This window comes from Plectropomus leopardus, chromosome 15, assembly GCF_026936395.1.
Source record: "Plectropomus leopardus strain MGB_pleo_1.0 chromosome 15, ASM2693639v1, whole genome shotgun sequence".
NCBI classification, from domain to species: domain Eukaryota; kingdom Metazoa; phylum Chordata; class Actinopteri; order Perciformes; family Serranidae; genus Plectropomus; species Plectropomus leopardus.
In genome coordinates, this window is record NC_142190.1 from 29,979,466 (window position 1) to 30,267,823 (window position 288,358).

At 38.4% G+C, this 288,358-nt stretch overlaps 6 protein-coding genes and 1 long non-coding RNA gene across 49 annotated transcripts in view; 3 read left to right on the plus strand and 4 right to left on the minus strand.

Moving 5' to 3' along the window:
• Positions 1-1,493: 1,493 nt before the first annotated feature.
• alcama (activated leukocyte cell adhesion molecule a) lies at positions 1,494-113,619 on the minus strand. Of its 3 annotated transcripts, none has more exons than XM_042498804.2 (16): positions 113,328-113,618; positions 42,020-42,126; positions 39,266-39,485; positions 34,473-34,537; positions 26,819-26,906; positions 25,464-25,634; positions 22,696-22,820; positions 21,202-21,334; positions 16,258-16,370; positions 15,008-15,131; positions 14,598-14,719; positions 12,833-12,962; positions 11,169-11,195; positions 8,391-8,505; positions 6,358-6,475; positions 1,494-4,102 (listed from the first exon to the last, which is right to left on the minus strand). In XM_042498804.2, exons 1-15 carry the CDS (start codon positions 113,383-113,385, stop codon positions 6,391-6,393), a joined length of 1,683 nt encoding a protein of 560 aa, XP_042354738.1. In that variant the 5' UTR covers positions 113,386-113,618; the 3' UTR covers positions 1,494-4,102; positions 6,358-6,390. The 3 variants fall into 3 exon arrangements, with proteins under 3 accessions (XP_042354738.1, XP_042354737.1, XP_087944344.1); XM_042498803.2 differs by having other exon boundaries at positions 1,494-4,106; XM_088088218.1 differs by lacking the exon at positions 11,169-11,195 and having other exon boundaries at positions 1,494-4,106; positions 113,328-113,619.
• Positions 113,620-118,379: 4,760 nt separating this feature from the next.
• On the minus strand, positions 118,380-120,462 carry LOC148187349 (uncharacterized). The gene is made up of 3 exons (XR_015779032.1): positions 120,297-120,462; positions 119,344-119,392; positions 118,380-118,580 (listed from the first exon to the last, which is right to left on the minus strand). It is a non-coding gene; the product is annotated as an uncharacterized LOC148187349 (long non-coding RNA).
• A 7,171-nt stretch (positions 120,463-127,633) lies between these two features.
• On the minus strand, positions 127,634-134,200 carry LOC121953090 (zona pellucida-like domain-containing protein 1). Its single transcript, XM_042500033.2, has 10 exons — positions 134,116-134,200; positions 133,144-133,364; positions 132,872-133,056; positions 132,067-132,139; positions 131,476-131,573; positions 131,066-131,146; positions 130,817-130,985; positions 130,624-130,720; positions 129,650-129,673; positions 127,634-128,720 (listed from the first exon to the last, which is right to left on the minus strand). The coding sequence occupies exons 1-10, from the start codon at positions 134,198-134,200 to the stop codon at positions 128,596-128,598; spliced, it is 1,158 nt and encodes a 385-aa protein (XP_042355967.1). The 3' UTR covers positions 127,634-128,595.
• Positions 134,201-139,697: 5,497 nt separating this feature from the next.
• On the minus strand, positions 139,698-159,500 carry zpld1a (zona pellucida-like domain containing 1a). Of its 2 annotated transcripts, XM_088088385.1 has the most exons (12): positions 158,527-159,500; positions 157,090-158,030; positions 156,393-156,506; positions 155,545-155,765; positions 153,357-153,538; positions 151,196-151,268; positions 150,606-150,703; positions 145,690-145,770; positions 145,419-145,590; positions 142,981-143,083; positions 142,528-142,557; positions 139,698-140,517 (listed from the first exon to the last, which is right to left on the minus strand). In XM_088088385.1, the coding sequence occupies exons 3-12, from the start codon at positions 156,496-156,498 to the stop codon at positions 140,342-140,344; spliced, it is 1,242 nt and encodes a 413-aa protein (XP_087944511.1). In that variant the 5' UTR covers positions 156,499-156,506; positions 157,090-158,030; positions 158,527-159,500; the 3' UTR covers positions 139,698-140,341. The 2 variants fall into 2 exon arrangements, with proteins under 2 accessions (XP_087944511.1, XP_042355921.2); XM_042499987.2 differs by lacking the exon at positions 158,527-159,500 and having other exon boundaries at positions 157,090-158,466.
• Positions 159,501-176,671: 17,171 nt separating this feature from the next.
• Positions 176,672-225,478, plus strand: picalma (phosphatidylinositol binding clathrin assembly protein a). Of its 15 annotated transcripts, none has more exons than XM_042499240.2 (24): positions 176,672-176,803; positions 176,997-177,244; positions 196,464-196,606; positions 197,424-197,499; positions 197,599-197,701; positions 198,461-198,554; positions 198,705-198,816; positions 200,187-200,293; positions 200,408-200,449; positions 203,406-203,491; positions 203,814-203,937; positions 205,125-205,258; positions 205,965-206,050; positions 208,964-209,116; positions 210,481-210,564; positions 211,048-211,128; positions 212,734-212,844; positions 214,803-214,931; positions 215,651-215,681; positions 215,766-215,865; positions 219,069-219,128; positions 220,274-220,375; positions 221,567-221,670; positions 224,037-225,478. In XM_042499240.2, the coding sequence occupies exons 2-23, from the start codon at positions 177,115-177,117 to the stop codon at positions 221,657-221,659; spliced, it is 2,181 nt and encodes a 726-aa protein (XP_042355174.1). In that variant the 5' UTR covers positions 176,672-176,803; positions 176,997-177,114; the 3' UTR covers positions 221,660-221,670; positions 224,037-225,478. The 15 variants fall into 15 exon arrangements, with proteins under 15 accessions (XP_042355174.1, XP_042355175.1, XP_042355176.1 ...); XM_042499241.2 differs by having other exon boundaries at positions 214,812-214,931; XM_042499242.2 differs by having other exon boundaries at positions 214,833-214,931.
• Positions 225,479-231,175: 5,697 nt separating this feature from the next.
• Positions 231,176-254,296, plus strand: sytl2a (synaptotagmin-like 2a). Of its 3 annotated transcripts, none has more exons than XM_088088404.1 (19): positions 231,176-231,326; positions 236,150-236,545; positions 238,000-238,154; positions 239,940-240,063; positions 241,806-241,875; positions 241,974-242,043; positions 244,105-244,680; positions 246,135-248,204; positions 249,610-249,711; positions 249,908-249,964; positions 250,091-250,167; positions 250,390-250,494; positions 251,118-251,287; positions 251,467-251,569; positions 251,661-251,822; positions 251,904-252,000; positions 252,314-252,419; positions 252,896-253,101; positions 253,235-254,296. In XM_088088404.1, exons 2-19 carry the CDS (start codon positions 236,445-236,447, stop codon positions 253,381-253,383), a joined length of 4,500 nt encoding a protein of 1,499 aa, XP_087944530.1. In that variant the 5' UTR covers positions 231,176-231,326; positions 236,150-236,444; the 3' UTR covers positions 253,384-254,296. The 3 variants fall into 3 exon arrangements, with proteins under 3 accessions (XP_087944530.1, XP_087944531.1, XP_087944532.1); XM_088088405.1 differs by having other exon boundaries at positions 246,135-248,144; XM_088088406.1 differs by lacking the exon at positions 244,105-244,680.
• A 2,088-nt stretch (positions 254,297-256,384) lies between these two features.
• dlg2 (discs, large homolog 2 (Drosophila)) overlaps positions 256,385-288,358 on the plus strand; it is a 259,394-nt gene continuing 227,420 nt past the window's right edge. For 11 of the 24 annotated variants that reach the window (XM_088088562.1, XM_088088568.1, XM_088088567.1 and 8 more), the window contains exons 1-2: positions 256,385-257,636; positions 259,606-259,737. In XM_088088562.1, coding sequence (XP_087944688.1) covers positions 257,618-257,636; positions 259,606-259,737 — 151 coding nt within the window. In that variant the 5' untranslated portion in view covers positions 256,385-257,617. The remainder of the gene's footprint in view (positions 257,637-259,605; positions 259,738-288,358) is intronic. The other 13 variants (XM_088088565.1, XM_088088570.1, XM_088088577.1 and 10 more) reach the window with 3 other exon arrangements.

A 288,358-nucleotide genomic window follows, 5' to 3' on the forward strand; every position in this document is an offset into this window, starting at 1 on the left:
CAGAGGCCAAAACGGTCTCACTGTGGTGGTTCTGGCTGTGTGTCTACTCTGGCCGGAGAGGACACCAAGTCTGATCTCAGCTCCTTTTGCTGAGTGCTGTGATGAGAATTGAGTTAATTTTTGCACATAAATTTGTGTGCGGCACAGTATGCAGAAATAACTTTGCTGCAGGGAGCATCAGCATGTCCTGTTGTGTATCACCCAGCGGTGTGGCTCTGATTTGGTTTCATTATTTAGATGATCTCTAAATTCCCAAAGATGAAAGAAATGGTAGCCTACTATTACAAATGCATTTATTCAAAAACACAATTTCCCATAACCCTTTGAAACCTGGAGCGACATCAGCTTTCTTATGCCGCTCCCGGATGCCTGACAAATATTTAACCCTTTGAACTCTGAGAAAACTGGTCTGATGTGTTTCAAAAACATTGAGCGAAAAAGGCAATGAGCAACAGTACCCCCCCCCCCCCCAAACCTCTTGACCTACACAACAAGTGCATCTAGATTATGTGAGCAAAGGCATCCAGTGGTTTGGACTGGACCCTTATGTATGTTTATACCCCCCTGCGGTTTAAATTATGCATGAATCTGCGTGCCCTGTGACCAACATTACATGTCAGTAAAACAGGTCTTCATTATGTTGCATTTATGGCATGGTTGTCATGGCAGTTAAGTGGTTGAGACTGCTCCTTGATGTTAGCGGGGTAGTACAGTAATTGCCATAATGATCTTAAGCATTAAAATAGTTTTTTCTCAGCATGATTGAAGCAGGAATGACGCAATAATGTAAAGTGCTTGGTATTTGGACTCCTCCTGTCAGCATGTCCGAGGGCTTCTTTAAGAATGCTTCATAAAAATGCTTTATTGCAGTAAATTACCCATTACAGCAATTTCAATCTGACTCACTGGCTTCATGCACACCAGTGTTCCCCTATTATAACGTGACAATATTCTGAATTCAATTTGAGTCACATAAAGAGCATGTTCCGTTTAATTATTCCAAAATAGGCCATTATCTGAATTTAGCATTTTTGGATCAATTCTTGTGGGATATACTAGTGTTATTGAGGTTTTAGGAGCATTATTTGTATACAGCAAATTCGGAATATGCACCTCAATTGGGATTTTTGGTGCAGTTTTCGACACATGGGCTCTCGTCTGTTTACAGTCGGCTCTGTGCGTTGTCATGGATACACTGTACACAAACCAACTGGCAAACAGTTTGAAAGGCTCTGGAGTAGAGATGCATGCAGAAAAGCCCTCATTTCTGGTCAGAAAAAAACTATTTTTAAACATTATGGCAGACTTGGATATCAACAGGTTTTTAGATGAGCACAAATATCACAACACTGACTTTTCAAGAAGGTACACAAACCTGCTTAAACACAATTACAGATAGGAACACTCAAACCTGCACACTAAGATGTGTCTGTGCATGTAAATATGCGTTTATATCTTGTGAATATTTATTGCAAAAAACCCACAAACATCACTTTTTTTTTTCAAAATGTACACTTTATTGTCAACAACAGTACAAAAACAAAAGTCTGTATTTACAACACTACTATGGCCTTCTCATCTCACCATCTTTGGTTTCACTGCTGACCTGATTATTTGAAAAAGGAACAAAAGGCATGAGGAAACAATGGACCGGAGCCGGTGCTTCAAATGTTCACCTAACTTTAATGTCATGCAGTTTCACAACCATCCCACATTTTAAATAACCGTTGTTTTGAAGATGCTGGGAGGGGAAGTGCGCTGCATTGGTAACTTCTACGCACTTAAAAAAGTGATGTCAGCCCCTATCTTCAGTTTGAGAAAATTGGCATCCAAGTGACAATCACAAGATGAACTGCTGCATGTTTCCTTCAAGGTAACGTCAAGTATTTTATGACCAACCAACACTTTCTGCATCTGAAGCTCTAAACAACTTAAAATTCTGGAATTTCTATTTTGCTGCCAGGTGGTGAAAATAATTGGAGTCTGCAAAACCAGTTCCAAATGTCCAGCCTTTAATTACCACAAGTGTTGTGCCAGGTGACGACTCAGACTTATTATAAAGCTTCGCAATAGTCATAATGCACTCAGAAAAATGAAAACATGGTTGAGGTGAGCGGTTGATGCTTCTTTTGTCATGTTATTTATCAGAACGCCATAAATATGTAATTCAGTAAATTAACATGGGTTGATCTGAACAACCAAGTTAAACCATTGAAACCTGCATTCTTTTGCTGCGTTCAGATGCCTTTCGCACGCATATAAAACCTGAGCAAATTGTTTTGACTTCTTTTCAAAAGGCAATGAGCGACTTGGCAAGACAAGAGATGTCCCACAAATTTCATTAGATTAGGAAAAGGTGACAAGAAAATGACCTGAAAATTAGTTTTGAAAAACAAACACAAAAAACCAAAAGGGTGGATTAGGGGATTATTAGAAGTTAATCATCATAATGTCCAGAATATCTGTTTATTTATTTATTCATTTATTTATTCATTTATCTATTTTTTAAATTCTTATTTTTAGTTATTTTATCTATTTATTTCTTTTAATTTATTTCTGCTAAATTTCAGGGAATTTGCTTGTAACTCATAACTTGTTTTTGAAAGAAATCCAGCCACTTTGCTCAGGTTTTAAAGGGTTTACTAAGAACGGAACTATAAGCAAGGTTCATGATTCCTCCTAAAACTGTCTTATCAACCTTTTCTCTTTGGGGTGTTGCATTGTTGGATGTACCAGAGCAAAAATAATTAAAAAAAAACCCAGAGAACCACCATCTTTATGACCTAATCTAATTTGCCAGTCTCCACCACTGACTTCAGTATTGGTTATCCTTCAAACCACTGAGCTAAAAATAACATCATAATAATACAGCAGAGAATGAGCACAGACACTGTATAGCCTTCTTCACTCTCATGTAACTCTTCTGGCACACAGTACATTCTCAACACATGATGATGCCTTCCACGCGGGCTTAGAAACAGAAATACTGTGCATGCTGCAGCATCGCCATCTAAGGAGGTTGCACACAGAATATAAATACATCAAAAACACAAAAAAAGGATCTGCAGCGCAGACAGGTGAAGACATGAAGACAACAATGTAGTGTGTTAAACTGTATCACAGGTGAACAAACTCAGCAAAAAAGTTATGGCAGAACATACTTTTGCATTTCTTACAAGTTGTTGCACTTTTCCGAGGATTGCTTTCCTTTTCTTATTTTTCCTCTTTTTTTTTTTTTTTTTTGCCTTTTCATTTAAAATTATTACCAACATAAAGAAAATCTTTCTTAAGCGTAACAAAAAGCGTGAGGAATTACTGTAATTTACAAAAAAAAATATTAGTGGTTGAATGTGTGTGTCCAATTTACATCCACACAAATGGAATTAGTGTAGATGTAAATTAAATAGGATTTTTTGGGGGACACATGTATAGAAACCATTCATTGTACATCCAGTTCCTTTTAGTCATGGGTTTCAATGAACTAGATTTTCAGATTTGCCAGTGTTTGAAAACCACAGAACACGAGTCAGCAGGTTAAGAGATGTTGAGGTTATCTTTCAGTAGGGTTGTTTAGCAGTGAAGTGTCTTTTTTTCCTCTGAGCACAGCCAAACAAAGGCTTTCCACACAGCACACAAAAAAGTAAAACAAAAACAAAAACAAAAAAAACAAAACAAACAAACAGTTAAAAGAAACATTGGCATGCTCAGCCAGGGCACACGCATAATTGTAATTATACAGGCCTTAAAAAGTGTACATGGGATTTACATTCTTTGAAGAGATTCAAGAACAAACAATTATTTTAAAAAAATCCTAAAAGAAGAAAGAACGGGGCAAAAGAGCCCACCACACAGCCGGAGCAGAATTGCTCAAACAAAACAGAACGGGAAGCATTCACCAGGAACACAAAAACACAAAAAGAAACAGTAACACGAGGCGGCCTCAGTGCAGACTTCAAACAGTGAGGTGGGACAGCAGGCTGTGGGCAGGACTTGGCGGAAAATGTCTCTGATTGTTGCTGCTTATGTGGAGCCTGATGGAGTGTGTCAGCAGCCAACTGGGAGTCTGCGGGTTTTTTTTTTGTTGCAAGGCTGCTTTCAACCGCTTCCTCCACAAAGAGACCATAGAGACAACACAGTCATTATTATTTTATTTGCGTAAGAGGTGTATATATAACAACCACAAAAACAGCTTGCACACATTCACGTTCATTTCAAAGGATAGTTCCAGTTTATTACAACAGTTTTGCCCATCAGTCCTCTTAAATATGAAAAGCTTGATCTTTTCGGAGGATATTGGGCTCCAGGACCTTATTGTTTTTCCAATTTGTGGATATTTACCACCGCTTAATTTTCCTCAAAATTAGCTGCGAACTGCTGGTGCTAGCTACTTTTAAATCTCCCACGATTGGTCGCACACATAAAATACTGTCAAAATGCAACATCCCATAATTGCATCAGATGGACCTCGATTAAGTGCTGTTACTAACTTCCTTGCCACCTCAAAGGTGTCAAAGGAGAGTGATCAGTGCGCCATTTCGTGCTGCATTTCAGTTGGTTGGTTAGTAGACGAAGGACGTAACAGAAGTCACACAGTGAGATGGTCATCCCAAATTTCTGTCACTGATAGATTTTATCCAAGGTTGTCTTTGATCGCACAACCATGACAACAGCCATCCTTGAAGCTCTCTCTCTGTGCGACATAGGATCATCATTTAGAGCCATGACCCATGATTTAGAACCACAGATGTCGCCACGTTGCCTTCACAGTGATCATGTTTTGTCTGGAACAGTCATTAATTGCACTGTGTATTTTGGGCTTACGACAGACTTAATGAATTTTGTGTGCTGATGATGTTTTCCAGGTGCATGTTTAAAGGTTTTGCTATGCAAAGTTAACATCTAATTCCATCTATAAAAACAACTGAGATTTATAAATACAGAACCAGCCTATGCAGGGCTTCACAAATCTATCTATCTATCTATCTATCTATCTTTCACAAATCTAATATCTACTCTAAAAATTTAAATGAACATTGTCGTCTGTGTGTTCACAGAGTTTCCGTGAATGAATCAGAGTTCTATGCGTCTTGGCCCCCGGGCTAAGATCAGTCAGGTTTAAATAAACTAACAGTTTAATCAGTCACAGCCTCTTTTGTGGCAGTTTTTCTGTTTCTGACACAGAAGATGATGTATCCGCTGTAATTTTACCAACAGAGCTCGTATTGGCTGCAGCTGTTGTATAGCAACCACAGACACCGCCGAGCACAACATCAGAGTGATCTGAATCACTGAACACCCTGGTGATGTGGAACCAGGCTACACTTTATCCAGGTTATCTAAACCTGTGAGAAATCTGAAGGGCCTGAAAGATGATAAATAGGATAAGAAAGAAAGAAAGAAAGAAGGAAAGGGCCTATATCTGCAACACAAAATTGTGTGTAATTGGTTGAATTGGTCCCAATATATATTAACAAATGATGTGAAGATGGTTCCAAAACAAAAACATTTTTGTGTCAAGGGTGAAAAACCTTAAAGTGTGAACAACACTAAATAGCACTTAAATTGGAGGTAAAGGTGAAAGTGAGTGACCCGAAATGTCAACAACAGCTCCTCCTCACACTGGAAAGTCTGATATTAAGGCTAAAGCAGGGAGTAAGTCCCTTGGGTAATTATTTTATCATTTTTTATTATTTATTCATTTTCTTTGTTTTCTACCCCCCAAAACTGTGGACTAACCTGTTTAATCTAAAAGCTTAAAACTCTTAAAAAAAAATAAATTAAAAAAAACGCACCAAAATGAAATTTTTTGCTAATCACTGACATATCCCAGAGTCTGATAACCCGACCAACCAAAAATCAAATAAGCATTTAGTATTTGGAAAATTATTCATTTTCTGTGTTTTTGGAATTTGTTAAAAACAAAACAGTTGCTTTTTTCTAAGAAATTGGCATTTAAAGAGTTTAAAATTCGAAAAATGAATGGATATTTTGTATGTCTGATTAGGACGGAAGTTGGTTAACTAATAAAAAAATAAAGATAGTATTTCTATATAACATTTTCAAGGCAGTTTTGGGAAGGGGTCATTTTTGTATAGGAGGCAATGATATATATTGCCTCCTATACAGGGGTACCAGAGGGTTACTTAGTCTGACCATCTATCACATTGTATGTTGTATCACATGTCGAGATCTCAGCAGTTCATTTGTTGTAATAAACTGGAATTATACTTGATAATGTGCACGTACACTCACATGTTCATTGACTTTTTAAATTAAACTTGAACTGATATGTGATTTCAGCTCACTCTGCCTGTCTGTGGATATGATGCATGCATATTTAGAGGTGACAGCTCTTACCTCTTTGATCCCACGTAGTATAGCCTGAGTGCCTTAAACAGTGTGATTGTTTTCCTCTAGTTTCTTGCTCTCCTCAGATGTTCCCACCTCCTTCTCTCCAGTTTTCCAACTTCCCTGCCTGTGTTGAAGACAGAATCATAAAGCATAAGGCACCACACTGCACCACAGAGTGACCTTGTCAACCTGCTCCAGACGTCACTCCACAGCAGGCTGCAAACTCATCTCTTCAACAGTCACACATCACTGCCGCCTATCTGGAGCTCTTCCTATTTATATGATGGCATGAACGTAGGCTATACATTTTCAGCTGTCTTTTTTTTGTATCTCGCACTGGTACATGCTCTGAAAACCTCTCACCTGATTGTGCATCCTAAGCTGCATATCTACGAAAGCCAACAACAGACACGCTATAGCTTTTTAATGCCATGTCTCAAAATCATGAATTAAAGAGGCATTTTATTGAAATAAAGAGGGTCCTCACAAAAAACTATATAAAATGACGGGAATACTTTTAAAATTGGTGCAACATGACCCCAGAAAACATGAAAAAGGACTATGGTGTTCACTTTTGCAAAAAAACTACAACTACCAGAATGCACCACACAGCAACCGACCACTCAACGCTCCCATTGGTGAGTGACACAAACTGGTCCATATAAAACAATGGAGGCTGTCGGGTACACAAACCATCTCACATTACAGTCAAACAAAAAGCTAAAATATGTTTCTGAAAACATTTGAGGCAGAAAATATTAGTCAGTAACAGATTCTTGGTTTATATTTGATCTGCGCTACTTAGTTTACAGTTTGATTGTTTTTTCAGTCTCCATTTTCACTGTGCAGGAAGTCGTATGCTGTCCACTTCCTGTTCACAAAATCTCGCTATTACAGCTGAACAGGCACTAAAATGTGTTTGTAAGAACATTTTAGGCAAGATATAAGCAGAGAAGTGACATAATATTGATTTATATTTGATCAGATCAGCCTAGTTTTACTGCTTAAGTGGATTTTGGTCTGAGTTTAAGAGTGAGAGAGAGAGGGGTCTGTTATGCTAGTTCTACTAGCTCTACCACGGTAGTGGCATGGGTGGTGGGCAATCCAAAAATGCAGAAGTACAGCCTGTTGTTCAGGCAACAGCCTTCCTTTCTACCAGAGTTTCATGGGGAGCAAACACATAAAACGATACACCATTAAAAACACAATATACAAGATAAAACTATGCAAACTGGCAGGTAGGAGCAATAAATTATATAAATAGTAAGAGAGCACATCTTACACAATAGTAGTTTTCCCTAATACAGTTATTCTTTGTTCACTGCCTGAATGGCAAAGGGAATAAAGGACTTCCTATAAATGTTATGACTGGTTTTTGGGACTCAAAATCGACGACCAGTCAGGATCAGCCTACTCTGCACTTCTAGTTCGCACCAGAGGCTCCGTGCATACAAAAAAACAGTATTACCACTTTATTACCATTACCATCTGATGCGATCAATAACATCAATAAAGGTAGTCCTTGATCTAACATTTTCAGCTTAAATCTGTTGTCAAGACATCATCTATGTATGCTGGCATGGCACTCCAGATCTTTAATAAACATTTTAAGAAGCCTAATAGTAGGAAAAATCTTTTTGTAATTATCTCAGTATATTAAGATCACAAAATTAAACACATTTTTGTTTTCTTGTGATAAGGTATTTATTGTGTCTTTATCACAAGATAATGACGCCCGTTTTTTTTCCAGATAACATAATAATGTAGTTATTATTTTGAGATACAAAGCTTGTTTTCTCCAGGTGACAAAATAATAAACTTGTCATCTTGAGATAAAAGCATCTCAAAAATATTTGCAAGCACAGCCGTTCTTGGCTTCCGTGTGTATCATTTCAGGGCATTGCAGGAATGTGTGTTTAATTTATTGGAAGAGACTGTGATTGTAACCCTTGCCTCCCTTCCTTCTACCTTCTAAATTCACCCTCCAGTAGACATTTGAGTTTGCACATGAGTGTGTGCTCAAGTGTGTGTTTCTTTACCTTGAGTTCTTCATGTAGAGCCAGTAGATGAGTCCCACCACGGCAGCAGCTATGAGGAGCCCTACCACCACTCCCACTATGAGCTTCGACTGGTCCTCTGATTCTTCCTGAGAGCCTGACAACAGACAGCAGCGCTCAGCATCAGCTGTACCACTAACACACACACACACACACACACACACACTCACACACACACTCACACACACACACACACACACACACACACACACACACACACACACACACACACACACTCACACACACACACACACACACACACACACACACACACGAACGCACACTCACAGAGGAGCTTTACAACTGAGCACCTAAAGGAAATTCATTCAAAGAGTGTTTCAACTTGGCTGTGATGAGAACGCAGGCACCAAAATCATGACATGTCCTAGGGAGATCATTCACTGTGATGCTCCACACCAACATTTTAACAGAACTGAAATCCCACCACTTTTTTTAAACTCGTCTCTTATGCACTGGTTTATACTGATGCAATAAAAAAAAGACACTGCATCAATGTGTAATTGCTTCGTCTGACGTTTATGGTCTTGTTTTCGTTGTTACTGTAGCTACATGACATACCACACAGAGTTTTGTTTATATTCCGGGAAACATCAGCAGCACATGATGGAATGTTGGATATTTTGGAGATGGTGGATGTTGGGTTTCTCTAATAAAACAGACATTATCAGTGTGTCAGGAAGACCACAGAATGCATACATGTCAGGAAACTGCTGACTGTTCTTTAACTGACATTCACGTCTATTCATTCAGCAAATACTCAAACCCGAAACATTCTCACTCCAAATTTGTCAAATACTGCTGCTTTGTCAGTGATGTTGGCCTCGGGCATTGGTGCAAAGAGGCATCTGTTGCAGCTGTATGATATGCACCGAGCAGTAGCAGTTTCTAATGCCGTCAGCAGCTACCGTAATATAAAGAGGTGAAGAGTCCCTATAGGGTGGATGGGTCCAATAAACCCCAGACTTCTCACACCATATGAATGCTGAGCCAAATGAAGGTGTTTATTTCTTAATCTAACCATGTGCTTTTGTCTCCTAAACCTAACAACGTGTTTTTATTCCATAAACCTAACCATGTACTTCTGTTCCCTACACATTCTTTTGTTCCCTAAACCTAACCACATGCTTTTGTTGCCTAAACCAAACAATGTACTTTTGTTTCCTAAAGCTAACAATGTGGTTTTAGTCCATAAACCTAACCATGTAATTTTGTTCCCTACACATACTTTTGTTCCCTAAAACTAACCATGTGCTTTTGTTGCCGCGACCTAACAACATGCTTTTGTCTGTTAAATCTAAAATGTACTTTTGTTCCCTACACATGCTTTTGTTTCATTACACCTAAACATGCACATTTGTTTCCTAAGCCTCACAACATAGTTTTATTCCGTAAATGTAACCATGTACTTTTGTTCCCTACCCATACTTTTGTTCCCTAAACCTAACCATGTGCTTTTGTTGCCACAACCTAACCATGTGCTTTTGTTCCCTACACCTAACAATGTTTTGTTCCCTAAACCTACCTATGTCCTTTTGTTCTCTACACATGCTTTTATTTTCTTAAATCTACGCAAGTGCTTTTGTTCCTTTAACATAACAACATGGTTTTGCTCCTCAAAACATAATCACGGTCTTTTGTTGCCTAAACCAAACCAGTTGCTTCTGTTGCACAAAGAAATAGTGTGTTTTACCTATGTTGTAAGTGTATTTAAAAATACTTCATGAATGTACTGAGCAGAAACATTTCCTATGAAAATGGAAATGTATTTTCAAAAGACACAATGCATATAAGAAGTGTAAAATCACACAGTGTCCTGGAGTGTCCACAATAGATGCAGGAGGATACCTAACGCATCATAATTAAATATGAAAGTTCACCCATAAAGCAGCAGTATTTCACAAGTTGGGATAAGATGTTGTTGACACTTCAGTGCACTAAATGTTTCAGCCTAACTCATCACTCTGACCAGGTTAAAGGAGGCGGTGCTACAGAGGCTGACAGACACTGCTTGCAGATAGCAAGTGTGTGAAACCATTAATGTCATGCATAATTTGTAGGCGGACACTTTGTAACTAAAGTATAACTCAAGGTTACAACGAGTTTGCTTTGTTTACAGGAATTAAAAATAGCAGGCGACGGGAGGTGATGTGTGCAGCTACAAATCAATATTCAATGGACAGAAACATAATAACTCATCTTACACAGTTTTAAAATTAACTGTATGAATGTATATCAGCTATATTGAGTCACTGAAGTGACATCTTTTTAATACACTATGTAAATCTAAAGATGTTTTATTACAAGACCACATATTTTACTTTAAATACAAAGCACTTTGAATGAATAATAGCACTCTGCGTAGATGAAATTACTTTGTGCATGAGTATGTCCTTTAAGAATCATTAAGCACTCTTCATAATCCTCTGCAGAAGCTACGTAGTTCAAAAAAATAATGAGGATGGAAAAGCTGAGAGGGTGCATGTTCAGACACAGAGTCATCTGCAGGTAAGATGGACTGATGATGAATGTGGAGTCAGTTTATACACAAAGATAGAGTGGTGCATTGGGTGCATAATCAAAATCCACTAGGTTAAAAGTTTAATTAGATTTGCCACAATAATAAGTTTTTGCTTTTAAGAATAGCTTAGCATTTTTCAAAATAAATAAATCTTCAACAAAACTTCCGAAAGCAAAAGTCTAGAAAGTAAACAATAAGGTCAAAGGAAAACAAAATCTTACCTTTTTCCTGTTTATCCTCCTTAAAAACTGAAATCAAACATAAATAAATTAGAAATCATAAAAAAAAACAGAAAAAGCAAACAAAACATATATATGCTGTTCTGTACTGATAAAAATGTGAGAGAGGCCTGGCCAGGTGCAACCTCACAAAAAACAAAGTGTACCTTGGGAAGAAGAAAGCAACAATACATCCTAAAAGCAACAATTTACCATGCTTTCAGAGCGCATGCCAGGCAGCGACTCTTAGACTGCAGGGAAAATAGGCGAGTAAGGTTCAGCACCCCAACAAATAAGAAATGCAGCCAGACCCAGGAGATAGTGGAGAGACAAAGGGAGGATGATTATCACAGACAGGATGATGAGAATGAGGAGGAATGGCGATAGCACAGAATGAATGCATAAAATTATACCGCTGTAGCGTTAAGCCTTTGACAACCTTTTCCTTAAATAATCCCTTTTTTGTTTTGTTTCATTCCAGTATCCGTGGAGGGCACAGTGTAAGGAAGACGCAAGTAATTAGCGAAAGTAATTGGTGCATTGCTCGCAGTTAAATGTTCCATTTAAGCACATTCTGTGACACTTATATTCAGCCAATCACTGCTGTTGACAAAAAGGTTTATGTGAATTGAAGAAAATGGGGGAAATGACAATTATACAGTCTTGTCAAAGAAAGTACAGTTTATCCCAAAATTAGAAAAAAAAATTCCTTGTACTTTTAAGGCTGTTTATTAAACCAAATTGTGTTGGTGTGAGTTGTTGAGTGTTGGATATATCAGCCCTAGAGATGTCTGCCTTTTCTCCAATATAATGGAACTAGATGGCACTCAGGTTGTGATGCTCACAGCACCACAAGCTGAGTGCCAGTTGAGTGCCATCTAGTTCCATCCCAACTTGTTTTTCGGGTGCAGCCCAAAAAAGTATGTTTAGATTTCTGATCTGATCCATGTATTTCTCATCTGCACATCTATGAACCCCCACATTAGCTTATTCCTTAATGATCTAACTGCACTGTGACAATAGTTGAATTTTTATCTCATCTTCTGCGTTGACCGTAAAAGATAAGCTAGCTCGCACCCAGGAAACTTTGATCGCCCTCAAACTGCTGAGAGGTTTTGAGCTGTTTCGCTCCTGTCTCACATAATGTCTTTTGTTGCCGAACAAGAACTGTGGTGCTATAATGAGCAGTCATTAATAAAATGAGGCTCCGGCAATCAATCTGCAGTCGAAAGCTGCTGGCGAGATTCCCTCTGACTGTGAAGCCACACTGGCAGTAACTCAAACATCAAGTCACCAGCAGCCTGTTTGTTTCCTGCAGAGCTGAGCTGCAGAAGAGCTCATGTGGAGATGGTCAACAAGGTTATTGGCTGAGAGGAGCTGTCACCAATCAGCAAACTTCTGTGATTCCACACTTTAAGGAGCAATGCACAGAGAGTTAAGCTCAAATTTAATTTGACTAATTTGTCTCAGTTTTCATCTAATACTGTCAAATTAGCCAAACACATTGACTCAAAACGGCAAAACGCAAAGAGAGTGGAATACATGATTTATCTCTTCAAAGATGTATAACTTTAGTTCTCTGCTAGAAGCATTATTGCACCTCTTTAATTTTCGACAACTGGGGAAAAAATGCCTACCAACCAAGCTGTTAACAGGCATTAACTTACCAGAGGCAACACTGATAGTGTTGGTATCTTCTCCCAGCTTGTTGATGACGCTGCAGGTGACAGTCAGATTCACCCTGGGCACCACAGTGATTTTGTGGATAGCCTTGCCGTTGGTGTACGAACTCTCCTCCTGGACAAAGCACAAGAACACTCATAGGATTAAGAAGCGTCTAACATATTTTTTGGGAAAGAATGGCACGCACACCTGCTTCCTTTTCACACTCCAAAAGAAAAGTTGATTTTACTTAACAAAAATCTTGGACACAGATTGCCTTGAAAAAATTAAGTAAATGCACCTATTAATCTTAATTTCTGTAAACTTTATATCAAATTGTCAATTTTACATAAAATTTTGTTATGTATACTTAATTTTGTGAAACTGTTGCAACTTAAAATGACAAGTTAAGCCAGACTAACATGATTTACTGATGTTGCTAACATTTGGAAAGAATGAGGTCATGTCACTTGTTACCTTTAAGTTGCAACAAGGTCACATAATTAAGTATGTACAGCTAAATAAACTGTTAGATATAAAGTAAACATACATTAAGATTTATAGTTATACTTACTTTCCTTTTTCAAGGAAAAACGACTTTCCAAGATTATTGTAAGTAAGCTCAACTTGTCAGATTTTACAGTGTAGTTTCACATGATCCAAGTTTCATTTCCACAGGATATCAAGTGTATTGCTTGACAGACAGGTGGGAAACTGTGGGATGGTGGGAAGTCAGAATAGGAAAGAAAACACTGCAAATGTCGACATCAGGAGAGCTGAACTCTGCCAACTCAGGGGACACAGTCAGCGCCAAACAGCAAACTCATTCTGAATGCAGAGGTAAACACAAAACATCCTGTTCCTCACTACCAAACCAATCCAACAGAGACATATTGCTTCGTTGTTAGAGCATTACCTGCTCGTGATGAGGCCTGCAGCACTCCATCACACAACATCTTGATAAGTGCATTATTTATTAGAATGAATCACTTTCTGCACTGAGGCTGAACCTCACCAACACGGTATGGAGAGCTTGTCTTGCAGATTTGTTTGGCTAATTAAAAAGAAAACGATTCTTTCTTAAATCTCCCTCAGTGTAACATAATGTGCATCTTGTTTGCATTTTCATTGATCTGTAAAAATCAGGACCAGGGCCTCTTTGAAACATTCATGACACTGCAGTATTACAAATCTAGTTATTGTGCACTGTCACTGCCTACTGCAAATCATGTCAGGTTTACACTCAAGCATTAAGTGGGCTTTTAAGAGTTGAGGAAATTATCATCTTATTTCTTGTGATAACACAGCTGAAAACTCTGACTATTTAGAGATACATGATTGTCACAGGACAGCAGCTGTGTGCAATTACTTTTGGTTTGTTTAATGCAAACTTTTATTTCTGTCATTTATTGTGAGGCTATTTGTGTGGGAGTTGCCATATTTTTTTTAAATGTTTGCCCCAAAGCTACAGTTAGTAACTTAATTAGTTAGTAACTAAAATAACCTAATATTTGCTGAAATTGTCACTATATTCACATAGAAGTATATGAGAACACCCCTGATTCTAGTTGTCCATCCATCCATTTTCTACCGCTTATCTGGGGTCGGGTCGCGGGGGCAGCAGGGGGCATGCATATATATATATATATATATATATATGCATGCTGTTTTTTTAACTGAAAAAGTAGTTTGAGGGTTTAGTTACTCGTTAATACTTATACTCGTGTTAGCAGTTTAACCAGTTGCACAATAAAATACACACACACTTACGTCTGTGCCATTGACGCTCCATTGGAAGCTGGGCTCTGGCACTCCCTCCGCCTCGCAGGTCAGAACTTTGTAGCTGGCATCAGCAGCACGCTGTTTGCTTAGTCTGGTGATCACAGGCTTTCCTGATGCACACATGATGAACACATCATAGTTTAGTTCAGAATAATTTTATCACATACACATACACACACACACACACGTTATGTTATGTGCACATTTAAGCTGTTTTTTAATATGTTATCTTTTCAAGTTTTGAGATTTGAAATCTTTTATGTGAAAATACCTGCACTTCAGCCCTGACTGGTTTACAAAAAAAGACATTATGAAAAGAAGTCTGTACGACACGTGTAGTGTTCCACTCATAACAGAGAGCCGAGGAGTTACTATGATACACACACACATTTACTCACCCTCTACGACCAGTTCAAAGCTCTGACGTCTCACGAGGCCAGGCAAAGTAACCTCTAACACATAGACTCCTGCATCAGCATAGGTCAAGTTGTCAAACTTCGGCTCCTTCACTGCAATTCCATTCTGGAAACCAGAGTCACGCTGTCAGCATGTGTGTTCTACAGCAAAGTTCAGCTGTTACTCTCATTTCATAATATAACACTTTTCATTTACAGCAAGTTTACATTTAGTCCCCAGATCCACTTTGTTTGACCCAATCTGACAGTATGCAATCAATATTCAGCTACAAAACATAAATATCTTATGTTAAATAAATATTCAGTAACAATCCATAACAAAATCAATGTATACGTTTATTCTACATAAACTAAAAAATACTATTAATAAACTATTAAAAAACTACAAACTATTCAATATAATGAATAATTTCTTATGTTTGGTTCTAAAAAAGTTATGGGATTAGCACAACGCAACCAATGCAGTAACATTTTCAGCGTCAAATTTTCGTTTGGTTTCCAGAATGTTCTTCTAAAATGTTAGGGCAACATTTTCTATAAGAATCAAAAAATGTTTAAAATGGTTTTTTTAATCAAAAACATGCTCTGAATGTTGCTTTAAAATGTTCTTCCTTTGTTCTCTTGTAACATTGTTGGAACATTTTATAAAAGAACATTCTATGCTCACAAAACATCAACAAAACATCCTTTGAATGTTGCAGTTGTAACATTATGTCTTAGTCAGCAACCTTAACCTTTAACCTCATAGGGACATTATTTGAAATGACAGACAACTTTTAAACATTCTTTAAACATTAGATTAAAATGCTTTCTTTCAAACAATATTGCAACTTGTAGGTAACATTAGCCAATGCTGTGGGAACATTCCCTGCTAGCTGAGACTACTTTAAGCCCTTTTACTACTGTACTTTTTGTTGTGCAAATGCATTTGAATGATAGTTTCCCTTTATGAAGACTTCTAAATCGACTATCCCTTCTTTTAAATGCAGCACTTTTTTTCTTCATGAATTTTGCCATTTAAGCTGAGCTCTCTGTCAGGTACCATGTAAAATAAACGCTTTGACATGACCGCCCAGCTCCTGATGTGCTGAAGGAAAAGAAATCATCAGCATCCAGCTACTGTTCACACTGTATAACAGCTCAGAGTGACATTCTGCAGTCAGCTTTGGCCTTCTTTTTCTTCTATATTTTGATGCCACTTATAACCGATCGACTAACCCCAGCACCATTACCTTTGTCCATGACTCTTTAGCTTCATCCGAGGGGCTCCTCTCCACACTCACAGGCAAGGCTTGCCCGACCCTCTTCACAACCTTCCCCGTGGGAGTCAGGCTCAGGTCCATGTCTGAGAAAACAAGACAGAAAAAAGGATGTTGAGTGATATTGGATGGCTGCTTCTTATCGCAGGCAGCAAAGCTCTTATGATGTGGGACCTTGAAGGTTTTCTTTTCCTCTTTTTTTTTAATGTGTTCAATACATCTGCCAAAGCATCACATTGATTTAAAAAAATCAAAAAGATGAGACATCATCTCTGTATTTGCTTACAGAATATAGGTCTGTTGAAAATGTATCCATTTAACCAGAGTAAAAGACAAGACTTCACTTCAAGGTGACACCTCCTACATCAATCTGAGACTGAAAGCTTCTGAGAGGACAAGCAAATTCCAACAATTACAACCAACAGTAATCTCTCTATTCACAAGTATTGTGTGTATATCTAAAGTCTTATGTCTTCTTCCTCTGTGCCTAAGAGCTCCATAAAGTCCAACAACCACTTTGAAACCTGGAGCAACATCACTTTTCTTTTGCTGCATTCAGATGCCTTTAACAATTATTTCAACCTTTGAAATCTGAGAAAATTGATATTGCTTTCTTTTGAAAACATAAGAAAAAAGCAATGAGCAACTTGGCAGTAAGTGTTTCACAGAATGAAAGAAACTAATAATTTGGGGATTTTCCTTTTTTTAAAAGCTGGGGAAAAAATCTATAATGATGAATTTCTATAATGATCATAATTATTTATTTTAAAATTATTTTACAGAATTATTATTTTTTGAGTGTTTTTTCTGGTCAATTTGTTCTCTTTTTTTTTTTTACCTTTCTTTTCTTTTATTTCCTGTGTTCTAGATATTTTTCTTTTACTTTTTTTTTTTTTGCTTAATTCTGGTTAATTTCGTCTGATGTTGCTCTTTGCATTTTTCCCATGTTTTTGAAATAAATCAAGCAAATTAGCTCAGCTTTCAAAGGGTTACCAAAACATCAACGAGCCACACTATTGTAAAAGGTGACATATTCCTTCATTGCCATGAATGTGCACACTCTCGTTTATTTGACTCAAACCCACATACACCATCCTGCTGCCATAAATACTCACTAGAGCACCAAATGTGGATTAATGTGAATGTGGATTAAGTGCCACAGAAAATAGTCCAAGAAAAAGTGAGTGTGAGTAATTTATACTTAAAATTACAGTCACCCGCCTCTAAAAATGTCTCAAATAAGGGTGCTATTTCTAAACTTTACATAAGCCTTACGATAATAAATCCCCATTCTACAGAATACATTTAAGAAAAATGGGAAAGAGAAGGAAATTCTTAATATCAAATGAGGACTGGCTGAATGTGTGTAAATTCCAATGGAAATGCAGCAACTCACACGGCAGGAGGCACATTTTAATGGAGGGGAAGACAAATGTTGGAGACAATGTGGGATTCAGGAAGCCAACCATTGGCATGTAATCTTGGAGAGTGCAGTGATTAGGTATTTTCGAGCAGAATTTCACAAGGCATTAACAAGAATACCAAATATTGATCTGCCCTTGCAATTTACCACACTTTTCTTAGGACATGTTGATTTTCGGGCAAAGCGCTCTGATAAATATATGTTTGGTATTTTGATTTCTGCTTGCAAAAAAGCTCTCAGAAGGTGCTGGTTGCTTCCTAAAACCCCCAACAATATAGGAGTGGATACATAAAGTAAATGATATTTATTTTATGGAAAAGATTACTTTCTGTCTTCGCCTTGAGAGGAGTGTATTCATTGGGCTCTAGACCAATTGGGTGGAATATGTAAGAATTTTACAGCCAGATTTTGTAGAAGTACTGGATAGATGACCTTATTCTATTCTGACCTTTTTTCAAAACCTCCTGAAATATATAACAGGACTTTTACATGCACACCTTGTATCTCCCAGATTGTACAAAGTTCTTAAATTCGGAAATTTAAACTTTCAAAAAAATCAGATATTCAGCTATGGACAAACACACTAGTTAACAAAATTTAAAAAATAAAATAAAGCCAGCATTACTGGTGAATCTTCTGCTATATTTTGAGTTGATGTTGACATAATTCTGCAGTGATATTGGGCTAAAATGTCACAGTCTCATGTAACATATTGGTCATTATTACCATGAGGAGGCTGACATGTTTTCAGCAAAACATCTTTACAGGAGATATAACATGAACACGTCATTATGATGCTTCCAGGTAATGGTAGCAGATATGAGCTCCCCAGTGAAAGATATTATTTGTAACTTTTTTTTTAGAAAGTCTTCAAACAACTAGACCATTGTTACACATTTTGTTGAGTTGTGTTCTTACACTATCCAAAATGTTTCTACTAATGTTCAGTCCCAGAGATATTTATCATTTTAATCAAGGACACTGTCAGTGTCGGTCATTGGATATCCCGTTAATCCTCCTGAATCTGCACGAATCATGGTTGTGGTTGTCTGCAAGACGCTAAAGGATTTTATGTCATCCCATGCCAGGTTATCAGCCATGCCGAACAGCATTGGAAAAACACAGATTTTTAACATGACTTTTCTTTGGACTTTGTTTTCACTGCTTAAATCACATGGTCCATTTGTTTTCAAGAGGAGGAGACCTCTGCAGATAATTTGCCTTAACTATGAATACTAAAAGAATCCTAACCCGAAGACACTAAGTCCTGTTACACTGCCTGTTCAAACCGTCACAATGCCTCACTGTTCAGTCTAACAGGTGTGACAGAAGAATCGAGGGACAGAGTTTTCTCGCCTTTGAGCCTGCAGGTAGTAACAGCACTGAACTGCGGTTTGTATAAAAGGGACAGCCAGAAGGATGGGACCATGGGAGGGATGGGAGTGTATAAAGACAAATTCCTATCACTAATATTGAGCAGAATATCTCTGCTCGCGTACGCACAAATAAAATTGGAGAGCACAGAACCATATTTGCGCGCAGAATATCTCTGATTGCAAGAACATATTAAAGCCCTAGTGGAGAAAATCATATTTTGAGCGCACAGAATCTGAACAACTACTGTAAGTGCTCTCCTGCTCTTGAGTTTCACCTGCTCGCTCACTAGTGGTGTTTCTTTTTTGACAGTAAGAGGGTGAACCCAGTTGCCGTAGTATCCCTTAATAACTGGTTACCTTACCATCTTTTTTGATTGGCTGTTGTCTCTGTAAGGACGGACGGAACTGCCTGATAGCATATAGCAATAGCATCTGCCATCTACAGCAACAAGACATGGACAAACTACATATAGTAATACAGTAAAAAAAAAAAAAATCAAGTTAACTTTTGCAATATTTCTATAACAGCAAAGAGGAAATATTTTAACACCTCTAACATAAGAGGATAAATTATCTCCAGTAAGAATAAATCAGACATTTCTTATATTAAGCGTTATTTTCTTTTTTTATTCCTGTCTGGCTCTTTTCTACAGAGACTGGGTCCACCCACTTACTGTCAAAAAGAATACAATTCTCTAGGAAGCAAGCAGGTGAAAGTCGAGAGCAGGACAGCACCGACAGTAGTTCAGATTCAAAACATATTTTTTTCCTCTCAGGCTATTGCGAGCAGCGTTATTCTGCGCGTAAGTATGGTTCTGTCCACTCAGATCTCATATGCGCACACCAGCAGAGATATTCTGTTTTGACAAGGTGTTTTGTGTGCAACCCACTGTGGAAGATTTAAAAAACAACTAAAAACAGTTATTGGCTAACTTAAAGAAGAAACACAGAGGCGGTAAACATCCTCAAATTGAAGAAAAAATGAAATTCGGGAGCTCCTTAACCTTCGAGCAAAGTCAATCGGCATATAACAGGGATTGTTAAAGATTGTTATTGCCATGTTATGCCACAGTTGGCAAATCTTATGTTGTTGAATATTGTGTTAAACGTCATGCCACGTTTGCTTTCATGATGCCGGCATGCTGTCTAAAAATTATACATTAGAGTGGCATGATGCTGTTTGAAATAAAACATAATGCATCACAATAATATCTTGCTCATCCAGTGCGCTATTGAAACTTACTTTTCTTCTTCCTGTGAAAGTAGATAAAAAATATGTGATTGAGTGCAGGAGCTGCTGTTTTGGGGGTGCAGTTTATCTTGTAAAAGGGAGAAAAATCACATCATACAAAGAGATGGTAAATGTTTAGGTACTCGCTGTCGGAGGACATTTATGTTTCTGTGGGCCAGCTCGCCGGAGCAACAGCAACTTTTCTTTTCTACAAGAGCATGAGACACTCACAAACACAAAAATATCTCAAACAATTTCCAATTTAGAGAGCTATTGTTTTCTTCCCTCAGCCACAAACTCAATTTAAAAGTTGGGAGCTGAAGAAACACTTCTTTGTTTAAGATGTGTGAACTGCGCTGAAGCTGCGGTACAGGACAGAGAGGAGGGGAGATGTGTCAGACGCATTTTTTTGTAACAATGATAGGAGCCATTTGAACTGAAGGCTCGGAAACATACACCTGGGAAGAAGGGAGTAATTACTTGAGGGAGTGCTGCTGGATGGTAGGAGGGAAAAACAGCTTATCAGTTGCCTGAGCTCCTCGCTCTCCCAAACACTTTTGCTCACTCTGTGTCAGAAATTTCTAATTAGTTCTCCTCCTTCTCCTCCTTCCAGCCTGGCACTCCACAATGTGCCTCCCTGCCAGGGCTGGGCTCTCAAAGTTAAAATTTGATTACCATTAGTCTGCTCCCATGACTTTATTTACAGTGTATAAATGTGCCTTGCTATATATAGGAAATGGAGGAAATTTCAATCAAGGCTCAGAGAGCGTGGAGGAGTTTTGGGAGAGCAGCCGTGGCTCGAGGCAAATGCAAAGCGGGAGGTTTGTGTCTTTGTGACCTTGTTGTGGTACAGTATGTAAGGCTCTGCATGTGTCACCAGCACTCACAGCTAACAACGATGTTTTGGGAATCCTCCATTTTCTCGTTGTCAGACAGGGAGCATTTGTATTCACCCCTGGCGTCTCTGCTGATGGCAGTCAAAGTGTAGGTGTCCGAATTTTCCACCAGCAATTTCCGACCCTGGTGGAGACAGAGGAGCATGGGGAGGGAGAAGGAGGAGAGGGGTACTATTAGCTTCTGTCATTCTAAACGCATTACAGCAAAAGAGAATGACATCAAGACAGAAGACAGGACAAAGACATGAGTAATTTCTTACGAGTCATTGACATTGAGACATGCAATTAAATTCTTTTACCTGAAGTGACACTGATGAGACAAACAGGGGTTTAAAACATACAGCAATAACCTGAGGAGGGACCAAGTCATTGTTTTAAAGGTCACAAGTCAGTCTCAAGTCCCATGTCGAGTCCCAAGGCAAAGATTGACAAGTTCCAAACCAAGTCCCAAGTCAAGTCTCAAGTCCTAAACTTTGAGTTGTGAGTCCTAAACAATGTCCCAAGTCAAGACAGGAAAGTCCTGAATCAAGTCCCCAGTCAAAACAGGGAGGTCCTTAGTCAAGTCCCGAGTCAAGAAAGGCAAGTGCCAAGTTAAGCTCCAAGTCCTACACTTTGAGTTTCGAGTCCTAAACAAGTCATACTGGCTCTTCACCAAATGTTATGACAGTTTAACACTTTGAAAGAAATCAAACCAATGTGCCCAGATTTCAAACACATGGGGAAAGGGCAATAAGCAACTTCACAAGATATGGTCAAAAATTAGCAATAAAATAATAAAACAGGTTTCAAGGGATTTTGTATGTGAATGAAATAATTTTTGCTATCTTTTATTCTAACTTTCACACAGTAAAGTTAGTTTTTCGTGGTTGTCTCGTGCAACTTGATTAGATGCTGTCAGATTGGTTCAAACAAAGTAAATCTGGGAAACTGTCAACTTACTGAGAAAGAATGCAGTTAATGAAAGGTGATTCAGGAAATGACAGGAAATAAAGTGATATGTGGCACACTTTTTAAACAACAGACTTTATAATATTTGGCCTTTTGGAGAAGCTATCAAGTATTTTTGATTCAAAAGGCTCCAATTCAAGTGAAGTATCAAGTCACTGGTGTTGAAGTCTAAGTTGAATTGCAAGGTTTTCTTTGCATTTTTTTTTTTTTTGTCTAGTCGAGTCTAAAGTCATTAAATTTATAACTCATTTGACTCGAGTCCAAGTTATTTGACTTGTGTCTGCACCTCTGGCAGTAACTCCAAAGCAGGCAAGTACTACACTTGAAACTGAACTATCACCATATTCTATTATGTACAATATCTTCTTCATATTTGAGACTATTTCAGGAGAGAAAATTGAAGCCTGTGGTAAGTGGTAAAAAAATGGTGGCCACAATCTGGATGGTAAAGCAATGGCGTAATTCTCCATGACTGACTGTTATTACAGAGCAGACGACAGAACACTGTTTGAGGTTGAATTTTGGGTTTTGACTGACCTTGATGTGGAAGTAGAAGGAGCTGGGTGGAGGATTTCCATCAGCATGACACTTCAATGTCACATTATCTCCTTCAATGATGGGTCCTTTGGACATAATCTGGAGGCTCACCTTCTCCGATGGATCTGAGAGGTTCAGAAGAGAAGAAAATAGAGAAGGCATGAGCATCTAAGCTTCATAGTTACATTCTACTGATCCAAATAATACAATACTCTAAATAAATCACCACAGATACATGCTGCTATCAAACAATCTTCCATTACATTCTGAAAGGTGACCCAATCTGTCATCTGATCAGCCATGCGTGTAGACCACCCGGCTTATCCAGGAATAAACTTGCCAAAAAAAAAAAAAAAAAAAAGTGGCCTCAGTAGCTCACAGATTGGAAATTCCCTCATGAACCTGCCACTGCTGAGGCTTTCCAAGATCCCAGCTTTCATTTATTGATCCGAGCCTCCCACTCCATCTGCTCGTCAAAGTTCACGGATGTGATCAGGAACATAATGACTGCACTGCCATTAATTTCGCCAAAACTCTCAAATCCTGAAAAATCCTTGCTCACTGCGTCACCATTGTGCGAAGTTTCCAGAGATTTCTAATAAACCTCCTCCCTCGACAAGCTGTTCAACCCGACACACCTCCATCTTCTCAATCAACAAACATCTCAAGCCAGCAATACACCAGACACAGGTTTTATATGTAATAATGCAAAAGGCAAACTCTTTCACTGCTTATGGGTAGTCATGACTTGACATGGCTCGCCAAAAATCCCTTGTTGGCCAAATTTGTTTATCTTGGGTATTTATCCAGGTAATTTTATTACCAAGAAGAGTGATCGTGCACTACAAGCTAAGAAAGCAACAGCTATAGGATGGAAAAAGGTGAACAAACCAAGTATGAAGCATTCATTAAGCATTTATCAGAATGTGTTGCTTTGGAAAAACTAGCATATATCACAAAAGGAAAGCTGGCAGTTTTTGAAAATATATCAAGGAGCTTCATGGACTTTCTGAAACAAAATGTTGATAAAGACCAATAAAACAAAAGATGGGAGTGAGGTTGGGCTAATCACAAATAAGAATATAAAGTGTTGTGGCCCATGTAGTTTTAAGGTGACAAAAATTGCAGTTCCTCGAATGGCCACTTGAGGCTGGCTCCTAAACAGTTAAACCTCGTGCTGCCCATGTTAAAAACCCAACTTTACAGCAGAAATAAACATGTTTATAGTTAAGTACAAAAAATGTTTTTGGTCTCTGTAGCTATTGTTAACATTCATGACAACTGTACGGGGGGTGAATTTTTACATAACTCAAACTGTTTTTATTTTATCAAGGCTTAAAGTTCTGCATATTTTAGTGCCGGCCCCCCGACAGGTGTTGTTACATTGTGATCCATCCCTCTGTCCTACACAGCTCCACACTCCCGCTCAAATATGGTCACTTCTGGCTCCAAAAAGAACAAGATATGATGGGTGAAATGCTGAGCTTGAGTCCACAAACCAATGAGTGATGTCACGGTAGCTACATCCATTATTTATACAGTCTATGGCCAGAAACTGTCACAACAAAGACAGAAAAGCCAATTTGTGGGAGCAGATTGACCCGCAGACACTGGATCTTGCTGGTGAGTGATGTGCTTTATCACCATTCCATAATGGTAATTTTATCACCAGAGTGTCAAGATATTATTGTCATGAAAAACAAAAAGCACATGCAGTATATCTTAAAAAAAGAAGAAGCTGGGAGCGCTTCTTTTTTTAAGAAAATGAAGCACTGGAATTCAGCACTCCACAGAGCCCTGCCACCGCTTTCCTGTTAAAGAAAAATGCTCTGTGGATGATGTACACCTGAAGACTCTGGGGTGACACTGAAGGTGCCTAGGACTAATCCCCTATTTCAGAGCTTATAAGTTGCTCAATAGGTCCTTCTGTTCTGAGGCAATTTCATACTGTAGCTGTATTAAAACCTCACTGATGGAATTGTTCCTGATTTGCTTCCCTCTCTATGAAATTACTACTAGAGTTGGCTAATCAGAGCAGTTTGCAGGGTTTAAATAGGAAATTCACAACTCACAGTAATTCCCACATGTGAATTAGGGAGGCTGCTATTGTCATCCAATCAGTCCAGTATTGAGAGGAATTTAATTAGGCGGCTGTGGCTCAGGAAGTAGAGCGGGTCCTCCTTAAATCACAAGGTTTGTGGTTTGATCCCTGTGCTTTGTCCAGTAAGGCTGAAAGGCGCTGCATACAGTCAATTTACCATTTAACTAAACTAATTAAACTTATCCTTTAAATACATTAATCAGAAAGAAGCCTGAGGAGCATTATTCTTATCTTGATGGTGTATTTGGAGTGTGAATAATTTATGGGCATGTCTGATGCATTTTACACTTGCATTTTAGACATTCTGCTGCTGTAATTGAGAGCTGACAGAGAGTGAGTATGCATCTTCACTGTCTTTTCAAAGGCATGTGAATATTCATGGACACAACTTGATAGACTGAAAATATGGAAATTTTCATTTTTTATGTATGTCTATGTCTTAATAGGATGGTTTACATCTCTGCAGCCACTCTATAGTTTAAACAACTAGTATATATTAAAAAATGAAGTGTTCCCTGCTGCTGAATATGGAATATGGACTGGAGAAACAGTCTGAATCTGTTAGCGGGCCCCGCTCAGTCCTCCTGACAACACTGTCTGAGGTCAAGAACAAACAGAAGGTGCAATACAGTTATGGATCCTGATGGCGGCGCTGTGTTCCACTTACAGTGAACAGGAAAGGGCTCCAGGTTAGCCTCCTCAGTGGCCAGCTCATGTGTGGACATGCAGGCAAAGACTGCGGTGGCGTCCTCTTTGGAAGCTGCGTACTGGAGGGTGGAGGTGGTGGTGGATAGGCCTGTGGCTGGATCCAACTTCAAGCTGGGAGTGATTATGACGGCTGCAGAGAAAGGGATGCACAGGCAGATGACACACACACACACACACACACACACACACACACACACACACACACACACACACACACACACACACACACACACACACACACACACACAGACAACAAAAACATCAACTCTTCTGGCCCGAGACGAGCAGGGTGCCTTCGAATAAAAGCGGTGGTTCCACTTTGATTATTTCATTATAACAATAGTTCACTGAATCTTATTATGAATACTTTAATTACTTTATTATAAGTTACTAGTACTTAATTTAACTTAATTGTAACATAACTTTATTGATCTTTTATAGTACTTAATTTAACTTTATTATAACAGTAAATTATTCAACTATATTATAACAGTACTTTATTTTATTTTATTGTAACAGTAAATGATCTAACTTCATTATAACAGTATTTTATTTAACTTTACTGTAACAGTACTTTATTTAACATTATTATAACAACAGTAAATTATTTAACAGTATTATTATGGCACTTTATCTAACTTTATTATAACAGTAAATTATTTAACGTCATTACAACAGTACTTTATTTTAACTTCATTGTAACTGTACCTAATTTGACTTTATTGCAATTGTATTTTATGTAGTAGTTTTGTATTTTATTACTCTATAATAGTTCAGATTGAGATATAATATATCGTGTCTTGGGATAGAGCCAAAAAATATTGTAATATTTAATGTAGACCATATTGCCCCGCCGTATGCTGGGTTAATTGTATCAGACCATTCATTTAGTAATCACAGAAAAGTATTTAAGTCTAAGTTACCTATTAGGAACAGTTATATGATTGTCTTTACTATCAGGTACTCCCTGGTTGCTCCTGGAGGATAATACTAAACTTTTACATAATGTTAACTCCAGCTGTTACCGTCTCAACCAAGAGTTCTTCTATTCAAATGAAAAAAGTCAAAATGCAGTATCCTATTACTGCATCATTTGGTGACAAGGAAACAACAGTGAATGTCATATTTCTTCTGTCTATTGTTTAAACTCTTGTCTTAGTTAAATACGGTACGCTATGATTTCATTTTCGCTCTCCTGTCACTTTATAAGAACACTTGCTGGCCCCCAAGGGGATCTCCGTGTGACAGCATTTTGTGTGTTGTCACTGTTTGACATTTTCTGGATTTGTCAGCAAACAGCATGTGATGTGTCACCTTTCCCATCAGCTACCAGGGGCTTTCCATTCTTCTTCCATGTGATCGTAGCTGCGGGGTTTGCATTTGCCGCAAAACATGTTCCCACCTGAAAAAAACAGAGCAGGGAACAAAACAATGAAATATAAAACAATGAAATATTCACACTCATATTCATGAGACTAATTGAAAATGCTAAGAAGCAGGTGCAGGAGAACTTGACGGATACATTTATTTTATTCAGTCTAGTTCCATCAGTATTCACTGTCAGTGTGGAGCTATCACAGTTTGAGCTTTATTAATTGAATATGAAACTTTTAATTAATTCTAATTGCAACAATTTTCACACAAAAATACGTCATTTAACATCATCTTGTGTTTTTAATGTGGATAGTAGTATAAACATGACTTCAGAGGCCGTTTCACCAAAAGAAGAAAAACAAATAAGGAAACACTGCAAAGGGAAAAAGAAAAAAATATTTGCTTTTAGCAGCCTCGCTCTAAAACCCCTGTCAGCGAAGCCCTAATTCCTCTGTCCTAGAGTTGTATAATTTAATGTCTGCCTCCAACATTATCAGGAGAATGTTGGATGTCGGCCAGAAAAGACAAACAACTTACTCATTTAGGATGAATTAGTTTTTGTGTACAGAAGCACGCAGTCCCGTTGCTACATCCTCAGGATTGAAGGTCAGAAACGGTAGCAAAGATACACTGTGTGAACCCAACAATGAGTGAGTCATAAGAACATTCCTTTTCCCAAACCGCCTGTGCTGCTTGATATCCAGCAATACAACCTGTACCTCTGAATAACGGCAGCTCGCCACAAACATGTCTGAGGCTTCTGTTAAGCGAACAGCAGTAGAAGCACTAACCTCTTTTGGTTGTTCCATAAAAAGTCTAATTGCTTTGTTTCTTAAAAATACACCGATTCCTTCTCCCTCATTGAAAAATCAAGAATATGTTAAAGTTCTTAACGCAAGATATTTCAGACTTCAGTCTTTTAAATGTATTTTCTAAGTGTTCTTGTGTATGAAAGGCAATAATCCCTCGTATAAATGCGTGGAAATGCCTTACACTTAACACCAACAATGAAACATTATGGAGCCTGCATTATTTTAGATGCATCAATATGTATCACACTTTACTTAACAAATACGATTATAACTTAAGATACAGCATGGACTGTTTTAGCAAAATATGAGTCCTTACTACAGTTGATTGCTGATGTGTGTATAAGTGGAGTATAGGTTCTTATAATGCATTATAAGCCCCATTAGTCTGACATAAATCTGAGTCGAGTGCAGCCCTAAAAAGTACACAGTAAAATCTGACTAGTTGATTTTACTTTAAACCGACTGCCTTGAAAAACAGTTTTACAGTGTAATAAAGCTTTACTGCATTCATCTCAACTACAGATAAACATGCTGACTTGCAGTGTTAATAGCCTGACAGTCAACGCATTTCAGGTCGATCTTCGATTCAGGAATACAAATTAATTGAACTGCTTTGTAAAGAGATGATATATCACTGTTTGAAATATCATAATCATAATTTTGCTCTGGCTTTAGCTTTTTTTTCAGCTTGAGGCTTTTTAGCTTCGTAGCAGATTTGTTATTTATTTTTGCTGGTCTCTCTCTAATAACAGCGTCATCAATCACTGAGCGGTTGAAAATGCCAGTAGGTGGAGAGCAAGTCTTGAGATGCAGTGCACAGCTGAGCAGGAAGGGATCGAGATCACTGTTGAGTTGTCGGCATTGATCAACAACTCTTTGAATCCCCTGCAGGTATATTATGCTCATTAGGTATGTGAAGCAGGGAAAATCAGGAGCTTATTGCATTTTTTTCGGAGAGACGTGTGTGTGAATTCATGTGCAGGCTTTCGTTGTCATCCAGAGAAGTGCAGAAGAGCTTCTTTAGCTTCCCTACATTGACAAATTCCACAGACTCAGTTGTGCTTTATCCTTTATTTCAACCAAAAACGCCCAATTCATCTAACGGACAAGGCTGAGAAATGTAACGACATCTAACTTGACCACAGGAGGAGAGAGGACGCCAGAATGTGCTGCCTGAGTCAGCTAATCAAAAATCCCCCGGCAACCATCCATCGTCTGACAGTCTACAGCAATACAAAGAGCTTCTAATATACTGTAAGTCCAGGAGCAGAGCTCTGTATAAATGACTTATCAAGCAAGCACAGTACAATGTGACGCTCTTCTCTCTCTCTCACACCAGACTGACTTTTTTCCCAAATGCATTATACACAATCACATTTAAGGGAAAAAGAAGACCTCAATCTACACTATCTCCAGTGCTTCCTCTATAACTGTGGCAGGCTGTCAGGCCTAAAAAACACTTTTGAAACCTAAGCATATTTGATTTATTTCTTTCAAAGACATGGGAAGAAGGCAATGAGCAACACAAGACAAAATGACCAAAATATAACAAATACTAGAAAACACCTGATTTTTTTGTTAAAAAAATAAGTAAAATAAGTGAATGAACAAATAAGGTTTAAGAACTTGTGAAAGGCATCACAAAGCAGCAGAAAGACAGTGATGTCGCTCCAGGTTTCAAAGGGGTGATGCCAAAAATATTGCCAAATACTCTTTCACTCCAAAATCAATGTATTACATTTGCAGCTGCCTCTCTGCAGTGCTGTTCAGAAATGTTCCTTCACTTATCCACATACAAGGTAAAATGTGATCCTACCATGCTTTTTATCTTTTGCACTTTAATTTGGTCCCAACTTTTTCATGTTTTTTCATTGTTGGCTGCTGCTTTATAATTCCATTTTTCCAGAAGGTTCTGGTAATCCATGGTTTCTGGTTGTGAAATGATTAACCCTTTAACACCTGAGTCGACATCAGTTTTCTTGTGCTGCATTCAGACGCCTTCGAACTAGCATTTAAACCTGTCAAACCTGAGAAAATTGGTTTCTTTCAATAACATGAAAAAAACATAATGAGAAACTTGTGGAACATTTCTTGTCCCACAAACTGCAATATATATATATATATATATATATATATATATATATATATATATATATATATATATATATATATATATATATATATATACATACATACATATAAAAGGTGAAAAAGAAATGACCTGAAAATTAGCTGTTGTGGATTATAAAGATATATAAGATAGACAAATAATGGGAAAAATGTCCAGAAAACAATATGAAACTTTGAATTAATGATTTTATGATTTTATGATGATATGAATTAATGATATATTTAACATAATGTTACAAGATTACATTATGTTTCTTTCATTTTTTTTTTTTGCTGCCTGTCACCCTCTTCTTAATTTTTTGGAGAAAAAAAGAGAAGAAAAATAATAAAGAATATAAAAAAAAATAAGCCCTTTTGCTCAGGTTTCAAGGGGGTAACCGTCCACATACCAGTACCTATTCACTATAAAACACACACCTTCTCTCTGCTTTGTTTCAGTGAATCAAAGCCAAACACAGGAGGAGAGAGGAGAGACTGGTGAAGTGAACATTACTTAAGCTGATGACAAATTGTTATGTTTCATGTAACAAAAGCAATTTCCCCTCAAAAAACAAAACAAAAGTCATAGACAGACACTGCAAACGTCTGAGCATCAAGCTGAAATACTGGCATTTTATTTTTAAATGTACTGCTCAACCTGAATCTGGGGATAGTGTCCAGGATGCTGGCAGCTGTGATGCTGATGGAAGTGAAGCTGGTCAGGCCAGATCAGCTCTGCTGCTGATACAGCTGCAGCCTCTGACAGCCACAGAAAGACACGCTTTGATCCATCCGGGCTGTCAGAGAGGAAATGCTTCTCCTGGATCTATATTGGTAATATCTGAACGTATTTGTTGTTAAGCCGTGTTTCATGTGAGTTAGTGAAGTTGATTTAATCAATGATAATACTGCGATGAAACTTGTGATTACACCCCTTGTAATTAATTGGGTTACATACCCGACGGCTCATCCACCACCCCAAAGCAGTCAACCCAGGGGAGACACTGATCCTCTTCCCCTCTAATTAAACTTCTGAACTGTTCCAAAAAAATCTGGCTGTGTGTAGCGAATTTGGTGGAAGAATTCACCCTGGGGGAGCGCAGTAGCTCACTCGGTAAAGCTGGCGCCCCATGTACAGAGGCTAAGTCCTCGCCACAGCGGCTGCAAGTTCGATTCCAGCCTTGGCTCTTTGCTGCTTGACATCCCCTCTCTCTCCCCCTTTCTTGCTTGTACTGTCCTATCACAATAAAGGTAAAAGCCTAAAAAAAATTCTAAAAAGAAAAAAGAATGCACTCTATCAAAGTCAAGGCTGTGCCTGGGTGTTCTTTTTTCCTTTTATTTTGGAACATATTTTCTTAGCATTAAGAGACGCTACAAATTCTCCCAAAAATGAACTCGCACCAGCCCACCAAAAGCCCTTCTTATCTGAGGTTGAGAAATAAATACAAATATGAAAACCACGAATCAGTTAATAATAATGACTGACGTAAGTTAGAGTAAAATAAAGAGAAAAGAAAATAAAAAAAGGGAGGATAAACACATTTGAAATAAAATAAGTAATAATCAATAAATCAAGATTAAATAAAATAAAAGTAAGAGGGTGGAAAGTCTTTTTGTTTGGGTCGCTGCAGTGTATAGTAAGCTACATTTTCAAAGTTCTGTGCCTCGGTGTTCTCGAGTTCCTTCTCTTCCTGTGCTTCGCTGTCTGTGTTCTCTCTCGCTCTCTCTCTGCACTTTCCTGCCTGTCTCCTGGATCAACATATCTGACAGCACTCAGCTCATCATTCCTCCAGTACATGAACCCTCTTCTCTCACTCTTTGCCAGATTGTTGTCTCAGCTACAGTGGATGTGCCTGCGGTCCTGCAAGCTCTAGTGCCTGCAAACACCACTCGCCTTCGTCTACCTGTCCTGTGGAGCCTGCCATCCACCATCACCTCTCTGCACTCTGCCTCAGCAAGCTGCTATCTTCAACCCACTCCACCTCCATCCCATTCTGATCCTAAAACACACCTTATCTTCATATACCTCGTCATTTGGATCAACTTCACTGCATTATATACTCATTTGACTATCCCACACAGGTTCATAACATCTGCTACATTTAACTGTTGTTCCTTTGCAATTGTCACACTGTGAGTCTGTGAAAATGAAAGTGTAAAAACAGCATTATTCACAACGTATGCTCAGAGTTGCTCTGTCACCTTCAGTCAATTAGTTATGTGAGAGCAATACTGAGTGTAATGTGTCTGGTGCCTGATGGAGGCAAACTAGAGAAAGCAGAAAGCCACCATGAAATCACACACACAAACACAAACTAAAGGGGGTGGAAAGGGTGATGGAGGATGAGACGCACATATAATTATGTAATTAATATGTATGTACATGTGGATCTTTATATGCATACGTGTAAGTAGACAGGTTTCCATTACAGCTTTGTGCAAAACTCAAGTGACATTTTTGAAATGTCGATAAAACACAGTTGTGAGGTAACTGCGTATCCACTGAGTGATGTTATGTGATTTTAAAACATTAGGAGGTGTATTTCTATTGCAGCAACCGTACTAGCTGTCATTCATACAACCATATTATTTCCCTTATACGTGGGAGCGGCCACGTATGAGGAATTTCTGGGAGTTGATAGTCCACGATTTCACTGTGGATTCAAAAATTCAAGATGATCTGTTCAACTTTTCAAGAGTTATGAAATGCAATGACACCTATAGCCTACATGACCTATAAAAGCGAAAAAAAATCCATTTTGCAGTTTTGCAAAATATGTTTATTTCGAATCACCTGAAAAACCACCTCACGCAAACGTAAAACTTTTTTGCGATAAATGGGAGTATTTTTGAAATTGACATGTTTTCAGTAAGTATAATTAATATTAACTTTATTAACATATGTACTTAATGTTCAAAAACTTTTGTTACAATTTGGCATTTCATTCACAGGACAACAATATTTTGGCAGCCTGAAAATGAAAAATTATTATATCAGGTTTCAGAGTGTAATCTTTTGATGTGTAAACTAGCAATGTGCCGATCCTGTGAGAATAGTGACTTCACAGTCAAGCTTTGCATGGGCATGGTGTCCTTTTTCTGTGCGTTATTACAAAGTTACAGCGCCATCTAATGGCCTGGCATGCATAATACAGCGTTTCAGGTTGTTTTTGCGGATCAGCTTACACAAGGCCCATTCTCAAAATGTTATCAAATGAATGCAGATTTTTTTTTTTTAAAAAACACAAAGGAAAGACTTTTCCAGTTTTAGTGGCGCCATTCTCGTCTAAACATGGCCTAATTAACTGTCTAAACACTCCAGCTGAAGGGAAAACCTTCTCCTGCACATAAAAAGGAAAGCTGAATGAAGCTGGAGTTTCTGATGTCATCCCTTAACTGGTTTCATATTTAACTTTAAACTTTCCTTTCAAAATCACTCTGTTCTTGAGAAACTACAGGTATAACCCGCTTGATACTGGTTTTAAAAAAACAAATAGTGCTACAGTACCTGCTGTGAATCATCTGGCATTAACTCTTGAACTCAGCAGCATGACTCACTTCATTTCTTTATGGAGAAATACACACGGGCCGACTTCTTCTCGAGCAAATGGAAAAGCAGCCTCTGCCGCGCCACAGCTAAGACAGTTCAGGTTTGCTGCGTTCTCTACCGCTGACACTTTCCTCTCATTTGGAATTCCACTTGAGTAAGAAGCAAGTGTGCCCTCCATCATCCCTCCTGCAAGTTATCAAAACTGAAATCCCACGCTTCCACTCGCACTTCTTTTTTTCTTATCAACTCAAATTCCCTCCATCTCTCCCTGTCTCTCTGCCTTCACCACAAAGTGCTCAAAGCTGGTCAATACAAGCTGAATTTTTAGGTGGGAATACCAATAGAGGCAGCACTTGATCCATAATAAATGTGTATATGCTGCTGCATGTGGTGGAATAAATGTGCATTGCTTGCTAGAGAGAGGAGGCACTGAGAATTCGCTGCCCAAAGCTTTTCAAAAGTTTTTCTCCGACTGATACTTAGACTACAGTCAATGTGTGTGTGTTTGGGGAAAATAAACAGCAAAATAAGGAGAGAAATTCTTGCAGGAGTCGGTGTTTAACTATGAATGAAAGTCGAGATTTGAACCATATGCGCCGTCCGTAAAGCCCAGAGACACACTGGCACATATGCTGTCACATTCTGACGTCGGCTGTGGTTTTGGACGTCAGTGTCAGAGACATTTTTGATATTGAGTTCAGTCATTTTTCACCACTGCAGCTGAGTCACAAATCTCATATCAACTGCTCTTCTTGACTTCCTTGAACGCCTCGGGCTGTGTGGACTCACTGTTTAAATTATCCAACATGTCAGCTTCCTGTGTGCCGCCGCCAGGGACGACGATGGCAACTCATGCAGTACTCTCAACTGGTTTGCTGTCACATTCTGAGCGCTAGTCACCATGTATCAACAATGTGATACACAAGCTCAGTCAAATAGAAAAACAGCAAGTTTCCAGGGTGGGTTAATATTTACATTCAGTCTGTATCACTGCAGACACCACGGTTCATGAAAATATACCTCAGCCCACACACGCGTTTACGTGTGCAGAATTCATGTGGCGTGATGGGACAGCTTCATACTGAGCAGGACACTAAAATGTAAAAGCTGCAGTGAACCTTACCGTTGTGAGTTTGTCCTTCTGCAGGGCTGCAGACTTGTCCATGATTTCAACTGAAGATGGTTTCTCTGCAAACACAAAAGCAGACAATCAGGTTTTGGAGTCATAAAAAAAAGTGACTCGGAGACAATTTACACAGAGTTGTTGATTCATGGTTCATACACATTTTTTACCAATCATTTTTTCATGACTTTGAGGCAAATGTTCACAACCATACATTCTCTGACACAACCATCGATACTCCTCATCAGTTCTTTTTCAGTACTATATAATAGCATTTTTAAATATATGTTATTTAAAAAAAAAAAAGAATTCAAAACAGGATTAGAGCTGAATATTTAAATATAACTAAGGGACAGTTTGTTATTTCGGAGAAGGGAAGTGGTGGTGCAAAACAGGGGGAGGCATGTCAAATAATTTCTTAAGCACTGGAGAGGGATTGCGTTTGTTTTTTTTTTTTTTTGGTTTAAGGGAGGGGGCATACAGCTATAAATGGCTGTATTTTGTATTTATTATACTGTCGATTTAAAAAAAAAAAAAGCCTTCCAAACCATTGGGAGGCATACTTTCTTTAAAACCTTGGGACATTTTTTCTTTTTTTTTTTGAACATTTTGACAATTTTTAAAGAAAAGAAATTGAAGCTTTTTAAAACTTTTAACTTAATTTTTTTTGGCATTATTTTTTTTCCCATTAAAACTTATTGGCAATATTTTGTTTTTCTTAAAGCATTTTTGTCTTCTTTTTTTTTTTTCTTTTAAAAAATGATGGGTTTGGATTTGAAAGGCATGTTTTCTTTAAAAATCACCTAAAATGATTCCCTTTATCACAGTCAGAAACAGTAAAAAGGGAAATTATCATTGGATTTTCAAATTTTCAATGGTCCTTGATCACATCATGTGTTATTATACAGGTTTTTGAAACACAAGTCCAGAACTTTTCCAAATTGTTCAGGTTTTATTTCATTTTCCAAAACTTTTCAAGGCCTAGAAATAGCTATCTGCAAATTCCATGCATTTTCCAAGTTTTTCATGGCCCTATGAACCCTGTAAATGCCCTTTTTTTCTTAATACTGTTAATTATGTGAAAGAGGAGAACTGAGGGGCACAGTGAGTGCAAACAAGAATATTTTACTGGCAACATCCAGAAACTGACAAGTAGACAGCCGGTTCATCTAAATGCTTGGCTACAAACTTATTGCCTTGTTAATATTCAAGCTGTGGGACATAATTTAATCTTGACTCTGTTAACTATAACCTAATACTCTCGAAGGCCCATTGAGCTCGTCTCTTCATGTCCTATTTCATGCTTGGTTAGCAAAGTCCATTAGCAGGTGATACATGGGCAGTCTTAGGTGGTGAAATGAAAAAAAAGAGCATTTCCTGAAGCACAGAGGAAAACAAAAGGGACAAATCCAAAGTCAGTTTTAATGCAATTAAAACTGATCTGTTTGCGAGAAAAACGACCTCCAAATGTCACAAACGTATCTTTGAACAAGCTTTACAGATGTGATTGTTTTTGTTTAAGCAATAACAATTTTCTGTTTGCATCAGTGACTGGAAATGACACAGAAACAGCTTGTAACATGACAATATTCACAGTGTAAAGACAGATCAAACTGCATGAATTTATGTTTTTGATGGGGACTAAATGTGCCCACCATTACGTTGCAGAATGCATTAAATAAGTAGTATTTCAGGCCTGGTATCTCAATTTTAGTATTCAAAAGAGAGCTGCAAATGCATTTCTGCAGAATAATGCCTCACAACATCATCTATCATTCAGGTGCAGCTGTGAGAGATGCTACTGTTATTTAAAAAATGTCACTTCCTGGCCTTTTCTATCTGTTTATATAATGGCTTTTGGATTATTACAGGTGTCTTCTATTTCTTTTATGCAGACATGACAGGTCTGTTATGGAAATATGCAATAAACCACAATATTCAACGCTTCATGCGAGACAGGGAGCAGTGTTAGTATGAGACCAGCAGGTGTGAGGCCCCCGCCAGAGATTACTTTATCGCCAGGTTAACCCTACCAACTCTCTCCCCGACTTCACATGGACTTTTGGGCAATCGTAACAAGGCCCAGATTCACTCTTTTTCACCAGAAGATGTCTGCACCTTCATCACAGTGGTAATATATTAAAAAAATTAGGGCTGTACAATATGAGAAAATACAAGTTGCTGGAAGAAAGAAAGTAACATCTGCACACTTAGTCCATGCCAAACAAATTTATTCAAGACATTGTTTTGATCCCACTTGGATCTTTGTGGGATTGAAATGTTATCTTGAATAAATTTGTTTGGCAAGGAGTAAGTGTGCACGTTACCTTCTTTCTCCATTCAAGCTTTCCAAAAGCCTTGCACTATGCAATGTGCGTATAACCACTCTTTTTCAAAATAGTTGCTCCCTACAAGTTGAGGTTTTGAATAGGTTTGGGTGGTATCACAGTATTACGCTATATAAGGGCATTTAGACATCCTGAATGTAAGATATTTTAGTTCAGTCTCTGGTCTCTACTCGTGGAACAGGCAGCTGAGCTGAAAGAAACAGCAACTCCTAGTGGTGGAGGCAGAAGTTACAGGATTGTAAACAGCAGGTGGCCAGCAGGCAGTGGGGAATAACCTTATTTTTTACATCTAACTTGATGAATTAAGGGTTTATTACAACCAAACCAGAGCTGGTAATTGTTGGACAGTGAACTTGATAAAGATCATTAGCAAGATTTTTGGTGAGTTTTATTTTGTTTCTGTCGAGTTTGAATGAAGTGTATAAGTTAACGAGACAACTAACCCTCAGTCTTCCGTGACCTAGAGGAAGTTGAATTTAAAAGGTGTACAGTTGTATTTATCTCTTTAATAAGGAAAATATGTGTAAGAGCATTACTTTTCTTACCATATTATGGGTCTCTGTTGCATATTTATTAGTCTGAAAAGCTAAAAGTGAGTGGTGTACTTGACGTCGGGGGTTGGGGGGGTTGTTGAGTGCTGCTGTCATATACGGTGTACTCTGGTAAAATTTCAGTAAGGTATGAAGGTAAGAAAAATTACATACAGCCCAAGCCTAGTTTTGAATTAAGTAAGACAGAAGCTTCCTCCAGCTTTGAAGTGGTGAATTTACAGCTCACAGCAACTTAATAGGCTACAAACTCTAGCTTTAGTTTGATATCTAGTGTTGGAAAAAAATTTTGCTGCACATTTCTGATCCACTGTAAGCAGCTGATGTCCACTTGTTTGTCATATGATTTACGTGGCTCTTCTTTTCGTTTTCTTTTTTTAATCTACAATGAAGGTCATCACTTAAAGCATATGGTGTTCCATGAACCACTGAAAACACATCACCTGCATTTTATTTGGTCTACACAAGGTTAAACACTGGGATTAATCTCAAAATTGTATTTATTATTTTCTGTATCTTCCTATAGACCTCTATATATTGAACGGATTTGGTCCAAGGACCTTGAACACCTGACCGGGGATAAACCCCTGGACTTGGCCAGACAGGATCTGGAAATGTATTCCTGATACTTCCAAAAAAATCCCAATCACTTTAAAATCTTACATTAAACCTATCTCACTCCTAAGATACTTTTCTTGATAAAGCTTAATTTATCACCAATATGCTCCCTATGAACGGATGGTCTTGTTTTGTCTTTTCTGCATGTTTTGGTCTTGTATAAAGCCTTAATATAATCTAATTGTGATTCTTTTTAGACCAAAGTTTGTTTTCAATTTTAACTTCTGTATTATTCACTATACACAAGCAATTAATCATTTTATGGTATAACAAGTACCACTGCGTCAGATTGTATTACAATAAAAACAACACCTTCATTTTTTAATTTTTCCTTAATTAATTTAATTTTTTAAATAAATCTTTTCTTTTTGCTTTTCTTATTATAATTATTATTATCTTATATTGTGATGTCTTTTATATTTGATTTATCTTTGAGCACAATTAGAAAATAAAATAAATACAATAAAAAATAAATTAAAAAATTTATTTTTGATCTCAAAACATATTTTGCAGTTGAAAGCCTAAATTAATGACTAATGTGAGGGTGAGGGACGGCCACCCTTTTTTCTTTTTTCATTAGTTTTATCACTGATAAAGGATTTTACTGCCTATTCTAATTACGCTGGACACAGTAAATGACAGGACATTAAGCTTAACTTAATTCTGTTTAAGGGTTTCGTGGGCTAAAACTCAAAATTTCATATCTGCTGCTGCAATCAGTCAAGTTAAAAAAAAAAAAAAGGCAGGGGGTGTTGCTGTGTTGATAAGTGTGACTGTTCAAACGCTTCTTTTTTTTCAGCTTCTTTTGGGGACGTTTTTAAACTGAGGCAATTGTCCTTAACAATGTAAAATTATTTGCAGTGTTTGACTTTCCTAAACTGATTTAATTTTCTCTGAGATCAGGACATGATCATTATTCCTGCTGCAGTCTTTACATTTATCTGCCAGCATTCAATTCAGATTTGCGCAGTGTTGAAGTATAACACAAGTGTAACAGGTTTGACCTCATCAGGTTGCCATCGTTCCTTTTATGTAAAAGGTCGCTGATGCCGATACCTTCAAGTGAAAGAGATGAGACCAACACTGACCACTGAAAAACTTTTATGTCACAAGGGACTCCTGCTTTTCGATGGATTTGGAGAAAAATGAGAATAAGAAGTTCCATACACTATTACAGATGTTTTTACCCTGTAACAAAGAGAGTGAGAAGTTGATTTAAACAATTTGAACAATGCAGTTATGAGGACGTTTTAGCGTTTTGGGTAGATATTGAGCTTACTGTGAACGAGGACGGAGACGGGGTACTCCATGAGGTTGGCGCCTGACACCACCATGCAGGTGAAGGTCTTCTGGTCTTTGAGCGAGCCCTGGGTGATGAGCAGGCTCAGCTTGTCATTGATGCTGACCCGCTGGGCGTAATCGTCTGTGGCCTGAACGGTCACCTCATCGCTGCGGGCCTGTTTGATCAGCAGATCGCCGGGAGTGCCATCATCTTTTTCCTGGAGAGACAGAGAGGACAGAAAGGTTTGGTGGTTTTGTAAATCGTAAAGCACAGGTCCTCATTCATCAATAGCAGTTTACTTAACCCTTTGAAACCTGGATCATCATCAGTTTTCTTATGTTCAGATGCCTTTCATTTAAACCCTAAAAACACCTGAGCAAATTTATTTAATTTCTTTTCAAAATATGCAGAGGCATTGACCAACTTGGCAAGAGATACCCACAAACTGCAAAAAATAATTCAGTCAACAAGTCAACAAACTTATTTAAAAATTAGTTTTAAAAAAAGGGAGGATAATTAGAAAAATATCCCAAAATTGAGAAAATGTCCCCAAAACTATATTTATAATTACTGTAATTTTATATCTAAAATTATGTCACAGAAAAAAACATTTTAAAATTTAAAAAAAAAAAATTCAAGCTATAAATTTATTTTATATTATGTCTTGTTTAGTTGTGTGTTGCCTTCTCCCTGTCTTTTTGAAAGAAATGAATCTAGATTTCTCAGGTTTTTAAGGGTTAAACAGTCATGAACAAAATTGGAACAGTCCAGGAGCAAACTTTTGACAGGTGAGAACAGACAAGACAGGATGGGGCTTAATACATCGGGTGACATGACAGGTTTGTAAACAGACAAATAGACAAACAAACAAGTGCAACATAGAAGAGGGGAGGAAAAAAATAAATAAAACAACCTGAAAATAATAAAAAAAAATATCAAAAACTTGTGGTACGAGGCACATGTAATACTAAGGTCAGTCAGTTGCGTAAGGTTGTTACTCTTTAACAAAGAGGTCTCTCTCTGTAGGGATCCTTTCCATAGTGTTGTTGTTCACTGATAATAACAATTGGAGCCTGTCAGTGGCAAAAAACAAGCCCTGTGAACACACATGGCAGCCTGGCTGGAGCACTCACGCTCAATATTGGACCAATTTCAGAAAATATAGTTTCCATTAGTCATTTAGAGCAGGGTACAGGTTGATAAAAACACCCACGCAGCAACACAGCAGCAGCTCTTCAGCATGGCACTGAATGCTTTGTCTTCTCCCTCTGCATAAAAGGATGTGACATTTAGTGGGCCTTTCCCATAAATATCAACAGTATCTATACTGGAAGGTCATGTTTACACAGTCAGCTGCTTATTGTAGCATTACTGTAGGTGTAGGAGCACAGTGACATACATTTTGCTTGGTCTACATAACTCCTGCACACTACAAGCAATCTTAAGAAAGTGATGGGGGAAATTCGACTCCACTGCAGATTCTGCACCTAATCTCCACATTGTTTTTTTAAAAAGAGTATTCAAATGTCCAAAGAACTGATTTTAGATGACACCACAACTGGCACACACCTGTGGGGCCTTTAACAGCACCATAAAGTATACTGATATAACCACAGCAACAACAAAACAATCTATTTCAGATTTACTACTTATTTTTCAGGGATTTTGTGCAAGGATTTTTTTAAAGGCTGATGACATCATCATACATGATGACAAACACTCAAAACTCATCTTAAAAACCTCAGAAGAGGCTTCAAATGTTTATAAAACAACAATATTCGGTGCAGCCTTGGTTTCAATTAGACAAGCAAATCAGTTTCTGTCAGAGCAGCTACAAATGTGCTTCACTAAAGGCCATGAGCTGCATCTCAAAGTCTATTTATTTACCTCAACAGAGCATCAGCATGCAGTGATAACAACAATGAAAAGAAATAAAGAATTACACTTCAAAAATGTGCTTTTGCCTTCCTTTCTATCCATCTATCCATCCATCTATCCAAAAAACCTTTTTATATATGTCATATTTTAATGATTCAGACTAAAACTATAATCATGACAGTTGTATTAAGCTTACATATATGGGTCTTCCCATTCCATTTGGTGGTTATATTTTTGTGGATTTCAGTATTTCTCAGATAATGAAAAAAATAGAAAAATGCAACACCTGTAATTTGAAAAAGTGCAGATAAGTCTTGAGTCCTCCTAACTCCTGTAGTGTGTAAAAACTGATGTGACATTGTGTGATAATGCAGATGTATGATAATATCTGCACGTCATCATTATCGGCAGATATTGGCTTTAATATGAAATATCGGAATCAGCCCACATGCTGATTTTTGCTGATATCACAAACTTTTTTATTTATTGACAAAGTGAATGTGTACAAAACATCAACCCCAAGTTGAAGATTTTTTTTCTTATTTTGCACAATGAAGCACAGCATTCTATGTCTCCATCTGCTGGTGAGCCATTATGATAGGAGTATGCGTAATATGATTTTAAATTCCGCTACAAAAGAAACTTGATTATCACTAAAATATGCTGGCAGAAAAAAATGAATATATCGGTATCATTTATTGGCCAAATGAGTGATTTTTACACTGGCATATCACATATCGGCAAAAAATCCAATCTCATGAATCCCTATCTTTTAACATCCACCAAAACTAAGCCACATTTCTTATTGTCTTGGCAAAGTGCTTTTAGTAACATCAGATCGTTCACAGGCAGTATTGCTTGAACAGTACTTACGTATTTCCACTTGACGAACATCAGATCTGCTGGTGCCGGAGCTCCATCGTTGCATGGTATGACAATGGTCTCTCCATACAAGGCAGTCACACTCTCTGCACCCCGCACTGCAACACCAAGAACACACTGTTACTATGATAAGAAATATACCATAACATCACCAGAACCACTGTGTGGTAAATGGACATTTGAATAACGCCTGTCTTGTCCTCCAACCACTCAAAGCACTTGTACTCATCCCAACATCACCTACTCACACACATATTCACAGAGAAGAAGAATGCAATGAGCGAATAGAGAAGAAATTACCGTCTCTTTCCTTTGTATCATTTTGTCCAATACTACTTTAAATTAATTGCTCTTTACAATATTTAAAGCATGTCTGTCTGTCCTGGAAGAGGGATCCCTTCTCAGTTGCTCTTTTTGAGTTTGTTTGTTTGTTTGTTTGTTTTCCCTGTTAAAGGTGTTTTTAGGGAGTTTTTCCTAAGTAGCTGTGAGAGTCCAAGGACAGAGAGACATCGTATACTGTAAAGCCGTCTGAGGCAAATTGTGATCTGTGACACTGGGCTTTATGAATAATATTGACTTCAGCAAGAAATTTCTGGGGAAAAAAAATAAAGAAAATTAAGTGAAAGATAGCAAACAAAACAGGAAAGTAATAACATAAAATAAACAAGAAATAAGAAGAAATAAGAAATAACCTGAAAGAAAAAAATGCTTAATGCAAATTTTTGGGTCATTTCTTGCCAAGATGCACATTGTCTTTGTTTTCATGTTTTCAAACCAATCTGCTCAAGTTTCAAAGGTTTAAATGCCCGAGAAAGGCGCCTGAATGCTGCACCAGAAAACTGATGTCAATCCAGGTTTCAAAGGGTTAAGATTCAGTATCCTGGCCAAGGATACTTCTACATGGAGACTGAAGGAACCATTAATCTTCCAACTAGTGGACGACCCGCTCTGCTTCCTGAGCCACAGGTGTGTGTGTGTGTGTGATTGACTCACTGGGTGTGCAACAACACTGGGAGCCTTTGTCCTGACCCCTGCCTGTCAGGAGCCTGATCAGCCAAGTCTAGGCATATGAAGTGAGAAATACATTTTCTCCCCTAGCTCAAATTGAGTCACAGTGTGTTTGTGCGCACCAAACCCCGAACGCTGGAACAGAGCTTACAGTCACAGGGTGAGAGAATTGTCTGAGATCACAGGAAACCCAGCAACAACAAAAAGTATTGAAGTGCTTGAGGGATTTCACACTTTTATCTGATGAGGAGAAACCTGATGTCTCAGATCACTTGATCTGGAGGCTTTGATCAGTGCGAGGGTAGGAAGAACAGAGGGGGAAAATATATGGCTCACATCACTCAGATCCAAGCGTCTTCAGGCACCCTTGGAGAGACTGTGGCGAGACTGGGCAGCTCCTCCCAAGTATAAACGTCTAGAAATGGATGGGTGTGAATAAAGCCGCGCCACAATATGTTGTCACTCCAAATGTCACGACACCGCATTTTAAACATGCCTCCCATTAAGTCGTCTGAGGTCGGGCGTAGCGGGTCAAGCTCGCTGCTCTGTGTGCAACCCGAGGAAGTGGTTTTCTCTGACCACAGACTCAGGGAGCTGGAGTGGTTGCTATGGTGGCACTGCCCAATCATGTGCAACGTGGGAGGAGGGTGAAAAGGGGGTGGAGAGAAGATGGATGGACAGAGGTCAGAGCAGAGCTGAGTGACACTAAGGTCTCCACGCTCCGACTGTTTCTCTTTGAGCCTTTAGCTAAACAGGCAGAACGAGAAGAGGTTCGGATTCTGCTCATTCCAGAGTGATGAGGACAGAAAATACACAAGTGCAGCTGCTGAGTGAGGTGGCTGCTTCTCCTGGAGCCATGCCTCCTGCTCATCCTTTCATGCTTCCTCTGCTCTGAGGTGACTTTTACTGATATCAGAGCTTTTACCACAGTTGGACATTAAACATTACAAAACACAGTGGTTCAATTAAAAAACGTAGAGAAGTGCTTTTTCTCAATCAAAATCAAGTCTTTGAAACCTGGGCAAACTGTCTTTATTTGTTTCAAAAACATAGCAAGAAGGCAATATGCAGAAATAAAAAACAACACCCCAAAGGAGAAAACACACACACACACACACACACACACACACACACACACACACACACACACACGCGCATACAAAGAACAAGGAAACCACCTGAAAAATAAATAAATACAGTTTCAAATAATTCTGTAAAATAATTTGAAATCTATTATTCTGGTAATTATAAACATAGTTATTTGTACATAGTGTAGTTCTTTACTTTTCTAAAAACAACTTTCTAAATCCTCTAATATCCCTAATTTTCTTAACACGTTGCTAATTGCCTTTTGCCATGTTTTTAAAAGAAAATCAAACCAATTTGTCAAGGTCCAAAGGTTCAAATGCTTTAAAGAGGGGTCTGAATGCCGCACAAAAAGAAGAGATGTCCATCCAGGTTTCAGAGGTTTAACTAAGATTTTTTATTTCTTTCTTTATTTATTTTAAAGGCCCACTTTCACTAGAAACAATGTAATTATTGAATGTTGTATTGAAGTTGTAACACTCCAGACTAAAATTTCAGACCACTGTTGATTTTATTTTTAAAATGGGTTTGACACCTAAAACGAAGTAAGGCAATGAGAATGATAAACCAAACCAATTGTTAAAAAAAAATCTTGCCATTGTACGTTCCTCCTTTAAAGCATGGATATTTTATATTGGCATGTTATTACTAAGCAGATATGGTGAAACTTCAGCAACGCTGTGGTGAGCCTGTGCTAGATTTAGGCACAATAAACACTTGGTTATGGTGAGGAAAAGATCCTGGTGGGAAAAATGTGTCTGTGTTTTTCGTGCCACTATCCCTGCTGGAAGGATAGCTAAAGAATACCCCATTTAGAGGCTAAAACTTGCAGGAAATGCAGCAAAGAGTCACTAAAAACAACAACAACAACAACAAGAACAACAAAAACACTTTTGTTGTCTGTTGGTCTTGTCTGCAGTGGTCTTCAGCTTGACACATCTTCCACCTCCAGATGTCCTCATATACTACATCACTGTAGAGACATTGATATGATACGTGCAAATGTAATGCATGTAATTTGCAGAAACTTATAATACCAACATTTTCCTCTGGAGACTAGGCAGCTAAACAGCATCTGTGCATGTATATCCTCTAAAAATACAACTTGTAACCAGGTGTTTGTCCTCCTCAGCTGTGAAGAAATGCGCATCTAACCACCAACTCCAGTAATCAGTGATTATATCAAACATTCACCAATTCCGCTATTTGAAATCTGTCAGCCTTTGTGTGGAAGCAAGCGTATGGCCTTCCTTATTCTGCAAGATGCTGTCAAACTCTTCTATAGGATAGAATAAATAATGTCAGTTTTGACATATGGTTCTGTTTATTTACAGGCAGGGAACATCAGCTGTGCAAATTTCCAATAACACAAAGATTCTTTATTTTTTCTTCAAAGACATCATGCACAAAGCTGCTTTCAGATTAAAACAAGCTCATACACAATGTGCAACACTAGTTTTGGTTTAATGAATGAGACTGCTGGGTGGGTGGGGTGGGGGGGGGGGGCTGCATGTTTTCTCTGGTAATGCAAGACACGAGTCACATGGGGATCCAGCTCAAAGAGTCCGCTAAATTTATCATCTTTGAACACATAACGACTGCTATGGAGGAGTAAACAAACTGTCTCAGTGAATTCAAGCTGGATGGCCAATTATGAGAATCTGTGTTCCTGAGAACTTCCAAAGAACTGCCGAGGTACCCAAAAAACAAAAAAAAAAAAACCATCTCTAATTTTAGGAGATATGAGACAATGTTGTATGTTTCCCTGCCGGGTTTCTCATTGCTGGATTTTGAATGTATACAGAAAAAAAATTGTCCAAAACTTAATGGCTACAAAGCATGACTCCTTTTTTTTCATTTATTTATTTCTTTAATCACCAAGAAGGCTATGACTAGTAAATATTGCATTAACCAGAAAGACTGAAAATATTAACTTGCAGCACCTCTACAGCAAGATAAAGATGAGCGTCTGAACCTGCCAGTAGTCTGCAGGAGAACAGGGACAAACTGGACAGAAATTTCATTTTCAAAAGCTTAAGACTTTAAGGTGTAATATAAAAAATAACATGAAATCTAGTTGGTCAGAGAAAGTAAATTAAAAAAAACCCAAACCTTTTTTCTTAAAATAATAGTAGGAAACCACTTACTCTGAAAAATGTAAGTAAATCTAACTATTAGACTTAATTCATATTTACTTTATATCTAGTTGTTTAGTTCACTCAAAATTAAGTTATATTAAATTACTTTTGTGAAATATTTGCAATTTAAAAACGACACGTTCAATCAAAAACCAAGTTTTAGCAACTTCAGTAAACCAAATTTACGGAGGCAGGCAGAGTATCAACCCCTGTGAGATGCGTTTCTGTTTCTGTATCTCATACAGCCCTGCTTCAAAAATTCCAAACTATCTCTTTAAGAGCTGAAAAAAGGAGAAAGGGAAAGCAGTGAAGAATTTTGTGGTCCACTGGTCTTCACCTACTGGTATGGCAACCTGAGTGAGACAAAATGGTACATAAGCATCTCTCTCCAAGTGAAATACACCCTGCAATTTGATCTAATAACTGAGGTGATGTTTTTTTCACTTCAGAAATCTCCATGAAAAAGTTTTGCTGTCAAACTGCTCACATGATAGTTTAATTAGATTTCAGCAACTAATTATGCATGAGTGGTGAACACAGACCACAACAGCAGATCTACTGTCAGTCTCTCCACCGCTGATTAATGATTCTGCAGGAATCATTTGGGAGATCTCCCTGTTGCTGCAGACAGTGGGAGTGTGGTTATACACAGCAGGGTGTCTTTGGTTTACTGCAAAACACTTACCCACTTAATTTCTCATTCTTAACTCTTGTCCTCAACTCTGCTTTCCTAAAAATCATTAGGGCATAAGTGCATCAGAGTGGCTGAACTCTCGCTGTGCAGACATTTTAATGTGTGAGCTATCTTCTGGTTTAATGTGAACATTTTGACAGAGTTTCCTCTCTGGCTGCAAAGCTTCTTAGGATTTTTAACATTTCTCCCTCTTATTCCCGCCGCGTTTGGCAACTGCCTTTAACAAACAAAAAAAAAAACCTGCAACTCTCTCTGTCCTGAAGGCATGGTTTTGTTTGCTCCGGCAGCTCTAGCACAATAGCTCTTATCTCACGATTATCCACCAGCGGAACAATGTGTTCCAGAGGAGGTGAATAAAAGCCTTTCTGGGGTCTCCCCATCCAGCCTTCATCACCATAAAAGCACCTAAACTGACACTGCAAAGTTGGTGCTTTTGATGTTTTTATGAACTTTTTGCACTTTTCAATTATTTAAAATGTATCCATCTGGGAATTTCCTTACTCTCACATCTCTTCTGAGAACTTATCAAACTGTAGAGGAGATGGAGATAAGCAAAGGAGCTGTGGATTTAAAGTGGCTGTAACATAACAGTCAATCTATTTCATTCCACCATGAAACCATCATGAAAGGCAAATATGTTTTTGCACTCCAGTATTTTGATTGATTTCATGTTTTTGAGCTAATATTCATGTTTATGCAGATGTATTCTGTTCATAATAAAATAAAATGACTACGCTTCGTTGTGTTTTTGGGGTTTTTTTTTTCAGTTTGTTTGGGTCCAACCATGGTGAGCAAAACACTAATCAAAAGGCAAAAAATTGCTCACACACTGCAGGGCTCCAGTTATCTCTCATTTAATGCCCCAAAGTGACATTTGGAGCCACACAGCTCTTTGTCAGAACGGACTGACTGCGGGACACCATCTTAAATACGTAAACAGTCATTTGACCAGTCACTTGAACAATATGTTACAAAATACATACCAATAAATAAATACATAATCACACACAAAATACATGTGTAAATATATGTATAAATGATCATATTGTACCTGGTCCCATGTTCAGTCAGTGACAAGTGAATATTCAATAAAACCTGCAAACCCCATAGTGTCCGAAAAAAAAACGATGTGCATGCATACTTTTTTTCTTAAGAAAAAACTAACCACTCACTTCAGCTAGTCATATCATAAATGTGATACATAATGTTCATATGAACTAAACCTCCAGCCAGCAGTGGCATCATTTGGTATTAATATTACTCAAAAAATAAAGACTCTTACTTTTGTTTGGATTTTATTTTCATGTCTTAGTTCTGCTTCTGTCTGCCTATGGGCAAAAACTCAAGCGTGACTGACGCAGACCACTCAGCACCAGTCCGATCATTTAGAATCAGCTCTACATCAGAACAGCTGTGTTCAGAACAACAACATTAACCAATATGGGAAAGCGGTCACTGGCTACATCAGCGAATGCATCAATGATGTTGTACCAAGTATTACTGTACGGACATTCAGAACCCCGGTTATAAGTCCTAAACCCAGAAATCAGTCACCATTTCAGCACCGCTGGCTCCCTTCTTTCATAGTGAATGGGTTTTGTTTAGAAGCCTTAAATAATGTCTAATGATTTTCATGTTTTGTTCTACAACATAAAAAACACCAGTAAATACTGAACTGTGAAGCTTTTAACACGTTGCTAAATGAGACTACAGAACGTAATCAAGCCGAACCGTGCTAAACACGCCTTTACAGCCTCATAGAGGTGGTGACGTGATGGTAGTAGGGCAGTGCATCATCACTGGTCTCACGATTTGATTACGACTATTATATCGACGATTCGATTCCACAACGCTCTATATCCTCAGTTTTCTATGTTAATGCACAAGGCTACTTTTTCATCAATAAATACAAGCAGTCAGCAAGCGCCGTTCTCCCACAATTCAATGCAACATTGCTACCATACGTCGCCGGTTGTTACCAGGAATTTCTCGTCAACTGTAGAACTGTATTGTGCAGCTGCGGATGGAAAAAATCAACTAGCAGTGTTACAGTGTTATAATTAATTGTGTGCTATCGTTGCATTGATGCAGAATCGTCCACGTCTGTATGGTGATGCATCTTAGAAAAGATTAATTTCAATCTTAGTCTGTTTATCGCCTAGCATCAGCTTTTTACTTCTGGTGATTACATTTGGGCTTCAAAATCCTGAAAGTGCTGTTTATTTGTGAAGATTATCTTGCTGAACAAAACATGTATCATAACCTTTGTTTACCACAGAGCCTTTTTTTCTGCAATAATCCAAAATCCAATGGAAAAATCCCAAAAGCTTTTGGACAAGGGAACCAGGACAACGTTAGCTTTTGGGTTGGCCTACAGAAAAACATCATCCCTGTGTCTATTTATGAGGTCCACGCTACACAATTACAGATGCTTGCAACTCAGGTGATTTGGTTGAGTAAAGGAAATGCAAGCTCCAGAGAGCTATTTGCAGAGACAATACGTGGACAAAAAGGAGTCAGATTACCAAAGCTCCAACAGCAGAGACATGTTGTCTGGACTAAGAACAAAAACTCCACCCCATACTCTCAACAGCAGAGCACTTCAGGGCTGCATGCTCAGCTCTCCTCTGAATCCCCACTTCACTTACGAGTGAGTGGCCACCCACAGCTCCAAAACCATAATTACATTTGCCGAAGACTCCACCATCATCTGCCTGATCTCTGACTGCGATGAGACGGCCCACAGGGAGGAGGTTTAGAGCGCTGACATCATGGTTCCAAGACTACAATGTTTGTCTCAACATCAGCAAAACCAAAGAGCTGATAGTGGACTACATGAAGGAGGACATGCCCACATCTCCATCGATAGGACTACAGTGGAGAGTCAGCAGCTTCTGGTTCCTGAGGGTTTAAGGACCTGATTAAGACTGTAAGACTTCTTCCTCTCTGACGAGGCTCACCGGGGACTGCAGAAACTGCAAATTCTCCTGGCGCACCATTGCGAGTATCCTGACCAGCTGCATCACCATCTGGTGTGGTGTTTGCACTGCCCTCATAGGCGCCACAGAAAGTGGTGAAAACTGCTCAGCATCACCAGGATGGAGCTGCCATCCATGGAAAACCTCTACGCCCAGCGGTTTAGGAAGGAGGCCAATAGGATTATCAGAAACCCCAATTACCCCAGCCACAAACTGCTCTGCCTGCTGCCAGGTGTCAGACGGTCCCACAACATCTGGTCCCAAAGCACCAGGCTCAGGGACAGCTTCATCCAACAGGCCATAAGACTGCTGAACCCTTGAGCCTGCAAGCTCACCACTGTGTCACCACAATGCACACTGTACACTTTATACAAGAAAATAGTAAGTAACAGGTGACCAGAAAATTGACAAAAAAAAGTTGTTTTAATAAAAAGTAGAGGAATATTAGAAAATTATCAAAATAATGTCCAGAAAACTATATTTAGAATTATAATAATTTTATATTTAAATTTGAGTTACAGAAAAAAATAAAAAATGTTTTTTTCCCCTTTTATTTTGCTTATTTTTAGGTAATTTTCTTGTCATGTTTTTACTATTTTTCTCCTTATTTTTAAACCATGTCTTGTTAATTTGCGGGTTGTCTTCTTCCCATGGTTTTGGCAAAGATATATAACCAGTTTACTCGGATTTCAATGGTTAACTTCTGCACTATTTTGTGTTTTATGTCCATGTGTTGGACTATCATTTTCCTTTTTTCTCCTTAACCCCTTTGTAGTATCATTGTTAGAGGGAGCCTCAGCAGAAGAATATCATGGCTAATGACTGCTGCTGTAACTGTTGTGCACATGACAAATTAAGACCTGAATCCAGTAATTAACAGTTCCCAATGCCTGTAGTACAATAACATCACAAGTGATGCCTTTTCATGTCACCGAGTGTAGACATGAACCATGACATGAAAAGCATCCACTCAACAAGGCATACAGGGCAAGGAAATATCTGGATTCTATGGAGAGCATAAAGACTTCCTCATGCAATAACTCACCCAGTCAGCCCTGTCTGGCAAGTCAAAGTATTATCCAGAGGGTGGGTGTGCGTGAACCGGCATAGAGCCCCAAACCATGCCAGCTTGCAGCTGTCACAGTGAAATGGGATTTCTCATGTCAAGCACAGCCTCCAAATCAAACTGGAAAAGCGATTGCACCCCCCTGCCCCCCCACCCCAAAACCTCCCTCCCAAAAAAACAAAACAGAAAGAAAAACAATGAGGCCCGGGGAGTGCGGTGGATTTAACGCTGAGTGACAATCCCAAGCAACAATAAACTGCCAGGTACATCCCTCGTCACCTTCGACGCCGCGAGCAAACAACAAGAGTCAGCTTCTTTCTTTGCAGAGCAGGTGCGAAACGCAGCTTTGGGACAAACTTGCTTGGTCCTTTGTCAAGTGTGTGTGTGTGTGTGTGTGTGTGTGTGTGTGTGTGTGTGTGTGTGTGTGTGTGTGTGTGTGACTCACTCAACAACCAGACCTGCAAACTCCAGAGTGGTGAAAAGGTATTAAATAAAAAATCAGGTGGAGAGGTCCGGAGGCATTGTTCCTCTGAAGAAAATTGTAGTGATTTAAATATATAATGAGGCCTACTGGAGCATTTTAAGACCAAAGCACAACAAGCAAACATCATTTTGTTTTGATATACAAATAAGTGCAACTGCATTTAAATTCTTTTAATTTCAATGTGTAACAACAGGCAAGATGGCCATGGGATAAAGCTGGTGGACAAACGCACACACACACACGGACAGAGATGAGGGCACAGAGGCCCAGAAGCAGACGTTGATGAGATTGAGCAGGGGTGAGAGAGAAATGTAAAAAGTCCATCTCAAGGCCTGTGCACACCAAGTTCACATTTTTGTGTGCATTTTTAAATCCCGCTGTTAAAACTTGTTACACACAGAAAACCTTGTACATTGAGTCCAATGTGTTTTGTTAGTTAGATCCTTATTTTTAAAATGCCAAATAGTGCAGTAGGGTTCCTACAGCTTAAGGCAGGTTAGATTTAAGCCTTTTAAAGACTTTTTTAATGCCACTCAAAGTAAACTTTAAGACCAATTTTATGATTACCAGAATAAAAAATTTAAAAAAAGGCATGAACTGACATCAATTACTATCATAATTACTATTATGGAACATTTTGTCAAAATATTTACTTCAAGATAAAAATCATATTTTTGATCAAGTTAAAAAGTTAGCATGCAGAAAAAAATTTAACTCTGTAGTGTGGAAAACAATGAAGATATGATATTATTTATTTATCTATTTGGTTTGCCTTGGATGCAGTGAATATATATATATATATATATATATAAAAGGCCTATTACCAATCATTTTGAGATTTTACTACCCAATGTCCCAAAGCATTTTAAGCCTTTTGAAAGACTGCTTTAAGACATTTTCATACCAATTATTTTCAGATGAATGAATTTAATGCCTTTTAAGACTTTTTAAAGATCCACGGGAACCCTGTGTGGGACAACAAAATAAAATATAAGCAAGGAAAACACCACCAGAATGCCCCACAGACATATATTTAGTAATGCAGAAAAAGTACTTAAAGTCCAAAAAGTAGGAGGGAGTGAATACTGTCAAGCCTACCCCATTTTTTTTTCAATTTTATGAAAAAAAAAAACCAAATTAAACATGAATATTCCCAGTTTCCCAATATTCACCAAACACACCATGATCTTTTGTTTTTTTATTAGCTGTGAAAGTTTGCAATACGAAACAAAATGGAAAGACACGGGTGCTCACTTTCTGCTCACGTCTTGCGTTTGGCATCGCTGCCACATAAAGAGGCTGAGCTGTCCTCCCTCTCTGTCTTCACCGTCGCTCTCTTTCTCTCCGTCAGCCTGTATGCGGTGCTCACCCTCTATTTCACCTTCCCCTCCGCGTGATAATCCCCCTGAATATTAATATATGACCTGTTGAAAGTAAGCTATCTACATTTTAAAACAACACTACTGTTCCTTGAAATCTGAGCAAACTGACTTGACTTCTCTCAAGAACACGGGAAAAAAGCAATGAGCAATGACAGACGAAATGACCCGCAAATTAGCAAGAAATTAGTAAAAAGTACACGAAATTTCCTAAAAAATTGGTGAATAAATCGTCTGGAAAAAGCACTTAAAATTTTACAATAATTCTGCAGCATAATTTTAAATATCTAATTATGATCATTATAAACATGTTTTTCCCCCGAGCCTTTTTCTTTTATCCCCAGACATTTTTCCCTATCGTCTTTAAAAATCACTTTCTAAATCTACTTTCTTTTCTTCCAATTCAGGAAACATTTCTTACCAAGATGCTCATTGTCTTTTCTGCATGTTTTTGATAGAAATTCCTCAAATTTGCTAATGGTTTAAAGGTTTAAATACGTGAAAGGCATCTGAGAGCAGCACATGAAAAGTTTTGTCTCTCCATGTTTTAAAGTGTTAAGTAGCCTACGTGAGTAAATGTGCTTTTCATCACTGGTAACTGAGTTGAGAAACAACAAAGTTAGTTAGTTTTACTAACATTACATACCAGGAAGTTGGCTTTAAAAGATTCTTCAGTGTTATCTCGCCATGCTGTGTTGTTTCTACAGCTTACAGAAAGTTGAATTGAAGACTTTTTAGGACTTTTTTAATGCCAGTCAGAAGGAAATTTAACACTGTTTTCACTGTGACCAAAATGGAATGGAAAAAAAAGACCTAAAATCAAATACTTAGGGTCAGGGATAATTTTTGCCCAAATAATTACAGTGATGTAAAACACGACTTTGAATTAAAATCAATGCAAGTGGTATTCTGTGAATTATTTTTTTTGGTTAAGTTACCTATTATTTTGAGATTTATCATATCATAAAAATAAAAAAAATCCATAAAATCGTACCGTTTAGGTCTTAGCATTTTTAAGACAAATTAAAACATTTTTGAGACAAATTAAGGCCTTATTTTTGGCCTGATTAATGCAATGCCTTTTAAGATTTCTTTTAAGGATCCGCGGGGACATTGTGTTCTGTGAGGCGCCAGCTACTGAGCTGTTACAAGTGGCGGCGCTTCATTTGCTCAGGCTGCAGGTAATCCAACTGCACTCTCAACAAACTTCCACAGGACATGGACAACCACTGTAGTGTAATTTACTTTAGGCTGAGCAAATACAGTGCTGCACTGTAGCCTCCAAACATGACAAGTCCAAACATGACAGTAGCGACAATGTGATAATAGAAGCTTACCTCAAGTTCTGATGGACACTTTCCGTCCCTCTCATTATTAAAAAAAAAAAAAAAAAAAAAAAATTTACTTAGATTGAAATCCTCTTATAGGATGCATCAGTTGTGTGCCAAAGACAACAGCAGCGCTGCAGCATGTGTGTGCATGAACATGTATGTGTGTTTAAGCATGTATCGGCACCCACGTGCCTCCACATGCCCTTTTCAGGTAGAAGAACAAAGATGTCAGCACATTAGGTGGACATAGTCAGCCTCATTTATCAACCCGTCCCAGGGCTGCGTCTGAGCATTCAGGTATAAAATGCCACCATTATCATCTCTCTCTGCTTCTATCAGGCTCCCGGACAGCAGAGAAAACATTTGCATGTCTGCTTCGGCGTCGATATGTGAAATGTTAGAGGGTAAGCGCTCGTTCAGGCGAGGAGTTGATTAACATGCATTAGCATAACAGCATGTCCACTTGTCTCCGCTCTGGAGCACCATGTGAAAAGCTTGACAAGGCTGTGATGAGTGGACAGTTCCCTCTTTAAAAGGGAAGAGCAATTTATGTGAATGCAGCGTTTTGTGCCGCATGCTGTAAAAATGGTCCTTACCCTATATGTCTAAGGGAAAAGAATGTGAGAAATGTTAAGTTATTATAGAAGTGCCACAGTGCAAAATGTTGCATTTTCTCTGCCAGAGCAGCACGTCACAAACATAATGAGAGATGATGGAAACCATCGTCTTCACGCAGAGAGAGCACATGCTTTTGGTTTTTGCAGATGAGCAATCAGGTTAGACTCCTGTTAAACAGTTTCCAAAGAGAATGTGAATGTTTGTGTCTGTATAATATGAAATATCTGAATAATAAATGAACGGCAATGACCAAAAGCTTTACATGGTCGAAAACATGTTGCTATAAGCAAGACACAAATGTTAAAGTTATGACCTGTTTATATAAAACATTAAAGTATATTTAGTTCATTAATGGTTTTCCAACTGGAAGTGGCCATAATCAATACAAAAACATAAAAAAGTTATCAACTATTACATATATCATCAACTAATTTGATAATCAATTAATCAGTCTGAGTGATTTTTATTGAAAAAGTCAAAATTCTCTGATTTGAGCTTCTTAAATGTGAATATTTCTTTGTTTCTTTGCTCCTCTGTGACAGTAAAGTGAATATCTTTGGGTTGTGGACAAACTAACACATCTGACGACATCATCTTGGGATTTGGGAAACACAGATTAACATTTTTGACCATTTTCTTATATTCTATAGACCAAGCAACTCCTTACATCAAGTGGACACAAACTCAAATTGAATTGTCATGTTGCTCAGTAATAGCTGGATGTTTAATGAGTCATGACTTTTGGCTTTCAAGTTATACTCACAAGGTATGTCAATGGTTTGTTCACATTTTGTTTCCACTGCCCCAAACTGGCCCAAAAAAATCTTTTATGGCAAGATTTACAGCTGCTGATATTTTTCTGGGAAATATCCCCCAACAGCAAGAAACTTATGGTTAATGCAGAGGTTCTTGAATTTAAAAAAAAAAAAAAAAAGTAAAATTTGAAATATTTTATTAGCTAAAGAACCTATGACCAGTGCAAAATATTTCTGGAAGAAATAAAGCTCATATAAAAAGTACAATATAGCACTGCACCATCAGTGTCTGATTTCCTAAACAATAACCTTGAAACTTAATGATATTTGTCATTATGCAATGACACTAAGAGGACTTTAAAGTCGCATTGTACCGATTTTTTTAAACCCTTTAAAACCTAAATTGACGGTTTACTTGTGCAGCATTCGGACGCATTTCAAAAGCATTTAAACTTCTGAAATGTGAGCAAATCAAATTGGTTTAATTTCTTTCAAAAACATGGAAGGGGAAGGTAATCAGCAATTTAACTAGAAATGTTAGGCAAAATGCAAGAAATTTGGAGAAGGAGAAAAAAAGAGAGGGAGAGAAAATAATTAGAAAATTATCAAAGAATTACTGGAAAATGTCCATAAAACTACAGATCTAATTACTATAATTATACATTTAAACTTAAAGAAAGGATATATATTGTAATTTAATTTTTACTTTATTTTTTAATTTTCCTGGATTATTTATTTTTAACTTTGTACTAATTTCTTGCTCCTTTTTGAGTAGTTTCTTGTGAGGTTGCTTATTGCCTTTTTATGTTTTTCATGTTTTCATGCTAATTTGCTCAGGTTTTAAAGCGTTAATAAGTTGCACCTACAATTTAGTAACATCATTATTTTATGAAATAGTCACAACAGATATTTTTTTAAACTAACATTTAAAAATTCTTACATCACCCTTGCAGTACTCCAAAGTACCCCTTACGCTTCACACACACCGATTTAAGAGACCCTGATTAAACGTATGGAATCAATAACTGGAAGATTTGTTTTAGCATGAGCATTTATGGCTTTGCAGACACAGACCTGCACTTTTACAGGCTCAAACTTAATCATTAGAGAGTCTAAGGAACCCAACACATGTCTCAGTAGATGACAAACACATTAAATATAACCAATTACTGATCACATATCATCCAACCCCATGATGACCCACTAAACAATACGAGAGTGTGAGTGAAGCCAGAGAGAGATTGTTTTTGCCTCTGTATGGATGCCTATCTGCATGAGTCATCAAAAGGGTTTCTGCCATGGCAGTGATCAAAGGCAGACAGAAAGTCAGACTGTAGGCTGGCTAAAAATGGAAGCTCGGTTGAGGGGAAAGCAGCGATCCTGCTGTCTGTTGACTCTGTGTGTCGTCTGTGCACGCAGGTAGGAGGAGATGTTTACTTCACCCACACAATGTGTCGCCAGATATGTACCACAGGCTTCCCCTAGACAGACCTCAGACCTCCTCCTCACCTCGTGTTAACATGGGTCCTGAGTAATGGCACCGCTGTCCTATAGTAAAGCAACATACTGTATAGAGTACAAAACTACCTGGCTGCATAAAGCATCCTTTAAGGGTGATTTAACATGGCCCCTCAATATAGCTGGGGGTGAGACAGATTTTTTTATTCCAGTGGTCAAAAGCCATGACATCTCTGCAGCAAAGGCAGAGATGTCATGGCTTGTAGTTCCTGGTATGAGCCATGTTTTACAAAACACAGGATCATAGAAAGCCATTTTTTGTTACACCCTCCTCGCTGGAAAATGGTGTAGTGTCTCTTAAATAAAAAAATGTCCTAACAAATACTGCTACACAAATGCACCCTGTTTGTACAGTGAAGGGGTCGACAGATTAGCCGCCTGGCTGATTATCAGGGCCGATATCTGGCATTTTGACGATTATCTGTAACAGTGATTTATTTTAATGGTCGCCAATAAATTAAATTAATAAAAAAGGTGTGCGTAATACACCCGACCAACACCATGGAAGGCAGTCTGCAATATATGCAAAATTGTGACAGCATGGCAGGAACTTTTACTTTGTAAAACCTCACAGAGCTTTTTTTTTCATTCATTTTTTTAAAAAATTCACTGAACTTTGTCAAAAAAGTTGCAGGGAACTTGGTGTATTTGATGTTGAAAGTTTTAGTTTTGATCAAACTTTTGCAAAGCCTAAATAAAGCCTTGTTTTGCACTTTGGTGTTATTCCAAATTCTTCATTTGAACAGAAATATCTTTAATGTAAATGCATTTCAGTTCCAAATATCTGTTATCTGTCTCATTAGGTACTAATAATCAGTATAGGGATCGGCCCTGAAAAAAAATATTGATCAACCCCTAGTAAAGTACTTTCATTTTCAAATGAAATCCTATTTTTTCAGTCAGTTTCTCACTGCAGTTTGAGCAATGGGAGATTTGTGCTTTTGTCCTTCCCACATTTGAAAAAGTGATGTTAGGTATTTCCCTGCACCAGTCAATGTTTGGCAACATTTGATTTGAAATGTGATGACAGTTGTAGGGTTTGCTTATGTTGTAGAAGCAGAGAGAGGGTTTCTGGCACAAATTCTCATGCTACCAAGGTGCAAAGAGAAGGGAAATAAATCAAAAGAATGTGAAACTCAAGCAACACTTGTAATATGTGAAACAACTTTAGAGTCCTGGACTCTAAGACGCACTAACCCTGGAGAAACAACACCATACCAGGTCTTGCAGTAAAGTTGTTTTAAATACTACAAGTGTTGCTTGAGTTTCAACCTTTTTTGATTTATTTCCCTTGTCCATGCACCTTGCTAGTAGGTAAAACTGTGCAAGAAACCCTTACTGTGCTTCTATAGTATTCTCTGACTATGAGATGCACTCGCCACGGAATATATTGGTGAAGATTCTCAGTCATCTAGGTCATGGTAATTCTACATGACCCTTACAGAGTCAAGGTACACACACACACACACTCACACTCACACTCACACACACACACACACACACACACACACACACACACACACACACACACACACACACACACACACTCACACTCACAGGGATTAAAGTCTGCAAGTCCCATCTAGTCTGTTAGAACTGAAGACACCCCCTGGATGAGATGAGTTCAGTTGTCTAACACCCAGAACCACCAAGGAAGAGCAACACATCCCAAGCTCTTGCAATAAAGTTGTACTAAGTACTACACAAGTTCAATGTATTTTTCTCAGTGCGCCTTGGTAGTAGTTGAAGTTATGCAAGAAATCCTCAACCTCCTTCTACAGTATTCTTTGACTTTTAGATGCACTCACAATGGAAGAACAACGTCATATCAAAGTCTTGCAACTGAGTTGCTCTAAATACTACAATGGCTTGCTGTTGTTGCCAGCAGTCAAATCTGATCAAACCACCCCCACATGATGAAGCAGATTAATCATTTTTTTCACTCTACATGAATAAAATCTCAGAATGTTTTTGGTCAAACCTAAAGTTTGATTGTTGCTTAAGATTTGAAACAGGAAAGTGAAAATTGTGAAAGCAAAACTGAAAGTCAGCACACTCTTAGACTACGAACAAGCAGGCTCACATGTTTACTCCTGGTTTGAAACATTTAAAATCGAAGCTACATATTTATTAGGGTTACATGTTTTCTTGTGTATTATATGCATGGCAAAGAGACAGAGACATCTCAGAATGCTTTATCAGATAACCTGTTCACCACTATGTGAAACTGTGTCCAGGTAAATCCATCTACATTTACATCTGGTCACACTGATAATAATCTGCTGCTATCTCCAAAACCCTGAAGGGCGTTAAAATTAAAGTCCTGCGAGTGTATGTGACCTGGGTCACCTGTCCTGTATTACAGGACTTTCATGTATGACATTAAAAATCAGTTTTCATGACACAAGTGGGACTCTCACATGGGCTCCATAACAAGTAAAAGTTCAGCTATCCATAATACCTACAAAAATGTACTGAACACCCAGTCACAGATACAGTATGACTTGCTTCTCCAAAGGTCAAACCAATCCCTATGACAATACTGATTATACAGTCATACACTTTTAATGTCAAGCTGCACATTTCCAACAGCCAAGCTCTCTATGTTGCTCATCTTCATTGCGTCTGTAGCTGACAGCATCAATGTGTTTCCAATAGGTGAGCATGTCAGCAGGGAGACTGATTGCCTTAAATTGCTATCTGAGCCATACCCAGTCTCAGTGTTTTATGCTTTAAATCCATAAAGTCTAATTAGACATAGCCCAAAGAGAGGTTTCTTATAAAACTAATGAAATCCTCAGTCAACCCAGGCAGAATCATTAGCACTAGTGAGAAACAGCTCTGAGGGACTCTCTTCAGAAAGTGTAGTGTAACGTAGGTTTGGACTGTTTGTTAGGATGTGGACACATGTATGGCACAGCCTGACAGTACAGCACAGCAAGCAAAAGGAGTTTAATTGCCACCAGGTTCTTGCTGATATATTATAGAACAGGGCTGGGTATCCAAGGTATTGACTGAAATTACCCAGTGGTATTAAAACTTCTCCAGACAAATGATTCCTGCTTTCAATCCTTTTGCCCTGATCCCGAAACCACTCCCAACTCACTGCCTGATCAGCAAACTCTCTGTTGCTGCCTTTTCCAGAGCCATGCTCTTTTGGCAATGATCAGCTCAATGTCTGCTCGGTTTGCAGAAGCTAACAGAGCAGCAGTGGCTAATATCCAACTCTGAACCATTAAATGGTCCCAAACAAACTCACAGTGACACCAAAATGCTAAACAATGTAATTTTTCAAAACAGTTTTAGGTAACATTAGCCTTGTGATGCTGGTAGTTAGCCTTGTCGCCAACTGCCCCAGCATGGAGCTCACACTCCTGCGGCAGTGGTAACAACCCATACAGTCCATGGTGTGGTGAAGTCAAGCATTCAGTGTAGCAAGATGCCTGCAAAACATTCAATCGTACGGCTTTACGACATGCACCTCCATCAGATTATAGGTATCGAATAGAGTACTCTATATCTATATACTGCATTTGTATAACAAGTATACTGGTAGTGGATCTGGTATTGTATTTGTTTTAAATGATACCCAGCCCTAGAGCCTTATCAGAAATATTGATGGAGTCTTTTTTGTTATGAAGGAGAGCAAAAGAGAAAATGGATAAAAGAAACTTCACAGGATATCCAAAAAAGTCAAAGCTGTTAGAGCTTCAAAGAAGAAGGCAAAGGATCTGAGTTGAATCCGGGATGTTCGAGCTGCAGTGTTCTGCACAGCAGAGGAAAATGCCTAAATGACTCTGTAGCTGAACAATCCAACATCACTGCTCTGAGCCCTCAACCCCCCCATCAACACAGTGAGGAAAATAAGCGGCTAGCACTTCCTGCAGTTCCACATAATGGTCCTCACCTAGTGAAGATGCAGCCGTACAGCCCTATTTGCCAAAAAAAAAAAAAAAGAAAGAAAGCTGTAATCTTCTTTCGGGAGCCATAATTGAAAACAAGCCAGTGTTCTAGGGCCAGGAAGTGTAAGTGAACAGATGGTAATTAGCTCCAGAATGATCCATGGATGAGATTAAGGGCAGTCACCAGCACATTAGCACTGTGTCAGCCAAGGGAGATGTTTGATCCTGTGGTTTACATTTCAATTCAAGCTTTTCTGGCAAATGTAAGGCTAACTCTGACACCGTCTTCCCCTCCTTCACCAAAAAAATAAAATTTATCATCCTTTCAACATTCAACTTCCAGCTACTTTTAATAATTCAAATGCATCGCCACGCCTGGAAGACACAGTGTGGCATCATGATAAGATCTGCAAAAGAGGCTGAAATGACTGATTCTTAGCAAGGTCAAATGGCCAGCAAAGGGAATGAACAACTTCACATCTTCAACATCTTCAACATCTTCAATCCTAACTTAAATCAGTAGTATTAACTTAGTGAATGTCAATTAGTCTCTAAAAGTCAATGAAAGGCTTGTTGTTCTTGGCCACATAATGTGCTGCCCTGAATACTTTGGCAGCAAATTCAAATGTAGACTCCTGACTGCTGGTGTTTCTATTCATAAGTATATATTTCTTTGCTGTCTGAAGAATTCTGACTGCTTTATTATGTGCTGAGTTTCTGCACTCATGGATTTCTTTGCGCAGTGATAAAAACCGGACACCCCTCAAGTTACCAAATGGTGTTATCTGTCCCTCAGCCCACTGAACAGCAGTATTGACACCACCAAACGCCATGAGACACGGATCCTTCATGTCATGATACATGGAGCCTTGCTTTTCAATGTGAGCATACAGCCATTCATATTTTCACCTGAATTTTTCATACTGTTCCTCTTTTCACATACAAGGGTAAGAAGTCAGCAAAGAATCATCATCTGTGCTTGTCTCTGAGGGTCCTGCAGCTGCCACTTGGTCTTGCCTCCTCTATGCCTCCTCCCTCCAGACCTCAAGGCTCTGAATCATCATCCCTGGGAGTCGTTCTTCTAACTTTAATCACCACATTCTCGGTTTCTCTCTTTTCACATTTGAGCAATTGTTCTTTTCATTTTGCTTCAAGTGTGTTTTTGGCATGTTACTGTTGGCCATCTGCTGCACTTCAGTGACATCATCAAACAACATCTACCTACGGGCGTTGCAAACAGAGTTGTTTCAGGAAAGTTTGGTTCTCCAAATAACCTGCATATTGAAGTACATATGTAAAGTGAGTCAAGTTAGTTAAACCACTGGTTCCATTTAGCGCAACACCACAACAGATGCCTAAGAAACTATGCCATGATGATTGTGAAATAAATCTTAATTTACCAGCTATAGAGACCAACATCTCTCTGCACAAAACTGTAATCCAATTTTTCATTGCAGATAGCCTTTCTTTCCCCTTCGGGATGCTTCCAGGCTTCTTTCTGAGAGATGCTGGGTTACATCTTGAGGGATAACTCTCAGAGGTTAGTGATGGATACAGTGTCAGCACTTAAAGAGGACAGTCCTGCACCATCTGCAGGGTTCCTCACTTCAGTGTAAAACTACACCTCGGGTGAACTGCAGTCAATCTGTTAGGGTCAATGTCAGGAATAGATTGGGTTGCTGGCACTTAACAGATAATTTGTCACCGGCATAAACGGCAATCAAGAGGCCATATGTACATCAATGCATATGTCAATATCTGCCACTAGGACCATCTGTATCAGGCCAACGTAAAGCTATAGGGAGTTGGTAGTCTGGAAATAATTGTCAATGTATACCTCCTACAGAGTCTCACATTACCGGCATTTGTTCTAACACCTTCTATGATTTACTGAAAGGTCAATTTTGATCGACTGGCAGACAGATATTGTTTTCTCTTAAGGCCGGTTTGTCTCACAGCAACAAATTCAAAGTTTATTGAAATGTATTACTTTTAACTGCAATTTAGCACATTACCATGATAGTTCAAGTTTTGTGTGAAATTAGCATGCATGACCTCAGAGAGTAATTACAGTCATGGCAAATTCTCCATATCTTCGCCATTGTATTGTTGATCAAACCAGCTTGGCACAAATACGCATTCATCATTTGCTGTAGCAGCAACATGGAGCCTTTCAAACGGGCACAATGAAGTGCCTCTTGGTTTGTTCAGCATTTTAGCAGACTACACCCACAACATTTGACATTTTCTGCAATGCCATTTTGCTCAACTAAGTTTTAAAAACATGGACATGTTTTTTTCAATCAATAATTTGCCTGCAGACACAGGCGCTGCCCACAAGGATTTTCTAGGTAGATGTTTTATGCTTCATAATTGTGCTCATTCTGGTTCTCTCAATATACTCAGCTCATAGTCGAGGGAACATGACAGATCTCACCCTTTGCATTTCGAGCTCTACTTTCAGGACATGCTGTCACATATTTGTGGCTTGTAGTGTTTATGGAAATGACAGAGGAATAACTTTTTGGGTGGACTTTTCCTTTGAGCTGCTTCTGAGTGGGAGCTATAAAACCACGCTCCTGAAACGTGTCCCAGTAACCACACACCGAGCTAATCACAGCTTTTGTTACGCTACAAAAATGCGTGCAAGAAGACAAATGAGGGAGCCTCAGATGTTTCTGAATGCTGTAACAACCATTATATCTTCTGCAGCTGAAGATATTTTTCTCAGATGTGGAGAATCACAAGTCCTTTGTTCTATTTTGACTCATTTTGCAAGAGTCAATTCTGCGTGAAAACAAGGTCCCACTTAGTTTTAACCACTTCTCTGTTTCGCTGGCCGTGAAACAACAAATGCATTACACAGTAGGTGAGGGTGCGACCTTTGCTCTGACACTTCCAATAAAATCATGTCTTAAAACTAGCAGGGTGTGGCAGATGCTGATTCTAGTGGCTGCCTTCAGGCTAAGACCACTCACTGAGGTTCGTTCCGAAGCCAAACAAACATCCCCATACTCTTCCGTCTCCTCTGTGCCCTTACTTGTCACACACCTTTTTTCTATTTTTCACACACACTGAGTTTGCTGCATTCCAGCACAGGCTTTAAACATGAAAACTGCTGGTTTAAACATGTCACACATGTAAACACTGACAGCTGAAGCTTTTACACACAATCAATACACACCCAGACGAGGAGTCGACTCGGATCAGGGCTGATTTTTGGCATTTTGCTGAGTGTCTGTATCCGCGTCTTATTTTAATGATCACAGATAAAATGAATTAATACAAAAGGGTACATGTTACACTCAACAAAACCAGCAAAGGCAGTTTGCAATACATGCGAAAAAAGTATCAGCATGGCAGGAACTTTTACTTTGTAAAACCTCAGGGGGCTATTTTCAGGGGGCTATTCATTCATTTTTTATCTACATTTTTACTGAACTTAATAAAATAAAGAAAATTTGCAGGCCCTTATTGTATATGATGTTGAAAGTTGTAAATCTTGACAGAAATATTTTCATTTTTATTGTAAATGTATCAGTTCCCCAAAACCCCAATATCGGTCGACTACAACTTTTTTTGTTGCAAAGTCACACCCATAAAATATTATAAGACACTTACAGTTTTGCTTAGTGTTAGCTTTTAAATTTTTGTTTTTAAGTAAAATGGCTCTTTATTGATTTTTGTCGATAATTTTCCATTATTTGGCTCAAAGGCATGTAAACAAAGTTTTGTGTTGGAGTTTGTTATATTCAAAATTCTTAATACTGACAGAAAGATTTTCATTTTTATTGTAAATGCATATCGGTTCCAAATATCGCCCATCTGTCTCATTATCTACTAATAATCTGTATAGGCCCTGAAAAAAACAATATCAGTCAACCCCCAACCGAGACATGCTAAATAAAAAAAATGAGACAAACAGATCCTTTTTGATGCAGTGTTGACAGGGGAATATTATTATAATAAAGGCTGAGCACACTCCACAGCTGAGCAAAAGGAAGCACGGAGTCTTAAAATGCACTTTGTTTGCCTCTGCATTATTCTAATCTGCCCTTGCGATACCACTACAGAGAACCCCAGAGGGTTCCTTTTGGCAAGACAGCTCAGGTTTTATGACATGCAAGAAAGAAAAAAAAAGTCTACTAGCAGTCAGCACGGCTTCTCATTTCCAGCTGGAGGGAGGAGGACAAGGCCAGTGACTTGTGGTGTGGAGGTCAAAGCAGGCCTGGTGAGTCCCAGCGGATTCCTCAGGCTCTGACGGGGTTTAAATTACTACCTATAACCACCAACATGCCTTGAAACAGAGGGCAGACGTTTAGTGCATTCCCGCTCGCTCTGTCTTTCTCACGCACACATGCATACAAAGTTTTGAAAACAATGCCATGTACCTCCTTAAAATGCCGTCATGGATTTACATGAGCAGTTTATATTGCACAGTCCTCCTCTAGCCTCATGCTAACTCCCTAAATGCACTCTCCAGTGCTTCCTCACAACGCTGCTGGTATTATTAAGATGTTTAAACAACCTGTGCATGGACTAACTCATGTTCTTAGAATAAAAGCTCTCATGCTCTTCGAGACTGAAAAGAAATGCTGAAAGTTGAATGGTGCACATGTACTGCATTTTACGCAGAAAATATGATTTTATGGCCGTTCATAGATGTGTATTTGTACTTGTGAGTGTGTAACCATGCACATGCACCTTGAAATACCGGTCATTAAAGGGAAACTTTGGTATTTTCCAACCTAGACCCCATTTCCCCATGTTTTAGTGTTAAAGTGACAAATGGAGACAGCTATTTTTGAAATTGGTGCAATATGAAGAGAGAGTGTTTCAGCCACAGCAGATAAACAGGTTGCAGTGTATGTGTTTGTTGGTTTGTTTTATTTTTACTCTCTGTCTCTAATTTTCTTAACATGGAAACCTAAATGTTTCTCAATAACAATCCTCTTTCCTTTGAATAAAAAACTTAAAATATACCTCCACATATTTATTTCATTACTCTACATTAACCTAAGTTTGAAAAATATAAATGTAAATTAATTAATAATATTTTTTAAAAAAAGGAAAAAAACCAGAAATGATCCCAAAGAGACATAAAATGTTTTTCTGAACTGTTTGCTGGTCTGTCAAAGTTTCACTATGGGAGAAATCTCGTTCTGAAATCTTGCAAAAGAAAAACGTGACATGCTGCAGAAAAAACAACGGTGGAAATGTGAGTGATGCCAGGAAGATTGTGTTGGTTTGGAGTACAGACAGCAAAGCATATAATCAGAATCAATGTGTGGCAGTAGCTGATGACGAAGGTGGGGTGGGTGGGTATATTATCTTGTATTTTTTCTTGTGTGTATCTCCACGCTGAATTCTTCCATTTTTTTCTGCGGGTCCATGAACTCAGCGTAGGCAGAACTCCTCATGAGTTGTTTTTTCCCTCAGCAGACTTTGAGCTGCAGGGTGGATAATTGATCTGTTGATCTGGTCAGAGCTGATCATATCAATGGATGAAAAAAAAAGCAAACTTAAAGAAGCACTTTCGCTTTAGCGCCCCCAATAAACGTTCCATCTCCAAAACTGTAAAATCAATACATGGCAGCAGATGTTTTAATCACAGCAGGTCAGCACAAATAAATGAATGCATGGGAAATCCTGTTATCTAAAAGATTTTCAATGTCACAGATGAATATTTAATGGATTTCCACAATTTAGAAAATGGCAAAAAGCTCTGCAATTCTATAGTGCTTTTCTAGTCTTCTGACCACTCAAAGAGCTATGACATATTCACCCATTCACAGGAAACATTTACAAACTGGTGGCCGAGGCTACGTTGCAATGTGCCACTTGATACTCAATAACCAATCACACGCACTTAAAGTGTGGATGAGTGAAAGGTAAAAAATGATGCTTAATTTCTGTGTAGGGTCTTTTCCTTAAAATCGTTGGGCACTTCCATTAACAATCTGAGCCTGTCGAAGGCGAAAACAAGCACTTTTAAGCTGTTGGCTGCAGCATTTTCTTTCAATACTGGCCAAATTTAAAAGATTGTTGCCTCCATTAGTCCCTTAGACACAAAACAACACTGGATAATAGGGTCCTGGTTCAAATAAGCTCCCTTTTAATTCCTGGAACAAGACCAGTTGCAGTGGTAGTAGTGCAAATCTAACAGATGAGTAATCATAGAATAGATATGAAACTAAATGATGTGTTTGTGTGTGTACTGATGCTTTATATAAACCATATAAGTCATAAAACATTACAGATGTGATTTATAATTAGTCAAGTCTTATGGATGCTCTTGACTTGATGAGTAAACTAGATGTTGACTGATGGGGCCTATAATGCATTACAAATACCTAAACTCACCTATACATACATCAACAATCAGCTGTAGTAAGAACTCATAGTATGCTATAAGAGCCTGTGCAGTATTATAAGTAATCATTGTATGTGTTAAGTAAAACGAGGCACATTTATAATAGGCCCAATGCATGCTTCATTTTTCATTGTTGGTTTTAGTGAAATGTAGCACATTTTCATGTATTTATAATAAGTTATTACACATGAGGGTGTCTGACTTTAGTCTTTTAAATGTATTTTCAATGAGTCAGAGTTTTTAGTCACAGAATCAGAATTTGCAGAGACTGGGAATCTTGCAGAGTCACTATTTCCAATCTGTTAGCTTCAAAAAGAAAAGTGAAGTGCACAGACACGGTTTCAGCTTTTGAAATCCCCAGTAAGTACGCTAGATGCTAGAGCTAACTAGCTAGCTAACCACTGACCCCATCTCAAACAGGCTATTTGCAAGCCATGTTAACCATTGGAATGTTTAATGTTAATTATGAGTCACATCTATCATGTTTTATGACTGTTGATAAAGAGCACCAGTAAGCATTATATGTGAGTGTAGTCATAAAGCATTATGAATGTATTATAATTCACTATGAACGCCCTTATAATGCATGATAGATGGGGTCTTGATAGAAAGTGCTATTTTCAGTGTGGATGAATGTGAGTGCAGATAAAACACATACACATCTCCCACTTGATCTGTTTGTGTTTGACTCGAGGTTTGTGTTTCACTAATAAAGCACTTATGCAAGATGCATTAATGCTTATATGTGACTCAGAGCACTTTTTTTATTGTCTGACACTTTTACAACTGCATAATGCAAAATCACCCTCCTGAACCCTTTATTTATACTGCCACCAAGAGAGGGTTTTTATGGAGAAAAAAACTGCATGAATACTTGTGACAACAACAGGAAAATGATTAGTTCATGGTGGAAAGTGGGTGTAGTGGGAGTGTCCCCTATGGCTCACACCATGAAGTAACAAAAGCAAAGCAATTAATTATAAGTATTTAATTGTGAACGAAACAAAGGAGTACCGGAAATATCAGAAATGTTCCAACAAAAAAAAGGCTGACATTCTAGCATCATAGTTTCATTTTGGCACTGGAAATAGCCACCTTCTCATTATTCCCCCTCACAGGACAATTCAAATCTGTGGAAGATTTTGAGTCAGTAAAAAGGCAGTCACGCCTCTTAATGAGTGGAACGGAGGCCATGTGGGCAGAACACAGCGTGCTCAAACTATTCCATTATTCCATTATATACATCCCATCAAGAACTCCCTCAGTTCTTGATGGTATGCTTCTGTTTGGTTGGAATGAAAACATGCAGTAACACGACCCTATGCCGGAAAGTTTGGACATGCCTGAGCGAAGCCCTATAGGCATCCTATAGGTGAGCGCACTCTGCTATCAGGCTGAAGTGTGATGCGTTACAAAAAGAGCTACGCACAACAGGGCATCAGGGGGTTGGCGGTGGGAGGACAGCGTCCTGGAGGGTGCTGTAATGGCAATTCTCTGGGGAGGGAAAGATCACTGGCTTTCACCTGTCATGAACGGCTTCCTCCCTTTCTCCCATTCCATCCATCCATCCCTCTTAAAGCTAAATGATAGACCATCAGTGGCACATCAGAGTGGAGCAGCTCTCTCCGTCTGACTATTACAGATCATTATGGATCCCGTTAATTAGTAGTTGTTATACAGCTAAGTGCAGCAGCCCCCGCCTCCAACATACACACACAAACATGTGCACAAGCTCCATTTGACACGCTAAGATAATGGTAGATGCTTTAGAGAAGAGGAGATAAAGGCAGGTTTCTCAAAACCCACTCACGAGCACCGTGCACAGCCTGGAGGCTCTGCACTTTTGGCCTTTTGGTCATATAGTACTCCCAAATATGAGACAAGAGGTCCTGGCATGAGGGATCGTGCTGTGCTTGAGCATTTTGGTATGCAGTATGTTATCTGTGCTCATGTTATTCACTGCACCTACTGCCAGAATGATACGTCTTGACCTCCATTAAGGGAAAAATTGCTCTCAGCAGTCTAATTAAACTATGCAGACAAACCTGTTTTTGCAATCTGACAAAGACCTGTCTGGGCTGAATCATCAGTCATTTTCTATCAGTTAAATGGATATATTTTGAGCATGCATGGCACAACTTGACGGGACCCATTTCATTTTGTTTCTGGCTACACTTTTAATCACACTGGAGTGAGGCCAGCTGTCAGCGGCAGAATCATCAGTTTCTGATAGACAGCTCTGCATGAGCAATGTAAGCCGGCTGTTGGCACTCTACCTTTATGTAAACTACTGCTGTGTTACATCTGTACATTACTATGTAGCAGATGTGTTGAAACTTTAGATTTCAACAATGCTATAGTTAACCTGTGGTTAGGTTTTAGCACAAAAATGCACTCAGTTAAGGTAGGAAAAGATCTTTTTTGGCTTGAAGGTCTTGCATTTGGTGTCATAATTCCAGTTGGAAATGCAGCGATGCAGCGATGTCTCAGTAAAGCTCAACCGCTTTTCACGGCACTATCTCTGGTGGAAAGAAAACATCGAGTCACTGAAAAAACACCCACGTTTGGTAGCTATAATGCTGCTAAAAATGCAACAATGACTCCCTAAAAACCAAGCAGTTTGCTGTTTCTTGGTCTTAAACACTGGTCTGCAGTTTGGCTGACGTCTAGGTGACACGTCATCTACCACCCCCTCCACCTCCAAATGACACTTAGGAAACACTAGTGTAATACATACAAAACATCAAATTTAACGCAGCAGTGGAATGTGCAGTGCCAACATTTTCTTCTGGCAGCTGGGCTGTAGCCAAATACAGAGAAAATGCAGGTCTAAAGCTTGATGGTTTGATCTTTTAAAAGACATGGGACAAATTTTTGATACCTGCCTCCTCCATCACTAAAGAAACCAGTGCCCACAAATGTACTTTTTTAACTACTTGTGACAGAAAACACTGTCTTTCTTTGGATTTTCCAAAGAAAGTATTTGCAGATATCAGCTGCAAGGGACGGCAAACCAAAATTTGCATATTAATATATTTATTACATATCTGCAGCGCGAGACAAGCACTGCAAGTCAGAATCAGCCGTACAGATTTGTGGAAAAATGCTGCAGAATCAACACATATCCATTGTTCCCTGTTATTGGAAAAATCCTCTGTTCTTTTTGTTTGTTGTTGTTTTTTTTTACTAAAGATGATTTACGGTCAATTTTCATGCTTTACTGACAATGAGTAAGTGATATGTGCAGCAAAGGGCCCTGGGCCAAATCCAAATTATTCGATTTCTTATTCTTCACTTTAAAATTCTGAGCTGTTGATTCATTATTGACTTCACTAATGATGAATAATGAGAGACTTACTTAGAAGTCTTCAAACCACAGTCAAATCAGTACCAAGCAATGATACTTAACCATGAGTCATGGCACTGAATTAGGCTTGGGAGGTATCACTGTATTACAAAACAATTACTTTAGTGAAATTTCAGGAAGGTATGAAGGTATCAAATATATTACATACTATTATATACTAAATGATACTTTCATAAGACACAGACCTGTGTACAAGCTCACACACAGTTCAACCCTTCCAGACAGCCCATGAGTTCAGGAGTTACTTAGTTCTGCCATACAAAGTACATGCTAAACATACAACTTGAACAACTTCAGGAGTGAACAGTGATCGATTACGGAAACATGATCATCAATGCATTCCTTCAGAGTGTTCCAAAATCAGACACACCAGAAAACATCAGATAACACTAATCACTGATTTGAAGCGCACTGTGGTGTACTACATGTCGATTATGAGCCTATTAGAAGCAAAGATGTCTCTTTGTTTCAGTCCACTAATGAGGAAAACATCAGATAGTTGCATTTGCCTCGCTGCAATGTCATTGATTTTACAACTGTACCATGAAGTAACCTTACTTACTCACAACCCTTCCTTTTTCCTTGCTGTTACATGAGGCTACGATAATGATCATGACCCCCAGTGTGTTCAGAGTGTGGTAATGATGTGCTATAATGCTCCATAAGTACTACATCTAACCATCACTAGTACAACCCTGCAAGACAATGCAAAATGAACTGAGGTTGACAATGGAGCAGAATCCACTTTGTTATGCCCACTGGATCGTTTCCTCTTTTTTCCACCCACACCAGCAGTGGAAAAATACACCACTTTTTGAGATAAAGCGAACGGCAGAGAAAGAGAGAGGGTGAACGAGTGTACAATTATAGTGCCACACGTTGTATGGGTACACTGCCAGATGGCACACCTATCAAATGGCCCAGAGAATCCAACACAAAGCATGTGTTGCTGCAGTTAATGCCCTGAAAAAGGCAAGCGCACTTATATAAACCATAGCTTCACATGCATGGAAAATAATCAGAATTTGGTAAAGACAGACTAATGTGGGTTAATCTTTTTAAATTTTTAACAAGCAACAATAGTAATATTTCTCCAGAGGGCCCTGCTCTATCATCCATTCACACACAGACAGTTTCTTCTGCAGATTCATGCACTTCATGTGGCCTCTGACTGTTTCAGAACAGCACAGTGCCTGCAGCTACTGTGAACTTCCATCACTGCAGGTGTTACAGCACAGCCCTATCATTAACTGGTTGCCTTCTTGGGCTTCATTCACACCAGACCAGGCGTTGTGGCGATTAGCCACAGGGATGTGCAGCAGTGTAGGAGTATCACTTAAATGGCTCATTTGTGGGGGAGTGGAGGCTGGAGACCAACTACAGAAAGCTTATCTCCCCATCTCAGTGACTATTTGTCTTCGATACCTTTGTTTATGTTGACTTCAAAGATTGGGAGGATTCCTTTGATTATCATTACTGAAGCATCTTCATTGCCTCGTCTTTCTAGGTGCTATACCTGGACTCGCTTGAGCTTGTTGAAGAGGTTACACCTCTGATCTTGGCAGCTTCTTCAGTTCAGAACTGAAGTTCAGAAGTTCAGAACTGAAGAAGCTGCTATATGTAGGCAGCTGGTGCTATATCAAAGGCAACTGGACTAGCTTGAGCTTCTTGAAGAGGTGTCAACTCTTATTTTCAGTTCAGAACTGAAGAAGCCAATATACGTAGGCAGCTGGTGCTATGTCGTAGGCAACCAGATTTGCTTAAGTTTCTTGAAGAGGTTTTGACTCTCATTTGGGCAGCTTCTTCAGTTCTGAACTAATAAAGCCGCTATATGTAGGCAACTGGTCCTATATCGTAGGCAGGCGGACTAACTTGAGTTTCATGAAGAAGTTTTACTCTCACTCAAGTGGCTTCAGTTCAGAACTGAAAAAGCCGCTCGGATGAGAGGCTAAACCTCAAGAAACTCAAACATGTCCAGCTCCCTATGATATAGCACCTAGAATGAACCATGACCTGGATGACTGAGAATATTTAACAATTTACTGCAAATAAACAAAGACACATGCAAATAAACAAAGCAAGTGCTCTCCTTTGTAGGATGGTAGATCAGGGTATCCTCATACAATGGTTCATATGACAAAGAAAAAAAATTAGCACCCCACAAATATCAGTATGTACTGTACTAACGTAAAGTTACGCAGTTATGGTAGACTTAAAAAGGATTGGGCAATTAAAAATGACTATGGTTAGGTTTAGGTAAGAAAAAGAAGGTCTCCTGGTAAAAATCCTTTGTTTTGTGATCCATCAGCACATTGGTCACATATACACAACCTTTCAAAATACAAGGGTCATGAACAAGTTACTGGCTTATAAACATGAGAAAAGCTAGAGTATACCCAAGCTGTTAATCCATATTTTGTGATTTCTTTTACTCACTACAATACTCACTAATAAAAGAGAAACTGTATCGCTTTTTTTCTTAAAAGTTGATTCTGTTTCACCTTTTTTGCTGCAGGTGGCTGTTTTTTTCGCACTCTGTGCATCTCCCAACACCACAGCATAGATTCACTCACTACCCACATTTTGGCCGCACCCCACCCCCCAACCTAGCTTCAGTCCACCCTCCTCTTTCGTCTCTCCTGTCTGTTTCAAACAAACTTTTAGAGCCCGAATAAGCGCTTTGATCCTGCCCTAATCCCTAGCCTTGCAGCTTGAGAACTTTACAGTTGGGAGCGAATTGATTGACAGTTCATAATCCCCTTCTTCTGCATGCACTAACACACTCACACACACACGAGCACTTCAGTACCTGCCTTGTCTTCACCCCCTATTAATCAAAATCAAAAGTCCTCCATGAAACAATATGGCTTTTCTTTGGAGGGAGGTTTAGAGGCAGCTGGACAGCCAGACAAGGTGGGGCGAAGGGAGCGATAAGACGGCTATCTTCGTGTTTGCTTTGCCTTCGGTACTGAGGAGACTGACTAACTGCATGGACACACACCTTGCTGAGTTAGCATTCCCCTGTGCCTTCCAAGATAACAGTATTTTGACTCATATCAAGGCACCTTTGAGTATTTCTTCTGTTTGGAGGTGTGTGGAAGGGGATGTCGAAGGTCAACTTATCTAAATGTACCAGGTAGATTAGTATTGTTCCAATCCTTTTAATGAGGTCGTTAGTTTGGGTTACGCTCTGCCTCAGTGCATAACCAGTGAGTGGCAATCTACATTTTGTTACATGATCTTTGTATACTACACAATCTTTTTACTGTGGTTCATTCCTCAGGAGTTGTGGAGTTAAAACAAGGTTAGAGCTTGATAACTGAGTTTGTGAGTCGAAGTTTAAAACTGAGCAACAACAAGTGTTGAGGAGCTGCATATTTGCCAAGAGATGATTGGAAAAGCAAACTTTTAATACCCTGACTGGTTTTGTAGAGGTAATTGTTTGTCTTTGTTCTGTTTGGTGGTACACCAATTACCTGTTGGGCAGTTTTGGGACAGGACATTACAAGAGCCAATTCTTCTATATTAAGTTAATGCCAGAGTTCTTAAAACCGGATAATGCATGTTTTTCCCAGTGAAAGGACACAATTCTTTCAGACCTGACGGGGCCATTTGCAGCCTACGAGTATTCTAGTCTGCCGTTCAATGCCAAATACAGAAAAAGACTCATACTGCAGAACAACAACAACAACAAATAGAAGAAGGCAACAAGTGCAGCTGCAACAACAACACTGGCTTTTCTCAAAAAGATGAGTGTTTTTTCTCTCTTTTTTTCTCATGAACCCACATAGACTGGTACTTTGCATTCAAGGCAGATCATAAAGGGATTAATAACAAATTTTTTTTTTTTAAATTTTGAATCTGTTTTGCAAAAGAGTTTATGTATATGGGATTTATTGCTTCTTTTTTTGTTTTTGTTTTTGTTTTTGTTTTTTTTACAAAGGTGTCAAATTCCACAATTGACAATCTTGGAATTTCACTGTTATTGGTATCGACTGAAATTCAGGTTTCATTACATGCCTATTTGAGGTGTAATTGTCATGTAATCAAGACTATCATTGGACATGCCAATGTCACTGATTACTTACTGGACTCGTTGACAGGTAGTCTAGTTACTTGTAATACATTGCATGCTTTTTACTGACTCCAAAATACTTACAGACTTTGCATTATTAGATAAAATCATTGGTTGCACTAAACTTCTGTTAGACATGGTCAGTTTGCTGTAGTTTGAGTCATTTTAGGTGGATGATTCATGCTGACTTTAGCAGTCAGACACTAAATCACAATCTACTCATTCAATCTTGATAAGAGATCAAACCCCAGTTTCTTCCTTAGATCCTCTGCTCTATCTTTAGAGTGACAGGTGAAGGGGGTTACGTAAACAAAGTCCTTGAATTTTCAAATGTACCTCTTGTCCACAAGTTTCACAGTTATGTAGTTTTAGACAGGAAGACCAGGCACTGTTAAACAATGCTGCTGTCAATATGTCAGAACTATTATTCTTAAGCCCTAACTCTAATACAGCTGAAAAACAGTGAGCCATCAGTACCTGGGCTTCAGCAATAAAGGACTCACACATAAAGCTCTTTTGTGTCTCACATGAGTGCATGGACATGAGGAGGAATGCCAGGGAGGACGCGGCCTTGACTGGATGCTACATTCATGCAGAGCAAGGGACCAAAAAAAACAGCACTCCTCTGCTACAAATCATCATGGCCCAGCATACCAGCACTTTAAGCAACGGCACAACAACAGGACTGGAGGCCACAAATGTTTCAAGTGTTTTTATTCCTCCATCGGCTACTATTGTTTGGCATCGGATTCCCTTCATTCCTACAAACACCTGCCACTGCCAAAAAAACTCCTGACATACCCAAAGGAAGACACTGGTTACCTTAGTCATGAAGAAAAGGTTTAAAACTATATTTTGAAATCTCGAGCCGTCTTCCTATTTGAATGAAGTGATACACAACTGTCTGGGGAATTGGTGATTGAAGCCACCTAAAGTTTCATGAGTTTGGTAAATGTGTTCTGAAAAGAAGCTTGCTTTTGTCATTACACACTTGCATGGTCTTATTTTCTCCATATTTAATGTTTTTGGCCTCCTCGCCTTTTAATCACTATTTTGTGAGTGTGGTAATCTGCTCAAAAACATATATCAGAAACTTTCTCAAGTAGAAAACTATTCTTGAGATGCAAGTTGCAGAATCTGGATCTATTTAGGATAGACTGCTGTATCATGCAATAAAAAGTTTTGTCATCTGCTTGTTTTTCATTTTCACCTGACAAATTGTATATAAAAATGCTCAGATTTTCCATTATACTTTCTGCTCTGCACATTAAGTACTTTTTCATTCCTCCATCAGCTACTATTGTTTGGCATCGGATTCCCTTCATTCCTACAAACACCTGCCACTGCCAAAAAACTACTGACATACCCAAAGCTAGACACAGGTTACCTCGGTCAGTGAGAGAAAACTAAATTAAAACTTTATTTTGAAATCTTAAAGCGTCTTTGTTTTTTAATCTAACTGAAGATTTTGCCATGATTTTTAATAGTCTGCAGGCTTCGTGATTTGAATTGATTTTTTTTATTCTACCTTAAGTTTCATGAATTGGATGTGGAAAATGTGTTCTGAAAAAATCATAGAAAAGCTTGCTTTTGTCATTACATATTTGCATGGTCTTATTTTCTCCATATTTTTATGTTTTTGGCCCTCTCGCCCTTTATTCACTTTCTTGTGAGTGTGTAATCTGCTCAAAAATATATCAGAAACTTTCTCAAATACATAACTATTTATGAAATGCAATCTGGATCTATCCAAGATAGACTGCTGTCTCACGCAATAACAGGCTTCGTCGTCCGCTTGTTTTTCATTTTCATCTGAAAAATTGCATATAAAAATGGTCTGATTTTCCATTATACTTTCTGCCCGGCACACTAGGTACTTTTTACGTTCACTTGAGTAAATATTTACACCAGTAATTCGATTTGGACTTTAGGAGGGAAAACATTTTCTTGAACAGGAAATTGTTCCACTATTTTCTCGCCCGCTGTTCCCAAGCTCGTAGCCCGAGGAAAGAAACAGTGTAAAAGTCAGGAAAAACAGCCCTTCATCATTCTGCCTGAGCTGCAAAAGTGTTGTGTAGTTTGCTGGTAAAGGCAGAACATTGGCTATGCAAACATAGACTGTGTACACACACACACACACACACTCTGCTGGAAGATAAAATGTTGAACAGGTGGCTGGAAGCTCTCCGTCTCTCTCCCTCCAGCCATGAGTCCAAATGAATGGAATAAGTCATGGGGTCAAACAAACTCTTCCCACTGCCTCTGAAGTGTCTCAGTGGGGGGTGGGTAAGGGGGGGCTCAGAGAGCACTCTGAGGTCTGGGGGGGTCGGCTATTTTTAATTCAACCATGACGGACCGAAAGAGAGAGATTGATTAAGCGACGGCCGTGGGCTTCAGTAAAGCCAGATCAAAAAGGCAAATGTGATTAAAAACAACTATTGACCCAAACGCAAAGTGGTCGGATGAAGACAATAAGACTCCTTCAGAGGAGTGGAAGACATTTAGAAAATAGCACAGGGTCAAACAGAAAGCTTCAAAGCTTCATTGGGGCTAAAACTAAAACCTTCTGCACATACAACTAATATAAACCCTGCTTTAGTGCACAAGTCTGACAGTTTCTTTAGGGCAAAAAGGAGGCCAACAGAGGAGGTTACAGACAAAGGAGCTCTGAGTAGCAAAGAGGACCTACTTCGAAAAGCTGAAAAACAGGTTCTGAGCCAGCGACCCTGTCTCAGTATGGAGAGGCAGAATGTCACTAAACACAAAAGATCATCCGCTCACGCTGCAGCAACTCATCGACTGGCGGAAGACCAGAATGTGTTTTAGGTTTGACAAGCTCACCTTCACACCCCTCACCCACTATGACTCACACAACCACCCACAACCCCTGCAGCCAACCACTCAGCCCTCCCCACTGACCCCTCACCTGCACTCAGGATCTGTGAAAAGGATGTGTGTCAGTTCTCTAATAGGCCTATAACGTTTGCTTATTTCAGCATAGCTAAAACCACCAAAACCACCGTGTACAGATAAGTATGCTTTTCTGTGTGCTTCTTTTTTTTCTTTTTTTTTTGGGGGGGGGGTCGGAGGGGGTCACATTTACTATCATGAACAGGTGGGAGAACAGGTAAACACCAAAAAACAGCATGGATGGAGGCTTGTGAAAACTTTACATTGGTTACTTTTCTTTGTTTATTTCTAACTAAATAAAAGTTTCTTTATCAAAATTGGTGCAGGCTAATTTGGAGCGATGTTTGAGCTCTTCTTGGGCAGAGACAGATGGTATTTTGTAGTGGCACATCACTGCATCTCACCAGTAAAGAGGTAAAAAATGGCGCATTCACCAAGTGTTGTGTTTCCACCACTGGACACTGGGGCCAATATTGTGACGACTGCAGACTCAGTTGACCCGGATGTACACTTTCCCATTGCATGAGAATGCCATGTTTGTGAGTATTAGCAGTTTTTTTGTGCAGTAGCAAAGACGGTTTATATACATCTTCTAAAATTAGAACATGCACACAGACACAGGTAAAGTAAAAATAGCTAAAATAGATGATAGTCTCCTTTCCCAATGCCACTAGCGCAAAGCTACGCAGAGAATATGCCTTTCTTTGTGGGTGCCTTTTTCTTTCTGATGTGTCACATTTGACATCACGAATGGGCTGGGTTAGTGAACAGTAGAGAGCAGTGAAAGCGAAAATGTTACAGTCATTACTTCTTTGTTAAATCTCTCTTACTTATTCAGTGTCTTTCAAACTTTTTACAACTACATCGAAATAATGTTCGAATGCTGCTTAGACGGAGACAGATATTATTTTCTGGCAACCCAAGATTGCAACAAGCCAGCACGGGGATAAAATTAGTGTGTTCACCCGCGTGTTGTATTTCCATCACTGCCAATAGAAGCCAATTGGAGCCAGAGCCTATAAATACCCATTAATACTGCAGGGTCATTTGACCTGGGAGTGAATGTTGATCGTAATCTTTCCCATTACAAACAAAAGACAGATGTTAGCCAAAACAGTGCATCTCCCTCCTACCTGAAACTCCATCTGTGTTGATGGTGTTTGTTGTCCTTGTTTTTAGCTGTGTATCTATGTTTATGTACAAAATTTCTTGTATGTGCACACATACTTGGCCACTAAAGGGAATTCTGTTTCTCCAAAAGCAATTGCAAAAAAAAAAAAAAAAAAAAAAAAAGGATTTTAGCATCTGAGCATTAGAAGCTTCAAAAAATATTTTGGGTGAAATCTGAACAGTCAAGCTGCTTGATTTTCAGACTTTTAACTGCACTCAAAAGATAACTTTACAACTACAACCTCGGGGAAAAAAAGACACTAAATGGTAAATTATTATTTTTTGTGCATGTTAGGCAAACACATTGTGTTATATTAAATAGATAATAATTTAATCTGATTTGAATTACTCTAATTAGTAGTATTTTCATATTTAAACTGTAATTTCTGCACCAGCTATCTTTTCATCATTTTTCATCATCTATTTTTTATTCCGTTACACAAGAAAAAAACTCTTCTTTTTGTGTGGATTGACAAACCAAACCCGTCCTGGGAAAAAAAAATCCTTTTTAAGGCCTATCAGCTGCTTATCCAGTCACTGTTGAACACTGATGACTTCTTTTCTGACACAAACTGAATGTGGAAGTGATTCTTTCGGTGCTGATGTTGCTGTGGTTTATGATTCTCACAGAGTCCACTGTTCTTAAATCACATGAAATGTACAAGTCAGTGGCCACAGTTTTTGCATTTCGGAACAGACTCAGATCAGATAACTTTGGGAAAAATGACGCACCATTCGTCTGAAAGAACAAAGAACTGCATCTCATTTTGATGCTGTGTTGAGAACCTCAGCTGCTACTTCCCCCTCTGCCTCTCTCAGGGGACCATGTGTTAATGCTGGTCTCCTCCTAAAGTGAAATACACACTTCATATAGACTTCCTGATTGCATCTTGGCCTCTGTGTGCCCCTGTATGGGGTGCCCTACAGTGGGAGATGGAGATAGAAAGTAAAGTACTCCTGAGAATTGAGGCTAATTCATTCTCTATGGAAAAAAAGGCCCTGTGCTGCTTCAGCAGGCTGCAGAGGCACCAGCATGTCTGGAAAGCAACATAATGCTCATCAGCGGGGTTGGACGCAAACATAAGAACATCTCTTGTTAAAAAATTAAACCTTAGTGTCCGTCATTACTTACTAACCACCACTAACCATCTAATTTGCCCCAAAACAATGGGCTCTGCCAGCATTTGTTTCCCAAGCTCAGGAGACAGTCTGAGAGTATGGCAATTAGGAGCCACACAGAAATGTTGACCTTCAGCAGATGCCCCGCCATTACGCCAGTTAGTGTGCACGCATTTAAGTGTGCAGTAGATGAAGAAAGTGAATTACTCAATTGCCTACTCAGCGGAGGTCCATTACCAGCAACACAGAGAGAGTCAACTCATGGCAGCTCTCCATGTTTATCAGAGTGGATATTAATGGACACGGCCCGTCAAGTGATGCTCTCCAGCATATGGCTAGAAACCGTCCATCGGCAGCTAAATGCTCAGGCGCTCCGAGCTTTGCTGATATGGAGGAAAGAGACACTAAACAGAGCTGAGAATGGGAACTTTATCATGACGAGGTCTGTGGATGGTTATCTGGAGGAGACAAATCCACCCTAGAAATCCCATCAACCCATGGAAACTTTTGCCTTATCTGGGAACTATGTAGATATGTTAAGGATTAGCATATTATCTATCAAATACCACGGAAAACATTTTCTAAAAGGAGTCAAATGTGTATAAATGCTGTTTGTAGAATGTTGACATTTAAGAAGAAAACCAGAAATCGCTAAAGTAACTCTGGGTTTGATTAAACTTTAGCTTCACCTTTAATGCACTGAAAAGCGAAAAAAAACATGACCCTGTGTGTTTTTCTCTTTATGGAGACATATATCACCTTGGTTGTTTTCATTACTGTACCACTTACATGGGTTTATATCACAACTACTGACATTTAGAGAAGATGGTGTATGGAGTCAGATCAGTCCAACATAAATGAACACACACATAAGGATTCAGCAATGCATTTCTGAGTCTATATATAAATGACCAGGGTTTCAGCACATTCTTTTTTTTTGTGGTGGCCCACCACAAAATAGTTATCATTGTATATAAATATAAAAAAGATTGTTCATAAATTTATTTCCAATGCACATACAATATTTTTTGCTTTAAACAAATTGAGTAAAAATCCAAAAACAGTAAAAAATGGAAAAAACTTCACCCAAGATTTCTATACTTTTCTATACTCACTGACCTTGAACACTGGATTTTCTAACTTGTTTCTAACTTGAAAAACATTTACTTGTAGTTTTACTTTGTGTGCGATGTCCTTTTTGGTGTAGTTTTATGTTGCATTGTCTGTCTCGTGCCTTCTTCTTTGTATCACTTATCATGTGCTTTTGAGTGTATTGTGTGCCTTGTGTTTTTTTGTTCTTGTTTGTTTGTTTATTATGCTATGTCCTTGTTCTGACCTGAAGATGCAAACTTAAGCTATAATCTTGTACAGTGCATCAAATTGTAACATTTATGTTTTAAACTATACACGGCCCCTTTAAATAAATAAATAAAATAAGTATGCATCTGTTAAACCTGCATTTACAAACTGCTTGTCATGTGTGAACCTCAAAAAATCACAACTTCTTTTTTTTTCAACAGTAAGTTATCTGCAACCAATGAGATGGGTTCTTCCCTTTCATCCGCTCTTGCAATTGTAGATAACAGGGTGTCATTAAATGCCATCATGTTCTGTTAAATCTATGAATAAATACACTGTATAGGGTATATATTGTTTTGTATATTGTCAACTGTGTAATATCTACATCAGCCTCAACATGGAGTATGCTAAGCTGACTGCTCACATAAATGATAACTCTCATCTCATCAGAAACCGAACTCCTGCTGAGGCGAGTTCTTCTCCATTTCAGAGTCCTGCATCTCCGACCACATGGGAGTAACGTGAAGTTTTGGTTGAGGGGGTGATCGGTGTCATTTGATACTGTGAGTGCTGGGCATGTGACGGCTCTGAGGTTCATGGCAGATGATTTTGAAGGCGGTGCATGTGATGCTGGTGAGTTTGTTTTTGTTAGAGATTAGTGACATAGTGAGGAAGTACACCATACAGCAGGATGGAATGAATCATGCTTTTGTAAAAGCAATAAAGGGACAACTATTTTTGTGTGCATTGAAAGATAATTATGTGGAAAGAGTAATTTACATAAAACATTTGTGAATCCTTCTGTGTGCATTCATTAACACATTGAAACCTGAATAAATTGGCTTGGTTTCAATTTTTTTTAAATGGGAGGAAAGCAATGAGAAACTTAAGAGGTCATAACCCAAAATTAACACAATATTAGTAAAATAAAAAAAGTAAAATGTTTTTAAAAAATTAAAATAAAAAGAGTTTAAAAAAAAGACAAAATAGTGCAAGATTTGAGAAAGTGCTTAAATAACAATTCTGTAACATAACTTTAAATATGTAACTATGATCATTATTGATATAGTTTTTCCCTAGCTTTTTTTTGTCCCCTTGATAGCTTTTTAAAAATTTACTTAATCGCACCAATTTGCTCGAGGTTTGATGGTTAAAATAGAGGAATCTGAAAGCAGAACCAGAAAAGAGATGCCACTACAGGTTTCAAAGGGTTAATATTGACATTGATCTCAGTCCACAGAATGTGGGATTGTTTGAGTTTTTCAGCTGTTAAACAGGTCAGTCTGCATGGGGCCCAACTCAAACTTCCTCCTCTTTGCATCAGCCACTCCCGTTGCCTCGCTCTTCCTGCTCTTCCTCCAAAAATGATAACAAAGCAGCCTTATCTCCAGGCTTCAAAATGACAAGCCAGAGACAATGCTCGACATCACGCTCACTCTACACACCATTACTTACAACTGGCGTTTCAACTAAGAAAGTATTTGCCTTTGTGCCCCCTTTTTAAATAGGTACTATTGGCCCTATATGACAGTGCTTTCCTAACTTGAAACAATAACATTTCAATTTGTCACTTTAAAAAAAAAATCCAATTATTTTGGCGGCAGATATATTTTATCTTCTGTTAAGAGCAACGCATTTGGGTGCAAAAGTTTCAAGAGGCAGAGAAAAAAGCTGGGTATTTTTTTCTCTTTTTTTCATTTTCACGGTATTGAAGGGGTCTTCACTGAGTTAAGATGGCCAAACTGAATTCTCAAGTTAAGTGGCAATGTGCAGCTTATTATAGATAAAAATATGACTTGAATTTAAAACAGCGCATAGGGGATCACACAAATGTCAGGAATGAAAGGTTTAAGATTACGCATCACAATGTGAATGCCCTAAACACAAACTATGTAAAAGCATAGTCACAGTTTAATGTTAGCCGGATGTAGTTTTTGATTGTTAAACTTTAAAAATATTTATTTCTTCAGTTTTTGTCCACTTTAACTTAATTATACAGACATATAAGCATGTGTGTTTAACAGTCCCGGCTCTGAAATGGGACATACAATGGGGCTTTTGGCTGCATAGGGGGAAAAATGTTTTAGTCACATGACATGTAAGATGTGACACAGTAGTGACTAGAATTACAGTGTTTGGAATGAAGTGGCCTGAGTTTTTCAGGTTCGTCAGTGTGTGAGGTAAGGATAAAACAATGACAGGAAATCAGCGTCTGTGCTGACAGCTATCTGCTCTGCTGCAAAAGATGTATCCTCAAGGTGATGGCACCAATTTATACAATGCCAACAGCAAATTAAGGAAAAATTAATAATTTCCTGTGGAGCGATTTGACAGGCAGAGGGTGATTTAAGGACTCTCGGTGTCGACTGCTGATGGCAGTTTGTTTCAGGCTAATGAGAATTCCTGATGATGATTTATTGGTTTTTACAGGGAACAATTTAGTGCAAATGAGACGACTTACAGACTGCAGTCTGCACATCCCTATAGAGCTCTATAATGCTTTATTAAAAGCAAAACATCACAATTTCACATGTTCTGCATAAAACTGCTGTGCATAATCATTTCAGTCCAAGCATTAAATCATAATTACACCTTTTATCAGTAATCGTCTGCTCTTTTTTCCCCCTCTCTCTCCTCTCCTTCCATTCCATCTTCCTCTTTTTATGTCTCTCAGCCTGTGTTACGCTTATTTCATTGCGATCTTCCAATCAGTTTAATTCTACTCCTCCTTCAAGGGGAAAAAAATCAAATTCATTCCCGAAAAAAAGTCATAGAAAATATTGGTTCACCTTTTCAAACCTAGATCAACATAAGTCTTAATGTGCTGCATTCAGATGACCTTTCTTAAACATTCAAACTTCAATGAGCAACAAAAAATGCCACTCAAACTGCTAAAAAAAATTGTAATTGCAATAAATAATAAAAATAACAAAAGGTGACAGTATAATTATCTGAAAAATGATTAGTATTATTAAATGAAGAGAAAAATGTCCAGAAACTATATTTATTATACTTGAGAAAAGTTTTTTAAAAATTATATAAATATAATATTATTTTATTTTATCTTAAGCCCTTACTCTGTTTTCAGTTAATTTTCTTTTTACTTTTTTCTGTTTTTTTGGACTAGTTTTGTTAAGTTGCCTCCTTCTCATGTTTTTGAAAGAAATCAAGCAAATATGTTTTAATGGGTTTTAATCGGTTTTGCTTAAAAGGTTTAAATAGACATTAACTATTTGATTTAGCACGTTTCTTGTGTAAAATATTTATGGGACTCTATCCATATTGTACCCTACATATATTATGAGGTGAAAATCTCTTTGGAGAACTTTTAGCTTATATAACTGTTCCTTTTCAGCTCTGATCTTTAAACATGCAACACCCTGAATGCAACAGACTGTGAAAATAAAGACATTCACATACAGGTCTTCCTGTACAGAAGGCATGTGTGTCAAGCATGAAGGTCATCTCTTTTTCAGCTGTGTTATCTACATCACCTGACCAGGTGAAGATAAGACATGCTCGGTACATGTGGTGAGATAGTACCAGCATGAGACTAGTCTGGAAAATTCATTTATTTCTGCAACAGACATCAAAAAGGCATTTGCAGTTGGTAGGTGTAACTACTGTACATCACTACACACTGTCAAAACTTAAAAATCACATAACCGAATGTACACTGCACAAAAATGCTGGCTCTATTTGTGGAGGAAAAGATGCAGTTCACTATGTGCTGGACAGTTCTGTTGTCCCTGTACCTTGTGTACCTATAATGTTTGCAGTGGCTCTAACACACACACATCAGCTATGCATATGCAAATAAAGGCGCATCACATGAAGAAACACGTGAGACACACGTGAGCTGACTCAAAAAGAAGAACTGTAGTTGTAAAAGTCCACAAATAAGGAGAACAGTGAGATTTGGAAGCTCCTTTACCTCCGAGCAGAGGACGAGTTTAGCCGCCATATATCAGAGACAGAGGTCGATCATGTTATGCCACCGTTATTGTTTAGAAAGTGCTGATGATAATTATGTTATATATTACACTAGAGGCTGACGCTGTTGTGTTGTGTGTCACGCCCTTCATAACTGTTTTGTTTCCCTGATGCCAGCATGTTTTCTAAAACTCACACTGACACAGCATAATGCCACAGTTGTATGTAAAACATGCAAAGGCGGTTTAAAAAAGGGACTTTGTAATGGCTCTATAGAGTCGTCTCTGTGTAAAAAGAGCTATTTTTTGGCTTTGATTTAATTGGTTAAAATTTAGTGATCGAGTCTGACTTTAAGAGCATCAACATACCCCACAAACAACCTTCGCTGATTTATAACTCATGGATATCAACAAGATAAACAATGAATACATTTTAAACATTGCCAGTGATTCTGACTTTGCACAATGATGATTCTTTGGCAAATCTTCAATATCATTACATTTCATTATGGCTTCATTATCATTTCAAATCATTTCACGCACAATAATTAAGCATTATTTAATTAAAATGTACCAATGATTTTGGTTTATCTATTGTGCTAAAGAGTAAATAAAAGACACAGGCTCTCGTTCCAGAGGGAGCATTTTAAATGCTCAGCATTGTCTACTGATTCACAGCAAGAAGCAGTTCCCAAGGTTCCACAGTTCAATACCAGGCTGCACATTACACACTCAAATGTTTATGACTGCCACATACATTATCCTATTCTCAACTCAAAGTGCCTATTTGAAACACAATAGCTTCCTTTCATGTACCAACCATCCCTCAAAATTTCACTAAAAACTTTTAATGAATACTGCTGAGGTAAAGTAACATCACATCTATGTGATGAATAGAAAAATATTCCATTTACTGCCATTTGGAGAAAAGCTTTGGCTCTTTGTATTTTATTCAATGCAGTGTTTTTTTTTTTTTTGGTTTTTTTTTTAAAGACAGGATATAATGAAGGTAGCCAGGAGAAACTGTGCTCACAAATCCACATCCCACTCCAGCCCTGGTTCAAAATGTTCAAATGTTTTTACACTCATTCTGATAGTTTAGTGTATGTGGACTGAGAAACTGAAGGTGCGGTCTGTTCCCTATAGAACTGTGTTCAGTCTTCAAAAGACAAGCTGGAATTTTGCCCTCGAGCACCCAAACACAGTTGTCTTTCTATGAGAACTCTGCAAGTTTTAACTTGACCAAAAAAGAAAGAAAAAAAACTATTTGAAACCCCCAGACAGAAAGAACACGCTGTTCTACTTAATATGACCAGCTCATATGCAAACTTACTCATCTTTCACTCAGGTTGCTGTATTTGGTGCAAATATGTATTCAAATGAGAGTGAGATGGATGAGATGGCTTAGCTCCCCGGGCTATCTATTGATTTATTTTGCACATGATTAACTGTATTCAATGAAAGAATTCACTCAAAACAGTCAACAAGCCTATCAGGGCATCATCAGGCTTCTTGACTGCACCAAAGCGTCTCTCTTCAAAGCTGCATGTCACGGCTCAAGCCTCGAGAGTGAACGAGAGGGAGAGAGGGAGAACAAAGCTGAAAAGCCTCAAGTTATCTATCCTGCGTTTTGGGCCCATTTGCATATCACAGTTTTTTCTGCTTCTGTGGATAGAAGCAATCCTTTCTAACTTAAATATTTGAAATGACAGTTCTGTCACCAACCTCCTCATTCGGCATCATCTTCAGAACTTCTGAGGAAGATGCACAAAAGGTAGATAATGTGAAAAGAAACAAACTGGTGGCGGAAAGATGAAAAAAAAGTGAACAACCTATGATCACACCATCTGTGCCACTCATGGGATGGGAAAGTTGACAGGTAAATTGCTCCATATCTAAACAAAACACCCAGAGTTTTCCAAGCATAAATTATTGATGGGTCTAAACAAAATCAACAGTTTTTTTTTTTTCACTCTAGGCTGAAAATTGCTTGAGCAAATCTTTAAATCTTTGTTGGATACAACTTGGGAGTATTAAGTAGCAGTGGTGTACCTCCACCTTCAGACAACCAAAACACTTCATTGTCAAAATCCTCCTTAAAGCCTATTTTCCACTGCACAAAAAAACCCCTGCTAACACCGACTAACATCTGGCTTTTTAATGGAATGGGAGATGTGAGATGTAATAATATGCTGCCACTAATTACGTCCGTCTCCACCTAAGCAGCACTGAAACATCAATCCAAATAAGTATGCACTCAGTTTGAAACAGAGATTAAATAAGTAAGAGATAAAGTTTTCAGAAGCCTCCATGCTGCTTTCTACTGTTTACCGGCCCCTGTGTAACATCGAACATGCAACAGCAAAAAACCAAACACACACAGAGAGGCATAATTGTCTGGCGCAAAGTCATGTACACAGCTCTGCTCTACTGGCAATAAGAAAGGAGTCTATACCCTTTTTTAGCTGGTTAACCAGTGTTTAAATTTTGTCGGAAAAAGGGTATAGGTTAACATCATTGTGTTGAAAACAAGTGTGTATGAATAAGTCACCTCGCACATAACTCAACAGCCTCACTGTGGTGGCGACATTGAAGTCCTGGAACCAAATATAGTTCATTTATAGCATTATAACATTACCTTTTTTCTTCTGGCTTTTGCATTTACTCTATAAAAATCATAAAATTGCTGTTAAAATGGGAAGATTATGTATTGAACAAAATGTGTATAATAAACTATTGTTTACCACAGTGCCTTTTTTCTGAAATAACCCAAAATCCAATGGAAAAATCCCATTTGCTTTTTGACGAGGGAGCTGGGTGGATGTTGACTTCTATGTTGGCCTAGAAATTAATGTCATTGCTACAGCTTTCTATAACAGTATCCTTTAAGTGACACCAATAAAGCACTTACTTGATACACACATTGTGAATGGAGTGGCTTGTAGTATAGCCATACTTTCCGATGGAATCTCGCTTAACCAACTCATTCTCATGCCAACTCTGTCAACACACTGCTCGACTTCACACCACAGACTGTATAGGTTGTGACTGCTGCTGTGTGAGCTCTGCACTAGGGACAGCTGATAAAAGTCAGTAACAGTGCTATCTGTTCACACGGCTAACATTACCTAATGATTACTGGCGGGTTTAGCAACACAGTCAGGCCTTTTCAGTGTTAGTTTGTTGGGACTGTTCAACGGCTCGGAGTTGAATGTTAGCCACTGCTGCTGTGTTAGCTCATGCTTAATGTTGAACTGAGCATTAGGAGAGCAGCTCTGGAGACAGCAGCAACAGAAAGTTTACTGAACCAGCATGGAGTCTGGACGGTCCGGGATCAGACTCCGGGTGCAAAAAGGATTGAATGCTGGTATCGTTTGACTTGGGATATTTTGATACAATACCTTACTGGTATCAAGTACTGATTCCCAGTCCTAGATGTTGCCAAGTCCATGTTTCAGAATCTGTTTTTCCACCTAAGCCGACCGGTGTTATTTTACAGCCAGCTGGAACACACTGGTAAACAGGAGCTGAACTGAATGGCTGCACTTCAATAGATGGGGGAGAGGTACACTGTACTCACACATGGGAATAGACAGAGAGGAGAGAGCTGTAGAAAGGCCAAGTACAAGCCAAAGCAGAGGCAGTGAAGGGAGTCGGGGCTTGAGATGAGCTAATTCCTCAGTGGCCTCAAGATAGCGTTATTCGTCGCTGTATATGTCAGGAAGAGACAGAGGAATGGATGGTATGTGCTGTACCTTGTTGCGAGCAGTGTGGGCTGCCATATAAATGAGGTAATGGGAGCCTTTTCTCTCATAGCCTTATCTTTCACTTGGGTGGCCACAGCAGCATGCAGCAAAACTGTACCATCAGTTTCAGTGTCAGACGACTTTAAGAGTGTGTGCCTTCTCTGTCTCGCTCTGCTAGGTAAAGAAAGATATAGATCCTCCAAAAAAGTATCCCTTGAAAGAGAAATCCCGCCCTGCTTTCTTATCAGTGGTAAACACGCCTGGAAAAAGCGTGTCGCAGCTTTCAGCCGTCGAGTCAAACGATACATGCCGAGAAAAAGAAATGTCAGAGGGACTGACTCACAGGCTGCCGTTGCTTCACACTGCCGTTGAGTGTTGTCTCAAAGAGAGGATGAAATACCTGAGTGCTGAGACTATCCTGAAAGACCGCTTGGTAGTGGTGGGTGTTATCTGTGACTGGTCTACAGGAGATCACCCTGGTATTTCCTCAATAAGGCCAAAGAGGCAGAGCTCACAGTGGTTCTCATCCAGACATGAAGTTAAAATTAGACCTTAATACCCCTGGCCTCAGAGCAGAGAACATCAGGGTACAACAGGTCAAAAACAGATGCAAAGGATTCTGTCGGAGTGTTTTTGAAGGTGGATACTTTTGATTTCCAATACTTGTATATTGTGCCTTGATTTACAGTTTATGAGACCTTGCAGATGGTTAGAACCAAAGGGAGTAATCTAATCTAAGGTGGGCATGATAATTGATACATGGAATGAGAAGAGGAGGGGTAAGGACGGTATGTGTGTATCTGCATGGGGTTCATGAGTCAGAGAGAAAGAAAAAGGGGTGAGGAAAGGTTTTTGCTTCTTCTGGCTGTCTAACTTGTTGTTGAACTAGTTATTTTTGTTTATAGTCCTCAGATTTCATGATAGGCCAAAGTCTGTTGTTGGAGTCCCAGACGTTGTATGTAGAGGAATGCGATGTTGTTGACCATCTCTGTGGGTTGTTTAAGCTCCGTGGTCATGAATTCCTGTATTGATTTTTTTTGAGCCGTCTGGGGTTTTCTTCGAGGAAACTAAATTTAAATTGTCTTGTTTGTCTTGGTTTGTTCAAGAATGCAGATGAGACTAAATTCGCCAGCATTCTTAAATAAACCAAGACAGTTTTGTTTGTCTCTCATGCTGCATGATTATAAGACCAGAGTAGTCTCTTTGTTTCAGGTGGTAACAGAGGTGAACTGGGTGGTAGGAGTGTTAACAGAACGTCGTAGTGATTTGTTTTCCTGAGAGAGTGTCTATTTTGTCCTGACTGAGTTCCAGGCTTTGGCGCAGTGCCTGGAATTCCCTGAGCTGCACTTCAATGAGTGTGATTCTGCCGCCGAGTCAATTAAGTTTGTTTTCTATAAGAGCTAGTTTGTTGCCCACCTCTGTGCAGCAAGGGGACTTTCAGACATGTGGATGGTGTTGTACACGGCTGGAGAATGAATCTGGACAGAGTAGTTTTGGGGTTTGGAGTTGAGTTAGCTTCTTTTCTTTATTCATGACGCAAAACCAGTTGAAGGACTCGTGTGTGTAGGTATATATTGTTCCAAGTGGTCCAGTTTACTTGACTTTATAGTTAGGTTTAGTGGTGCACAGTATATCGATACTAGAAAGGTATTGCAAAATCCTGCTTTTAAAAACAGTAGTACCCCATATTCTTAGTACCTAACTTAAAGAATGAAAGTGATTTAATGAGGGCCGTATTTCCTGAGTTGCATCAAGAGCATAAACTGTATAAATAATGGACGTAGCTACTGTGATGTCACCCACTGGTTTGTGGACTGCCAATTTGAGGCATCGAGGATTGCATTTCAGCCGCGGTTGGGTTTTTTGAAGTCGGAACTGACCTTAGTTGGACTAGTCAATCTGACTCACAAACTGTGGTGACTCCTCAAAGACAGCCTTGGTCCTGCTCTTAAATATGCTTAACTTTGGGCCTAGACAAAAAGTAAATGGTTGAGTTAAAACCTTTTTTTGTACCAGATTGTATATATATATATTTATTTCAGCTGTAAATTTGGGCATTTTTCCATAGAGGTCTATAGTTATTTACTCTGCTGTGGAGCCAGCCTCATATGGCCATTTGATATTGCAATTTTTGGTATTTCTAACTCCATTTTTCAGGATTGATGGCTGCCGCCTGGTCAAAAGACGTGGCTGCAGATACAAGCATTCTTGCCAACAATCCATCTTGTTGTAAAAGCAAATGCACAAAGTAAAATTAGCATTAGCAAAGAGCATTATTTTGGTCACACTGTCAGTGAGGGCAATCCCATGGACACCACAAAGCCAGAAAGGTAACACTTCCAACTTGGAAAAGCATCTTGCCAACAGATATGCCAACCTTTTCGAAAAATATATAGAGCAACAAGGTAGAGTATGTGATAGATAATGTACTTACATCAAACAATATACAAGTGTATTCAATAATACTGAGTGTATTCAATTAAGTGACGAGTAAACTTTTTCAGAGTCTGACGAGGAAATTAAGGAAAATGATAACTATTTAATTTGACTGTATCTTTTTAGCTCACATACCAATGTGGGATTTATCTCTATTTGCAACATTCACACTGATAACATGAACTTAACCATAACTTGCAAGCTGCTAAATTCAGTGTCAGTGGTTTCAGTGGTATCATTTCAGTATTTATAGAGATATTTATCATTTATCATAAAGTCACAATTTTGGTGTTATGACAGCCACTAGTCCAGTTCTGGTTATTGTATCTCCTCAGAGTTGCATTCACAGCAACTGATTCAAATATCATGTACTGTGAGCACACACTGTTTGAAGTTATAGTAAAACAGCACTGAAATAGAAAATCTACAAGCTCTACCCTAAGGCTATTTCTCAGTTGGCTCGCATTACAAAACATGAGCTGATTGTGTATAATGATACCAACATGATGAGTAAGCGGAACTGGGAATAATGTTAGCAGATCTTAGGAGCTATTTTTTTCAGATGTCTGAAATTTCCAGGCTCGCGAAAATTTTTAGTTTAACTTTTAAATAACTCTAAAAGAAAAGCAATCCTGCTGGTGCTATGGTGCCTGAAACATTATCTTATCTGTTCACAGCTAATAATAAAAAAAAATTCTAGTACATACTCTCACGGGCACCATGCTTGTTTTTTAGCACTCAAAATATGCATTCTCAGCCCTGTGTCCATGAGGTGGGTGGATTTTTCAGGCTTTGACAGAAAATGTAGACAATCCCATCAGCAAACTCAGTTGGGCTCAGCTGGAGAACCAACTAACCAAGTCTCTATGTCTGGACTGATATGACAACTTCTGACAATATTACACAGACCTTACGGCTATTGGGTAGATTCTTTTATTTCAGCTCATATTACAACATATTCCTTTCTTTCCAAAGCAAGATGATGACACAGAGGTGCCAATGACAGGTCTTTTTACTCAAAGTGGAGAGTCTTCCCTACTGGTTAAGCAGAGTGTTCCACAGCTCAGGGAAAGTCATTTACAGAAAATCCTTTGCTGCTTCGATTCAGTACGATCATGAAACAATTAAGCATTGTTGTGCAATATAACCGCCACACACAACAAAGAAAAAAATATTCAGTCCATCTTTATTTATTCAATAAACACATTTCCATCCCCTATCTGTCTCATGAATTCTTTATCGGCAAAAGGAAAATAACACCTTAAGTGAACATGGAAATTTTTTTGTGATTTTGGGGAAGTTTTGTCGAATTTTGTTGCTCCCGTCCTGCTGTGCTAATTAGCTCATTTGCATAAAAATGCTTCAAAACATAGCTTTGTGCTTCCCCACAGCATAATCACAAATAAAATCAAGCCCACCTCTAAATTAATGAACTGACTTTAACCACTTACTGTTACATTAAATTGACCTAAACAACAGATTTAGAACAAATCCATGCAAGAGGTGAAACATTGTTTCAGACTGCACATGTACAAACCATTGGAAGATAAAGCGACAGTCCTTTGCCAATAATACATGGTTCTCAAATTAAACAACCTTTATAGCAATAAACTAAAAGACAACTAGACTAGAAGACATCCCAGATGACTTAAATATACAGGTCCCTCTGAAGGAAAAACTTGGCCTGTGTAGCAACACTAATATGAGATCTGTGCAGGACTTCTCTCATCTCATCTTGCAGCAGCTACCTGTACGACTGAAGTCCTAGCCAGAAGAAACACATAAAAATCCACTGAGTTTCTTCAGTGTGAATTACACAGCAGTTTGATGTGTGCACATTAGAGCATTCGAGTTGCGTGCTTTGGAAAGATCAGACAGCAGAAATTAAATCTACTAATAAAAAAAAAAACATAAAATAAAAACATAAAAGTAACAGTTTTGGGCATAATCATCTGCATTCTCAGGTGTTGCAGGATGGTGCGGTTACAGACACACCATCCTTCACCTGGAGGACAGCTCCATGGCAGAAAACATCGACTTCCAGTGTCCAACGGCAAAACACTTAATCAACACCACCTGCAGGGCTGCTATTCTGTAGCTGACCTTAAGACAAACATTCAGGATTTTCTTGCTTAAGTTAATACAGCATTTAATTAATACTATTATCAAGGGAAAGGAGGCAGTGTTTGCAGGGTACTCCTGAGACTGTGGCTGTGATGCAAAAGAGCAAATCTTATTAAAGCAATGAATGGGCTCTTGCACCTGGACTAAATGTAAATTTAATCCGATAAACCCTCTCAGAGGAGATTGAGAAGTTTGCATAAAATTCACGAAAAAAAATCAAAATGTCTGACTTCTGAGTTGGCAGAGAAAATAAAATCCAGTTAAAAAAATGTCTGAAATGATGGGAGCAATGTGTGTCCCAGCTAAAGGCTGGGCTCTCACGTCTTAAGGGGTGCTAATGACCCCACTAAACATGCATAAACACAATCATTGTCTATTTTCACAATGTTAAGCAGCTTTGATGTGAAGTTTGGGGGTTTTGAGTATTTCACAGACATCAAAAATGCATTAAAAGGCAAAAAGTTATTTGGGGGGCGCTATGGAGTCATGTGTCATGCCAAAGCCTAACTGCAACATCATATCGAAATAATTACACGTTTGAACGTGCGGAAAGTTTTATAAGGTTTTTTGAGTCCTCAAAAAAAAATGTATGCACAAAATCTAAAACGGCTGACTTGCTGTCAGGCAAGTAACATTTTCAAATACAAATATTTTCTTAAAGATGAGAGCAATGGTCCAGTCAAAGCTTCTGAACTTTATTCTTTCACTGGAGTGTGTTTGGGGACACTATAGAGCCCACTGACCAAGCCCAACCTCAACACTGCAGTACTTTTTGATTTTTGGAAGTTCTGAAGTGTGCACAATGTTGGGCAGTTTTTGAGCATCCCAAGCAACCTCAAAAAAAAGTAACTGCACAGGAGAAAAGTAATAATAATCTCTACAAAAATACAGGCCTACAGGTCATACATTCATGAAATACCATGCACCAGCCCTTGGCCTTGTGACATGACAGCAGTGGTACACAGCCACTAAGACTGGTTAATAATTGGGTGCATGTAAGAAGAAAGGGAAAGCAGCAAAGGAAAAAAAACACTAAAAGAGATGGTGGAAATGGTGAGATCAGTTTGGTTGTTATAGTTACAAATTCAAAGAGTCAGAGGCAACTTTCTACAAAGTTCTGCAGTTTGAGTTTGTTTAGTTGGGTGACTGCAAAGTTTGAAACTGCATTTGCCCTATCAGAAAAAAACCCGTCTATAAAATGGAACAGTGATGCAGAATAGGCAAGAGAAGCAGGGGCGAGTCGGAGACATGGAAAAGAACAACACCCACGGCTAGCAAAGTAGATTCAGTGAGACAAGCCCATGGCTGCACAACTTTAAGACAAGAATAATGCCAGGGTTTACTGTGGGTCTTAGCACAATTCAAAAGAATAATCTTCCAATTACTGGGTAGACCTTGTAAACAAACCAGCAAAGAGGCGTCTGAACAGAAGGCCAAACTCATTTTTGATGGTGGCGTGTGTAGTGCAACCGTTTCCAATTCCCTCAGCCTTATGTTTTACTAAGCCCAGCAATGAGGTGGGCATACTTTGCTGATTGAAAATCAATTGTATCATGGAACTCTAAGCCTGCTAATGTTGGTGGGTGTGCTCAAGATTAAGACCTTAAGACCTGTAATTTTCTCCTGGTGCTAGGTGTTCCCATCTGAAGAGTTTGTTGGTGCAAGAACGGTTTACTGAAAAGGAAAGCCTCTAAAGTGAGCCTGAGCCCTTCCTTATTTAAGTAGCTCTCAATTCCAGACGCATTACTTCAATATGACGAATGACAGTTAAAACATTAATATTAAAGACATTGAGCCGCAGCTTAAAACATGAAAGCATAAATAACGACAAGGCCAGTGAAAGAGCCCAAACTGCTGTCAACATTTAACACAAACTTCAAAGCTGTAGATTCTGTTTAATATTCGGCCAAAGTTACTCGTCAACAAAATACTACAGTATTTAGCAGCAGCGGGACCAAGTCCATTTTTCGCAAGTCACAAGTGAGTCTCAAGTCTCTGCACTCAAATAAAGTCTCAAGTTAAGACAGGAAACTCCTGAGTCAAGTCCCAAGTCTTACAATTTGAGTTTCGAGTTCTGAACAAGTCATAAAACGCTCTTCACCAAATGTAGCTCCATTTTAACAGCAGAATATTACATTTGGAGAAATCATGTTGCACTTTCATAGAACTCCACAACAACAAAATAGCACAACAAAATAAATTTTGTAGGTTTATGTCCCGTCTGGTTGTATTTAACTTATCTCATATTAGAAGTATGCATGACATTATTTTATTTCATGGATGGGGGCAACCTTCTTTTTTTTTTTTTTTTAAATGTGTGCATCCCTCTGCTTCATTTTGTCCCCTCTCTAAATTTTGAGGTTTTTGGAAGTCCGTAAACGCAGCACAGGTGGAGTTCTTTTTTTCCCCTCAGCAGCAGTTTATGATGAAGTGATCTGTCGATCTGTTCAGAGCTGATCAGATCAGATCGATGAACGAGAGGAGCCGCTTCTGCATGTGAATGCAAACTTTTAGACCCAACAAAATACACAGATAATTTTCACTTTCAGCGGCCTTTAGTTCTGCTGCTCCATCTGTGCCCAGAGTAAGCTCTGCGCTCTGAGAGTGTGGTGAATGAATAATAGAACAGTGTATATATATATCACAGCAGTGCTACTAATGAACAGTATTATGTGTCTTCAAGTCAAAAGACTCAAGTCAAAGTGAATTCAAGAGTCGCATTGATGGTCTTTTTTGATTTCATCAAGTTAAATATAAAGTCAGCAAATTTGTGACTGGAGTCTGACTAGAGTCCACACCTTTGCTGTTCAGCAGCCAACACAAGTGTCCTGAAATTAAGAATTTTCTACTAGCACATAAATGCAATGGAGGAGGAATACATTGTGTCAGATAGCTGAAATCCTAGGTATAGCCTGGACTGTCACTCAAATATAATTAATGGATCCATTTTGAGGCCATGGCCGTTGTTTGTACTGAAAATGCTGCAGCAACAATCTCTGTGACACTGAGAATAATCGTCTCAATTATAACATTCAGGTGGGCCTCATATTCAAATATGAAGCCATTAGCAGCTGTGACAGACCCCTTTTTCATCTTCCCTGTTTTGTTCTCTATGGGGCTCCACATCCATGTGTCATCACAGATCAGAGGGAGGGACAAACTCTTTCTCTTCAAGTCTTTAATGCTCAATAAATGCAGATCTAAATGTTCTACAGAATAGTAATGGCAAACTTCAAAGCTGAAATTCAGTGGTAATCCCCTTAAGATGTATTAGTGCGAATCTCCTGCAGATTGTGAGAACATGGCAGCGGTCCGACTTCACAGGACTGGAACCTGAGAAGCTCGACAGCGCTGGGGATCCACAACTAATGTCATATGCGAAGCGTCATGTTGTACCAGCAACGGCTTCACAAGCACAGAGGTAGCTGTCAGCTTTAAAACCAAAAGCCTGGGCTTCAGGCTGCATACGGTTCAGGATTACCAACAGAAACAGCATGGTGGAGGGATAACAGCAAAATGCACCCACAAGATTCGGAGGGAAAGTACAGAAGGGAATTGTACAAACATTGCAAACCTTGTGCTATAGACTGCAAAATGCCTTGTGAATTCTACTGAATATTTTAATTTTATTTTGTAATGGTGTAATTTTTTGCTTCTGTGTGTCATAATTGTAAGAATTAAATTATCCATTTCTGCCACTTTGTGCTTTGTTTTAAAATCCTTTAAATATTTCAGAAGGTAGAAAGAACAGTATTTGCCTGCTGGGATGACAAATCTTTCATGTCTGATATCTCACAACTGCACTCAGCCCAAATAGGATGTTAGGATGTTAGCAGTTTGTCCATGCTCACGCTAGAGTAAGACAGAAGAAGAAAAACAAACAAATGCCTCCATAGTAATGCATCTTCTTCTCCCTGTAGCCTTTACTGAGCCAGATCCAACCTGTTCTCACACCCAGATCATCAAATACTAAGACTTTGTCTGGAGCCTGGCCGATATACTGCGCAGCTGATCTCATCAGCCGATATTAGCTGATCACATGCATCAGAGATACATCAGTTTCTCCTTATTTACTGTCCGATACTTTCAATATGAAAAGTTTTTTTTTAACATAACACCGAAAAATGATCCTCTCAGTCATTCATAATTATTAAATTCCCTATTAAGTTTACTAATTTAGTGCACTGATGTCAAGTTTTGACAACAAATTTTATTGTTTCATTGTAAAATATCCTATCTCCATTACATAACTTTGTCACAAGTATTAGTAGTATGAGGAATAGGCTGAAATATCAATATCAGATTTTTTTTGCACAACATCAAATCAATCAAATATAGGTTGGGCTCTAGCTTTGTAATGCCTAAGGATGGATATTGTTACAATTTAATGGTACTACTACTTTTACCAATATTGCTTATTGATCCAGCATTTTAACAGTACTCTTATCGATTCATTTTGGGTATTTGTAATGGAAAAAAAAGTTTTTTTTTTTTTTTTTTATAAATTAAGAACATGATTAAAATGGCTTTATTTTCTATGTATATAAGAACAGTATATAAATTAACAGTCTGCAACAGCATTTGGACAAATCACTATGGCATACCTGAGATGGGTGGGGTAACGGGGATGAACTATGATCTAACTGGTCGAAAACTGTGCATTTTTCTGCCGTTTAGTGTGATGCATTTTCGCTAGATGTTTTTAAAGATTGCTCCTGTTTACACCCTTTTGTGCTAAAATGCTGTACTCATGGCAACGAGCAGTGTCAGCACCAGGTCTTGTTAAGTAGCCTATCAGCAGACGGTGGAGCATGTCACTGGGAGCAGGGCCCCTGTGTGTGCACGTATGTTACGGACTGTAATGTTAGCACCATTAACGAATAGTAACTTTTGCTTTCACCCGGGACACGAACTGCAGTCTCCTGGGTGAAAGTCCAGTTTTGTTTGAACCATCCACCTTTCCTCCCTCCCACCCTACATGCACTTCCTCGCTCTGCACACTATGTAGTTGGCCTCAGTGTTAAAATAGCCAGAAATGGGTTTCATTTGAGTTAGCTCAAAACTCTGTGCATCTCATAAAAATGCTAAAGGCTGCCTTTGGCATTGACATTATGCGTAGAAGGGCATGACAGAGCGTCAGTATTCGCCAACCTGGGAATAAGAACGGGCTGGCCAAATCTAAAAACACCCGTGGCTTCTAACAGTGTGCACGGTCAGGTTCCCACGGATGCACTTAATGTCAGGACCACAAGAAACCAGAAACCCAATTAAAGGAAGATAAAACTATGCTTTCCTTCCATTGTAGCCCAAGGTCAGGACTTTCAGTTCCTCCTACTTTCAATTTTCATCTGACTAAAGTCCATAGCACTGCTGCAGGCAAATGTCAGCTTTGTGCATCTAAATGTTTTATTCCCAAGTTGTCCCAGACTGTTGTTTTTACCGAGGTTACAGCCTTTCTATTTGGTTGGAAATGAGGAGACATGATTATGCAGCTGAAGCTCCCTCTCATCCTGATGTTAACTACTGCGTGCATGAAGGTGTGTTTATCATTAGTGCTGAAGGAACTAAGGAATTTCTAAGATACATCTTGTGTTTGCACTCGCACAGAGACCTTATGAAAAAAATAACTTTGGCAACGACACTCTGCTGTGTTAATTAACTAAAGTTTCAAATCCAGAGAGGAGCTGTACCTTTTTTCCCCACAGCATCTCTAAATCGGTACAACCCCAAAAGTAAGACATGAAAATATCTCACAATTAAAGTCAGAAATTATTCATCCTGTTCAGTGGTATGTCCTAATTAAGAAAACACGTGGTTGCATGGTAAGCTATAGTTCAAACCCCAGCGGGCTCATTCAAGTCAGTCTGAGCGCAAAGCATCTTTGAGCCATTGTTTTGACGCTTACAAAGAGCTGAAGTGCTGCAGACTTGGTAGGTGCTGGACACTTTAGCTGGAAGTGGTTTAACACAAACAGGGTGATCTACAACTGTAGTGCTTTCATCAAGCATTAGGCACCTTCAGGGGAAAACACGAGATGAATGCTTGCCTTGTGAAGCCACTGGGACGCCCCAATTAAAAAGCAGCAAACAATGTCAACATGACCCACTTTCTTGTCTCCTCCGCTGCCCATGTTGTCAGAAACCACTCTCTGTCAGCAAAGCAGAAGTTACAACACAGACTCCACATCCCCTTGCCTGTACAATGTAAGTCTAAAACACAGCGCCTGGCCCCGTGCCCCGCAGGCATGTTTGTACCCTACCTACATATACACTGTGTAACACAATCTCTTGGCATGCAGAGAAATGCTTCTCTTGACAAATCCAGCTGTCTTTAAGATGAACCGTCTGCAACCTGACAACCTGCTTGTGCAGGAATGAAATATTGTGAAAAGGCTGGGGGAAGTCGCAGAGCAGACGTCTCGCTGAGAAATCTAATTATCTGGAGAAGAGTGGCTATCCCTGTGTCTCTCTGTAAATGCCACCGCTGTTTTGACCGCCTTCAAAAAACAGATAAGATTCAGGCTGATAAATAATGCACCCTTTGCAGGCAGTTTTCAGTGTGTCAGTGTAAGGTAGACTTGAAGTTTCTAACAGCAAAAATAACTTATCAGCTAATGAGTGAGTTCAGTATTGTATTGTGTAGAGCAGTGGTTCTCAACTGTTTTGTGTCAAAGATCCCTAAATTGATACACATTAGGTCACAGGGCCCCATCTAATAACACCACTTCAGGGTGTAATGTAACTAAGTTCATTTACTCAAATACTGCACTTAAGTACAAATTTAAGGTACTATTACTTCACTCAACTATCTATTTCATTCCAGTTTCTACTTCTACCCCACTACACTTAGAGAATTATTTTATGCATTTTTCAGTCTTCATTTTTTGATAATTCTGGCTGTGTTTATGCATATGGCATACATTTTGTATAGATTGTGTATTTTGTTTAATCTTAGAATCACCAGCTCAGCTCCTACAGTCTAAAATACACTGTGGAAACTAAATTGTTACATTCATACTATGTGTAAAAAGTGTGCCACTAAAACCCATTGAAATTGCAATTTTTATGCCACAGCCATCAAAGCATAAAAACATGCATTGTATTATTGCTTGATGTCATTCTGGGCTTTTACCTTGGAATTTGGAAATTCCACTACTTTCAACCTAATGATGTTTTTCGGGGGGGGGGTTGCTGGTTTTTTTTTCCCCCATATTTGGCAGATGGAGAGAATACATGCTATTTCCACTAAGTGTACTGTAACAATCAATGTTGCTACAAATCGTTCACATATCCCAGGCTGTGATCATCCCCCCCATCATGACAAAAACCTGTCATTTAAGGGATTAAAATTTGGAAAATGAATGAATATTTGATATTTATGATTAGGACTGATTTTGGAAACACAATTAATTTAATGAAAGACGCAAAAACTATTGATGTATAATCTTTTTTAATGCTTGATTTTGAGAAGCACTATTTGAGCGCAGAGCGATACAAGTGTGTAATATTGAGGCGGGCCCTAAGGGTTGGTAACTTTAGTTACTGCAGCTGAAACTTTTAGTCGATTGATTAGAAAATTAAAACATTACATGGTTCTCATGTAAGAGGACTTGCTGCTTTTCCTATTTGAATGATTTAATTTTTTTGATTTATTAAATTGATTAAACATTTTGTGCATTGACTACTTTTACTTTACTTTTTACTTTTACTTTTTAAAATACTTGAATACATTTCCCCTTACATACTTTTACTTAAGTCACAAATTTAATGCAGGACATATATTGGTAATACAGTATTTTTACAGTATGGTACAATAGTTTTACCACAGTAAATGATCTGAATACTTCCCCGACCACTGGATATGATTAAGACTGGAATTCTATACTTGTCACCTACAATTGTGGAGTTTACTGTGGAGGAAGTGAAACCTATGACTTAAATAGCCACTCTTATAACTCTTACACTGAACTATTCCTTCATTTTCTGGGGACCCCCTGGAACTCCCTCAAGGACCCCTGGGGGTCCCCTGACCTCTGGTTGAGAACCTCTGGTTTAAGTATAGTTGTTTGCATAGCTTTACTTTTAGCTCAACAGAACTTAGCTGACCTAAATCTCTCATGACAGCAGGTCAAACAACAGGTCAGAGTGCTCACATCTCAAATATCAGGTGCTCTCACATTCAGAAATATCACAGCTGCAAACTTATCAGGGGTGAAAAAGTAAATGTAACGCAGTACGTTTGCTCAAGCACTGTATTTAAGTACAAATTTGAGGTATTTGAGGTAAATATTGTAATTTTCATTGCACTGTTTCTCTGACAGATTTAGTTAGCTATCTAGTTAAAACCAAATATCTCAAGATGTGTTGATGTTGAATGTTTGTGATAAACTGAAAGATGAAGCTAAATAAACTCTTAGAAAACTTCTGGAAAATGCAGCATCACAATGCTGAACATGGCTGTTTTTCTACCTTTTTAGAGATATGTGGTTCTCACAGGAGAGCCACACTAAAAACATATAATGCTCTTGTAGAATGTGAGGCATTGCATTGGACCAGGTAATAGTATATGAAGTTATTTTATTTTGCCCCATAAATGAATATTACATAACTTTAAAAGCATTGTATTTTATTTCTTCATCTGCCGGTGGGCAATCACAATAAGAGTGTTCACAAGATGATGTTGATTCCACAAGAGAAGAGACTTAATGATCACTAAAACTGGTTGGAAAAGAAGTGGGTATATTGATATCTGTACTGGTTTCCAGCTAGATGAGTTGTTATATTTCGGAAAATCAGTTATCGCTAAAAAAAACAATGCAGATTCCAGCCTTGGCTCTTTGCCGCACGCTGGCCCTCTTTCTCCCCCTTTCACGCTTACTCTGTCCTATCAATTAAAGACATAAAAAGGCCAAGAAAATAATCTTAAAAAAAACAAAATAAAACAATGCTGTGCATCCCTGTTATTCAGTCTAGATTTCATAAGCTGGGCTTCTCTGGCAGTGTTCTTTTCTTGCATGGCTTTTATTAGGCTATCATCCATCTTTCTTATGTTCATTGGATAAATAGCTTGTTAAATGGTCTATGACAGCAGGTCAGGATATTTCCTCCCCATAGATGCATCCAGGGAGCCAATTCAGCAGAGTAATCAGATGCTTTAGGAATCAATGCTAATCCTGAGACCTGCCTTTCTTCATGAACTCATAGATTCGGAGAATGGACACAGTGCCATTCTGTGCAATGCCTCCATTAAGTTTGCAGCCTCCGAGTTAATTTGGCCCGTTATGTGGGGAATACAGGCTCATGAGCCAGCTGTAGTCAAAGACAGATGAAATCTCCAGGGACGGCAACACTGCTCAATGGTTTTTCTCTCTTTCAACTCAGTAGTAATAGAGCTTTTTCTTCCTCTCTAATTTAAGCTAATTTATTGTTTGTTTTGCAAGGATGGCGCACAATTAAAAGTAATTGCAGCAGAGTCAGCTAGCAGCTAATTTGCATTTGCTGTCCCTGGGCAGGTAGACAAAAAAACCCAAAAAGCAGGGAAGCAAATACACATAAAAACAGCACAATCCATAAAAGTCCATCAGTCTCTGACTCGTAAAGGTCCCTGGCTCCTGTTAGGGGCCCCTCTCAGCTGCATCCGGATAATTGACATCTAAGGCTGCAATAATGACCACTGGTTATAGGAGTCCAAGCCCAGTTAAGACATCTTATATGGCTATTGATTTTTTTGTGTGTTTGGAGTGAGTCCTAACAGGATTCCTGGAGGTTTTCCACCATTCACTTCAACAATAGCTGGCTCTCTACAACAAAGTGTGTTGCTGAAATAAAGGAAGATGCTGAGTCTTAGAAATATCTCAGATAAAGGGTGGAGACTCCAATGTCAGCTCATTAACTCACAGTTTGTTTCAGACCTCAGTATCAGAGTTTAAGGTTCAGTTTCAGGACAGAATCGGAGACAAAATTCATCAGATTGATAAGTGTGTCAGATCAGTCTACACATTCTGTTCCACCCATCTCTACTCGCTGGCTAATGAATTCGGCAACTACAAAGTGAGCAGCACATTTCAGATACATTTATTCTATCTTTTATTTAAAGTTTATCTGACAGAGCTCCTCAATGGAGCTCGCTGTGCCGCGTAGCGGGGCCTCCGGGGAAAGGAATATTCTTATATCTACATAAATATGTGTTTCTGCGCACAGCATGCTCAATACAAATGTAAGTCATCCATCAAGGACCACAAAAACACACACAGCATCAGCAACTAAACAAATATGAAAATCTAACACAACACAACACAAGGGTTGTGAATGTCAATGAATTGGTTAGTATGCTACTATTCGACCAAATTCTCATTGGTTGGACAATCGCTGGTGTTACTTAAATAAGGCCGAATGTCCATCAAATGGTTTCTTAGCTTAAAAAAACGACAGCTGCTGTTGTTCAGGAGTTGTCTTTGTCCTTTCTTACAATTGGTCTTGCTGGTAAAATATGAAAGTAGCTGCTAGATTTGCTTCACTCACCAGCCAAAAACAACAATGGTGATCTAGTGACAGTGGCAGGTGGACAAAAATGCTCATTTCTATCCCTTACCAGGTAGAGTGCACTCAGTTTTTTTGCAGATGTTTTCCCCTATTTACTAATCAATTGGATGAAGAGTAGATAAAATTTCAGTTGGCAAACATTTTATTTAGTTGACTACAGCCCTACAAAACATTTTTTTGTCCGCCAATTTTTACATGTATGAGTGTGTTTCCAGGGTAAGTTAAGAAAGTATGTAACTTAGCTAAGGCCCCATCTCTTAGAGCTAAAATGAATCCTTTGGGGTCCAAAAACATTGCAGAATGCTAAAAGGTAACATGTGCTTCTTCACGCTGTCACACTGCTTTAGTGTAAAAGGCTTTCAAGGCTGTGTGCTCCGCTACCAACACCAACTTCCCCTGTCATCACCATCAGCTTGGGACTTACAAGTATTTTCTTTTTTTTTTTTTTTTTTTTACCTGTAAATGGAAACTGAACTGCCTTTGAGTTCAACTGGTTGACACCCCCCACCCCACCCCCGCCACCAAGCTTTCCTGTCACTCTCTATTACCGTCTAATGAAATTCCTTAAGAGATAATCTAATAACTACTCTGTTCCCAATACAGGTCTTTCTGATCATGACAGAGGAAATAAGTCTCATCCTATCCTCAGGCACTGTCCTTTCATCAATGAGCAGAGTGCCAATCTCACAATTTAAAGGGGATAAAAACTGACACACATGAAAAACACTCCCTAGATTGAATGCAGAACACGCTGTTTGACTCCTGTTTAACCTGTCATCAACTGAGTCAAAAAGCAGAAGCACAACAACTCGAGCAACTCAAAAGCCCTTAATTCTCTGCTGCCTCATTTCACGAGCATTTCCTCCACAGACTTTGTTCTTGGCGAGGCGGACTTCAGCAAAATTAATTTTCCTGCACATTTAACAAAGCTGCAGCCCTCCTGCTGAGATTTGGTCAAACAAAGCGTTTCACTTCCTCGTTTTAATGCAACCCAGCTTCCGTGGAGCTGTCAAATGACATCATTACTAAAAACAATCTGACACTAACCACAGGACATGAGTCATACTGCGTCATGTAAGAGGCTGTGTGTATGTGTTTGTTTGTTTGGTTTGGGTTTACCCATGATCTCATTTAGTTTCAGCTACCGCTGCTGTTTCTCCCTTGACATTTCAGTTAATAACGTACTTTTTTTTAATGTTGTTGGGGGAGTTGTTAAAACTACAGAGGAAAGCCCCCTGTACTGCCCGACACAGCAGCTGGAGCCCAGTGTGAGGCCCCAGCATTAGACACACTTCTCACCTTGACAAAAGAGACTTAGACAGCTACTTCCCACTGAGCAAATATATTTTGAAGATGGCCTGATTCTGCTTTTTCTTCTGTCATCAGTTTCTCTCTCCTGAAATTTAACATGTTTTCTCTGTTAAAGGTGCATTTTTACAAAAAAAAAAACATAATCAGGGTTTCCCTCACATTGATTTATTTGTGGTGGCCCACTATGAACAAAGCATCTGTCGCCACAATTAGATTTTTCTATTACTATTAATATTATGATTATTATTATTAATTTCTATTCTATTATCTTCTACTAAAAAATAACTTGTGGAGAGCTCTGCCTGCACTGCATTTATGAACCTGCAAAAACCTTCTCTGTGTCAACAGGGGAAACAGGATACAGAGGGACACACACTCATTAAAAATAAAATAAAAATTGATTTTGCTATCGTTATTGTTTCTTGTGCTCTCCCCTGCTGTCACCTACTGCCACACATACACTCTATTTCTGAGGACAGTGACAACACTACTATGCAGACACATATAGCCCTTCTCCACCAAAATGAATGTGTGCAGTCGGGGCTTTTAAACACATACAGTATAAACCCACTAAAAATAGGCTATAGACTGCTTTCCCATTGCCAGCAGACCAGAGCTGTGTACATAGCTCAACAGCAGATAAGCTTGTGAGTGGGGGTTGTTTCGGTGTGTCCGCTGGACATCAAGGACAGGTCGGAGAACAGGTAAAAGGCAGAAAGCAGCAGGGACAGAGGTTTGTGAAAACTTAATGGTTGTTACCACGTGGTTACCGAGCACAAAATAGCGCGTTCACCTGGGTGTTGTGTTTCCATCAACGCTGATCAGAGTCAGAGGAATCTTTTCACTCAGGTGTGAATGCAGATTTTACACTTTCCCATTGCATAAAAAGCCAGATGTTAACAGGTGTTAGCGGGTTTTTTTGTGCAGTGGAAATGACGCTATAACCTCTGGCCGTTTAAGACAGTATCCTTTTTTTTTTAAATAACTGAACTGCTTTGAAAGGTTGCGTCATGGTCATTAGTCATACGGCATCACAGCCTGGCCAGGCAAACACAATAGCCCTGTGAGTGTTACTGATACCTGATACTCTACTGTGTAAGACACTTATTAGTAGACTCCTCTCATCTAATAGACCTTCTTACGGCTTTCTAAAGTAAAACAAGGAAAGGTAAATAATTTCCAAGAAGTTACAATTTATGAAGTTTAAGTTTGTGATGAGGCTTTGTTCACCGATTTATTTTTCCAGCTGTGAGTTTATTATAGACATCAGCGTTTCAGCCGCTGTGTTTCTTGGAGATCTTCATTTATTTGACAGTATGTTTGCATTTACATGTGAATGAGCAGGAAACAAGTCAATTAAATACAGACACATTTTGCCTGTCGAGGCTGCTGACTTAAAACGGTAATCCAGCTCGACGGAGGAAATCAGGCCCTCTGGGGAGGAAACCGTAGCGCTGAATCACTGATGTATTACTGTAGACTTAAAACCATGACCACAGTCTACCACCACATTTTTTCTAACTGATGATTTTATCATCATGATATTCCCGAGCTGTCTAAGCTTTATAAGATATATCATTGCTGCTGGAGGTGAAAACCCTGTTTCTCCCAAATGTCAGTTTTTCAGAATTTACATAAAGCACCCTTGCATTTTGCTAGATCACTGTGTCATTTCATGACTTTTGAAATGATTTCACCAGCAGATCATGGGAGCTGGAGTTTTCATAACCGACAGAGGAACCTTGTAAACCTTTAACCCCTTTCACATGACAACAGCCAGTCATGGGCTGTTTGTGTGACGTGTCTGAGCAGTGGAAGGGGTTGAATGTAGGCTTTCTGAATAACAGATCAAACTGAAGCCATCTGACAGAAAGATTTAGGTGGGGCTTCAAACACACTGTGACCTTTGGGAAATCTGCTACTGGGATTGTTGGATAAAGGTAGCTGAAAGTAGCTTCCCCCCCCCCCCCCTCTCTCTGCCTTCACATATCCAACCCACACCCCTCCCCTCACCACCCCCGACCCCCACAAAGGTATTTTCCCTCCAGAAAGAGACGAGCCATTTTACATGTCAGGGCAGATGGAGATAGCATTTCCAACTGTCCCGACCCTCAAGCTAAAGTGACTTTAATTGCATACCACACCCATTATCTTGTCTGGCTACCCCCACAATCAAAACTATAACCCCCTTTTTTATTTTCAGATGAGAGGACAGCTCAGTTTAGAGAAGCTTCACCTTTTATCCACAACCTAACACTTTCAGTACTTAGGTTCATTTCAAAGCATTTGGGTAGAATATAATAACAGTGACTGGAATGAATTATAAGCTGTGTTAAAAAAGGATCAAAGATCAAAACCAAAGGAGCAGGTACTGTAATGGGGCTGAGTCCCCAGAGTCCACTTCAGTAAGCGAGGTGGCAGTCTGATGCTTTTGAAGCATCAGAAAGCATTTTGAAGCATTTTGGATACATACAAATACTCTACCATAACCACATGCACTTATTTGAAAAAGCAGCTGTTTCCTTACAACTGAAGTTCACGAGTGATCTGTTTTTGATATAATTTGTTAACTGTTAAAAAAATTCAAACAAGATGCCCCCATAATATGTTAAGCAGGCAGGGCTGAGTACCAAACTCCGTACTTTACCAATTCATGTTAAATCAACCGGTGATGAATGAATGTATCTAAGAGGTACCTGGGTGTGAACGCCAAGCTCAGAAAGAAGGCTGAAAAACTGCAAAGTGCTCCTAAGCCAAGAAACCGCCAGGAGGACACCGTGGCCTGCATCTTGAATTTGGGGCGCTTTGCATCAGAGACAAAGGAGCTGCAGAGAGCCAGCAGGTTTATAAGGGAGACAGAAGCACCCGAAGCTCTCCAGCAATCCTTTTCTATTTTATTTTACAAACTACGACCTCAGCTGTTTGTGATTAAGTTCTTCAATTACGTACTTATACCATATGTTCCAAATATGAATGGTTACTGTCCCTGGGCACAGGTGGCAATGAAGGTGATACAGATAATGACTCGATTACCGTTAATGTGATTAGGATGCAAGTATCATGCTTGGAGATGTATAAAAAGTGGTTTTCAAAAGTAGCATTCTTATTTGGCTCACCCTGAAGGCAAATACAGAAACGTCCCATTCAACACAATGCTGTTGAAATTTAAAAAAAAATAAATAAAAAAGGAGATTGATGAGACAAACAAGCCTGTGTGCTGTCATCAACGCGCTGAGTCCTCTGAGAAAAGTCCTGTGACTGGAATGGAAATTGGGAACTTTAAAAAATGCTGCTGCAGCAAGCATGACAGATCATCATGCCACCGGGAGGATTAATTGTTTATTTGGCAACATACCAATTTGGTCGACTTTTTAAAGTGTGTTAGTAACGTGGTGAATAAATATCTGGCAGGTAGCAGAACTTAAAAATAAGCTTGTTTTTTTCCAACAATGGTCACTTATATTCTCCTTACTACAGTGCATGGATCTAGGCCAACAAAAACATTTAAAGCTTATAAATTATACATTAATTCGATCAATTCAATTGAGTTTTGTCTGTGATACCAACAACACAGGAAAGCGTGGAAACACTTCAACAAAGTTGGCCTTCATCAGGGGCCAAATACCCGCCCCACCTGAGTTTGGGTAACTTTCACTTCTCCATGTGCTTTACTGCTTTCTATCAATGATCTTTCTGGAAAGCAGAAACATGACCATCTTTTGGTTAAACGCTAACTGTACTGACAGTTAAAATCAAAACCTGCACTGTCTGGCTGAGGTTAGTAGAACAAAGATCATCTTATGAAGGGACCAGGACTTCAGGGATGTATTATGAAGAACTTCGGGGGTGTTCAGACTAAAAAAAAAAAGGGAGAAGTGAGACTGCGTTGGTGTTGCTTAAGGTCAAAGGAAATGATTGGGTAACAGATCGATGATTTTATGAGACACAAATCTTAGAGCAGTTGATCACATTACTGTGAGACAGGATTTCACAACTCTAGAGATTAATCACAACGACAATCACTTCTGTTGTAATGAACACAGAGCAGACACACAATGTTAATCCAGCCAGGAATGTGTGCTTGCATGTATGTCTTGCCGATAAGGGCGATGGTGCATTTTTTTGTGACAAAAGTTCCTCTAGGTTCAACTTTTTTTTGTCATCCGGGTGACCCTGCCTGCATGTTTTTTGCCTGAGCCGTCTGCATTGACACCCAACACTGCATCAATGTAGAGGCACTATTCAAGTGAATGAGGGGGTTGCATTCTTCCTCAATGCTGATAACAGTCTTAAAGGAATATTTCTCCCCCCAAACAATCATTTATGTATCAATTTCTCACTGTGTTAAGGTGAATTTGTGAAGAAAAATTGTGTTTTTCTCACATGCCTCCACAGTGAATAAAGAATCCAAAAACAAACTAACTGAACTAAAGTCATCGGGGTCAACATTTAACAACAACACAATTGTATCAAAACATCTGTATACAAACTCTTATAAACCAGGTCAATCATTCATCCGGCTGTATGCTCAGTACTTCCCAACTGAACTGAAAGTGAAACTACTTTTTTCAAAGCCAGACTCCATTGGCAAAAACATTCATTTCACCTCGCTGAACACCGGAGCTGCCGGTCTACCACTGCCTCCATCCTTGTGTTATTATGGGATGTTGGTGTTTTACATCTTTAAAACTTGTGCAAATTCATTTGAATTTTTTGTTGGTATGAAAAAAGCCAATGAGCAAGGAACTGGTAAAATGGGAAAAGCAAACAACTTGAAAATGTGTTTTAAAAGGAATGAGACAGAGGAAAAGATGTTATTATCATATACATTATATATTAAAAATAGGGAAATGTCCAGAAAACTTTTCTGTAAGTTTCTAGGGTTTTTTTGGTGTTTTTTTTTTTTCAGGTAATTTCCTTGTTCATCATTGTTTTTACTTTTTGTGTCTTGCGGATTTATTACAGATTTACTTGTAACCACTTTTCAGGTCATTTTCGATTCATTTCTGTTTTTTTTAGTTTTCTTTTCTTTTCATTTTCACATATTTTTGTTATAACCTTTTACTCTTTTCTTCTGCAGACTTTCAGGTAATCTCTTGTTCAGCTGCTCTTTGCCTTCGCCCCTTGTTTTTGAAAGTCAAGTCAATTAGATCAAGTTTCAAAGGATTAAACAGCGCGTTTGAATTCACTAAATTCAATTTTCTTCATGAACTCAGTTTATTAATATATTTTATATTATATACTTTTCTTTTTAGATTTTTTTTTACATCACAACTCAGCAACTTGTGTATCATCAAAATTTTCCAATTTCTCAATTGAAATTACGACTAAGGTGGGTTCCGTTCATGTGCTCGTAACTCAAAAATATGGTTATTATGATATTTCCGTGGAGCCCGTGAAGGCAGCATTACTGCAGACCTAAAATGCTTGCTCACAAAACAGGGGACCTTTACTGAATTATGTGGAAGCTCGCTCTTATATCACACACCTTATGTGAAAAACCTCTCTCTTGAAATGCAGTTCTCTGTCACTAATTATGACTTTTCCAAACAGTGTTTATCTTTCACCTTTACATTTTTTTTTTCCCAGCAGCCCACACTTTGCTGTATCCCCTCACATCTGTGCTGGCAGCTCACCACTCCAAAGTCACCCTGAAAAGCCTCCCGTGGCTTCAAACTTTTAAGTCTGAAAGTCCCTTTGAAAGCACTCCCTCTTTGAAGTGAGGAATGCTACAGATCAAGCTGGAAACTGACTTGGGCTGCTATCGACTGTGCTGCTTTCTGTCATTATGTGCAGGATAAATATGGATTTCATCAGGGACCAAATGAAATGTGACCAAAAAAGAGCCTCCTGTGGAGTCACTGATCCGGAGACAGGCCAGATAGCATCGAGTGATGGAGATGGTGACCCCGGCTGTGTCGGAGTGTCGAGCTCCAATCGCCCCCCACCCCTCCCATCACACACACCCACTCACCAGTCAGACAGGCTGCACCGCCCTCCAGTCGCTCTGACAAAGAGCAGCTCTGTGAGCGACGAGAGACGGCCAGCGACAGAGACAACTGATAGATAAGGGCTGCGGGGACATTTATTCTGACTTATCCTCTGTAACTGACACAAGACAATGTCAGTGGTGCCAGAGCTGGTGATAGTGTTTGAACTCTTTCCCTGTTTTCTCACAAAATAAAAAAACCATCCACTATCAGCATCAGAGATTACACAAGGGCTAAACCACTCACTCCCAAAATAGGGTTTTGGTAGCCCCAGGGGCCTTTTCAAATTTTCCAGGTTGTACCCTTCAGCATGACGAATATAAATCTATAAATGGACCGCTCTCATTAGATAATACATTTTCCCACACAAGAATGCCAATCCTCTGCACAAATGCGAGCTTTTCGAGAGGGAAAGAATGTCCTCTGACTCGAAAGACAAAAGTAAATGAAATGACATGAAGTGTTATCGTGAGGCGGCCTCCTCTTGACCCACGAAGACGCACACGCAGCCACACGCAACACACACAAACACAGGCTTGGATTACGACCGAATTTTAAACATCCTTAATTACAAACAAATGATCAGATAGCAGCAGCCACATTTTCACCCCCGGGGTTCAAACCCAGCTCCGCGAGACAGCTCCTCAGAGGGGGGGGGGCGGCTGTTTGTTTGGCCAGGGAGGTGGCTTTTATTAAAAGAAACCGGAGGAGGAGGGAAAAGCAGCCACCTGTGTTCAGTTTACCCACCTGTTTATTTACAGGAGCGACCTGACTCCACATTTTAAAGCTGGCAGAGCCCTTAATGATTACATAATCTATAGTTAACCCTCTAAAACCTGGAGCCACATCACCGTCATTGTCCTGCGTTCAGATGCCCTTCACGAGTATTTCAACCTTGGAACCCTGAGAAAATGGTACGATTTCTGTCAAAAACGTGTGTATGTGTGTGTGGGGTGGGGGGGGTGGCAGTGGGGGAGAGTGGAAGGCAGTGAACAACTTGGTGTGAAATTGCAAGAAATTAGTAGGGAAAAAAATGAAGCGAGGGAGAAATGTCGAGGAAAACAAGAAAAATTGAGGGAAAAGCTAAATTAACAATTACATATTTACTACTATGTTACAAAAATAATATTTGGGTTTTTTTCTCTTTTTTTGGAGGGGGGTTGTTTTTTTCTTGTTGTTTGTGGCACACTATGTCTTGCTAATTTTGTGGTCATTTTATCTTTTGTTGCTCATTGTGTTTTCTTAATAAATCAAGCCAATCTGCTTCGCTCTCAAAGGGTTTTGTCATTTTTTTTTTGTTGTTTTTCTTCAACTAAATTTCAGGTAGCCTAATTTTCTTGTAGTATTTTTTTTACAATTTTTTTGCAAATGCATAAAATGAAATGCCAGATTTTTATTTTACTATATTATGATTATATTATTATTATTATTATTATTATTATTATTATTATTAGGTTGTTTTTTGAGAAATATATACTTTTTTTTTTTTTTTACAATTTTCCAGGTCGCCTAATTTTCTTGTTCTCTTTGACTAATTTCTTGCTTATTTTTTGGTAATTTATTCTTCTGCTCATTGCCTCTTTCTTTTTTACGAAATCGAGCCAATATGCTTAGGGTTCAAAGGGTTAATATTCGCCAGCACTTCCCTTTATTTCTTTATTTTAACAGTAAACGGCTTATCTATGAAAGCCCAATAAACCAACGGCGGAATTTCCAAAGTCTCGCGCACAACATATTTCAGCGGGCATAAACACGTGAACCTGGCACAGAGCCGTAACTTCAGGTGGAAGTTGCTTCATCATGCCGGTGAAAGCTAACCGGCAAGTTACTCGTGAACACAAAACACAACCTAGCAGCAGTATATCGCCTATGTATTCTGTGTAAAACCAGCGTTTTCAAACTCTAGTCAAAGCTTTTCCCTCTGACGTTACATTTTTAATGAGGCTTACCTTGGAAAAGAGTCGCAGCGCTCACGAGAGCCAGCAACAGGAAAGCAGCAGAATCCATCCTTTTTACAGAAACTGTCAGGGTTTGTGAACGCGTCCGCGGAGCTTCAAGAAATGAGGAGTTTAAGTCGGTCTGAGCTGTACAAATACGGCCCGCGAGATATGTCACTCGTGTTTGGTAGAGGCGTGGAAAGTCCGAAACATACCAAAGTCCGTGACTAAGTGAGGCAGCGCAGGTGAAACACAGAGCTGAAAGAGAGGAGGATGGGAGGAGGAGAAGGAGGAGGCGGAAGCTGCCCGGGCTCTTCGGGGGTTTTGCTTGTTATGTTGCCTTCAGGTGCTGTCGGAAATATGGGAACTCCTTGGCTAAATGGACGTGAGGGTCAGAAAACAAAGCCCATGGCTATATTTAACGGATTTTTTTCCTCCGAAGTAGACTGATTATTCATTGCGGAGGCCTGGAGTTTTGACATAACAATACGCGGCATTCAAAGTGGACAGAGTAACACTGTCAGTTTCTGTCCAAAACATTAGAGGGCGACAAGCAGCTTATCAAGAAATAACCCGAAAAACAGCAAAAAAAAAAAAAAAAAAGAAAAGAAAAAAAAATAAAAATTTACAAGAGAATTACCAGAAAATAAGCACACAAAAAAAGATTAAATAAAATAAAATAAAATAAAATAAAATAAAATAAAATAAAATAAAATAAAATAACAATCAAAAACAAAACAAGTCAAGAAAATGACCTCAAGATAATGCAAAAAAAAAAAATAAAATAAATAAATAAAAATAAAATAATGTGGGCCCATTTTTTCTGTGACATAATTCTAAATAAAATAGAAACCTAAAATAGGTTATCTAATTTATTTTGTTTAGTTTATTTTCCTTTTAATTTATTTGCTGTTTGTAGTTGCAGTTTGCAATACATTTCTCTCCAAGTTGCTTAATATTTTTTTTCCGTGTTTTTGAAAGAAATCAAACCAAGTTTCTCAGGTTTTACATTCTGGGGAAGAAAACTGATGTAGAATCAGGTGTTTAAAGTGTTTAACAAGCAAAATGTCAGTATCACTGTGGGAACATAGTGGAGTCTTATCTGATGAATGACAAAATATTATTGGTTGAGGCGACAAATTATGCAGGCTATGGGGGTAAGATACTGCGCCTCCAGTTAGTTCTGGATAGATTCCATTTCCCAAACAGACTGTCATCGCTTTCTGTGCCGCAGACTAAAACACTTAGCTAACTGATGTGGGAATACATTATGTATTAAAATATTGATTTCTAAAGCAAAGCCCCACCTGCTGACAGCAGCAAAAGTGTGGTGTTTTTCCTTGTCTTTTCTTTCAGAAATACTTTTAATTGTGGCTTAATGATTGAAACATCCTCAGTTGCTACTTTTATTGATCATGAGGCCAATTTAGTGGCTTGATAGAAACCTTTACAATGGTGTTTTCGGTGTGCTTGGCTCGAGAGACTGCTATCCTGAAAATAACCCCACACTTGTAATGCCTCGAATGTTGGAAAACAACAATATGCATGCCCCAAACCTTGGCATAAAAGGTGTATGGCACAGATTTAATCTGACTGGCTTTTCCCCCAATGTAATATAGTTGGCTAGTTGTCAAGCACTGATCTCAATTGCTGATAGATGGCAGAAGTTAGTATTTATTTTTATAAAGACAACAAATGCACTCACCATGACCAATGTGGATTCTCTTCCACAGTGCACATTTCAAAATCTGACTTTTGAAGAAACACTTTTACATCAAACACTTGCTTTAAACCAAACTGCCTGATAAAATAATTAAATTTAACCCTTAGAATAGAATAGAATAGAATATTCCTTTATTGATCCCCCATTGGGGGAAATTCCAAATGTTACAGCAGCATGAAAAAAGAAAAGTGAAATGTAACAAAGAAAATAACAATAACAAATAACAATAAATAAGTAATAAAATAATAAAATAAGTATGTACATAGAGGAAATAAGGTATGTACACATAATAATAATTAAGTAATAGAATAGTATGTACACAAAAGATGGATTAGAGAATAGTACAAAATTTTGTTGTGCAAATTACTCTGGGATGAATTTTGGATGAAAAGGGATGGTAGGGATGGTTTAGCGCAATTTACACACTTTTCATTCTTAATGTTTTGATCATTTTGGCTGTGTTCATGCATATGGCATCAATTTTGTCAAGATTGTGTATTTTTGTTTAATTGTTCCAACTCAACTCCCACAATATGTCTAAAATACTCTATATAAACAAAATTGTGACATTAATACTGTTATGTGCCAAAAAGAATGCGTCCTAAATGCATCATTTCTGATCCCACTGCCATCAAAGCATAAATACATGCATTGTATTATTTCTGGGCTTTTACCTTGGAATTTGTTATTTTTGCTATTTTCCACCTGATTCTTTTTTATTTTCTTTAACCATATTTGCATAAGGTGAAAATACATGCTATTTTGACTAGATGCACTTTCACAATCAATGCTGCTGCAAATCACTGACATATCCCAGAGTGGAATAATCCAAAAAATAATAATAATCTAATTTGCATGTAGTGTGCTGAAAATAATGTGTTTTTTTGTCCTTTCATTTCATCTTAAAACATAGTGGCATCATGACAAAAACCTGCCATTTCAAGAGTAAAAATTCTGAAAATAAACGAGTATTTGATATTTATGATTACAACTGATTTTGGTTTTAATAAAACGTCAAAGAAAATAGAAAATTAATGTTAATGTTGAATATTTGTGACACAATAACAATACAATATTTTTTGAAAAGCACATTTTGTGCATTTTGTGTGTGTAATATTAAAACATGCCCTAAGGGTTAAATGGATTGCTAGCTCATCAGAGAAGCCACTTTTTCTTTTCTTTTTTTTTTTTTTTAAAGCTTCCTGTGTGTGGTAGTTGGGCAAAAAAAGGCTTTCAGGATTTTAAAGCATCTTTTTGGGAGGATTAGCAAACATGAGAGCAGCAGGAAAATGCAGAAAAAAAAGGCCTTGCAAAGGTAACTATCTAAATTGGCAGCACTTACAAACAAGTAGGCTTTAGTTGAGGAGAATGTGTGTGTGTGTCCTTGTTGGATTATCACCATCTGTATGGAGAATGTCAAACAGTTGCAAAGGATAATAGTAAAATTGTGTAAATATTGTGTAAAACCTGAGCAAAAACCAACCTGTGTGGGTTGTTTTTCTTGTTTATTGAAAAACATTGTGAGAAGGCAATTAATCAAAATTATCCAAAAAATGGTTAACCCCGCCCCCCCACCCCACTCCAAAACCTGAAAATGAACGAAACAAGAACAAAATGACTAGAAAAAAAAGTGCTTATATACAAACACATGTAAGTATTTCCATGATACAATTTCCCCTATTTTCTAATACACTTCTAACTATTTCATCTCTCCAAAAAAAAAAAAAAAAAAAAAAAAAAAGCTTTTCAAGTCATTAGTCATTTGTTTTGCAGTTTGCAGGGCACCTTATGCCAAGATGCCAGATTTCCACTCAGGTTTTTAAACAGACACCAGTATTTTTTTTTCAGGTTTCAGAGGTTTTAATGCTTGTAAAAGGTGTCTGAACGCAGCACGAGACAACTAATGAGGTGTTAAAGGGTTAAAACGCTATCTTGAGTGTATTCTCTTCAATATTGCTCTGTAACTGCAGCCATCCAAGCAGCACATGTATCACATGACGTTTTTTTTATATATATCATTTGAGTACATGTCCTGCACTCAAGGCCTCTGTAAACCCATTGAAAAGTTTACGAGGGGCACCTGAAGGCAGCATTTTTCCGCCTTGCTCGCTCCACCTTCAGGCCCGCGTTTTCAATAAAGCAACAGTTTGCTATTATTAAAAAGAATCCGCGTGTAATTCATTTCCAGAAACTGCGCGGGGACGCTTAGAGGCTCTTCCCTACGCATCCCCCTCCTACAGTACCTGACTACTGAAATACCTTTGTGCTGCTGTGAGAAGGGCCTTACCTGAGGGGACACTTAACCCTTTGGAACCTGAGCAAAAAAACATGGGGAGAAGGCAATGAGTAACTTAACTAGATGTGGCCCAAGAATAAGCAAAGAAAAGAAAAGAAAAGAAAAAAACATAAAGAAAATGAATGACAAATGGAATTAAAAGTGCTGAAAATTAAAGAAAAAATACACTATTTTTGAAAAACATAATTTAGAATTATAACTATAACAATTATAAACATAGTTTTCTGAACACTTTTCCCTATTTTGTTTTTAGATTCCCCAATTTCAAAACTAATTTTCAGGGTATTTTCTTGTCACCTTTTACTAATTTCTTGTGATTTGTTGGACATTTATTTGTAGAGTTGCTCATCGTCTGTGTTTTTATTTTGTTTTGTTTTTTCTTTTAAAAAATCAATATATCGATCCGAGGGATTAAATATCTTGTGAAAGTCATCTGAACAACGCAAGAAAACTGATGTCGATCCAGGTTTCAAGGGGTTAAAGTGTATTCACAGAACTGCCTTTTGTGAGACAAATAAGAGCAGCTGTGATATGGTATAAATGCATCTTAATAAACTTCTCCCTAAATCAAAGCTACATTATCTATATTTCATAGGGGTGAAAACAAACAGAAATTGGGACATAAGTAGTAATATGATGGCAATAATGTTATTTAAAATACATTCAATTAATTAATTAATTAATAATAATAATAAAAAATCTTACAGTGGACTCACCGGAAGAATTAATAAACACTATCACTGTCTTGACTACATAAAAATCTTTATTGATTTAGCAGAGCTGATAAAAGTCCATATTGTGTTTCATACTTTATGTACTATATTTATATTTGATTATGTGGCAAAGCTCACATTCAATAAATGTATTATGAGTGCATTGCAGATTCCAGCAGGTTTTTTCCTCCAGACTCTAGCAGCTGAGGTGTGCTTGAATGAATTCTTAGTGATGTTGAATATATATATATATATATATATATTTTTTTTTTTTTTTACTTGTTTCTGCTTCTCCACAACATGGAAACAATACTTCATTGACTGCTGTATTTTGCACACATAGTTCCATAGAGGCCATGGGTCAGTTTTAAACAGAATTCTTAGATCTGGCATGCATTCATGTCTTGTTCAAGGACGCCTCAGCAGTGCAGGTGAGTGTGTGAACACAGACATTCAATTAAAGAAAGGCCTTCAGAGTGGCGGTTGTGTCACCAAAGTCACTGAGTCACATTGTGTAAACCTGCAAACTCCATCTGTGAAAAGAAAATCAGCAGACTGACAGCAGTAAGTTTGACATTTGGTCGATTGCATTCAGAGTTGTCATGGTGAAGAGTCAGAAAAATGTAACTCATTAAAAAAAATCATAGGCACAAGGCAGCTTTTAGCTGCAAACAAACATTACTGCAGGCTGCTGTCTGTATGGACCAACGCTGAGTTAGAGGCTGTTACTAAAACACAGCTCACACACATCTGTTTTGTGTTCTTTGGCGACACCTGTGGTAATACACAGTTACTGCAGTTTGTTTGTTGGCAGACAGGCTTGAAACCAGTCTGGTGAATTTATTTCTATATTTTCATTTTATGAGCCCTGCAGCTGGTGAGATAAAACTGTTACCACAGTTTTGTGTGTGTGTGTGTGTGTGTGTGTGTGTGTGTTGCTGCAAAACGCCATCACCATTATGTGACCTGATTTGGCAAAAGAGTAACTTAACGGTTATTTCTTTTAGTGAAAATCTTCAACATTATTAATTAACCCTTTGAAACCTGAAGAGACAGCACTTTTCTTGTGCTGCTCTCAGATGCCTTTAGTATTTAAACCTTTAAAACTTGAGCAAATTGGCAAATTGCTAAATTGCTGTGATTTCTTTCAAAAGCATGGGGGGGGGGTACTTAGTACTTTTAAAGCTGTTAAGGGTCACCATTATTAGCAGCCTCTCAGCAACAAAAGCATTGGAAAAACATTTTGGTAAAAAAAAAAAAACAATTAGTAAAAGTGTTTTTAACTGTTTAACTTACCTGGTCCATTTGTTTTAGAGAGAAATTCTTCTGCAGATAATTGTACTCCCTGTGAAAACCCCTTGATTAATGAAAGAGTTCAAATTCACATTTAGCACACGGGAGCAGTTTCAGCTGATTGCAATCTGCATTTCTCACCACTAGATGACACTAAGTTCTGCACACTGTTGTTTTGAGTTTAAAATTTAACCAGCATTTTTGTCAAATTGTTATATGTTGGTCAAATATGTGAAAGTGCAACCAAAACTGGCTGGCTGTAGCCAAGATGAATCAGCCACTGGCACAGATTGCTGAACTTATTTCAAGGACAAGCAGTTGATATTTAATATATTTGTTATTGTCATCAAATCCCATGAAAAGACTTTGCCAGCCTGTCTGTGGCTCTAAGCGTCAAGCCCATTAGTTGCCTACTGAGATTTTTAAAAACTTGAAGAAAAAAAACAAACAGCTGATTTAAGTTGTTTTCTGCCTATTTTACTGAAAAAGTAAGAAGTGCATTTGTCTAGTTTTATACCATTTAGAAGCATATTTGGTGCACAAGTGAGTATTTCTGGTTGCAGGACAATGTGTCATTTGTTGTCAATTTGAAAAATATAGAACATCACCAGACTTATCTTTTAAGCTAATTAATAGGTTGTTACTGTATTTTCAAACATATCTAACAACCACTACATTTGTTAAATTACTACATCATAAATACACCATTGCAATGTGACCATTTATTCTTTTTGTCTAGCCGCTCTCAGTAGCTTTATCAGAGCACATGCACATTTTCAGGTGCTTCCAATCCCAGATTTGAATGTCTAAATAATGACTAACCAACATTTATTTTATATCATACTGTATATTTGCCAATATTTTCATATCTGTTGCAAATGCAAACTCCTAAAGCAGGAAAATCACATAACACAAGTTTGTTCTAATAAATATGGAAATGTTGTGTGACCATTGACCTGTCTGCAGGAAAGCTGATTCACAGAAGCTGGTGGAAGTCTCACTCTCTCAGGTAATCCAAAAACAAACAAACAATAAAAAGGTAACAGAACAGGTGAACAAGCAGCCTGCTCCCACTACACTGTGAAGTGTCTCCTACATGTAGAGGGGAGCGAATGAGCAAGTGTGGAGCAGCTGTGCAGGAGGGCAGCTGGTAAGAGGAGCAATCACCCAGTCAGCACAGGACAGAAACTCTCTGGGGACATCTCGTGGATAGAAGTGGCACGACTGGCTCTGGTCAACCAGAGGACACAGGAGGGCAAATTCATGAAGAATGGATTAGTGTCGTTGATAAAAACATGGATTGTGCATCACTTGCAACTGCTATCTACACCATCTAAAGGTCCAGTTCACAAAAATATAATGATGTTACAGCACAAATGTGGTCAAGATTTACAGCTGAGTGCAATTAGCTTTTTTATTCTATTTTACTTTTTTTTTGTATGCGGTTGCATTTATCCATGTGACAAAATTAAAAAAATATTGCCTCTGTGCTAAGACACAGTAGGCAGAACAAAAAAGGAATCTGAATTTTTAATTTTATCTTATTTATTTATTTACTTATTTATTTTGGACTGTTGGAATGTATATATATTGGGTTAGAAATGACCTTATACTGTTTATATATATATATATTAGTTCTATCATTTTTGTACACACTCTAAAACCAACCAACAAACAAATGAACAAACAAAAAATAACTAAAATGTTAGCTTCAGCACCACCTTGAAATTTTAGGTTGATTAAATATGTGAAGACAAGTTGAGGTCATTTTGTAATGACTTAAAACCAGTAAATCTTTCTCATCAAATAGCCTTAATTCAGTTGTACTTAACCCTTTGAAAGATGGATCTACATCAGTTTTCTTGTGCTATGTTCAGATCCCTTTCAGAAGCTATTTGACTCTTTGAACCCTATCATATTGGTTAGATTGAGCTCAAATATCTGGTGGAATAAAACCAACTTGGCAAGAAATGTCCCATAAATTGCAAGAAATTAGTAGATTTGGAAAATAAAATACAAAATGCTAGTAAAAATGTCTGGAGAGCAATATTTATAATGATCATATTTAAAAATATTTTTTCAAAACTGTTAATATTTTTACATTCTTGTGTTATATTTGTTCCTTTACCTTTCCATTTATTTGTTTATTTATTAATTTATTCAATTTTTTCAGGGAATCTATTTTTCCTTATTACTTATAACTTATTTCTTACTAATTTTTTGGAATACTTATCTCAATTTGGTCGTTGCCGTCTTTCCATGCTTTTAAAAGAAATCAAGTTTCCAAAGGATAGAGTATTTAACTATAGCTGAATTAACATCTAGTTCATTTGACTGGAAAAGTTTTTTTGTTTTAATCTTCACAAACTTGTCTTCTCAAAGTCAGTCAACTTGAATCTTCAAGGCAACCGAGAAACTAACTTCTTTTTTTTTGTTAAAAGAAATATTTAATTACAGTGTAAGTTGTTGAATTGTCATCCAGCTTTTAGGTAGTTAAAAATAATGGGTCTTTTTTTTAGAGTGCTTGCCAGAGTTGAGTTATAAATAACTCTGAAAGGAGAATAAAGTGTCCTCTGTCATAGTCTAGCTTGTTTGATGTGTAGTGCTGTCCATTGTGCTGATGTAACCGTCACAATAGATGTCATCAGACTGGAGGAACTTTTTCTTTTTCAAAAAAACCCTTTTTGTTGCATCTGCCCTGCAAGAACTAGAGACAGTTGTAGTTCTTAGAATGTGGTTTTAAAGGACTTTTATGGATCTTATTTCAGAGTAGGTACCCTTTCAGCACGAGGAAGAGGAACTGTGCATGATGGATGTGTACATTGACTAGTCAAAACACAGCCAGACCTGTTGTCCATGTGAACAACACAGAACACATATACCCGCTCGTAATGAAAAAAAATATGAAAAAAAGCAGAAGAAAACATGGACAAATGGATCGTCAATAAAGTCCAGACTTTACTGAGTATAAATGCTAAAGTGATTTTGACTTGTTATAGTGACGGTGCTGTACCAACTGCCAGGCCTCTTACAATGTGTAACTTCAGCTCCAGTTGGCTGATACTAAGTCATTATTTTGACATACTAATTATATATAAAAATCATAGATTGTATTTAAAGATGGACAACATGACAGCTCTCCCAAGGTGTAGTTTTCAATTTTGATTGCCCCCTGGTGTCTGTCTGCAGTATAGCCCATAAAGCCCGCCCCTCCATGTTGGAGGATGGTTTCTGTCACTGATGGTAGTCCTCATTGCTCTGATGTTCGTTCAACTCAATTTTTATGACAAGTTTGGTTTTAATGAGTTATTCAGTTCTACAAAAAGGGAATTTTCCACCATGATCAATAGCTGTGACAGCCAATCCAGGCTCTCGTGTTCAATCAGGCTGCCCTTGATTGGTCAGACAGGTATTTTGGCAGGAACTCTACGTGGGTATCAATACTGTGCAGACTCTGGCTCTGAATGACATCATCAGGGCAAGATGGCAGCATCCATATCATGGATATTTTAGCCTTACTTACGTGTAGTGGGGGTAAGTGCGGGGTGCATTGTCCACCTTTATATACAGTCTATGATAGATACCAAGTCATTATTTTAAGATACTGAGTCATTATTTTGAGAAAGTTTCTCATTATAATAACTTACAATTTTTTTTTTTTTTTTCTAATCTGGCAGATATAGGCTTCTGTCGCAGAAGTATTGTTCACAACATCAGGCAAGGAACCAAAAGAAACCATACTGAGGATTTATATCTCAGTGTCAGCGTGCTGCTACTGATCATTTCACTGTAACTGGCTTTTAGAGCTGATCTTTGTGAATCGGACTGTTTTTGCATTTGAGCTCATTTGCATCGAAAGGCTCCAATTTTGTGCCAAAGGTATATGCATATTACCTCATTTAAATGTACAGAAGCACTGGGACATTGTTTGCTTGGCAGCACAGTTAGGGGTGCACTTCACCAGGTGCTTTGAGAATTAAATTATGTCTTTTTGTCTAACTTGGGCAGATACAGCTTCTGCAAGAGCTCTACAATCCCTTTGCGAGTTAGCCCCAGAGGGTGCATCTTATTTTTCTTATCTGCATATTTACTTCACTTGTGCCTCCCTCTTACCTCTTGCTTCTGAGGCAGACATTAAGGAAATTGAACTGTCTATTATTGCTGCTGCACAACAGTGAGTCAGGACTGGGCATTTTTAAAAGGAAGAAGGAGAAGGAGGAAGATGAAAAAAAAGAAAGAGGGGGTAAAACAAATGAGAAATTCAGATCCACACAGTACAATGCCTGAGCAGATATAAGCTTGTTTATTCTGCATCACCCAGAGCTCAAACTTAACAACCTCAGACACAATGTGCACGTCATGATCTTGATGAGCTGCCAAGTAAGAAACCACAGATTGGCTTCACACTATGACTCAGCACTCACCACGATTGCATGTAGATTTCAAACTAGTGTCAAAAATCCAGTTAACAAGACAAAAGTCTGAGAATGTTTGCACTTCAACTACAACATAAACAGATGGCTGCAACTGAGTTTAACGATTAATTGCTTCATAAGGGATAAACTGTTGTTTAAAAAAGCTCTTATTTCCATTGATGCAATTCTTGTCTTTAGTATTATTATAGCTGGGATTAGATTTGTCTTAATCATGTTATATTTAAATATATAAATGTTCTCAGTCCCCGAGAAACTTTTCAAGGCCCCTCTGCTACACGTTGTTTACACTTTAAAAGTACAAACGAACGGAGCTGGCGAGCAGTGATATTCATTTTAAATTTATACCCCCGGCAGAGTGCTTTAATTCATGCATTTTAAATTCAACACGCACACAGGGGGTGTTGGGAGTATATAAATAAGTTTAAGTTTAATACACAGCAGGTGAAAGCAAATTATATAAACTGACGAGGCACAAACAAATGAATTAAATGACTCCTACTGGTTTATCAGAGGAAATACTGTGGAAGGAAAACTTGTTGACATGAAACACAAACTACATGCTATAGGTTGTGATCACTACAAATTATAGGGACTAATACAGCCTTGGTATAAAAATCATTTTTGCTTTCCTAATAGATCTCGAGATATGCCTTCTAATATCAGGCATAGCCACTCCATCAAGTTAACAGAAATCCAACAGGCCATTGCCAAAAAATGATTTGCAATGAGATGGAAGTCAAATCTCTTATTGCCTGTTGGACCGTGTCTCTCAGAAGTGAACATCTACATTCCTCTAGAGAAGTTAACTTACTCACTAAGGAATAAGATGCATTTTTTTAACTATAAAATATGACAACATTTTATGAGCTCCATGGAGAATTCCCCATCCCATATGATAAAATGACAGCCTGTATGATCTCCTTATTTTCACCACAGTAGTTTTATAATAGACCATGTTATTATAGTTAAAGCTATTCTGTCTCTCATCATTGTTGCACATAGCTTTATTAGTTACATTTTTATGGGAATCATTATGTGCACATTGATTTTATTGTCTGTTAATTTGTTTTTGAGTTATTCGTAATGTGAATTGATGTTTTGTGCTGTCAGTTTGTGACTGTGTGACTGTACATTTCGAAACAAATAAAAAAACAAAAAAAACAAACATATTTGCTAAAAAAAAAGATGATGCGATCCAAGACGATGTATCGATAACTTTGTTGTTACACAAATTATTTGGCTTAAAAAAACATACTGCAATTGCATCAATAATTTTGAGTTATGACAAGAAAAATTGCATGCAGTGAGAGCGCTACATTGAGTTAGGGGAATAAGCATCTCCCCTACAATCAAAGGCATTTTTAAGCTGTGCTTTCCTAAAAATTGATATCAAAACACAAGTTTTTAAGGAAGAAATGTCCTTTGTGTCATAGTTGTTTGGCCTTAACACATTCTGTAATGTCCGAATTTGTGCAGACATTTTTATCACTAAGGGGAGGAAACTTTAAATCTTGGACTGAAGGTGGAGGAAACTTGGAGCAAATTTTGTTTTTAATCAATTATCAGAGAAATTTGAGTTTAAATTGCACACAGTAGTTGGTTGATGGTAATTATAAACATTATGTTGTAAACACAACTCACCATAATTATGTTTGCAACTTAAAAGCTTTATCTAGATCAATAAAGTAGAATTTTTATCATGCAATCATGCATTTAATTAGGGGTGGTGAATTGCTTTTAGAGTGAGTGCTTTGTCTAGTTGGTGGTGTCATCATTTGTTTAGAACATCAACTGAACAGTTGTGGTCACAAGTTGATGCTTTGAGGCACAATTATGTGATAGTCTAGTCAGTCACGACCGGAAACACAAAGTTCATATTCAGTTCACAGAATTTATCCAAAATCTCACCCCTCCTAAATAATTACAGTTTGAGTGGCAGCTGCCCACAACAATAGATTTAATGTGAGGTAAGTCAACTTGAAGCCATAATACCTCAACTTTATTCCACACAGTATCCTCCAAATGTTCACTGTGTGTGTCAGACAGACAGAGAAAGAGAGTAATCCACTTTGAAGCCTCACCGCTGCCCACCTCTGCTTTCTGGCAGATTCAGTTTCAATGATTCTCATGTCATTCTTTCTTATAACAACCCTGCAACTTCTCTCCCTCTCAGTAACTGAGCATCTTGCTGATAGAGTTTCCCTTTGAATCTGCGGTGCAGTTTTCAGCAGAACTGAAAAGGAAATTCCATCCCATTATTTTCAGGTCAAACAAAGCTTGTCACGTAGATGAAAGTCAACGGCAAACTGTGCAAGCGCAAGGACCCAGTTGGCTAAAAGTTGGCAGTCTAGCTTCAAAACATGGAGGAACAGTCATACTAAGGACTGCTGTATGTTTCAAAGTTTCTATTGGTGCATGTGGGTACAGCGGAACAAGGGAGTAATATCTGGGAGTTTTAGAAGAAAGGAGAAATAAGTAGTTGTATTGTCATCCAAGGATGCAAATCAACCCACTGCAGTAATGTGATGTCTTCTGCTTATATATTAATTACACAGTAAGAATAAGGCAGTGAGCTGGATAGTCACTGTTCTCATATTCTTACCCTTTATTTACGCAGTAAAATAAGGGATGCAGGCTGAATTTTGAAGTTTCCTGTCCTAACTCTGTAATTACATGGTAACAAGCTAAATACTGTACTGACTTTTGTACTATATAATTACACAGAAACAACAAGGCACGCATCCTGGAATATAATATTAAAACATCCCTCCCCATGAGCAGGCAGCGTGAAATAAGCAAGCTTATGTTGCCATTTTTTTTTCACCCTGAACACAAGCTACTGTGAACTGTATAACCAACCTTAACATAAAACAGCCCACTGCTCCTAGACTTTGTAACAGCCGCTCCTAGCCTCCTGCGTCCAAGACTAATGCTACGTTCACATGGAATCCAGCAGATAGTAGACAATCCAGATGTTATTTTAGTTAACCAAGAGGGTAAAATTAGTCGAGGAATACAGGTGTTGTATCAAAGTGTCCCCTCGTCAAATAGTGTTTCCCCCTGATTATGTATAGTTTCCGTCTCAGTGGTTAGGTTTGGGAGGGGCAGAGGTGCACAAGGACTAGGTGAGTTTTCCTTATAAAAACCATATATGTATTTTTATCAAGAAAATAAATAAATAAATAATGTAAACAAAATAAAAAATGAAATTAAAAAAAAAAGTTTTGGCAAACATGCCCAGGAGTGGCAGAGGAAGGATCAGTTATGTAGCTCCTATGGTTTACCATAGTTTGGGTGCATTGATCAAAGTTGTAGTGTTAAAGTGACTGTTTAAATAATATAAAATATAGCTTTTTCTGCTTCCAGCTAATGCTAAAATATCATTACTATAGCATGTTAGTCGCACATTACTGCTCAACACTGGCCCTTGTCCATGTGATACAAGCGATGTGTTCACTAACTCATCAAAACATTTCTCTACAGCACCACTAGTGGTCCAAACCTCCACAGAGTCCCTTTAAAAGTGGACTGCTGTTACACTGCCCTAATTCCATAACGCAGAGGGGAGCTGATATCTTTCCCCGAGGGCTTTCCCACCACCTCCGCTTGACCAGCTGTTTATGACTCCTTGTTTTGACAGTGATATTCAGTTTCAAAAGAAAGAAACCGGTGTTGGAGTTTCTTTATTGTTTTTCATGTTTTTTGTGTGAGTCCTCACAAAGGTCATGTTAAAGAACAGGTTGTATAGAAAGTGACAAAGTCTGGTTTCAGCGACATGTGAACCGCTTTTGTGGTCTGAGGTGAGCCGTTAACTAGATATATCTTCTTTACATGCGTCCCATAAATAGCTGGGATTTAATGGGGTCATGGGCAAACACACAAGAATAAGAAAATAGATATATGTCACTCAGTCATTTTCTAGTTCGCAGCATTATCCATGCAAAAACAAAAAAGCTGAAACATCCAAGATACACTTTTGGAAAGCTTAAGGAGCTGAAGACATCATGAAAAGCTTTTATTCTCCGTTATCTGTACATCAATTTGTTTTATTCCACTTACTTTGTAATTGAATGTAAACAATCATTCTAGAAGAAAATACAAAAATTACCAAACACGATCAAGATCAGCGTGCAATATTGTTTTAAAAAGTCCAGTTATGTAAAGTAATGAATAATGCCAAGGGAGATTGTTTTTATGTGGTATTTAAATGTCAAAAGATAATAAGAGTAATGCAAAAAACCTAAAAAAAAAAACAAAAAACAAAACAATAAAAAAAAATGCATTAAACAATGGGTTAAAACTAAAAACTTTTCACAGTCTTTAATTTCAAACTACTTTGCTTGTAACCAAAAACATTCATTCAGCCTCACTGATTTAGTTTCACTATATGAATCACATGTTTGTTGTATATTTGTACTGATAAAATATGTCAAACTGCCCTAGATCATTTTGTTCCCCTAACTACAAACAAGTTGTTTCCTTTTTATGCTTTTAAACGCCAAAGAGCACTAGTGCACAACACTTAAGCTTTTCATCACGTAATGCAGCATCTCTACCACAACAGGTAAAGCATCTCTTTGTGCAAAGGTTCTTACTCTTCATTTCCCACTCCAAACTAATCTATACAGTACATTTCTAGTCCAACTATAACCATAAGACAACAAAACCATACATGCTACATGAAAAAAATCCCATTAAAAGCGATTTGGGGCTGAGCTTATTTCGACACCACAGGTTTTGTGGGAAGGGTAGCCGCCGCACACGATTCATCCAACAGGTTAGCTTGTCCAGATTGAAGCGTACAGGTTCCTGCTCTCCTTTAAAAGCGTCTGGTTCTTTGGTAAAGGATCGCTGCTCCAGCTCCAATCACAACAACTGCCAGAGTTAGGATGCCCACCGCTATCCCGAGACCCATCCTGGAGTCCGAGTCACTGCTGGACTGAACTGCTCACAACACAACCGGTACAAACATGTTAACCACGCCTCACCACAAAGCATCATCTGTACACAGATAAGGCAACCTAAAAGCCAGAAAAATGTTGGCATTGTAAGTTTCTAAGCTACATTTGTACATTATTACGCAGCACACACGTTGAGCAACAGTTTATTACACAGCGCCCATCTTTGGTGCCTAAAAGGCATATAGGAACACAACAATGACTCACTTAACGATGTATCCTCATACAGCGGCTCATATAATATCAATTATCGCCCCATGAATGACATCATGTCCTAAATATAAATTTACGAAATTATTTGAAAGTGATGGAGATTGGGTTTAGGCAAGTAAAGTTATTCTGATTAGGTTTAGGAAAAGAATCATGGTGAGGGCCAATCTTAAAATGACTCCATGTCAAACACCAGTCTCCTGGGGAAAGTCCTGTGTTTTGTGACCAATCCACCACTCCAACCGATCAAGACCGCTTCCTTCATTACTCCTGTTAACGCATTCATCACGTAGTTGCAGCCTTCCAAAATACACGGGTTATGCACGAATGACTGACTCATCATTAGGAGGGATATGCACAAATTTTGGTGGTCTTGAACACCGGTCTGCAGCATGGCAGATGTCTCGCCTAGGTGACACATCATCCGCCATCTCCTTCGTCTCCCAGTGACAATGTCAGTGCATATACTATGTCACTTTATAAACACTGACATATGTGTAAAACTTGCAAATGTAACATAACTAGAGTTTGCAGGAACGTACAGTGCCAACATTTTCGTCTGGCAGCTGCAATCATTGGGCAACTGATGGTGTTGCTGCTAATTATGAATTAGGAATAAAGAATAAATTTATATTCCTCTTAGAATTTTAATTCTTCATTTTTAGGTGAACTAATAGGAAAGACATTACAGAGGATTAAACATACCTCCTTCTTTAGACTCCGTCAGTGCTGTAAGAGAGAGATGAAAGGAGAAAATCAATTTTAATTGATAATTTCTGAGCTACCACATAAAAACACTCAAAAAGGGGATTCTTGTGCTCTATACATTCAAACTGGACTTAGTTAAAGAGTCTGAGATAAACTTACTACAGTGATACTGTAGTAAGAACTTCTTAACAAAAAGAAGAGGGCTTTTAGGTCTGGAGACAGAGAGGAGCTGAGGAGAGTCCAGCATGACCTCAAGAAGATGCTGAGATACCCCAATTTCTCAGTTTTGAGATCAATAAAGTATATCTATCTATCTATACATTTACAGGTGTTGAGGGGTGGCACATTATGCTGTATTACAGATAAAGCAATATACCATATGAAAGTTGATGATTACCATACAATGTGTATATTTGCTTAATCCCATGAAACCTGGATTGACATAATTTTTTTCTGTGCTGCTTTCAGAGGCCCTTAACAAGTATTAAAACGTTGTTTTTTTTTAAACAAATGGGGAAAAAAAGACAATGAGCTACTTAGCAAGAGAGCCTACTTTTTTTTTTTTTTAATCCAGCAAATTCGATCAGGTTTTAAAGGGTTAACTATAATATTGAAATAATGCAACTGGACAGAGAATCAGAAAATCTCACCCTTATTTTTTATTTTCAAAAGGAGACTCATTACACATACTTCCATTTTTTTCTAAAAAAAAAAAAGGTTTCAAGTTTTAATTATACCAATAAAACAATTGTTCAACCAAAACTAACCCTTGTGTTTTCATGCCTTTAAGGGTAATTTTGATTGGTAATAATAATAATTCTGTAATACTGTGAAGCCACTTTATTTTCTGAGATAGTTATCATACAGTGAAAATCTCATACCATTGTAACCCTACTCTGTACTATCCTTTTCTTTTTCTATTAATTTTAACTCATGATCAGTGTTGAATGTCAAGAAACAGCCATACTTACAGTTCTCATTTTTGGTGACAATGGGAATGGCCGAGGACAGGGTGGTGGCTTCGGAAACACCAGTACGAACATCTCTTTTCCTCCTGTTGTTACATTGCTGCACATAAAGAAAAAATGAATGTAACTAAGACCTGAAGAATTCCCAGCAGAAATGGTCTAAATGTCTTTTTTTCCTTACTGATCCCTCACTGACCTTAAAGTCATTGCAGGTGCTGATCTCACACAGTCTGGTGATGCAGTGCAGATAGTAGGTGGACACCGTCTGATTCTGCTGCTCAACAAACCTGAAGGCCGGGAAAGAGAAGCGGGCGTGGTGACTGTCCCCGTTCTCCTTCATGGTGGTCATCTGATCCCTCGAGCACCTGTTTGATATCAAGAAGAAAACAGTGTTGGCCTGATAAGGGCTTTGACGCTCTCCTCAGAATGAGATTTGAGGACTTACGAGACAAACAGGTTGAAGAAAGTGGAGTTGGTGGGATGAGGAGAGATGGAAGCGTAGCATCGGTCCATGAGGACATTGTACCTGGTGGGGGAAGAAAAAGGGGCTTCAAAGATAGTGTTAAAATACTTAAGACCTGTAATACAATCCACTTACAGTCATCTGTGTTCATTTAGTGTGCCTCTGGAGTGGGAACCTCTGTAGTCTGTCTCAGCAGGTGTAGACTGTGGTTATAAACCTGTCCGGCATTTCTCCCAGAATGATGATGTACACTTACACACCTTTCTCTGTCGCTCTGAAGATTGGTCTGACTACTCCAGACTTGGTCGACTGAGACCCCAGAGCTTTAAGAATGCAGTGAAATGTGTGATGTTTTGTTCTCAACACCAGAGTCAGCAGATGGATGCTCTTACTGATCAGTCAGGTTGGCTGCTTTGACCTGGACATAGACTTTGGTTCGAAGCTCTAAGCCCAGCGATGGTATGATGAGAGGCTTGGTGTAGTTCTTATCCTGTCAACAAAAGTGTAAAGTTGGTTAGCTGTGAAGGCTTGTAATGATCCATATTTTACACCCCTCATTCTGGAAGCTTGTTTGCTGATTGTTTGTCAGTAACAAAACACACTAGATCATGTGGACATACAACAAGAAAAGAAACCTACTAAATGATGATATAACCATTTACACTAATACCCTTTTTCCACTAAAATGACTGCATCTATGCAATTGTTTTTTTGGTTTTTTTTGCAAAGTGGAAACAGGCTTAAAATAGGCAATGGATTGCTTTTCCAGTTCTGCTGGACTAGAGCCCTGTATGCAGCTCTGCAGGTTTCTATGTGTGGGTTTTTTTTTGTTTGTTTGTTTTGTTTTTTACTGGTGAGTCATATTCAAGGTCAAAGATGCACTAGTAAAACAGGTAAGTAAACAAAAGAAAGCAGCATGGAGGCGAATGAACAATTACAGTTATTTGGTATTTATATCTCATACTTATTCAGTCTCAACTTACACTGAAGAGTTCCATGCTTAAAGTGCTGATGAAGCTTCCATTGTTGTCCCTCACTGCAATGGAAGATGCTGACCTAAATAAGACAAGGGGTGGTGTCAGAAACAGGGAGGAGCTGGCTGGAAGAAATATGTCTGCCTGCATCCTATATGTTACTCTACACCAAGAGAGTATTTTCACCAACAGAGGAGAAAAGAGTGTGAGCAGGACAGATGACACATAAGAGGATAGTTTAGTTTTTTTGAAAATTCTGTAACTTAGTCTTCACTCTGTCTAAAGACAAACACATCTGCACAATTTGTCCTGGTAATCTTTTTTACACTAAAGTATTGGTTCAGCAGCTTCTCAGATGTAGAGAATTACATCATGTGCAAAGCTGAGTTTTTATATTCTGTGAATGTTTAATAATTGTGCCCTTTTTTAAAAAATAAATTGTTGAAGAAAAAAGGTATAAATCCTTGAAAAAAGTAACTAATTTTGTTTCATTTGAATTTCTTTTCTTGGTATGGACATAGCTGCATAAATCTGTGGATTGTGTATTACTATTTTTATGTCTTGATTGTATCGACAACCAAGCAAAACTAGCTTAATATCACCATTTAACATTCATAAACTGCACTCAGAGGAGAAAAAGGTATCCATGATTTTGTCTGACTATCGGAAAAATAGTAAAATTCTTCAAATTCCAAATGATCCTTTTATAAAGCACAGCTGCCATAGAATACTTACCATCAGAATGGTAGGACACTGTCAATCTCCCCATGTAAAAACATGTACAGTAAATATATATTGTTTTTAAAAGTCTTACACGTCCACTTGGGTGTTGTTGATGAGATACTCCAGTGGGTATGCACAGGAATAATAATACTTGAGCTCAGCATTATAGGTGACTACCCCCGTGGTTGGATCGTGGGAGCGCACCACACCACTGACATTAACCGTCTGGATGTTTGAGAAGTCAGCAAAGATCCCTGTGCCGGCTGTGCTGGTGGTCTAAAGGTGACACAGTCAAGCACAGACATAAAAAAAGGAGGATGCTTTGAAAAAAACATTTTTACTCCTCCACTGAGCTTTACTGACCATGAATGTGCTGCCGCAAGCGTTGGTCATGTTGAGGGGGAAGGTAAACCTGACAACAGGAGGGGTGACGGATTCATCCAAGGTTCCTTTACACTCCAGCTTGTCAAACATGTGGTTGAGGATGAGCAGAGACTCGTTGTAGCCCGTGTAGACGACAGGGCAGATTTGGATAGCCAGGCCAATCGAAGATGTGCCACATTCAACTGAGATGTCAGTGTGTTCTAGAAGACAGGAAATAGGAAATCAGTAAGTTTTTTTTTTATAACTTCCACTTGGAAATTTTAGTGGTGGGACAAAGTCTTTCCACTCAAGTCCTAAGTCAAATTCCAAGCCTTTGGTTTCAAGTCCTAAACAAGTCATAATGAGCTAATCCCCAAATGCAATGCCATTTAAAGTTTAATATAATACATTAATAAAAATCATGAATCCTTTTTAAAAATTATATTTGTTTGTCATTGCAGTATTTGAGCAGCCTCACTCATTTCATTGCACTATTAACCAGTCCCACAAAAGAATACATTTTTTCTGTCCTGTTTCTTTATGTTTCAGATTTCAAATTGCCTTTGGAGAAGGTATCAAGTATTTTCAAGTCAAAAGGCTGAAGTCCAAGTGAAATCAAGAGCCATTTGTATCTAAGTCCTATTCAAGTTGCAAGTGTTTTTGATTTTGTCAAGTCAAGTTTGAAGTCAAATTTGTGTGTCAAGTGTGACTCGATTCCAAGTCCACACCTCTGAAAGTTTTTTTTAAAGAAAAAAATCATCAAAACCTGGAAGTCAAATCCTAACTTTAAGTGGACTTAGTCATTTTTCTTGCTTTGCTGCTGACGCTTTTGTGACACTCCATAGGGTCCTGTGTGGTCAAAATCAAGTAATAAGCTCGGTATAAACCATAGATGAGAACCTAAATACTTTTCCAGGACCTACATAGAAAGAGCTTAACAAATCAGAAAAGGCTGAAGCTGGCATAGTGTACCTGGACGTCGAAAATCACTTAGACACGTTAACTGACTGCTTCTGGACACCAAGGACGCCAAGACAACAAGGCTCAGAATGATCATCTTTGCCCTCCTTAGTGTGGATATATCTGTGATGACAAAAAATCTGATGATTTTAAAGAATCTGAAGTTCTGTAGATGTTATTGTTGTTACCTTACTTGGCACCCACCTTAACTGTCCCACTGCTGTTATCCTCTTTTCTGCTTGTCTCCTGTTTTGAACAATATGTAGGATTGTTGGGGATTTCTTATATAGCTATGTTACCTTCTCATGATTGGACAGAAACAAGGTCAAGGTAGTTTGGTGTGTCCACCTTGACTTCAGTGTTTGGGAACATGTCTTTTGTACAGGGAGTTCCATGGACCATACCTTAAGGGTGATTAGTGAAACCCTACACAGTGGGTCTTTACAGCAAACCAGAAACAATGGCCTGGCCCCTTTTCTTTAACATATTGATTCCCTTAGAATGTAAACATGAGAGTTGATGAAGTAAGTGTTAAATCCTTGGGGACCATACACAATACTTTGATGCCCTTTTTTAGGTGGGAGTCTATGTATCAATAACAATGGCTATATGCTTTAGCAGAGGCGAAGATGATCCTGTGGGATCGTTCCACGTCCCAGAGGTCGCTGTAGGTACTACACTTGGGTGCTGTGTTTACATTGGTTGAAGGAATTTTTTTTTTTTTTTTTTTTTTGGAGGTCAAGACATTGATTCATCAGTATTTAACACTTTGAAACCTGGACTGACACCACTTTTCATTCAAAGGGTTAAGTGAGAATTACACACAGCAGTATGAACAATGAATTAAAAGTACTTAATACTGGGGTGCCCAGTGGCTCAGTTGGTAGAGCAGACACTCCATGTACAGAGGCAGGTTTGATTCTGGGCTCAGCCCTTTGCTGCATGTCGTCCCCCCTCTCTCTCTCTCCTCCTTTCACACTTAAACTTTCCTAGCAATAAAAGCAAAAAGCCAATAAAAATAATCTTTAAAAAAATAAGTACTTAATACCTAACACAGATTGCAGCAGAAGTGGCATTTAATTGTAATTCATTTTGAGTGTGTTGGAAAAAAAAACAGGTTTTAGTTGGGTTTCTCTAACTATCTTAGGTTTATTAACCTTAACAAAACCTAATGTTGGAATGAGTGTTCCTCAGTGTCATCACTGTAACACAACAGCTATGGACTCACAGCTTTTTGTCTTCTGTCAGCGACAACAGCACAGCTGAGAGGCTATAAAGGCTTTAGCTCTGTTTGTGTTGTCAGGGTAGAAGATGTCCATTACTGTTTGCTTTTCCATCCAGTCATACTATGTAAGGAGGGCCTTCTAACAAAGCGCAGTGTTTGATATGGTGCAGTGCATAGGCCTGAGGAAACTAATGAATTCAGTGTGATTGAAGCTGTTAATTCCTAAATCCTGATATTAAACAGGAGTGTTTTCAAAATGGAAAAATCAGTTTATCCCTCCAGTTATGCCTTCTTAACACGGAAAAGACAATAATCTTTAGCACGGTGGTGCACTGGCTGTCACCTGCATAAAAAAAGCACAGGCTCAGCGACGCAAGAGTGCAAAAAGCCAGAATACCAGGCTTGTCGAGGTGCTTACAGAGCGCACTAATCTGGCACCAGACTCAGTCAGCTGAGCCAGCCAGGAGAGACAAACATGCTGTATTTCTGGATCTTGCATTCAGCTCTGCCTAATCTGTTGCTGGAACATCAAAAATCCTTTTAGAACATATTTCCAAGATCAGATGTGTTTAACAATAAAAGATTTTACTGCAAGCTGCCAACATCTTCAGATAGGCTGCATATTTATGATGTAACACATTGACAATGATTTACTTTATCTTTTGAGCTGCATTAAGACAGCCCAGCAAATGCTTGTTGTAGCCTTTTGGTCTGAGGTGCATAGTTGTGGGAGAATAAATATACGTGAATCAGTGTTCATTTTATTGACAAAGACTGTGATGAAAATTGTTTGTCAACAACCCTTTTTCCCATGACCAAAATATCATTTTGGACCCCCTAAACTTTATTCATTTAAAATGTTATATTATTATAAGTTGTATTAGTAGTAGATGTAGTATTAGCAGTAGTAGCAGCAGTAGTAGTAATTTTATTTATTTTTTTTACTTATTTGCAGCTTGTGGGACATTTCTTTTAAAGAGATCGAAAGCTCTGTTAAAATTGACCAAGATGTGTCAGGATTGGTGAAAGGTGTAGACCCAAATGCAGACACAGAGGCAGGCAATAATCCAAGAGCAAGAAACTAAACTAAGAATCACCCAAAAACAAAGTATAAATCAAAGATAGAAACAAAGATGGAACATGAGGAGCAAAACAGAAAGCAAACACAGGACCGGAGAGCACAACAGACAAACCAACAAAGTGTGGGGAAGACAGGGACTTAAATACAGCAGGTGTGATTAACTGATCGAACACAGGTAAGGAGCAAAAAAGGCTGCAGCCAAAGAGAGGAGGAAGGCACAATGTTGAGGCTAATCAGGTACAGGTGACACTGATCAGGACCATCAAAAGAGGAGGCAAAACACACAATGGGGAGGAAGTGGAAAAGCAAACATGACACATGAGGATTCAAACTACAAAATAAAGCAAGAAATACAACACATAACACCCCAACCATGACAAGAATATATTTGTATTAAATTTATCACATTAGTCGGCTTTCCATTAACCCTCAAATTGCAAAAACTGAAATTGCCTAATGGAAACATGTCAATTTAAAAAAAACCTCCAGAAAAAACTATTTACTTTCGCTTGAGGTGGTATTTCAAGCAATTTGAAAAAGCCATATTACACAAAACTGCAAAGGAAACACTTTATTTGGCTTTTATAGGTCACATAATGCTATGGCTATGTGCTTGTCAGTAGGAACTGGCTCCCTCATGATGCAGCAGGTGCTACAAGAGGTGTTATTGCATCACAAAACTCTTCAAAAGTTGAGCTGAAAGTTTGGAATCCACAATTACTCTGTAAAATCGTGGACTATTACCTCCCAGAAATCCCTCATATGTGGCCGCTCCCATACGTGGCTGCAATAGAAATAAAGCTGTTGATGTGTACATCAATTGGAGGAGGAAAGGAGGAGAGGAGCTGGTTGTGACTGTAACACTGCCTAAAAGTGATGTTTGTGAAAAGGTTTTAAATGTAAGTAAAGAGAACCTTATTCAAATCAGAATTCATTTTTTGAAATCCCTTCAACCCTGGGTATTTTGCTTTGTTTTGGGTTTTTTTTTTTTCCCTTTTTTGCAACTTGATCTGTTTTTAAGGTGTCTCTTTTATATGTGTGAATATGAATATAAAGTATTTTGATACAAAGATAAATTTTGATGTAAAGAATCTTGATACAATGTTTTTTCGATAATAATGAGAGAAGATATGCTGGGTGTTTTGAACTATGGCCTTGACATCACTGTTATTCTTTCCCTATGTATTTTTTCTATGTGATTTATTTATTTATTGATTGCCAATTGTTTTCTGATCCTTAGTGGTTCAGGTGGTTAACTGCACCTGCCACCACAGAGCTCAGCAGCCTATCAGTGCGCATTATATATAAATATAGGTGTGGTTTCATCTTTTCCAATATTGCAAACTGACGAAGATCCAAGTGGGAACGAAATGTTGTCTTAAATAAACTTGTGTGGCATGGAATAATTGTTCAGGTGTTACCTATTTCCTCATGTACGCTGTTTTTTGGTATCCTTGCACATACGTGATGTGTGTACAACTCCCCTCTTTCATCTTATTTTGCTTGTACATAAACACTGATGGGCAGATTTGTTCAATAGTTGAGTGGTATAGTGGTTGTGTTAAAACTTTTACTGTCATTTTGCTCGGTGTGTTGCCAGCATACTCCCCAATAAATGTCAAACACGTGACTGCTTCCATTTGTATAAAGGACAACATGAGAAGGCACACTGAGCGATTTGACCCTCAGTTCCTCCTGCCAAACATAATGGCTGGATGTAGCTCTCTGATTGACAAACTTACATCAGTGACCTTTCCGGTAGATTCACCAAGAGAATACAGTGTTCGGGTCTACTGTTTGTTGTTTAAAATTTAGCTAATGTTTTCCTTATTAAGACAGCCTTTAAATGATATATAATAGAATGTAAAATGACAAAATTTACAACATAAAGGAATAATTATCATAAAGTTGTCTCCTGTGTTTTAAATGTCACATCATCCCCACAATAAAGGCGCAAAGTGAGATACTTTTATCTCTACCTCCTCTGGGTTCCCCAAACAGCTGTTCAGAAAGAGAAGGAAAAAAAGATCTATTTTTAACTGAATTCCGTTCATCATTTTTGAATAATAACATACAAGCAACATTTTTTTCTCTCACTTTTTTGCGAGTTTAAATAAAAGATCTAAGACTTGTTCTATGCACACAAAGGCTAGTTTCTCCCAAATTGTGTGCTCAAATTGGTCAAAATCTGTTGCAACGAGCACTTGCACCTTTGCCAAAACATCCATCCTATTGACAGTTAAGCCATATCAAGATGTTGGTTTAATAGCATAATTTTTTACACAGATGAACATGCACAATAAAAGGCCCTGTCTACATTTATATAGAAATGTACCTCTGCACTTTCACAGGCAAACAGATTTTCAGGTTACTAAAACAGTAATTTTTGGAAACTCTGCCATTCCATGTGGACATGTAAAACACAACGTTTTGGGAACAATGACATCATCTCCATGTCTTTATTGCCCATTCTTGCTTTGTGTAATGTGCGAGCGCCATAAGCATTTCCAGAGCATAAATGAATTGTCAAGCTGCATCCCCTTAAGATAAAATCCACTACAACATAAGATGTAAGAGTCAGGACTTTTTTTTTTTTTACCATGGCAACCGCATCTAGATGTTATGACAAGAAGGGCAACTTCTGGCAATAATGGTTGACAGTGTGTTTTGTGATGTATTTGTCATTTGTGGTCATGTATGTTACTGTTTAGATCTCCAGTGCAAATCTGCAATATGACACACTTCCTCATATTCAAAATGTCATTATGAAATCATGCAAATCTGTTTTTTTTCCTTCCTTTTCCATGTTTTTTGGTCTTTGTGTTTATTTATCTCTTATACATGAATGTTAAATTATTATTTTCTTTAATTACTTGCACCATGGGTTTCCTCACCATGGGTAGAGGAAAGTGGGCGTAATTGCATAATGAACTGTCATCAATCTATTTCTGTAAAATCAAGCAAAACACCCCAAAATTATGTTATTTGCAAAAAATTATGCAAATAGGAAATTTCTTCTTTTTTTCAGTTTTAAGTACCTCTGATGTCAATGTTGTTGCCCTTGTCCCTCAAGTTTATGAGGAAATTCATACTGTATGTTTAGAAATATGACACCGGGCAAGTTTTAATCACAAGTCAAAGTGCAATATTTGCAACATGCACAATAGAATACAATTTGTACATTTCAGGAATAAATCATCAATGGCATTTTAAGAACACAGTTTGGGAAAGGTATACACAATTGCATTTGGTACATGTACAAATGAAACAATTTTTTATTGCTGCCGCATTGTGTAAGCTATTTAAATTAAAGTGAGTCAACTACATATTTAAGTAGAAGAGACCTTTCAATTGATTATTTATAAGGCTATCTCTAGAATATGTAGCAATATTAATAAATTAAAGATTCATTCCAATTGTTATATAAATATGCTTTTAAAAGTTAGATTTTATCAAGAAAACTCAATCAATTAATTACTTAATCAAAGTTTTTAGCTTTTAATTGTGTACAGAAGAGTTCCTGTCTTTCTCGATGAAGTGCTCTTATAATGCGGCTTCTAAGCAGGAAGAGTGAGTTTTACCATCAGATTAAGGACTACTATAACATACTGTAAGCACTGTAATTGATCCTATACCCTGCAATTGAAAGCTGTATAGCTGAGGTATTGAATTAAGTTATGAGTGTCCCCGCTATGTGGGTCAAAGCTGCATGACAGTCACAGTTGAGGCCTACCACACACTTGAAACACAAAGTACAGAACGACGTATAAAAAGTCCTGCTTTACCTCTACACTAAAGCACATTGTACAGACCTGTTAACAGTTTTCTACATCGACAACCTGTTAAATGACTATATGCAAAAACATCGTGTCACTTCACGTTTTTCGCCCCTCGTTTGGCGGTTGTGTCTGCAGTGAGTTGCGTCCGCCCGCTCAGTTGAAGGCTGGGTTTCGGACACCAGACAGTGCGCTGACGGGAGCGCTCTTGCCTTTGAGGAGGGTGAGGGAGAAGATGAAGAAGCAAACACTCATAACGCCCAAGATGATGATGCCGGAGATGAGCGCGCTCGTCACTGTGTTCATCTGAAACACGGGAGCTTTCAGATGGGCTGCAGCAACACAGACACAAAAAACAAATCTGTTTCTGCCAGCTTTTCAATAGTTGCTTTTCGCCGTGAATGCAAAACTCCCCCACACAGGAGGAGCTATAAAGGATGCAAAAACAGATACTGGTTTGTTTATCTTGTCCCTACGAGAAATCCAACAACTTTTAATGCCACGCTGAGATATTTCCAGCTCAGCTACGCTGGTGTTTGATAGCACAAAATTATTCAGGCATCTAAAACACCAGGAATCAAACAACATCGACATTCAATCGGGGGGAAGAAAAATCCATCAGAACGGCAGACATCAATTTCTTCACTGACATTAGAGTCAAATAGAGCAGAACATAACAAAGCAACAAGACAAGCTGCATTTGGAGCCAAGAACAAGTGAAAGTTATGCTTGTTGGTCAGAAAGGGCTCAAGGGGAGGCGATGTAACAATTTGGGGAAGTATTCAGCATATGACTTTCTACAATACACTGAGCTCCTCACTCCTTCTCTCTGTCTCTCTTCATTTTAAAACATTCATGTCCTGTTACTGCACATCACTAATGTTTCTTCTCTGGAGCCTTTGCGCTCCCCTGTCTCACAGTTTTTCTCGGATTGTGGCTGCGCCTGGATCACGGTCATGGTTACACTGAAGCCATGGTCCTGCCTGATACCCACTACTTCTGCTGTTATTATTTTTCATACTCCAATTATTATTATACATATAGTGTACTTATTTTTATATACATATACTATCATATCTTAATTAGTTTAAGCTTAATTAATACATATAACATATGTACTATCATAAACTATTATTATAGATATTTTTTATTATTATTGTTACAGTTGTTATTGTTTTTGAAGGTATTTATTTTATTGATGGGGTTACTGTTTCTTAGTATTCCTAGAAATTGCCTGATTTATTTGCATTAATTAATTTTAAATCTGTGATCAACCTTGTAAAGCACTCCATAACTTTGTTTCAAAAAGCAACTTTATAAAAAAAGTTGCTTTTTAAGTTGTTGCTTATCTGCTGAGGGGGTCCAAGGACATAGGGATGCCGTATGCTGTAGATGTTACCTTTGAGGTAAGTTGTGATTAGTGATACTGGGCTTTATCAATAAAGTTGAACTGAATCAATCTGAAAATTTATGAGAGTTTGTTAAGTTATCTGTTGTTAAACATGAACCCCAATTACTTAAATTAATCAACAATGTGCACCATTTTTTGGATTCTTCGTCTACTGGAAGCATGCCAAGAAAAACAAATTTTTCTTCAGGGATTCAAGGTAACACTGCTTGTATAACTGATACATAAATGGTCATTTTGTGGATCAAGTATTTCTTTAATCCTTTGAAATGTGAGCAAATTAGCTTGATTTCATACAAAAACATGGAAAGAAGGCAATGAGCAACCTAAGAAGAAATGACCAACAATTAACAAGAAATTAGTAAAATGTACAAGAAAATAACCAGAAACAGAAAGAAAGAAAGAAAGAAAGAAAGAAAGAAAGAAAGAAAGAAAGTAAAAAAGAAAGAAAACCTTGAAAATGGGACATATTTTTAAATACGCAATTATGATATTTGCAAATATAGTTTTTCTCTAGCTTGTTTCTTTTTTTTCTCTAGACATTTCCCTTTTTTAGAATAATTCTCTGAATCTACTAATTTCTTGCAGTTTGTGAAACATTTCCTCCTAAGTTGCTCATTGCCTTTTTTTCTGTGTTTTTGAAAAAAAAAATCTCACTAATTTGTTTCAAGTTCAAAGGTTTAAACACTTGTGAAAGGCATCTAAAAGCAGCATAAAAAGTGATGTGGCTCTAGGTTTTAAAAGGTTAATGTAACTCATATCATGCATTGAACATTGCAGGATTATAGGATGCAATAGCGAAGAATAGTATGAGAGGCATTTTCCTTCAATTTGAAGGCTTTTACTATCTTAAAAAGCTGCCTTTCAAATTATAAAAATGCAATAACCCTTTAAAAGTGTCATTCTACACAGAAGACAGAATGTGGAGGCTTACCCAGTTGAGAGTTGTTGGTTGGCGTTTCATCTGTGAAGAAAAAGTAAAGGGCTTTTAAGGTGAACAACATAACATTGGGCAATGTGTGTTGATAATTTCTTATACAGTACATGAGTCAACAAGATGCCTTCAGGCGCTCTTGACCACCTAGGTAACAGTTAAATTCTCACCATCAAACATGCAACTTTTCAAGAGAACCTTTTAATACATCCAATCTGAAAATCATTAACAACTTTTGGAATTGTTAGAAATCACAGCAAAGAGGAAGAAATGCAAACTTTTAAAGAATTAAAAGAGCTTTTGTATGAGGTTTCAAGCAGAAAGAAAAGGCGCCTCAGACAGTAGAAGGGCTGTGTTGATAATGTCAGGAAGATAAGAGCAGCAGGAGGGAAGCAGAAACTGAGGGAAAATGAAGAACAGAGAAAGAGGAGGAGGAATGATATTAAACTGTACCACTCCGAGTGATGATGGGCCCGGCAGTCAGGACGGCATTCCCAGTAGCAGCGTTTGATTCCTTTCCTTCTGAGACATCTCTCTTTTTCCTGCTGCCACAGATCTATGAAACAAAGAGAGACATGGCGAAACCCCTCTGATGTGTCATGACAATCAGGAGATATACATACTGGATGGTTGATATAAGATATTAATGCTGTATTTTTACATTTTATGAGTGGATTTTTGTACTTTTCTGGGTTATATCAACATATAACATATAGAAATGTTTTGATTTTAAAACGGCACTGAATGTGTCTGATGATTTAAATGCATTTTTCCCATTTCTTCTTCCTCATAACATATTCACATGTAGTGATTTATGATATTAATGTAAAAAGGATGAAGAAACAGAACAGTATCCTCTCAGAGAGTGCACTGACTGAAGGTAGGGACTATCTGTAACTGTATAGCATGTAGATTAAAATGATCCCTCTGTTGCTGTCACTGAAGTATTGTTTTGAAATGTAAGCAGTCACTTGAGAGGGAGGAATATGAATTGCCTGCCTCTGTAAAATCTGACAAATACATCTGACATTTTTCTTAATTGGCAGAAAAGATCAAGCATTTTTACTTTGAAGGGAGACTTATTTTTCTTCATAAACTCTGGGAATATTTGCAATGAAATAGATTAAATCTGACTAAAAATTCAGCACGTCAATAAACACCTCAAAATAATATACAGACCCGGACAGTATGAATAATGTAATCAATACTTCCTTATAATAATTTGAAATTCAGATTTTGTTACAACTAGAAACCAATGAGCAGCCTGGCATCCTGACTGAGTAATTGCTTTTGCAAGATTATCAGTGGCGGAATTCAGATTCTTTACTTAAGTGAAAGCACCACAACAACCATGTGAAAAGAAAATTTAAAAAAAACCCAACAAAACAAAACAATCAAACAAACAAAAAAAAAACACTACAAATTCTGCACTCAAGTTCCAAACTAAAGGGGAACTACGCCCATTTTTAAAATTCATAAATGCTATTCCCATAAGTCAACATGAACAACTCTCTTCCAAATCCAGAATCTAAAGTGCTAAAAGTCGAATTTATGGTGTCATCAGGTTTAGTGTGTGGAGCTGCTCCACAGAGAGGTGAAAGATGACACTGGGAGCCGCCAGGGGAATGTTCTGGGTATATGGGAATATTTTCTGTTACAGAACTGAGAACATTACCATAGAAAAAGTTCATTTGGGCATGCATTCATTGTCTATGAAACGGTTCCACTTTAAACTTAAAGCTTAATAGTTTGAGACTTAATGCTCTGGTTTCTGGTTTTGAGAGAGAGTAGCACATATTCAAACATTTGATTGAACTTTTCTAGATCACATTAATAACATACTGAAATTCTTAGTTTAGCTGGTGTTCCCCTTTAAATAAAAGAAAACAAATGCAAAATATGCAACAGTACACAATGTAAAATAGCAAAAGTAAAAGTGTTAATGTAGAATGATCCAGTGTTATATTGGTATACATTATATGATTATTAGTGATGAAAAGTTCTAATCTAAAACTCCACAATTTTACATACTGTTGGGTAGTTTGATTCATTAAACTACATCATATTTAATGAGGTAGTTAGTGGTAAATCTTCCTTTTGTAAACTTAGGCAGCCGCCTAGGACTACCCAGATGGGGGCACAAAAAATAATGTTGTTTCTTTATATTCTAAATGAAATGTACAAAAGGGATATAGTGAAGTGGAGCTTGCAGAACATTAGTGCAAGGGAAAAGGAAAAGACAAAAGCCATCTTTGCCGTAGTACAAAAACATAAGGAAGACAAACCTCACAAATTTGCACATACTGTTTTTTTGTTGTTGGTTATTAGTCATTATTGTCAGTTATGTTGTTGTGTTGATTTCTCATTAGTTCTTGTTCATGTTATTAATAAATGCAATAAATATAACAGACAATAGTAGTAGAGTACTACTACTAATAATAATAATAATCATTATTATTAGTAGTAGTAGTACTAGTAGTAGTATTTCTTGGGAGGGTCCAGGGTGCCAAATGTCCTGGGTCCGGCTCTGGAGATAATATTATGTTTTGTATTTAAAATCTTAATCTGCAACTTAACTGGTAATGCTAATTAGGAAACTACAACACTTATTAGTGAGAATAAAGCAACAAAAAATGGAATACTTAGGTAAAGTACCTCAGAACTGTACTTAGACAGTAGTTGAGAAAATTTAAATGAATAAACTTTTCTCCTCTGATAATTATGTGTATGAGTGAATGTTTGGATGGTGAGTCTCTTGTCACAAGCTTCCATCATAAAACCAAAATGTAAATGTAGATGTAGATTAAGAGCAATAGTAACAAAATATGTGTGTAACATTCTATCCTATAGTTAGTCATGTTAAGTGTGAAAGTGTCCTTTGTTTGACTCACTGGCATGAGCATTGGGCAGTCATCTGCTCGACACAGCTTGGTGACGCAGTGCAGGAAGACGGTGGACATCTTCTGGTTTTTGTGCTTCACAAAGCGAAATACTTCAAAGGCAAAGCGGCCCATTTGGCTCTTTCCGTTTTCAAAGACGGCGGTTTGGGGGTCTTTTTCACAGCTGGCTCAGGGAGGAAATCCACAAAGATTTATTAGAAATGAGCGCAACAGAAATATATAAACTGAAAAAAAAAAAAGATCTGTTTTAAATTTGACTTACCTAAAGAAAAGGTCATAGCGGAGGTCATCGTTAGGGTTCCCAGAGGGCGTGGTGTAACAGTAGTCCATGAGAACATTCCATCTATTCAACATTAATAAAGATTAGTAAATACAGTTCATGAACTTAAATGCAAATGAGATCATGGAGATAGAATTCGTTAATCAGACATTGTGGTGGCACATCGCTCACCTCTCCTGGTAGGTGGAAAGAAGACAGCCAACAAAAATATCTTTCTGTTTTCAATAGATAAAATATTTATGTGCCACCCTATCTCCTAGAACTAACATTTATACTTATTTGTTTACCCAATTATGTTTTGCAATACATTTAGGCAACAAATGTAAGCCATGGAGAAATGTCAAGATGTTTGGTGGTTGTGATGACTATAAAGCCTCTTTTCCACTACACAAAAAAACTGCTTACGCGTGCTTACATCTGGCTTTTTAATGTAATGGGAAAGGTTACAATCGGCATTCACCCCCAAATCCAATGACTATGCAGTAGACACTGATATTTATTGCCAACAGCCCTGATTGGCATTGATAGGAAATTCAACACCCGGGTGGATGCTCTACTTGTAGCCTCTTAACCGTCTGTCAGTCCCTGTCCAGGTAGAGCTCAAATATCAATCCAAATTAGTCTGCACTGAGTTCGAAAGAGCCTGAATAAATAAGAAATACATAAAACGATGTAACTGCCATAAAATTTTCACTGGCCTCCATGCCGCTTTCTACTGTTTATCTGTTGTCCAGCCTGTCTGTGACTTACAGAGAGACACACAAAAACAAAAAAAAAAATCCACACACAGAAAGGCATACTTATCTGCTGCAGAGCCGTGTACATTACTCTGCACTACTGGCAGTGGGAATGGAGTCTATAGCCTTATTTTAGTGGATTTACCTACATGCACTAATTTTGGTGGAAAAGGGGTATCGATACCTGAGACACAGGTTAACATGTTGAGGACCCCTTATAGCACTTTGCTTAGGGATAGGAAAGGTGATGGCTTTGCTAAAATGTTACAGTAAAGTACATAACTTGTTTTCAAGTCAATTTTGCATTTTTCAATAGTTTGAGTACTCAAAAATGTGTTTTGCTCATTGTTCCTTCATTTTGATTTTGACACTAAAAGGCTGTTGTCACACCCATCTGCTGAGGGAGAAAAGGTTCTGTGTGCAGTTTAACACATGGACTTGCCAGAAGGATTTTTGTCATATTTTGAAACCAATTGTGGTCCCATGTGCACTTACAAAAGTGTGATGTGGAAACTTGAAGCCTCAAGAGCACATAGGAGACAGCTTGTGTCCAGCAATTAAACTTTGGAAACAAACAACATTTGCATATTTATAGAATAATAATTAACAGCATTTCTTCATTATGTTAATAGAAAACATAATCCGAGTGGCATACTTTCACGGCAGATTTGCTGTTGCAATTAGTAGTACATTAACATATTTCTAGGCGACAGATTAGACATGTGGCAAAGACTGAGGTAATTTATTCTGGTGATTTAGGAGAGGGTGGTAAGATAAACTACCTGTATCGTCCTCATATTTACACCCTTCCTTCAGGAAAAGTCACTTCCCCACCCACCAACAGCCCTACAGACATGATCAAATGACCAGGGCTGGGCTGGGACAAAAAACAAGAATGAACACTGACTATTTGACCCAGGCTGGCTCATGTCAAAAACATTGACTTATCTTGCTCTCCCTTTTTGTTAACGTTTACTATAGTCATTCTGTGGTTCTCTGCCACTAACCGAAAAAGATGTTTCCCATCATATTAAAGCTGTGTTATATTTATCTTTCAATAACAATGTTAAAAGTTCATTTTAAATGTGTCACCGACCTAAAACATAACATAAGAGAACATATAAAATAGCACCCCCTAACCATTATAAACTCAATCCTTTTTATAGGCTAGATTGTTTGGACCCAAATATTTCAATTATTTGTGTCAATAAAATACCTAATTAACTGGGTGCACAGCAAGAGAAGGATGCGTCTGACTGAGTTTAGTCTGAGCAACCAGCAAGTCGCTAAAAAGGTCTGAATAGTCTGGGTTAAAAGCTTTTTATAGTTCTTTTTATTTATTGCCACAGGCTCTGATTGGCATTGATGGGAAATACAACACCCAGATAGACGCTCTAATTTTATCCACTTAACCGGCGAAACGCAAAATACCATCCATCTCCATTAAAGCAGTGCTCAAACATCGATCCAAATTAGTCTCCACTGAGTCCCAGAGAGACTAAATAAGTAAGAGATATATAAAAAGAAGTAATCAGCATAAAGTTTTCACTGGCCTCCATGCTGCTTTCTAAAAAGAAAGAAAAACCCACACAAAGAAAGGCATACTTGTCTGCTATAGAGACGTGTAAGCAACTCTGCTCCACTGGTGATGCGATCTATAGTCTTATTGTAGCAGGTTTAAAAAAACTAGCTTTTTGTATATTGTTTGGACCCAAATATTTTCATTGCTTGTGTCAAAAAATAACTAACTGGGTGCACAGCAAGAGAAGAGAGCCTCTTACTGAGTTTAATCCAAGCAGCCTGCAATTTGAAGGGTTTGAATATTCTGGGTTAAAGGTTTTTATTTTGTCCACAATTTCTGTGTGCTTCCCTTGCATTTTTTCTTATTCATTTTGACGCTCTCTCTGTTGCAGATGCTGTTCAATGAAGGCACTGAGCTCAATGGGAGAAGGGTTTAAAGATGTGATTTGGCCAGCCCAATGTCAACTAAGAAAAAAGACCTAATGGGCTGATCTACCTGTTTAATGGCTCAGTTGGATAACAACAACCAAAAACGAGTTGTGAGGTTGTGATGGACCCAAAGGCATGTTGTCCTGCTGGGAAAAGTGCCCAATCTGCCAGAAGGCCAGACCACCCTTGTGAAAGACTACATACAAAGGCTAAACATAACCAAATCTGAGTCCTGTTCAAAACCAAAGGGGATAAATGTCTAAGTGGCAGAAGCAAATCCAATTTTGGAAGCAATAACAAAACATGATTGGATGCACTTATCCTTGCTGCCATTAGCCTTTTAAATAGCTCAGTGTTATTTTTAGATTGTAATGCATTTATATTTCATTGTTTGTCTGCTGGTTTCAACTCACTGCACAACAAATTGCCCCTTGGGATAATAAAGATATCCTTGGTCCCTAATTTTTTTTATTTTTTTTTTTGGTCCCTGATTTTTTAATCTAAGTGATTTCCCAGAAATGAGAAAAGAGCTGCTGCTACTGGTCATAAAATCTGTTCATCATAGAATTTAAAGTCAGAGAACTTCAGGGAATTTGATTATTTCTCTGGAGAGGGCAGGCATAAGCCAAAATGTGGAGGAAAGCAGGTCTCTGATATCTGAGAGAGGCTAAGTTCATTAAGCAGTTAGGTCGGGACCGGGACATGTTTAGGTCATGAGCGCTCTCAGACTTAACCATGGGAGGTCATAGAAAGGTTTAGGGTTCTTATTTATTATTTATATATCCCCTGTACTACACAAAAAAAATGTAAGGGCCAGCAGTGTATTGTACATATTGCACAAAAGTGTACCGTATGATTTTCATGCTGTTTCACTGATAGTGAGTATTTATGAAACGTTGCTGGAGTCATAAGATCAGAAAAAAAAGTTTAAGATCAAATACAGGTTAGCCACTGATTAAGTCATGGTCAAGACCAAAATTATAGATGCATCCCAACATTCAGTGTATCAATAGGAGCAGCTCACTGAACAATGAAAGTCCTTCTCAGGTGAACAAGGTGACACAGTTAGCAGCCTAAACCTGCAGTCCCAGGAGTATTTAAAAATCAGGCTGATTTTAAACTTACTTACAAACTGATTTTTTTTCCAAGTCAGGCTGCATTTTGCATTGAGAAGTAATTCATGGAAGTCCTATATCACAAATCAAAACATATTTATTTCATTTTTACTGTGACCTGGCATTACCTTAACCCTTTGAAACCGGCACAGACACCAGTTTTCTTGTGCTGCGTTCAGGCACTTTTCAATAGTATCAAAATATTTTAAACCTGAGGTAGTTCGCTGATTTCTTTCATAGACATGAAAAAGAGGCCTGAGTGACTTGGCAATAAATTTCCCACAAACTGAAGGAAATTAACAAAGCATGACAAAGAAATTACCTGAAAAGTTGCATCATAAAAGAGAGAGACAGAGAATTATTAGAAAAATAAAAAATGTCCAATGAACTCTAATTATAATTATTATGACTTTATATTTAAAATGATGTTATTTTTTTCTCTTTAATTTTAGCATTTTTTTTTCTGTTCATTTCCTCATTCATTTTTCTTTTCTTTATCTTTTCTTATGCTTCAGGTAATTTTCTTGCACAATTTTTGTTCATTTCTTGTAAATTTTTGGGTCATTTCTCATTAAGTTGCTTGTTACCTTTTTCCATGTTTTTGGAAGAATTCAAGCCAATCTGGTCAGGTTTCAAAAGGTTTATGTAAAAGCGGTTGAAACTCAGCGACACCTGTAGTGTGAAGAATAACTGTGTTTCAGTATGCGGCCTTCATCTGGGTCAGTTGTTCTTTATACTACAAGTGCTGCTGGAGTTTGTCAGACATTTTTCCCCGCTCCATGCACCAGATGAAGTCTTGCCAGAAGTTTTTACATCACCGAAAAATAGGTCATAGGTGTTGTTGTTCACGCTGTGCTGCAGCCAAATGTGTCATTTTACAGCCCTGTGCAGCCTATTGTTCTACACGCTCAGTTTGGGTGTGGGTCTCCTACACTGTACTTTTACTAATCACATTATTCCCATTAAAATAATCCAATAACCAGGCAGGGGACAAACTATAACAGACACCAAGTGAGATGGAAGCATTGTCTCCCTCTGATAAAACCTGTAGTTTTGGTGTGAATTCAGGCCTAATGGCTAGATGTTGACTGAATACCTCCTGTCCAGGTTAGAAGCTTTGACAGCTGCAAACACCCGTGTCTTCAGGGTCAGTCCTGCCATCGGGATGGACAGCTGCTGAATGTATGATGAGTCCTGCACAGAAACCACAATAGCATTTCAGCACATTTGTTACATTTCCTGACTCTGTCCCTCCATCTTATTGATACTGATTTATTCAGGTTCACTACACTTCATGAATCCCTGCATATCTATATATCTGGTTTCCACAGAATCCCATTTACTAGTGTGTGGTTCAAACTGACGTGAATTAAGAATAAGGTTTAACATGATCTGAGGGTTTATTGAGTATAATCTTCTGCCATTACAGGATTAAAGGTAATTTGCTGCCTACTTGGGCGGCATAAAAGGGTTTCTGAGCCTTTATCCTCCCCGTCTAATACATGTGTCATGTTACATGTTGCAACTGCAGATGTAAAAAGGTGCAGATTATCTTAACATAGCTGCAGAGCTTTGTGGGCACTTTGATGCATGTTGATTTAATATGACTTTGTCTCCAGTGCAATAGCTCAGGCTCCCCAATGCTGCAAAATAACATAAATTTAGACTTGTCTGATATGAACTTACATTGTAAAGCAGTAGATTCAACGTGCTGATGAAGGTACCATTGCTTTCCTTCACTGAGATTGCCGCTGCTGACCTTCAATGAAGAAAAAGAAAAGATTAGAGATGTCAAAAATCTTTTTTTTTCATCAGCAAATAATTATAAGCATAAGCATAAGCATAGTGTAGATGTGGCTTTACTTGATCATATTCACACTAGTAAAAATAACTTAAACACTTTCAAGCTGACACCAGACGTCAATGTGATGTCACCAAGACATTGGGTGTTAGGATGAAAATTGAGTTAATGATGTCTAACGACATTTCACTTGCAATTTTTGTGGACATTAACATTATAATGTTTTAGATGTTGGGTTTTATTCTCCTTACCTTACCTAAATGTTTTTACTCTTCATCAAGATGAAGTTGGTATAAGACGTTTGTATGTTCGTTTTTGGTGACTTAACACAACTAAAAAAAACAACAAAATATCAGTGACATGGGTTGTCAGTATTTAATGTCAAATTGGCATTAATCAATCAATTTATTTGTCATAAAACCATTAAAATATGATTTCAGTGAAATGAAATTGACGTTAGACGTCTGATGTCACAACCTAAATTCAAACAAATATCAGTTAAAGACGCTGGTGGCCAGCTGGATTGTGAAATATGAAGAAAGAAAGAAAAGAGCTCCAGAATCTTTCTGAAGCTAGGAATATTCATCTTTTGTTGACCCTTGGTCAGATAAAAAAAGTTCTATCAGCGCGCACATCCAAAAGCAGTAAAGACTAGGCTGCTGGATAGAAAACAAATAGATGCAAAATATAAAGTCCATATACTCGATAATGCACCCATGAACATTTATTACCTCCACATATGAGACGTTTCAGGCCCAAGCCCTTCTTCAGACAATATTTAAGGCCATGGAAATAAATGCATTATTGTTAACAAATATTTTTACCATCAACGGGGAGACAAAATAACAGAAATTCAGCATTGTAGTATATTGATTGCATATTGGAGGTGTTTCTTTTATTTTGCTCACAGAGATGGCATTATGATTCAAATTTGACATAATCACAAACTACAACCTCAGAAATGACCACACAGATGAATCAGCACCCCTCTGATACAGAGTCAACAAAAACTGAGCAGCGTTAATTTTTACGAAGACAATGATTTATTTCAGGCCTGATGCAGTGCATTGCAGACTGTCGCTACAGAGATGATGTTTAAAAGCAGTTTAGATCTCTGTTTCTGTTATGTTTGTCAATGTATAGATTGAATTGAAGAAACCGATATCTAGATCTAAATAGTGGTGTTAAGTTGAACAAACTTAAGATGGCACTTTGTGATAATTTGAGTACACTGAACTTAGGTACATGAGTAGATGAGTAGTAATTTTGACAAGCTTAAAATAGCACTTTGATTGTTTTTCAAATGCAACAATGTCAGTACACTTAACTTAGGTACATGAGTAGATGAATAGTAATTTTGACAAACATAGCATAGCATTTTATCTGATGTAATAATTTGAGTACACATAACTGAAGTGCATGAGTAGATTTGAATATTAATATTAATTTTGACAAACTTAAGATAGCACTTTGAGTGTTTTTCAAATGTAATAATTTTAGTACAATTAAGTGCACATGGAGACAGCAGTAAACTCAGAAAGACTTTGCAGCTTCATGCTTTACTTTTTTTGAGTTTTCTCAACTTTTCATTTTTACCTTCTTATCTTTTCACAGTGTAGTTAGTGAATTTTGCAACTTCAGCTACTCCACAACTGTACAATTCCTCCATTGCACCTTTTGTACATACATTTTGTGTTTTTTAAATTCTATTTATCATTTTATATTTTTGTTTTGCTTCTTCATATGTTATATTATGACTTATTCTGTTTAATTTTACAGTTTTTATTCCGCCTTTTTTTTTTTATTATTGTTTTGTACCAAAACACTGAGTCAAATTCCTTGTATATGTAAATGTACTTGGCAATAAAATCCGATTCTGATTCTGATTTTGGTATTTTGTCCGGTCCCTGTATTTCAGCTTTTATAAGAGTTTTAAATCTAATAGCACCAACACTTAGTTCAACTCATTTCATTTTACAGCCAGCTGGGTAAAGCACCCACCTAGATCACTTTTAAACCAGTTTAAGAAATGGAAGCGAGACTTACGAGGCCAGCTGTGTGTTGTTGACCAGGTATTCCAGAGGGTAACTGCAGCTGAACTTATAGAGCAGACCTGGCAGGTAGCTGATAATGGTAGGGGGATCAGGTGTGTCGATATAGCCTGATATGTTTCCAATCTGCACCAGTGACAGGTTCCCATAAGCATTGGGTCCTTGTGCTGTGGAGACCTGCAGCAAACAACATGAGCATGGGTTAACACTACCCCTCCTGGCTCGCTAACTGACCTCCATTATCTTACTGGGCACACCGAACAAGGGTTGATACCATCACTGCATGCTAATGCACCTCACTAATCCCCAAATCAATCCCTCTTTATCTAAGAACGAACCCTGCGGGAAGTGTCTCATTCCATCCAGCTCTACACTTAGCAGAAACATGGGGGAGAGACAGCTCGCTCAGCAGAGATTCACTGTAAACTGTTTTTAAAGTTTTTTACTCATCATTCTGACAGGGCCTCAAAGATCCAGCAGCAGCCCTTGTGCCAAGATAATGAGCCGTTTCCATGCAGGATAAACACAACTTGTCATCATCAGTATGGATACTGTGAATGAGACAGCTGGCTGAGATAAGACGCATCTGATCTTTTTGCTGTTTTTTCAAGTTTTAACTTCAGTTTGTATTTGCTCTGTCTGTATTGATATAATTGTTGAGTCATCTAAGACTGACTCATTTTATGACAGTTTTCAGCAGGCAGTGTCAACTGGGATTTATTTCTGAGTCACCGCACAAACCTTACATTATCCACTTTTTACAGCAAACTAATGTATATTTGTATTGGCTTTATTTCCTCGAGGCTATTGGTATTTAAATCTTTCTGATATGTCTTAATAATCCACCAATGACATAACCATAACAATTAAAGCACCAAATATAATAACTGTCTTCTTACTCTCTGAACTTTTCTTTTACACATCAAAATGGCTGGTAAATAAAATAAAGGAATACACCAGTTTCACCAAAAATTAACATTGTGCATGGGCTTTTTAAACAAGGGTAAACCCTCTAAAAATAGACTATAGACTCCTTCCCATTGTCAGCAGAGCAGAACTATGTACAAGGCTCTGCAGCAGATGAGAACGCTTTTCTGTGTGTGTGGTATGTGGGTGTTTTTTTTTTTTTTGTGACGTGTCCATTCAAAGTCGCGGACAGGCCAGAGAAAAGTAAACCATACAAAGCAGCATGGACGGAGGTCTGTGAAAACTTTACAGTGGTTACTTCTCTTTTTTTTTTACTTACTTTATCAGTCTCTCTTTCTCTCAGTGCAGACTAATTTGGATTGATGTTTTAGTGCTGCTTAGGAAGAGATGGGTGGTAATCAGTGTTGTTGTGTCATTGCATCACGGCAGTTAAGGAGTTAAAATTAACGCGTTCACACAGATGTTGTGTTTCCATTAATCAGAGCCGGAGGTGAAAAATACCTGTGACTACTGCTGAGTCATTTGGCTCAGATGTGAATGCTGAGTGTACTCTTTCCCATTGCATTAAAAAGTCAGATGTTAGCAGGTGTTAGCAGGTTTTTTGTGCAGTGGAAATGAGGCTTACATGACTTTAACTTGCTTGAGGAATGGTAGATGTGGACCAAAATTATTCTGAAAGTCCAAAACATCCAGCTTTAACTTTCTGAATTAAAAAAAACAACAACAACTTCAAGATTCAGTTTGTGTTCATGGTAGAAAAAAATTAAAAAGAATTTCTGTTAAATTCATCCATTATCAGACAAAGGAAATGTAAAATTGAACCAGACTGCAACTTATTTAGTTGGTTATTTTAAATCAAATGATGTACGGCACTTGATGCTGGTTGCTAAAATGGGTTGAAAAATCTTAATAAATACAGGAGAGTCAGGCTCCCCCCAAATTGTTCTAAACTGTAAAAAGAAACAATTTGTTTTAAGTTGAAAAAGTTAGTGTTGGGACTGCCTTACATTTTTAAGTTGACAAAATTTGAGAAGACACGTTGAATCATTCCAAAACACCTCAACTTGTCTTCGAAGATTCAGTCAATTTCAAATTTTAAGGAAGCCTGGACACTAACTTTTTGTTTAAAATTAAAACAAATAGCCTCTTTTTATGGTGTAAGGGTTAAAGCATCAAATCCAGCTGCATCATCATCAGTAATACTGATACTGTAAAATCTGTAGAACAAGCAATTACACTATTCTCGCTTTACTTACCACCAGGGTATTTCCACAGGACTCCAGTGTGGCCAGGCTGATACTGAAAATGACTACAGTGGGAAACGTGTTGTTATTGATGAAACCACGGCAGTGGGCGTCTCCATGGCGACCGTTGAGGGCTAGGTCAGTGTCGGTGTAGCCAGAGAAGAGGACAGGACAGAAGTTGATCTTGAGGGTTATGGTCTGCACCCCACAGTACACACTGATGTCCCTCTCAGCTGCAAGACAGAGAGAGAGAAACAGACAAAAAAAGAAAAGGATCAATATTTGTTATATTGATGAAAGTAATTTTTTAAATTATAGTTTAGGAGAAAGTTCAGTTCTGGGTTTACACTCCAAAACCATCACATTAAATTTTGTTTTATTCACAAACCTGGAACTACGAAGCCCCTAAAGTGACTTTATGGAATGAAAAAATAGATAGAGGGGGAAAAAATAGTCACTATCAAATTGTTACCACTCACCAGCCACCCACCATTACGTTACAGAGGTAATTTATGGTAAGTTATGTGTTAAAGTTAACTAACACAGATCGCAAGTGTCTTGGGAGAATTTTTTTTCACCATGTAATTTTTTTTCACCATCTATTTTTTTCTTTCACCATCTATTTTTTTCTTTCACCATCAATTTCTTTTTATATTCTTTTATCTATTTTTTTCCTCCCACCATCTTTTTCTCTCCACCATGTCCCTTTAGGGGCTCCATTATGAACTGAAATGCGGACAAAACTTCATCATCTCGTCTTTGGAATATGAAGCTTTTTTGAGGAGAATTTTTCTTTAGAGAGACATTCACAAGTAAATTCCGTCCAGTGATTCTGAAAGAAAAAGTGTTGAGTTCCTCACCAGGGAAGCGGCTGTGAAAGTTGGCGTCACAGTTGTATCCATTGAATTGAGCTCCAACTGATAAGGTGTTACTAAACAGTAAAAGAATCAAAAATATATGTTCCATTTCAGCACCTGAAACAGAGCAAGAAGGAGCATGTTATGTAAGGAATCCAGCCTGTAAACTTCATCTGTCACTTCAGAAAATAACAGAAAGTGAAATCTATCATATATTTAATTATTTTTGGAAAAATGAAAAAAAAAGGAAAAAAAACCCAATTCTACTTCAAATGTGTTAATGTCAGAGGGGAAGATTTTCCCACAAGATTTCAGTTATCTCACAGCGGCTTTGACTTCAGAGGAACATCTTTCATACGCTTGCCAACGAGAATCAAAGCGGGAAAATGTCACATGGAATTATCTTTGAACACCTACAGCTTTGGCAGCAAAGTTATAAGAAATGCTGCTGGATAATGTGCTGATAAGTACGCTCATTTCATCAAGTATAATGGCTTATCACTGTGTGCACATCTCATTGTCCGCTGAAAACCTCTTATCGCACAATCGTTGTCAGTCACAGATACAGAGATTCAGTCCTGAGGAAAGAACGAAATTAAAGGAGCAATTGCACCAAGTTTGCAGCTAGCATCAGATGGTGATCCCAGCTGCTCCAGGTAAAAAGGCAGACCGTTGCTCCACAAGAAGCAGAACCACTCACCCTGGTTCCTGGAAGCCAGCAAGTCAGCGGTTCTCCATAAGCTTGGGACAGACGATGGAATGGTCCGCACAGCATCCCTACCCGGCAACTAGAAACAGAACTCGGGACCAGGGGGGGAAAAAGGGATCCTACACATAAGAGATTCATTATTTGAACATGTCAACAAAAAAGGGCTGTCCAGAGCGAACATGGGAAAGTCCATCAAATTTGAATGTGTTATACAAATCCTTTCACGTTCGCAGAAACATGAGCAGGTTTTGAAGTTTCCCACTCATATCCTTTCGGCCCAATCTGGCTGTGTCACTGCTCACAAATGGTTTGACGCCGCATGAGGTCCAGCAGCGGTGGGGGGGAGAATTATCTTTTCATCGCTCCAGTGGCCCTGGCCTGCTGACTGAGCCGTTCCTTTCTCCTCGGGCTGGTTGGGAAGTGCGGAGCCAACCACCCGGGCCCTTGGCCCCACGGAATCCACACTTTTCATGCTTTGTGTGCGGCAGTCCTCAGTCAGCACAGCAGCAGGCAATCTGCTCGGAGGGGCCGCGAGCTGCTGCCGGCCTCCTACCTGATCCCCCAAACTTTGATTCCTGGTCACTCCCACCACATAAAGAGAGCAAAGAGAAAGAAGGCAAAGTTCATGGAGTTTCAGGGGATTAGCCCGTCCTCGCTGTCCCATCTTCCATATGGACAGCAGTATATGTGATGGGCTCACCACAGAGTGGGCCAGACAAGAGGACACACAGGGATCCTGTGAATATGGAATATGAGATGAAAATGACATTGCAGTGGCAATTTCAAGCAAACTTCTCACTTTATAGGTCAAATGGAAGACAAAAGATACTCTTTGAGAATCCACCTACATATATTTTTCTTCTTCACAGAGGTCTGTCATCACCGAGATCATTTCACACCAGCTTCAAAATCAAAGGTTTGCCCACAACGATCTAAGGTGGGCAAGCACAGTGCAATGGCACAAAATATTTCCTTTAGGAGAAACTTATGCAGTAACAGAATCTTCAATTCAAAAACAGATACAAAAATCCAAAACATGTTGCAAATGAAAAAACATGCTGCTGAATGCCAAAAGAAACACATTAACATATAGGTGTAGATTTCACTGGGGACACAGGAATGACATCCCCTTCAATATTTAGAATATGTGCATGAATGAAAACTTTTATTCAGACTTTTATTTTGGCATACATAAATACTTCTTTGACACTAAAATTGGCACAAGGGGTTTTTTTTAAATATAGGTAAATCCACAAAAAAGGCTATAGACTGCTTTCCCATAGCCAGTAGAGCAGAGCTGTGTACACAGCTCTCTCTGTGTGAGCATGGTTTGTTTTGGTGTGTCTGTTCAACGTCACGGACAAGACAGAGAACAGGTACTTTTAAAACTTTACAGTGGTTACTTTTCTTTACATTTCTCTTACTTACTCAGTCTCTCTTTCAGACTCATTTGGATCAATGTTTGAGTGCTGCTTAGGAGGAAACAGAGGGTAATTAATGCCAGGGCGTCACATTGCATGACATTTTGTCATAAAAACAGCTGAGAGTATTTGACATTGGATTTTGTATTTCCCCCCAAATCATCAGAGTACAGTTAAGATTAATCTACCCTTACCTTGTTTGTCCCACCTGATTAAGAGTACCTTTGACCTTCCTTTTTGGTGTTTTCATTAATTCTTTAAAGCTTTAGCATTCAATGTGACTTTAATTTAAATCCATTGTTGAAGGGTGTTCCACCAGGTTTTCCAAGCTGACGCAGCCAATGCACACTGGACAGTAATGACTCTGCAGCTCAAGACATTCAGTCGGTTCCTTCATCGCGCTGATATTCACTTGGAGAGCTGTACAGCAAAGTGAACTGATGCTTGGGGAACGGCAACATCTTATTTCTGAGGTCGTTGCTAATCCAGATAAATTGTAATTACAAGAATCCTGGCCAAAACGTGGAGATAGTACATCACTTCACTGCAGACTGATAGTCATCTAGAGTTCCCCAGCACCTCAATTATCCACAACTCATGTCATCACTCTATATGCCTGATAGCTGGATCCACTTGGCCTTATCAGCTGGAGAGCATCTTAATCCATAGATCATGGAAACTGTGGAGGCTATAGACACTATTTTTGAACTTTTCATCACTTTGCACAAACAGGCAGACTGACATGGTCAAACAACAGCACTCTGGTGCCAGTCGGACAGTGCTCTTTGAAGGGAATGTGAATGCATAGCTTACTATTGGCTGTTAGTTTTGAGCTAATGGCTGGTCATGTTATAGGACATCATATGTATACATGGAAATGATACATTCTCCTGGCAAAAAGCATCAAGAGAATGTATAGAGGTTACTGAGTGATGAGTTAACAGCTGTCATCAGTGTTGAGGTTTTAGTATGAAATCAACTGGCAGCTGTAACAGTTTTACAGCAGCAACAGGAAGTAGAGTAACCTGACATCACAGCATCTTAGGTGGACGTTCTCCTTTGGAGCGTCATTTTCAGTCTGTTTGTGTTCTTTCCTCGAAATTGGTCCATTCTCCAATATTGACAGTTTCATGTTGTTTTTGAAACACAGATATCAAAATCAAAGTTAAAATGAAACTTTGATCTTGTCACAGCACAATTAGGATCTGATAGGACAGATTTGTGGAGTAGTTTGTGACTTTTATCAACAAAGAGCAAGTGCCTTACTAAGATCTTTAGGTTATCATGGTCACTGCTAGAAAGATCTATTAAGAAACAGCCCATTCTGTTTTAGAACTCATAAAATGCAGCCACTTTGACAGTTTTTTTAATGTAAGATTGTGACACCAAAAGAGTCAGGTGAGAACAGGTGAGGTGGCCTTTCAAGCCCTTGCAATAGAATTATGAAGCTATAAAGGCAGTTCACATGCGACTTGACAATAAAAATAAATGAGTAAATATATAATCAGAGGATGGCACAGTGCATAACTATTTGAAATTCAAATGACTTAAGTTTGCTCAGTGTGCTGTCATATACACAATCTAGGTATGCAGTGCACCACTGATGAATATTTTTGAAAGTTATGAATCATGAATTAATGATGTTAATGAACCACTTAGCATATTTTTCTGGATGTGTATATAGTGCACCTTTTTATTGGAAAATTGTCAACAATAATCACAGTTATGTCCTGGTGATTTAAGCCATGTGGGTTATTGCTTATTTGGATATGCATTTCTTGTTACCTTGGCAACAACTGCTCTTCACTTGGTTCATAATAAAATTTACAAAACAGGTATAATGTTACCACTAAACCCAATATAATAAAATGACATCAAGAGAGTCCAATATTCATTATCCATCTAAAACTATATTTATTTATGTATGTGGTTTTTTTTTTTAGAAAACTATTAATGAATCAGGCAGCATGGCAGTGCAGTGGAGGTTGGTCTTCACTTCCCATATGCATGTAGAGCCAAACCATGATGTTTTTTTCTAAAACCTATCCACCTGCTTCTGTTGACATATCCTAACCCAATTACATTCTTATACCAAGTCGTCAGCATTGTCAGTATCCATAACCCCAGTGCTTCTCTCCTGTAGGACAGTAAGTTCAGATAGAGATGATGGGCATAACTTCAGTGAAAAGTCAACTGAAGTTGCAAACTCTAGTTTGGTTTTCTCCATACTCATTTGACTGAATATCCTCTTGAGTGTGGAAGAGAGAAGATAGAGCCTGCAGCAGGGGCCAACTTCTCAAATGGGTTTGGGCAAGTAACATCCCTGCACCTTTTAACCTCATGCCTTTGTGTTTGCTGTTTCTTTCCTCTTAGGCAGGAGGATGTTCCTCCATTGTTAAGTGACTTTGTCAATGGTGGAAGGGCAGTAGCCCAAATGGTAAGCAATTTTGGACATGTTTGCCAGAAAAAGTTGAATTATAGTGTTAGTCCAACGAAAACCAGATTTTTTAAATACATTTAAAAATGTTAGTCAAACTGAAATCGTACTAAGTTGATTTTCTCAAAGTCAGACTAACAAACCTAGATAATGCAGTTGGGGTTTGATTTATCTCGTATCTCGCCTAGTTCATAGAAGGGAGCCAAGAAAAACAAAAGAAGAGGGGAGGAAAACAAAACAAGCGTGCATCTCATTTCTACAAAAAGTAAAATGTAGGATAAGAAATGTACAGTGCCAAAACACTGTTGATGTTTTCAATGTATGACATGCAACCCGTTTGCCGCTTGCAAAATTGTTTGGTATGTGATATAACAGGTCAACCGGAAAAAAGAACAAGAGCAACATGCTGAAGGGGGGCATATCCCCACCTACTGTGGCAGAGTCCTGCATACTTCCATCAATAAAACACTCCCCCAGTGCTGTAACTGTAGCTCGACTTAACTATGCATGTAAACGCACTGGATGTCTCCCCCACATTAATGAGAGACATATGCTGCAATGTGTCCATGTTATAAGGATGTTATCATTGTTGTACCTATATATGCTAAAAGTCATGTCCTTGTATCCCAATCTCATGATAAATCACCACAGCAACAATGGGTTTGTCAACTAAGATAACAGTAAGTCAAATTCATAACTCACAAGCTGTTTTTCTTGCACTGTAGTAATATAAGATCCCTTTCCTGTGCATAACATGGGAGCTCTTGTACAAGGTGAAATATATAGTTCAGAAAGAGTTCAAGTTCTTTCTGTTTGACAAATTAAGTTCCTGTATATAAATGATGTTGTCAGTAGGTCAAATGTATCATTTACCTCAGTTTTGCTGGAATATCACTCAAATAAGGAATAAAAATGAGTGATGTCTTCTTGAACAGTAAAAGGATCTGAGGATCCTTTATCTGGAGTGAAATCAATCTAGACTGGGTGCCGTCACACTAAGCCCTCTTTAGCAGTTTGAGTGGCACACAAATAATTTTGTGTGTTTGACAAAATGAAAGGGCAAGTCTCTTAGCTTTTGTGGGCTAAAATGTCATCACTTGGCACGCATACAGGTAGCTAAGTCTTCATTCAGTCATCATTTGCAGTGTCCCTCAGAGAGTATCGCTGTATAAGCTTGTCCTCCCTGTTGACATAGCCATTATATACATGACAAATACATTCTTCAGAGGAGGATGCATTCTATGCCTCAACAATATAGCTGTTGCAGGAGAGGAGAAAGGAGTTAAGGGTGGAATGTGTAGTACTGGCTACATGTTTCAAACTAATGGGGGGCAGCATTTCACCTCCAAACCAACTACTAACAACATGGCAAGAACACGTAAAAAATTTTACCAAACTTCTAAAACATTTAAAACATTTTTTTTCAATATGGTTTATGTTGTAATAGTTTCACTGTCTGTACATTGTGTGTCTCTCGGCTTTTTAACAATCTTTAGCCAAAAACAACACATTTCACACACACACACACACACACACACACACACACACACACACACACAAACTTTTTATTATTATTTTATTATTTATTTTTCAGGTCATTGTTTCTTTTCCCTTTTTTTGCTCATTTTTTGGTACTTTTCTTAAGTTTTCTTAAGTTAAGTTTTGCTTCCCCTTTTTTTTTTTGCCAATTTTTGGGACAAGTTGCTCACTGCCTTCCTCCCATGTTTTTGAAAGAAATCAAATCTTCTTACTCAGGTTATAATGGGTTAACTAACACACAGTTTAAAAACTGAGTACAAGTTGAGGTTAACTTACCTTCAGCCTCATCAGGTTTATGGTCATCCTGGGAGATGTAGGAAAACAGTAAAACAGACACAGATGCAGTTAGATCAGTTCAACACAGACTGATGATGTGCAACAATGAAAGATTACCCTAATGTGGAAGATGTTAAATATATGAATAACTGTTTGATCACAACAATGAATTTGGTTATAGTGGATCGTAAAACTAAATTAAATGTGTCTTTTAACATCTCTAATGTTGTTTTTAACCGGTTCAGATCCCCCATCCTTTCCAATAATTATAATTTTTCTAGATATCTAGATCCATGATAACGTGGAATCAGCTCCACCCAAATGCACAGACTTATTTGATGGGATGTCTGGCTGCCAGTCACAGTGTTCCATATCATCTAAATTGGACTACAGTAGAGCCACACCCCCAGTTTTACAAGCATTGCTGATCATGAGGAAAGGAGGTTGCGTAAGGCACATATCAGTCTATTATTCATATAGCTAAAAATACATAATTTGTGTTTAAACAGCATTTAGAGTAAACATTAGATGTTTTATTACTTAAACACATAAAAAATCATATAAAGATTTGCAGCTTTTATTCAGGTTTGTTTTTTAAATGTCAGTCGATTGGAATGGACGGTGGATCTAAATGTCACTGGAAAATGAACAGGAGAAATAGGCCTACACTTTATACAGGGAAATACTGTTCAGATTTTAATTGGTGCTGATGCAATATTTTATTGTATCTTATTGATAATTGTCACAGAATTTTCATCTCTGGAGGTTTTCCGCAAATTATCTTCAGAAGATACTTCAGAAATTAATTATATTTTGAGTCACAATAACACATTAATTATTTATGAAAAGCAATGAATGAAATTAATCAGATTCTAATAGTAAAATTCATCATTTCACAGGGTCATTTTTCTTCCATTTTACAGCCACAACCGCAGCAACGGAGTAGGCTATGATGAAGCCCACAACAAAGCACAACTTTCACAACTTTGAAATGAAGTTGGTTGTGGTTCGCTCCCTGAAAGACAGGTGCACAGAGGCCCAGTAAAGAAACAGACTTTTAAAGCACTGATCATGAGTAACACAAATGTATTCCAACAAATCATGGGTTTATTATTTTCACCACCTCTAAAGCACACAGTCAATGCAACCCCACTTATGCATCAATAAGTGATTGGATGGTTCAAATGACTTTTTCCTACTTTTTCATAAATGATAAACACACTTGATACTTAATTTTGTATCCAGATATTTTGCACAAATCGTCTCTGAAAAAAAGGAACATGCCATCATCAGAGAAGCTGTTTTGATCCCTGAATACAGAGCAGTGGGGCACTGTGTTTGTGTAAACCAAATGGAAGCAATAGAAGTAATACTTAAATTAGGTCAAAATAACCCTATGCTTTGGGTATAAGCCAGCAAACAATGGCCCCATGCCCTCGCACATGGGACTGTTTACCCAGGTGGGCCCCTGATAAGATGTCTGGTTCAGGCCCAAACCCACTTGGTACTGAGGAAGCCATAATAACATAACCATTTACACACCCATGTGGACAATTGGCACATGGATAAACAGGCAATCTGCGGGAAACACTGCTCACTGTGTGGCTGGTTTGGCAGAAGAAAAAAACTAAAGGATACTGGAATAACTGGCCTTCGGGCTGAAGTGGCAATGGAGCAAGCCCTGTCCACTCTGGGAGTTTGTTGATTTGAGTTGTAAACTGGACAAGTGCCTGGCCTGAGGGGGCAGGAGACAGCCAAATGGGGAAAAAAAGAAAAAAACAAAACAAGAAAAACTACTAACTACTGAGAGGGACACAGACTGGAAAGCAAGTAAAAGACCATCCTTCTATACTTACAACTAGTCTACACATTGCATATACAGTATATATACTCATGATATATAATCACAGTAAAATACCTGACCCACCCTTCAACATATGAATAGTTTAAGACATTAATATCGTTGGTCAGTACTTGCAGTTGATTATATATACTGTATATAGTTGATGATAGATAGATAGATAGATAGATAGATAGATAGATAGATAGATAGATAGATAGATAGATACTTCATTAATCCCAACAGAGAAATGATTATGTCCAGCAGCTGGAATGGACACAGGAAAAAACAACCTTTATGAGAACATTGAGAACAAAAATCCATCATTAGAATGTTTATTTTGTGTTCCAAATATAATTGGGTCCTGAAAGTGTTAATGTGACTTGAGCAGGTCTCCTCTGTGCATGCAGTGCTATAATTACAAATTTTGACCACTAGATGTCCTCAAAGTTGTACCAAATGTTGTAATGATGGGGCCGGTAGCGCATGTTCAAGTGTTGTCAGAGCATGGAGGAGTCACCACAAACTGGGAAGCTAAATTAGGAAGTTTTCTGTGGTATCTGCATATATACTTTACTAAAGGTGGCTAAATCCTTGTGCATTTTTACCAGGCTCTTTCATTTTTACTTACTTATAAATGCAGTAGAGATCCTGTAAATGTCTCTACATAACCAATGGACTACTGCAAAGTACTCTATTTCAATCTTTGTGATGTTTTTTTAATAACCATGTATATGGTAAATAAATGAACATGTACTCCATATTTTCCATTAGATCCTAAAATAGCAAACCACCACAAAGAGACAAAATCACTTTAAAAGAGACACAAACAACTACAAAGACACCCAAAATTACAAAAAAGATGAAAAAAGACAGAGACACAAAAGATCATAAAAACATGCAAAAGAATGGCAGAAACGCAAAATAACCACAGAAACTGGCAAATCAACCACAAAGAGACAAAAAGTGACGACAGGGACAGACAAAACAACCACAAGGAGACACAAAATTACCAAAAAATACATAGTTACTTCAAACTATCTTGATAAGAGACAAATCACCTCATAAGAGACACAAACAACACAAAATGACTAAAAAAAAAGACAAAAATTACGCCAAAGAGACACAAAACAACAAGGAGACACATGACTGAAAGAGACACAAAGCGATAAAACGGTGTAAAATTAGGCTTTAACAAAGAGATGCAAAACCACGACAAAATCTGCATGTCTTGCTCCTATGAAGCCTAGGAGAAGTGGTGGGGCCCTTTTCATTTCTGTGCGCAGGGCCCATTAAATCATCAAACTTCATTAACAATCAAGTGTCACTAAAGCTAATACCTTGCTCAGGGCACACATAGACCATGTTCGTCATCAATCTAAGCCGGGACAGAGATGAAGTCAGATTAAGCTCAGAAAAGGAGCCTCTCACCTGTATGCACTTAGTACATCATATGCAAACGTCATGAGAGTTTGGAACTGACCAGGAAATGGACCCGCCATTTTCCTTCAAACCCCTCAGTCCATTTAAAGGATGATTTTAAACCGAGCAGGGGGAGGCGCTGTAAAATACTGGACTGAGTTCAGCGTGGGAACCAAAGTAAACCAGAAGGGGAGCTGAATCAAGTTAGACACAGTTAATGGTGACACATCCGGAAGTGATATATTTGGACTCCAAAATAAAGGCTCAAATCTTATTAGCTGTGTCCCCCATGCTGTGTCCCAATTTAGCGTCTGCATCCTTCGGAGCATGGCTGCATTCAAAGGCTGATTACATCACAACGCTGCGTGAAGGTTGTCCCAATTCTACTGAAGGCTCCTTCAAATGCACCCCACAAATGCAGCCTTCTTTTCCCTCTTTTTGGAGGATACATTGCTACTATCCTTCGCAGCCTTCCATTTCCCAAGATTCCTTGTACACCTGCGATCTTAAAAAATAATTATCATCATGGCACAGAGATCAGAGCGTTGATTTCACTTTCAATGTGGGTTTTTACTCATTTGAAAATCAAACGTCAGATATGTTAAACTTAGAGGGACATTAAAACGTCTTCATTTCTTTTATAATACGTGATGTTAGTAATGTTAACATATAGCCACCTAGCATGCTAGCTATGGGAACATAGTGCCAGCTCAGCACTGTAGGTCTGCTGTGCTGCCTGCAGCAGAGGAGTACTTGCACGCTTAGCGAGGCTCTGCTACCCGGAGATAAATCAGCTGCAAACAAATGCAAACAGGCACCATTCCCCCCTCCCCCAGTGAAAGATAAATAAAAAAATAAAAGCAACAGTTCTGGCTCCATCATTTCTTTCTTTTGTTTATTTTAGTAGTCCCTTTTTTTGTTCAGAGGTGCCTCCAAAGGAGTCGCCTCCGTAGACCGCGTAGGCTGTAGACCCTGAATTTGGACCTGCGTAGGCTGTAGACCCTGAATTTGGACCTGCGTAGGCTGTAGACCCTGAATTGAGACACAGCTTCAAGTTGTGTCCCATTTAGGGTCAACATTAGTAAGGGAAGTGATGCCTCTGACAAAAAAAAACATTCTCTATAACTACACTAAGTGTATACATTATTCCGTGAAATAAAGTAGTATATGGAGATTAAAAAAACAACTGAATAAAAGCCAACTGATTGAGTTTAATATTCCATCTGCTACTGCTGGTCATCGAAAACTGGCTCCTGCTGGTTATCAGATGTGACTGTATATTAAATCTCTGTTAATCAAATGATGTTGGTTAAAAGGCATTTGATCAAACTCTTGGCCTTGATTTCAATTATGAAAGACCTCTTTACTATTGTTATCATCAAATGTGACTGAACGCAGTAATCGTTTTGTGGTATGGTTGCTGGATGTAAATGCTTTTCTCTTTGATTATACGACCAGATCTATGGAAGCAGTTAAGATACACAAATATTTAAATTTTAACAGCCACTAAATACTAAATATTTAAATTTTAACAGCCACTAAATACTAAATATTAAAATTTAAACACCACAGAATTTATAGCATTGGAAAATTTTACTTATAAAATGTATCTAATTTTTTGTTCTGACTTTAAATAAATTTCTTGATATGCAATTTCGAAAGCTGAGATTATGTGTATACAAATATAATGTATTTATGATCACAACTTCAGACCCCCCCTCCAAAAAAATCAAAGTACATAACTAAAGTAATACATAAAAAATAAATAATTAGATTTAAACTTTTTTCCTGAAATTTGAATTTTAGATTTAATATGGTAATGTTAAACAATACAAATTAATTGAATGGTTTTTCAAAGAAAAATATCAAAATGCTATGAATTCAGTGGTGTTTTAATTCCAGTGTTAAATAAAGCTCGCACCTCCACGCACGGCGGGGGTAGTGGCTGGACAACAGTTGATGCCATTGTCTTTGTGTGAGTGGAGAACACTGGAGCTGGAAATGTGTCAAATAAGTTTTCATTAGGGTGGGCATAACACCATCATCTGTATCTGTATCTGTATCTGTATCTGTCCAACCAACAGAATGATCTGTGTCCATATCCGTAAGCTTTAGATCAATGTTTTTGATCACAAACATCAACTGACAAGAACAAAGCAAAAAAGCACGAACTAGAACTTTCAACATTTTTTACATGTTTGATGTCTCTAAGCAAAAAAAAATATTGTGTTAATTATTAGGCGTGTGTGGTGTGGTGAGGTGAGGTTTCACTTTATTTATCTTTGTTTCAATTAATAAGATTGAATCAATTTGGAATGGAAACAGTTTATAGTTGATGATGTGAAATGTGAGTATGTATGCAGTATGCAGTATACTGCATTTTTACATTGAAAGGCATTATATTAAGAGTTTATACTTTTTTTTGCATTTATTTAATTTTAATTTTATTTAATTATTTTAATTATCATTAAATTATTATTAAATTATTTAATTATTATTATATAATTTTTTTTTTTCCAATTTTCCAAATATTTGTAGTTTGTGGGAGAAACCTGAGCACCAGGAGAAAACCCACATGGGGAAAAGATGAACTCCACACAGAGAGATCTGGCCTGAACCAGAACCTCGCTGTGAGGCATCAGTGCTCACCACTGATAATGTAATGGATAGGGGAAATAGCAGAATAAGAAGACATTCAAATGAAGGAGGGGATGAAAAGAGGGAAATAGAGGGAATGTAGATGGGGGGATTAGATCAAAAGAGCTGCAGCTTGTTGCGTTCATGGCGCTCTTTTATGGCCATGGTCTCTGCGGTGGAATATCTGGGCAATGGTTCACCCGTGCCCTGATGTAGGTGGTGTTGGGGCCAAGCCAATCCCTGAGGGGGAGAGCGTTGTTCTGCAGGTGCTTCCCTTGTGGAAATGGGGGGAAGGGGGGTCTGCTGCAGATTGGCCTTGCATTTGTCATTGCAAGTTTGCTGCGGCATGCTACGTTTCCCGTACTGTTCACTGTACCTGGTTTCCACAGTGCCGCATCTGGGCAGTGATTTGCCCGTCTCCTTAAAATGGTGTTGGCTCACCTCAACACCCTGAGGGGAAGAGCACCGTCCTGCAACTGCTGCTTTTGTTGCAATGGGGGGAAGGTGGGTCAGCTGTGCCTTGGCCTTACGCTTTTTCTTGCACGCTGGCTGCAGGTTGATGTGTTCCTGGCTCTGTTTGAGGAACTCCCCCATACCCACAGCAGGAGAGTCTCGTCCTGCAGGTGCCTCCTTTGTAGAAATGGGGGGGAGGTGGGTCGGCTGCAGATCTGCCTTAGTCTGGCATACCTGGTTACACTCACTGTACCTGGTATCTGCAGTGGCATATCGGGACAGTGACTTGCCCCCCTTTCTAGAATGGTTTTGGGGCTCCTCCAAACACCTAGAGGAAGAGGGCCGTCCTGCAGGTGCTTCATTTGTAATGATTGGAGGGAAGCGTGTCTGCTGTGGATCGGCCTTTCTCTCCTTCCTGTAGGTTGGCTGCAGCTTGATGTGTTCCTGGCTCTGTTTGATAGACCTGGTTGCTGCAGTGTCATATCTGGGCAGTGACTCACCTGTCGCAAAATAATATTGTGGCTCCCCCATACCCACAGCAGGAGAGTCTCGCCCTGCAGGTGCCTCCTTTGTAGAAATGGGTGGGAGGTGGGTTGGCTGCAGATCTGCCTTAGTCTGGCATACCTGGTTACACTCACTGTACCTGGTATCTGCAGCGGCATATCGGGACAGTGACTTGCCGCCCTTTCTAGAATGGTTTTGGGGCTCCTCCAAACACCTAGAGGAAGAGGGCCGTCCTGCAGGTGCTTCATTTGTAATGATTGGGGGGAAGCGTGTCTGCTGTGGATCGGCCTTTCTCTCCTTCCTGTAGGTTGGCTGCAGCTTGATGTGTTCCTGGCTCTGTTTGATAGACCTGGTTGCTGCAGTGTCATATCTGGGCAGTGACTCACCTGTCGCAAAATAATATTGCGGCTCCCCCATACCCACAGCAGGAGAGTCTCGCCCTGCAGGTGCCTCCTTTGTAGAAATGGGTGGGAGGTGGGTCGGCTGCAGATCTGCCTTAGTCTGGCATACCTGGTTACACTCACTGTACCTGGTATCTGCAGCGGCATATCGGGACAGTGACTTGCCGCCCTTTCTAGAATGGTATTGGGGCTCCTCCAAACACCTAGAGGAAGAGGGCCGTCCTGCAGGTGCTTCATTTGTAATGATTGGGGGGAAGCGTGTCTGCTGTGGATCGGCCTTTCTCTCCTTCCTGTAGGTTGGCTGCAGCTTGATGTGTTCCTGGCTCTGTTTGATAGACCTGGTTGCTGCAGTGTCATATCTGGGCAGTGACTCACCTGTCGCAAAATAATATTGCGGCTCCCCCATACCTACAGCAGGAGAGCCTCGTCCTGCAGGTGCCTCCTTTGTAGAAATGGGGGGGAGGTGGGTCGGCTGCAGATCTGCCTTAGTCTGGCATACCTGGTTACACTCACTGTACCTGGTATCTGCAGCGGCATATCGGGACAGTGACTTGCCGCCCTTTCTAGAATGGTTTTGGGGCTCCTCCAAACACCTAGAGGAAGAGGGCCGTCCTGCAGGTGCTTCATTTGTAATGATTGGGGGGAAGCGTGTCTGCTGTGGATCGGCCTTTCTCTCCTTCCTGTAGGTTGGCTGCAGCTTGATGTGTTCCTGGCTCTGTTTGATAGACCTGGTTGCTGCAGTGTCATATCTGGGCAGTGACTCACCTGTCGCAAAATAATATTGTGGCTCCCCCATACCCACAGCAGGAGAGTCTCGCCCTGCAGGTGCCTCCTTTGTAGAAATGGGTGGGAGGTGGGTCGGCTGCAGATCTGCCTTAGTCTGGCATACCTGGTTACACTCACTGTACCTGGTATCTGCAGCGGCATATCGGGACAGTGACTTACCCCCCTTTCTAGAAAGGTATTGGGGCTCCTCCAAACACCTAGAGGAAGAGGGCCGTCCTGCAGGTGCTTCATTTGTAATGATTGGGGGGAAGCGTGTCTGCTGTGGATCGGCCTTTCTCTCCTTCCTGTAGGTTGGCTGCAGCTTGATGTGTTCCTGGCTCTGTTTGATAGACCTGGTTGCTGCAGTGCCATATCTGGGCAGTGACTCACCTGTCGCAAAATAATATTGCGGCTCCCCCATACCCACAGCAGGAGAGCCTCGCCCTGCAGGTGCCTCCTTTGTAGAAATGGGGGGGAGGTGGGTCGGCTGCAGATCTGCCTTAGTCTGGCATACCTGGTTACACTCACTGTACCTGGTATCTGCAGCGGCATATCGGGACAGAGGTGGAGATTTATGCAGAGACCCAATATTTCTTTCCCCATTACTGCAGTATTTTTCAGGAAGGCCAGTTGTTCTGAGATCCTTCAGCTTTTTCTCTTTGATCCCATCAATCTGGCTTTCCTTATTAGGCAGGTCTGCCTTATTGATGCCACATTTCCTTTCCCTCAAAGCTCTTTTTTCCCTTCCCTCTTTTGTGAAATCTCTCTTCAGCTCTCCTTGTCTCTTCTGGGACTGATTGTTTACCTTGAAGGCTGAGTCCAACTGAGAGGTAGGGGCCTGCATGCAGTAATTGCGGGCATTAGAGCTGCTCTTTGAATTTGTGGAGCTGGATTCTGGTCTCATGGTCTTCTGTTATTAGTGCTAGTCCAATGAAAAAATGAATTTTAGCCGGTGTACAAAATAGTTTGCTAAACAAATGAAACTACTGTATATAAACTGAAACACCGGTTAAATGTGATCCCACTACTTCAACTGAAAGGCTAGAATGTATGTGTGATGATGTGATAAAGGGCAAGTGATGTCACTTAGAATGTAATGATGTCACCAGCTGCTGATGTGATGTCATAAGTGATGTCATAAAGAACAAAGAATGTCTTGATCTGAATCCATTAGGTCTGTAGGTCTGGAGTCCCTATTATCTTGACAGTTTCCATTTCGTTAGCGGGCTTGAGGCGTCAGTAACCACACATTTAGACAGCATTGTCTATCTTAATAGTTTGTTAGCAAACACGACTGTTCAGCTAACTGTTTTAGACATTGTTTTCCGCTGCACGTGAACCTTATAACAGACAACAATGAGAGGGGATTCCATCTCGACAAATACACTACTACTTGGCAATCTTGGGACCCCAAGTAGAGAGGAGGTGGTTGTAATACCACCTGCTGAGTATCAGCGCATTACCGCAGCGTCTAGGGTTCGACCCAAAGAGGAGAGGGCAGTTAGAGCTGTAGCAGAAGTGCAGCATAAAAAACAGTACTGGGACTCCATTGAGCAGCTGAGCCACAAAAAAAGCAAAATTAATTTGAAATCAGCTTATGTCTCAGATATTTACCAAAGAGAAATTTTAAAGCGTACAGAGCAAACATGCCCTCCATCCATTTTTACAAGGAGAGGGCCTGAAGGCCAGTGCGTTCACCTAGATGGGGAGGAGGGGCCCAGTTACCTTGCTAACTATACTATGGACCCATTAGGTAGATATGACACTGCTCAAACCCGGACTATGAAACAGTATTTAGAATGTGACAAGCTGCAGCTAACTTACAAAGATTACAGTAATAGTGATCTGCAGAGGACCCGCTTCCCACCCCTTTCCACAAAGACATCACTTGTAGGAAGATGTTGTGACTTAGATAGGGACGATCAGCCTGAATACCGTGCCTCTTACACAATGGAACCATTGGGCAGGTATGCGACTGCTCAAACCCAGAGAACGAAACAGAACTTAGAATGTGACAAGCTGCAGCTTACTTACAGGGAGTACAAAAAGGGCGATCTGCCGCCGACCCGCCTCCCACCCATTTCATCAAAGGAAGTCGGACAATGTTTTCTCCCTGCTGTGGTGGAGGCGCCCCACCATCGTGTTAATGGTACATGGGAACCATTGCCGACTTACCACAATGCCAAAACGCGGGCAACCAAACAGTTCTTGGAACGGGACAAGCTGCAGCTAACTCACAAGGAGTACAATAAGCAGACATGCCTTCCACCTATTCATTCAAAGGAAGGACCTGCAGTACCACGTCCTCCCCCTGGGCGTCCGGTTCGGCCCCAGTACTGTTTAATAGAGAATGGTGAAAATGTGCCCAGATATGCCACTAGGCAAACAAGGGCCATTAAACGGCGTCAGGAGAACATCAAGCTGCTGCCCAGAAGGCCTTGAGTAGTTAATCTACGAAGGTTCTGCTTCCAGTCCTCACTGCTTTCCATTTCCTTCTATTTTTCCGTCTTTATATCTTTCCCTTCACTTTAATGTCTTATGCTGTGTTCGTACCAAATGCATTGCAAATTTTCACCATGTGTTGCTCGCATGTTTAATACGTTTAGATAACTAACTGTGGGGAGACAGCTAACAGCTAACTTGGTTTGCAGTGAGGCAAAAAGCGATAGCTAGACGTCCTGAGACAGGGTGAACCTAGACTCGAACACTCTTTATTAGTTATCAAACAATCACGGCAGCGCATCACGATTATATTAACATCTTTGCGTTTACTTTGTATGCGATGTCAACACTGCCTTCAATGCTTTCGGTGTGAACACAGCTTTGTTCTGCTATTTTCCTTCTTAAGTACACCATCAGTGGTGAGCACTGATGGCTCACAGTCAGGTTCTGGTTCCGGCCAGACCTTTCTGTGTGGAGTACACTCTCCCCCCTTATATGTGGGTTTTCTCCGGGTGCTCCGGTTCTCCCACAATCTAAAAATATTTAGTTTAATTGGCAAAAATAAAATTTTTTAAAAATTATTAATATTACTGTTATTATTATTTGTCACTGCACAAACAAGGCTGTATCTAACTACACATATTTGCAATGTTTTAATATTGTCAATGCGCCACAATGCCTGTGAGTGGACAGAAATTTGAATGATATTCATATTTAATAAATAAGAAATGTTCAGGTAGCGGCCAGCATGACCACTGCAGTCAAATCACGTTTTGTCATGTAGATTTGGTTGAATTGTAAAGCTAGGCGGTGTATATGGTCATACGTCTTATTAGTTTTCTGCCTTTACAGTTGCAGTATATCATAAAATTTTGCATTAAGGAACTGAGATCTTACACCAAATCATTTTGAGAAACTAAAACAACAAAAAAAACCCACTGATAAAACAATTATCACTGAAAGCTGCAGCTATTTCAGTGTGAAAAGGAGTCCACAGTTCACATCATGAGATTTTAAACAGTTTCAGTTTCACAGTAGCTATGGTTACATAAACACTATTCCCCTTTGATTCCAAATAAGACAGTATTCTGAATTTGATACCAGTCATGTAAACAGGATATTCTGAATTACGGGCAAACAATAGAATTATTTGTGCGTGTTAACATACTGAGTACGTTCACATGCACAAGCAGGCACAAAATGTTTCGATTTTTGCACTTCTTCTGAAAAAGACAATATTCCTGGTAAGCTGTCAACATTTCCAATGATAGTGAATATTTCACAAATATTCCTGTTTACATGCAAACATGTAGGCTTTTCTGCATACATTTCTATACCAGCCTTGCAAACTATTGATGAGTTGGTTTGTGTACAACATATCCATGACAATGCACAGAGCTGACTGTACACAGACAAAAGGCCGTATGTCACAAACTGCAGTTAAAGTCCCAGTTTAGACACATATTCTGACTTGGCTGTAATTATGCTATTAAAACCTCAATGATACAGCCATACCTCGCGAAAATGTTTAATTTGGAAAAAGGCCCGATTTGGACATTTTTAAAGTAATATGCTGTTTACATGACCTGCATCAAATCCCAAATATTGTCATATTTGTAATAATAGCGGCATATTGGTGTGCACGTAACTGTGGCCATTAATTCAATGTTGTAGCCATAGGTGTAATTTATGGTAGGTGGTGTGAGGATATTTCCCTACCATTTTTCTGATTACCTAAAATTGTCCCAACAGCTAATTTGATATTAATTGCATTTGCCTTTTTATCAAATAGCCTAAAATTTCCATTGGATTGACAAAGGACTAACCTTCTCCCTCCCACTGGATGAGTAAAGGTTTCCACTGCTGTCATATTGTTCCCGACTGCTTTACATGCAGTATTATGATTACTGGAGATAAGTTTTGGATGATTTTCATTTTTTGATGAATAAGAAACAGCACTTCGTCAGAGGAGACAGTTTACAGTTCCAGACTACGAGGCAGTCCAGGCTGTTGTTTTGCAGGAGCTTTGGCCTCTGTGGTCACAAGGCGGTAGTCAGCCATTGCAGTCAATAAATTTTACATTGTTTTAAATTTTTGTTGAATCAATAATTACATGGTGTTTCAGAGCTGGATCTGTTTGTCTTTTATTTGCATATTTATACAACATTATGGAAACTGTAAGCCAACAATAGCTGAGTATTAGGAGCCCATAGTTGCCCAGATCTCTGAGTGAAATGAGGGAGGTTATTCAATTAAATGTTTTGCTCGCTGAATCATAAAAACTCTTATGGCTTGCCATGATAGGAATTTTGCTCAATTTACCAGAAGCCTGCAGGCTAACATTTTCAGTGCTCTCTGCTGAAGAAAAAGCTAAAAACCAGCCTAGTCTGGTAGCTGTTTTTAGTGAGCTGGTGGAAGATGGTCTTAGAGGGTCCTGACCCACTTCCTGCTGGTCTTTGATGGTAGACTATACTTACCCCTCATGACACTGTTAATGCCCCATACTCGAAGACATTGATTTGGTTTTAATTTTACAGGAACTTCAATGGATGAACCAGCTAGAGTGACCATCACAAGCTGGTATGATCAGCTAAACCATCAAAAATGATGTGAAAGACATACTTTAAGCAAGTCAGCCATCTTAACCACCTTAACCGCTGGTCAAACTCTTTTATTAGCAGGGCTACCAAGCTATTTCATGTTTTACAGGGATAAAATATCACCATGGTAACTAATGCTGAGCAGCTACCTGCTCCAGAACATGTTAATGTCAGGGATAAAATTAGTTGGCTGCTTAGATCAGACATACTTTGTTTAAACTTTTGTCAATATGGAAACACTACACACCTTGTTATCTTGGATGATTCTCAACAATTAAATTATTCAGTTTACTGACACCATGCAAGCAAAAAAGAAAAAAAGATTTGTAGATAAAGAAGACTTATTTTTTAAAGCAATGGAAAAATGTCCAGTGAATTATATTCTTAATCATATATTTAGCATTGTTTTAGAGAATAACTATACATTTTGAGCATCTTTTTTCCTCAGGTCATTTCTCGTTTTGTACTTTTTTGTTGTTTCTGTTTTTGTTTTGATTGTCAAGTTTTCAAGGTTTTTGGACTTTTCACAGATTTCTTGCTAACTTTACAGTAAAACCAAATTACATAGTTTTTGTTTGTTTTTAATGCAAATTAAGCCTTTGACTATGCCATAGTTTCATTCACAGAGAGACATTATTGGAGACTTAATTTCTTAGCAGCTCCCCAAAATGACAAAGTATGAGTTTGTAAAGATATACACATACAAAGAATACTATTTATCAATAATAATAAGTTTTTATTTTATAACTTTATTCAAGTGAAACTTACATCCACGAATAGTTGTTGTCATGATAGTATTCGGTTGTCTTGCTTCTAAAAATTTTGATTCAATGGGGCTTTTATTGTGGAAAGTTGTTCCGGAAGTATCTCACATCTATTTTTATTCAGTCTATCTACGGTATGTGAGAAAGACTTGTACGGGAAGCGGAGAAGAGACGGTAGACGTGAGGGATCGATTATAAGACTGGGTTGGTATTTTTCAGTCATTGGGAGCTTATGGATGGTTCGTTATTCAGGTTCAGTTAGTGTCTTGAACTAAAGTCGAGTTGGATTTTTATCTACCAATGGTTAGCTAACGTTAGCCGGCTAGCACACAAGCGAAATCTAACGCCTGCCGTCGTCTCATTGTATCGTCTCTGTCTGTCTCTCTCTTGTCTCCAGTGTTGTCAGGTGGCACAGAGCCTTTGAAGATCGACACCGGCCACAAAACCGAGGCTATTCCACTGGATTTGGAAAGAGCGTTTCTGTAACGGTGATCGTTTATTTGATCCGATACAGGATGTCTGGACAGAGCATTACAGACAGGATAACCGCCGCTCAGCACAGTGTCACCGGCTCGGCGATTTCCAAAACTGTGTGCAAGGCGACCACGCATGAAATAATGGGGCCAAAAAAGAAACATTTGGATTGTAAGTATGACATATATTTAATAGTATAGCTGTAACTGTGCTATTTCAAGTTGGCTCGGCTTTTTTAAGTCAACGTAGGGATCCGAGTGCTGTGTTTTGGCTGTGAGGCCTGCACATACATGTAACTTAACTATAACGTTAGCGTTACATTAAATTAACCATTGCGTGGTGGATGGTCTAGTGGTAAAACTAATAAACGCGTTTCTACAGACATTCAATAGATACGAGTCATTCGTTTCAGCGGAAATAGTAACGTTAGCAAGGCTAACCGTCATAGTAGCTGACAAGTAGTTCGCAAATGACAGTGTTAGCAGTGTGGGTCCTTTTTAATGCTAATGTTAATTCGTTGTAACTTTTTTTTTCTTTAAAATTATTAACCACAACTTCTAAACAGTCACATTATTTACTTAGGTAGTATATATACTCAGACAGTTTATTCCGAGTAGGAAGCCTTTTTTGGATAGTTAAATAAGCTCTAGAGAGAGTGACTAATGTCAAAAATGTCACGTTAGCAAGTTAACTTAGCTAATAGAAAAGGCTAATTTGTTTAGCCTATAAAATAATAATGTCAGCCTAAAATGTCATGGCTCAAACTTCAATTTGGTAACAAAGGTCCACCAAAAACTCACCTTTAAGATATATTTCAGCTTTTAAAGTGGCCATTAAGTCCCAACAAAGTAGGTAGCTAGCAGTTTATTCGGAAACTAGGCATTTAATTTGATGTAGTAACTGCATAATGCAACTCCGGCTTAGCCCTTTAAACCCTAAGCAGACTGGCTTTATTTATTTTTCAAATGCTTTGGAAGAAGGCAATGAGCTAAAAATAGAAAGAAATTAATTAAAAAAAGTTAAAAACAAAAACAAACAAGAAGATGACCCTAAGAAGATGCCAATATTTTTTAAAAAGAAAGAGAAACGAACTGGGGGAAAAAGAGAATAATATGTTAATTAATATGTTTTCTGTCTATAACATAACTTTAAACATATAATCATAAGATTTATATTGTAATCCTCCAGCTTATTTTTAGGTTTTCTTATTACCTTTTACCTTTTTATTTATCTTTATTTTTTTGCAGTTTGTGGGACTTGCCAAGTTGATCATTGCGTTTTTCCCATGTATTCAAAAGAAATCAAACCAGTTCTCTTAAGATATCAATGCTTGTGAAAGGTGCTGAACCCAGCACAAGACAGCTGATGTCGATCCAGGCATTGAGCCGACTTCTGTATACTCCCAACTTTATAAAAACACATAGAAGTTAAGTGTTATATGCTTAAAAAAATTGAGAATGACATCCTGAGGCTACCAGTATGTGTGCTGTGTTTGTATTAAGACTTTGCTTTTCCCGAGTGTATGGTGTGATAATTGCGTCGCTTAAAGTTCAATAGAATACTCAAGGCCAGCAATTCTAGTGCCTATTGAGTCTGTACTTATTTCAGGAACTGGCTGTGGGGTTGTGGACTTATATAGCTTTATCACGAGTGCACAAGCAAATACATTTTCAGCAGCATCTGTTGTCACCATCTCTCTGAATAGGGTTATTTTAGTTTAGAGCTGTTATTAATAAATGAATCTATCCAACTGGTTAGACGGTCCGTCTCTTTCAGTGGATCTGGAGAGGTTTGACTGCTGGATGGCTGACACAGCCTTTACACTTTGTGACCTTTTGGTCATGTTTGAGTGTGTGTTTTTTCCCAGACCTCCATGGTGCTGTCAGTGGCTTCCAGGTCAAGCAGATCATATGAATATATTTCACTGTTCCTTTTTTTATTGTGAGTTCACAATCATCAGCATGCTCATGATCATTGAGCTTGAAAGTGTGTCTAGTCTGTGTTGTTAAAATAGTGTGGAAGTAACACATCCATTATATTTTCACATATTGGCATACCGTCATTAGCTGTCAGAATTCGTAGCCTTACAGGTATTTGCTCACTGTGCATTACTCATATTTCATCATCTTTATCCATTCTGTTGTTTTTCTTCAGGGAAAGACTATCTTAGATATTGGCCTACTTCTACCAGCCTTGCTGATAAGGCGCACCAGAACTTGGTAGCACTTTGGTCTACAAGCAGTAAATATGCAGTGCATTTACTGTGCAAACTGGTCATCTCAGTTTTATTTGAATAGCAGCCGTCAGCCAGCCTGTAGGCTACATGATATAAGGTTCTAAATTATATGCCTTGCCTACACAGAGCTATTTATATTTGAGTATTATCATTTGTAGTTTGAATGGTGGCGTACCGAGTAAGGAATTGATGAATATATATAGTGTGTTTCACCACAGTGCTTTTTTTCTGTTAGCAAAAGATTATAAAAAAGCCCAAGAACATTAGTAAAAAAAAAAAAAAACGCTTGTTTTTTAAACATGGGAAGAAGACAATGAGCAACAAAAGAATAAATGACCCAAAAATTAGCACTACATTTTTATAAAGTACAAGAAAATTAGTAAAAACAAACAAACAAACAACTGAATGAATGAATGGATAAATAAACAAGAAGAAAATCAAAAAAGTTAAGTTTAGTTAAGTTTTCCACATTTTTTAAAGTGTCCCCCTTTTTTCTTTAAATCTAATCATTTCTTGAAATTTGTGCAGCATTTCTTACCAAGTGGCTCATTGCCTTTTTTCTCATGTTTTTGAAATTAATCTAACCATTTTTTTTGTTTAAAGGCTTACATACTTGTGAAAGATGTCTGACAGCAGCACAGGAAGAGTAGTGTTGCTGCAAGTTTCAAAGGGTTAAGTGGCTAAACATACAGTGTATTGCATATTGCAGGCAGCCCCTTGGTATGGAATCCACTTCCATTTACTTTGTATTTTTAGCCCTGGCTTGAGCAAGGAGCACAGTGTTTGATGTGTGAATATGTGGTTTTTTGAATAACCACACTGTTGAGCTGATGGGAGTATGCAGTAATGAGGCCATGTCCCAATGACCTCGCTGGTTCCAGACAACCAGGTGATATGTGGCTCCTCTGTGGAGCTGCTGAACGGAAGCTTCCCCCCCTGAGGTAATCTAGAGACCCACTGCCTAGCAGGAATCTCACTTAACTTTGAGGTATTTAAAGAGGTCTGAAGGGTGCACTTGTGTTTGGAGTTTCCTGAACAGCCAGATATAGCCCCAGTTTGTCTAGCTGCTATTCTTCCTCTTGTCTGGGTTGCAGGTGAGATATTGGCCCTTCGCACTGTCTTCGTTGAGTTTGTGCTGGACCGCAGTTCACATTCTTTAACACTGACATGCTAGATAAACTTGGTCACATAACTTAAAAGACACTCTGCAGTTACCAGACGGGGATAAGTGAAGGGTGAACAAATCAACCTCTGCTGCCAGCGTCAGCTTATTTACTTGCGCGTTTCTTTAAAGTAAGTGCGAAATTACTTCTGGGAAAATATACACCATATAGGTTTTATAGCAGTTTAACCCCTAGAAGTGTCTGAAAATACAGATTTTTTTGGACATGTGGTCTTTGTAGCTACATATTTTTGTGATGTATAGTATTTCCTCTGCTGAGGCTTGCTATTGAATAGCAGGCAGCCCAAGTGCATACCAGCAATCTTTTTTTTCTGTCCACGTTTGTAAAGTTTAGTACTCACTGCTGTTAAAGTGCTCAAAGGTCTTTCATGAGGTAATGAATATATGAAGTCAGCAGTGGCTTTTGACCTTTGGTACTGGCATAAAAAAGTCTTGATTCAAGAGGAAATTCCCATAGAGTTGGTTGGTATATGAATGGGCACTATGTCCTGTGGTCCATGGTGCATTATTTAGAAGGTACAGGTACCTTTGTGTTAATTGATATTGGCGTCACATGCTTTCCAATCTGCCGTACATTGGTGCTGGTCAGAGAGGCTGCCTCAAATGCTTTGTTTTTTCGATGGCCAGTCTGCTCTATTCATAGCATTTATCATTTCTTTCCCGCCTGCCGGCCTTCCCAGTTTAGCAGATATTACATTACAGGTAGACATCCAGAATAGTATGCCATTTTTAAGAGTTATTTTGATACTTTTGCAACAGAAAAGTGAGTGAACATGCACTTTAGATCGTGCTGGGGATTTCTTTTTGGCAGATGTGAAATGCAAGTGGAGTAAACCACATCCTTTTGAATATTTTGATTGGTTTGCACAAGCAAATGTTTCTGAGAAACTATAATGTTCTAAAGCTGCTCTTTGCAGTAATGTGACTGTTTTTAACTCAAAAGAAACAGACTTGCAGACTTGCTTAGCACTTGTTTTATACCCTTTTTAGGCTTCATGTGTGAAAGGGCTTGATGATTGGAGGTTTATTACAGGTTACACACCTCTAACATGACATTTGCAATACTTCCTGTTACAGTGTGCAGAGAGGGTTTAGCAAACAATGTGCTCTGCTGATGTGTGTTTGGTTGATGTGTATATTTGGCATGCACATTGTTTGTTTTTATTATTACATCATGAGCAAAATAATGATTGAGACGATAATCAACTATTCAAACCAGAAGGCATCATTTAAAATCTAGGGTGAGCTGTTATTGTACACCCCTCGCTCCTCCATTGCTCCACCCTCTCCCTTTTGATTTTGACCACTATTTGGAACCGATATGCATTTACAATTAAAGTGAAAAACTTTCTGTCAATATTTAGAATTTGGAGTATAACAAACTACAGCACAAAACTTTGTTTAAATGCCATACGTTAATGTTAAATCAAAACTGAAACTTTCAATTTTAAATACAGCAAGTTTCTAGCAACATTTTATTTTTTATATAAAGTCAAGTCAAAATTCAAATAAAAATTGAATACATGAAAATAGCTCCCTTGGGTTTTAACAAAGTTAAAGTTCCTCCCATGTGGACTTAGTTTTTTTAATTAATTAATTTTATCTGCGATCATTAAAATAAAATGCAGATACAGATAATTGGCAAAATCCCAAATATCGGTCACATATACAACACAAATATCGGTTATCAGCCAGGCCGATAATCTGTCGAACCCTATAAAAAAAGACTCCATTTAGACAAAAAGTCATTTCACTCCACCGTACAGCAGAGTTGCTGGTCTACTGCTACCTCAATCAGCTATTGTGTAAGGTAAAAAGGAGCAAGTAGCTGAATATACTGTGCTTTTTTCGTAATGGGTTATAATATGTTTTTCTCTGGCTCCTGTCCACAGCAGTACATTGTTCTGCTTCCATGACGGTAGATTTAGTTTATTAAAGACGTCGGCAAAGCAACAGTGTTAATAGCAGCAACACAACAGAAACGTCATATAAGTCGGACCACTGTGTTTAAATACATATCTTTTACACAGTAGTTACAGCTGAAAATGACAACAGAAGTAAAAAAGTTAACCAAATTTGCATATCTCTGCTATTCAAAACAGCAGGCAGTTTTGTACTTTTGCTGTTAGCGTTACATCACGGTGATTCAGTCTATAGATGATGCCATAGTGGTGATGTTCATTATTTTTACACAGTCTATGGTGTAAGGAAAGCAGTGTTGAGTAATGCTTCCACCTTTGGTCGGTCCATTTGTTCCCTGTTTGCCACAGTTCACAGCCTGTGAGGTTACTGAGTGAGGCACTTATGTTCTCACAGTCTCACCCACACCCTTGGCCTACATGCAAATCTGTATGGAATGAAACCTCTGTGCTTTGAAAGATCTCATTCATGTCTCACCTGTTTTGAGTTTGATGGCTGGACTGTGGTTTTGGTTTCATCTGGTTCTCTGTTGGCATCATTTAAGTCTTACTCACTGGAACTGTATGGCCTGTGAGGCAAGTTTACGCGGCTTGCTGTGGTCGGACATTGTTATTCTGTAAAACTAGAGTCTGGGTTTACAGATTTGCAGAAACTGTTGATGTAAATGGGTTTCCGAAAGAATTGTAGGCATGTAAAATTTTAAGGCTGAGTGTTTAAAGACCTTCCAGAAGAGCATTTTGACAATGTGCTCTAAAGAATGGAGCAGGCTTATTTGAGGAGTCGGGACTGTTCACAATATGAATCAGTGCTCCTGTGTTGGCCCCTGTATGACTGCATGAAGTGTCAAATCATAAAAGTATGTGTATCCTAGTATTCTCCCCAGTCTTACGGCCTCCCAGCAGTACTCTGAGAACCTCACTTATGGCGATCTGTTGTGAGTTCATCTGAGCCATAATGGCAGGCACACTTATGTACCTTTTTACCCTCCCAGAGCCCCTGCCCTACAGCTTCACCCTCCCCACGCTAAATGCAAGGCCGCGCAGGGAGCATGTGACTGCAGTGGCATCAAGTGACGACTCTTAAAAAGAGTGCTGACGCCCAGTCCACCAGCTGAGCTGAATGGAGCCCGCTGTGACTCTGAAAGGCCTGGGAGATTCAATAGCACAACTCAAACTAGCTATCATGAGGCGGTCGCTCCTGTAGAGCGACAGAGCCCACAGTAGTAGTGGAGACTTGTTGTTAACATGTGACACATGTCCTTTTTCTGACTCTTAAAACAAAAGTTTCTTAATTTTGTACAGTTTTTCTGGACAGAGGTTTTTTTTTGTTTGTTTTTTGCTTTTTAATTTTTTTTTTATTAGTGCTTTGCCACTTCCTGTCCATAAAGCCGTTTATGGGCAATTTTGGAACTTATCAGCCATCAATCTGAAGACAAGCTTCATGGCTAGGTTCATGAGGAAATGTTAGTACTTATCAGCCATTTGTCTGACAACAAGCCTTATGGGGCAGCAATCCATATATCAGGGGTTGTGGTGTAGCCAGTGGATATTCAGGGCAAAACTTCCTTTCCATGCGCCGATCAGTTCGATTAGCAACTTGAGACAGGTCCTAACCACACTTTGGCTCATCTCTATATCTATCTTTTGAATGCAATGAAGTGTTGAAAAAATAAATAAATAAAAACCTAAATGGCCATCAGACTATAGCCAGTGTATTTTGAAACTGCATCGTGTTACGCCTCTTTTGCGCTTAACATTACCTGCATGCAGCCCACCAAACGTGATAGTTCAATACTACTCTGCCTACATCCAAAAAGTAATAACAAAATCTTGCCCTTTTGTTGATATATTCTGCATACATATGCAGATATCAGTGTATAAAAAATTGATTATAGGACTATTTTTGTACAGTTACAACCCTATAGACACATGCTGGTCTATAGGGTTGGTCTGTAGGGTAATTTCGTTTTACTGCATTTCACCCGACTCTGGTCGTGCCTGGCACAGTGCGTCTCGGTGTGATCCTCCCTCCATAATGCTACACTTACCCAAAAGTGTTGCTGTGGAAACGATGTGCCCACCTTCCGGTCCCTCAGCTCTCCCTGGTTAGTAAGCAGCTTAGTTTTGAGCTGTAAAAAACTTTTAGCATTGTTGACTATGTTATCAGTGTTAGCTCTGTTACCACTGTTAACAGTGTCAGCACAGCTGGTGGGGCTAACATAGTTAACATGCTAAAAGGGTTTTGCTGTCAAAAATGAAGCCGCTTACTCACCGGGATGACCTGGGGGGTGGGCATCATGCTCCAGTAGTGTTGCCAGTAGCTAGCTAATTCCTGACCTGGGTGGTGCGCAGTGCAGAGCAGCTAAGGAAGCAGTGGAGAGCGAAGGTTAGACAACGAGCATGTTTCAGTATAAAAACACAACTGGCCAGCTGTCTGTTAGCAAAACTAACAGAAAGTAAAATAAAAGTGAAGACATTTACATCACAAAACATTCAAATTTCACCGCCCAAAAATAGAAAGCACTTTGAAATGTTGTGCTAAAATTCACTAAAACATTGGAGCGCCACACTAAAAGGCCGTTTTTTTGTTGTTGTTTTTTTTTCCTTAAAAACGAACTGGTTTGGTATCGGTTAATGCCTGTCTGCCTATCGAAAGCAAGGTTTACGGAAACTAACATCCATAATTATTGGTATTATCTGTCGTACACCTCTAGCCTGTCTCCTGCTAGCTCTCCAATGAAACCACACAAAGTATCTGAATTTTGCCTCAGTCGGGCTGTAGTTTCAGGGGCTCCATGTGCGCTTTAGCACACATCATGTTCAGAGTGTCTGGATCATAAGGATAGACATTTCCCGAAGCAGGAAGTGTTCCTGTAGTTCCTAAAGCAAGCCTTAGATTGCCATGGGTAAACAGCCAACAGGAAATTATTACATAACCCAGCCCCTCTCCAGAGCACACGGGAGCTGAGCTGATCAGATGTGAGATTGGCTGGTGTACATTTGATGCATTTCCGAGCAATTATGCCGCTGATTGCAAGCATACATGACTTCAGCAACCACACTCGGCCACTGGAATGCCCTCAACACCCCAGACATGTTATAATCATGTTATCTAAAAATCCCACAGGATTTCCAAAATGAGATGCATCTAATTGAGAATTGTTTGGGCGTTATCTTGAAAGGAAGCACACACATTTAGTAAAACTGCTTAAGTAGAAGCTTAAATTAAAGCTGTGACTACCGTGTCATAAAGCAGCTATTTGTGCCACAGATCACTAATTAAAAGTCAGCGCGTCCTCGTATAGGCTGTCGTTTTTTCTGGTCTGTATATTTAGCATATTCAACCTTGAACATGAAAAGCTTTACCACTTATGTCGAGCAATCGTTTTGAACAGACTTTATTTGATGTGTTGTGGGCTCAGTTGAATAAAACCTCTTACTTAGCAGATGCACTTCAGAAGCACCACAGCCTATTTTCTAACCAATTAAATCATTAATATGTATAGATTTATTTCATTTTAAACAAAAAACATTACATCTGCTGTATGTTTTATCACTACAGATCAAGATTACAAGAAAATTAAATTGGTTATTACAGTTTACAACCTAATAATTAAATTCTGGTCACAGTTTTGCGTTATGATGCTTTGCCTCAGACTCAAAAAGCTGCTGCAGCTGTTTAACATGTTAAGCATCACTTGAAGCCAGAAAATAGTTATTTTTGACAGTGGAAATCGCTTTTAGTGAGAAATGACAGAATCATTTCTATACAAATGCTGTGTAAATAGTTCGCTTGTAGTAGTCAAGTAGTCCACTCACATTGTCTGTTTTTGTTTTTTTTCATACATGACATATTGAAAAAAAATTCAAAAGTACAATTATTCTCTCTCTGTACATTTTTTTTTACATGTCACCATAATTTTTTGGCTCACAGTAACTGTCTGCTTCCAGCTTGTTACCTGAGGCTGGTGCTGCATTCACAGTGAAATCATGATGGAAAAAACAAACCTCCCCTTTCTTTTTTTAATCATGTGTGCATGTATCATTTTTTAAATTCATTTTGTGCTCTGAATTTGAACATTTTGGCAGGTCCTTGCACATGGAATACTTTTCATTAGTTATTTTTATCCCTCAGCAGCAGTTTGAGTCACGGTGTGGATAATAGATCAGTTGACCCGGTCAGAGCTGATGGAATCGGTGGATGAGAGGAGAAGCAGAGTGAGTGAATGGTTAAGTTTTACTGACACTGTGCCTGTTGTTCTGCTGCTACGTCTGTGACAACAGTACAGATGTTTTTTTGAAAGAAAACATCTGCTGGCACAAATAGATTTTTGACCCGTATAGACGTGATCACCATCAGCAGTTTCTACTGTATTTTCATTTATTTGTTCTCTTCACACTTCTGTTACATACACACACAGTTAGCTTATTTGCTCCAAGGGGCCATTCTCAGTCATGGCACATGCTATTAAATACTCTCTTTGCCATGTTATTTTTGAAATTGTGTCTGGCATTTTTAATGTTTTACATGCAGTGTTTCCCACAGAATGACAGTGTATACATGTATATGTGGCGGTAGCTTTTTTGTGTGTTCTCATTCTAAAATCCGACGTTGTTGTGTGTCCCTGAACTCAGCGCAGAAGGCAGAGCTTTTCATGAGTTTTTTTTTTTTTTTTCCTCTACAGCAGTTTGTGACTCGCGGGGTGGATGACTGTTCTGTCAATCTGTTCTCAGATGATCAGATTACATTAATGGTTGAGAGAAGCTGTTTGCAGATTTTTGTAAGTGAAAGCAAAGTTTTAGAACCAGCTTCTCCACAAAGGCCGCATATATACGTTTTATCGCAAAAAACATTTTGAAGTCATTAGCTCAGTTAATATAGATTTTATAAATAATTAGTGTAATCAAGTTTTTCACCTCTTACAGATCATGGTTTACTGATGAGAATTTTTGTTTTCCATTAAAAATGATTTTTAAACTTTTTTTGGCACACTAGTAAAAAAAAAAGACATTCACTACATTTTACTTTTTTTTTTTTTAATTTCTGTTATGGGGCATGTTGATTCATTCAAACAACACATCAGATTCAAATCAGCTTTATTGGCATGAATGTTTTTGTTACATTGTTGCCAAAGCAAAATAACAGATTATTAAATCTCCACAAAGGCCACATATTTACGTTTTATCGCAAAAAAACATTTTTAAGTCGCAGTAGCAGGGTAGAAAGGCTGTTTTTTTTAAAATGGCCAGCAATTTTATGTCATTTTTATTGATTTTTCTTCATTCAATGGCTATTTATTTTAATTTAAGTCTAAATTTAATGCAGTTTCATGTAAGAGACAAGTTGTTGAGTCAATAAAACACAATTTACATATTAGAATATTGCTCTTTGAAGATTTTATGTTCTTCTTGTGCCTATGTGGGTTTTCTCCAGTTACTCTGGTTTCGTCCCACAGTCCCAAAACATATAGGTTAGGTTAATAGGTGACTGCATTGCCAGTAGGTGTGAATGTGAGCATCTATGGTTGTCCGTCACTATGTGTCAGCCCTGTGATCGACTGGTGACCTGTTCTAGGCACACCTCTCGTCCAATATCAGCTGGGATCGCCTCCAGCCTCCTGCAGCTATCTGATTTTACTGTATAATTGCACAGTTTTTCACATAGAAGTGCTGAGACAAAAAGAAGTGTTTTCATTTACCAAGCGATTACTGCAAAGCCATTGCACAGTAGCTTTTACCTCCTGTATCCTCTTTGCGAAAGAGTTTACTCATCACTTCCTTTCTCATGTTCTCAGAGGGCTGTCAGTCAGCTCCATCTGATAATGCTGCCATCCTCACAGAGCTACTTAAATCCTCTGCCCTGTCATGCCACTCCTTTTAGAAATCCTCCATGGATACAAAACTTTCCAAAAATTCTGTGAGTCCTGCGTCTTATACGTTAGCTCTTTCCTGATGTATTTCATTTTGCATTGACTTTCCATCACATTTTCTTGACCTTCTGCGTGTTGACATTGTGGCCAAAATCATGTTGCTCAAAAAGGTCCCTGAGATACAGCACTACATATACAACTGCTTTGAGGTTTCTTGGTGTACTAACTCTTCTGATATGACTAATGTTAAGGAACAACAATAACGTTTCTGGATCAAATTGCCTTGGTAAATATGTAATCATCTGAAAGTGGCATATATTTTCTCCATAAACATTAGCTTAGTTAGTATAGATTTTATTAATAACTAGTGTAATCAAGTTTTTCACCTCTTACAGATCATGGTTTACGGATGAGAACTTTTGTTTTCATTAAGAAATAATTTTAAAAACTTTTTTTGGTATACTAGTAAAAAAAAACAACACATCAGATTCAAATCAGCTTTATTGGCATATAAATGTTTTTGTTACATTGTTGCCAAAGCAAAATAACAGATCATTAAATGAAGATATACATTACAGAAATACATTTTAGACACGTTACATACCTGCTGTTTTAGTTACATAGAAACATTTAGTGTATAGCTTGTTTCTCTCAGTTATGACAATAGTCAATATATTTTGCAGCTAAAACTGCACACTGACCATTCTCCCAACATATATATGACAGTTTTTGAAGATCTTGTTCACTGTCAAATTGACTCTTTAAATTGACAATTTTTCAACAATGTTTAGGAAACCTAAACAAGAGAGAGAGAACATTTTTTTGCATGCGTGTGTGGTTTCATGCTCTAAAAATAATTAAATATTTGTATGTAATGTAATTTCTTGTATTTTTAAACTTTGAAACGGGTCAATTTGACCTGCAGCGTAACAGAAGGGTTAAATGTGTTATTAGCCTTCTGTTAAGGATATGTTATCAGCTTGCAAACAAATGTTGTCAGGATTTACTTCCCTCTTTTCTAGTTAGAAATCCCCACTCTTATCGCTCTACGTCATAGTTCAGGAAGTTCATGAATTTCCAATATGCCTGTAAATGGTATTAGTGAAATGATTATTGCTGATAAAAATCATACAGCTAGAATATGCCCGCTGGCCAGCCAAACTGTATGCAGGCCATTCCAGCCCACAGATTATGTGTGGGTTCTATAAGCTTCTTGTTATGGAGCATTTAATGACATTTTAATATGTGCTTATAGTGGCCCTAGCCAGCATATGAAAGAGAGCAGGAAATAATGTTCTTTTTGTCTTAAATGGCACTCTCTGTCCGAAGGAATTTTGCTGACAGATGTGTTTAAAAAGTACTATTTGCCAAGAGCTGCTGTGTTTAAGTCATCTTTGGAAATAATTGCGCAAGGATGATGATTTTTTTTTTAAAAAAAAATCTGCATTCAAAGAGAAAGCATTTATCTTCGGCTTTTAGCAATTTCGGTTCTCTTTTCGTTGGAGTACACTTTGGGGAAGTCGGTGGGTTTTGAATGCATTCCACACAATGGCCGTTTCACAAACAGTTACTTTGACACATTCTCAGAATACCACAAGGTAGCTCAACCCCGGCAGCGACATTTAGCAGCAGAGGCAGCTATGAGAGACGGAGACAGCGGTAGAAGAATAAGCCACTGGTCTCTGACCACAATCACTAATGCAATGTAGAGCTCTTCCTCAGAGGAGACGACTCTTTTTAAACTCGTTCAACAGAACAAACATATTTGAAGTCATATCCTGTTTTGGTTTCACAAACATTGCAAATGGTTTTGTTTCAGATTTAAGCCGCAGGGTTTTAACTCTTAACAGTGCTCAATAGAGATGTTGGAGCTTGTGTCATTCATTTTTGTGGCACTGAACAAGCTCATTATGCATTTCTTTGTTTGCATGCTGCTTTATCCCTCATGTCCTCATTAGGGGTGGGCGATATATGAAATATTAATTATGCTCAATGTATTGTGGCTTGTTCTGCGTGGGATGTATGAATTGACTATATCACACACAGATATTATAAATTATTTTTAAAGCCACCATCATTAGACTTTTCAACTTTCTTGTGCTCTCCTGTGACTCTCCCTCTCACAGACACAAGAAGAAAACAAAAGACTCACTAACATGATCTGTCACACGCAGTTCCCACCCATCCAGACCACTTTCTCCTGATGAAGCAGGCGAGAGATGTGTTTCAGGATTTGCAGGGCTCCAAACTGCAAATTTTAGGTCATATTTTGCTACCATGGAGCACATGTGTGACTTTCAAATATTAATATATGAACTGGAAAGCTGTTAGTTTGTTTACGGCTCATAATGAATAAATCCACATTAAAGCAGCACTAGGGTTGTGACAATTTCTGTGTATCCATTCAGTGATCAGTAATCAATATTAAAATATATCATTTAAGATACGTTTAAGATACGCCTTTATTTTGAAATTTCCAGGGCAAATCTCTGCCACCATTTACATCCAAGCACACCTCCTTCCTAAACATTCAAACAGTGCTAGCAGCCTGGCGATAGGCAGATAATGCTCAGCTGCCAAGAAAAAGACAACAAAGGTATTAAGTGGCATCATCTCATGTCAATTACATGCACCTGGATTGATACAGATCCAAATGAGATTGTGGCAGACTATCAATATCAGCAAATATTGTGTAAAAGCATACATCAAAGTGCTGAAGCTTTAAGTTCACAGGAAGAACTTTTATTTGACTGTATAGCAAACAGTACTTTATTTGACAATACTATGACAGAACTTTATTTAACTTTAATTATAGCAGTCCTTTATTTAATTCATTGTAGCTGTACTTTGTTTAATTTCAACACTAATATTTAACTTTACTGTAACAGTGCTTTTTTTTACTTTATTAAAACAGTACTGATTAACTTTATATTAACAGTAATTTATTGAACTTTGTATCAGTCATATCACTGATTGTAACGGTACTCTAACTGTATTATAACACTAATTTCTTTTAGCTTTTATATAATAGTGCTTTGTTCAATGTTATTTTAGCAGTTATTTATTTAGCTTTATTATAATGGTACTTTGTTTAACTTTATTCTATTGGTAATTTATTTAGCATTATTATAATACTAATTTGTTTAACTTTATTTTATCAGTAATTTATTTAACTTCATTGTAACAGTACTTTGTTTAAATCTATTTTTACAGTAATTTATTTAACTTTATTGTAACTGTGCTTTATATAACCTCATTATATAACAGTAGCTCTTATATGTATTTTTATTGTAATGTTAGTTAATTTAGTGGTTCAGTATTTTAGCACTTTTTAGGAGATTTCAAATTAGCACGATATGTGTTGCTTACTTGATGACTTTGTTGCTATATTTCGCGTCTTTTTGTTTTATTTACACCCTCTTGTTGAGTTTATAGCTAAAAAAGTGACTAGCAGCGACACATTTAGCGACAAAACAGTGAAATATATTGTTATTCACTGCCATGCATGCTGCTCAGTGAAATTGTGGTCTGTTCTGCTGAGGTTCTTGCAGCAGGTGTGAGACAGGCAGAGCAGAGAAGACGCCACTTGCAGTGGGAGTTCCACTGTAGTGAGTTTCTATGGTTAAGACTAAGCAGTCACTCTCTGAATTAGAAGTAAGAAAATGGTGCACTGTAGTATAAACACCATAGCTGTCATGATGACCTCACCAAGATGCAAATGAGCGTATGGCGTCATCAAGCTCCAAAAGTCGCTAGATGACGCCATTTTTGTAGCTGCTGTCATAGGAAAAGAGTTGGCCACACTGACTGAATCACAATATAGCCCATTATTTATAGTCCACGTCATGTCAGCTCTGGTTCTCATATACAGACATACTGTAAAATGATATTGCGTTCACATTACAAGTGACAGATGCTATTCTTACTAACAGACTGACCATAAATTGTTTTAAGTGACTGCAGTCGCCACTCTGTCAGACATTCTTCGAGCATGAAATTCTTTAAAAAAATTCGAATCATATTAAAATGCACTGCAGAGCTTGTGGGAGTGCAGCAGCAGAGGAAAGGTCATGTTTTTATCTAATCAAAAGGGTATGTCCTCTGTTCATCAGCCATTTAAGGACATCTCAGTGTCTGCTTGTCAGGCTCAGCACTGCAATGTCAGAATAGACTCAGCTTTGATCAATCTAAGCTGGAGCTTCTCGGCCTTCGCTGTGCTTTGAGTTGAATGCTAACATTAGAATACTGACATGATATATAGGCCCTGATATACACAACCATGGAATGAAAATCAGCATGTCTGAGACCCAGCACTTTAAGCAGAAGGTCAGTTGCATCCAGGAATAGGACAAGAAACCAGGGAAACTTAATTTGATGTTGTCTCACTGTAAAAAAAAAAGACGACTTTTCCACACGGAGTCTCACTTCAGTTTATCTGTGCATGCTGAGTTCAGTGGCTTCAGTCAGATGCATTTTAGAGCAGTGATTCTCAACCTTTTTCGTGTTATCATGAGTCCACTGTTTAGATTTTTTTTAAAAAAACACAAAATGAATTATTTTCCATTTGCTACATGTAAAGTAGATTCTTTTTATTATCACATTCTAGGATATGTCAATGATTAGCAGAATTTTTTAAACATCATTATTTTTTGTGCTGTGTCAAAAAACTCACACTCATACTGTTCTGCACACAAAAATAACATATCTAAACAATACATTAATTAGATTTTCTATTTTCACTGAGTTTTTTTTAGCCAACATCAGTCCTAATCATAAATGTCAAATATTAATAATTCCAGAATTTTAACCCTTTAAATGCTAAGTTTATGTCCTGATGCCACTTTGTTTTATATGAAGGAAAAAAACAAAAAAAAAATTTTTTTAATATACTACATGCAAAGTATATTTTTGATGATGACATCATGCGATATGTCAATGATTTGCAGCAACCATGATTGCAACAGTGCACCTTGTGGATATAGCATGTATTTTCTCCATATGACAAATATGGTGAAAATGACATAATAACAATAAGGTGGTAAATAGTAAAAATTACAAACTCCAAGGCAAAAGCTTAGAATGACACCCAGAAATATTACAATGCATGGCTGTGGGATCAAAAATTGCAGTTTGGGGTTTCAGTGGCACATTTTTTGCATTTAACAGTATGACTTTTTTATATTGTGTAATTTAGACATATTGTAGGAGCTGAGCTGGAAAAGATTAAACAAAAATACACAAACTTGCCAAAATTCAAGCCATGCATGCCGTGCATGAACACAGCATAAATGATCAAAAAATTGAGAATGAAAAGCGTGTAAAATGTGCCAAACAGTCCATAAGGGTTAAGACCAGAATTCTATAGCTGTCAGCATTAAGGAGATAACTGTGGAGTGAGTGAAATCTACGATCAGAATTCTCACGCTGACTTTTACTTTAGTCTCGCCTTTATAGTGAACTAAATAATTAAAGTAAAACTGTACCCCATTTTTCTAGATACCCCCTGTAACTCCATCAAAGGCCCCAGATGGTCCCTGCACCCCTAGTTGAGAATCAATGTTTTTCGATTAAGAAGCGCAGGTTGTTATGATTTGTGCTTATAGAAAAACAAACTTCAGGAACAGCCATGGAGAAAGTTGATGAGTGTCTACTCCCCACAGCCGTTTCAGTTGCATCTGAAAAGGCCTTTGTTGTCACATGGGTGGCCTATTGTGGATGTAAAAAGCAAAAAATCCCTTTGTGTGGCTTTCAACAAACACTGAGGAGGATTCATAGACCACCCATGTAAACAGCCCTCAATGGGTAGCACAGCCGCCTTCTACACAACAGTTAACTTTGGCTATTAACTTAAACAAGCTATTTCTGTCATTTCATTGATGTGGCTCTGTAGATTAATGATTAAAGCTGTGACAGTTATTTGGTTTACAGTAAAAACCTTCGTATTATCCTCAGTTCATTTTGGTGCCCTATTTGAACCTGAACTGTCAATTTAAATTCCAAACCACAGCCAATAAAACACAATTAGAGACATAAAGTCAGGATATAAAATGGAACTTGTGAGTGTTGCTCCTAATTTCACATCTTAAGGAGTCAGTAAAGCCTGGAGAGGATCATTCATCTCCCTTCAAATATAAAATTCACTTAAATATTTATTTACATTGTCTGCCAAGCCTCTTTTTTGGCATCTGATGAGTATGAATATTGGATAACTGGGATCAAACTCAACAGTTAGTTAGTCACGTGATTTTCTAGAAGAGGACAAAATAAATACATTCTGTGGCACCTTATCAAATTTGGATAATACCTGATTACATGTTTTGGGTTTATTGCAGAAATGTGTCTCTTGTTTCTGTTTAGTTGCCATATGAACACAGCAATCAGATGAGCTCCTTATCTTTTCTCTTTCCACTTTCCATTCTCACCTGACTCAGTCATTTTCCGCTTAATATGATCTCCTGGAATGTCACAGTTCAAAAACCAAGAGTCTGCGATGAATTAAGGATGATGTTTCCACATAGTCAGCATTTTTCAAAGAAGGTGCCATTAGGTTTTTGAGCAAGCTTTCACCATTCTCATATTTCTTTCTTCAAGAATGCACTCTTACCACTTCATATAAAAGATCAAAAAATTGTGGCATCATAGGTTATTAAATCGAAGTGCGAACATGTGCAGTTAATAGAAGTATTTCAGTGCTGGAAAGATTGTCTTTTCATGAAACGTTGCTGTCTGTGCAGTAGAAAAAAACAAATGAAGAAAAAGGACTATGGCATTTGCATTTGTTGAAGGGGTTGAAAACCAACAACCACCAGAATGCACTGCTCAGCACTTGACCAGTAAACGCTCCCACTGGTGGGTGACCACACGTGACTTTGTCTGTTGTAATAGAGAAAGCAATATCTTGACCAGCTGGTAACGCATAATCTCGAATTACAGTAAGCTAAAATATATATCTGAAACCATTTTAGAGACACACACAAAAAAAACAATAAAACAATTTTGGTTTATATTTGATCAGCACTGCCTAGTTTTATAGTTTGAATTAAGTTTTGGAGAGAGAGGCAAGTCTCTCTTGATCCGCTTTTTTTATTCTTTGTATCCAAAACCATTTTAGGTGAGAAGTGGGCATCACAGTAACAGAATTGAAGTTTATATTTGATTAGCACTGCCTAGTTTAATAGTTTAACCTTAGTTTGGGAGAGAGAGAGGGCTGGGGCTCTCTTGATCCACCTCCATACTTATTGGTGGTGGCGTACATTTAGAAATGCAGAAGTACAATCTGTAGTTTGAGCGACAGCCCTAGAGCCACGAAAATCTGATGATAAGAGCTGGGAGATGAGCAGGGAGTTCTGGACATTGGCAAGAATGAGGGAAGTTTATCACATACTACCCACATTGTTTTGTTACAAAGCTGGTTGAAAATCAGCAAAGTATCCCTTTAAGAATGGGCTCCTACCAGGGGAAAAAAGAGATCTCTGTGTGTTAAGATATATGGACGATGTGATGAGTTCTGGCATCATTGATCAGTCCCATCGCCTTGATGGAAAGAGCAACTTTGAGGAAATGTATTTGCTTTCACTTCAGGCCAGATGGTTGTGGCATACTGCCATGGCAGCCATGCAGAGGATGTATGCCCCGTCAGTCGACAGTCAGAGGCATGCTGATTTAGTGGGCACCTGTGTGAATAGAAAGGAACATAATGGATAATGTGACATTTTTCAGGATAACACTGATATTAAGCCTCACTTTGTGGCACTTTTGTCATCACCTACACATTTACACAAATTTCTGATTTTTTTAATTGTAATGTATCTCATTCATAATGTTGAATTTGAGCTGTTATGTTTTTTTTTTTTTTAAGTTACAAGCATCTGATCCGGGGTTAAAATGATAAGACCGTCTACTTCCACAAAGTTTGTAACATATTCCTGTTCCATCGCTTTCTAGAACTGTTTGCTCTGATAGTCTCTGTTTACCTGAACTCTGACTCACCAGCATCCCCTTGTCCTCCAGTATTTTATTGATTCTGGTCATCAGCATGTTGTTGTAAAAAGCAACAAATGAAAGAAAATAAGGACACGACATAGAGAATGTCTGCTTTTACTGAAGAGCAAACTTATGCACTTCTGAGGTTCTGTATATTGATCTGCCCCCCCGCCCTTCTTTTTCTCTCCTCCTTCCTCAGACTTGATTCAGTGCACAAACGAGATGAATGTGAACATCCCTCAGCTGGCTGACACACTGTTTGAGAGGACCACCAACACCAGCTGGGTGGTTGTCTTCAAGTCCCTCACCGCCACACACCATCTGATGGTCTACGGCAACGAGGTCAGGACTCAAGTTACAACTGTTTCCCACTTTTGCTAAACTGAATGGAAATATCATGAAGAAGTTTTGTTAAATTACCATCTGGTAAAGGTCCTTACCTGTACATTGATGAGATACACAGATTTTCCTCGTTATCCAATGTGCAGATATGCTGATATTTTCGGTTCATTTTGGCTGATTGCTGATAATGATATTTGCACATACCTTTTTCCATCTGATTGCAGGAACATCAAGTTTCTTCTGTAGTGGAATTAACATATTGCGCATACTCTTATTGTGATGGCCCACTGGCAGCAGGTGCAGACATGAAATACCGTGCTTTTCAAAATGTAAACATTCAGTGAGCAAAACAATAAAACCACTTTTACCCAGGTTACATGTAAAATGTGCCATATTTATTCTTAAGATACGAATTTTAAACAAAATAATAAAAACCATCCCACTTTAACAGGCTTTGGTGACAAAATTTGCCAAACCCAGGGCCAATCTGACCAATTTCAGCTAATATAAAGTCACATAATTAAAGAGTCATATTGTCGGCCCATCATATGGGCAGAAAATTTCATTTCAAGCCAATGCGGATGTATAATTTTAAAGCTGTTATCTGTCGATGTCAATATTCCTTATCCTTATTGACAACATACAATATATAGGCGAGGGGTATCAGATAGCTTGTTATCATCTCATAGTGGTGAACTTTACTTGCCCACAAGTAAAGCTGTTCATTGCACAACATTAGCGGTTTCAAAATTCTAACTTGTGATAAACGTCTGTTTTGCAAGCACCCAGAGTTCCTCATCTGATGTTTTTCTTGCAGAGATTTATACAATATCTGGCCTCAAGGAACACGCTATTCAACCTCAGCAATTTTTTGGACAAAAGTGGCCTACAAGGTATATTCATCAGGACTGATTGTGCAGCAATATGCTTTAAAAACTCCGCTAATGTTCATCTTTTTCATATCATTCATCATCTTTGTGTTTGCATTGCAGGCTATGATATGTCAACATTCATAAGGAGGTATAGCCGCTACCTGAATGAGAAGGCTGTGTCCTACAGACAAGTCGCGTTTGACTTCACTAAAGTGAAAAGAGGGTGAGGAGCTTTCACTTTCACTGTAACTGACTGGGCTGTTGGTGTTGGCTTGTACCTGAGTCACAAAGCTTAGTGTTCATGTTCTTGTTCCAGAAACTTGAAACCCCAGGGAAGGGTATCCTTCATCCCTGTGACAGACGAGGCTAATGGTTACTGAAAGATAACATTGCAATAGTTTTTCTTGCAAAATACATTGTGACAGTTTTGTAAAGCGTTGCATAAGCGCAACAGATATGTTTAGCATTTTACTGCTACAGCTCCTGGGGGAAAAAGAGTTCCTGTTTTTTAATTTTATAGCCAAAAAACTCCCAAATAGCAGATGTTTTTATTTCAACAAATCATCTTATGTTAGACGGACTTATGTTTGATGATCTGTGGTTGGCCCGAGCATAGTGGGCCTAATCATTAGGATTATTTGGCATCTTTTGCATTGCAACTAGTTTTTACTGAGCTCCTTTCTGTGCATCTGTTGCACATTTGTATATTGCAATTTCAAACATAACTACATACATAATGTACAAAATTGCATATTGCACTTTACTGCATTGATGTTTTTATTTGTCCTAATCATTTTAATTTGTTTTAAACATTTTTATGCCCCAGGAAGTGCTGCCTGAACACTCAGTATAAGTACAATAAAGCTACTTTAAGACAATGACTTGGAGATCATAAGGATAAGCTGTGTTATTTACAGTACAAAATCCTCAAATAATGAATAATGAACAATCAAAATCACAATCTTTGCTTTCCTTTGAACAGGTCGGATGGAGTGATGAGAACCATGAACACAGAGAAACTCCTCAAGACCATCCCTATCATCCAAAATCAGATGGATGTGTTACTCGATTTCAATGTGAGTGCTCAGGATTGGCTGCACTGCTTGGCATCAAAATCTATAGCAGACACTTGATTTAAATTTTTTTTTTTTACCCAGTTGTTTTACGAAATGGTTATGTCAATGAACTTCAAACTGTTATGTTCAGCAACTTCACCTCTCTTCCAGGTCAATGCCAATGAACTGACAAATGGCGTGATCAACGCAGCCTTCATGCTTCTGTTCAAAGATGCGATCCGACTGTTTGCAGCCTACAATGAAGGGATAATCAACCTCCTGGGTAAGAATAAGCATCTGGGCTCTATTTGGGACTGTATGCTTTCTCTTATTGTCCTGTGCATTATGCTTGAATGCTTGAACAGGCCACAGCGGACTTAGGGCTATACCCATTTATTTGAGTATTTTGATGTAAGTTTGTTTGGTTTTCAATTTGGGTATTTGGATAGTTTTGTTTGTTGTTTGCTTTTTTGATGACAAAGAAATTAAGAACAAATGTAAATACTTTATTTCCAATATATTATTTTACTTATTTCAGTACTGAACCACATGCAGCGTATTGATTCACTCAGCCCCTCTTTCCCCGTATCCCCCACTTTTGTTTCATAGCGTTTTGGCAGGCATTGTCTCGGATTCTGAGCTTATTATTGTAAGCATTTATGACACTCGATAATTTATCCATGGTTATTAAAATTGTCACAAGCTGTTATTATCAATCACATATCAAGGACAAAAAAAGTGCACAAAAAATGCATAGGTATGATGTCGTTCAACCAAATGCCTTGGGGTAACAAAGATGCATAAACACACCAAATCTTTTTGAAAATGACGGCCAAAGTTTATACTATTTGCTGTTGGTTACTAATAAAGCTCTGGAGCCTCACAAATGATCTTTGACACACTCCTATAGAGATGATAAGGGACTGTAGCCAAAAAAAGTGTAGATGTCTGCAATTACTTCAGACATCATTACAGTGTTAGCAGTCCCATAAAGTTTATGTAAGTCTTTTAATTTACTTAAAAAAATTTAAATTTAAAAACTGATGTCTTCTTCAAATTGTAGACTTATAATTTGTTTATTTTGGAGGTTTGGGGGGGCTGTTGCAAATTATTTCCCAGCAGACTTCATTAATTAATTTCTGACCCCAAAATTAATGAGTAGCAAACTTTCCTTTCTCCTGTTTTAGCATGGTGAGTATACACTGTTCTACCAAGTATACTCACCATGGTTTTACCTTTTTGTTAATAAAAAAAGCAGTTTCGGCAGGTCTGTTTGCATACTGTGAAACAGGAAAGACTGCTACAATGGGGCAGATCACAAAGTAGTTTGAATAGAAACTGGAGTTGATCTGTAGTTCCCAGTGCTTATGATCATATGATGGAACTTCAGTGTTTACAATGCAAATCTATGCTTTTACGGTTTTCGTTGACCTTTGCCCTGTGTCCAAAGATGAATTTTGCCAGCTTTTATGATTGTTTGCTGAGATATGTCAATTTGAAGTATGTACCCCACGGAGATGTTGTGACCATAAGACCATAGCTTTTGTTTTGAATGTATAAAATCAGAAAGTAACAGACAAAACACAAGAGACTGATGACATAAATTACGTCATAATCTTTTTTATCAATCTTATTTGCTTGTTCTGTTTACAGAGAAATACTTTGACATGAAGAAAGTCCAGTGCAAAGAAGGCCTTGACATCTACAAGAAATTCCTCACACGAATGACAAGAATCTCAGAGTTCCTCAAAGTTGCAGAGGTAAGTCAGGAGTCCAGATCAGCCAATCAGGTTTTGCAAAGCAGCCTGAGATCATTCAGAAGGTTTATCTATTTTCCTTATCCAGATCTAATGGTGTTTGTCCTCCTCTTGCAGCAGGTCGGAATTGATCGAGGGGACATCCCAGATCTGTCTCAGGTAGGCCAAGATGCACAATCTAAAACTAACCATTTGGTATCTGTGCAATTAGATTAACTTTAGACCTCTCACCTATCAGTCGGCTTTGCTTAACTAAAAAGAGGAGAATGGCCAAAGAGTAAGATAAACATTATGCAACAGAATGTTTACAATCTGACACGCATGTGTTTTCCATGAGACAGTATAGAAATGTGCTTTTCAGTGACAAATCATTACTGAATAATGACTGACTTACATCCTGTCACAGTGCAGTAGAGCCTGCTTTAAATGACTCCTGTGTGTCTTGAGTGTAATTTGATGGAGCAGTTAATACTCTAGTTAATAATCTGCTGCCCTATCCCTTATGTAATGTACTAGTTTTTGAAATACTGTAGAAAATCCCATTGATATGTTAAAGGGCCAGTTCACCAAATGACAAGACAAACTTTATTTCACTTAACTCATTTACTCCAGCTGGCATCTTGCCTTGCCTATAGTTTCTGTTTAAAGGCCCAGACACACCAAACTGACATCAAAGATCCAACAGCGATATAAGCTGACTGTTGCGTCGCCTCTTGTTGCCTGTGTCTCAGCCCAAGAAATTGCACATGTACACACCATAAAGACTGCAACCGATGGCCAACCAGCATGTATGTTCTGCGCCTGCCTTAAAGGAAATACACCTCGATACCAGCAGATGGCAGTTGTTTGTATTCATCATTCAAAAAGGGAAACTGGATGACATATTTGATTCTAGTTAAACTTCCTGCAGACAGTGCGATTTTTGTTATCTTCTAAGTTTGCTGCAAGCTGCTGCACTCTGCGACATGGATCTTAATAAACTTGGGTACGACATCATGTTTGAAGTATGCAGACTGTACGATAGCGTCACCTGTTGAATCGCAGGCTATGGCATACTTCCATCAATGTCCACATGTAAGAACAAAACGTCAGCATGCATCATCCATCCTCACTGCTGCAGTGGTAAAAGCAAAAATGAATGGAGCTCTCGCTATAGTGGCATTTATGTGTGTCGGAAAAAGTCTTAAGAGGAGGAGGAGAATGTGGACACGGTCGTGGCTGGTAAAAAATGGCCAACTCGGCATGCCAGTTTTGCAACTAGAGCTTGAAGTAATTATTAGCATCTTATAGCATTTAGCAGTTTGGCGCAGATCAGTGCGTCATTTCATGCTGCATTTCTGTTGGTTGGTAGATGTTGATCGCACGACCATGACAATGGCCTTCCTTGACCCTCTCTTGCTGGGTGACATAGGACCACCGTTTTAAAGCCACAACCAAAGATATCACCACATGTCTTTCACAATGGTCATATTTCGTCTGAGTCAGCCCAAAATCGCACTTTGTACACCAGGCTTAGCCAATTAGGACATCAACAACACAATCTAATGTTGAAAGAACGGAACATATTTACCTTGTGCCAATTATAACATCACAAACCATCAGGAAACCTTTCTGCTAAAGCGCTCAATGGCTAAAAAATCAGTCTTACCTAATATACGTTTATTCTGACATCACTCCCTCTTGACTTAAGCCCTTTTCTTTACATTCCTCACTTCCGTTTGTCTTCTCTTGCGCTGACCCAAATGGCCAATCAATGTGATTTCATTTAACGATGGGGTCTGCCCTTTGTCAGAATTCAATGGTTGCCAGCGGTGCAGGACACACCACAACGACAAGGGCAACGGAAACACTGCACAACATTGACTAATGGCCAAATGTCAGCTTGGTGTTTGAAGGCCTTTATGTGCTGAGCTTTTCATATATAGACACCTGAAAAATTTGCTGCCACTCCAATTCATTGGAAGTGAGTGGATTTTTATTTGTGCTGCATTTGTTGTTGAAAAAAAAGTATTGCTGCTGAGGTTAACATCTCCAGAAATAACTATCAACATGTGAACCTAATTTGGGTGAACTGATCCTTTAAACGTATGAGAAACTTATCATTGCTTTGGCTGAAGATTTATATATCACTTTCTAGCTTTTATTTATTGTAAGTTGTTAACTAGAGTTGTGGTGAAATGTGTGGTTATGTGTTTTTAGGTTGTAGTTTATTTAGCCCAGTAGCACTACTGGGCTGTTAGACCACGTTGTGCATTAAATGAGTTCTTTTTAGAGAGCTTTCACAGAAGCTACGGCAACAGAACTCAGCATTATTGTACAAACTCACAGTAACTTAAAAAGATGTAAAATGTTGTACTTTTAAGAAAATACTGTCATGCAGTGTTTGATTGACACACCGTAATATCTCTTGGTATATTTGCAAACTTTCAGTACATATTCTGCGATTATTATGTGCTCAAATGCTCTAGTGTCCTCCATAATATGAACTTGCAAAATGTGGCTATTCTTGTCCTTTCGCAGGCTGCTAACCCCTGCAGCTTCCGGCCTAACAAGTTTTAACACCAAGTGCTGTGCACGCTAGGCAGGCAATGCATGTGCCCACTACTGCAATGACAAACACCCTCCAACTCACACTCACTCATGACCTTGCACGTTGTACAGCAAATAAAGGTGTGAATCTAGGGGTTTAGTGTGGGATATGATAGGTGCATCCTATGTAGCCCAGGGACCTGCTGAGCTGGTGCATCCTGCACAAAACACACTTACTTAGAAGGTCTGTTGTTCATTATGTATTTAGTAGAATTTTTTAAGCCAGAATTGGAGAGCTTTCTCCCAAACGTTTTCTTAATAATATCTTGACTGCTGCCACCTTTATTTTCTGTATTTTTCCCTTCCTTCTATCTCTCCATTTTCAGTTTACAGTTTGTGTAAGTATCTGAACCTTTTCTCTCTCTGTCTCGGACTATTTGTGGACTCTGTTTGTCTCTGTTTGTGGACTCTTGGCAATAACTTGGCATGCTTTAGTGTTTTTTTCTTCTTCTTCTTCAGAGAACATCTTGTATTAGGCTTTCCTCAGTCTTTGAAACTTAATGCGTGTCAATGACATTCACATTAGGCCCCCAGCAGCCTGCTCGATGCCCTGGAGCAGCACTTGGCCTCTTTAGAGGGAAAGAAAGTCAAAGACTCGACGGCAGCTAGCAGGTAGGTCTGCTTCACTTCATCTGGCTCACTGCCATCCAGACTCAGAGCTTAGGCTCATGTTTGCTTCAGCAAATTAATAGTATTAGACTGATTGAAAGGTTTTTTTCAACATGAAATTCAAGGTAAGAGTTTAACTATTAATTTATGAGTCACAAAGCGAAACAAGTCAACTTTGACACCACAGAGACGTAAAGCAAAAAGTACCAGACTGGAGTTGTTAAAGTGAATTTTGCTAAATCTCGCTGGTATTTAAACAGGTTTTGCATCACTCTGAACTGATTCCTGCTTTGTTGCTGTTTTTTGTGTCTGTCCCTTGATTCAGGGCTAGCACTCTCTCCAATGCGGTCTCCTCCCTGGCCAATACCGGCATATCTTTCACCAAAGTGGACGAAAGGGAAAAACAGGCAGCACTGGAGGAAGAGCAGACTCGCCTAAAAGCACTAAAAGTACGTTTTTCTTCTCTCACCTACACTTCTTTTGCTTTAGTGCACTTCAGGCCTAAAGGTATGTTTTCTCTACCTTGAAGTGTAGAGAAGACATGCCATTCATGTCATTAGGTTTGTCGCAATAACCACAGAATTGCAATATCACACAAATGACAATCCAGCTGCAGGGGATGGCAAGCAACAACCGCTTTCTTTCATGGGAGTGCTGTGTATATACACTGCGCTTTTTTTGGCTGCCAAGAGCTAAAATTAAATCTTTTTTTTTAGGTAAAATGGTGCACCTGCTCATCACTGTCAATTTTTACCTAACCATCCAATCACTGTGAAGGATGGGCGGGACAAATACCACAAAGAACAACAGTCATGTCAACAACATCGTGCCCCAGGAATGTCTTTTCTGTGTAGGCCAACCTGTAAGCTAATGTTACCCTGGTTCCCTTGTCAAAAAGCCTATGGAATTTTTCTATTGGAATTTTTGCATCATTGCAGAAAATGTGCTCTGTGGTAAACAAACTTTTATGTTATCTTAATTTTTTGTTCAGCAAGATAATCTTCACAAATGAACACCATTTTTAGGATTTTTGAAGCCGAAATGGAATCGGCAGAGGTAGAAAGCTTATGTAAGGCTATAAACAAACTACACTATGATCCCGTTGCCACCGCTACAGGACTGTACAGCTATGTTCGGTGTGGCGTGATAACGTTCCCTAGTCTTGTTTAACCATTTGTTTGCAGCTGTCTTTTTCAAGACACATAAAAGCATCAGATGAGGTGAACCGGAGGTGCTGAATGCCAACTGATTTCCGGGTTTTAGAACTCATTCCTTGGGTTTACTATGGAGAAATTAATACTGAACCCACACACAGTGGCAGGTTCGTTCTTCCTCCCTACATGCCTCAACCTTTCCTTCATCGAGGGCTAGGGCCAGATGAGGCACCCTTGATCACCAGAGAAATTCCTTCACCACGACAGCCCTGTATGCCGTTGCTACTCCCCTCTAGTGATTACATCAAATGCACAACCATAACAACAGCTAATGACTGTGGTTTACTGGTCTGAGATGTATGCACTGTATAACCCCTTTGCCCTCTCTCCATGTTTCTGGCCTATCTCTGCTGTGAATTGCCAAATCAAAGCGAAAATATTTAGAGTATTATTATACAACACTATCCTCCTAATGATTGCAGGAGCAGCGTCTGAAAGAGCTCCAGAAGAACCCCGCAGCAGCGACCACAGACTCCTCCCCTGTCTCCACAGTGGGCGGGACCATCAACTCAGCCCCCGCCATTGACCTCTTCTCCACCCCCAGCTCTACCAACAGGTAAGGCTGCGGGACTTATTAATTTATTCTTAGACCAGGAATTCTTTCTCAGATGTTTAGACAAAAAGAAAAAATGAACAGCGTAATGAAAGTATGGACATTTGAAGTAAAAAAAACTGAATAGAGGCGACCTCTAGCTCATCCGGTAGAGTGTGCACCCCATATGCTGGGGCCTTTGCAGCGGCCCAGGTTTGATTGCCATTCTCCCTCTATGTCCCAAATTTCCTAGTAATCTACAGCTGTCCTGTCAATAAAAGAAAAATCCCCAAAAATTGTCTTAAAAAAAACAAACTGTATAAATCCATCTTGTCTTGTGTCAACTGATGTGTTTAAGCTTTTGGTGCCTTTAGCTAAAAGTTGGGTAGCTTGAAATGAATTCATTGAGTTGGAATGATCACTGAAATCCCTGTAGATTGCTAAAGCATTTTAAAATGGTGTCACAAATGTTGTGTTTTCTAAGATCACTTTGATCCCTGTATAGAACTGGGGCGCCACAGCAGCACAACTGATAACATTAGATAAAGTTCAAGAGAATGCAATAAAAGAGGGAATAAAATGTGTAAAACAGGTGGATCATAACAAACTAACTTCACACATTCAGCTGTTTTTTTCCCTCTAATAGCAACCTTTTGTTGAACCTAATGTTTTTAGCAATGAGTGACTGATTTGTCCTCTGTGCCCTTGTTTTCCTGCTCGTTCCCTCCAGCACCTCCAAGGCAGCCAATGAACTGCTGGACCTTCAGCCGGCCTTCCAGCAGCCACTGCCTCTCTCCACCACCAACACATGGGGAGGTGAGAGCTCAGTTCTTCTTCACAGTCTGCACTGCTACCTCATTCACAAACACACATATATGTCACATACTCATTAGCACACAGGCATCACTGTCATTCCCTACAGATCACACATGCTGTGATTTGATTCTTTCCAATGTATGTACCTCACACTTGCCAAGGCATAAGGTGGGGTTTCCATTACAGATTTGCGCAAAACTTAAGCAATATTTTTGAAATGTTGATAAAACACAATTGCGAGATGACTGCATGTGATGTTATGCGACATCTCTCGCGATGTTACGCAACTTTCCTCTCGGGATACAAGAAGCACGGCAATGGATTTTCAGAACATTGGTAAGTTTATTTCTGTTGCAGCCCCGCAATAAAGCCAATGTAATATCCCTGTAATCTATCTGACATCTATTAGTCTCATATAACGGTTAAGACGATCTGGGTCTTCCTCCATCCACACATACTGAGCTATGTTTTGTGGTATGTCATGTGACTTTGTTGTACTTTTTCTTTTTCTTTGGGTTTAATGGTGGTTGGCATCCATAAAGTTGCATTATCGCCACCTGGTGTTGCACATCATATGAGCTATATAAGCGAAAAAAGTGGCTTTTTTGTCAGGAGCATATGCAGCATTTGCAAACAGCTAGCTTGTTAGGACCAGACTATTTCCTGCAATAGAAGCTTTTATCCCAAAAATCAATGTGATGATGCTTGAAATGTTTGAGTTGAGAATTTTAAAATCTCCGGTCTCTAATGTTTCTCTTTCTTCATCTGTTCTTGAATGTACTGTAGCCAGTGACTGTACTCAACATGCTGTTCGGTGGTATAACATTTAAAGGGGTCCCCTCTCAGTACACAGAGCGCACATAAAGCACTACTAAAAAATTGAAAGACATATTAACACTAGACTTAGACCAAGACTAGGGAGAGAAACAACCATAAGTATTAATTGTGATATCTGCTTTAAAATGTCTTCTTTTTTTGTGAGGTGTTGGTGACATAGGTTGAACTGTGGTTGGTGTTTTACTTTTTCTGTAAAACATGAACTACTTCCTGTACAAACACACATTACTCATGCTAATGGCAGCAAGTGTCACCGCCCTTAAGGAAGAGGTGGACAGATATTTCACAAGCCTTGTCTGCAAACAATGTTACATCATTATTTGGGACACAATAAGTCATTAAATCTCTAGAACATGTACCGGATTCATATTCTCAGGTCATTATGTATATGTGAATAGGTTAATAAATGGTAATTAACTTGTATTTATACAGCAACTGTCTAGTCTTGGGACTACTCAAAGCACTTTAAACACTCACGCACTCAGAGGCCGATGGCACAGCCTTGGGGAGTAATTTGTCGTTTAGCATCTTAGCCAAAGGCAAATTGACATGTGGACAGGAGAAACTTAAGATAGAACCGCCTGTTTTCTGATTCATCTCTCATATCTCCTGTTCCACAGCCGCTGACAAGGCGTCTTAGCTGTTCTAAAACGACTGTAAACCACGTCCTGTCATTGTGGATTGCTTTATTTTAGATTGGGCCACATAATGCTCACTCATTGGCTAAAGGTCTAGTGTGTAGGATTTAGTGCATCTAGTGGTGAAGTTGGGAATAGCAATCAACTGAAATTTCTCCTATGTGCCAAACAGTAGCCGACATGAAAACACAAATGGCTTTATCTAGAGCCAGTGTTTGGTTGGAACTTTTTGGGTTACTGTAGAACAACATGGCCAACTCTGTGGAAGAGGACCTGCCCTGTATGTAGATTTAAACTAGGGGTCAACAGATTATCAGCCTGGCCAATTCTTGGGGCAGATATTTGGCATTTTGCCGATTATCTGTATCAGCGTTTTAATTTAATGACGCTGATAAAATTAATTCATTAAAAAGTGCAAATAAAGCATCAGCATTACTTTAAAAAACCTCAAGGAGCTATTCATATTTATTCATTTTTATTGAAATTTTCATTTGACTTTAGCTTGAAAATTTTTAAAGGTTTCAATTTTGATTAAACATTTGCTAGAGGCATTTTTACAAAGTTTTTTATTAACTGAAGAATTCTAAGTATTGATAGATAGTTTTTCATTTTTATTGTTAATGCATAACGGTTACAAATACTGCTTATTGGTCTCAATAACTGCTAATAATATGTATCGGTATTGGCCCTGAAAAATCAATATCGGTCAACCCCTAATGTAAACGGTTCACTTTAAGGTGACAAAAACACAACGATCCTTATTTCCGACATATTAACAGACTTCATACCATCCCTGCCAATTGATGCCCCTAAATCCTACACACTGGACCTTTAAGACACATTTTATTTTTACAAATTCATGCCTTCAAAAAATCAACATTTTGAGTGTAGGTTGGGGTAATAAGTGTAAGTTTAAATGCTTATTAGTAAATAGACTTGACAGTGCTATATAAGTACCTGTAGGTGAAACCATATAATTGCCTTGTTCCTTATGCACTTATGGCATTTCATCCCAAACAGTTTAGGCAAGATTCACAAATTGACACTCGTTCTGAACTCAAACATCATATCCAGCTATGTTATTGTAAGCACAGATGTCTTGGGATATCAGCTTCTGTGCTGTGGACTCTGACCGTTCTGATAATGAGGGCCCTTAACCTGTGGACTGGTGGACTACTTAAAGCAGTTCTGATAAAGCTGGTCATCAGACCTGAGGTTTGGGCCAATAAGAGCTGTGCATGATATCAGCCTGTCACTGTATCTGGAACACTGTTGTTATCCTTGTCACCTGCATCACCCCCCCATGCACATCATCTTGCATGCACTTTTTAAACTTCTCTTTTTTAATTTTTCTCACCCTCCTCTCCGCCATAATCTGTCTGTTTCTTCTTCTGTTTTCTTCTTGTCTTCCTTTTTTTCTCCCTGTCTGCCCACTCAGATCCTTTCACCTCTGCTGCAGAAGCTGTGGAAGAATCCATTCCAAACTCAAACCCTTTCCTCACTCTACCTGTTGTCGATGCTGTCCCGCTGTCCACGGCGTCCTCGGACGCTGGCAGCCTGTCCTCTAGGACACCTAGCCATGAAGTGTTTGGTGGGATTGTCTTGCTGCATCTTCCCTTTTCTTTTACAGTTTAATTTTATTTTCTGCCCATGGAACATGTGATAGTGGTTTACTGATGTAACTAGTCTCATAAGGTCACTCCAGCTGATTCAGTCAGAGTTCCCACTGTCACGAAATTACTGGAACAGTTATGAAATTAGAAAAACAGTTTTCCAGGCCTGGAAATGATTTTGGGAAGAAAAAAATGAATACAGTTTTGGAATATTATTTAAAATGTATTCATAAAAATCCCCCAACATGTCTGACTCAAAATACGTCCCTTTATTACTCTTTGAAAATCTAATGCTGCTCTGTATGAACGTTAGTAGCAGTTACCGCGCTATTTCATAGTGGCCCAATAATGTGCCGCATTGTGTCTACTGTGTGTGTAGACACAAAGACACTCCATGCCATATTCCTAGCAACATTTTTCCTTTAATTTCCTGTCTTTGAGCATAGCACACTGGAGTAAAAGCCTTATTATTGTGCTGACTAGGGCTGGGCAATATGGGCTGAAAATTATATTGCAATATTTTTAGGCTATATCTACGTACACAATATACCTCTCCTTTTAAATCACTTTTTTAACCAAATTACCTCTTTGATGTGACAATATTGTAGGAATGACTTTTAGTACTTTGAAAAAATGTTAACACTATTCCATTTTTGATCAGTAATCATTAGGAATGTAGATGTAATGTATATAATGTATGTAGATGTAATGACTAAGTGGTTAAAGGCAAGTATTAAAGCGAGTAGAATTGTCTGATAAGTTGGGAAAAGTACATCACTTCACTGTAATGCAACTATAAAAATCAGAAAAAACACCATTTATTTCTTATCACAATACAACAATATCCAATATCTAAGATGATATATAGTCTATCTTGATAAGGTATAATGTCTTTATATTGCTGATCCCAAGTGTTGATGAGCTACAGAGGCCTGCCTATTAAACTACCCAAAAAATGTCATGGAAACGGGGTAGATATGTGGGAACCCTGTTCACTGTAATTAGAAACAGGGATTAGAGTGATATATATAGAGGTAGATTTCAGAGTGGTAAGGAGGGAGAGGGAGGAAATGCCTGAAGTGGTTTAGGGTCAGTGGTCAGAACATTTCTTCAGACTTATCTCACTGTTATCAAAGATCTGGCATGCTGCCCTTCACCAAATATTTGTTCCCTTCCACAATCAGATTAAGTTTCTAATGTTTGTTTTCTCAGCTCTTAACACTCTTTGATTAAGGCTGTTGTATATTTTATTTCCTTCCTGTTTTACTGTGTATTTCAAAGGCCATAACTCTGTGTTGCATGAGTGTCCATCTGTCTAAGCAGAATGTTTGTCTTTCTCCAGATCATTACAATCCTTTTTTTGACTCAAACTCTTCCCTGGCGTCTGATCTTGACACCGCAGCGCAGCTAGAGACATTTATCACAGGTACAGACTGCTGTTGGGCTGTGAGATTGCTGACATGAGAGCAGTGACATGTTTTGTAAGGTGAATTGTCACGAGTAGAACCAGATTGTGTCTCTCAGAGAGCGATGCGCAGAGCATTTGCGCAGAGCATTCCTGCTGAACGTGCCGCCTTTCTCCCTTCCCGCTTCCTACAAGCCCATGGTTGTGAGCCTGCATTGTTTTGTGGTTAGCCATTAGTAATGCACTGCCCTGAATTTTCCCCCCTGTATTTAGTCTAGCCATGTGATAAGTGCCGGCTTCCTCCGCTTTTGTCCTGCAAATCCTGATCTTTGTTTTTCCCCCGTCAAAAAGCCATTCCCACAGTTGCTCGGCTTCCTCGCTGTTCTTTCACTGCTGGAATTTTTTCTTCTGTTCTCTTATCTTCATAATCTTCTCCCTTCTTCCTTTCTCTTCTTCCTCCGCCTGGTTCTTTGCCTGTCTGCTGCTGCTGCTGTTGTGTGTCAGACTCCTTCTGTGGGCCAAGCCTTTACAACACCACTCCTCTCTTCCAATCTGAGCCCCCTGCTGTAGCTGGTCTATTCAGAGGTAGGTATTCCCAGGATGGCCAAGGTGTTACAAGTCTTGCTCAGAGAGACCTATGACACGAGACTACCTAACTGTCGTTTTGTGTTGTATTTTTGCTAATCTCCAAAATGTCCATATTTACAGTTTCACGACAACTAAGTTGGATAGATAGAGGGGGAAAAAAGCTAAAATACAGATAGTGTATGTAGGTTTTGGTTTGGCTTCTATAGAGCTGCACCTATTGATAATTTTCCCAATTATTAAAATTATAGGTGATAAATGGCCATCACATGCATTATTTCATCTATCCAAAGTCCAAAACCCCCAAACATTTAGTTATTGATCACATAAAAACTTAAGCTGCATTCCCTAAGCCCAAAAAAACAGCTAACACCTGCTAACATCTGACTTTTTAGTGCAATGGGAAAGTGTACAGTCTGCATCACACCCAGGTCAAATGACTCTGCAGTGGTCACGGTATTTATTGCCACCAGTTTCGATTTGCATTGATGAAAACGCATCACTAATTTCAACTCCTTAACCAGCGAAGTGCAATGATGCCCCACTCCTACTTACTGTCCTTCTCCTCCTAATCAGCGCTCAAACATCAATCCATGTTAGTCTGCACCGAGTTTGAAAGAGAGACTGAATTAGTAAAAGATGCAAAAAGAGAGGTAACCACTGTGACGTTTTCTTAGATCTCTGACCATGCTGCTTTCTACTGTTTACCTTTTTACCGGCCTGTAGGTGACGTCCAACGAACACACCAAAACAACCCACACACACAGAAAGGCATACTCGTCAGCTGCAGAACCATGTACACAGCTCTGCTCTACTTGCAATGGAAGCATAGTCACTATTTTTAAAGGGTTTGCCCATGTTTAAAAAACCTGTGTGCACACCCTAATTTTGGTGGTAAGGGGATATAAAACAGCAAGTCCTCACATTAGGGAAGTTGGAACCAGAAAATGTTTGGCATTTTTGCTTTAAAAAAAATTTAATAAGCAATAATCCAAATAGTTTTCCATTTTCTTTCAATTGATATAACTATAAGCCTTAATAAAAATGAAAACAGTTGAGTTATATAAAAATTCACCCCCTGTACAGTTGTCATTAATGTTGAAATTAGCTATGAACCATTTTTTGCATGAAGCTATAAACATGTTTATTTCTACTGTAAAGTTGAGCATTTTAACATGGGGGTTTGTGGGGATTGACTCACTCTTGGAGCCAGCCTCAAGTGGTCATAAGAGGAACTGCAGTTTTTGTCACTCATGCGTTTAATTTTTCATCTCTGCATGTTGCTTGGTGCGTAGGCATTATATAATGAAGAGTGAGAAATTGAAACACTAAACTTACTATTAAATTGTGTTTAAGGTAGAATATTAAAGGTAGAGCAGCACATGGTGACAATGTCTGCAATTTAAGTCAAGAGGTTGTGTGCTTTTTCTAAAAACTAATTGTGAAATACTACTGAAACTAAACTTGAAATGTTGGTTTGTAAATGTGACTTGCTAAAAACAAGAATCTTCTAGATATTTTTCTACCAGCTTGTCATTTTGTTTTCAGGGACAGAGATATTGTGGCTTCAACATTTGGATTCTGATTTTCTTTTTGCCTCACCAGGGTTTACAGCCTCCCCAACCCCCCAGCAGCTACAGAACTCTCGAGGCCTTAACGTCGACTTTGACTCAGTATTTGGCAACAACACCAATGCTAACAACCCGGATTCTACGGGTAAGTGTTGCACTCCTACACACACTGACATGCTACCTTCCCACTTACCTGTCAGGAGCCAGCAGACTTCATGTACTCTGCTGCCACCTGAAGGTTTGGGGGACAGGTTGCATGTTCATGGGCCATGTTGAGGCTGTGAAAAGTCAAAGTGCTGGACTTTGATTTGTTTGTCAGTTTGTGTGTTTTTTATCTGTGGACTATGAATGTTGTGAGCATTTCCCACATGTTTCACTGATTGGTGTGATTTTACAGAATATTGCTCATTTCTCCTTCATTAAAATGCACAGAACAAATAGCACATAACATCTGCATATGGTTTATACACTGTAACAGTATTCAGTTTAAACTCTCTGGTTCAGTGAGAGCTCCTTTAAAGATGTTTTCTGACACTGAAATTGATTTTACACTGCATAGCACTTTAACATAAGACAACAGCATAGGTGGGCAATTTTTGAACTATCCTGCCAAGCACATCACAGATAATGGTCATTGGTATTTCCCGTCTTCCACTTAATTGTGCTTCTGCCATCTCATCAGAATATTTATTTTAGCATGCACATGTTAGCGGAAGTTACGCTGTCTCATTGTGTGTTTTGTGTGGCCGTAAAATGCGTTTTACCTCAGAAGGACATAGAATAGCTAAAGATGGAGAACATGGCAGCTCCCCAAAAGTGAAGCCGAAACATCTTGATCGCCCCCTGGTGGGGGTGGTTAGCGGATGAGACGCAGGCCAAACTATAAACTCAAAGTACACAGCAAAGCCATTCTCCTTTATTGTCTTTTCTTATCATGCTGCTGATCTTTGTTCAAAGTCGTGTTTCTGATAAGTTTGGTTTTAATTACTTATTCAATGCTTTAAAAAGGGGGTTTGACGTCATGATTGACGGCTTTGTGAGCCAATCGACATGCTCGCTTTCAATGACACTGCTCGAAATTGGTCAGACTTTTTTATGGGCTGGAACTTGACACTGCAGGATCACTACTGCGCAGATGACATGGCTCCATATGATGTCGCCACTGTTAGATAGCGGCCATATACGGGATATTTTGGCTTCATTTTTCTACATTGGGAGTAAATGGAGAGATGTGTTGTCCGTCGTCATATACGGTCTATAAGAAAGATTCACTTTCACATATTTTGTCGTCTATTGACTATTATATGCTATAATTATAATTATATATAGTATAATATATACTATAATTTCCAATGAGCTGTGAAAGTCACAAAAAATATTTCACCACTCAGAAGAGTCAAAATTGGTAAAGCTATTCACTTCAGAGTTTGTTTTTTTTTTTTGCCTTTGATTGAAATAAGTTGAATTTTAGGTTGTAGAGGTACTAATCTGTTGCATGTAATTTTTAAAAATGTTATCCCTTTAAATAGACATTAGAATTGTAAACATATGAGCCCATTACTGGAAACACTGGCAGCTTGTAATGGCCTCTATGCTGAATTTAACATCGTGTGAAACAGATTTTTTGAGAAAATCACCTAAATTGTGATGTATGAGAAATTGGTCTTAATTTGACAAACGCTGTCGCTAACAGTAAAGTAAAGTAAAGTATATATTGCTACATTCAGCACCTTGAATCTCTTACACACTCATTGTTTGTACACCTTCACTGGGTTCTGGGCTGCTCACGATCTCACTTCATTTTTTTCTCTTCTCCCTGGGCTTAAACACACTCTCTGGGGCCTTGGCTTTTTTGCATGGCATATGCATGACTGGGTGAGTTGACTCAACACACACTCCTCTCACACAGTCTTGGCTTGATGAGTTTTTTTCTGTGAGCTGTGCTTCGTGCCTCCACCACGCTCAACATGCTCTCTCTGTCCGTGTGTGCATTTGACGCACTTGTCCTGTCTATGTCTTCTTCTGTTGCTTCGTTATTGTCTGTCGTATTGTCTTCACCTGTTCTGGACCCCTTTTCGTTTGTCTCGTCCCCTTTTGATTAAGATGTTTTAGGTGGCATCCTCAAACCCACAGTGGCATCCTCACCTAGTCAGGGCATGACCCTGAACGGCCAGCAGCCCCACAAGCTGGTATCCAACGACCTGGACTCGTCACTGGCCAATCTAGTCGGCAGTAAGTTCCAGTGTTTTGCGACCATGATTGCAGATAAATATAACTAAACAATAACTTTAACTGTGCTATAAACAGATTGTGAACTCCTTGAAACATATGAAGTAACATCAAATTTCTCAAACTTCTTTTTGATCCCTTTCACAAGTATTTAAACCTTTGAACCCTGAACAAATTGATGTGATTTTTTTTCAAAAACATGGGGAAAATGCAGTTAGCCACTTAGTTATAAATGTTTCACAATTTGCAAGAAATTAGTAGATTTACGAAATAATTAAAAAAGAGAGAGAGAAAAAATGTCTAGGGGAAAAAAGATAATACAACAAGGGAGAATTTATCATAATTACATATTACAAAATAATTATAGTTTTTAAGCACTTTTTCAGATCATATCCTTTTCATAAAACATTTTTCATTCTTTTTTAATTTTATTTTTATTGTTTAAATAATTTGCAGGTGATTTTTTTTTGTACTTTTTACTAATTTCCTGTTAAATTTTGGGTCATTTCTTCTGTCATTGCTCGTTGCTTTTGTCCCATGTTTTTGACAGAAATCAAGCCAGTTTGCTCAGGTTGGAAGGGGTTCAGTAAGACGAGGTGAAATTTGTACTAAACAGTAGCAATAGAACAAAAACATTTCTATTTAAACTTTGCTGTTTTGTGTGAATTAAGCATGTTGTTTTCATGACTGTTCATTCAGTATGTTACTTCTCTCTGCTTTAGATCTTGGAATCGGCAATGGAACAGCAAAGAAGTGAGTGCACTTAAATAATATTTATTTTCATATCCCTGACAGTGCATACTAAATAAGACTAACATGTTGACCTGATCTGTGCAGCGATCTCCACTGGAGTCAGCCTGGCGAGAAGAAGCTGACCGGTGGAACCAACTGGCAACCCAAGACGGCTCCGTCTACCACCTGGAACCCTGCAACCATGGTAGGACTCTCACCTGTCAGCACATACCTGGTCTTATTCTCCCAACCAGGAAACATTTGAAAAAGATCATGTCATTCTCTCTTCCCCCACTTTCATACTGAAAGCTGTCCTATCTAACAAAGACAAAAAGCCCAAACAAAATCATCTTTAAAAAAAGAAAAAAAATAGAAAAGGTACTTTCAGTCAGGCCTTGACTGTGGATGCAGTTTTCCTAGACAGATTTAAGATGGCTTAACAGTGCAATATACAGTATTACCAACATTTGTTATTGTTTTTGCAATTTGCTTCATTTTTTTCCCAATGCTAATGATTTATTTATTATGTGCATTATGTTTTCAATAAAGTTTCAAAAAAATAATCTGTTGTCAAATGCAGAACATACAGGCGCAGTAAGGGTTGCAGCATTATACATATTTTTTTTTAACCATAAAGGCTTTGGTTGTGGGGATGCATGATATTTAAGGGGTTTTTTGCCGATAGCTGATATGCCGATGTACAACAACTTCTGATATTTCCACTCTCATCATGATGGCCCACCAGCAGATGAAGACATAAAATACAGTGCTTTTCCCTGTATGCAATATTCTATCGTTGTGCAAAAATAAGAAAAAAATATTTAAATATTATTTAGCTTTGGTTACTGTTATTTAATATCTTTGTTTTCTGGCTGCCAAGAAATGCCCCTTAAAGCTCTCATTTGCGGTTCCCTTCTTGCTGACTTTTAAGTGTAAGCTGTTGAGTGATTGTGGAATTAAGGCTTTCCTGGATGGCCTTCAGTTCTTCCTGTATTGTCTTTTTACTGTCCCTTCTTGGCTCCCAAGTGTCCTTTATTGTTGTCACTGACGTCATAACAGCCACAACTTTTGTGTCTACCTGCTATGTCCTGTTGTTGAAATGACAGTTTTAGCTTTATTTCCCTCTTTCCCTTTACTGTTTCACAGGACTGCACATAGATTTCAGTCAGGGTGCTTTTATTGCACAAAAATCTTTGCTGTTTTCTCCTGGACAGAAAAATAGCCCATTGACAAAAGTTTTCATCATAGTTTTTGTAAACGAGGCCATGGTTGTCATGTTACATTTTCATATCCTGAATATATTCTATAACTCTGTCTTCATGTGAGGAAAGGGAATCCTCAGAAATGAGCTCTAAAGCCACAAAGTGAAGCTTACTGACAATGTGTTTCTTATGTCAGTCTCTCTGCCTTCTAGCACTTGTGTTTTTTTTTTTTTTTGGAGTTTAGTGGTTTTGGTCTGATCGACTCAACTCTGTCATCTCGCTTTGGTTAAACATTCAAAAAGAGCTTGTGACAGTAATCCCGCAGAACACCCCCTCACTTAGACTCGGCACTTGTGATCATGCTGAAAGCACACACGAGTTATTGATGATGTGGCCAAATTGTCAGATGATGATCAAAAGCGGATGAGTGTTCTTCGAGGAAGCCGGAAAGAAAGAGCCGGTGTCTTGAAGGAAGCCGATACGCTAAGAGGCAGATACACACACACACACACGCACACACACAGCATCCATCGGTCATTAAAGGATAAACCGTAGCGTTATGCAAAAAGCGAGCCTTATCGTCATTATTGACGATCCCAGGAACACTGAGCGAGATGTCCCTGAGACAAACCAAACATTGTCAGCGAGGAGGAATGCTGAAGGAGAGCTCTCGGTGCAATGAAACAAGCACAGTCTGTGATGAAAGCAGCAATTTTGGCACCAGCGTCATGTCTGACTCACTTGTGCCTCCCTCGCCAATGACTGAATAGTTAATGAAATGTATCCTTCCCGAGAGGGCCGGGCGTTAGACAAATCTGGGTTTGTTATCACTGCAGGGGCTGCTGGGGAAGCAAGGAAAAGGAAAGGGTCTGTACTTGTTTCTCTCTAATCTCTTTCCACAAGGAGCACCTGCTAGTATCCAACTTCTGCCCCAAGGACTCAACACACTCTCCTCTCTGCTCTCCTTCAACTCTGTCTGTCATTCTGTAGGTGAAATATATGCAACTCTGAGAAGATTAGCAGCCCTGACACTCCACTCTGAATGCAGGCTTTTGGCATCATTTTATTTTCAGTAGAAATGTAATTGTTTCGTGGCATGAATGCTGTTTTCAGCATCTTTCCACCTTCATGTTTTTATTTTGAGAAAAAAAAAATCTTAAGTTCATACACTGGACAAGATAATGAATGAAGTTTTCACATCTTGTGTTGCAGTCTGTAACTTGTAACATGTCACATTTGATCTGACACAAATTATACAGCATACCATATTAATGCCGTGAAATCATTTTAATTTGATAAACATATGAAGAAAATATAACAGAAATATTAAATTGATTCAAATTGGTATTGGGGGGGAAAAATCTAATGTTAAAATTTTATTTTCAATAAAATTTCATCATTTTTGTGGCATAAATGCTGTTGTCAGCATCTTTCCACCTTCATGTTTTGGGATGAACATGAAACTTTTTGAAAAAGAAAAAAAAACTTACACACACATACTTACTTACACTGAACAAATAATGAATGAAGCCACATTTAAAGTTTTCACATCTTGCGTTGCAGTCTGTAAATTTTCTATTTCATCTGACCCAAAGTATGCTACATACCTTATTAATGCACTGAAATCATTTTAGTTTGATAAATATTTAAAAAAAAAAAAAAAAATTAAAATATGAAATTGATTCAATTTCGTATTGAAAGGGGTATTTTGGTCACATTTCATTTTCAGTAAAATTGTGTTTTTTAAGCATCTTTCCACCTTCATGTTTTGGGGTCGAACATGAACAATGTTTTGAAAAAATAAAAACTTAAACTTCATACATTGAATAGATGATGAATACACCCCCTTTAAAGTTTTTACATTTTGTGTTGCAGTTTGTAAATTTCATATTTGCCCTCACCCAAAATATACAGCATACTATATGAATTCTGTGAAATCATTTTAATTTCATAAATATTTGAAAAAAATAGAGACAAAATATAAAATATGAAACTGATTCTCACTGGTATGGAAAAAATCTTCTTGAAGCTTTCATTAGAATATATTACTGAATTGATTTACTTTAGTTATTTTAATTATTGAAAGACTTAATTTGAACTGAAATTGAATATCATAAAGATTTGATAATAAAGAGTTAAATGTGAGTCGGGTCAGCTGTGTCCTGATTCTGCAGAAGGAATCATCTTGTCTTTTGTGTCACCGCAGGCACCATCTGTCATGGCCTTCCCTGCAACCACACCGACAGGCATGATGGCATATGCAATGGTACGTCAGCTGGGAGACACACACACACACACACACACACACACACACACACACACACACAGATCTGCAAACATGAAAGGAGGAGAAAAGATTTTCAGAGTTATTTCCCACACATTATGCCCAACATACACAAGAAAACTTTGACTTAAAAAAGATTAAAGATGAAATTCTTCCACCTTCTCACATCAGTCACACATTTAAAGTTCTTGCAAAGACTTAAATTCTTGCAGGGTCACAATTTTCAAGACTGCAACAAGATTCCTTTTTAAGATTATTGTCCATCCTGCCCCTGGTGGAAAATATCAGGCCGAACTCCTTTTAAGAAATATGACATATTAACATTTCCTTACGTGTCCGTAAAACGCATAATTCTCGAAACATCAGATAAAGTGATCCACATGTCCACAGTACTCTTATCAATTCTGCATCATACAATCCATAAAGATAAACCGGATTTGTGCACAGACTTTACAGTTTGGATTTTGTCGACTCAACTTGTACCAGCATCTGTTGGTTAGCTGCGTTATTTTAGAGACGTGATCCATTTAAAAAAGAAGATTTCTCACTAAGATAAGTGCTGGTTGGTGGATCAGAGACACAATGAATTCAACTCCAATTCTTGTTCACTCCACAGCTCCACCAGTTTTTACTCCTTTTCCACAGTACAAGAAAATCGAGACTTGTTCTAGTTCTTTTGCCTTCCCAGAGTGTCTCCACGATCGCTGTTTACCCGGTTTGCTGCTTCCTGTTCGGTGATGGAAAGTGCAGCTATTGGTTATTATGTTCATGTTCCTAAACTTCAGTTTTACATGAACCAAGACTAAAAACTAAATTAAACGTTTCAATTTTGTCGGAATGTCAAGACGAAAAAATGGACTGACTTTAGACAGCTCAGACAGAGGTTTATGATCACAATACACAAAACGATTGAGTTCACTGGAGCGTGCACTAAATCTCATGTTTCCTTTTTTGTTTTTTTGTTTTTTTCACGTTTTTTCACGTTTGGCAGGTGCCAGTGTGTATCATAGTCTGCAGAAACTTCTTTCATCTATCAACATGAGCAGTATTTTTGTCATCATTCAACATGAGTGTAAGGACTTTCATGTGCTATCTCAGAGGGAATAAATCAGTTTCTCTCCCATCAGCCTCCTCACATGGGCTCCGTGATGATGACGCAGCCCACCGTGATGTACACCCAGCCTGTGATGAGGCCGGCCAACCCCTTTGGCTCTAATCCAGGTGCACAGGTAATGGATGTCTACATTTATAACGTCCCAACTCTGACACACGTGAGCTTAGTGACCTGGCCTGCCTGGAGCAGAGCAACATTTGTGTTCAGTTGTTTTGATAAATGATAGTCACCTCAGCTATGAGGGTCCACTTCCACTCATGTACCCTCAGTTCATTCACTGATTGCTCGGCCTGGTGGTTCAGCTGTTTTTCTCCACACCGAGTCAAGCGTCCCCCACAGGTTGAGGGTTTAATTGTGTGTGAAATCTTGCAGGTTAAGGGTCTCAGAGTCTAATCAGTGTACACCACTGATACTTCCAGCCAGCAGGTCCAATCTGGCCCGTGATAAGGTGAAGGGTGGCCGCCCAACAATTTTCTAATTCACAAAAAATTAAGGGATTCACCCTGGGAATTGTTTTGATACTTTTAGTATACATGAGGAGCCAGAGTGCATAAAAAAAAGCATGAAAATAGAGCTTGTTTATCCAAGAAAGTGCAAGCGGAGGATCCACACCCCCTGACAGAGGTCCTAGCTTAAGCCCCTAATGTTCTAATAAATCCTGAAAATGTCGAAAAATCCTAGAAACTAACTAAAATTTTAGAAATGTCGCAAAATCCTAGCAATGTCCTTAAAATCCCCAAAATATCCTAAAATCCTAAAAATGACCTAAAATCCTAGAAACGTTATAAAATCCAAGAAATGTCATAAAATTCTAGAAACGTCCTTAAATCTTAAAAAATCCAAGAAATGTTCTAAAGTACTAGAAACATGTATGGGGGCTGCTGCTGTACTTCTGCAAACATGCTCCTTAAGCAAAGCAAGTTGGGTATCCCTGATCTTCACTTTACACTATGCAGTTTCTATGCAAAACTTCTAAAATGTATCCACCTGTTTTACACGGATCCTCAATTTGTGCACAAGAACACCTGCAAATGGTTGAAATAAAAAAAAATAAATAAAATGAGAAGGTTGAAATATTGCTCATTTGTATGCTTAGCTGATGTGGAAAAGTGTAATAAATACAAAATGTGACAAAGTGCATGCCACCCACACAGTATTATCATTATGTGCTTTGCTTAAAAATAGAATGCATTAGTTTTTAGACAGTCTTTTTCAGACACCTGTAGCGCAGCTTTGGAGTTGCTCTCTTCTCGTTGGCTCTCCATTTCTCTCCTGTTGTGTTTCCACCCTCTCCTCTGTGATTCAGTCCCCCACAACTTCCAGTCCTTCCAGTCCCAGCCCCCTCAGAGCAGCAGGGAAGGACCCCTTTGCGCAGCTCTTTCTGCAGAATTTCTTATAGAGCATCTTTAGGTACAGCTCCTCGTCTGTGTGTCATTGCACCTCCAGGTCCCCGAGTGTGTCGGCAAAGTGCATGATAGTTTGTCTGTTCTGTGTGTGCAGGACTGGCTGTTAAGTGGCTGATCTTAGTGCGAGTCACAACACTGTGCTGTGAGATGCTGTCACATTTGACTCCCCAGCTGGCTGCTTTGCACACTCTGCACTCTGCACTTACGGATCAGCTCCTGTAGCTCTAGTTGCTCAAAACTAAAGTTTGATTTTGAGAATTACACGCGTAGTTTGACGCAGACTTAAATTCCACATCCATGAACACACAGTGCGCATGTGAAGTTGTTGCACCATGCTTTGTTGATGGCAGCAAGACAAAACCAGGATGTCTGATTCATTGCCTGAAACACAAAAAACAAAGGCTGTCAGTTGCTGTGATTCATCAGGTGATATCACAGAGCAGACATATTTTAACCCTTTAAAGGAATAAACATCTCAGAGGTTCTTAGAAATGAGCTCAATCACCAGTCATACTTGTTCCTTGTGAATTGGAGCTCTTATTTTGCAGTCCAAGCTTCACTCACCATCTTTATCCTGCTTTGTTGGAACATTTTTAGCTGATGTATTCACGCACATAGCAATAGACTGGAGACACATTAGAAGTCTGCTTACTGGCAGAGCTGCACAATATGCAAAAAATAAAATTAAAATTCACATATTACAAGAAATCGGAGTCACAAATTTAGTGGGAATGGTCATTTTTGCATTTCATTTTGACTGAAAACGATGTATAAACATTTTGATAATGGGATTTTTGCTGGAGTCTGTACCGAACAAGCATTTCCCCCCTATCTGTCATGATTTGTAGGCTGGGGCCTCTCTTAAACATTTTCCACAAAATTAGCTCTGGTTCTTGAACCAGTTCGGTTAAGAATTCTTGCAAACTTGGTGTGATCTGATCTGTTTTTACCCAAAAACAAGCACAAATATTATTGATACCACTGCATGCTTTTTGTAAAATTTATTTCTAAACATTTCTCGCTGGACTGGCCTTCTCTGTGCTCTCACTCCATCCTGTTGAGTATGACACGCCCACTAATGTCATCACACTTTGCATTTCAGGATAAAGAAATAAAAATAATTTTAAAAAATGCAATTTTTTGGTTCCAACCAACATTTCAGGTTCCTAACCAATTTAATTTTGGTCGATATGCCCTGAACAGCTCAAACTTAGGGAGACAGAACCAGTTCCATGTTGGTAGAGGATTATTTATAGCAAATACAAGTGCTGCGTTTAAAACGGTCTGTTGTGACGCATTTTATGTTAGCAAAAAATTGCAGCTCCTGCACTTTGGAAATTGCACTTAGCCCCTTAGCAATTTTTAGAATATTTTATAATTCAAATTTTTATTTATTTATTTTTTCACTCAAACATGCACAACATATCCACAGGTCCCTGGAAGCTACACACTCTTAGACCCAAAATAGTAATTTAGCAGCTGCAGCGGGACAACTAACCACCAAATCATTACAGTGCAGCAGACATATTCCAAACAAAAAAATAAGCCCATGACCTCTTACAGCTTTCATCGTCATCGTTGACCCTAACGTGCTCATAGGACACCTTTTCTAACATAGATGCCCTCCATTTTTGTAGAATCTGAGGATCACTCAAGCAGCTGTTATGACACCTACAAAATATTCTTTTAAATAATTGTTCAGCGTTAAGCCCTATTCACAGGGGACTAGTTTTAACGTGCGGACTTCCGATTATTTGTAATAATTGCGGAGGATGTCTGATTTTAACCCTGTGCAAATCAGCCATGTCAATAATTTGTAAAGTAAAACTTCCAGGGCACATTACCTTCCATATTTCGGCAAACACAGAGGTCATGGGATAATGTTAGTCCCGTTTGAGTGGCATTTCTGTGATTTGCTGCTGATTTGGGGATTTGAATTGTACTTTGACTGGACTCGGCGTTCTGCGTGTGCTCCTAGTCGCCGCACCAGCCTCCTTTGGTGGTTAGGGAGAGGGACTGTTTGTTATTTATGAGGGGGGGGAGGGGTGCTGCGAAATGGGTCAGCATTTTAAAAAAAAAATGAAAGCATTGAAGGACTTTTTTTTATTTTGGCTTAGGTGAGGGACATACAACTTGAAAAAAATATATATATTTATTTATATAAAAAAAGTTAGACCCCAACCAACCAGTCCCACAACACGGCATAGAAGCAAATAATGCACTGCTGTCAGTAACTTTGAGTAAAATACAGACATTATTATCCTGTGCGAACGGGATTTAGCTACTGGTCCTGTATTGCTGGGTCTGTTTTCCATGTTCCAATAAATGTGATTTGACACTGTCTTTTTTTGTTTCTTTTTCTCTCACCAGATGCAGTTTATGTAACCTGAAGGGGGGGTGGGGGGAGGGTCTTTCCCGTCTGGAGATGATTCACGACAAATTCAACTATCTGAGCAAACCTGCAGTTTGCCTCTAATGAACTCACCTCTCTCTGAGAACGAAAGGCCCAAATAAGACTTGAATTTAAAATCGCGGTGACTGGGAACGGCTCTGACCATCTCAGCGAGGCGTCACAGTGGACGTTGTGCCCATCTAGTCATGTCTAAGTCATGGAAGGAGGAGACGAGTGCGTGTTGCCACCGGAAATCATGTGGACAGGGATCAGCCCCGACGTCATCCCGGACTAAAGACTTTCTGACATCGCTGTTTATGCACCTGGATTAAAAAAACAAAAAACAAAGTTGGCTTGTTGTCACACATGCACACCGTTTGTCTTTTTTTCTTCCTCTTTCTCCAGATGAGGCTTTGAGAGTCACTTCTTTTGATTATCAATCATGATTTCCTTCTTAAAACATCCCCCAAATTAGAAAAATAATGGCAAACTCTTTATATACCACACATTTTTGTTTTATTTTTTTTGTATGTATTGTTTGCAGTAGACATTCCTTGTGTATTGTTTGTATTTATTTATGATTACCTACATAGACAAAAAAAAGTAAATGTAACTAGTCACTGACCTCCTCCTTGCGGAAGGAAGGTCTTCAGGTTTATAGTTATGGTTTATAGGTATGATTGATTGTAGAATTGGATTTTGAGTGATTGAGATGATTTTTTTAAAAAAACAGAAGTTAATATAAAGTTTAAAGAGATGACACGTTTTGCTGTTGGGGCACTAAATATTCTCTGTACTCGCATGATGCCTTGTACAGTTTATGTGTGGCTTGAGGGGGTCACACGGAGGATGTGTATGAACGTAATAATTCATAAACACCGGGTAAATCGGTGGGGTCGATTTCTACAAATTTGGCGAGGGAACATTTTTCACATCAGAAAAAAAAAAAAAAGCACTACATTTTGTGATCGAGGCAGCATTGCATTGGAAAGGAATCTGCATTTATGCTTTTTTGACGCTTTTGGCATGCCATTTATTCTTACATTTAACAAAGCTGCTGGCTGCCCTTTTTCCAACCTGAATGTGCGGGGTCCCTTTCATGCTCAGATCATGTTTCCATAGATGAGCACTGGGGGCAGTCGGGACAATGCGGAGCTTGAGGTTGGACTGGAAACTAAGGGTTAAGGAGGGGGCGGGGCCAGAGAGGTGTAGTAGTGCAGGAGAATAGAGCACTGTTGATCGGCGCTTTGTGTACATAAAACTTTTCCTGCCAATCAGACGAATGGGCGAGTGCGGGTATGAAAGATGGTCTGAACATAAAAGTGGCCCTTAATCCATTAACTGAGCATATTTGCTGCATTGTCCCTGCAGATTATATTTTTGTTTGTTTGATTTTTCCAATAAAGTGCAAGCTTCCACACTTCTCTGACTCTTTATTTGTTTATATTTTAACAAAGTTTTCTGCGCTGATTTTTCAATAAGTGTATCATTTAGAAGTTTTTTTGTTAATGTTTCTTGAGGTCAGTAGCAGACAGATCTTGGCTATTAACCCTTTAAAACATGAGCAAATTGTGCTGATTTCTTTCTAATACATGGGGAGAAGGCAACTTGACAAGACGTTGCCCAAAAATAAGCAAGAAATTGGAAAAGAAAAGAAAATTACCAGTAAATAAGTTTGAAAAGACAAGTCAAAACGAACAAGAAAATGACACCCATCATTGCTGAAAATTGGGGGAAAAAAAGTATATTTAATAATTATAAATATAGTTTCATGGAATTCTTCCGGATTGTTTTTTATTTAATATCTTTTTTCTTCTCACCTTTTGCTAATTTCTTGCAATTAGTTGGACATTTTTGTTTTTTTTTGTTGTGAAGGTGCTTGTTTCCTTTTCTGCCACATTTTTGAAAGAAATCATATCAGTTTGCTTAGGTTACAAAGGATTTAACAGTCTATGAAAGTTGTCTGAAGGCAAACAAGAAATCTGTTGTAAATCCAGGTTTCAAAGGGTTAAGCAACATTTACATGAAAAACTTTTGGAATAGTACCTTTGAAACCAAAGTTCAGCATTTCCACCACCGAGAGTACTTCTAATGAAGGGTTGTTGTCACTCACTGCTTCTTCCTGCAGCACTGACTGTATTTCCTGCACCCAATTTATCATCCACAGAGCTGGGCTACATGCCAACATTTTCAGAACAAAAAAGAGCAGGCTGCAGTGAGTCTCTCTCGAAGTGATTTTATAAATAGCAGGTATATGCATCGGGTCCTCGTCAGGGAAGAGCAGGGGTTTAGTGCTGCCCGAGCGCTCGGGAGAGATGCATTGACAAGTGTTTTTGTGAGGATTAGTAATTTGCAATTCACATAATCTTGTCAAAATGAATATACATTTTTTAAATGCTTGATGATTTCCTCATTATTAAAAGTGTGTGTCCTCCAAGACAGACTATGAAAACAGATGGAGTGGTCAAAGTTGCTATGTCGAAATTTAAGGTGTGTTGATGGATTCCCATCAACATCTCCTGCATTTAGTAACATAAGTAAAAGTTTCACCTTAAACATTGTCGTCAGTTGGCACTGTAAATTAAAAATTAAAAATGTCAGCTGCTGCTCGAGGCTGAGAAACATCCTCACATAGTTTTCTAATGTATGAATGTAGGTCATCTAAGTGGTGTCCCTGACCCTCTGTGTGTTGGTGTCCGACCTTTCATCATTATGGAGGCTTCTGCTGCTGAAGCCACAGGTGCATCCATGTTCAAGATACGCCTACACACACACACACACACACACACACACACACACACACACACACACACACACACAGAAGGACCTTGATATAAAAGCTACATCCTGCTTGGCAAAGCCTCCCAACCAGCAGTAAGAAGATTCTTTGTGGTGCAGCCACTTCCCCTTCGTTTGAATGCAGCAGCAGAAAGATGCAAGTGTGTTTGTGTGACACACCGACTTTCACGATAGAATTAATTGGCGAGTTAATAGAAGACTTACTGTTGAACTGAGGCCTCCCTTTTCACAGCCACATTCAGACAGTTAACCTGTTCTGACTATTCCCTCCCTTCCAAAATGAGATGGATCGACCAAAAAAAAAGCAGAATTGGACTGTTTTCTCTCAATTAGGACTCTCAGGATACTCAAATAATGCTTCAAATTATCATACATAATCTCAAATCATGTAATTCATAAATCACATAGCTTTGATTTCAGATATTTCAACAGATTTACAGCCTGAATGTGCTGAAAGCTATTATCAATAATAACCTGCATATTGAGTGGATTCTTAAGAAATGAAAACTAGAACTTTTCCATTTTTAACATGCAAAAACTCACTTTCCTGTGAGCTGGGTGAACAAAAATTTAATTAGTATGCAATGGGGTTCCTCTTTCTCCTTCTGCCAAGCAGCACCCAAAGGTCCTGAGGTGGGGAGATGCAGCCTCAGGCTGGTCCAGCCCCCCTCCAGATGTTCTGTGACGTCCCCCTCATCCTTCCCTGTCCCTGACCACGTTTACGTGCACACTAATAATCCACTTTTATTCTTAGTGTGGCAATATTCTGAATTTGATCTAAACAGCCATTAAGCCTTTTCTTTCTGAATTTAGAATTTTCCGATCAAGACCTGTGGGATCTGTTGAATATTATTTTCTTCAGACATTTACACATCACATTGTAATGATGTAGACAGTAGATTGCCTTAATGTTAATACTGAATGAATAAATGAGTCTTTATTTCAAACATGCAGCCAAGCGCAATGAAAGAAAACGAAAAGATTTTTAAAAAGAAGGCCTCGGTCTCAATAAACAATATTCAATCCATTAAAACTTAAATATCACATGTTTGAAAAAGAATAGGAAGAAGTAGGCCTACGCATGTATTCATTCCTACTCCCATATACTGTATACACATTAGGGTTTTTTATAAACAACTTCCAAAATTTCATGTACGATATGGACAGCTGAGTTAGTCTTATATACAGCCCAATACAATATAAACTGCTATCCCCCCCTTTTTTTGTACAAACCAATAAAATACACACTACAAACACCCATACAAGCAAACAAGACCATTATCAATTAAAGTGAGCACTTTTTATCAGTTAGCTGGCCAGTTAACTAGAAGAAGCAGTGGGAGCAGGATCTTATATTATTGTATTTTGTGTATTTTCTGTGACCTTAACAGCGGTATCGCCATCACCCCTGTCCACAGGGTGCCTCCATAATCAACAAAATCAAATCAAAATGATGAAAAGGAACACTCATAATGATGCTGCTTTACACTGGACCAACTGTTTTGTCTGTTATTAAGAAGCAGGAAGCTGGAGAAACCAATGCTGAGATGGTGGCAGCTAACAATATGCATTTTCTGTGACCAGGTCTGTCAGGGAGGGTCAACACCAAATTCCTACGCAAACAGGGAACTTGCAAAAGAATCCGTTACAAAAAGATATTGAGAAATGCTAATTCTTTAACCACAATAACAAGTGTATCTTTAAAATATCTGTTACTGTGCCTCCTTTAATGCAGCAAAACATCAGAAAATATCTGTGTTTGTCAAATCCTTTTATTGATTTTACACCAGTATTCTGGACATTATGCAAAAAAATATCTGAGATGTCAGAATAAACTGGTCTCTGACTGACATACAACAAGAACATGAACGGAACCAATTCTATTAACTCGTACCCTAACACTTGCTCCTAATCCTTCCTGCTGGTTACTGACTTGAACTAATTAATCTGCCCAAAATAAATAAATAAATTGATGTAATTAACAAAGAAATATATTTTTGAGGTTAAACTAATAATAATAAGGAATAAATAAATTTAAGTCAATGAATAAAAACTCAAAAAATAAATAAAATAAAATAAAATAAAATAAAATAAAATAAAATAAAATAAAATAAAATAAAATGAAATAAAATAAATGGGGCATCAGAAAATATTTTACCAATTTCTGTGCTTCTTCCAGGTAGTTAAGCTACTTGGGGTCTTGGTCTGAACTTTATATACAGTCTATGGTCTGATGTATGATTTGCATTGTTAATAATTATTTGTAATAGACTAATAGGTTAGTTATTTTACATTCTGAAATGTAGTATGAATATCAATCAGAGTCAATCAGAGATTCAGAAATCCCTGCAGGTCAGAGGATCAGTCAGTAGACTAGTCAACACTAGAGCTCTTCTGCCTCCTTGTGGTCTACAGCTGCAGCTGATGGACCAGCTGTCATGTGTTTTATGTTTTGTGCTGCTGGTTTGATGTTAAATGTGTTCTTCTTGCTCTGTGCTGTTTATTAGTCTGTGAATACTTCATTTTTAATAATTAATTTAATAGATTTCTACCCACTCTGGGGCAGTGGAAACAAACATGAACATGACAGTAGATGTAGTGATCATGTTAGCAAACAGCTGAAGTTTAATGCATGCAGAACAATATTAATCATTTTGTGTCATGTGTATGTCCACAAAATTTAAGTAAAATCTTTATTTTATTTATTTATTTAATATCTACCAACTCTTGAGGGAAAAATTGAATTCTAGCTGCTAAATGCTCCAGTGTTTCACATCAGCTGATCTCCTCCTGCTGTTTTCTGCTGAGCTGGTTGTGCACGGTGGCATTTCCCAGAAAACAGTTCCCTGATGAGAGCTGCAGATTCAGGCGATAACTCTCACAGAGATGCCTTTCACATTGATAAATGTTTTTCAGATTGCCAACTGATATACATATAGTTGTTATTAATTATTAATTATTTAAATATACTTTTTTTCCCCAAACTGCACATTCTTCTTCAGTGATTTTCTCACATACTTTTGACTCTGCTGGAATTAGCATGTGATTAAACTGGTTTTATTTTAATGTGGTTGAACAAAATTCCAGTAAAGTCAGAATAAAATGTTATTTATGACACATGTTTCACATCTGCATGTGTATTGTGGGTATAATTGTTTAATTGTGCACAGTTTATTAAGCCTTGCTTCTGCTCACTGATGGTTGTTCAAATTTCACTCCAGTGATCACTGGTGCCCACAGTCAGCTTAGTACCTCCCACCTCCTTTAACATCCAAACAGATCACCTGACACACCTGAGGCGAGGAGATCAATCAAGCGCTCCTGATTAGGAAGGAGCCGCCTCCCTCAGGTGGAACCACTTTCCTCTAATGAGATGCTATAGGTTGCCTTCTTCTTCTTTTGTCCTTTTGTCTGGCAGAAATGATGTGTGTGACATATAAGTTTGTATCTTTTCTTTTTGATTTGACTGTGGCTTTACTTCTTAAAAAAATCAAAACACACACACACACACACACACACACACACACACACACACACACACACATATGGAAAGAAGGCAATGAGCAATGTAACAAGGAAATATTTAAAGTAAAGGAGCCAAATCTGGAAATTAAATTTATTTTTTTTTAAATTACATTAATTTTTTTCAAGCCAAATTTTTCAAACTTTTAAATATGGATTTCTTGATATTTTTCCTTGTTATTTCAGAATTTTCTAGTGATTCTCTTTTGTTTAAATAGTTAATTTTCATTTGTCATTTTTGGGTCACCTTTTAATACATTTTTTTCTTTTCTTTTTTTTTTGCAATTTGCAGGATATTTCATGTCAAGTAGCTTTTTAAAAAGAATCAAACCAATTTGCTCATGTTTCAAAGGTTGAAATGCTCCTGAAAGTTAGCTGAACGCTGCACAACAAAACTGATGTTGATCCAGGTTTCAAAGGATTAACCTCTTAACTGCACCTCATTATTTGGTATTTGATTTTTTGTAAATACGTTTGTTTTCTGTCATTGCAGAGCTCAAACAACTCACATCATTTACAGAATATTGAAAAAGTCTGCTTTATAATAAATCTGCTCTGTCTCAGCACCTACTGCCTGCATCCTTCCTTGGTTTATGCAGGAGTCAACATCCAGTGACTCTCCTAACAGTAGAAATACAGAAAGAGCTAAGGACTCTGGAAACTGTTCATTAAATTCAGTATAATTTAATTTATCCCTGTCCTCAGTCCCTCACAGCGGTTGAGGAAAAACTTTTTTAAATTTAGTTTATTTTATGTGACTTGAAACTGAGAGTCTGTAATGTTGAGTAGAGCAGACTGGTCATACAGCCTGGACACAGACCTTCTAGCTGCTGCCTCCTCCTCCTCCTCCTCCTCATCCCCCTCCTCCTACAGCAGCTCCTCCCTCCTGCATCAGCTCAGGATCAGTCTCAGGTTAATTCTCACCCAGCGAGGAGCAACATCAGGAGGTGAGCTGACTACTTTCTGGCTTCCAAAATTCTATCTTTTCTGTAAATGATGGTCTTCACTTTCCCCTTGATGTTGCTGTTCTTACATTATTATTGTTATTATTATTTATACAAGTTTGGGCAGTGATACACTCCCATTATTGTCAGCTGGTAATTGCAAATCTAACATCACACTCTGATATCATTACAAGGTACAAGTTAGATATATTTATCAATTTTCATAAACGTTAGTCATGTTAAAACTCATGGGAATAGGGTGTGTGAACCTTTTTCTGCAAATAATTTATAAATGTCTGCATTATTTCTTCAGTTTGCCTAACAACTAAATCAAATCCATGTTTTCCATTTAAATCCAGTTTGAACTCAGATCTCCAGTCACACTTGTTGGGCTGCACTTTGGTCAGAAAAGTGCTGTCCGATTTTTAAGAAATATCTCAAAATGACATTTTAAGCCATATTAACTGATCAACATATATGATTACAACCCTCTTTCTATAGTTAGATACAGAGAAACACACGTAAGCACTTTTTTCTACTGCACTGAAAAACTTTTAAACTTCTAAAAGTGGACAAAAATTAACCCTCTATGGTACAGCGTTGCCACATGGCAACAACCCCATTTTAAGCCTTCTACACACAGATAATACATTCAAAGTTATGATGCAATGCATTAAAAAAGAGGTGGGGTTCTAAGTAAACCAATTGCAGTGTTTAAATTTGTCACATTACTTTCTATAGGCCATTTTGAAACCCTTTTCTGCAGACATCATGGACGGGAGGAGCCTCACCATTTGACGCCTAAAAATTCAACAAAAAAAGTGTTTTTTTGAAGTTTTTCAATGGAAAAAAAAATATACACTCAACAATAGGTTAGTTAAGTTCATTATCATGTAGTTTCTTGCACTGTAGTCGATCAATAAATAATAGAAAATGTTAAAAATGTGTACGTTGCCATATGGCAACACCGTACCATTATGGATTGGTAGCCTGGCATGTTGATAACATTTTGTATATAGGCCTACTTTGCAATTGCATTGGTGTACACTGATCTTCTATAGTCTCTAAACTATAATAATGCACTTTGTGAGTCCTTTCCACATTGCATATGATGATATTTGACACATCTTTCTTCCATTTACAGAATGAATGCAAATTTTTTTATGGTACATCATGAAAAAGGCTGAACTAGCCCTCCCACTAGATGATAGTGAAGATGACTTTTCCTCGTCACTGAGAATTCAGTGACGAGGAAAATGAGCTGCTGGAAACACAGAGTGAGAGTGATGAAGACAGTGAGACCGATGAAGATTATGAGCCAGAGAATGAGGACAGTGGGGACAGTGAGGACAGAGACAGTGAGGGCAATGGAGACAGTGAGGAGAGGGAGGACAGTGAGGATGAAAGTGAAGTGACAGGTATTACCAGTAAGAGAGTGTAAAATGGGTAACATCTTGACCCTAACCCTGTTCAGGCTACTGGGGATTGTTTATACTATAACATGAGTTTTAAAATAAATGTTACATACAATTTTAAACAAAACTCATGTTTTCATTACTTTCCATTATGGTACGGTGTTGCCATATGGCAACGAACCCTAAAAACTACTAAAAAAATAATATTTTTTGAAAATGTCTCTTAATTATGTTTACTTGGTCTATTTTAAGACAAAAAAACACCCCAAACATTTTTTTACCAACTGGGATCATAGTGCGTACCATAGAGGGTTAACCTGCTACTGAATGTCACACTCTCTTATGCAGATACAGTTTGCCAAAGACATATTTATATAAATGTTATCACTTATGCACATTACGTTAATGTATTCTTTATACTCAAGAGCTGCACAGTGAAATCACAGTTAGACAATCTTCTACCACAGAGCCACTGAAGGTACCAGAGCTAACTGACTTGAGTGATTGAGGGCTGAGTGGTCACTGTTTTTTGATCGCTGTCAGTTGTTGCTATTTTATACTTAATCTCATGTTAGTATTTGTTCAGTGCAAATGGCAGAAAATAAGGATTTGTGTCACCAATCCAGCTTTGAATCTCTTAAACCTGTTGAGAGAGACAGAGGAGATACCAGACAGAAGTTAGTTCATTTGTTTGCTTTTATGTCAGAAATATCACTGCTATATTAAGTGTGTCTGCAAAACAGAATAATGCTGCCCTTAGTTTACTCAAGGAAGTCCAACAGCAACAAGGAAATAAGTTATCTGTCCTTCAGCCAGACTTTTCTCCTCTCAGAGAAACGGGACATGCAACATTCTTTGTTAAAAAAAAACCCCAACTAAGTCCTCCCGTATAAAGCTGCAGCTTACAGGAAAAAACATGTTATTGAGAGCCTCTTACACACAGCTATGTACTCAAGAATAGGAGGCGATTACAACCTTCCTAAGTTGGATAATGAATTAACAATGGGAGCCAAGTGCACTGCAACTATTTCTACAACAGTCACAATTACATAACTACCATTTTTGTCCACAGCAGCTGAACAATATTACTTTTTTTTTTAAGCAAAGAGAGCATTTAGCAAATATAGGTGTGCTCACTTTCACCCAACATGAACTTCTAGACAATGAAGTCAAGTAGAAAAATAAAAAGTCCCACAGTCCTCCTCTCTTATGTGGACAGTGTTTCAACATGCAGGCATTCCTCTGAGATTTTAATTTCTCTTAACCCTTTGAAACCTGTGTCAACATCTTTTTTTGGGCTGCATTCAGACACCTTCACAAGTATTCAAATCTCCAAAATCTGAGAAATTACATTGGAAAAAAGCAATGAGCAACTTGGCAAGAATTGTTTATGCAAATTGCAAGAAATTGGTATTTTTGGAAGATTTTCTTTTTTAAAGCAAAAGAAAAATATCCCAAAAACTATATTTATAATTCCTGTAATTATTTAATTAAAATTATTTAACATTATTATTATTCTTTAAGGACATTTTGCAGGTCATTTCCTTTATTGTTTGTTTTGTTTTATTGTACTGAGTTATTGTTAGTCTGGTCCAGTTTTTTTTCCAATTGTCCCCCCCAGTTGTTGTTGTTTTTTTTTTCCATGTAATTTTCCTGTACTTTTTACCCATTTATTTATCTATTAAGTGAATTTGTGGGTCAGTTCTTCTGAAGTTGCTCATGGCCTTTTACCCGTGTTTTTGAAAGACATCATGGACATCAACATGGGCAAATATAGCAAGCAGAGCAAAATGTAAGGAAGATAAACAAAGATGTCTACTTTTGTTCTAAGGTAAGGCAACATAATGTTAGCAAAATTTGCTGCGACGTGACAAGTATACATAAATCTCCTTGTACATTGTGTCGGCAACATGGTGTATATCACCTTTGGTAGGTAACATTAGCTTAAGTTAGCTAATAGCCGCTAATGTTATGGCTAATTTCAGCTTTGTACCACTAGCTGATCATGTCGTCTGTTAAACTTAGTCTTAGTATTTTTGCTCTTTGACAGTCAGACACCAGTATCAACTGTGACAAAAGGTGGTAGTTAAAGCTCACCAACTGAAAACCATTAATGTTAGCTAAGTAGCTATAACGTACACAAAAAGACACCATTGACTTAAAATGAATATGCTATTCAGTGTTCAAAAGTTAGTTAACTTGTGCTGACTGTGTAAGTAATGTCTGTTGTTTTCTGATACAACTTTATATGTTTATGCTAAACCATTTTATCAGTGGAGGTCCCAGCGAAAGGTCAAATGATTATATTGGTCACACTCTGCTGTGGACATTCTGCCACTGATGTGTCGCTCCATGACAGTGTCCCATGCATTTTGGACATAAATTCTACAGCATTGGACACTTAATAAAACATCTTTACCAATCTGACAACACTTGCACAGCATTTTGGGGAAAAAAATGCTTCAAAAAAGAAAACAAAACCAAATACATAAATGTGCAGCAAATAGCACACAACAAAATCTGTCTCCAGGGGACTTTAAAAAGTGATGCACTTCTGCATAAACAACACTGGCATGCTACTCATCTGTGAGAACTGTTTTTAATAGTTATGTTTTATCAAAAATCCATGTGTTTTGACAATGTTTTTGTGTAGAATAGGTTGTATGTTATCCTATGAAAATGCACGCACAACAGTTTGTATGATATCATTAGCGCCCCATAAATAACACCACGTCCTAAAATTACCTAATTAATGTAGAGTGACAGAAGTTAGGTTTAGGCAGTAAATGTGTCTGTGGTTAGGTTTAGAAAAGAATGTGGAGGAGGTACCTTAAAATGGCTCAAAGTTCTCATTTTTGAGAAGTGTCTCTACGGGAAAGTCCTGATTTTTGTGATCCATCCACAACCCCAAGACTGCCTTCTTTTTCACTCTCATCAACACATTGGACACATGATCACAGCCTCACAAAATATGTGGGATATGTACACATTTGGGTGCATTACTCTTAATACCAAAACTTTGTGAGTACAGCCTGGTTTTCAGTATATGACTAGATAAATAACTTGGATTATCCTGCATGAGTCGTATGAGATTTTGATAACAGACATTTTGATATAGTTTTGTTGTTGTTAAATGTGGACCCCATTCACCTAAGCTCATTAAGAATTTTCTCTGCGTTTTGATTCTTTATTTACAGTGGAGGCATATAAAAAAACAAAGTTTGCCTTTTAAAATTTCACATAACACATGGCAAGTAAATGATATACAGATGGTTATTAGGAGGGTGAAGTGTTCCTTTAAACACTTAATAATTTATCAGATTTGTATGCTGTCTATTGAAGGGTGCTAACAGAGAAACAGACTTTTTCCTGTAAATCTCAGATAATATAACCCATCTTGATTTTTTTCAGGTTCACACTGGTTTATAGAGGGTCCAACATGGCTGCAGACAATAAACCCAGCTGAAGCAAAAAAAATCCAAAAGTAGCTCAATTGCAATAATGAGGGCCTTAACCACCAGCCTTATGTACCATTTTAATCAATGGATAAAGCCCAAATCCCACCGTTAGTGTAAACCACTGACACTAACTTGACTTGGGAGAACAGAACAAGACCTTTGGGAGAACTGTGTGAAGCGGTGACCATGTTCAGTCACTAGACACACACTCAAAGCAGTGGGAAGCTGAGGACGCAGTGAGCGGCACCATGATTGACCTGAGTTTCCTGACAGAGGAGGAGCAGGAGACCATCCTGGCTGTGCTCAGGAGAGATGCTGAGCTGAAGAAAGCTGAGGAGCAACGTGTCCTGTGAGTTGTGGAGGCATAAACTAATGTCTGTCCTAAAGAGCTGTAGAAAGGTCATTTATCTGCAACCTTTTTTGCAAAGAATATCTGGAAAAATTATATTCTTTTTTTTCATATATAGTCCTAATATGTTTTTACCCATGCCATTTCCATTCAGTTTGTCTGCATTTCAGTTTGCAATTAATTATAAGAACATTTTCACAGTCAAATAAATAACAAAAAAATTAACCAATATATATGCAATATAAAAAAGAGAAAGAGAAAGGGAAAAAAACAGAAAAAAGTCAGAGATGCAGATTAATTAATTGTAGAAAGTAATGTCTATTATATTCTAGTTGTCAATATACTGTACACATTTTTGCAAAGATTTTTTGCAAAAAAGTGATAAAATTCTTAATATTATTTTAAAAAACCATTATTTTTTCACATGCCATTAACACACAGCTTATCTGCTTTTCAGTTTGCAATTCTGAACCAAGAAAAGTTTCAGTCAAAGTCAAAGGGAAAATAAATAATTAAAAATTATGTTAATAACCAATATATTTGCAATATAAAAAGAGAAAGGGGGAAGAAGTTAAGAGATGTAGACTAATTAATAGTAGGAAATAATGACTATTAAGTTCTAGTTGATATATATATATATATATATATATATATATATATATATATATATATATATATATATATATATACGCATATCTGTATGCATATATGAAACAAACTTGTAAAATACTAAAATACTAAAAGTACAAATAGTTTTTTTTGGCATCTTCTGGTGAGTGTTGGCTATGTTACACTTAAAAGGCAGCATCTTGCTATTTTTTAAAATAAACTGGGTACTTTTGTCCCACATACACCTGCATTAGATGTCATTCTGTGTAACAAGGTCAATAAGCCATTTTGAGATTATATAAAAAAGTGATAGTCATGTGACAGTCTGTGTCATCATTAAAAGGACCCCAAAGACCTCTGTGGTGCTGCAGAAAGGTTTGCTGATCTCTCTAAAATGTTTGACAACTTGCCCTTTTCACAGTGTGATTACCCAAATAAGAAAACTGCAGTTATTCAGTGAAATGTCCAAAAACCACTTATAGTGATAGATTTTTAAAAATTCAACTTTATCTTGTGAATAATTAGGGTTAACGTGGTTGGTCAAAGTCATTGTTCGATATAGGTGGCCATATGATTGCCTGCAAAATTTATTAAAGTAAAGGTTTTGTCATTCAGTGGTATACAACTGTTCTGTGTTTCGTAAGGTGTTGTCCATTACACTGAATGTACGTACCCCTTCCTACCTACTAATGTCTGTCCTAATGAACTGTAGAAAGTACATTTATTTGCACACTTTTTTGCAAAGAATTTCTGCAAAAAAGTGATAAAACTCTTCATATTCTTATAGCAAAATTTGGAAGTGAATTTAGTGTGTATACATTTCTCATGGATGTGTCTGCACGCAGGAAGCTCCAGAGGACTGTGAGTGACAAGGGCCAGCTGAGGTACATGACAGGAGAATGGTTCTACGAGACCAAGCAGCTTCGTCATCAGGACCGCATCCACGGCTCCGAGCTCATCAGGGCCTCCATGAAAAAATCCTACAAACCGTTGACTATATGTGAGTCTTCCATATCCTGCTTTTCTCTCATGAAAAAGACAAAACCAAGTTTGAAAAAATTGTTGTCATTAATCCTTTGAAACCTGGACTGACATCAGGAAACTGATGCGATTTCTCTCAAAACCACTGGGAAAAAATGCAATGGCCGACTTGGCAAGAAATGTCCCACAAACTGCAAGAAATAAGTAAAAGGTGACCAGAAAATTACCTTTTTTTAAAAAAAAAAAAAAAGAGGGAAGGATTATTTAAAAAAAAAATCCAAAAATAGAAAAACTGTCCAGAAAACTATATTGATAATTATAAGAATTTTATATTTGAAATTATGTCACAGGGAAAATAAAAATAAGAAAAATGTTCTTGTAACTTTTTAAACTTTTTATTTGATAATTTTTGAGCCATGTTTGGTTAATGTGCCTGTTATCTTCTCCCCATATTTGGAAATCAAACCAATTTGCTCAAGTTTTAAAGTGTTAAGTACTAGACACGCTTGACATGCTCTGTAGAATATTACTGTAGGTAGGTTAACTAAGAGTTGCTTTTGTAGCTGTTTAGCCTTACAGAACCCTTGCACATGCTTTAACCCAGGTGCTGCTGATGGGATGTAAACTCAGCTGACACATTAGCTGGTTGCTGGCTCAGCTCCAACTCCAGCTGTCTCACATTATTATTCTCAACTTGCTGAAATCTTTACTTGCCTGAGCTGGCTGCTGATCTTGTCCTCTGTTCGGAGGGAAGAGAACTCCCAAATCTCATTGTTTTCCCAATTTATGGATCTTATCAGTTGCTGTTCTTTTTCCTCGAGTCAGCCATTAACTGCTACTAGCTGCTTTTTAAACCTCCCTACTGTATATACTGAATGGTGAGGTGGCATAATGGCACAATATTCCCTCTCTGAACAGTCAACATAGTCTCATAGAAATGTATGAAATGGACACAACTTCTTAACAACATATTACATGGTGGTGGGCATGAAATGTTTTCATATATGTGCTGCCAACACAAAAACGATGCCAGTGCAAAGTCTATTGCGAAGAGTTTTTTTTTCTGAAATGGACACAGTTTGGTTAGGTTCATGAGAGAAAAACTCCTGGTATGGTTTAGAGAATAAAAGTAATAATATACTTAGTTAAGTTCAGAAAAAGATTGTGGTTTTGGTTAACTTTGTACAGGACACACGCCTTGTAAACATACATATTCTCCATAGTTACATAAAGTAGGCTTAAAGAGTAAAGTAAAAGCAGTGAAAGAAAATAAAATTAAAGTGCTTTACCTACTTTAAGTCATATGATTCTGCAAACTTATGGAGTCACAGAGAACACAAACAGCAGTTTCCTGGTTGAAAGTCCATGTTTGTTTGACCCATCCACCACCCCTGCCACATCTGCTATTTAGACTTTCCTGCTCCTGACAAAAAATCACCACATAACATGTTTATAAGAGTTCGTGTCAATTTCATGTTTGACAAAAAAGTATTTCTTTCACCTCAAGTGATTATGTTTTACTGAGCCTGTGTGATAATCCACAAAATCAACACACGGCATTCAGACAAAGGGTCAGATTAAGGGAAAGAATGGGGTTACAAAGACTTTTGGAATCATTACACATGAATAAACGCAGGGGCAGGCTTAATCATTTCCTCTGATCAAGGCCTATAATTACATCTGAGTTGTTTTCACATGAATATGTGAGGCAATTATTCCATCATAATGTTGTAATGAATACAAAGAGTGTGTTACAATGAATGGTTGGCTTGCTTTAACAGTAGTTGTGTGTTGTGTGCTGCAGTGGAGCTCTCCCAGATATTACCAGAGAAGCCCAGTTTTGTCAGCAGTGAAAACAAAGAAGTGTTCGTCCCTCCAGTACTCTGTGGGGTCCTGCAAGAGCCTCACATGCAGCTCAGCCATCAAAGGTGAGCGTGGACACATGGATGCAGTATTAAAAATGGCACCTGGTTTGTTGACGTCCTTTTCCACCTTGACTTACTCCCAATCAGCACCGAGCCCCACCCAGTAGTTTTTCAGGGCTGAACCACCCACAGGCTGGGGCCTTTTTCACCCCCATAAAATTTCTTAAAAATTGTCCCACAGACAGTGGCGGGTCCTGTGGGGACACGCAACCACGGTTTTACCTGCAGTGGAAACAGACCCATAGTCAGCTCATGTATGACGCCACTTTAGAAACATTAATATAATATATATGAAATATACAATACCAACATTTTCTTCCAGTGGCTGGGCTGTTTAGATACATGCACTCATGCGCACACGTGCACATCTTTTTTTTTTAAAAAAATTAACATTCTATATAATAATTGTACTTTTAGATAACATTTAATATTGCATTATTTATGTATTTGCCATCATGCTGACGTGTGTCTGGACTGTGCAAAGTGAATTTCCCTTTGGGGACAGTACTTGAATCTGAATGTGAATCTGTTGTTAAACATTGTTAGCAAAACTCCATTTTGGTTCACATAAAGCAACAGTTTATGTAAAGAAAAAAACGTGCCCCTGCAGCTTTAAATAATCTCTGAAGTTCAAATTTCAAACTTTGTGCACTTTTAGTAAACAGCCACTGCGCATGGTATAAACAAAACATATGGTCTGTGCTGTCTGTATTGAGCACCATCACATGCTGCACGAGTAGATTATTCGGCTGTGATTGCCAGTGAGTGGAGTTGTGCACACAGTAAATGAATGGATGGTTAGTAATTGGCCCCGAAGTAATCGTATTACAAGGTCAGGTCTCACATGTTCATGTTTTCCATGGCTTCTGAGGAGCCATCAGACTTATTGTACATATTCTGTGCCACCTTTACTGCTGAGACTTTACCTGTCTGTTCTTGGTAACTGTAACAATAATGATTTGCCTTGAAATAGGTTTCATCAGAAGTAATGGTACAGCTTGCAGAGACAAAAAGAAGAGAGGAAATATTATCATTTCATGGACAAAAGCTATGTCTGAGCATGCAGATTTTCCAATTAAAGATGAATTATTTTCGAAACCCCCGCAATGTTTAGAGCTGCAGCTCATCTTGTCATCTCAGGTTTTTGTTTCACTTTTTTGTTGCATTTTTTAAGATAAATAAACAAATACATATATACATACACATACACATACACACACACACACACACACATATATATATATATATATATATATATATACATATACAAAGAAAGTAAATAAATAAACAAATATGCATTATAATAAACCATTCAGGAGAGTTCATCATTAAAAATTCATTCAGCTTGATAAATAGAGTAATATATATATATATATATATATATATATATATATATATATATATATATATATATATATATATATAAACAAAAAAGGGTCTTTCTTTTTAACTTCATCTGGTATTTTCCCTAGAAGTAAACACAGTGGGTCTTTGCTAATGAAGGTGCCAGAGATTTTAGTGGGTTTTTTTTTTTGTTTTTTTGTTTTTTTGGTTGAATTTTCGCACAGACCATTTATAACACAATCACAATATATGACTGTGATTCACTTTCTCCTCGCCACATTATCTCCAACAATTAGATTTATTTTTATATGCCCTTTGAATTTATGGTGTTTTGAAGTATGATCAGATGATCAAAATCTTCCATGAGTATTCTCTCCAGTAATCTTTGTTTATTCTAATAGGTATCAAAACCAGGATCTGTATGAAACGGCACAAGATACACCTCAACCAGTGTTGCAGTCACCCACAAAGGTAGGATTCTGACCAGAGAAATCATATCAGAAGTTACTTGTTGTGCATGCTTTAGTGTGTCGTATGTCTTTTATTTATCACTCTTGTTTTTTTTAAAGCAACGAAAAAACCCATTTGACAGTGACGGCGGGTTATTGGACAGAGATCAAACCCAGACACTAAATGAGGGTGAGTTTTTATGTTATTAACTCATATCAGTTCATGCTATTTCAAATATGTTTTTTGAGTGGAAGTGATCTAATCATATATAATGTGTTATGTTTTGAATTGAGTGGACTGATTGATGGACATATCATGAAAGCAGTTACATTACAAGCCAATGTAAGTCTGGTTTTAGCAATCTGTCTGACATCCAGGTGTGTGGGTCCTCTCAGCCTTTCCTCTGAACAGCATGTTGGCATGAGCAATGGTTGCATGGCAGGGGGAAGCATGTTCTGGCTTGTGATTTTTAACAATGCTATCATCTGATTTCATCCTATCTTGTCTAAGTTGCGATCTCAGAGAAGGCAGTGACAGAAAATGTGCCAAAAAACATTTCCATTCAGTTCCTTGGTAGTTAACAATACTGGTTTAAAAATATTTAATAGCTCAAGAAGCACAGCCATTGACTAAGTTTATATAACAGACAACTGTCTTTAATTCAATCAAAGCTCAAAAGATGAAATCTTTGTTTTTGTGCCGTATTTCCGAGTGTGTTTTCCTTCAGTCGCTGTGAAATGAGCCGATGAGTTGGGACCACAGATTTTCCCAGGGGTTGTCAAAGTGAAAGGAAAGTCCAAACACACAAGTCTGCCAGACTAGCCGGAGGATTACTCAGAAATACATTCCAAAGCCTTAATCTTTACCGCATGACTTGTGGGTGCTGGAACTATTTCACAGGAGCTATGAAAACAATGTTTTTGTGGGAGAAATGATACAATAAGAAGAAAACAAGCGACACAAATAGTGACAATTTCCAAAAAGAACAATAAGTCAAATGGTTACCTCATACATAGCCATATTAAAAACTGGACCAGTGTTATGTAAATGAAACATTAATATTCCGGATGAAAAGGTGAAACAGTAGTTCAAGAGCTTTATTTTGAAATACAGTAATGTGACTCATGCGACTAAGAAAAGGGAAGAATGCCTTGAGATAACCAGATCCATATCATTTTTTGTGATCAATTTTTTATTGGTTTTTCCATTTAGTTTAAAACAAAACAAACAAACAAACAGATGTGGCAAGCAAGAATTAGACTATAGTAGCAACAGCAACAAAGGAAATATAACGGTAGTGTAGCCCATCCAACAGAAAATGAATAACTAAATAAATACCAAACAATGGCAATACTACCAGCCAACCGTATCTACAGTATTGAGTGTATGAGAAGGTAAATATAAAGAATGCCACATCTCCCCTCCCACCCTCCCACCCACCCACAGGACCCAAAGTAAGAGCAAAAGATGACTACAGTCAGGATTTTAGTGTGGAGATTGCGTCATCCCAACATGAAACGTTTTCGGGTTTCGCTAAGTGCAAATTAGCTGCCCAGCGTTCCATAATGGCTATATCAATAAAATCTAACAGCCATTTATTTATGGATAACACATGAGGGGGTTTCCATCAACATGCTATCATCCTTTTAGCAGCAGTGAGACCAGCCAGAAAAAGGCGCTTAAGTTTAGCGGATAGGTTCAAACCAGAAAGGTTATTGAGTAATAAGATGGTGGGTGAGTAAGGAATTTGCTTTGGCAATATTGTGGACAGCACACTACACCCAGATCCATATCATGTAACAAGGAACAATCAGCCACAGCCAGCAGATATTTTCATTACTCCTGTAAATATCAGTCTATGGCAAATATGTAGAATAAGTTCATGATTTTTTGTTCAGGGCTATCCAGAGCTTTACATGTGCCCCACAGTGAATTTTTTGACTAATGTCCCAAAACTAATTTTCAGGTCAGTTTCTCACTACCTTTTCCTAATTTCTTGTAATTTGAGGGACAACTCCTGCCAAGTTGCCATTGCCTTTAAAGCCATGTTCTCAAAATAAATCAAACCAAGTTTTGAACATTTAAGACATGTGAAAGGCTTCTGAAGGCAACACAAGGAAACTGATGTCATTCCAGGTTTCAAAGGGTTAAATTGTCTGCATTAAAAAAAAAAATTAAAAAAAACACTCAATGGCACACAGCTGGTGTGTTGTTAGTTAAAATGGTGTTCATTTGTTTTGTTTCTTTCAGAGCCTTTACCTTCATCTGACAGCTGCATTTCTTATGCTTGTAACATTAAACAAGACCCTAATGAAAGTCCAATAACCCAGGATGCATCTGTTCCCATCTCAATGCCCCCAAACAGCACCAGTTCTCAGGACTGTTTTGTTGAGGAAGACAGGCCGGGAGGTCAGCAGACTTATAACTCTGCTGCTCCGCGGAGCATCCTCAAGCACTTATCCACTTCTAGCTCCACAGACTCCATGTTCTCTCACCTGGACCTGCAGAGTCCAGTTAGCCTTGATTCTCCCACTGAGACCTGGATAGACAGGAAGCAGGTGAGGTTCAGCTCCACGGTCAGTCACAGCGGAGTGGAGTGGCAAGATGGGAAAGAGCTGGGAGAGCACAGTCTGCTGGATGTCGACTCCATTGCTCTCTCTGAGGCGGAAAATAATAATAACCTAGAGGATACTGGCAGTGCTGCTGTTGGCAAACTGAGGCCTTTACTCAGACAGAGTCATGTGGAATCACTGGAAGGTGAAGTCAATTCCAAAAATGAGGCAAACCTCCAAGAACAAGAAGCAGACCAACACCTGGTCCTTAGTGGTAAGAGTTTTATTTAAGACCAATGAGTCAACTAAACAGCCAATCATTAAGTCAAACAAAACACCCAAACCATTCATTGACATTTAGATATGTAGCACCCAATACTGGAATTATGTCATAAAAAGGGTATTTAAACTAGAAAATTCATGATTGTATCTTTCTGTTATAATCCTCGGGGGTGCAGTTGAGTAAGTGGCAAAATGTAGGCTACTCAAGTATTAAGGCCACCTTTTTTCCTAATGCCAAATTCGATTTTAAACCCTTTCTGAGTGCCAAAATTTCACAAGATCAGGCCTGGCATTCAATAAGAATCACTTTTGACTCAGATGAATGCGAACATTTCATAGACTTTGAATCCACTGTTTTGTCTTCATTGCACAGCAACCAATCAGGATGTGCATGGGCAAGTCTTCCCATTAATAGGGATTTTAGTTTAACAACACACCACTTGCCATCTCGTCTTAATTTTGATAAATTTCATAAAGCCTAAAGGTTATATTTCCAAACATGAAATAATGTAAAATGTGACAGTTTACAGTGGTTTCACGTGACGCTAAGGGTATTATACATTTTGTAAATCTGCATATTATACATTTCTGAAAAAACTTTTCTTTTTTTTTTTACATTACTATATAAACCACCCTAATTATTATATGATCAGTTTTGAAGAAATATAAGACCCACCTTAAAGGTTTTACATTCTTTGTAAAAATGTTTTGCAAAGGTTGAAAGCAAATGGTATTACATGTTCAGGAAATAATTTCATCATTTGGTGCTACATGACTTAATACAAGCATATACAAACATAATTTTACATTAATTCTGCATGTGCATGTTCCTGCATGTAGCAAAATGTCGGACTGCTTATATAGAGTGGTGGATAAGAACAGCAAGAAAACATTTGTTTAACTGTATTATTAGGTTACTGCACCTTGCTTTGTCATTATAGGTAATCTGTCACAAAGTTTCATTTATGTCAACTTGCAATTTTGTCACTTTCGTCTTATGCCACGTGTTGGAATTTTCCATTGGTTTATTATATTACTGTGAGATGAAGTGTGACTTTGCTAAAAAGTATATAATGGGGCTAAAGAGCAGACTTAATCTGCTAATTTTATTTCGTTCACAATCGGAGCTTGTGGTATATTTAAGTGATATGATGCAAATTCTTGTAGAGTAAAAAATTAGGTATTGAGTGCAGAGAGGGAATTGTACCAGGTTCAGATATACTTGTATGTGCATTGTTGTTTGTCATTGTGTCAAAGTAGACACTTCAGTTGCAAATTTTCATATCCCACACACATTGGCATTTAGTATGCTGCCAGAATTTACAAAACCAAGTGCCCCACTTCATTTGACAGTGATACACCAAGATATTTGCTACACAGGTATCTTTAATTATACTGTGCAGTGTTAATCAGATATAACTTATACGGATGATGCTTTCTTTACAGATGTCTTTGGGCATTGCCAACCAGAGTTCCTAAGCCCCCGCAGTTTTTCTGCTGAGCAGGAGTCAGGCAAGCATGTGCACCTGGAGACAGAGCCTGAAGAGGACCGTCACTCTCAGGCTGAGACCACAAACATTCATCACCAAGAGCTGCCTGAACACAGACCCAACATTTCTGTTGATGCCACCTCAGATACCAAGACGTCAAAGAAGTCATCTCATGCTGTGTCACCAAAGCCCAGACAAAGACTGCTTGGAATTTTTAGAAGAGACAAAGAGAAACCTGCTGAGGTACAGATTCCACAAATAGACAAGGTGAAGATACCTGAACAGAAAGAACCAGACAACACCAAGAGTCTCTCTCAGGGTGCTACAGATCTGGCCATTGACAAACCTGCTAGTGTCAAGCAAGAAGCTAAACCCTCTGAGATGACAGAGATCAGAACATTACAACTTACAGCACTGCAGAACACTCCGTTTAAAGAATCAATGACCTCGGTAGATGCCGGCACTCAGCGGGAGGCAACAGAAGACAGAGGTGTTCAGCTTCCAGAAAAACTATCCAATCTGAGAGCTTTCTGGGAGAGAGAAAACAGTGGTCCCAAAATAATATTTACCAGAGAAGAGTCAAGGCACAAACAAATTGCCAGGGGAGGAACAGAAGCTTCACATGGCCATCAGACTAACTCAGATGTGGCAAGCATCAACAACAATAGCTCACCTAAAATGGAAATGACTGTTGAGGATACGACTGGCAGGTCCCAGGAAAAGATTTCATCACCACAGACTGACTGTAGCTTCTTGGTAGATTTGTCTAAAGAAGATGGCACATATAGGGCTAACCCTGTCCTCATCTACGACGAGACAGATGACTCTTTTGATTCAGTCATGGAGTCACAGATTCCGGAGCCACAAGAAAACATCATCACTCACATGCCCTCCTCTGTGGCAGCAAAGCAAGAGAAAGATATTCCAGTACCCCTTCCCAGGCAGACCAGTTCAAGTCCTCAAGAGGACAGGGCAGCCAAGGTCAGTGAGGTTAAGCATTTCTGGGAGAAAGAGTATAAAGGATCCAGGGTAATTGTAGCAAGAGTCAAGGAAGCCATACATAGCTCCATTCTCAGTAATAAAGTTTCCCAACAGTCTGATTTGAAAGATAATAGTGAGAACTCTGACAGAGAGGCACCAACATCTCCATACAAAACAAAATCCAATGTTGTCTTGAAATCTGTTAAAGTGACAGACAAAGGTTTCATTAGTCAGAGTCCAGAAAGGTCACCCATGAGGAGTTCTGGTAGTACTGGGGACATACAGTCAACATGTCACCAATACCAAGTCAAGACTGATGCAGGGGATCAAGAAAGGCCTCTCAGTCCTAGTAAGTCCCCGAGTCCCAGAACAAAGGATCACGATGACGAAGTCAGGAGGAGTCCATCTAAGACCTGTCATCCAAGGGTCCTACCTCGAGAATCGTCCAGTCCAAAGAGATCCAAATTGGAAGGCTCTCCCTTGAAAACCTTTCCAATAGACATCGACCCCCAAACTAAGCTGGTCGAAGAGCAACAAGTAAAGCCAACACCACTTCCAAGACAGAAGAAGAGTCCCTCACATGAAGCAAAGCAGATGGTGCTGCCTGACAATAAACTTGGCCCAGACATCACCTCTCGTCCTCTGCCTCCATGTCCAGAGGACAGAGGGGCTTCTTTTGTTAATATGAACACACAACAAAGCAGCTCAAGCTCCCCTGCTTCACCACAATCCAAAAAAACCTCAGAGAAGAAGGTGGGGCCCTTTACACAACTCGCCAGATCTTTCATCCCTCAGGATTATCAGCATTACCTCGGACCTCAGGAGAAAGCCTACATCCCTCCTTTTTACCAAGAGAGAGTTGTTGCTGTAGAGAGTGATACACACACACCACAAAATGCCCTCAGAGACTGTGTGGGAAACCAGAATGAGAGTCCTGAAAGGAATCCTCCCGGGATCAGTCCTTGGGTTGTGCCAAATAAAGATGGTAACTCCAGCCAAAACACATCGACCAGGGCCTGGTCTCTGTCTCGGGCAAGTTCAGGCAGTGAGCTTCTGAATTCTCCCTCCATTTATATTTCTTCAAGATAATGACTGAGAAATAATTTTTTTTTTAAACAAGTTAACACATTAACACAACAGTGAGTCTGATTTGACTCACCGTTAGTAGACTAGCCCTGACAAAGTCCTCTATTGCAAAATTCTTCTACATGTTTGTGCAATTTGCTGTGATCATTGACTCTGATTTTCCTTTTGGAATTCCTCTTCAAGTTTGTTTATATAAAACTGTAGAAGTGATGTTTAGATTTAGCTGCCCTTTAACTAGTGCAAATCAATAGAAACTTTATTTTTTATTATTCAAATGCATTTTTTGAGGTGATCCGCTTTTTGTGATTAAAGATACAGTTGGTAACGTTTTGTCATATTGGCTGGAACTGTTACTACATCCACACTGTAGTACATAAAACAAAAAGTATGAAAAAAAAATTACGTCCCTCCTCCCACTCATTATGCTTCTTATGATATTTGCTACTGATAAATCAGAGCTGAGGAGTCTCGTGAACTGTGGTCAGACTACCAAACTAGGAGGTGCTGATCAAATCTGAATCAAGATTCAAGTTACTACATTGTTTTTTTCTCACCTCAAATGTTTTCAGAAATATATTTTGGTGAACTGTTTAGCTGTGAAATGAAAAAGTCTGGTCAAGCCTATACGCAGTTAAACAGCTAAACAGTACACTGAAATATGTTTCTGAAAAAATTTAATTTAGCTGATGGGCAGTGTTCACAAACATTCTCATTTTACAGCCAAACAGTACCCTAAAATATGTTTCTAAAAATATTTGAGGTGATAAATAGTCAAGAATCATGATTCATTTTTGATCAGTGCTGCATAATTTGACTGTTCAACCGCAGTTGATGAGCATTGACTAACGTAATTGATGGCAGTGTTACAGACTTCTTGGCTCTAATTAGTTCCTCTGCAAACATGTCCTTTAATGCCATCAGGTCCACTACGAAGTTATATAGTAGGCAGAAAAAAATGAGTTTTTTTCACAGATTATCTGTCTCATATGCTGCTGTGTGGTACACTGACGGTTTCAGCAAGTTTAACAAAAAGTTTTTTTTGGGGAGGGGGCAGCTTTAAAGAGCTGTTTATGCAACAATACCAATACAAACAATACCATAAAGATTTAAACAGGTGTTACCAACAAAAATACTCCTCTTCATTCATCACAGCAAAATGAAAACGGTTTAGGGTCGTGTTCCTTGTGTTTGATGATGATATAGAAGTCTTTTATTTATTATTGTACACTGATTTAAAAAGCATCATAATCGCACAAAATATCTGAAGCAGCAGAAGCATTGCAGTTTTTAGATGATTGCTTAGTAAGTCAGACCATCTGCGCTGAGTCTGTTTTCCAGAGCTGATTTTGTTTCGTCTGTGGCAGGTCATGATGACAGTTCTAGTCCTGTGATGTCCGCCCTAAAACGATTATCTTCAAGAAGCATGTCCTCATCCAAGAGTCTGGATAACCTCACCTCACAGACAAGTAACAGAGCTCTGTCTTCTTACTATAGTTTGTACTTTAATACTGCTGATTGTCAAAAAATGACATTGTAATATTAGTGCCTTATTTCATATGACTTGTTATCACTCTTTATCTTCCATATTCTTCTGATTAAAGCTGCTTCTCATATGGCAGAGGTATTTAAATAATAATGTCTCATGGCTCTCTTTCTTTTTAGGAGAGGAGAGGACACAAAATAACTCAAGAGACCAAGTGAATCAAAGTGTGGATGATGGTAAATGTGTGATTCTGTCTTTATTTACATATTTATCAGGACTTCTATAGGCTGGGCTCTGATTTAAATGTACTGTAAACTCAGTTTGCTTTTGATATTCAGCAACACTCATTATATTTTCTCTAGTTTCTTCTCTTCCAACGTCAGCCAACTCCAAACAGATGAAAACCAGCATGTCAGTTACTGTACTTCAGCATGACGAGGTAAATCACACTCTTGTACTTTGAATTCATAACCAAAGGATTAAATCCAGTGTTCAACATCTGCACTGTAGTCATTGAACAGATACTTTTACCCCTCACCCCTCACAATGAATGATTGTTTTGCCCTTATGGCTGAATTTAATTCTATTTTTCTCCCTCTGTGACTGATTTTTTTTTGTTGCTGGTTGTCACTCATGCTTTCCTGTTTTTCTCTGCTATCAGACAGACAGCGACAGCACTTTTGAGACAAACATGGGCTGGAGAAGAAACACAGGCAGCTCCACATCTAACTTAAGTCTCTCCTCGGGAATGGCCTCCATGTCTTCTGTATGTCCACACGCAGCTCATAATGTTTTTTTTTAATTTACCTAATTACTTTAAATCTGTAAAACCTTTGAAACTTGGAGTGATTTCACTTTTCTTGGATGCCTTTTGCAAGTTTGGGTAAGAAATGTTCCACAAATTGGAAGAAACTGGGAGATTAAGAAAATTGTTTTAAGGGAAAATGCCTAGGGGAAAAAGAAAAATGGGTAAAATTATATTTCTAATGATCAAAATAACATGTTTACATTAAACACCTTTTCCAGGTTATTTCCTTTTTTAAACTTAATTCTTCATCTTCTATATTTTCAGGTAATTTTCTTGTACTTTTTTGCTCATTTGGATTGTTTCTGCTGTCATTGCTCATTGCCTTCTTGCTATGTTTTGGGGAGGGGGGAAAGTCAAGATAATTTGCTTAGGTTTCAAACTAATGTATCATGTGGCAGCCAAGTCTGCTTTTTTAAACAGGTGCAGTATTTTCCTTAAAAAGCTGGGCACTAGCTTTTTTCATATGGGGTTAAGGTTCTAAAGACAAACAAAAGACAACAGTCAAAATTATTTGCAAAAACATTAAGTTAAAGCCAGATAGGCTGGTGTCTCCTGTCTTCTGTCTTGTTATGGATGAGTAGGTGAGCGGCAGCATGAGCAGCATTTACCCTGCAGACATTGGAGACATTGAAGTCCAGGGAAGCATCCAGTTTGCTGTCAACTACATCCAGAAGCTGGGAGAGTTTCACATATTCGTGGTGCACTGCAGGGACCTGGCTGTGGCCGACACCAAGAAGAACTGCTCTGACCCGTGCGTGCCTTCTGTATACTGTATGATCAAAAAAGATAGAAAAAATGTCATATCATCCAGTGATATTGTTATTGGTGATATAAAGTTTAGAGGAAGGAAAGAATTTCCAAACATTTCACACTATGTGTTTTAGTTGTGAATAGGAATGTGACTGTACTTTTTTTCTGTCTTTTTTCCAGGTACGTGAAATGTTACATTGTTCCTGACAAAACAAAGCTGGGAAAGAGAAAAACCACCGTAAAAAAGAAGACTTTAAATCCAACCTACAATGAAATCCTTAGGGTAAGAACTCCATTTCTAGTCTTTAAAGATTTCTCATGAAATATAGTCCATATTTTACAAACATATTTATTGTCTTCTTCTCCTGTTACAGTTTAAAATCTTGATGGAAGTGTTGAAAACTCAGAATCTGAACATCTCGGTGTGGCACAACAGTACTTTTGGGCGTAATAGTTTCCTGGGCGAGGTGGACCTGGATTTGTCAGAGTGGGACTTCAGCAACACGCACATAAATGAATACGTGCTAAAATCCAGGGTAACAACTTTGTTTCTACACAAAGTCTCTATGTATTTTGGAAGTAATCTGAAAAGATATTTACTAATCTCAATCCATCAGGTCACAGCATTAAGTCCAACAGCATCTCCCTCACGTCTGATGGACAGTAGAGGACAGATGAGAGTTGCCCTGAGGTTCCTGCCGCAGACATCCCAAAGTGAGTTATTGAATTTAATTTGATTCGATTCAGTTCAGTTAAATGCAGTTCAATTTAGTTCATTTCAGTTCAATTCAATTCAATTCAATTCAACTCAACTCAACTCAACTCAACTCAACTCAACTCAACTCAACTCAACTTAGTTCAGTTCAGTTCAATTCAGTTTGAGTCAACTCAATTTAATTCAATTCAGTTTATTCAATACATAAAATCATATGAATACAATGTCAGTGAAATGTAATGTAAAATTGAAAAAAAAAGTAATTTATTTTTTCCTTAAGTGTTACTTTTTGTGATTTGACTACATCCACAGATAAGAGAACATCCAGGATGGAGACTGGCGAGGTGCAAATTTGGGTGAAAGACTGCAAGAATCTTCCTCCAGTCAGAGGAGTTATTATCGACCCGTTTGTGAAATGGTAGGATGTCCTGCAAGCCGGCAGGTCACCAAATATGGAGACCCAAAGTATATTACTGTAATACTTAAATCAAATATTATGAATAATGAAAAAATGTTCACACAGTGCATAATAATAGTTATCTCACTTTAAACATTTTCCTATAGCAAGTTATGTGAAGAAGGAGCCAATCACGTTAATAGAATAAAATTAATAATTATAAAAAAAATTAAAAAGCCTTTGGAAACAGGACATGTAGAAATTACCTGCAAGAAACCGCGTTTGTGAGGGAAAAAGCAGGATGAAATATTTCATAATACTAATCTGAGTTTTAAAAAAGGATTATTTTACAGTTTAATGGTTTATATTTATGTAATTTATTTATTTCCCAATATGTTATTTATGTATGTTTTTGTTTTTGAACAATTTGTGTTTCCATACCTTGAAGTTTCAAATAAACAAAGGCATTTGATCTCTGTCCTCTCCTCTTGCCGCAGCACTGTACTTCCTGACACGAGCCGGAAAAGCCGCCAGAAGACGCGGGTAGTGAAAAGAACAGCCAACCCCATGTTCAACCACACCATGGTGTACGACGGCTTCCGACCTGAGGACCTGAGAGAGGCCTGTGTGGAGATCACAGTGTGGGATCACGACAGACTGAGCAACCACTACATCGGCGGACTGAGGCTGGGCTTAGGGACAGGTGAGAGTATACAGTAGCTTCTGTTGGCTAAGAAAGAGCTTGAATGGTCCCCTGCAGAGGCCACTTCCAGCTTTATTTTCATTTTGATTATTCAGTTATTTCCTTCATATTTATACAATTTCTTTCTGTGCAGGGAAGAGTTATGGAGTGGAGGTGGTTTGGATGGATTCAACGACAGATGAAGCAAGTTTGTGGCAGAGGATGTTACAGTCTGATGGTGATTGGGTGGAGGATGTTTTACCTCTGAGAATTTTTGTGATGGCAAAAGGCATGTCAAAGTGAGTGTGTCAAATATGGTGATACATGTGTGGAAACATGGATGGGAGTGCGCTGCATGTACATTTTGAGTGGAAGCAGCAGCCTCAACAAGCGTGAATCTGTATAACTGATAATCATTGTATGATAAATGTATACACAAGGTACTTTAGTTTGTATAGCCCAAACCACATGTTCAATAAGTCATATCAAAAAGTTAATTATTTATTAAAATGTTACACAAAATAGGGCAGAAGATAAAATCTAAAATGATAAAACATACAAACTGTTTTGATCTGATCACTCATAATTTGTGTATAGTCCTGCTGTTTTATATTGTGATTACTGCATCGATCAATTTTACTTTCAATAAACAGCATATTAATGTGACTTGTAAATTTAGGATAATGACTGAGGTGTTTCATCCATGTTTCATTCCTATTCGAAAAGTCAGCGCTTGCAAACAGACAGTACAGCTGAGTTAATGGAATCAGATAACAGCTACATAAACCTGTCAACATATCCATAAATATTAAACTCTATGGAAGTATATTGCTGCCAAGCCATTGAAAGAAAAACAAATCACTTTGTAATGTGAAAACTTTATTGTTGTAACATTTTTTCACTTCATGAACCTGTGCAACTTGGCTTGATGTTTAAGCCAAGCCTGTTAAAGGCTTGTGAGGATGGCCATGAGCAATGAAAGAAGAAATGAGGTGCAAATATGAAATTATTATTTTAAATGATTTAAAATTAAGTTTTAAGCTTCTCTGTACGAAAAAAAAATGGGCTGAAGACAGAAAAAATGAAAACCGAAAAAATGAACTGCAAGGGTCTGGACGCAAAATGAATCTAGAATCTAAAACTAGCTCAGCATGGTATTATGTATTTCTGTTTTATTTTGTTTTAATTTTATTATTAAATCTCAACTGTTTATTTATGTGCTGTTATATTCACTTTTCCTTGATACAGTTCTCTCCAGCAGTAGCTATTGACCTCTAGAGGATGCTGTTGGGCCACAAATAATAGCAACTCCTGAGAATTTTTTCTCCTGCAACTCATTGCCATTTAATACCAAACACATATGGCTGAGACAAGGAGACAAAGTCCTACCCTGTTTTATAAGAAAACACGGTTTGATATTTTTATTGGACATAGCTGAGAGGTCACGGTAAAATCTTAAATTGTAACTTATTCATACATATCTATACTGATTTTTTTCTATACATATGATGTACAAATCTTGTACATTATAGGCCTATTTATAGCCTATTTATATAATATTTTGTCATTTGTTTCCCTAAAAATAATTATAATACTAATTCCATCACAATTTCAAGTCGGGTATATAAGAATGACAATCACTGGAATTACCAGAAATTTCATAATTCCTACAGTACATTTAATGCAGCAATATTTCAACTTTAACCTTCGCAAAGCTCTCAAGCTTTCTCATTGGTCGATCCGCCCTGATGCGACAAGAAATCCCACTGTATGATTGGTTGTCGCGTCCTGTCAGTCGAGACGGGAACCAGCTAACCAGCAACCAGCCTCTGCGTTGCTAAGGTAAGTTAAACAGCTGCGTCAGACTCCCCGCATTTCGTCCGGAACTCAGGCATCGTTGCCTTCAAAATAAAATCATAGCGCGTGTCTCTTTGGGAAAATAAAAGTATATATGCAGAGTATTGGGGGTTTTAGATCAGCTAAAAACATGTGATATTATGTAGGTTATTAAATATGTATGTTATTTTAAGAACTCTCATTTAATGAAAGGATGAGAGCTGGGAACGCCACATCACATCTTTCTGACAGTATGAAATGATTAAATTGAAACTGTAGATCAAAACATTAATGTTATGCAGCTGACGCTTCTTAAAATCTTAAAAGTGTAATATGTAACCCCTTACATATTGGAAACACCACTAAATTATATGCCACAGTATGTGCCACAGTATGATTTATTTATTTATGATTTATTTATTAGGAAAAGTGACACAACAAAAGCATAAGTTAAACACCTTGAAAATGAGAAAATATTGTTCCATGTTGATGGTATTTTAAAAGTTGTGAAATAACAACAAAAGATTGTGGATGTGAATTTGTTGTGTTTAAAAATCAAATTTTTATTGCCTTTAATTGTGCTTGTAATGGCTTTAATAATTAAATAAATTAATATAAAAATATATACAGTCATTTAGCCTAAGCTGCAAGGCGAGACAAGGTGAGGTAAGTTGTTTGAGACAACAAGGCAGTTCAAAGTATTCTACATAAAAACATAAAGACACAGTGCAAAATAAACATATCATAAAAGGACATTTAAATGCAAGTAAAAACCAGTTAGAGAACAGAGTTAGAGAACAGAAAATAAAAATAAGCTAAAAGAATAGTCAGACAGGCATAAAATTAAAAAAGAAAAGTTAGAATGCAGTGTATGTAGTGGCTAGATTTCTTTCTTTTTTTTTTTTTTTAAAAAAGAGTTTACAAGCACATGACATGAAATTAAGCTAAAAAGGGGGGAGAACCCCACAACTACAAGAAAATGACCTGAAAATAAGCAAAAAGTAATAGATAATTAAATAAATAATAGGAAACTATAAAGAGTGCTAATATACACTAACATACACATATATTTCTGGACATCTCACCCTATTTTGTCTTTTCATTTAAAAAAAAAAATAAACCCAATAATTTTATCTCTCTCAACTATTTTTTGGGTTATTTTCTTGTCAGTGTTTCCCAGTTTCTTGCAAAACTATGAAACAAATCTAACTTCTTGTTTAGGTAGGCCTATTTCTTGCCCATTGCATTTTTGTCCCCCAAATAAACCATACAAAATTTTTATCATGTTTCAGAGGTTTTAATGCTTGTGAAAAGTTTCTGAACACAGCACAAGAAAACTGATGTCAATCCAAGTTTCAAATGGTTCAATGAATTCCGTTTCAATGCTATAAAAACCACGAGTGTATTATTTTGAAAGCGTCAAGCGGAAGTCTCGTGTGTCATTGTCGCGAGCTTCGCCCTGGCACTTAAAACTGTTGGTGATGCTGTCAGTTCATATGGCTAGCGCTGCTGTACTGTACCTGGTTAAAGAATAAAGAGATGTGGCAGCTCGAGGACAGCGCTGTTTGCTATCAGAGGAAATGTCCGGCGAGTATGCATTCAACATTTCGCGGAAAATGAACATACATGGAGTCATTTGAGAGCCATGCGTTTTCTCCCACAGTGGGCAGGCAGGTATTTTCCTACAGCCAGGCGTCGCACTGGGAGAGCATTTCACTTGGCACCGCCGCTGGCTGCTGATTTAGCATGAATGCTAGCTAACTAATCAACAACACGCATGTTTATATTTAGCCGGAGACGCAACGGTAACAGGTAGAGTTTTTTATTTGAATTTTTTCACTGTATGAAATGTCGTTCTCCGCCTCATGGGGGGTGCACACACGTCCCTCCATAAGTCAGAACCTCCAGACAGAAACTCTGAAGTGACTGCTGCATGTTAGCGTCGTGAAAAGAAAACGTGTGTCGTGTTGTTTCGTTTTGGAGGCAGGTGACTGAAACTTCAGGTGTGCACTGACTGTCAGGTTGGATTAATGATGTGGAACAGAGGACCGACCGAGGACTGCCGCGCCACCCCGGCTGTGTGTCACTGTGGACGGGGCTGAGAGTGCAGAGCAGACCTGACAGTTCCACCTCACCATGGGACACTAAACCAGCTTTTCTACACCATCTTCATCCAAATGTGAGGACTTAACAGCTTGTGTCCACCTGTCTGTCTCTGTCCTGTCATCGAAATGATATTTGGACCAGCATGACTGAGTCATGACAAGTCATGTCTGTGGTCTGCCAGATCTTCTGCCAAAGGATGTTTTTATGAAGTGGACCCAGACAGAAGTGATACACAGCCTCATGCTGCAGAATGTATTAAAACGCCAAGGACACTGAAATCACAGTACCAACACAGCAGATACAAGTTGGTGAGGTGTTGCTATAGGGGACCTTATCTGAGCTCCTTGTGGATCACTGTCATCTGAGACAGAGACACCTGTGATCACATTATTTCATTAAGCTTAAATTGAGTCCCTGGAATTGAGTCCCCCCAGTGATCCCTGGACCCTGCTTCTTGAGCCCTGGTTTAAAGAGAGCTACATTTATTGAAAACCCTTCCTTTTTTCTGTCAGCCCACCAGGAGAGAACTTTTTGACCATGCTTTGAAGACTGAACTGCAAGCCTTAGTGAGAGTCAAGTTTACACAGAGTCAGCCATGCCTATCAGGAAAAAAGGTGAGTTTTTGTATGTTTCGCAGGTAATGAAAGTTTTTGCTCCTCCAGCTTCCATCACACCTTTTATATACTAAATATGAACAATATGGATGCTGTCACATGACCAGCATTGCATTTGGTTATGGTGGGAATCACCCTCGATAAGATATTATCATGATACTTAGGTGACGATATAATATTATTGGGGATGCGCCATACTGAATTTTTTGCCGATATACCGATAAATAACAACTTATTTAGCCGATAACCAATATATCCACTTTTTTCCTCACTTAATTTTAGTGATCATCAAGTCTCTTCTGTGGTAGAATTAACATCATATTATGCATACTCTTAACAAGATGGCCCATCAGAGAATGCAGACATAAAATAATGAAAATATAATAAATATTGGTTTGTGATTGAGAAATAACAATTTGCCAATTCCGATATTTCATTTTAAAGCCCATATCTACCGTTATGGATGACATGTCCTTATTATTGTGTATCCTGAAGTATTATTCCGAATGTTTTGCAATATTCTTAGTATTGCAATAACACACATTGTGATTTTTTTTTTTCAACTGCAAATTAAGGAAAAACTTTGTCAACAACTCATTTTTATCAAATAAGATAAAATAAGCGTAGCTTAAGCAATTGATTTCTATTATTCTTGCAGGCTGCTGTATTTGCAACATTGATCATTTTTCAGAAATAATATGAATATTTATTGATACTTGGTGTACATGCATCAATACAACATTGCCTTACAAAATCTAGCGATACTGTGCTGTATCAATTTTTTCCCCCCACCCCTAGCAGTTGTCCACAGCTTATAGTAATGGTCTAAAGCAGTGATACACAAGCTGATACTCATCAGCTTGTGTTTGTCCCCTTACTGTTTCAACATGACAACGCCCTGCACAAAACCAACTCCATATAGAAATACATTTGTAGTTTGCTGTGGAAGAACTTGAGTAGCCTGCTCAGAACCCCGCCCAAAACCTTCAGGATGAACAGGAGCAATGATTAGGAGCTTGGCTTTTATACCCAACTTTAGTGTTGGACCCAAGCCCCCAGGAAGTACACCAGGCTCTGATGCAATTTTTACATAGCGACCAAAAGTGTAATAACACTGTCTAGGCCCGTTATGTGATTCCTGCAGGCCCTGAAGGACGTTTTCCCATTGACTTACGTTGGGAAAGAGACATCTGTATATCAGTAGATAATTTTTTGTCAGTGTCAAAACCCCTGCGAAACAACTCATTTCACTATCTAGATTTAACCCGTCCAGCTCCATTTGGAAAGTCTAAGAGAGTTTCATGGGTTTGATTCTGGTTTGCTACATGTCTAACCCCCTCCCTCTTTCACACTTGTGCTGTCTTATCAATTAAAGGCAAAAACGCCCTGAAAAATGTCTTAAAACAAACAAAAAAAAGTATTAGACGGCCATTCAAGCTGGCAAAGTGCTGGACTGGAAGTCAGTCATTCTGCAGGTGGAAGTTACCTGCTTGTGCACACTCGGCAGTGCTTAGCTGCCGTACGCCTCATTGGTTTGCACATCTGGGGAAATTTATACTCGCAAAAAGAGCTTTTTTTGCTCCATGCACCAGTGAGCAGCTCTCATAGGAATGAACGGGAATGGCATGTTCAGCTATTGCATGTGGCTTGAGGGCTGAGGTGTCTACATACTGTTGATCATATATTGTTTCTTCTATTCCATATCTGATAAAATGTTGTAGGGACTGTTGTCTGTGCAGCATGGTGTGGAGCTGAGGGTAAACGAATTTTACACATCTTTATATTTACAAACTTGCATCTACTGTAGGCTGATGTTCTTTTTTTGTGGCCTAAATTTATCATCATACACAATATTGTCTCATCTTACTAAATATTGTCAAAGAATACATGAAGAATATATTTGTTCTAATAAAAAGAAAACAATGCAAGGAAACAGCAGAGCCTGTCTTATCTGCCCCCTCCTCTGCAGACACAGCTCGAGCCCTGGGGCTTTTGGAGGAGTACTGCACTAAACTGAGGAAGCCGGAGGAGCAGCAGCTCAAAACTGCCATTCAGAGAGTGATGGGGATTTTCAAAAGCAACCTGTTTGAAGCTCTTCTTGGTAAGTCAGTGAAGCACAACCGATCCATCACGCAACTGGTATTTTCTGTCAACTCTATATTGAAGTGGTTTTCCGAAAAACTAAAGAATTTCAAAGCAGCGTTGTTATTTTTGAAGTACCTAAGGTAAACATGACTGTGGCTGGCTTACATTACATTTAATAGTTTTTTTTTATGATAACCTGTGATAAACAATATGCAGATACTCAAAGTGACTGAACAGTGAAAACATGGCAGATGCAGATGATCAAACCATTCTGCAGTGTTCCTGAATGCATCCACAGTTTGATCAGTCCAGTGTTTAAACCACACAGGTCTCTCTCTGATTACAATGACATACTCAATGCAGACAACAATAATGCAACCCAGAAAAAAGCTGGGACGCTGAATTAAACATAAATAGAAACAGAATACAATGACAAGATAAGATTGTCCTTAGTTCAAGAAAATGAGAGATCACCAAATAACAGCTGGACCATCTGGTTGGACAGTCTTTCACGAAGATGAACTTACACTGTTGCAGCATCCTCTTGCTGGCAACAGATAATTTGCAAAACAGTTTCACCTAGTGTCTGACTTTGTACAGCAGTCGTCTGATTGTGTCCCTCTGGATCACATTTGCCAAAAGCAGAAAGGCGTGGACCATGTAGGAGGTTCTCTCCGAGGTTCTGTAACGGAAAGTGAACACAGACTTTTTGGATTAACACATCATTTATCGCCACCTGTAATATTAAAGATGCTGAATGCAAATCACATTGAATTGTCATGGTATGTTGGAAGACTTTGAATTTGGTTTTGTGTAGGCATGCCCCAGATTGATCGGCAGCTAATCATTATCAGCAGATTTTCAGTAAAAATATGCAATCAGGAGATTGGGAGGTCTTTGCACTGCTCTGTTGATGGAACGGATTAACAACTCCTAACATGGTTGAGAGATTGAAATTCTTTTTTTAATACAGAAAAAACAGTGTAGATCCAATCATTCGGAAGTGAATGATCTGCAGTTGTGGGGGCCTCTGTGCACCACAGTTCTAACTTAGAATCTATGTGCCCTCCTTTCATTTCACTGAACTGTGAGAGTCTTTACTGCGGTTTGTTGTCAAGTATGGATGTTCGTTTGTGTTTCTCTGAGGGTGGGGCTTCACCCTTACACCCCCAAATAATCAAAGATGGACAGCAAAGAACCGCCCCAAACATCTAAAAATCAGCTAAAATATCTGCGTTTTTTAATTTGAATCTGGCAGCAATGTCGAGGTTGCTAGCAGCACTGTGCTGATGGCAGGAAAGTTAGCACTGGCCAGAGCGCGAGCAGCTCTCCTGCTGATAGAGCTGCGCCTTCCAACAACCACACGCAAAAAAAAGCAGGCTTTTATCCATCTGGGCTGACCGTGTGGAAATATTCATTCTGGCTCTACAAGACATGTATTTATGAGGTTAGGAGCCAAAGTAAATAAAATGTGTAAATGTGTAAATGCTGTTGTGGGCAAAGCTGGGGTAGGCAGAAATCTGGGAAAAAAGTGTCAGAATTGGAAAATACACCCTCCTCCTGCAGCTTTTCCCACTCTGTCATAAGCCCGCAGCACATACACCTAGCCCCCCCACCTGTGCTCCGCTCTCTCTCTCTCTCTCTGTTTATCAGACCACAAACGACACAAGAATTAGCAGCTTGCCACTCCACGGTCCCTCCACCTTGCTTCCCACCACCATGTAGGAACCCTCTGTTGGCCGTAGCGGCTTGAATTCAGCCAGTGCCACCTAGAGACACCTAGAGCTGTCACTGTGGGCTGTTTTTATTTCTGTTTCTGAAATACTTTGCCTATATCAACATTTAATTTATTGTCAGACTCTCTTTTCGAATCTTTTTATAATAAGTCTTTCTAACTTTTTTGGGTTACTTTCCAGTGTAGGCAGTTCTTGATATCAGATAGAACTGTCACCTCGTTACACTGTTGTTTACCCTCTGTTTCGTCTGTTGGTGGTGCTTTTTGATGTTGGACAGTTTTTCAGGATGTAGAGATCAGCTCATCAGTCTGTAAACTCTCCTCCTGCCAAGTGTGCCAGCTGGCCAGGTCAGGGTTTTCCTATGTAAACATCAGTCAACATACGGGTAGGGCTGGGCTGTATGGCCTAAAAAAATCTCAGATTTTTTCAGACCAGACTTGATTCACGATTTTAATTGATTTATTTCTTGAAAACAAACTATAAATGACAGTTTTGTATATTGTTAAGTTTTGCAGTTGAAACAGCAGAGTCTTGAAATGACCAACTCTGAAATCATACAAATATTTTTTCATAATTAGTTCCATGTTAACAAATAGTGTTATTTGTTGTGATCAAATGACTGGACCATTGGTCTGTTTTAGTCAAACGACATCCACTCCAGCTCTCTAGAAATCTTTTCACCTTTATAGTTGTATAGACGAGGCAGGGCGGCTTGGTAGCACGTACCTGGGGTGGATAGTTTTCAGCATGTGGATAAACCTGCAGGTGTTTCCACTGTATATATGGGCCCCGTATCTTCAGCAATATGCAGCGTGACTGCATCAGTAACAGCTTTGCAGCGGGTCTCTTTCCTGTCATACAGGACACAATGGGAAAATGATTCCGCTAATGTCGGCTGCTTTTTACCGGGTGTTTGTGGGCTGACGCGGTCCTGTGCATCTTGGAGTGAGACGCAGTTCTCTCACTCAGCTGCATGCGTCCGTGTGAGATGTTGAAATCAATTAGTCGTGCTGCTGCCTTTAGTTGCAATGCATTAAACAAACTTTGCAGCAGACTGTGGTTTGTTGGAGATCTGATGCCCCAAACCCAAACAAACAAGTAACGAGACTGTGCCTTTTTTGAGAATGTACTCTTCATTTGTCATTAAAGGTTGTTGTTATGTTGTTGTGCTTGTCTCAGAGGTAAGTGTGGGGGGAGGGCACAGCCCATTGTGAAATACAGGCGCCCAAAGAGAGTGGCAGACGAAGTTAAAGAAAATCTAGATTTTATTTTAAAAAATCATACTAAACCACAAATTCTCATTAATCGATCAAATAAATTTATCGCTAAGCCTTACATAGGGGAAACGATGGAGAAAGATGAAGATGGGCACCAATCGAACAAGCGTCCAGTTAGCCATTGTAGAGTCGATGAAAAAAAAAGTGGACGACCTCAATGCCACATCACTTTTCAATGGAATATCTGGAACTGTAATATCTGTTGATTCACCCAATTTGTTAAATCCTAGAATACTGGACAGTGTCATTAAACCAGGGGACTCTTACTCTATTTGCCAAGCTGACATTACAGAGGAATCTGGTGAGAGGCAGAGAGGAGATTTGTGTTTTATTGTGACTAAGGATTGGTGTGACAGTGGAAATGTGAGGTGCTGTCCCATCACTGCTCTCTGCTCCACAATGGGCATAATCACTCAGGATCACTACTGTGTGTCATTCAGAGGCAGCCGCGGAGTGAAATTGCTGCCCACGTTCAGGAGGAGCAGCTGTGTGGCCATCTTTTTTAGGTCAAGCTATGTAAAGAAATCATGACGCATTTCCCTTGAACAATTTCATGTGAGAAAAAAATGTTTGATTGATTGACAGAGGCAATACGGAGCGTGCTGTAGATAAGATATGTCTTCATACAAGCTGATGTGTTGGTGATGTCTCAGCAAGACTTGAGATCAGGTTGGTATTGTTAAAATTTGCGGCCACTGTAAAAGCAACCTCAAGCTTTGAGGTTTCGGTCCTGTCATTAACTCCATACAGCTCTTCCCGGGCTTGGTTGGTGCGGGGTGTGATGGAACATACTCAAAAACCATAACATGGCAGTTCTTAGAGTTTGAAAACTCATTCTGCCCTTGAGTTCATATAGATTATTACCCAGTGACTGGACATTTACTCAAAGAATACATGGGGCCAGTTTTTACATTTTCTCAGCCTTATCAGCCCCCTTGTTTCATTTGTCCCCATCTACTCTCCAAGTACACATTAGGGAATCCCATCTGTGGATATTTGGTGTTGTTCGTTTATTGTGGTGAAAAACGGTTGTCTGCCTGTGATATAATTTGCAAAAGTTGCTCTTTATCATGAGATAGGGCTTGCTTGCATATTGGTATAAAGTGGAAAAAATATACATTCAAAAAATGTATAAAATAAACAGAGCTGTCTTCTGCATATTCTCACCGTGTGACCACTAAAAAGGGGGAAACAGTACACATATTTACATACACATATATTCATATTTCATAGATCCAGTTATCCCTCACAGCGGTCAACTGTACTTGTTTGGCATTACAGTAGATATTAGATTTTACATAATATGCAGCAGCTGTGTGGCTTAAGCCTTTATGACATTCAGTGCTTGTTTCAGTTTAGCGTACAGTGATATTGATTTTGTTTTAGATGGGACTTTTTTAGGTGTCTAAAACACGTTTTGTTGTTGACCCCATCCACAGCAAAAGATTGCTTAGCTTCCATGTTGGACTTCAGCCTGCTTCTCCAAACTGGTGAATGCCAACACTGTTTATGGATACATACCCCATACAACCCCACTTCTGAACTGTTCCTTCAAGGCAACTTTTTTGGCATTATTCTGAAATATGCTCTAGAATCGATGATGATCCTTTTAGTTGATTGGACCCCAATGCCTCATTCACACCCCTCTTCCACCAAAGTTAGCATGTGCATGCAGGTTTTTCAAACACAGATAAACCCGCTAAATATAGGCAATTGACTGCATTCCCACTGACAGTGAACTCACCACTGCACCTCACAAGTTTGCCTTTCTGTCAGCTTTTGTGTGTGTCGCGGACAGGCAGGAGATTAGGTAAACAGTCAGTCTCTCTTTCAAACTCTGTGCTGACTGATTTGGATTGGTGTTTTAGCACTGCTTAAGAGGAGACGGAGGGTAGTTATAGACACATCATTGATCATCATCATAAAAACCCATGTCTGCTGCAGAGTCATTTGGACGCCTATCATACACATTCTCATTGCATTAAAAAGCCAGATGTTAGCAGGTTTCTTGTGCTGTGGGAATGAGGCTATATACGACCCCTCATATTTTGATGCAGTTTTAATGGTTTACAATGACAAAGCCTCCTATTTATTCACAACTTTTCCATCTACAGTGTTGAATTTCAAATGCTTCCACATGTTACTTTCTAGATGGTTTGGCTCAATATTTTTCTTAATTTTGCTTTTATGTATTCAACAATAGCTTGATATTGCAGTTGTGTATGCAGAGAATTGGAAGGGCCGTATAATTTCTGCTTGCTGGAGTACCATGTTCCCTGTTCATAATGTTCTATATTATAGGCCTGCGTTTAGAGTGCACATGCAGACAGTGGTCAGGCTATAGGGTTCTGTCCAGGCGCTGTGGGTCGACCTCATGATGTCCACACCACTTAAAAGCACTGACCACCTCCCTCTGTAAGGGTTTGGGATTGTCATTTCCTATACCTAAACCACCCCGCCACAGAAACTGATTCCATTATCATGTTCATTACGAGACACGAGATAGGGACGATAAAAAGTCAGGTCAACCTGGTATCACAACGTGTGGGGAAATCACACATTCACTGGCTACAGTTTCATGTAAAGTTTTTGGAGACAAGCTACTTCAAGTTGAAATATTTCTGATCTATAGTAAATCTTAGATTTAAATTTTTTGTCTGATCACAACATTCAACTATATAACCAAAAAAGACTTTGGATTTGGTCTAGTGGTTTTCTACACTTGTATTTACATTTGCGTTATTGAGTCGTAAGAAAATTAAATCACTTCCTCATTACTGTCATAAGTGAGAGAAAATGTCACATGCAAACCTGGATTTGTTCTTGTCTCCCAACAGTATGTTTAATAAACAGAAAAAAACTGAGACGACTTTTAAAGGTCAAAAGACTATTTCTGCAACAAGCGGAACTTTACACCCGAGCTCCTGCATATTTCACTGAAGTAGCATCATCATTGTAGATAATCAGCAGTGTTATCAGTGTAATAGTTGCATTGATCTGTATCACAGAGGCTTGCTTGTTGCCGCCTGTCATTGAGTGATGAGGTGAGGCTGACTGACCACTCACCTAACAGCCACTTGAGGGTTGACACACTGCAGCAAACATTAGAGCTGGGACTGAGACAGATCCAGCAGGACAGTACAGCAGTGATCTGTTTGTGAAACCCAAGATGCAGACTGTGCCACTGTTTCATGGAGGGAGTCTGTTTGTTCTCTGCTGGGCTGTGTGTTAAAGTCAGGGTGACAGGAGCTGATGAGAGGGTGACATGTGCCAGATAGTGACAAACAACATCCTAAATAAGTATGTATGTATTGATAACAGGGCTGTCCCCTGAAAGTATAAGATTCAAATCATTAATCGGAGACCCCTAAGTCCATTGAGACTCTTCAACTTGAACAGTTGTTTTTTGGGTTGGGGGTGGGGGTGTTGTCAGTGTGCTTCTGGGCACATTACGGTCCCTAGAAGAAGCTGTGGTGTCAGCGCTCCTTGCTTTGGCGCTACACTCCAGGGTAAAATCGTTAGACTACGTCAAGTCGTCCTGTCTGCTCTGTGAAGATGTCTGTCATGGGTACAGGCAGCTGCTGACCCAGACCCAGGGTGAGTTGATTGAGACGGAGGAAGCTGCCTGAAGGAAGACAGGATCCGCCTGGTCAGGCTCCCAGATAATGTCATTTTCTGCCTTCTGCTTTGAAGTGTTGAAATTACAGCTCCCAAAAACTTGATACAATATAGTCTCTGGCTTTTGTTTAGTATCTAGTTTAGGCAAAAAATGTTAAGGCACATTCCAATGTTAGCATAGTTAGCATTAGCTTGGAGGGCTAACTTGGCTTGTTTACTATGTTATGTTAATGTTGCTGTCACCCTCAATGTCCTGCCAAACCATGTTCCTTTACTGAAACTCATATCCAATGCGACCGACAAAATCTTGAGTCAGATACAGCCCTAATTGGTCATGCAATTGACAAAAACACTTTAAATCAAAACATTTTTGTGCTACATGGCATCACCTTATGGTGAGTTTATACTGGACACAAAATTGTGCTGATTTGAATGCTGCTGGCTTCCTTTTAGCGCCTAGGGTGAAGACTGAGAGTGTTAACACTGGACAGCTATAGTTTTGGTGTCTGGTCTATTTTTTTGAGACATTAATGAATCTGGAAGGAAAACACACTAATAATTTATTATAAACAATAAAAGCAAATAAAGGCTATATTATATATGACATAAATGATGGGATCATAATTACTAATAAAATATGCATTCAGTGCTTTCACATATTTGCCAGTTGTGTCTAAACAGAGTGAGAGAGACGAGCAGACACACAGATGTGCACAGACAGTCATGCACACACATGCACACACAAGCACACACACACACACACACACACACACACACACACACACACACACACAAACAAGCAAGCACTTTTTCACTGTTAACAGATATAAAAAGATCAAAACCAACAATATGTTGTTCTTCTCCCAGTCTCAGGCCCACTGGTTCTTAATCTTTAAAAATGGGTCACCAATATGTTTACGTACTTTCATTAAAAGCTCAGCACTGTTGTTATGAGCAAACATTACTCAAACTGGAGGAAACAGTGCATTTGTTTGGGACTAATTTCAGTGGTGGATTAACCCACATGTGGTACTTTCGTGAATATTTCTGGCTACAGAACAGTAAATGAGTGAGAGAGGGATTGAGTCAACACACAGTATGTGTGTGTTCATGGTAATAAAGACAGATGTCGCACAGTGCAGCAGTGTTGTTCTTAGATGTGTTCTCAAAATTTTTGAGATATCAGGCTATACAGTGTTGTTTTGAGTCTTTTCAATGGATTTGTTGATAATAAGAAAAATAGAAAATATCATCAGAATTATCCTTTTAGAGGTGCTCTGCAGTGCATAAAAAAAACATGCATGGATTTCATGAGAGCTGCCCTCCACTGTACTAGAGGCAGCATGACTTGCTATCAGACAGTGAACTCTCGTTTAATTTTAAAGTTTGTGCAACATTTCCGCGGCAGAATTACAGATGATAAAACTGCATGAATAATAAGTTACTGTTATTCCACATGACTATAATTTTACATATTATGGTGTATGTGAGGTATGTGAGCCCTGAATTGACTACAGGTTAAATGCATACAGTGTTGTTTCCTACAGAATCAGAATCTGTGTGTGGCGGTTGCTGATGATGGCGGGGGTTTCAGCAAACTTCCCCTTTTTTTTCTTCTTTTGTGTCTTGTCTTTATCATTTTGTGCCCCCTCTCAGAATTCCGGACATTTCTGCGTGTTTTTGAATGTAGCGCAGGTGAAAAATCCTGAGTTATTTTTATCCCTCAACAGCAGTTTGAATCGCAGCGTTGATAATTGATCACTTGATCCGGTGAGATTGATGATTCATTGTTAAATAGTTCTAAGTTTGAATTTGTGAAGTCTTAATTTCCACAAGCATTTTTATCTAATTTAATTTATCTATCTTTAAACGTCTTTTTCGTCAAAATGAGTAAACCTCCTCGGTGTGAAAGTCCACATTACTGATGTTACAAACCTCTGGCTGACCCTTATACTGTCTTTTTACTTTATGGTTGCACTAATCTGTTGGCAAAATGTAGATAACTTACTCCAACAACCACATTCCTAAATAAAACCTACCTACTGCATACATACCTTTATACATAACTACAGTGCTTGAATAAGTTGATTATTCAAGCATTTGATTAAAATCAGTCTTAAATTTGAATGTGTCTGAAAAAACATTACATTTAGATGTCTGATACCTGTAGACTCCCAGCTTGTACAACAATACCCTTGTTGCACTAATCTCAGCGTAAGTTGCGATCGCTGTACAGTTCTGTTTCCTAGCAGGACTTGCACCTATGTACTTTTGCTTTGCATTACGTACATTAATCTACATAGTGTGTATTCTGTGTGCAGCTGTGACCCCAATACCATGATGGTTTGGCATGAATACACAAACTGTTAACAGCCCTAATAAATAGCATGTTAGTATGTGATTTGTATAATTGTGACTCAGTGACTCACTGACTGTATACAGTGCACACTGCACATGCCTCACATCTGCATATCTACACCAGGAAACCTACTGCTAAATGGATTCTTTTAGCAATTACAAAACTTTTAAAAAAGAAAAGCCTGATTATAGTAACAGCCAGTTTTTCCTGTTTATGTAAATGCATTCCTTCACACACATTTCTTGTGCTTCCTAGCCTGTTCCATTATTTTAAACCAGGGTGACAATCCAAAATAAATATTTAATAAAAAGTAAATATTAGGCTAACTGTGTGGACAAACTCCATTAGGGCTTTTTCTCATTTAATGTGTGGATTACATTTTATAATCTTTGCCTACATTTGAATGCTTACATAATATCCTGCAACAGATGTTCTCCAGGAGCACACTCATATCTTGCACTCATAATGCTGCGCATGAAACATTTGCCAACTTCCATTGTCCACAAGCTGCCATTACGAAGTAATAATGATTGTTGTCCACCATTGAACATTATAGAGTGAGCCACTTTGGTCACAAATGCTGTTCATTGGAGACTATTAGTTTGCAAAAGGATTTATTAAGTTGTAGTGATAAAAAACAGTGAAACAGTGTCTTTAATGGCTTTTTTTGTGTGCATGCATGACATACACTCTTTACCACTCACTCAAAGATGAACCCTGAAAGTCTTACCAGTTCCTTTGGCTGTGATGAAGAACAATAGGTCTACGCAATGCAATCAAACACAGTTACAACTCTGCGATGGAATAAATGCCTCCTGAAATAGATGTAATCATCTTACAAAGCATTAGGTGCTGTCTAATCTGGCCAGTGGCGTGTGCGCCCCAGCTAAACCCCATCACTGCAGAGTGGATCCGTGTGTGGATTAACCCATTCATCATCCCCACTACTACTCAATCACTCATCTGCACAGTTGAAGGACTTACTGATGTGCCTCCAGCTTGAGCTTCAGAGTCCCCGTGATTCACAGTGCTCTCAAGGTGCTCCTGGTTTCCTAACAGACTCTTCATTCTCAGTCCTTAAAATGAGGGTGTCATTATTGTTTTTTTCTTACATGCTGTAAGTTGCAACATGCTCATTTCAAAAAGATACATCCTAGGCTGAATTCTACCAACTTCTCATCTAGTTCCACCATCGGGTGAAAATTTCAGTTTACCCAATAATATGCTTTATGACCAAATACTTGAATGACTGATTTACCTCTAGAAAGCGCAAACATATCCAGTCACCTCTCAGTCAGCTCTGCTATATTTATGCCAAAAAGACATTTATGCTGTTTCTTCTAATTGACAGATATGAGTTGTCCTTTTTTTGATCAACATAGGATAGTGATAAAGTATGACTGGGTCACTGGGTTGCATGATATCCTATGAAATTACATGAACAACACTTCATATCATGTTTAAATAAGTGCCTGACGAATGATGTTACATCATAAATGTGATGTTATGGTGGTTAGGTTTAGGCAATAACAGTAACTGTGGTTAGGTTTAGGAAAAGAAACATGGCGAGGACATACCTTAAAATGACTTAAAGTTCACACGGTTCCAAACATGCATCTCCAGGGGAAAGTATGGGGGAAACAAATCTCCCTCCTTATAAGACTGCTCAGGACTTCCTCCATGTTTACTCCCGTTAAAGAGTAAACATTTAGAAAAAAGTGGAAATGATCCCGACATAATGGAGCAGCAAGACGTCTGTCCTGTCATGTCTATATATCACACACACTCACAAATGCACAAAAATGAAATTTTCATAGATTAGGCTACATTATACCCTACCAAGTGCATCTCTAAATAGTTCAGTGTGTTCTCTCTGCATAGTTTGCGCCTTATATTAAACCTTCAAGTGCTATAATAAAGGTGACTTTTCACTAGACTTAGTCTCACAAACACAGTGACATAACTGTGAGTCTGACAGGTGATTTAAGGTACATGAGCTGTATCTATTTGGGAGGCTTCAATGCACAATGTCTGATTTTCTGTGAACTTCCAAATTTATTAACATGGGTACTGAAAGGAAGTGGGCAAGGCTCCAATGATTATCTGCGTGCTATGGGGTGCGTCTGGATCTAGTGTAAACCTGGTGTAAGAAGACGCTGTTGAATCTGGAGAGAATGGCGGTCAAATAGCCAACTGAAAAGTGACATCACTGTAGTGCAGTGGCTGTTGTTGACTTGACTACAAGATTTTTTGATGCTGCTGTTGCACTGTGCCGCTCTGGCTTGTATGTCTATGCGCTGTCAGTGTCCTTATTTATTTATTTATTTTTTTAAAGATATTTTTTGGGGCATTTTTGCCTTTAATTGGTAGGACAGCACAAGTGTGAAAGGAGGAGAGAGAGAGGGAGTGACGTGCAGCAAAGGGCTGAGGCTGGAATCAAACCTGCGGCCGCTGCAGCGAGGACACAGCCTCTATACATGGCACACCTGCTCTATCCACTGAGCCACCAGGCGCCCCACTGTCTTTATTTTTGACTGCAACATTATCATTTCTAAATTTGTTTATTCACTGCATGACGCATGGCATCAGAACGTGTCAAAAGTGTTAATTGCATGAGTGTGAAATCAATGCGATACGAGTTGGCAGCTGTACCAAGTTATAAGTGCCGGGATTTGTAGAGATGAAAAAAAATATGTGATCTTAAATATGACTTGCATTACTGTGCATATCCATGTGGTATTTCAAATACAATTACTGTGTGCTGTGTGAGATTAAATTGAAAACAAATTCATCATACGTTTTCTACTTTGATTGGATTAAAACTGTGGCTTTCTGTTGATTGTTGCAGATGGCTTTGGAAATGCTAGCATAGTACAGGATGTATTGTGGAAGGATTGTGGATTTGACTTTTAGCGGCTGAGCCAAAGACTTAGGAAGCAATATAGACTCTAGTATTGATCTTCCACTGTGGTGAATTTCACCATAAGTTTGGCCTAATGACTGTGATGTTCCTAACTCATTGATGTCAAGGCTGTGATTAAAGATGTCTTATTTTATTTATTTAACCAGAAAAATAAGAAAATATTTAAAGGTCTACGCGGTAATATTTTGCTTAAACCAAAACTTGGTAGACTTTAAGCTACAGTATTGTAAAACTCAAGCATGACATTGATGATGACCATGATTTTGATTGGCATCAGCTGACATTTGTAATTACCTAATTAATTACCTAAATAATTAGCCATTAGTCATAATTAGTCAATAATGTTCAGTTAACCCTTGAAAAGCTGGATCGACATCAGTTTTCTTGGGGCTGCTTCAGATGCCTCTCACAAGTATTAAAATCTTTGAACCCTGAGCACATTGGTTCGCTTTCTGTCAAAGACACACAAAAAAGCAGTTCGCAACTTGGCAAAAAATATTCCACAAATTGGTAAAAAAAAAATGTAAAAGACAAGAAAAAAAATCGTTACGAATTTTTCAAATAACTAAGGAAAAAATCTAATTATTGGAATTATATATTTAAAAATAGGTTACAAAAGTATTATTATTAATAATAAGTATAACAATACATTCCCTTTTACTATTTCATGTTCCCAGTTTTCAGGCTATTTATTGTTTTTATTCTTTTACTTTTTGTGCTAATTTCCAGTACTAGAGTTCTACTTCTTTTATTCCAAGTTTTTAGGTCATTTCTTCTTTAATTTTCTCCATGTATATTTGTGAGAAATCAAGCCAATTAGCTCAGGTTTCAAAGGGTTAAGACAGTGAGGTGGTATGATATCAGTCTTCAGTCTGCAATCAGTTTGATATCAAATTGACAGGCCCTGATATATGATGTTCTCACATAAGAGTATCAACGAGGGCTGATGATATGATTTTATTTTGTTTTTGTTTTTGACCAGTATTGCAAATATTATTTGTTATGCATTTAATTTTTTTATCTCCTAACTTCCTCCTTATCTGCGTTATTATTGTTACTATTATTATTATTACTAAAATTATTACTGAAACAAATAAAAACGAAACATATTTAACAGTCAAAACTAAACTGAAATGAGCAAACTCACTCTTGAAACCTGCTTAAAGTAAACAAAATTAAAAACAAACAATAAAATAAAAAATATTTTAAAAAACAACAACAAAAAAACTAACTATATTCCCACTAGAAAGCTGATGCTCACTTGGGAGCTCACCCCCCTCACATGACCTTGCCGTTGCAAAGCAGGACAGGAACCTTACTTGATCTTGACAGTCTGTGTTAATTCATGAACAGACTTAAACATAGACTCTACATTTACTTTCACTTGTCAACTTTACTGCTAATTTCCTCCCTGACTCATCACCAACAGCAGCTTCTTCTCAGCACATCCACCGTCACTCTCACACTGTTGCTCAACCAAAGATTCGCCTTGCCCTCACCTTGACCATTTTCACATAGTAGAACTGCAATTATCAAAGCAAGTTGTTTTCTTCACCGACTCTAATTCGCACATGTCACATGTGGAATAAAGGACAGCATGTGTGAACGTAGAGCTCAATGGGTCTGCTGTTTCTGACCCTCTGGTTAGTTAAATTGTGCATAAAAAACAGAAAAACGTCTGCAAACCGTTGAGCTCCCAATGGTCAGTTTTTTTATTGTTTTATTGCTTTTCATTGTTTGCCTGAGGAAGATCTTGTAGATCAAAACATTGCCCTGTGAAAACAATAACAACAGTGTGCAGACCTTTTTCCATTTTTTATGCAGTTACACATTTTTTTTGCCGGTGTGTATTTTGAGTGGATGTGCGCACACTAGTTTCTCATTTGTAGATTGTGTGGCATCACAAAGCAGCACTGGTTTTTAGGTTAAAATATTGCTTTCTGTTACATCAAGATATCAATTTGAATATATTCAACCCTTATATCAACTGTTCTTGCTGTTCTTTAACATGAGCAGCAAATTGGCAGTGCATATTTTGGCATTAAATAATTAGCAGTAGGTTGACCTAATAGTAAACCATATGCTCCAGAAGCTGTGCTGCGTCAAGGAGATGTTTGTGATGACAGCTCTCTGTGTGCAGCCTGCGAAGAATTTTGCAATGCATTTTAGAATATTGGATATTATATAATGGCTGTCAAGCATATGCCCATTTGAGGTGTGTATGTTTGTGTGGTGGAGCTCTTGTACCTTGCAAAAGTTGCAATCTCAATCCAGTGACATAGTAGAACATAGAACATGTTTTTAGACAGTCGTATCTATGCATAATGACTATTCTTTGTCCAAACTGGCTTCACTTTAGCCCTGCAGTGCACTTAAATATCTTGTCCACATACCTGTAACATGCTTCCCAAGATGAATTGGAAGCTTAGGTAGAATTAATAGGATCCTGCCAAAATGCCCCACAAATATTTTTAATGAGCTCTTTCTGTCATTGTCTGATGAACAAGGCCGGTCAGTCCTTTTAATAGGATGCGAGTCTCCCTGCTTGGCTGTCTGGGAGAAATCCTTTCCTGGGAGGCTTCATTTTCTCTAATCTACTCTCAGTGTTAATTGAATCTTTCCAAGGCAGACTGATAATACCAGTGGGAGTTAACATTGGGCTACAGTTATGGGTTAGAAAAAAAAAATGTATGAAGGCAGTCCTTTACGTTTCAGGTCTCCTTTTCGCATCGTATTTACATGAATCTGTTGAATCTGTTGAATCTGTTGAATTTGTTTAAGCCTTCTGACTTTTTGAAAAGCATTGTCAATTTTTTTATTTACCTTTCATCTGCCCATTTAGGATGCCCTCACACTTAACCTTTTTGGTTCGTTCAGGTGGCTTCGTTCCAGTTCCAATCATAGTGTGTTTCATTTTTGGTGTGAAAGCAGAGCAATCACAGGACTGTGTGATCGACATGTGAGTTCAGCATGGATTCAGAAGATTGTTAGCCATCATTATCTACAGCTGATCATGAGTTGTTTAGAAAGCAATCTGTAAAAGTGATTCAGTGATTACATAAGTATTTCACTGTAGAAAAGATGGTCCTTTCACACGCGCAATAGAAAGATTTAGAAAGATTCTTACAAAATTGGTGCTACGCAACAGCGGGTGCAGTTGCTTTTGCTGAAGAGGTAGAAAACCTACAACTACCAGGATGCACTGTGCTGCATTGGACTCTGGCTGGTGGCTGATGTAATGAATGCATGTCTGTTTTGGCACAGGAAACAACATTGCAGCTGGTGAGTAACATATCATCCCGAATTACAGTTAAACAGTAAGCTTATTTTATCAGAACAGCTGAGTTTTAATGTTTAATCTCAGTTTTTTCAGCCTCAGATTTTACAATAAAGGAGACAGTATTGCACCAACTTCCTGTTCAAAAATTCTGTCATTATAGCCAAACAGTACACTAAAATATGTTTTTGGAGACGTTTTAGGCAAGACAGAGGCTGTGCAGTGACAGAATCTTGGTATATTTTTGATGAGCGCTGCCTAGTTTTATTGTTTGATCTGAGTTTGATGTGTGTTTTAGAGAGAGTGAGGGATCGGGTCCCTCGATCTGCTACTGTACTGGTGTTCGTGGTGGTGGGCCTAAAAAAATGTACCTGGGGAGCCAGGTAACAGTGGCTGCTCATTTGCATCACATTTACATAAATCCAACCCCGTACCGGTCTAGCTATCAGTGACATCTGTTAGCCCACAGGACAGCCAATGCTTTATTCATGTACCCATGAGCGTGTTATTCACACATTATTCAAGCACATTATCGGGTTGCTTATTATTCAAATTAATAGCAGATGCTCACAGTTTCGATGTGCGTATTATTGCACTTTAAACGACAATACGGAGCTAGCTAGCTAGATAACTTGGACGTTCATGAAAACTCACCCCATAAGAAACTGAAACATATTCCTGCAGACTTTATTGCCTCCGATCAGATAACAAGTTCGGGGATGCTTTGTTTTCGTCGCAGGCTTTTTGGTGGGTGTAATCATCTCAGAAGTAACTACTGTCCGCCTGTTTGCCTCAAGGTGTCCATTCATTCTCATGTCCTGCCACTCTCTTTCAGCCGCTAAAGAATCCATCCGTGTCTATTGTCTATTGTTATCAATGACACATGATGTCTTATTGCAGGCTGGACTAATAATGCATACGGTCATACAGTTTGTGTGAAACCAGAGTGGATAAATAAATAATAAATAAATGAGGCCTGTCCTTTGAGCCTAAAATCATCAAGATTTATAAAACAGAATCTGGCAAAATTGCAGCTTCATAAATCTAACAAAAAGAATGGGTAAGCGCATTTCTTCCCTTATGTAGATTCATGACTAAACTGTGTGTATGAACTAATGATGCAAGATGACCAGGATCATCAAAACTGTCCAACAAATGAGTTACTTTTCTCTGTATGGCTTCATGTTCACAGCTGTTGGTCTGTTTAAGTCAACAAGTTATTTTTTTCCTCCTTGATCCGAACCAAATATTTAATGAAATATAAAAATAACTCGGTGAACTTGGAGCCATTATCGATTATAAAAAAGTTATAAATCACTGCTGTGCATTACTTTAGTGTGGCTGCTTAATTGGCACGTTTCATATGTGATTTAGTATGACTTAGTGTTCCAATCCATGTCAAAGGTCACAAGTGTCAGTGGTAGGTTTTAATGGTTTCATGTGTACTTAATGGATTACAGGACTTCTTTAGAGCTTTACATCAGATAGATCATCTGTTGGAGCAGTTGTTAAGGTCAGTGCACACTTAAATCATCTACTACTGTTTGTTTTTGTTCCTGCATTGTGTCACTGGAGGCTTAAGGACAGCAACAGCAGCACGCAAGTCTTTATTTTAACTATATAATTCTTACACCTGAGGTACAATCTGTAAATACAGTGATATCCAAATGGGTCAGTTAGTTTTTTTTTATGTGAGCATTTGTGTAATTTATTGAAAATTTCAAAGATGCTCTTTTCTGTGTTTTCAGTTACTCAGCATCTTTGAATGAAACTGGTTGTTACTGATATTAGATAATCACAGCTCAGAGTTAATAAAGAGAAGGCTGCCATCTTGTGGAGGGAGAGAGACTTGTGATGAATTATGATATCATGAGACAAATCCTGTCTTATCAGACAGTGGCTGTTGTTTTGCATGTATGACATGTTTTTTTAGTGTGGTGAGTACAAGATGAATCTGACAGTGCTCATTATGTAATCTTAATATAGACTGAGTTACGGCTGGTCAGTAAATCAATATGAAAACCAATATGTTATGTAAGACTAGATATTTTCTTAGATTTATTGTAACATCACAAGTGTTGTGTCCTTTTTTTGTGGCTTAAAATGCCTGATTTCACAGCAGCTTTTCTAATCCAACAAATTGCAATAACGTTTTATTTTTTGCAATAAAATTGCTGGAGCAAGTGAAAAAAAAAAAAAAGCGCAATATCGGTACCAATAATCATGGACATTTAATTTACCTCACCTTGTTTCTTTCAGCACACACAACTGATCTGGATTTGACAGCCTCTGTCGTGGTGATTTGTTTTGTCTGTCGTCCACGCGTTTCAGCCCTTCCCCAGGTGTGCTTTAAGGCAGAAAAGTGATTGTCCATAGATGGTGTTGTGTTGTACCACTGAGTTGGAATTTTTTTTTTATGGTAAATGTGAAACGTTCGTGTTGCACTTGTCTGTATCTTCACAGATAAAAACCAAGGAGGTTAAAAAGAGAAGTCATGGCATCATATTGCATCATATCACTGGGGCACAACACATGCACAGTAATATCTGGTCTGCACTTAACGGCTCAATAGCTGATGCACTATCGTAGAACATGGGGTAGATAGATTCATTTCACTGAGGCGTTCACAATTGGCCTTTGGACGGAATATTTGTTAAAAGAAAGGGGTGAGAATTCCAATTCTGCATGTATTGAAAAGATCCTAAATAAAAGATAAAAATAAGTTGCTTTTATGCAAGGGGTGGTATTGTGTATCAGCTGCCATCCATCTGAGTGCACCCAAAAAGTTCCATCAGGCCGAGCGCACCCTAATAGCACCTAAGCGGTTGTCATCCCTTTTGCTGTCTGCTGTAACCCTCTAACACTGCAGCTCCAGGTACACGGTGCATTTGTTATAAGTCATCGCTCCCATGGGGTCAAAGAGCTTGTCCCAGCCTCCTTTAAATAGCCTTGCTAGGAACAAGGAATGGTGAACTCACGATTGACGATTGGTCAAATATTTGGAGAAGAAGAGAGGTGATTAAACAAAATTGCAAGGTTGTGCGGAATTCAAAGGGATTAGTTGAATTAGCGTAAATTGCTGTGTCCGCAACATTCTGGAAGCTAATTAATGTGCTGTGAAGAGTTATCTACTGTTCAGATTAAGAATAAGGGAACCAAAAATGACAATAAATAAGTAAACAACAGAAATGTCACTCCATGCAAAAAAAAAAGTTGGAGAGTTCATTAAGTACAGGTGCCATATCCATGGTGACCACTGTAGGAGGACACGTGTAGCTGCAGAAACAAGCCTGCAATGAAGCAGGCCATTGAAATGTCAAGCATTTATTCATGTGCTCACACAGTATGTCTCTCGGTTAAGTGTCAGGCTGCAGGTGTTTTTCTTCCCTTGTCATCTATGCAACATCTTCACTTTAGTTTGTTATGAAGTTAAAATGGATTCATGTGGATGTGTGGAATATAAACATAGATATCCAGTACTTTTAGGTGGAGTTGGAGCTCCAGTAGAGGGAGCCAGAAGACTTGGTTTACCATTGTTTTTACCTCTAGCTTCACTGCTCTGTAGCCTGCTTTTGACAAGAGCAAAGGCTCACATTTCATTTTTCTGAGCTAAATCATCAGTCTAAGGACTGTTTTTAAAACTGGTCCTCCAGTGTTCTCCATATTGCTGAAATCTCACTGTTGCTGTTTTTACTAATAATAGCATGAGACAGTCGTGGGGTTTACCTGAGAAGAGCTCTAAGTTGTATAATGTGAATATTCCTTGTTATGTAATACTAAACGATATGCATCTGGTGTGCTGCATGATCGTCATAGCGAGAGCTGATGCAGATCTCAGTACTCTATTATCGTCAGCACTGTCAGCTAAGTTATTCCTCCCACACTTATGAGGTCATTAAGACACCCACACACTTAGCTGACCCTGCTGCAGCGGGCTGTGCTTTACCTCAGCCTTGTGGCTGACCTCACAGGAAATTGTGGCCATACACACATAAGAGCCATATGTTATGTTTTCAGACTCCCACCATGCTTGAGGCAGTGAGTGGGCATGGAATTAACACGAAGCTTTGGATTGTGATTCATCAATTACTCTTCTAATGCAGTTCCACTTGTAAATCTCATTTGGTCCCAATATCTGCCATGATGTTCTGGGTTATATCTCAGTCAGTGATATCTGTGTTTCCCTGTAGTACATTGTCATTACCAGACGTGTGAGTGTGATAAAAAGGTTAAGGTTGTGTAGTATAAAGCATGAACTAGAGTGTCCTTGTTTGTCTCCTAGGTAGTGCTGACAAGTTTCTGTTGTTTCTGTGTATGGTGCTTATAGAAAAAAAGAATATCACTCAATTTTTTGCTCTCAGATATTGATATTGGTGTTGATTATCAGTTAAGCTATAGCGTGGCCTGCTATTACATTTTCATGGTTCTGTAATTTACTTGGTGTAATTGGTATATCACAACTTGTCTGCAGCTAGTTTATCCAGCTATATATTTTTTGTAACTGCTTATGCTCTTCAGGGTCATGGAGGTCGCCCAGTTATGCTGCCTCGGTGTTCTGTATACAAGGTATGATTGTGGAATGGGGGGGAAGAGTGGTTTTGCAGCTGCAAAAGGTAGTTGCACTGAAATGAACTTTTTTGTCCACCTGCCACTACACTAGTAACTGTTAGTAGTTAGCTGCTAACTCAAAGAGGAAGAACAGCAGCAGAACTTGTCGCAAATTTCGAAAACAATGACATTTGGGAGCTCCTTACCGAGATGAGCCTTCACATAACAGGGACGGTTATGGCCATGATGTGCCATCGTCATTGTTGAGAAAGTGCTGCTGTATATTCTATGTCACACCAGAGACTGATGCTGTTTTCTTATATGTCACACTGTTCACCCCTCTTTTGATTTTGCAATGCTGGCATACTGTCTAGAAATACACCCTGGAGCAGCATGAAGCGTCGCCCTTTGGTTCTGTGTAAAGATGTAAAGGTGGCATGAATATGGAACTCTGTATCACAATCCCTGTTAAATAGAGCTGAAGACATACAACCATTTACACTGACATGCACACCTATCGCCAATTTTAGAGTCTGCATTTTATGTGTAACCTGTGTGTCTTTGAACTGTGGGAAGAAACTGGAGAACTGGTTGAAGACCCATGTTAACATGCAAATTGCACACAAACCCTGAACCCTCTTGCTGTGAGGTGACAGTGCTTAACACTGCACAAAAATATAAAGCATATCTCAAGTTGTAAAACATGACTGCTGGTTCACATTTAAGTGGTTATTGCACAACAGCACATTTTGAGTTAGGATTAAAAATGAAGGTGAAGCTGTGAACATAGCATATTACAATTTGGTAGGCCTTGATCAAAACCTTTAACCATTTTGAGCAGCATTCCTGACATAATGTATGTCAAGGAAGTAATGCAGGATACAAGATCTTCACAATTATGCTATTAAGAACACAAAAGTCATGCTCCATTGTTATTATTATGCACACTGTGGTAATAATAGTGTACTGGCATGGTACCAGGGATTTCAAGGCGCACTGCTCCCACTAATTTATAACACCACTGATGACAGTTGTAATTCAGCACTGTCTTTTTCATCAAATAATGTTGTGTTGTCAGCTGTTGTGCTGGTGTTTGCCTGTTTTCTGCTTTCAGTTTTCTCTTATATCCATTCTGTGTTGTTTTTATTTCTGTCACTCAGCAGATTCAGAGTTTCTTTTTTTCTGGGTCTTTAAATATGTGAGTGCTGCTTTCAGAGAGCATCAGCTCGGGGAAGCCTACAGTCTTAGATCAGTTGGTTTTAGAGGCAGATGTTACTTGGTGTTATTTGGGTCTTGTTTTCCACATTAATCATAAAACCTGTTTGTAATGCATTCTATTTGCCTTTGTTAATTTCAAAGGACTATATTCATTTTTTATTGTTTTGCTGGTCCTCCTCCACTTAAAAAAATAATCCACTGGCTCAAATTAAAATATATATATATGTATAACAATTTGCATGGACCTTTCAAAGTAGGCTCAACTCTGGCAGTATTAAGTAAATCTTTTTTACTTTTTTAAAGTCTAACAAGCCCAATTGGTTTAGTAAAACTAAAATAATATGCGTAAAGATTTGATTTACCTTGATAGTTTAATACTTTGAAACCGGAGCAAATTGTTATGCAGCCCTGCAATAGTCTGGCGACCTGTCCAGGGTGTACCCCGCCTTCCGCCCGATGACAGCTGGAATTGGCTCCAGCCCCCCGCGGCCCTTATGAGGACAAGCGGTCACAGAAAATGACTGACTGACTGACAAATTGTTGTGATTTCTCTCAAAAATACTAACACAAACAAAATAAAAAAGAACAAGAAAATGGCCCTAAAAAAAGTGGTGAAAAAATATTTTTGAAAAAATAAATTATATATATATATATATGATATTTACATTTTCCCTATTTATTGGATTAATTTCTGACAATCCTCTCCCCTTTTTTTAAATAATTTTTTGGGTAAAATTTCTTGAAGTTTGTGGGACATTCATTGCCAAGTTGGTAATTTCCTTTTCAAACATGTTTTCAGAGGAAATGCTGCTCAGTTTTGAAAGGGTCAAATGTGAAAGGCATCTAAAAGCAGGCACAAAAAAACTGACATCAATCCAGGTTGCAAAGGGTTAAAAAAAGTTCAGCCAATTCAATATTATTTAGTAATTTAAAACATTTAAACTATTCTTACTCATTTATTTTAATATCATTGTGCTCAAAATTGTCCATGCAAATTTCTACCTTAATATTTTTGAGTATTAGTAAATCATTTTACTTAAGTCCGAATTAATAACACATTTCAGTTATAGTTTTTATGATCTATATGATTTATTATAAACCAATTTGGTCAAGTTATTATTGTTTAGTTATTGTTATTGTTATTATCCTCACATGAACCCACACTGAATTAGTTACTTTTATTGATTCTGTGCTGTCTTCTGTAAGCTGTCTGATTTGTATATCTTTTGTTTGTCACTGTGCATGGGCAGACAAACTAGTTTCCTCTTCATACGGTTATCTATCTAGATTTCTTAAATTAGAGGACATGTTTGAAGCTCATGTAGAGCCCAAACACACTGCTTCCTGCAGCTCCATTTTGAGCCAAAATGTTCAGGTCCGTGTGTTAATGTGTTATCAGGGGTACTGGGGCCTCATTACAGAAATATATCCTAACTGCTTGTTCTAACTTAAAGGAATACTTCACAAGGAATTCTTTACTTGGTGAGAAATAGGCAGCACAGTAAGAGAAACTTGGTTCATATTTAATCAAGTCAATCAAGTCAAGTCAGTTTTATTTATAAAGCCCATTATCACAAAACATGGTTTGCCTCAGAGGGCTTTACAGCATACGACATCCCTGTGCCCTTAGACCCTCACATCACCTATGGAAAAACTCCCCTCTTCCAGGATGGACAGACGTGCAGTAAGTGTCGTAAATAACAGTGAAATTACAATAATGACAAAAAGGAAAGAGAAAGAGAGGGGGGAAGAGAGGGGGGGAGATGCACAGCAGTAATGGAAACAGACACATTACAATAACGATAGGTGTAAAATTACTAAATGCACTCATGATGATATTGTGGGTGTTGATAAGAGTCCCATGCGTATATTGATAGTGGAGGCATGGCGTATAATAATGGCAGTAGAAGGTTGCGTCAAGCACAAACACAGGCGTAGCTTCAGACAGTACCACAGCAATGGCAAAACCAAGACCACGATCAAGACCATGTTCAGGGTGAGCCAGGGGTACGGTATCAGCGCAGCCACAGCACGAGCACAACCAAAGGCAGGGTCACAGCACCAGCACAGCTATCACCGCGATCAGGCGTAGCCAAGATTGCAGCCAGGATCCGGGAAAACAAGGAAACAAGGGAGCAGTAATGCTCCGAAAAGACAACGGAGTTCAGTGTATCATAGAAAGTCCTCCGGCAGATTGACCCATGTCAGCCTAACTAGAGGCTGGTCCAGGCAACCTGAGCCAGTCCTAATTTTAAGCTTTATCAAAGAGGAAGGTTTTAAGTCTACCCCTAAAAGTAGAAACGGTGTCTGCCTCCCTTACCGAAACTGGAAAATGGTTTCTTAAAAGAGGACCATGATAGCTGAAGGCTCTGGCCCCCAACCTACTTTTGGAGACTTTGGGAACCACAAGTAACCCTGCGTTTTCAGAGCGCAGTGATCTTGAGGGTTGGTAACGAACTATAGGCTGCAACAGATAGGATGGAGCCTGACCATTCAGAGTTTTGTAAGTAAGGAGGAGCATTTTAAATTCAATCCTGGATTTCACAGGGAGCCAGTGCAAAGAAGCTAAAACAGGAGAAATATGGTCCCTTTTCTTGGTTCCTGTTAGAACACGTGCAGCCGCGTTCTGCACCAGTTGGAGAGACCTAAGAGATTTGTTGGGGCAACCGAATAATAGGGAATTACAGTAATCCAGCCTAGAAGTAACAAACGTGTGTACTAATTTTTCAGCGTCTGTTTGGGACAGGATATGTCTTATTTTTGCGATGTTACGCAAATGAAAGAAAGTAGTCCTTGAAGTTTGTTTTATATGGGAGGCAAAAGATAGATCTTGATTGAATAAAACTCAGAGGTTCCTTACAGTTGTGCTAGAGGCCAAGGTAATGCCATATAGAGAAGTTACATCCTTAGAAAAGGAGTTTCTGAGGTGTTTGGGGGCAAGACCAATAACTTCAGTTTTGTCTGAATTCAACAGCAAGAAGTTACGGCTCATCCAGGCTTTTATGTCCCTAAGACATGTCTGAAGTCTAGATAACTGATCAGTTTCATCTGGTTTCATATATAGATACAGTTGCATATCATCAGCATAACAATGGAAATTAACAGAGTGATTTCTAATTATGTTTCCTAGGGAAAGCGTATATAAAGTAAAAAGGATTGGTCCAAGCACCGAACCTTGTGGCACTCCAAAAAAGCTGTTAGTACACATGGAGGATTGATCATTGATGTAAACAAACTGGGAACGATCTGATAAGTAAGATTTAAACCAGCTTAGTGACATTCCTTTAAGGCCATTTAAGTGTTCCAGTCTGTGCAGTAAGATTTGATGGTCAATGGTGTCAAATGCAGCACTGAGATCTAATAGGATTAAGACAGAGACCAGACCTTTATCAGAGGAAATCAATAAGTCGTACTAGTGCCGTCTCTGTACTATGATGAACTCTGAAACCTGACTGAAAGTCCTCAAATAAACTACTATCTTGGAGAAAGTCACATCGTTGATGAGCAACAACTCTCTCAAGGATTTTAGAAATAAAGGGGAGATTAGATATCGGTCTATAGTTAGCTAAAACCTGGATCAAGAGTGGGCTTCTTTAGAAGGGGTTTAATGACAGCTGCTTAGTTTTACAACCTGTTTTTTAGAGGACAGGAAACAGTATGGTGCCCATTTACTGCTGACAAACTCTCATATTACAGCTAAACAGTGAACTAAAGTATGTTTCTGTAAACATTTTAGGCGAGAAGTATGCAATACAGCAGCAGAATCTTGGTTTATATGTGGTCATAAATGTCGTCTGAGAGAGAAGAAAGAGGAGTGTGTCTAATTTTCTGCGCCTGTGCTCTTTGTTTCTATGGTGGCAGGTTCAGATCTATCCCTCGCTCCTCTACAGCACCAGCCTCTTATTTAAATGTGGTCACTTTTGGCTCTGAAAAACCAAGATGGCGATAGCTGAAATAGCAAACTAGAGGCTTCAAAACAGCATTTCACAAACCAACGGGTGACGTCACCGTGTCTACGTCCACTATTTACGTCTATGGTGAGACTGAGGGAGGTCTAACATAGTTCATGTACACATATTACCCACATTGTTGTGATACAAAGCTGGTTGAAAAATCTGCAGAGTATCCCTTTAAAAAATCCCAACTGTAACTGTAAATTTGATTTTTTAATCTGCACTCATCCTAATATATCTATCTTTGATTAATTTGTACCAGGTATTTTGCCTCTCAGTATGTGAATTAAGAACTATTTTAGATAAATTAATTTGAAATGTGTATTCAAATTTAAAGTGTATGTGGTTTGAGTAGCTTTTCAATCATTATATCTTCACGTCTGTGCCTCGTCTTTCTTGACTTTGCCATACAGACCTAACAACAGTGCTGCTGCCATTTTTGGCAGTTACTTGGCAGGGTCTATGCCATCTTAACTTGCAAACTCCCTGAGTTAGGACGGTCTTTAATAGCTTAAGTCTTATCTTTCGATAACATAGGATTGTTTTTCCTGAATGCAGAATACAGAAACATGTTTCTGTAATACCAAAAATCCTAGATGTCATCCTAAATCAGATTGGATTTCAGACTCAGGAGGCCTCTGGATTTCAGTGTCATCTCCCAGCAGTCTGTCAATGTCCACACTCTCACAGTGTTATTTCAGAGTTTGCCAGTTAAAAAAAAACAGAAAGAGAAAAAAAAAAACTGCTGCAGTTTCTCCCAAGTACTGACGTCGTTTGGAAGGTGCACTTGGTATTTGTTTCCATGGAGATGCCACGAGCAAGGTGGCTGGATATGACTCAGAGAAAGTTCAGACATGTCACAACACATTTGCATGCGTTTGTGACTCCACCCAACCGTTCTTTCACAGACACCAACACTGTAAAAATAAAATACAGAAAATGGGGGTGAATCTGAGCTTAAAGTCTCTTCATTTCATCTAGCAGTCATTAATTATAATGCTCCTCTCACTTTTCTCTTAAATTGGTGTCAACCTAATTGGGAGTTATCCACCCACTATACACTGTTTGCGTACTGAAGTCAAATACTCGCTTGTTTTCAGCATTGACGTTTTTGTCTCTGGTGGTGATGCTGCTGCGCCGAAGTGGAGCGAAAAGGACATGAACTCTAGACTAAATGGTGTGTGAAATATGAGAGGTGGAACGCAACCATCTCTTCTCTCATGTGTCCATACCATCCAGTGTTTTGCAATTATTTTGAAAACACATTACAACTTAAATCGCTCTAACTCTTGCTTTGAATTGCGTAAATATTTTTAAAATTCTGCTCTACAGCCCCCACACTACACAGTACACTTGTTATGTTAAGTTATAAAGTAAAACAGAAAAAAAATGATCACTTGCAGGTAGGAGTGAGCTATAAATCCGTTATACTCTATGCATCGTGGCTTGTTCCGCGTGCAGTATGTAAAATGACTATATTGCAAATATCGAGTATAAATTGTCACATCATTATTTTAAGCCACTGGCATTTGGGCTCTCTGCTTCACACAGAAACACACACAAAGCAGGGCTTTTGCAGAGCTTCAGACTGTAACTATTGAGTTGCATTTTGCGACCATGGAGCACTACTGTGACTTGCAAGTACTATTAATCTTTAAACTGGAGAGCTGTTAGTTTGTTTGCAGCTTACAGTGAATAAATCATCGCCTTTAATTGTGTCATGGCAACAGTTTGACTTAATAAGTGGAAGCAGCAGTAATGTGAGCATCTGAGGAGTGTGTTTTCGTATCTGCAGAGCTCTAGTCACATTTTGTGGGCACGTTGCACCAGTACGACATGCAAGAATTATGAACTTGAGAGCTGTTAGTTTGTTTTTTTGCTCACAGTGAATGAATCCTCACAGGTAAAGGTGCCATGTTAACAGTTTAATTGTCTGCTAATGCTAACATCCACTGTAGAGTGAAAGCTTTAAGTTCACAGCAAAAACATTGAAACTTCCAGCCCAAGGTGAGCTGGGTCCCTCAACATAAAAGCACCATGGTTTTTCGGTTTGATTTATTTGATTATACCAATACCTTATTTAACTTTGCTATAACAGTATATTATCTCCATTATGATATTATTTTATTAACCTTTATTATAACAGTAGTTTGTGGAACTTAATTATATGGCAGTTGCTATTTTAACTTTATTGTAACTGGAGTTCGTTTAATAATTTTGTAATGTAGTAGTTAACATTAGTTTAGAGGTGTTTTCAAAATATTGAGATATATAGCATGTACCACGATATATAACCTAAAAATATTGCAATATTATTATTATATATATCAATTATTGGTAAAATTAACAATCGATAATTTCGTTAATTGCTATTTGAAGAAAAAAAAACTTTGCTTATTTCAAAAAATGCCAAATGTGTTATTTCCTCAGTCACAGCTCACAGCAACATATTGCATATACTTTGACAGCATTGCATAGTTTATTGATTGATCAAACAAGTTTCACATGATCTATTACATTCTTAACGACCAATTAATCGATCATCAGTTAATTGTAGTAATCCCTATTTTAAAGCCATATCGCCCAGCCCCACTTGTAGAGCTAACTGTCTGAGAGCAATGAAATTTATTTGAAAATGACCATTTTGCCATCAAAGTATCTACTGCTGTCCTGTTTGTCACTAACAACTGCAATGCTCTTCCTTTAGCCAGGAAGAACTATGAAGATTTAAAACTCTTTTAAAAAATCCAGAGATTAAGGCTGCATTAATCATTCATATTGTCATTATCTACAATTAATCTTATTTTAATTAGTCAATTAATAACTCCAGCTACAAAGCTCATAAAAATTGTGAGATTGGTACTTGTCGAAATCCTGGACAATGCTGCATTCCTGCATGAATTCTAATTTTAACACCACCAGTCTGACGATACAGTATAATTTCCTTGAGGGAGGTGAGCGCCAGAGGAGTGAGGAGTGAGCAGTGATGTATTACCAATAATTGGTAGCTTGTGTGTTGGGGAGAAAGAAGGATTAGCTGGCACCTTAGTCACTGTGGAGGAGGGCTAGCTGCAGGGAGGGGATGCAGCTGGAATAATCGCTCCCCAAAGAAGCACAGCTACACAGGAGCCATCACTGTGAGCCACAGCCCACTCCACCCACCCGTTATGTAAGCATAAAGAAAGCAGGCCAGCACGGTGACAGTGTGTGTGTGTTCACTGTAGAAATGCTTTGTGGGATTTTGTGCTCGTTAAAGGAAGCAACCAGTAAAGTTGCATAAAAAACATATGTGTCAAAGAGAATGCAAATCTCCTCGGATCCACCATAGCGTTGCCAAGGAAACCCAAAAGGGTGAGCAGCATGCAAACGGTTGCTGTCAAGTACTTAAAAGTCAGAAGAAGTGATGTGACCAGAGAAAATAAAAGTAGTATAGGAATTTGCTGTGCTCTGCACAGTGTACACTAACTACAAGAAAGTTGCATTACAATAAGCTTTATCTTGGAACTCATGATAATTTTTTAAACAACTTTACATTTACATAAAATTTAATAGTAATAAAAATGAGCGGTAGAAAGTAATGGAATACATTTACTGAAGTTATTTACTTGAATGTATCAATAATTTATCACTCACTGAAATAGGCCTTTCTATGTGAGAACTTTTACTTTTTATATTAACTTTATTTATAGTATGTGGAATTGGGAATGCAGTACAGCATAACAATCATT

Bases quoted from the DNA above. Each gene is read 5' to 3' on its own strand.
- alcama (XM_042498804.2), bottom strand. From the start codon at position 113,385: ATGGATTCTGCTGCTTTCCTGTTGCTGGCTCTCGTGAGCGCTGCGACT. The intron at 42,127-113,327 runs GTAAGCCTCATT...TTGGTGTTGCAG, and splicing joins CGCTGCGACTCTTTTCCAAG to TGCGGGGTGCAGAGAGTGTG. The intron at 6,476-8,390 runs GTAAAGAAACAC...TCTTCAACACAG, and splicing joins CTCTACATGAAGAACTCAAG to GCAGGGAAGTTGGAAAACTG.
- LOC121953090 (XM_042500033.2), bottom strand. From the start codon at position 134,200: ATGATCATTCTGAGCCTTGTTGTCTTGGCGTCCTTGGTGTCCAGAAGC. The intron at 131,574-132,066 runs GTAAGTTGAGAC...TTTTGTTGACAG, and splicing joins TAAGCATGGAACTCTTCAGT to GATAAGAACTACACCAAGCC. The intron at 131,147-131,475 runs GTAAGAGCATCC...TTCCCCCACCAG, and splicing joins GCAGCCAACCTGACTGATCA to GTACAATGTCCTCATGGACC.
- zpld1a (XM_088088385.1), bottom strand. From the start codon at position 156,498: ATGGAACATATATTTTTGATTCTTTTACTGTTTAGTAACACCTTATCA. The intron at 151,269-153,356 runs GTAAGTCTCGCT...TCTTCATTGAAG, and splicing joins AACAACACACAGCTGGCCTC to GTCAGCAGCGGCAATCTCAG. The intron at 150,704-151,195 runs GTAAGTTCATAT...GTTTCTGTGCAG, and splicing joins TGAATCTACTGCTTTACAAT to GACTCATCATACATTCAGCA.
- picalma (XM_042499240.2), top strand. From the start codon at position 177,115: ATGTCTGGACAGAGCATTACAGACAGGATAACCGCCGCTCAGCACAGT. The intron at 197,702-198,460 runs GTGAGGAGCTTT...TCCTTTGAACAG, and splicing joins TTCACTAAAGTGAAAAGAGG to GTCGGATGGAGTGATGAGAA. The intron at 209,117-210,480 runs GTGGGATTGTCT...GTCTTTCTCCAG, and splicing joins ACCTAGCCATGAAGTGTTTG to ATCATTACAATCCTTTTTTT.
- sytl2a (XM_088088404.1), top strand. From the start codon at position 236,445: ATGATTGACCTGAGTTTCCTGACAGAGGAGGAGCAGGAGACCATCCTG. The intron at 242,044-244,104 runs GTGAGTTTTTAT...TGTTTCTTTCAG, and splicing joins AACCCAGACACTAAATGAGG to AGCCTTTACCTTCATCTGAC. The intron at 249,712-249,907 runs GTAACAGAGCTC...CTTTCTTTTTAG, and splicing joins TAACCTCACCTCACAGACAA to GAGAGGAGAGGACACAAAAT.